A 288,358-nucleotide genomic window follows, 5' to 3' on the forward strand; every position below is an offset into this window, starting at 1 on the left:
TGTCTAGTGTATAAAAATATACATGCAATAAAAGCCATTTGTTTCTTGTGATTTCATGACATTTCAGTTATAATTGAAGGCATACCTCTCAACCTTATAGTGCAGAGAGAAAAGCCTTGACAGAAACACTTTATTGGCTAAAGTAGTTACCAAAGTCCAAGATTAAAGAGCTGAAGAGATTAACTTTACTCAAAAGTGTTACACAAGAGCAATAAGGTACAAGCAGAAGACAGAGTCTATATGACTCGAAGATGATTAGTTACTCACCAGGAAATACCCTCTACCACTTATACCCCCACTGTTATTAAAGAACGGGTCCTCACTGCACTCTCTAGAGCTAAACATGCTACACCAATGAGCCCTGATAACATCCAGGGATGCCTCCCCTTTTTAATTTCTCCAAATCTTTTGGGTTTCTAATACCATGACGTGAATGGACCTCATTCCTAAGTCAAAGTATGATTAAAGTTCCTGAAATTAGTATTTCAATCGTTGAAGTAATAGGCTAACTTTACATGCCAAGCACTGTACTTCTCTTCCAATATTTATAAACAGTTTGGCTAACTGTAATAATTCAGAACAAAACCAATAAAAACAGCAAATCCATTTTTTTCAAAAATATGTTGTTTCCCCCTCCCCAAAGAAAAGTTACTAATATTTTCTTTCAGTCTCTTATGTGAGAACACACACCTTTCTCACTACATTTATACTGCTAATTGGGGTGTTACTCAGCTTACTCCTGCTATAAATGCCTTACCCTATCACTGGTCCACTACACAGATAAAATAATGTAGAAAGTTTTGTATTCTCACTGTATATAATTGATATGTTAAAATCTTGATGTTCTATGTGACTGCTGTTGTATAATTTTTTTCTTTCTTATTGTGTATAACTGATATGATAGAGTCTTGATGCACTATGTCATAGCTGCCTTTGTAAACCTTTTGTCGTATTGTGCAGCTTTTCTCCCTGGGCCTCCACCGAAAAAGGACTTCTGTCCAGTCTGACCATCCCTGTAAACAAATGTTAAATAAATAAATAAGTAAATGAAGTCCGAGTTGCATTTTTTCTTACCTTTTTATATCTACTAGCAGGAAAAACTACTAATGGGAATCTGGGTGTGTTATGTACTGCTTGATTAACAAACAAAACAATAATAATAATAAAAATGAATTACCTCGGTCTGTCGCAGTTCATAATGCATTTTTTCAGCCAGTTTAGGTCAAAGTCATTTACTCACAAAACATATTCATACCCAAATTGGTCTTAGCTTTAGTAAGCAATCTCATGAAATGACAAAGAACATTCTCAAGTGATGATCTTTAAATGTGTACAAACTGGTCCCTGTGCAATATAAACACAAGCTGTTAGCACATCATTTTATCTTTTATCTATCTTCACCACTAGTTACAGCACACAATGCCAGCTAGTGGGGGGTGGGGGGTTTACAGCTAGCTTTCTGTGAAGATATAAATCAACATTAGTAACCCTTCTCCATCTTATTATTGCAGACTTGCAACTAATTATTTCATGTATGTGTGTGTGCATGGATGATGCAGTATTTGTCAACATGGAAGGATATGATTAACAGACCATGCTGTTTTGCCAGGGATGGATTGCATCTCACCCTTCTAGGCTTTCAAATATTAGTTAAAAAATTGTCCTTCCTACATAGTGCTTTTTTCAGTGATGCCAAACTGAAAGTACTTTTGAAATAACAAATGGGGAGCAAGAGAATCTAAAAGTGTTACTGCACAATGCTAGGAGTCTAAACAGAATCCTCACTCCCTAGAAGCTCTCCTAACTTTAGAGAATGCTGATGTCTATGCGGTCACTTAGATATGGTTTAAAGCTGTGTAGAGCATACTGACAGTGCAAGGTTATAATACCTCCTACACATTTAGACCATCCATTGCACAGACGGGGACTAAAGGTGGAGGTGTCAAATTTACATCAAAAACAAATGTACCTCAAGGCTTGGAGCTTTCTAATCACCACAGGTAAAATCCAATACCACTCCCTTACAAGCTATAGGTCCCCCTATAAGAGTAAGGAAACCCATATCATATATTTAAACTTACTGGAAACACTCACCATCCAAACAAATACAATATTCATGGGTGACTTTCATTACCACACTATTAACTGTGAATCGTATATGACACCAAACATATAAGCACAGAGACACATAGACTCCTGAATTTTGTAAACACAGCCTCCCTGCACCAGATTGTCAAGTCAATATACACCAACACACACACACACACGTGTGTGTGTGTGTGTGTGTGTATATATATATATATATATATATATATATATATATATATATATATATATATCTTGATAGATAGGTATAGATACACACACACACAGATGGGTAGTCCTGAAAAAACAGAGGAGTATGACCTTCCCAAAGAAAGTACGTCTTACTCCCAAACTGAATTAAACAAACCTGCATGCATTTTCCATCCCTGAATGGCTACAGATCAATGACTTTGTTGTAAGAGTCCTTCACAGCTATCCAGATTTTTACTGAATGTTTAGATTTCTGCCTCGTACCTTCGGTCTGTTTTTCATAAAACTGACACTACTAAAAATAATGACATACATTTTAGATTCAAACTTTAGCTCCTTTAGGAAATGTACACTTAGTTCCTGTTATTCGATCAACTTTTTAACTTTAGTTTATGTGAAAAACGTTTTTATTTTTGCCAACTCCCCCTCCCCAATAACTTTAGTCTTTGCCTAGATTACCTGCGCATTTTCCAGCATGTTGAGAAGTAAGGGATCTATGGCAGGAACATAATTTAAATGTCGAGACATTTCACCAGGGAATTAATTGATCCCTGCAACAAAGATGTTTCCAAACTGTGCGGGCATGAGATCTGCGCATCCGCCCCTATGAAAACGAGCAGCTCTGGGATTATGAGGTTGATCCAGTGAGTGAGATTATTGAAACATTGCAAAGAGGGAGGGATTACAATTTGGATGTTGAGGCTTCATTCTGAGGCAAGAAATTTTATTTGGAAGGAATAGTGTCCCTTTAAGTAGTAGGTGGATGTCAATGAACATGAGACAATTGCAACATTGTCTCAGGATGCATATTCCAACCATGTTGGCTGCAGAAGCAGTTGGAAGGTAGCTTCGTGGTTCCAAATGCTTGCTACAGTGGGCTGAGGGGTGAGTAGTGCCTAAGAGATTATTAGGAGTTGCTTAACTGGAGTGCTGTATATCTAATATGAACAATACAAGTCTATACACAAATAGGAATTAATCACTTTGCATAGCTACTTACTTTTAAGTGTGCTCAGAATTTCTGGACTACATTGTATTGGGAAAGATTAGGTTCTGTGTCTTTACAGTGCACAGTTAAAATGGCTGTGCAAGGAGCAGTGCCTTGCAAACACAGGCAAATTATTATAGCAGATAAATGCAAGAAATTCAATGACTCCATTGGCCAATAGAAAAACAGCACAATTCAAAGTTCTACAAGCAGTTAGAGGCCTAAACGTGGCTTAATTCCTCCTCTACTCTCAGTAGTATTTAAACCAGAGCATTTCTGACTCAGATCATTTTAAATGCCAAAAATAAATGCATGATCATGAAACAAAAAAATATCTGAAAGTAAAAGTAAAAAGAAGTGAACAATTCAAAACTGTGAAAATACATGGCTGGCTGTGTGGCACTGAGGGATGAAGCCCTGACTATGACCCAGATGACCAGAGTCTGAGCTTTGCTTTGGGTGTTGGAAGAGCCAAGTGGTATGGAAATGCAAGGCTTGTCTTGCATCTTCTATTTTCACTCCTGGCAAGCATAACACTATTCGATGTTCATTATCATCTCTGCAAATATACGTATCATTTCCTCTAATAATCAAATCTCTAATTACAAGAATCATGACAACACAGCTAGTTTTTGCATCCACATACAGACTCGCTAGCCATGCTGATGACGGCATTCACTTCACTTCATATGAGATACAGATGAGAGATATGGCTAGCCAGGTCCTGTAAAGCAGATTTAGATAACCTACAAAAAGCAAAATTAACAGTAAAATCATACTGTAAAATACATTCTGAGAAAGCCACGATATACACATAAAGAGGGCAGGCATACATTCAATCACCAAAGGAAACCAAGATACTGTTAAATAACATTGAAAAACATTTCAAACTACAATGTGTGCAATACAGCATTAGAAGGTGTTAATTCAGGTGTGTGGCCAAGTCTTTAAACACTTACTTAAATTTCCTATAAGCAGTCCTAGTTCTCAAACGTTTTAACTGGTCTTCCCCATGCAGTGCCAAATGCCCCCCCCCCCCCAAAAAAAAAAACCCTCATCTAGTTTCAACAGAACTTTCAGCAATAAAATGCAAACGTTTTCTAAAGTATCAACCCCGACAAGAATGGAAGGTGATTTTATATTTAGACAGTTAACTGTTTTTAAGATAGCCGTGGTGGTGCAGCGGTAGCATTGTTGCCTCACAACAAGAGGTTCTCCCATTCAATTCTCTGCTGGAGTGTGGGGAGTGCCTTCTGTGTGGAGTCTGCATGTCCTCCCCGCGGTTGGGTGGGCACTTGAAAGACATGTGTAAATGGGCGTGCCTTCGTTGAAGGTTGAACGTCGAGCTGTCACCTTGGCATTCATCAAAATCTACTGCCAATCATTAGCGGACCGGAGTTCTGCTGTGGCGACCCCTAACCCTAAAAGCCGAAAGACAACAACAACAGATATGCAAAGTTTACTCATATTACTCTTGTAGTTCAAAATGTGGAAAATCATCTGCTTGAAACTTTTGTAAAAGTCCTTTGACTTGTAGCTGTGCTACAGTTAAGAAAAAAAAAAAAAAAAAAAAAAGACGGAACCATGAAACAAAGTAAAACTTTTACCGCAATTATGGGTCTAAAAACAGAACCACAACCACGGCATTATTTCAAACGGTGGGTGTTTGGAGTATCTTAGAATTTTAATGATTTATAACATCTATCCCACCTTACATTTCTTACCTGCTTTGTCCTATTTATGGAGATTTTTTTTAATTTTTTTTTTAACATTTCAACTTCACCAGTCAGTGTTTCTCTCGAGATCAGCTGCTGCACATTATCTCTCTTTCTCTCTCTCTCTCACACACACACAACTAAAAATAAATAAAATTAAAATGGAATCGATGAAGTGGTAGTGGTATACTTGTAATTATACACAGTGTATAAAATCACAGAATGCTGGGGATTAGCTATCATTAACTGTTTAACACATTAGTGCTTACAAATGCAGCAAACCCTTAAACCAGAGAAGTTAATTTCATGCTATTTTACTGGTTGTTTTCTCCGCAAATCTGCATTTTTTTTCTCCACACATTTGAAAATGATAGCTTAGGAAAAAAACACGGTGAACTGGCATTTTGCAATGTATGCTCTGTATGCACTTATGGACTTTTCTACAATGTTAATTCACTTTGAAAGTTAATGGAACAACGAGTTTTGTATCATGCTTGCATGGTGTAGTCTAGGTAACTTGTCATACTAATGCAAGGATGGCCAATAATTATTTAAAAAAAATGCTTGAGACGGTCTGTCGGAACTAGATCTACATTGTTTGAGTTTGCAGATAGGAACCAAACCTGAATGGGACTGAATACGCAAAGTTAATTGATATGTGGACAGGAATAACCAGTAATGTCACAAAGTGGGAGGTAGTTAACTAAAGTGGGTGGCAATGTTTGTATTTTGGTCCTAGGCAAGGAGCTCTATTTAGAAACGAGATAGTGCTCCTAAAGAAAACAAATATAATCGACTTGCAGTAAAGTTGCCCTAGCTAAAGGCACATAGCCCTGTCTCTGTCTCTGCTACTCTCCGAGATTTCATTACAAAACCTTCACCTAAGAAAAGTAGGCTATTCAGCTGCAAAACACACCTATGAATGCCACTCATATCTTACACCTTCCTTTGCAATACACCTCTGAATTTGCCTCTGCAATTTTTGCTACATGAAAACGTGGTACTATATTCATGGTATGTTACAAACAAAAAAAAAATAAATATAGATTGTGGAGATTGGGTTTACTGCAGAGGTCAAATAGTCCTCCCAGTTTGAAACCAAGCATAGTGCCAGACTAATACAAAAGTCCTCTGGAAAGTTGTATTTAATGGCTGTATATAAAGGAGACCTTATGACAGCTTCATGAAAGCAGTTCACAATAAAAAAAAAAAAAAAAAACAGGAACTTCTAATAACATATTTCGGTGCAGAACTCATATATATATATATATATATATATATATATATATATATGGATTCCTATCAGATCGTCGAAAGCTCATTTCACTGAAACTCATTTCACCAAAACCAAATGACTGAAAACTCATTTCGCCAAAAACTCATTTTACTGAAAATAGTACAGGCAGTGTATATGCCCTTTTCCCCACTGTAGTGCAACCCTGGAGTTAGAATATATAAGTAGTGGAGGTGTGGGGGGGCAGCTTAATTTTATACTTTCCACTTCCTATTAACTAGGTAAGTTGGTAGTTTTTAACTACATTAGGTGGGGGGCTACTCACCCCACACACCCCAATGTGGGGGGCTGCGCCCCCCCACACACCCCCACCACTTATATATTCTAACTCCAGGGTCGCACTACAGTGGGGAAAAGGGCATATACACTGCCTGTACTATTTTCAGTGAAATGAGTTTTTGGCGAAATGAGTTTTCAGTCATTTGGTGTTGGTGAAATGAGTTTCGGTCAAATGAGCATTCGGCTATCTGATAGGAACCCATATATATATATATATATATATATATATATATATATATATATATATATATATATACACACACTAAAGATAACCACAAAGCCTTCTTCAGCTATGTTAGAAACCTGGGCGGAAACCCTCAGATATGCTCAGAGTTAGTTCACAACAAATACACTGTTTTATATATTTGTACTAAGTTAACTACCCCTGCGAGCCATTTTAAGCTTATCCAATTATCCCTTGTGGGACTCAAACAGTGTACCTTGTGTTTGTAAGGCAAACACTTTAACCATTAGGCCACCCTCCCAACCCTTAGGCCACCCTCCCAACCCTGAACCCACAGATATTGCCAACATTCTGGCTGACAGGTTCAGTGCAAATTTCTCCCCTCCCTCACCCCCAAAAGAAGAAATACTTATCCCAGCTGAATGTAATCTCCCTGTCATCTCAGATGTCCAAGTGAGAACCGCCCTAAACAAAGCTAAAAACACAGCATCAATGGGACCTGATGGTATCCCGGGTTGCGTGTTACGTGAACTCCAAGAGGAGCTAAACCCACACATAAAAATGCTATTTAACCTTAGCCTTACTTCAGGATATGTACCTGAACACTGGCGTACAGCAACAGTGGTCCCACTCCACAAAGGGGGTACCTCTACAGACCCTGGGAACTACCGCCCCATAAGTTTAACCAGCCCGGTCTGCAAAGCTATGGAAAGAATCGTTATGGAACTCATAAACAGAGACACAGGGGACCTACAGACACTTGACCCCACCCAGTTTGGCTTTGTAAAGGGCATATCCTGCCTTTTGAACCTGGTTGACTTTTTCGAAGCAGTCACTAGAGCCATTGATGAGGGCAAAGCAGTCCATACAGCCTACCTGGACTTGCCTAAGGCCTACGACACAATACCCCACTCAGGCATCATAGATAAGCTCAACAGCTTAAACGTAAACCCTTATGTCACTAGATGGGTTGCAAACTGGCTAAAGGACAGAACCCATAAAGTTAAAATCACTGGAGCAATGTCAGACTCAAGGCCAGTCACAAGTGGTGTCCCACAGGGGATCTGTCCTGGGACCCCTGTTGTTCGGCATTTATTTCTCAGATGTTAAAGCAAACATGGGAGGGTTGTGGCTGACAAAGTTTGCAGATGACTGCAAACTAGGCGCCATAGTCAATACACCAGCGGACACATACATCCTACAAAAAGGCCTCACAGAAACGGACAACTGGTGCCGGAGTCACGGCCTTAAACTAAATGCCAAAAAATGTATAGTCATCCCCTTTGGGAAAAACAAAGTACCCACAAATTATCACATAGACAGCAACCCACTGAGTATGGAAAAAGTAATCAGAGACCTAGGGACCCAAGTCAACAGCGACCTCTATTTTGACACCCATGTTGCCAAAGTGGTTAGAAAAACATTCTACCTTGCACACCTCATCATGAAGGGATTCACATCCAGATCCAAGGATGTCATTGTACCCTATACTCCTCCCTCATCAGACCCATGATTGAGTACAATGCCCCATTTCGCATGTACCTCACCCGGCATTTGCAACAGCTGGAGAGACCACAAAAGTACCTCACCAAGAGGATCAAGGGTCTCCAACATATGTCTTATTCTGCCAGACTAAAGAACCTTCAGCTCTATTCAGTAGCATACCGCCTGCTCAGAGGTGATCTCTGCCTGACGTACAATGCCATGTCCAATCAGGATCTGATGGACATGCTCCACCTCAAAAAATCCAAATCCATCAGGACCACGACAGCTAAAGTCTTAAACCTCGGCACAAGTATGAATAGGACATGCTGGAGGGATAAATTCATAACCCAGAGGCTTCCCATGCTTTGGAACAAGATCCCAGTTCGTATTAGGCAGAGCCCCTCACTGACTCTCTTCAAGAGAAATCTTGATGAGTGGATGGGAGATCGTAAGTTTACCCCAGGGGTCACATCTGTGTCACTGCTAGACAGGGGCACAGTAAACTAAGTCTATTATATAAGGGGACCTTCACTGTGTCACTACAAGACAGAGGCACAGTATTCTATATTTATTCTGTACATTTTTTGTGCCATTTCATGGGGTGGCAAAAGCCACATTACTATGGCTAGGCTTACAAATGCCCCAGGGCAGATAGCCTAGTACTATACTATAAACTATGAAACTATATATATATATATATATATATATATATATATATATATATATGTATATATATATATATATATATATATATATATATATATATATATATTATATATATATATATATATATATATATATATATATATATATATATATATATATATATATATATATTTATGCACACTCACACACACTGTGTTCAGTGGAATGTACTCCTTCCAAAACGACCTCTGACTTCACATCACGTTGCTGTTTAACATATGCTGCACCCTTTGAGGGATCCAGTAAATGCAGTTAGTTTTCATACTCCACATGCATCACAAACTGCTATCCATATCTTTTATAATTCTCATGTCTCACTGAGAAGAGAGTAAAATATATCAGATCCACAATAATGTATTTCCATTTACTGCTATAGGGTACCCCACCTCATGTCTATTGCCATAAAACATTAGATTAAAAAATAAATACAATTGTGTAAGTAGTGTGCATTATTACCACTGCCCACACACCTAGGTGGTTTACTGATAAGAAAAATGAACAGACATCAGATCAAAGTAATGAAGACAGATGTCCTTGAAAGTCCTAATATATATATATATATATATATATATATATATATATATATATATATATATATATATATATATATATCTGTGTGTATGTGTGTGTGTGTGTGTGTGTATATGTACATATAGATGGACCTAGGACTCTCCATGGAACACGTTTCACCAAAATGCAAACCACCAAACACACTTCCACGAAAGTGCATTTATCGAAAATGCACTTTTGCAAAAAAAAATATTAAAAAATAAAAGACTACTCACTATATATATATATATATATATATATATATATATATAAGTCCCCTTAAGTCGATCGAACATTTACAAGTTCGAACCACATATGGCCGAGACCATATGTTCAAACTTGTAAAAGTTCGAACAGACTGAATGGAGATCTCCGTACAGAGCGCAGAGCGGAAAGAGAAGATTTCCCATTTCTGCAATGTAGTCCGATCTCGGAGTTGATATATTTAAGTAAGGGGGGTGTGGGGGATGCAGGTGGGCGTAGCCCCCCTGCTAAAGATGTTTAGTGTTTAGTTTTGTTGCTTTTTATGTTTCTATTTCAGTATTCGAAAATTTACAGGTTTGAACATATGGTCTCGGCCATATTTGGTTCGAACTTGTAAATGTTCGATCTACTGAAGCAAATCCATATATATATATATATATATATATATATATATATATATATATATATATATATATATATATATATGTGTGTGTGTATGTGTGTGTGTGTGTGTGTGTGTGTGTGTGTGTGTGTGTGTGTGTATGTATATATATATATATATATATTTATATATAAAATATGTACACACACGCATTCTATTTCTGAAATTGCTGTATCCTGCAGTAAGAAAGTAAATACTCGAGGTATGGTAGCATCATACTTGCTGTGCGTTCCGCTGTTTCACAGTACTTGAACTGGAACTCATCCTTGGCTTGCCTTAGGTATATCATATTTCCTGGACCTTTTTCAGACCATACCCAAGAGCACAGTCTGGTCAAGTGACCCATTCAGAATCTCACAGTTGAGCAAATAGAAGGTCAGGGAATCAAACTCTTGACTAAAGGAAGCAGATTGCCAACAGCTCATAGTCTTAGTCCTCTGCACTACTTCTGTCAGTCATAAGCAATATAGCAAAGTAAGTACCTATTGTCCTGTGTTTTTTTTTTGTAAATTCAAGTCTCTCCATTATGGGTTCATAGATATATACTAGGCTAATGACTACCAAGGTCTTTATAAGCCTAGCAATGCAACCCAAATTAATTGTGGCCCTGTGTATCATGGGTGTTTATTAGAAGGGGGTATGTTATGTCTCTAAAGGTTATGTGGTGGTGGGGTATGTTAGTTTGGGCATAGTTACTGTCTGCCTCTATCTTTCAGAGACATGGGGGCCAGACCCAGAGTGAATTTCCAATTTCCCATCTATTGATCAAAGTTATGCCTAAATAGGGTTAGGGATGGACACTGCTTCATATGGATGGGGAGCCTGTTCCAGAGCATGAGAATCCTCTGAGATACATATCTGTGTTGGTACCATGTCCTATTTATGTTGCAAGCAAAATTTAAATCCTTGGATCTAAAGGTTCTGATGCTTTTATTTTGTGGATGTGTAAAAGTTCCATCAGAACTGGATCCAAGGATACTTTGTATGTCAGACATAGGTCACCTATTAAATGATGCGTAGGAGACAGAGTATAGGGCTTTAAAGCGATCTGTATAGGACATTGTGTTTATACCCTGGATTCTCCTGATAAGGAACCTTTGTTGGCTTTCCAGCTGTTGCATGTATATGGTCACGTACATGCTGAAGGGGCATTGTATTTAATGATGGGTCTGATAAGGGATAAATAAAGTTGCTGTATGACTTCCTTGGACCTGGATGCCATGCCTGTACTTATAAGTTAGGCAGCATAGAATGTTTTTCTCACTACCTTGGCCACATGTTGGTCAAAGAGTTGATTACTATCCACATACATTCCCAGATCCAAGACTACCTTGATCAATTCTTAGGGCTGTCTTATTGATGTAATAATTAGCTTGAGTGAGCATTTTACCAAAAGGCCCTATAGTGCATTTTTTGGCATTGAGTTTTAATCTGTGACTTTGGATCCAGTCATGTGTTTGTGTTAGATCCTCTTTTAAGATGTTTGTGTTATGGGGAGACTCTATGACGTCTCCCAGTTTGCAGTCATCAATGAACTTGGTCAGCCAAAGGCCCTTGACTTTAGCCTTTCCCTCCAAGAAGTAGATATTAATAGGAGCAGTCCCAGCACGCAGCCCTAAGGTACCCTGCTGGTGACCAGTCTCCTAGTAGAAGTGTTCTAACCAATCCTGAATCCTGGGTCCTGTCTGTGAGCTAGCTGGCAATCTAGCAAGTTATGTAGGGGTTTATGACCAGTTCATGGAGTTTTGTCAATATACCTGAGCAGGGCATTGTATCGAAGCAGAGTCAGTTGATAGTCCACCCTTGTGAAGTGGGATAAATGTTGCAGTCCTCCATTCTTATGGTATAAAGCCTGTTTGAGGCTATAGTTGAAAAGTGACAAAAGCTATCCTGATAGGTCATGTTTCAAGCTATTTAGGAGGCATCCCAGGATGTTGTCAGGGCCCATTGAGGCTGTGTATTATGGTCTTAGTGAACGCCACCAGGACCTGCTCCCTCCTAGTAGTTGGGGTGCCTGTACTAATAGGTATTTTCATGGGAGGAGATGGGGGAGTGGGAGTTGACATTTGAGCTGAATTTGTTAGCCAGCAAATTTGCTATGTCACTGTGCTCAGTGAAGGTGGCACTATTGACCACCAGTTCAGCCCATTGCTGTGTGCTGCCTTTGAGGTTCTAGACATAAATGTAGAAGGCAATATGGTTGTCTTAAGCCTGTGAGGCTATTTTGACCTTGTAATTAATCTTGTTGGACTTAATTAGTTCTCTTCGTTTCCTGTTTATTTAATTGGGGCTCTCTTATCATTATGGGAGTTGCTTTTTCTGATTTTAGCCATTACTTTTTTCCTATTGTTATATACTTTATTAAGTTTAGAATTCCACCACTGTGGTTTGTTTTTAGAGTTTGTTTTGGGCTTAAGTCTAGTAGGTACAGCAGCCTCTATGTAGCCATTTAATGGTTGGATAGGGTGTTTGTGAAAAAAATACACAGAGGTTGCTGTGAACTTGGGGTTAGGAGAGGTACTAATTTTTGAAAAACTCTTTTAAAAGGGTGTAGTTTCCTTTGGAGTAGTTTCTAACTATTACGAGGTTTGCTGGGATTACAGAGTTTATTTTTATTTCAAGGGAGAAAGCTTTGTGGTCTCAATTCACTAGAAAGGATGTGCCACTGGGTGTGTGTGTGCAGCCCTCTCCCATATTGGTGAGTATCAGGTCTAGTATGTTTGAACTTGTGGTGGGTGTGCACATTATCTGGTCAAGAGTACTTGTGTTAATGTCCAAGAATCATTGTCTGAGAGTCTGAGGCAGTGTATATTTCCCAGTATATAGGGGGTAGTTAAAGCCTGCCATGAATAGGGTATTTGGTTTAATGGTTTGCCTCCAGTAGGTCTAAGTATGAGCTATGGCATTCTTGGAACATAGAAGGTGACCTATAGCTTGTTAGGATATGGTCTTTGGTGATTTCTGTAGTGATATACACATGGATAAACTCCAGGGCATCGTCCTGTTTAACCATCCTAGAGGTGTACATGTTGCTAATGTAGACTGAGACACCTCCACCTTTTGTCCCTATCTGTGGAAGGCACTGAAGCCTTGCACTGCTGAAGTACTTTCTCTGGATTTATTTTATTTATTATTATTTATTTTACATTTGTTAACCGGGTTAGTCCAACTGAGTGCTTGACTCATTTTCAGTGGAGACGCAGGGAGAAAAGCTCCTCAGTGAGTTTAAAAATTTTACAACAAACAGTTAAGAAAATATCGTCTACAAACAAACAGTTAACAAAATATCATTTACAAGCGTCTGCAAAATACATTAGGGTACAATGTCATAGAAGGAATAATGCCTTCATAATTCCTGTTAGGTTATATACAGCATGTATACAAACGATAACATAGAGATAAAATGGTTAAAACCAGTGAGACAGAGAGGTAAAAGTTTATTATGATAGACAGGGGAGGACAGGAATTTGAGGGTAGGGTATATCTGAAAAGAATGGAAGGGAAGGAGATAGTGGGAGAACAGTGAAATAAAAATGTGAGGACTGATGTAGGGGGTATTTGAAGCTGGGTTAGGGTAACAATGTCTTGATAATGGCACAGATATCTATATTCTCCAAAGTGAGGAAAGTTTGTAGGGTGTGGAGTGTCTCATTTAGGATCCTAGTATTGGGCAGCCTTTTAGTTTTTTGGGGGGTTTTATTTCCTATGTTGGTAGGTTTGTCAATTTGGCATTGTCTTAAAAAGGCTGTAAGGGGGGTGGATGAAGTTTTAGCTAGTATTCAGAAGCCTTGGGGAGAGGAAGACAGGTACAGACCACACTTTGCAAAGCAATGTGGTTTGTTAACCATGTCTTGCCATGTTGACAAATATTGAATCCCCCTGGAAAGACACCGTAATCTAGCCAGTTATTGAAGTCAGTCATCTTTTGTTCATAATGTTGCATCATTCTTGAAGGTAAAATGTTGCTCAGTGCAAGGCACATACCTGCCTGAGAGAAATATTCAAAAAGATTAGTAATGTCTTTCTTCATATAGTCCAGGGAGGTATTTTATCAGGTTATTAAAACCCACAGTGGCATAATGGATAGTGTTATCACCTCACAGTTCGATTCTCATCTGGGGTGCCTTCTGTGTGGTGTCTGCATGTTCTTCCTGTGTTTGTGTAGGTTTCCTCCCACATTCCAAAGGCATGTAATAGGTGGATTGGAGACACTAAATTAGCTATAGGTGTTGAGTGTGCATGCAAGTGTGTGGTGTGGAATAACTACAATGGCAGGGCTAGCCACTCAGCAGTGTAAACCTGGGCTCTCGATGATTGTCATTGTTGAAATGATACCCTGACCCCATGAGTAGAAAAAAAGGAAAAGGGGTTGTCAATGGATGGATGGATGGATTGAACACCCACATGGACTACGATAGAATCATACTGGTACCTGTGGTGTAGTGACTTATGTGCATGCATAACGTCTTGAATCCTGCTCCAGATAAGCTTTTTCTTGTTCAGTCTTTTGAGTGGGGCACCTGTTACTCTTACAATGGACTCCCCTATGACAGGAATCCTGGGTAATATATTTGGCTGCTTTATAGGTTCTTCTGTTGGGGTTCCAGTGGGTGTAGGTGTATGTGTGGTGTTTGGTGTTGTTTTTAATGAGTGCTTTAGAGATTTCTGAGGGTAGTTGTTGCCGTTTATAGGCTTAGGAGGACTTTGAGGTTTGGAAAGATTGTTTTTAATGCCTCAGCATAAGTTGGTCTGTGTGTGTGGTGGACACTATGTGTGGTGTGTGTTCTTTTTTTTTTTTTCAGACACATTTATTGAATTATCAAATGTGACATAGGCAAATTTACATTGATATAAAAGTAATCAAACTATATTAATACAACAAACATTATACTTCACATATATTGCTATATATCGTATAACCTAAGCAATATTACATAAATTATTTAATTCTTGTTTTTTTTTTTTTTAAAGAAACATCTTCATTAAACCATCACTTACTACATAGTTACATCACTTACTTACATCACTTACTACATAGGCAATCATATATTTATATAAATGAAAATAAGCCACACCAACACAATCCTGGTCGCAAGCATTTTACATAAGACCATGCTGACACACTCCCAGTTGCAAACATTATACATCACGTATAATATACCAAATCTTTCTCACTCAGATATTACATACCTCATTTAAGTCCTGCTCCCTTTTAGGCCTCATTCCTCTCTTGTATGCATTGTTCCCACAATTGCCATTTTTTCTTATGTAGTATGTTCCTACCCTTTTTCTACAGATCTTAATTCCAGTTGTTTTATCTCTGTTGCTCTTTATTCACTATTTAAAGTGTAGTTGGTTTAGATTTTGATTTCCATTTTCTAGTAATTGTTTTTTTTTTTTTTTTTTTTTTGGCAGCCACCATGATTAGACACAGCAAGGCCTTACCATGTCTAGGCAATTCCAATTCTGTATCATAGCTTAGAAAAATCATCTCCCTCGTCAGACCAATCTGCCCACCCAGCATCTCTGACAGTGCATCCTGCAGGGAATCCTTGAAGTCCACCAACTGTGGTCTTGACATTCTCATTTAAATGTGAGAATTTTGCTTCCAGTGTATGTCTCACACACAGTATTTTTTCTTTAAGGATTAAATGGTTGTCAATAAACAGCAAAGATTTTACAGTAGTGCTGATTAACATGAAAACTAGCTTCTCTAAGCTTGTCTCCATGCAATGGATTTGTTTTATCCATACTATGTTATAGGTTTCAGGTTTAAAGGTAGTTTTATTGAGTAAATTTATTGTGTAGGCTTTTGCATCTGCACAGGGCGCTGCTAACCTCATAATGTAAAAGCACCAAAAAGATTGCCTCAGAGTGTAATGTTACAACAAAATAACTTGAACTAACTGGACAAGGCACTTTCAGGTAGTGGAGATCTTTAAAATGATTTAAAGGCAAAAATCAAGAAATAAAGCAAAAATAAAGCAGTAGTGCTCTGAAGCAGTTAAATGAAGTGCAAAACAATAAAATAAATCTCTTTGCTGTAAAGGATGGGCATGATTAACTTAGGACCCTCTCTGAGTTTAGAGAGAGAGAGTGCTAGGCAGATGGGAGCTCTTGGAAAATGAGCAGGAGACCAAATGTAGTAAGGGAGGTTTACTCAAAAGCAGTACTGGTTTGCTGAGTGGTCACTTACTATTATGGATTTATGGGAAACCGTGGGTGGGATAACTACTTAAGCAGTTTTCACAATAGACAATGGCAATTAAAGGAGGAGGGAGGGAGGTACTTTGGAAGTCAGAGTACTATAAGGGGTGGAAGCCAGAGACAGTATTTTTTCAAACCACAACAGGAAAGGAGTGGGACAGTTTGGTAAAAATTCAAGCTGCAAGAAGTAGATTTCCCTGAGGGGGGATCCAATCAAATAAACCCAGTGTTGGAGCTCTAATCCTATGGTTAGAATACTAGATAGTTTACATTAATGTCTCAGTGGAGGCTTGGGCTGACACAACGAGCAGGGGAAAAATAGTAGCAAAGTAAACAGAAAGGCATTGGAATGCAATTTTAAGCAGGTAAATGATAAGCAGAATATAAGACTTTAGCAGCAAAACTAGAATATAAACAGCTGTAGAAGTATTGAAGCATACATTCTGGAGCAGAATTCACAACACTGCCACTACTGCAATCCCACCACAGATTAAGGCACAAAACTATGCAGAAATTTCCTAGTAATGCTGTTTTTGGAAAAATGCTGCAATATTGCATGTATTGTTTCCACAGTTTTCATTTTTTTTTCTGTGTAATTCCTACTGCTCCAACAATGTGACTGGACACCACTTAAAAAACCTACATCAAGACCTGGCTGTCCAGTATTTTAACAATACCTTTCTTAAAATACTTAATAATCTTGCTCCCTCTAGGAAAGTACGCTTTAAAGCAAAGCAGCTTCCTTGGATATCCAATGACACCAAACTGCTACTTAAATGCAGAGATAAAGCATGCTTAGCTTACCATACCACCAAAGATAAAGCAAACTTCTTATCATATCAACAGTTACGGAATCTAGCTAAGAAACATATCAAAAAAGACAAACAAACTTACTTCTAAACCTGTCAACAGAAACACTTAAACAACCCCCAGAAATTCTGGCAAAGCATTAAATATCTTCTCAGCCCCAGTCATACCCCAACCCCTGCCTCAGTCACCACAAACAACTCTGACCCTATTGCAACTCAAATTAACTCTCACTTTATAAATACTATAACCTCCCTACTATGTAGCCAGACTAATCAACCACTTACTATCCCCACTCCTATTCCAGGTAACCCCAACCCCTCAAGTTTACCTCCATTCATACTACTAACATAAAAACTCTCCTAACCAAACTAAAACCCTGCTGCCTTACAGCTAACCAAATTCCTAATTAATTTCTAAAAATTGCCACTTCTTCTATTGCCTACCCCATATCTATCTTGATTAATCATTCCATTGCAGAACAATACATCCCACTTCTCTGGAAAATATCACACATTATTCCCTCTACAAAGGTGGACCCTCTAAAGAATTGACCACCTTCTGACCCATAGCCATCATTTCCCCCTTGCAAAAAGCTTACAAAAATGCATCCATAACCAATTCCTTGACCACCTCCTTACTCGCAACCTATTATCTAGATCTCATCATGGCTTTAGACCTAAACATAGTACTAGCACTCCCCTAATAACTTTCACTAACACCATTCACCATCTCTTAAATGAAGGCCAGCATGTCTATTCTGACTTTTTCGATATGTCCAAAGCCTTTGTCACCATTTCCTAAGTGTTACTACACAAGCTCTCATATTATAGCTTCAGCTCAGCATTCCTGACCTGGTTCCATAGCTATCTTTTCAATAGACAGCAGGCTACTAAGTGAGGCAGCACTCTTTCCCCCCATATTGGTTGGTGTACCCCAAGGATCCATACTTTGTCCTCTCCTGTTTAGCATATTTACAAACAACCCATACCTCCCAGCCACACCGAATTACTCATTTTTTACTGAGTTTTGGGGTCCAAATAAAGGGGTGCCACAATTCCCAAGTGGCACCCCTTCATTTCCGATTTTTTTCTTTTGTTCTTTTAATTTTTTCGAATATCGTGCTGTCGGAGCTAATGTCATCACATGCGCAATGGCATCAGCTCTGTCAGGGCTACCAGCCAGTCGGAGTTGAGCTCAAGGAGCTCATGTCATAATTTCCGGCTGGTCTGGCTGCAAATGCGAGCGGGAACAGATAATGGATTATCAGGCTGCAAATGCGAGTTTTGTTCTTTGTTTGGGGGAAGACTCAAGTGGATTAACAGTGAGCGGGAATGATTAATGGCAGCAGCACTCATTTTGGAAGACCCAAGTGGATTAACAGCAGCAGCACTCTTTCAGCTAAGGAAAGTGTGTGTATGTGTGTGTGTGTGTGTGTGTGTGTGTGTGTGTGAAAATGCCCCCATGTAATACACCTGGTGGCTACAGGTGTTCAGGCTCAAAGCCACCACCATTTCTGAGCTTTGTCCAGATTTTTTTGTGCTAAGAGATGAGAGCTATGGTGAGTGAGAAGTGAGAACTGAATTTTTATTTCCCCATTATTGGCTTTGTCCAGATTTTTTGTGCTAAGAGGTTGAGAGCTATGGTGAGAAGTGAGAACTGAATTCATTAAATGATAGCCATTAAGTTTCAGTCTTCCTATTTTTTTAGGAAACTACTGATTTGGCATAGTGGTATGTTGCTCTGACTCTAGTGCATAGGGTCCTGGGTTCAAGTCTTGCCAGTGAAATGAATGGTGGTAACACATTTTATTCTAGCTACTTTCCAAAATTATACAAGCAATGTTTAAAATGTGTCCCTGGTAAGTCCCTATCCACCACCACTTGTGAGCTTTGTCCAGATTTTTTGTTCTAAGAGTTGAGAGCTATGGTGAGAAGTGAAAACTGAATTTGTATTCCCCCATTATTGGCTTTGTTTGTTCAGGTTTTTTGTGCTAAGAGGTTGAGAGCTATGGTGAGAAGTGAGAACTGAATTCACTAAATTATAGCCATTAAGTTTCAGTCTTCCTATTTTTCAGGAAACTGCTGATTTGGCATAGTGGTATGTTGCTCTGACTGTAGTGCAATGGGGTTCTGGGTTCAAGACTTTCCAGTGACATGCATGGTGGTAACACAACATTTTATTCTAGCAACTTTCCAAAATTATACAAGCAATGTTTAAAATGTGTCCTGGTTTTTGACCTTTTAACCCCCCCCCAAAAAATGAAATTGAAAATACGTGTGAGAAGCTGTGCAAGATGCCTATGGCTTACACTACTGTCATTCTATTTATAGTGTGGGTGTGGAAGTAGACTTTCATGATGGAAATGTTCTGAGTTGGGCAGTTTTGTCATTATTGGTTCATACATTTTGTTTTATTGCCTACAGTACAACCTACTGGAAAAATGTTCAAACAATAAATTTAAAATGCACTCTGTCTAACAAGTGTGCTGTATTATACAATGAATATAACTTAATAAAGTCAGGAAGGTGTATCAAAGAAAAGAACACATGTATGTTTCTTGTTTTGTGTGCAAGGGGCTACTGATTTGAAAACAGCCCAAAGGTAATCTTTATCCTCCACTGGACAGATGCATTTTCTTTGGATGTGGTGTGGGTTTCAGTGCTATTTCAATGAATGTGAGTTTCAAGGGCAGAGAAGTTTTAATGCCAAGTCTATTTTCATTGTGAGACATTATTGCTTTGTTTAGCAGATGTCTGTTAGTGTTTGTGCATTGTTGTGCTGCAAAACGTAAAAATAAATTCCAAATAATTATTGTAGAAGTAAAGCAGTATGCACACAGTGTTTATGGTAAATGGGGCGAAATCGCCAGGTAATGGGACATTGGAATGGCTGCAGGGGGACACTGGTGCCATATTTTGGTTGTCTGTTCTTCAGTTTGCATTTGAAAGTTGGTATCCCACAATTCCATTGGAGTGGGTGGGGTTACGTAATTATGTATGCACATTAGATGTTAATCAGCGTACAGATTTGTACCTATTTTTCATGGGCCTTGTCCAGATTTTTGATGTTTCCAGGTTGAGAGGCATGAAACAACCTCAGCTCTGCAGCTCAACTAGCCTACATTGTCCAGTACACTGATGATTCCGCACTTATCTGCTCAGCCCCCTTACCCCAGGAACTTCAAACAAAAACGCAAACTTCTTTTCTTAACATAGAAAAATAACTTACTGAACATCAACTTATACTAAACCCAAACAACTAAGATAATAGTCTTCAGTAACAACAAATCCAAATTATGCCAGTCCCCTCTCACAATCCTCTCTTCAAATGGAGCAAGATAGTACCCACAAACCAGACTAAATTTCTAGGTGTCACAAGAGATAAGAATCTAAAATTTGATAAACGTATTTCTCTGACAATCAAAAAAGTTCACATCAAACTTGGCACTCTCTATGGGGCCAAACCATACCTTAATCAAGGTGGCCATTGCTTGGTCACACCTGCTATCTTCCATCCTCTACAGAGCACATATATTTACAAACTTTCGTAAGACTGACCTCAATAACCTAGAATCCTTTTACAACAAAATTGCTAAGTTTGCCAGTAATCACCAACATAGGACTCACCACTACACTGCTCTCTCTCAGCTCAGCTGGCTAGAACTCCCTAATCTTTATACTTCAACCAACTTACCATGGTCCACAAAATACTTCACCAACCCAGCAACCTTCTTGCTCTTTCTAACCTAGTCCAACCTAGTAGTAATCACAGGTCCCTCAGACCTCTAACAGGCTAATGCTAAAGGTTAGACATGCCATAAGTTTGTTCTTTTGAATTATATTTAGGTATCAGTTTATTTTCCACATAAGTGCTGCTGTTGGCCAAACTTTGGGTTTGTTCCATTGGGCTTATTTTTAAAAGTTGTCCTCCATAATAGTTTTCTACAGGTTGAATAGCTTATCATATGTTAAATTGGTGGGCTTTTGAGTTTACATGTTTCACATGTTTTTTGATATGCATTCTATATGTATTATTCTCTATTTCTGTATTTGGTAGTGTGGAGTTAGTGAGTTATGTGTGTAAGTCTTCTGCCCCTCTTTTTGTCTCTGGGCCCTTTTGAGGTTTAGGATTTTTTTTTTTGATGGTATATGCTATGTGATATACTATACCTTGGGGGTTATATTAGCAGGGATTATTCAGCTTATCAAAAATTGTTTTGGTTTATAATTAGTAGATTGGATAATCTTTATCTTATTGTTCTGGACATCAGTACAGTTCTTCTGAACATATCTAATTTATTTTATTTTTTGCTTTTTCACCACTGGCCAAGGATACCCATATGTTTTTTTATACTTCTGATTTAAGATACATATATATGGCCCCTTTTTGATTACCTAGTGTGAGCTTTTTGCAGGCTCAATACAGGCTTTTTTCATAAGCTTGTTGGCTATAATAGTATTTAATTGGGCCTTGATTTTTGATATTTTTGATATTTGTGATCATATATGGTTCCTTTGTGGTTTATGAAGTGTAATAATAAGGTGGCCATATGGTTTCACCTAATTTGGAGTGTATTTAAGATTTAAGGTCGGTTACATGAATTATGCATTTAGTATACTGATTGTCCAACCAATTGTTTATGTAATATATTCAGTGTGGAACCTATATTTTTTTCACAGGTGTTACACATATCTTTGTACCTGGTATTGAACTTGAGTTTATTTTTGGCCAGGGATGGAACTAGCAAACCTAATCAAAGGTCTGTCTTCAAACTCTGAGGATCTGGGTATTTTTGGCCTAGCTTCAGGTTCAGGTGATGCTGTTCAGGGTGTCCGGGATCCTATTCAGGATTGTAATTTAGCTTTTGCTAAATTGACCAAAGATCTAATTTCTCTTCATAAAAATGTTTGGCATTTAAAACTATTCCGGGCCTATCAATGTAGAAAAATAGTTCCTAGAGGACTTAGGGTTAGGATTCAACCTATGGTGGCTGAACCGGATGAATGTCTTCTCACACAATGAGTGGGGGCCCAACAAAATGTTTCCATGACTTTTGTGGATCTTCTGAGTAGTTTCTATGAGAGGAAGGTTGAACAGCAAATTGCCAATGTATCATTGATTAGCAAAACTGTGGAGGTTTTTTCCACACTTTCTTGCTATAAAGATAATATTGGAAAACTTGGTAAGGAATTGGCTACTTTGGATTTAGGTTTGAGGGATAGAAAGGTCAAGAAATTTACTAGGGATGTGGGAGACTATGATAGGGGGAAGCCGTCTGATTTGCGACCTAGAGTCAAATCAAATTTGATATGCCCACAGATTCATCTAAGAGAATGAGAGTTACTTGGCCTAAATCTATTCTGAAGAAAAGGAGCAGGGAGTCCACACCATCTGGCGAGGACTCATCCTCCAATACTGAATGGGAGGATATTCATATTAGCATTTCCCCTGTTTCCAAGAGGAATAATTTGGATAGAAGTTTTATTGAAAAGACCCCTTTAGGTACAAGTCCCAGAGACGAGGGGGGAGGAAGCATCACAAACCCAGATGGACTGGGGGACATCCTTCAACAGATGACCAGGATTTAGCATCCAATGTTAACAATGTGCATAACATTTCCTCAGTGTTATTGGATGATCAACAAGTTGATATATTGAATAAAGGACTAAGTTTTGTCCCTGGGTTTTTTGTCCAAGAACATTTTTTTGCTGAGGATGTGGTTAAATTTTGTCGAAATTTGAATTTGAAATGCTATTTTCATGGGACTGATTATGATGCCTCTGAGGTTAGTGAATTTCGCTTACGGGCCTCCAGGTTCAGGCCACCTATGCAACCCATTGTCCAAACATTTCAAAATGCTGTCCTTAAAGATTTACATTTATATCTACATAAACAGGACAGGCTTAGAGATAATTTGAATAAAAATCAGAGAATATGTTTGGAGTAACTGATTAACAACAAGGATATTGTTGTTCTTTCAGTGGACAAAGGGGGAGCAGTGGTGGTCCAGGATCTGGGGGACTATGAAGCTGAAGCTGATCGCCAGTTATCCAATCATAATCATTATCAGGAAATACAGGTGGACCCCACTTTGCAATTTAAAAAGGATGTTGACAAGTTTTTGGATTTGGCTACAGAGGAGGGCATCATTAATGATGAAGTGTGTCATCAACTTAAGGTTGATTTTCCCAGCAGGCAATATATCTATTTTCTCCTGAAGATCCACAAAGACCCCATAAGGCCGCCTGGGAGACCGATTGTATCAGGTTGGGGTTCCCTTACGGGACCCCTTTCTGAATTTCTTGCATTATATTTAAAACCACTTTTGGTACATATACGTTCTAGAATCCAAGATACTACACAGTTCCTTTCTATTATCTCTGAGACCCAACTAGAGTCCCATTGGTTTTTGTGCACCTTGGATGTCACCTCCCTATATACCAGTATTCCCCATTGGGCAGGACTTTTGGCCCTGCAATATTGGTTGGATAAGGTCAACATTTATAAGCCTGGTTTTAATACCCTCTTGGTATGTATGACTGAACAGGTCCTGATTCATAATGTGCTCTTTTTTAAGGACAGGTGTTTTTGGCAGACACAGGGCACTGCTATGGGGGCTTCTTTTTCCCCCATTTATGCAGATCTATTCATAGCGTATTTGGAGGATCAGGTAATTTATGACATCAGCCACAATACCTTTATTAAAGAGATGGATATTTGGAGGAGGTATCTTGATGACTGCTGGATGGTGTGGAGAGGTAATGAGGAATTCATTTTGGAATTCCTTGAGTATCTAAATGGTAATATATGGGGGATTGAGTTTAAGTTGACTTTTTCTAGATCTGAAATTACTTTTTGGATGTTTTGGTAAAAAGAACGGACATCAACAATCTTGAGAGTGAGATATTTAGAAAATTTTACCAATTCAATACCTTATTACATGCCACCAGTTTCCACCCCCGGCATGTCATCAAGAACACCCCCAAGTCCCAATTCCTTCGTGCTAAAAGGATTTGTTCCAGCTCCTCCACATACGACCATTACAAGAGGGATCTTATCACTAGGTTTAAAAGTAGGGGTTATTTAGGGGGTGACATCACGAGGGCCAATCGTTTTGCAAATCAGCAAGATAGAACTGATTTATTATCCTATCAAAATCGGGATCATGCTAAGTCTGATTTTCTTAGATTAGTAACAACTTATGGGAGGAATACATTTGGATTTATGAACATTATCTGTAAGCATTGGTATTTGTTAAAATCGGATAATGTCTCAGAGAAATATATAGGGGACCAGTGTCACTATTCATTTCGGAAAGGGCAGTCTTTGGGTTTTCTTTTCAGTCATTACAAGAAGGTTTATTATAGAGATACATGTTCTATTACTCAAGCTCACCTTTCTACAGGCCCTTTATTTGGATGCTATCCATGTGGTCATTGTACCTACTGCCCTAGGGTGTTGAAATGTCGGACCTTTTCCTCACAAAACTGTCCACATGTTTATGACATATTATGTTTTGCCAATTGCAGTACTTCTATGGTGATTTATTTGGCCCAATGCAATTGTCGAGCTTTCTGTGTTGGACAAACTTCCCGTCCTTTTAAAGTTAGGATAGGGGAACATCTTAGTGATATTAAAAACAAAAAGGGGTCCAGTGCTTTATACAAACACATTTCCAAACACCCTACGGGCAATTTTTGTTTTATGGTCATTGATCACATTAAGGACAAACATGTACAATCCCATCTTTTACATGATAGGCTCACCTACAAAGAGAAAATGTGGATCATCAAACTAGGGGCTCTATTTTCCCCTGGCTTGAATGATCATTTTTGAGGCATCCAATTCATATGTTTATTGTTATATTTGGGCTTATATATTAATTTATATATTTGGGATAATTGTGTTTATTTGCATTACATTTCATGCATTTATGAACTAGTGCACTATTTTATTGATGCACTAGAGGGCACTCCATGCTTTCTATATGAAATTTGTATAAATTGGAAGACAGCAAGTTAGGTTTTGTTTTCATTTTGTACATCATGTTTGGTTGCTGATGAAGGATTTACCGAAACCAGTACAACCATGTTGGTGTACAGTTATGTTATTTTGCTGTCTTGAAGTTGGACATTAAATAACGATTGCCTGATTCTAGGAGATGAGTGCTGGCTTTCTTTTCTTCACTTTTGGTTTGGTTTTCCAGCCGTGCACCAGCCGTTCGTGCAGGAGGATGTTTTGGATTTAATGCTAAAGGTTACCAACTCCCACAACTATCATGGCAACTCCCTCAATTCTTACAAAATTTTGAAATTTTGGAACATTCTTCCTCAGCCCATCACAAAAAAATCCTCACTATCACGAGTTCAAACAACTCCTAAAAAAGGACCTAGCTACTCATTGGCTTTGCTGCTGCCATACTCCTGGCTAATTCTCCCTAGCTCACTTACTACATCTCTCATCCTAACTCTACCCCTATCCTGCTGTTTCTAGCCTCCCACTTTCCCCTCCATCTCTCTGATGAATTGATATGTAACAACTTCATACTGCCACACAGTTTGGTTAGGGGTTTGTGTGAACCTTTGCTCATAAGTGAACGTGCATTGGTAGTAGTGCTGGTGTCCCTGTTAATGCTTCACTATAGATGCATGCGCTTACTGTTACTTTAATTCATATTTTGTATTTGTCTGTTACAGCTTTTTTTTTTACTTGTATTGATACATACCGCTATTTGAATTTTGTACTATTTGTTTTGTTTTGTTGATAATAATAATAATAATTATTATTATTATTGTTAGTCTTACTGTTTTGGAGCTTTTCTCCCCGGGCCTCTGCTGAAAATAGACTCCTGGCCCAGTGGGACATTTCCTGGTTAACAAATATAATAAATAAATAAATAAATTTACTTGTACCTTTTCTAAAGATTGCACTTTCACCTCTTTTAGCTCTCTTACAACATTCAATGCTTCAAATACATTTGGTTTAGACTTTTATTTCCATTTTCTAGTAATTGCTTTTTTGGCAACCACCAGAACTGCACTTAAAAAAGGCCTTATTATGTCTAGGCAATTCAGATCCTGTATCCCAGCTCAAAAAAATCACTTCCTTATTTATACTCATTTGCTCACCCAATATTTCTGACAGAGTACTCTGTAAGTCTGCCAACTCATTACATTCCAAAATCATATGTTCCCAGTTTCTTTCCCATCACACCTCCAACAGTTGCCATCTACCTGAGAAAAACTTCTTTGGAATCTGCTTGGGGTATAAAAATACCTCTGCAAAACTCCTAAATCTTTTAAACTTTGTTGCATATTTGTTTTGTTGCATTTAGGAGCCATACATATGTCCTCCCATTGTTTCTTTGTGAATTGCTTTTCCAATTTCTCCGCACAATCTATTCTAACCTCCTGTGACTGATTGATATAGTTATAGCTATTGTGCAGTATTTTATATGCCCTTCTAATTATCCCTGTTTTAACAGTATCATCTGTTCCAGATTAAATTAAAAACTCTACCACAGGGGATCACATCAGTTGCCTTGCTAGACAGGGGTGCAGGGAAGTAAATACTGTGGGAAGAAATAGCCAGGGAATTGTTATGACTAGGCTTGTATAGTCCCTAGAGCCAATAGCCTAGCACCAACCTATGAACCTGTAGCGGGTCTTTCGCTTATCAATCACTGACATGGAAGGCAGTCTGTAGCCTGTAGTCCCAATGTCTTTTTGGCCTCTTCCCATTCTGCTACCTTTCTCTCTCATAGGTTGGTTAGGTTATTTGCTCCCAGTACCTTGGTTCCTTTGCCAGTTTTCTCTAGTAAATTCCAGTCCTCTCTTGCCTATTCTGTGTACTGCTAATTACATTTATTCATATCAGCAAAATCTCCATTCTCTTGTTGGCTTATTTCTTAGAAACTTTCTACTACTTTATGAATATAATATTCTGTATGGCTGTTGAAAGGATGTTGTTGTGTCTTTCGGCTTTTTCTCGGTTAGGGGGTCACCACAGCGGAACTCCGGTCCGCTAAAGATTGGCAGTAGATTTTTTTTACATGCCAAGTTGCCAGCTGTGACGCACAACCTTCAACGAAGGTACGCCCATTCACGCATGTCTCCACACACAAGACGCTTTAGCTGAGAACTGAACAGGACAACGTCTTACTGTGAGGCGACAACGCTAACGTAGCACCACCACCGCAGTCATGGCTGTTGAAAGGATCTGCATCCAAAATCACACTCTGTCCTATTTCTTGAATCACCCCCCCCAAAAAAAAATCATCGTCACTTTCAACTTTTAATTATATCTTTCTGCTTGTGTCATGTATATGAGCCTTAACTGTATAGCTCTGAAATATCCCTTCACATCAGATAATCCTAAACCACTTTGTTCTATTTGAAGGATCAGCTTATCCCACTTGACTCTTAACCTCTTCCCCTCCCAGATAAAAATCCTTCAACTCTTTATTCATTACTCTCCACAACTTCTCTCTGGTTGATGAAATTATGCCAGAGCCTTATATAAAACTGAAAGAACTAAAACATTTTTTACTGCTTTTATCTCGCTATCCATAAACAAGAGCTTCCTGTTTCTCAGTTTTTGCATCATCTTTTAATCTGTTCCCACATAGCCTTAGCTATAATAACATATTTATTTTTAACCCATACTCCTAAATACTTCATTTCATCATGTCCCCATAAATATTGGTATTACTGAACCAATTCATGTGTGGGTGTATAGTTTACAGCAATAACCTTTATTATAATGATTCAACAACAGTGAGATGTTCTTTTCTGGTTTTATCAGGTACAAAATAATATCGTCTGCTAATAAAGCTAACCTTTCTTGATTACCATACCAATTATATCCTTGAATTTCAGAGTTCCTTATTTTCTTTGCCAGTGGTTCTAAATATAATGCAAATAACAAAGGGGAAAGAGCATACCCCTAATAAACAACCACATTCAAATAATGAACTGCAGAGATGCAAAAATACAACCAGGATGAAAAATTGACAAAAGCATTTATTACACCTCCAGCGCCTCGGCAAAAGCCTTCGTGGAGGATACCCCTGCCTGATTCCTTTTTCAGACACAGCTTATCAGACACTTTAATTTTTGCCCCTATCCCTCATATATGCACCTTATTAATCTTATTATTGTATCAGGAAATGCAAATGCTTCAATTGCCCTACTCATAACATCCCAGCTTACCGTTTAATGTTGCCAAATGTTTGCCTGCCATCCACAAAACCATACTGATCCATATCTATCAGTTTTGGCAACATCTTTGCCATTCTTTACAACACTTTGTAATTGTGGTTTAAAATTGAAATGGGCCTATATGAAACTGGGTCTAATGGGTCTTTACTGTTTTAGGCATTACAGCCACCATAGCTTTCTTCCAGGATGTTGGTGCTTCTCCACCATTTAAAATACTGTTAAGCAAAACCTTCCAGATCTTTATCACTTTCTTCCCTCCAAGCCTCCAAATTTCCACAGGAATACCATTTACTCCTAGAGGCTTGCCTGAAGATTGAGTATATGTCACTAATTTTATTTCATCTTCTCTTAACTTAACTGTTAATTATTGAGCATCATCTGCCTCTAACCTTGGCATACATAAGTATTCCATAAATATTTCCATTTGATCTCTTTCATGATTTTCACACTTCCCTGCTTTATAAAAATTTACAAAAAATGAAATACATCTATTACCTCTACAGGCTGTCTTGTTGTTTTTCTTGTTATAGGTCCCCTAGGTTTGGTGACAGCCCTTTATACTTTCTGTTGCCTAAGTCATTGTGCTAAATGTTTTTTTTGCTCTGGAGTTACTATATAAAAAAACAAAACAAAAAAAAAGCTTAACAGCAATTTTTCTAAACTCATGCATAACGGATACTCCATTATTTTTTTAGCACTCTACAATTGCATGTCTTCTTCTCTGAGATTGCCCTTACTCTGCAATACTTTATCTTTTGTCAGCTCCTTTAAATAATTTTTGTTGCTTCTTAACCACATCTCTATTTATTTTATTTCTACCCTGTTTTAAACTCCATTTTCATTTTATCCCACTCAGTAGCTTTAACTTCTAAAGAAATTTCTATCTTCCTTAAAAACTCTTGAATAATTTATACTAACCTTTTCTTAAATTCCTCTCTTTTTAAAAGGTAGGCAGAGATGCACCGGTGCATCATTTTTACTTCATTATCCTGCATTTTTATCTTAGTTGTTGTTGAGCATGATTTGAAATAGTTATTAGATGAGTGTCAAAGCTTTCAATTAAATACACATGTTCCTGTGAAATATAATTTCTGTCTAGTCTAGCTCAGTTATTGTACTTTGGGGAATAATATGTAAATTCTCTTTTGAGTTCCTACTACTGAATTCATGTCTTCCATACCAAATATCTTTATACATTTCTTCAGAAATCTACCCACTTTTAGGTTCATAGGTAGGTACTAGGCTATCGGCTCAAGAGCCTAAGTAAGCCTAGCCAACAAGGTTCCCTGGCTTACGCCATCCATTAAAGTTAATTTCCTGTGCCCCAGTCGAGTAGAGCCACAGACGTGATCCCCGGGGTGTATTTCCTATTTCTCATCCACTCATCAAGATTTTTCTTGAATAGTGTTAATGAGGAACTTTGCTTGACATAGATGGCTAGCTTGTTCCAGAGTATAGGAAGTCTCTGAGATGGGAATCTATCCCTCCAGCATGTCCTGTTTATTGTAGTGACAAGGTTTAGGTCCCTAGAGCGTGTAGCTCAGAGGGATTGGGAGTTCTTAAGGTGTAGCATGTCCAACAGCTCTGGGTTTAACATAGCTTTATATGTTAGGCAGAGATCTCCTCAGAGTAGGAGATATGCTACAGAGTAAAGCTGGAGTTTTTTGAGATGACCAGTGTAGGGCATCTGTTTGAGGCCAGTAATCCTCTTTGTGAGGTACTAATGTGGCCTTTCCAGCTGCTGCAGATGTCTTGTGAGGTACATGCCAAAAGGGGCGCTGTACTTTATAATGGATCTAAGGAGTGCTGAGTAGAGGGGAACAATTACCTCTTTTTTCCTATATGAGAACCCTTTTGTGATGAGGTGTGCCACATAGAAAGATTTCCTGACTACTGTGGCAATGTGATTATCAAAGGAGAGACTACTTTCCACTTGGGTCCCAAGGTCTCTTATCACACATTTGGCATTAAGTAGACTGACATTTATGTGGTAGTTCATGGGTAGAGTTTTTACCAAAGGGGATGACAATGCACTTTTTGGCATTGAGTTTGAGGCCATGCCTTTGACACCAGGCATCTCTCTCAATGAGGCCCTTCTGTAGGATGTCCACATCATTTGGGGACTCGACTAGGGCTCCTAATTTGCAGTCATCTGCAAACTTCATTAGCCAGAGGCCTTCTGTGTTAGCCTGTACTTGAGAGAAGTAGATACCAAATAGGAGAGGTCCCACTTGTCACTGGTTTGAAGTCAGATTTGGAGTCTGCAACTTTTACAGTATGGGTTTTGTCAGTGAGCCATTTGGCAACCCATCTTGTGACATAGGGATTTATACCTAGTTTAGTGAGTTTAGCTATAATTCCAGAATGGGGGAAGGTATCAAAAGGCTTTGCGAGGTCAAGATAGGCTGTGTGAATCACCTTACCCTTGTCTACAGCTTTGGTGACTGCCTCAAAGAAGTCGATCAGGTTCAGAAGGCATGAACTGCCTTTCACAAACCCGGATTGGGTGGGGTCCAGAGTTTGGAGGTTATCAATGTCTTTGTTTATGAGTTCCATGATGATACATTCCATGGCCTTGCAGACCAGGCTCTTCAGGCTAATAGGGCGATAGTGCCCAGGATCAGTGGTGGCGCCCCCTTTGTGGAGTGGGATAACTGTTGCTGTGTGCCATTCAGTGGACACAAAGCCTGACATGAGACTATGATTGAACATGGTGCTTAGGTGGGGAGCCAGTTCGTTCTGAAATTCATGTAAAACGCAGCCTGGGATGTTGTCCAGTCCCATGGATGCTGTGTTTTTGGTTTTAGAGAGTGCAGCTTTTACCTGCATAGATGTGATTACAGGGACTCTGCATTCTTCCTGTATAGATATGGACCCTTTAGGGGGTGAGAGGAGGGTAAAGTTAACACTGAACTTATCTGCCAGGATGTTGGCAATATCAGTTGGTTCTGTATTTTTCATGCCGTTGTGTTGTAACTCAGAGCAGATCTGGGTGTTGCCATTGAGATTCTTGACATAGCTATAGAATGCTTTATGTTTGCCCTTAGAATCAGAGGCGATTTTGTTTTCGTACTAGCTTTGGAGGATCTTATAAGGGATTTCAGCTTCTTACTGAGGCTGACCAGGCAGCTGCTCCACTCATGTGATTTTACTCTCTTTTGCAACAGTTTCTTCCTTCTGTTGTCGAGTCTGTTGATGGCAGGGGACCACCAAACTGGCTTCCCTTTTTTTGGAGGATAGCGTCTTGGTTCTGTTTGGGATAGGACGATCCATGCACTTGTGTAAGTGCTTATAGAGTATATTTGTGTAGGATTCAGCAGTCATAACTGCTTAAGAAGCATGCAGTTGACTTTGGTGACATTTTTTATCATGGTTTCCTTAATAGTGGGTGGGGGTGGGATGCGAATATCTAGGGTGATTAGCTTATGGTCGGATCTGACCAACGAGGATTTGATTTCAGGTGTGGAACACCGGTCACTCATGTGGCATGGAACGCATTATCATGGAACTTATAAACAAAGACATTGGCAACCTTCAAACACTTGACCCCACCCAGTTTGGGTTTGTGAAGGGCCAATCTTGTCTCCTGAATCTGATTGACTTCTTTGAATCAGTCTCCAGAGCTGTGGATGAGGGTAAGGCAGTCCACACAGCCTATCTGGACCTCGCCAAGGCCTTTGACACCATCCCCCACTCTGGAATCATAGATAAACTTAATAAGCTGGGCATAAATCCCTATGTCACTCGATGGGTTGCTAACTGGCTTACTGACAGTAAAAGTAGCCGACTCCAAATCCAGCTCCAGACAAGTGACAAGTGGAGTACCTCAGGGTTCAGTCCTGGGACCACTCTTGTTTGGCATCTACTTCTCTGAAGTACAGGCCAACACTAAGGGACTCTGGCGAACAAAGTTTGCAGATGACTGCAAACTGGGAGCCTTATTGAATCCCCAAATGATGTGGATATTCTACAAAAGGGCCTTACAGAAACAGATGCCTGGTGCCAGAGCCATGGGCTCAAGCTTAATGCCAAGAAATGTATAGTTATCCCCTTTGGAAAAAAACATGTACCCATGAATTACCACATAGGTGGCAGGACACTAAACATCAAAAGTGTGATGAGAGACGTAGGGACACAGGTGGACAGTGGTCTCACTTTCGATAACCACATTGCCACAACAGTCAGGAAATCCTTCTATGTGGCACACCTCATCACTAAGGGCTTTTCATCCAGAAAAAAGGAGGTCATTGTCCCACTGTACTCATCCCTCATTAGACCCACTATAGAGTATCATGCCCTGTTTGGTATGCACCTCACAAGACATCTGCAACAGCTGGAAAGGCCACAGAAATACCTCACTAAAAGAATCACAGGCCTAAAGCAGATGCCATATACTGACCGTCTAAAAAAACTCCAGCTATACTCTGTGGCATATCGTCTACTCAGAGGCGATCTCTGCTTAACATACAAGGCCATGTCAAACCCTGAGCTGTTGGACATGCTCCACTTAAAGAAATCCAAATGCCTCAGAGACACACGCTCTAGGGATCTAAACCTTGTCATCACAATGAACAAAACATGCTGGAGGGATAGGTTCCTGACCCAGAGACTCCCCATACTCTGGAATAGACTGCCCATACATATCAAGCAGAGCACCTCATTGGGCCTCATCAAAAGGAACCTTGATGATTGGATGGGAGATAGGAAATTCACCCCGGGGATCATGTCAGTCACCCTGCTAGACAGGGGCCTGGAGAAGTAAATATTGTGGGAAGAAATATCCAGGGAATTGTTATGGCTAGGCTTGCATAGGCCCTAGGGCCGATAGCCTAGTACCAACCTATGAACCTATGTTGGTAATGACTAGGTCTAGGATATTGTTGCCCCTGGTGGGGGTGTGGATAAGTTGATCCAAGGCACTGGAATTTATGAATTCCAGAAAGCGTTGAGCGAAGGAGTTGGTACATGAGTAGTTTTCCCTGTTAATGGTGGTTAGTGGAAATCGCCCATTATTAGGGTGTTTGGTTGAACCCTAATATTTTCCAGTATATCAAGAAAAGAGGAGTGGGAATCCTGGGGAATGGTGGGGAATCTGTAGCAAGCTACAATTTGGATTGCAGTTTTGCCCAGAGTTAGTTGCACTTGGATAACCTCGGATGCATTATGTTGCGCAACTAGCCTGGAGGTGTGGATATCCTTAATGAATATGGACACACCTCCACCTTTGGTGTTCTGGTCCAGGTTAGATGGCTGAAAAGTGTGGTATGAGTTATAGCCTGGTAATGCAGGGGTGCTCTCTAGAGCCTTGAACCAGGTCTCAGTCACTTCACAGATACTGATGTTCTCCATTTTAAGGAGTGCCTCGAGTGAGTGCATTTTGAGATTTAGACTTCTAGCATTGAGTAGCATTACCCTCAGTTTTTGCTTGCCTGTTCCTGTTATGGTGGTGAATTTGTCATTTGAACTGTGCCTAAAATAGGCACTATAGGGGTGGCAAGAGCCTTAGCCAGTATCCGGAATCCCAGGGGCAACAGGTGCAGGCCATCTCTGACAAAGCATTGTAGTCTGTCGAGCATGTCGTCCCAGGCAGACAGATACTGGAGCCCCTTAGAATGACACCAGAAGCTTAGCCAATTGTTGAAGTCAGTCATTTTGTCCTTGTACTGCGGTATCATTCTGGGCGATGGCAGGATGTTACTCAGGGCTAGCGTCATACCTGCCTGGGCTACACGATCGGAGAGCTCTTCCATATCTCTTTTCATGTAGTCCAGGGAGACACCTCTCAGGTCATTCACACTAACATGGACAATGACAGAGTCATATTTATAATTGTTGTGGAGTGCCCTGAGTGCATGGGTTATGTGGCGGATCCTGGCACCTGACAGGCAGCTGACAGTAACTTTCTCCTTGTTTAGCCTGGTGAGTGTGACATCAGTGTGCCTAACTATTGAGTCACCTATGACTAGTGTGTTGGGTATGTTGGTTTGCCTTATGGGCTGTTATATTTTCCCTTCTAAGTCTCCCAGATACATTCTCACTGTTGCAAATCAAGTCTCAGTTCCAACTAATAAGTAATATTTCCTGCTGAATGCAGAACATTTTTCCCAAAATGTTCTTAAGCTGCAAAAAAACAGTGTTAAATGGAATATAAATACATGTCAGCATAATTCTCCTCTCTTACCAGTAACCCCTTATTATCGCAAATCTGCCATTGTTATCTTTTTCCCCCTCTTCTATCACCACTGGAGCTCCTCTAGAAATTAGTAGTACTCCCCTTTTCCTTTGCTGTGACATTTTGCTGAATTTCCATCCTGAAATCCTTTCTTTATCAAACTCACATGCTGCAGTGCTATTTAGTGCTCCTACCTTTTTGTGTATACCTGTAAGACCTTTCACATTCCAAAATAATATGGACAGGGTGGCCATTATGAAAATAAATTATTCCCACCTGTTATACATGACCGCTTTTATATTTTTCCAGCCTTTGTGTTACATGCACCCACTAACGTTTGTCAGATTGATCCTTTATATAGGTGTTTGTTGTCATCTCTATTTGAACCTGTCACATTTTACAAGACTTTTTGTTTTAACGAAAACCCTCAACACACATAGATGTGCGCGCACACACACACACACACACACACACACACACACACACACACACACACACACACACACACACTCACAGAGTACCCAATAACATTAACTTAAAACAAATACACAAAACTATGTACATCTTCAAATAATGAAGTTTAACCTTTCTGATAAGAACAGTTGTGCAAAATTGACAACTATGCCCACACACATTACCTAGCATAAATTTAAGGTTATCCATTCTAAGGCACATGTTACAGCCTGCACTGCTACTTACACTAATTGCTGTCTGTTGTCTTTGTTCTATTCCCATCATAGATATGAAAAACTACTTGTATGCTTTTAGAAAACATTAAATTTTAGCCTTAAAAAATAAGTGCACTGGCTGTCTTTAAATTATACACTATTCTATCAAATGCACTAAAGTAGTTAGGTACCAGTTAAGCTGCTCTTATTCACTTACAATAATTTCAAACTTTATTTTTTACTAAGCTATTTGCCCTTGTACCTTTTAATTTTATGTTTCTATCAGCAAACAATGTCCCAGACTCCTGAGATTTATTGCATGCTAGCTTTTCTCCATGGAAATATAAGAACAGAATGCACAGCTGCCATAATCTGCAGACTTCTCAACTCATACTGAATATTTATTTGCTAAAGGAAGAACCATGCAGAAAAAAACACCACTGAGGATCCAAAATGGTAAAATCAAGGATTTTAAAAGGATTTTAATAATAAGATTGAGCACTTTCATCTCTCTAAGGAGACTTCGTCAGAACCACCACATTCACTGGTAAACTAACTGCATTGCATTTAGAAATGAAGTAAACTAAAGCAGACAATCTCCCTTTTATCACACAATGTGTAAAATGTGCTAGTCTGAGAACTGCTTAACTGGAAGACAGAAAAAAATCAAAAGATGCAGAGAGTACTAAGCCAAAAAGAGTTCCAAAACACAGAACTGTGAGTTCCCTAACCTCAGTTTCTACATCATTTCTAGTCTGTCCTCCTCCTGAGTAGTAGACTATTCATCCCAAGCTAAGTGGTTTTGCTGCACTGCCCTTCTATCTTGTCTCCTGAATGTAGTGGATTTTTGGTCTCCTCCTTGCTATTATGTCATCCACACTCAAGCTGCATTCTGTTAGTGAACTTATACTGAGTGTAGCTATCCTTATTTCATGATTGACAGGTTGAGTGTTTTTTCATCTGTTTGCTGTGCAGAGCTATCACAAGAAAACCAAGCTGAGCAACTGGACACTGTCTGGCCAGTAGCTTATTTGACCCAAGGCTGCTAGGCTTTAGGGCAGACACATACTGGCCAATGCAGGCACACAGACCCCTCCCACCATTAGCATGGGACCCTGGTGTAGACTAGAGTACTGAGGGTCCTCAACTCACTTATCAATGGCAAATACTCATCCCCATTTTTGGCGACATTACTCAATGTGACCAAATTACATAGAGGCAGTTTTAGCACCACCTTGATGCAGCCCACCATCTGTGATCCATGTTCTGTCTAGAGCAGTGTTGCACAACCTTTTTGTGGGGAGGGCCACTACACAAATTCTTAATGCATCTGCGGGCCACCTCAAAGCATAGTAAGTCGTCACAAGTTAACAATAGGTACAGGTGACTAGCATTAAGACAGCAGTCATGAAATTGCCTGTTTTCTACATCAACTTTGCATTTAACTTTATTCTGGCTTGCAGCCATGACTTATTACAAACTCTTGCAGAAAGTTACTACTGTTTACAGACTACAAATTCTAAACAACAAAGAATAGTTACTTCCACAGCTAAAATTAGAGGTATGCACAACTACAGTCAATTAGGTAAGTAAGCACATACTGGAAAGTTTGCGTGACTGGAGTAAGGCATAGCATTTTTTCACATTTTTTAAAATTTTTGGTTACTCTCTGAGGGCCAGATGGTGTTGCGTCGAGGGACAGATTTGGCCCCGGGGCAGAACGTTGTGCACCACTGATCTAGAGGACAATCCGATCAATAGTTGATCGTCCAAAGCAGTTGGTCTTTAGAAATTTTTACCTGATAGGCATCCTTTAGAGTCTGTGCTGCTGCCCCCAACTCCATTCTTGGGTAAGGTTTTGGTGTAAATACTCAGCATGTTTTGGGGAAATAGGAAGAACCTGACAGAGACATATGGAATCACAGAGATATATGGAAAACATGCAGACTCCAAAACAGACTGGCCGTAGGTCAAGGTTGTACCTTGTACTTTGTCATGGGAGGTGAAGATCATAATGATTAAGCAAAGTACATCTTTTTATTTATAGTAAAGCAATCTATAAAAGAGATATAGGAATGATACAAATAATGTAGGTCGAAATACAAAGCAACAAAAACATCAGGTAATGTAAATATGAGTGCCATATTGATTATCTTGTCTATTTTTAATGTCAAGTTTGCAGCATACCATTTAGTACATTACAGCAGTCACTAGCTTTCTTGAATGCTGAATGTTTTGCAGCAAAAGCCACACATCCATATCTTGTAAAGAATAGTTTACCTTCCTCACATTATTAAAGACCATGTCGCCTAGATAATTTACATAGATAATTTACATAGATGAGAGATAATTTACATATATATTATGATGACGCGCGTCACGTGCTAAAGGGCAATTTACAGACGTCTCTGTGCTCACAGTTCTGTATTTTGCAACTCTTTTTGGCTTGGTACTCTCTGCATCTTTCATTTTTTCTTTTCTGTCTTCCAGTTATAGAGTTCTCAGACTAGCACATTTTTACACATTGTGTGATAAAAGGCAAGGTGTCTGCTTTAGTATACTTCATTTCTAAATGCAATGCAGTTAGTTTACCAGTGAATGTGGTGTGGGTTTCATGTTAGACTGCAGTAAAGTCATACAGGTAATAACACAGTGGCTGGTTGAAGCGGCTATGACCCAGACGACCTTGGTTCTGTAAGTGGTCCGGGAGGTGGAAGAGCTGGCTGGTGCTGGGAGTGGGAATTATGAGAATTATGCTTGTACCTCTCAGTCACCAAAACATATAAAAATAAACTGAAAAGTGGATGCTTATTGCATAATGCACAACAGGATCCATCCATTCTTTCATTCCCAGGGCAAATTTGGTTTCATATTCCTAGGCAGGCTTCTATCCCCTTGATACGGTCTGACAATTTTGGTGGTAGTGCTTATATACTGTTTCCTTTGCTTCCCACTGCATTTTAACTTTCCATTTGCACACAAAAAATAAGCATTTATTGTTTTTTTTGTGTGGGGACCTTTGAAATTGTTTAAAATGTAGTGCTGTGGCAACTAAGATTCATAGAGAATTAACAAATGAGAAACACCTACCAGTTTTAAAGTATGTTAAAAAGTATACAGTTTCTCCCTGCTCAATGCAGAATTATTTAGCCTCTTTTATTTTAAATATATAGTGAAATCCAGAGTTGCTACACCTCAAGAAAAAAGGGTATTCTTCCCACAGTGAACTCATTCAGAGTGCATTTGCAATTCTTAACATTTCAGACAAATAGCATTCCGTTGAATACACTATTTTTGTTTTGTATGAAAAGACATCTGTTTTGCCGTGAAACTACTGCTATAAAGGTGAAGTCACAGCTACTTTACCATCTTTACTTGGACCTGTACATTGTGAGCCTAGTGTTCATACATTTCAACCTCTCAGCACAAGAAGTCTGGACAAAGCTAAAAAAATGGGGTGGTGGTGGAGACAAAGGCCCAAAATTAGGGACAGATTTTAAATATTGCTCCTATAAGCTTAGAAAGTTGCTGGAATGACAGATTTTACATTATTATATATTTTCTGAAGTCTGAAACTCAAATGTCTATCATATAATATTATTTAGTGATTTCAGTCCTCAATGATTTGTCAAAAAAACACAAATTTTATGAGGACTGGATCAAAAATAAGCAAAAATATGGACAGTTGAGAAATATGCTGGCATTGTTATGCAAAGCTACAGATTATCTCACAAGCAAACTATTCAGAAACAAATTCATTATTTAAGAGAGAAAGATAGTAAAACAAAACATTAACAGTACAGTAGCAGACTTCTCCAGCTAGCTGATTTTGAAACTGATGACTGTATAGAAGAGTTGATTGGTAGGTAGCCTAGTAGAACATTTATACAAATGATTGTAACAGCTTGTTAGAGTTCTTACTAGCAGGGAAGTACAGTAAATCTATAATTAGGCTTCCATCTCGAAGGATGAGATCTAACATAATCTGAGACTAGTATGATTTATTTTTTAGAAAGCTGAAAATATTCTTTGTGTTAATGCAGTGTATGTTAAGAAATATTATCTTCTATTTTTAGTTATACTCTACTTTTAATTATAACCTGTTTTTTTTTTTTGCCACATAAACACACGTTTTAAATGAGAGACAAATGATTCAGGCCCAAAATCAGGGTTTTCCCTACTTACTCAGGCACATCTGTGAGGAATGATTGTCCCTTGATGGTTTGAACTTTCTGCAACAAGCCTGACCTGCACAGTTGTGAGAAGTATACTGAACATTGTAGCTCCACCTTCCCTGCTCTCTGAATATTCATTTTTCAGAATAAATAGGGACATAGTTTGGTGCTGGACAGGAAGTATACTTCAGTCTCTGAAAGCAGCTAAGAACGAATAGCTGTTAACCACAAAGACGGTTGCAGTGGGAAATATTTATTCTCTGTGTGCACTGAGAATTATTCTGTTGCCTGCATTGAAGAGATTATCAGCTGGAGCTTCAAGGCACTGATGTTCAGCTGGTAGCCATGAATCCAGAGGTAAGGGAGGCTGAGAATCAGAACTGAAGCGGAACTGACTGGGCCAGTTTGACATGCTTGTGCGCAGGATTTGCTTTTAAGTGACTGTATAAAAGCAGGTGTAAAAAACAAATAAAAGGTTATGAATATCAGCTGGAGGATGATTTTGCTGAAAGAACCAATGCAGAGCGGGCAGATATTTTAATTTGTACATTAGCTGGAATGTGCAAATACTTAAGGACTAGTGTATGGGTGGGAGCTTACAGTCTGTGGCTCCTTGGGAGGTTTGTTTTGTCTTTAGTTTTAGATTTCAGTACCAGGCAGATGTCTTTTTCTAAAAAGTGGATCGTTATGAGTTTAGGACATTGGTGCACAGAAATGTTTATTTTGAAAATCCATGAAAGTAACCAGATTGTCGTAATCAAAGCAGTCAGATAAGAAATTATTTTTGTGTGTGTGACTGGATTTTGAAATACTTCTAACTTTATTTCTTTGAAACTTTAATTCTTTGAAATGCTATGGATGTGGTATAGAAAAGGGTAGGCATGATGGGGATCCTTCCCCAGATATTTAGATACTTAGACTCACTGGATAACTATTTTTTAATAATTGTTTTTAGAGGAGAGCAGGAAAAGTCATGTGTTTGTTTATGATTTAAGCACTCAGTTTCTCAGTGCATGCAGTTTGCATGTGTGCATAGACAGTGCTTTGGTATTTTCATTATAGCTGCTGAGTTCTGCTTCAAGTACAACCCCCCCTGGTCATTTAAGCTTTGCATATTTATTTTTACGTACAATATACCTGTCTGCATGCTAGCAACACCAAGTGTGCTTCAGACGATTGCTTGGCTGACACTCTGAAGTGGAACACTTTTAATGATTACTCTTGTTTAACTGCTTTTTCACAGACTCTCTTGGTAAACTCTTGGAATACAATGGCAAGAGTAAAGGCAGAATATCTGTATATATGTGCACATTCATCTGCACATACACATATGTGTGTGTTTTATAGACATACATATTTATATATATATATATATATATATATATATATATATATATATATATATATATATATATATATATATATACACACACACACACACATATATATATATATATATATATATATATATATATATATATAGTTCCCCTTCAAAACAACTAAATCTCATAACATCGAATCTCAAAACACTGAGACCGTAACATTGAAAACCCAAAACATCTAAAACTCATTACATTGAAAATGTATAACACTGAGTATTGTATCATCAACCATGTAAATGTTATAGTTTAATCTGTTAATCTTGTGGTATCGCAATAAGATGTTGCAGTTTTTATTTATATAGCAAATCAAAACAGGAGTATGCCCAGTAAAAAAACACTAAGAAGCACACAGTCTGGACAAAACGATGAGCACACTTGCAACAGCTAGAGAGACCCCAAAAGTACCTCACCAAGAGGATCAAGGGTCTCCAACATATGTCATACGCTGCCAGACTAAAGAAACTCCAGCTCTATTCAGTAGCATACTGCCTACTCAGAGGTGATCTGTGCCTGACGTACAAGGCCATGTCCAATCAGGAAGTGATGGACATGCTCCACCTTAAAAAATCCAAATCCATCAGAACCACGAGAGCTAAAGATTTAAACCTCAGCACAAATATGAATAGGACATGCTGGAGGGACAGATTTCATAACTCAGAGGCTTCCCATACTCTGGAACAGAATCCCAGTTCATGTTAGGCAGAGCCCCTCACTGACTCTCTTCAAGAGAAATCTTGACGAGTGGATGGGAGATCGTAGGTTTAACCCAGGGGTCATCTCTGTGTCACTACTAGACAGAGGCACAGTAAACTAATTCTATTATGTAAGGGGGTCTTCACTGTGTCACTACTAGACAGAGGCACAGTATTCTAAATCTATTCTGTACACTTTTGTACCATTACATGGGGTGGCGAAAGCCACATCACTATGGCTAGGCTTATAAATGCCCCAGGGCAGATAGCCTAGTACTAAACTATGAAACTATGAAACTAGAACTGGTGTAAAGACGACTCCTTTAATCAACCAGGTATAAAATTAATGCCACACATAGTGTATAATATGTTTTCATCAAAGAATCACTCAGACTTCATCAAATAAACAGTTAGTGATACAATGCCAGTTAAGTAGGATTGTCACTCAACAAGTAGCCAAATTTAAAAATGTTTAAAGATGAAGTCTGACTGATTCTTGTACAAAAGCGTATTATACACTCTGTGTGGTGTTAATTTTATACCTGGTTGATTAAAGGAGTTATCTTTACACCAGTTCTAGTGCTCATCGTTTTGTCCAGACCGTGTGGTTTTTATTTATTTAGTTATTATTTATATAGTGTAGCAATTTATACTATTTATATAGCGTTTATTTTGCTACTCTATATGTATTTTTAGGCCATACAGGTAAGTGATTTAGACATTATATGTACATTCTTTATGGTGATTGTGGTACAGTGGGATTAGGAAATTAACTTTTTCCCGGGGGCTTGCCTACCCCCCGCAGAGCCGTACTAAAATGTGTGTTTGTTAGTTTGGTGGTGTTATAGGTGGAGGGGATGTTATTTACATGTGTTTTATAGTTTTCGATGTTGTGATGCAAAGTTTCAGTGTTCTGAGTTTTAGATGTTTTGGGTTTTCGATGTTGTGGTCTCAGTGTTTTGAGATTCGATATTATGAGATTTAGATGTGCTGAAGGGGAACTATATCTATCTATCTATCTATATATATATATATATATATATATATATATATATATATATATATATATATATATATATATATATATATATATATATATATATAGGTCTATTTTAAGATATTCTACATCACCCAGAATGATGCCTGAATACAAACAGAAAATGACTGACTTTGACTTTAACAACTGGCTTAATTTCTGGTGTCATTCAAAGGGGATCCAGTACCTGACAGCCTGTGATGGCATGATTGACAAGCCACGATGCTTTGCCAGAGATGGCCTGCATCTGTCTCCCTTGGGCTTCAGGCTCCTGGCAAAGGCTCTTGCCTCCCCCATAGTGCTTTTTTAGGCAATGCCATGAGGTTAAAACTAAAAACATAACATTTTCATCAAAACGTAAATTAAATGTCATGCTGCTAAATTCTAGGAGTCTAAACATGGAACTGCACTCATTGCAAGTATTCTTAACCCTGGAAGAAGCCAACATAAAGTTTATATATATATATATATATATATATATATATATATATATATATATATATATATATATAGATATATATATGAACTCAAACGCCCTGGTTCAGCTGGTCAACACTCCCATCAGAGGTGACAGCATATTGGACCTGGTCATCACCAACATGGGCGACCGGTGTCACTTACCAGAGGTCAACCCCTCGCTGGTTAGATCTGACCATAAACAAATCACTTTGGATATCCATATTCCGCCCCTCCCCCACACAAGAAAGCCACCATGAAAAACTTTTCAAAAGCAAACTTCACGTTACTTAAGACCGAGGTGGAAAGTTTCAAAGCCCCCATGCTGAAGGATAACACTGTCCAAGCTGCAAAATCCTTTACTAATGCATTCTACGGGCAGCTAAAAGAATGCATGGATCATGCCATCCCAAGCAAAACCAAGACTCACTCCTGCAAGAAAAGGAAACCAGTCTGGTGGACTCCTGCCATAAACAAGGTATAGAATAGAAGGAGGAAACTAGTACAGAAAAGGGTAAAATCCCAAGAAGGGAAGACATCCCTGATCAGTATCAGCAAGAAACTATGATCCCTCATAAAATCATCCAAGGCGAGCATTGAAAGAAAAATTGCCAAGGACTCCAAAGATAACCACAAGGCATTCTTTAGCTATGTCAAGAATCTAAGTGGCAATGCTCAGATCTGCTCAGAGTTAGTGCAGAATGGCACAAAATACACTGAACCGACCGATATCGCCAACATCCTGGCAGACAGGTTCAGCGCAAACTTCACCCCCATCTCACCCCCAAAAGGACCCATAACCATACCAAAAGAATGTAGAGTCCCTGAAATCACAGGCAGTCAGGTTAAACAGCCCTCTCCAAAGCCAAAAACTCAGCATCAATGGGACCGGACAGTGTCCCAGGCTGCATACTACACAAGCTCAAAGACGAACTAACCCCTCACCTAAACACACTGTTCAACCTCAGCCTCTCCAAAGGCTACATACCCATAGAGTGGCGCACAACAACGGTTATCCTGCTCCACAAAGGTGGAGCCACAACAGACCCCGGGAACTATCACCCTATAAGCCTGACTAGCTTGGTCTGCAAGGCTATGGAGCACATCATCATGGAACTCATTAACAGAGATATTGGGAACCTCCAAACACTGGCCCCTACCCTCCTAAATCTGGTGGACTTCTTTGAGACAGTTACCAAGTCTATAGACAAGGGAAATGTGGTCCACACAGCCTACCTTGACCTCGCAAAGGCCTTCCACACCATTCCCCATTCAGGTATTATAGACAAGCTCACTAGCCTAAACATAAACCCCTACGTCACTAGATGGGTTGCCATCTGGCTCACGAACAGAACCCACATGGTAAGAGTAGCGGGAGCTAGGTCTGACTCTAAACTGGTTACAAGTGGCGTTCCCCAGGACTCCTCCTGTTTGGCATATACTTCTCAGGGGTACATGCAAGCACAGAAGGACTATGGCTGAGCAAGTTCCCTGACCACTGCAAATTAGGGGCTATAACTGACTCTCTGGCTGACACAGGCATCCTCCAAAAGGGTCTCACTGAGACAGATACCTGGTGTCAAAACCATGGCCTTAAGCTAAATGCCAAAAAGTGCATAGTTATCCCACATAGGTGGTAGCCCCCTAAATACAGAAGACGTAATAAGGGATCTGGGAACCCAAGTAGATAGTAGCCTCTCATTTGATAATCACATTGCCAAAGCAGTTAGAAAATCCTTCTATGTGGCCCACCTAATCACAAAAGGGTTTGCATCCAGATCAAAAGAGGTCATTGTGCTCCTCTGCACATCACTCATCAGACCCATCATAGAGTACAATGCCCTATTTGGGATGTACCTTACAAGACACCTGCAACAGCTGGAAAGACCACAGAAGTACCTCACCAAGAGGATCACTGGCCTCAAACAGATGCCCTATGCAGCTCGACTAAAGGAACTCCAGCTGTACTCGGTTGCATCCCGCCTACTCAGAGGTGATCTCTGCCTGACATACAAGGCCATGTCCAACCCAGAATTGATGGAAATGCTCTACCTGAAGAAATCCATATCCCCTCGACCCACACGCTCTAGGGATCTAAACCTCACCACAACAATAAATAGGATGTGCTGGAGGGATAGATTCCTGTCCCAGAGACTTCCCATGCTCTGGAACAAGATTCCAATCTACATTAGGCAGAGCTCCTTGCTATCCCTCTTCAAGAGAAACCTTGACGAGTAGATGGGAAACAGAAAGTTTACCCCAGGGATCACTTCAATGGCTCTGCTGGACAGAGGCACGGGGAACTAATCTAAGGGGGCGGAGAAAGCCAACACATTCTGGCTAAGCTTGTAAATACCTTCGGGCAGATAGCCTAGTACCTACCTATGAACCTATGTGCAAGTTATTTGGATTAAATCAGTTGGATAGAATTAGGATAGATAATCTACCATTTGCTAGTGCAACATGCTAGGCCATGCATGTCATCAGAAGAAACTGGTCAAGCATGTCATCACAAGAAACTATCATTGATGATTCATAGGTATATACTAGGCTAGTAGCTTAGTAAGCCTAGCTATGCATCCTAAAATTATCAAACAAGTTTGGTGCACTAGAAGTTATTTTTAGGAGTACGTGTAAGCCAGGGCATGAGTGGTCAAACATTTACAGGTTTCCTGTATCCATTAGAGACCTAGGTGACGGACCGAGGGGGAATTTCTGATTTCTCATTCACTGGTCCAGGTTATGTTTGAATAGAGTCAGGGAAGGTAGTCTGCTTCAGATAGATGGAAAGTATGTTCCAGAGAAGGAGTATTCTCTGAGTCATACCTGTCCCTCCAACATGGCCTATTTGTCACAATCAAGGTTTAAGTCCCTGACCATGTACTTCTGATGCTCTTTGTCTTATGGATATGCAAGAGGTTCATCAGACTGGGATGCTGGGATCACCCCTCAACAGTCTGTCGGAGATGGAATGTTGGGACAGGGCTTTGAGACAATCTGCATTGGACATGTTGTTAAAGCCATGCATACGTTTTGTTAGGAACCTCTGTGGACATTCTGGTTGTTGCATGTTTCTGGTCAGGTACATAATGAAGGGGACATTGTACTCACTAATGGGTCTGAGTACAGTGGAACAATGACTTCCTTGGACCTCAGTCTCATACCCTTGCTTATAAGTTGAGCAATATAGAATGATTTCCTTACTATCTTAGTCACATGTTAGTCATAAGACCGGCTGCCGTCAACAGACATCTCCAGATCCCTGCCTACTGGGTCTACTCTTAAGGGCGTGTCATTAGTGACAGGGTTTCCTTGGGTAGCTGACTACCCAAAGGGAACTATTATGCATTTCTTGGCATTGAGTTTTAAACTGTGTCGATGGCACCAGTTATTTGTCTGTATTAGCCCTTCATGGAGGATATTTGTGTCGGGGGGGATTCTGTGACTTCTACCAGTTTGCAGTCATTTGGTCAGCCAGAGGCTGTTGCACTGACTTCCGAGAAATAGGTGCCAAAAGGAGAGGACCCTGCACTGAGCGCTGAGGTAGTGTATCTTGTGATGTACACTGACATTCCTCTGTAATGTACTATTTCTGATATGAATTACTGAGGGGATCTTTGTGCTTTTGTATAATTGTTCTATTTTTCAACAATGTCACTTGATATTTTCTTTTGCTCAGTCAGTAGTTGGAAAGGAAATGAAGGTGGGGAGTGAATTAATTATAGAGAAGCGCAGGGTGTGAAGAACAAACATAAAAAAAGGTCCATCATTTTAATAAGCAAGTATATTATTTAATTAGCATGTGCAGATCTTTTAGTATTAAGTAGATTCTTGAGGGGAATTCTTTTTACAGATTGTTCATTGATGACAATAGCGTTGTTGCCTCACAGCAAGTGGTTCTCCCGTTTGATTCTCGGCTGGAGCGCCTTCTGTGTGGAGTCTGCATGTCCTCCCAGTGGTCGTGTGATGTTAAAGACATGCAGGTAGGTGCGTGCATGAATGGGTATGCCTTCTTTGAAGGTTGGGTGTCGGGCTGGCAACTTAAAAATCCACTGCCAATCATTAGCAGATGGGAGTTCCTCTGCGGGCGACCCCTAACCGGGAAAAGCTGAAAGTTCATTGATGGCAATGTTTAAAGATATCTGACAGCTTCTTGAGGATTTGCACTCAAAATGTTTCATATGAAGTATCTGCCTAATGTGCTACTGGCTACTGCTGTTTTGTATCGTTTCAGCACTTTGAAGCTATGTGGCCTTTTAAGTGCTATTTATATCTCTGGAGAGATTTGAACATATAGTCTTCTGGTCCATAAGCTATTTTTTTTGTTCGCTGTAATATAGGACAGTGCTCCAAAACCTTATCTAATATATAGAAAGTGAAACTAACATTAGATATCATGGCTGTATTACTGTGCATTGCCATATGCACCCATCACATGGGAAAAGGAAGACAATCATAGGTTCATAGTTGTTTACTAGGCTAATGACCACAAGAGCCTTTTTAAGCTTAGGTATGCATCCCAAATCTCTGACAAGTTCTGATGCCCTTGTTAAGTGTAAGCATGGGCCTGAGAGATGAAACATTTACAGGTTACCTGTGTCATTTAGAGACATAGGTGCCAAACCAGGGATGTATTTCTGGTTTCCCATTCAATTGTCCAAGTTGCAATTGAATTAGATTATGGAGGAACTCTGCTTCACATGGATGGGGAGCCTATTCCATAGATGGGGTAGTCTCTGGGATACATACCTATCTCTCCAGTAGGTCCTGTTGATATCACAGGCAAGGTTTAAGTCTTTAGAATGAGTAATTCTGGTACTGTTTGTTTTGTGGATGTGTAGGAGGTCCATCAGAGTAGGATCTGACAGTGGCCTGTATGCCAGGCATAGATCTCCCCTCAAAAGCCTATATGAGACAGAATACAGAGATAGGGCCTTGAGGCGGTCTGCATAGGACATATTACTTACGCCCTATATTCTTTTAGTAAGGAACTTCTGTGGACATTCCATTTGTTGGCTATGCCTGGGTAGGTACATACCAAAGGGGTCATTGTACTCCTATGTCTGATGAATGCTGAATACAGTGGAACAATGACTTCCTTGGACTTAGATGCTGTACCTTTGTTTATAAGTTGAGCAACATGTAATAATTTCGTCACCACTGTAGACACGTGTTGGTCAAAAGCAAGATTACTATCTATGTATGTCCCTGACTACTGGGTCAACTCTAAGGGGTGTGTTGTCAATATGATAGTTACTAGGGATGGATGACCTCCTGAAGGATTCTTGGCATTTAGTTTTAGTCCATGACTCTGACACCAGTCTGTAAACCGTGGTTGGTGTGGAGGCAGTGTGATGAGTGTACACATGAGTATAAAATGCCTATAAGAAGCAGTAGTTGCAGGGTAGCCTTGAAACAGTAGTTGTTAAGTTCAGTGATGCATATCTTCTTCTAGAGTGATAGGGAGTAAGTTTGCTTCAAGTGCTGTGACCACCTTTATAAACAGCCACTTTTGAAGAACAGCATTGATGTAACCAAAAGCAGCGACTTTACACCTATTTCAAGTTATGTTGCCAAAAGGTAATTATGCAATGAGGCTACTGTTCAGATAGATCAGGAAACTAAGGTTGGCATTTTTGTCTCTGATTAATACCATTAAAACACAGTTGGAATATTTTTGTTATGAGTAATACTTTTGTTGCTTTTCATCACTGTCATATGCATTGTTATATTATGTGAAAGTGTTTCTTTTATTGACAGAAATATTTTTAATATGCATTTTTATATAATTAAAAAAAATACCCCTCTCCAATTTAGCCTCTTGGGAAAACCTTTGAGCATTAAGAATAGTGTCACTATGTACCCAGTGGACATGGAACATTGATCTAGCTAGGCCCTTCAGGGTATCTTCCCATTCCCATTGGGCACACTGTGATACCATTGTCCATGTGTCTTTCTCCCATTGGGCACTCTGTAACACCAATATCTCTGCTCTTCTATTCCCACTGGACACCAGTGTATCTACCCCTCTGCACCTGCTCAGCAATCAGCAGCACCAGTTTCTCTGGTCTTGACTCCCATTGGACATTCTGTGATACCAGTGTCGCTGCTAGTCACTACTATTAGCTGACTTTGATTACCCATCCCTTTCTGGTCAAAGGTCTCCTCTAGCTCATGCTTAAACCTTCTGTTTCCGTGTTAGTGTTAGGGCACCACTTTTAAGCCTTGAGTAAGGACCTTCACTTCTACAGTTCCCAGACACCCCTCTTGTATCATACCCAGCACGCTGTGGTGTAACTAGACTGGGATTACTGATTTGGAGCCATCCTCAATGATCAAATAAATTTCCTTTTTTAGCAGCAGAATTTGGAGCAACAAAAGAATGTCTCTAAATCACCAGAATGTGTGATAGATACATGGTACAAATTAAAGGTTGAGAAGGCAAAACACAGTAGAATCAACTTTACTGCATTAGAGGTTATGGCATTTATAGACTACTCACACATTATTTTGACTGTATGCTTTAATTTAAAATATCATTGGGTAGTTTGCAAAATACAGAAGTTTACCAACACGCATACATGTTATATTGCTATATTAGTCAAAACTTTTTTTTGAAGCAACATATACTTTCTTTTGCGGTATAGCATCCTTGCAGTATGTTGAAGTCCTATTATCTTCCTCTATGCACAGTGTCAAATAGAGGCTGGACAACTAGACAGACATAGTTATTGATGTTCTTCATGTTTCACTGTTGCAGTCATCACATTTGGGTTATCCCTGCCAGGGTAGCCCTCGGCTGGCCCGAATACCAGAGGCTTAGTATTTCTGCGTCGGTTGCTGTCGCTTCAGGACTGATGTCAGGTCGTCAATAGTATAAAGTAAGGCAGCCGATGCCATTACATCAGTCTTTCTTGCCAAGGAGCCCAAAGCAGAAGCAGTTCGCTTGAGTGCCGGTCGGCCGCCACCTGAGTTTCATCTTCCAAATTGAAGCTGAAATCTTCTAAAGCTAAGTACCTCATTGGGGATCCTTTTTTCTTGCACTAACCAATGTCAGAAAAAGTTAACAATTGTCTCGCCTGTGGAAAGCAAATACCACACCGAGACTTTCATTCTTACTGCGTCACTTGCTTAGGCCCAGACAACGACATTCCCCTCTGTCACTTCTGTGCTTTGTTCAACACCAGACCTGTACGTCTTTGGGCCCTTATTGTAGCTGGATATTTTTGCTTACAGTCCTTGAATTCTGATATGGCTTCGGTAAGCCATCCGACCGCATATCTTCCGAAAAAACATAAAGATAAAGACAGAGACAGACCACACAGGTCCAAACCTACCGAAGATGCTTCCGTTAAGCTAGTCGTCAGTTCTCTAGTCCTCAGTGAGGTGCTTTCGCAGCCCCTGATTCCTGCTTCTCTGAATTTGCAGGCTGCTACTGGGACCCTTTCAGAATCCGGTATGCCGCAAAACTCTTCTTCGACTAAGGATCCTGCGGTTGTCTCTCTCTTGCATGGGTCTGGAACCACTGAGCAGGCACCGGCTTCCGAGGAAGTACTTCACACTGCCAATTCCCGACACAAACCGATGACTTCTTTCGCATTGACTACAGAGTTTCGTAGGCCCAGGGTAAAAACCACACCCAAAAAAACGATGACCCAATCTCAGGCACCTGCTCCTTGCCTCAGTCTCAAATGCTTAAAATGGCAGAAGACCTTATCATGCTGATCAGGGGAAGCCAAGCTACCCCTTCCAAAAGAAAAAGAGATCTGTCCCCTGTAGTTTTGTCTGAACAAGAGTCTGATGACTCTGATGCATATGAATATGAAGACATGCATCCCCTCTCTGCTTATGAGGATTCTGATGCAGAGGATTCCATTCCTTCAACTGCAGCTTCAGAGGACTTTTCCTTTGGGGAAACCCTTCATACCTTAAGGGAGCATTTCCACCCTTCATACCTTAAGGGAGCATTTCCAATGGGAAAGTCAGGACTACCCTCAGTCTAAAAAAGACTCAGGAAATTCTTAGATCTTCCACAGCACAGACCCTTGGCCATTCCCCCAGTCCTGGATGTTGTGGAGGATGTTTTCCAGTTTGACTCCTGACACCCTCCCTCCTGCACCCATAAAACCAGACAGGTATTACAGACTCCCTGACTCACACAAATTTCTTTTTAAAAATCCTACTGCTGACCCTGAGGTAATTTCTCAAGGGCCTAAAGGAATTAAATCAACCCCTCAGATAGGGATTCCCAAGCTTTAGACAGATGGGGTAAAAAGTATACACCTCTGCTACTCTTGCTATCAGAGCACTAAATTGCCAGTTCTATATGCTAAATTTTCAGTAGCATACCCTGGAACTCCTTTCCTGCTTGTGCAGAATCTAAACAGTTACAAGAGTTAATGCATTCTGCCAGTCAAGTATCTAAATTGTTGGATGACCCCTTGCACAAAGACAACTTATTTGGCACTAAGGCTGAAGAGGTCTTAAAAAAGATGGAAGAAAAAGCAAAATCTATGCAGACAGTTAAGGACTTCTTACAGGTCCAGCCACCCAGGTTCAGCAGGCATGTCCCTCCAAGCACTGGTCCATTCCTGCTCCCACCAGGTCAGTTCAGCCCAGACTCCGTGGAAGCAGACCCCCCTAGACAGCAGCCACTGGGAATGCAGAGATCTAAATAGTGGACTTCCTCCACTTCAAAAACAGGGAATTCTAAGTCACCCCCTTATGGTAAGAACTCACAATGACTCTTATTCCCCCCCACCTCCCACTGCCCACCTTCACTTACCCCTAGGAGGAAAAATCAAACAAAAACAAAGAGTCTTCCAGGTAAAAAGTCTTTTACTGCCATCTCCTGGTACCTTGGCTAAAAAGACTTCAAGGGATAACTAATATACCAGAAACACAATCCATATATACCAAATCAATCAACGGTTAATTGATTAATTGCAGTAACCCCCAAAATTACAAATGATACACCAAATTTAAAGTGACATCTGACCTTTACAAAAACAGTAATATTGTCCCACGATGTTTCCCGATTATACATTCAGACAGATGCATTAAAATTTATACACTCAAAGTAATGCATTTAAATTAAACTTTTAAATTAACCTCCATGTTAAGACCTGAAGGAAATAATGTATTAAAATTAATGATGAACCTGGTTTCTAAAGCCAGTAACTTGACCCTATATGACTCCCCATGTTGATGTATGGACATGGCTAATGCACTGAAAAATGAAGAGGAATCTGAACCCCCATGGTTAAGACAAAAATGGTGAGCAACTGGGCTATCCAGTCTCCTGTGTCTGATGTCCCCATATGCGCCAAAATACGTTTTCTAACTTGTCTCTTAGTCTGACCAATATACCACTTACTCAGAGAGCAACCACATCCCACAGTATAAACCATTCCACTAAAGAGACAAGTGAAACTTTGCATTGCTTTATATACTCTATCATTGATCTTATTACCATGTAAATTCCTTACCCTGGGACAAACTTTACATTTGGAGGAAGGGAAACATCCTACCCCACCACCACTACCTACCTTTTTGTTCTTCCTATTAAGCACCTGCTTCAAATTCAAAAATTTTCTGTATGAAAAAATTATGTTTTCTGGAAACACACCTTTGGTCATATCTCCCTGCACAACTATAGGCCAAAACTTTCTAACTAAATTCATTAGTGTGTAAGAGAAGGGAGAAAACCTACTAACAAAAAACAATCTATCACCATCCTCATTGTGAGACCATTCCTCTTTCTTTTAATGCCACCATTGCCCCTCTGACGGATACCTAAAATTCTTTCCTCTGTCATAACCAACAAGTCAACCTGATAACCCCTAGATAACAATTTGTTCCTTACTTTAGCAAACTCCCTACCAACCATGTTTTTATCAGAAGTATTGTTGAAAATGCATTTGTATTCTCTATACGGTAATGAATCCAATAGGTGGGGGCGATGCTTACTGGAGGCCAATAAAAAATTGTTGGCTGCAGTTTCTTTATGTTAAGGTCTGAAATGAACAGATTTATCCCATCCCACATAAAGTTCCAAGTCTAAGAACTGAATCACCTCTCTACTGGTCTTAAAAGTAAATGACAGCCTGAAACTGTTCCCTTCCAAATCCACCAAGAATTCCTCAAAGTATCCCATTTGTCCTTCAAATACAAAAAATAAATCATCTGTATATCTCTTATAGATGATTACACTGTTAAAAAAATTGTTGTTACAAATAAACGTATTCTCAAAGAAATTTATGAATGTAATGGCATAAGAAGGAGCAAATGAGGCACCCATAGTGGTGCCTCCCTTCTGCAAAAATAACTCATCCTCCAACTCGAAAAAATTATGTGTTAAACTGAACTCCAATAGTTATAAAATGTAACTAGTTCTAGGACTCTCACCCAACATCCTGGCTATGGCCTCCATGCCCAAAGAATGACTAATACTAGTATACAAAGCCTTGACATCCACACACGCCCAATAAAATTTCGCCTCCCAAGGCATCCCTCAACCAATTCGCAAAATTCCTGACTGTTCTTAATATGTGAAGGCACCCGTGAGACATAATTTTTCAACTGTTAATCCAGGAAAAATTCCTACATTTTGTAAATAACACCGCACTGCAGACACTATCAGTCTTCCTGGGAGATCCATTAAACATTTATGAATTTTGGGGATGGTGAAAAATCTGGCTCTTTTGGGGCTCTTAACAAACAATTTCTTGACATCTTCATACTGAAAAAACCTAACCTTTCACCCCTTTCCAACATTTCTAATGGCAGGGAGTTAAACTCAGCAGTTGGGTCATGATCCAACTTTGAATAAACATTCTCAACATTCAACAACTGATATGCCATCTTATTATACTTTTCTTTGGATAATACGACCCAGTTGCCACATTTGTCTGCCTGGGTAAAAAACAGGTTCTCATTATTGTTCTGTATGGTTTACAACGTTACCCACTCCTCTTTAGTTAAATTATATGCTTTCTGCTTTTTTACAAAAATGTTGCATTCACGTTCAATTTCTCTGTACAGTATTTTTTCAAAAACATTAATGGCAATAGTATTCTTGGGAGGCATAAAGTGACTAACATAAGGAACAGTAGGAACTTTTAACTTTCCATAACCAGTAATGAGTCCCCCCATTATCATTACCATTGTCAACTGCGTGCTCATGAACAAACGAATAATTATTATAATATTCATCTTCATAAGATGATTCCAAATCATTAATGTTGACAAAAATGTTATCATGCAAAGATAAATTCAACAGTGAGCTGTCCAAGTCCAGTATATCACTTTCCTCCGTTGCACCAGTTAACTGCATTTCATTTGAATTGTTCTGAACACTTTTATTGTGAAAAAACATTCTCAAATTTAATTTTCTACAAAAACTCCCTACTTCCAGAAATAAATCTGCTAAACTAGGGAAACATGTGGGTACAAACTTAATGCCCTTACTCAATAAACATTTAATACCTTCATCTAATTTCAAACACGATAATTTAATAATGTCAAACTGCCCAGGCCAAACATATCTATTGGGTGGAAAGTCCTCAGCCCTCAAATGAGCTGGAACAATGTCCAAAAATTAATTTTTTATCTTCTTCTTCTGTTGTTTGACCCAACACCTCCGTTTTTCCCTTGCCATTTCTGGTCTCTTCCTCTGGGTCATTTGCTGGGGACTGCCTCATTGTTGCTGTGCCTCCTCGCTCGTCTTCATGTTTAAATTTTCGAACGATATGCTCTTCCTGCTACTAGATGCAGTCTCACTGGAAGAAACAGATGAAACCTGTGATACACGGGAACTTCCATCACTTCACTGGCTCTTCGCTCTGCCCCCTTTTAGTTTTTCTCTGCCATGAGAAAATCAAATTGTTTTCATAATCCTTGACATCACGCTCCAACTTATGATTTTTACGAAGGATGATGCCCCCTTCCACTTTGGACACTTTGATTTTAATGTTTTTCATTCTGTCCGAGAAAATCTCACTGGAAACAGTCTTTGACAGTTCTTCTTGTAAGTGCAAAATATCTAATTGCACTTTCTCATGCGCCCTGTGGTTACATTTAACCAAAATTTTGAGCCATGCTGTTGCGTAAGCTAGCGAAACAGTTTTCCACTCCTCTAGCAGGTCTAATTCCTCTTCCGTAAACTCAAATGCCAGAAGGTGGTCGACCCTGAGACTGCGAGGAGTCAGATTGGAAGCCAAATACTTGTCAAGGAGCTTGGTGTCATATAAAAGAGTAACCTGTTTCACCATAAGTCTCTCCAACCTATCAAAATCATTCACCCACAGACTCACGTCTCCCAGGGACCACAAATACCCAGTAGCAAATTTCTCCTCTCAGTCTCCATACTTCCAAAAAGGAAAAATGATCACTGCCCGATAGTGAACTGGACATAGATAAACCCAGAGAGGCTCCAACTGACATATTAACTTCAAATTAATAAAAAAAAAAAAGAGCAAAAATCAAACAAAAACAAAGAGTCTTCCGGGTAAAAAGTCCTTTACAGGTGTCTCCTGGTACCTCGGTTAAAAAGCCTTCAAGGGATAATTAATACACCAGAAACACAATCCATATATACCACATCAATCAACAGTTAATTGATTAATTGCAGTAACACCCAAAATTACAAATGATACACCAAATTTAAAGTGACATCTTACCTTTACAAAAACAGTAATATTGTCCCACAGTGTTTCCCGATTATACATTCAGACAGAAACATTCAAATTTATACATTCAAATGAATGCATATAGAGCATGTTCTTGCAGAACAGAAAGGCCAAGGTTTCTACTCTAGAATTTTTCTGGTACCTCGAAAAGAGGGCACTTGGTGCCCCATCCTCGATCTATTCATTCTAAACACCTTCCTGGTGATACCAAAATTCAAAATGCTTACCCTCCAGCAGCTCTCCAGGGATGCTTGGCTAGCCACCCTAGACCTAAAAGAGGCCTACCTCCACATTCCTATCAGGGAATCATGCAGGAAATATCTCTGTTTCAGGGCAGGATCTCTGCACTTTCAGTTCTCTGCACTTCCCTTTGGCTTATCTACTGCTCCCAGAGTTTTCACAAAATGTCTGGCTCCGGCCATTGCCTTTTGCAGACAAAGCAATATCTAGATTTACCCATACTTAGACAACTGACTAATTCAGGCAGACAGCCAGGAAAAGCTGCTCAAGCATCTGGCCTTTGTAAAGTCCCACCTAACCTCCCTAGGGTACACAGTCAAAGAAAAGAAATCCAAACAGGTGCCCACCCAAAAGATTATATTCCTGGAAGCAAGTCTGGACAAAACATCCCAGATTGCATTCCTTACACCAGAAAAGCAAACTTTCCTGACAGCCTACTTCTCTCATCTAGCCACCAGACCCCTGTTATCTGCAAAGAAAATCCTGCAAGCTCTTGGGTTCATGGCATCTTGCATTCTACACACTCCATATGCCAGATTGCATATAAGGAAACTTCAGTGGTAGCTAAAAAGCATTTGGTGTCAACGCTCTCAAGACCTGGAGACTCTTATACCCATGATACCTTGCCTAAGAGATTTTCTATGGTGGGGAACAGCATGCTTCCACAACAAGGGACTACCTTTATAATGCCCCCCCCCCCATTGCCAGACCCTCACCACAGATGCATCAGACTATGCCTGCGGTGCACACCTGGACAGCAGGTGCATACAGGGCCAATGGAGCCCACAGCAAATCCATCTGCACTTCACCCAAAAAGAGATGATAGCTGTCCAGCACAACTTGACATCTTTCAAGCCTCTTCTCTCTCCAGGGGCTCTCCTGATCAAAACAAACACTACCAATGTGATGTGGTATATCATCAAGCAGGAAGGGACTCACTCCTACTCTCTATGCAGGCTGACCATGACCCTTTGGCACACAGCCGCTGGCAAGCAACTTCACCTGTTAGCACAATTCCTACCAGGTTCTCAAAACTCTCTGACAGACCACTTAAGCAGAAATCTTCTGGACCCAGATGAGTGGCAGCTCCACAAAAGAACTTTCACCCTAATAACTCAGAAGTGGGGCACCCCGAGGGCTGACCTCTTTGCCTCCCACACCAACCATCAGCTCAGCAAGTTCTGCACCAGGGAGCATCACTGCATGACTTGGAAAGTGGATGCCGTGTCCTTTCCCTGGGTCAGTCTATCAGTCTATGCCTTTCCTCCACTACCTCTCATCCCCAGGGTACTGCCCAAAATAAAGAAGGAAAAACCAAAGACAATTGTTATTGCTCTAGCCTGGCCTCATCAGCACTGGTACCCACTGCTGCGCAGCCTGTCCACTGCCACCATGACATCTCACTCAGACTCCAACCCTCCTGACACAGAGGGAAGGACAATTCATGCATCCCCAATTGCAGATCCTCAACTTGGCAGATTGGCTTATTCCCTAAACCCCGATCAATCTGCCAACCTCAGTAAACAGGTTCTAGATGTTATTCATGAGGCCAGACACCCTAGCACTAGAAAGTCTTATGCTGACAAATGGAAAAGGTTCTGTACCTGGATTCAGGCTAAGAGAGCCAATATGGCACAGCCCTCCCCTCCCTCTCAGCCTGGATTACGTAGCTGAACTGCTACACAGTGCTCTGTGTAGCAGGTCAGAAGGGTCTCCGAGCTGCAAGCACTCATGGCTGTGGAACCCTTCATTATCTGCCATGCTGATAGAGTATCCCTCAGGATTAACCCATCCTTAATGCCCAAGGTGGTGTCCAGCGTGGCTCTCAGCCAATCCATTCATTTGCCCACTTTTTTTGCTAATCCACAGAACAAGGGGGAAAGGATTCTGCACTCTCTAGATGTGCACAGACAGCTCAGATTCTGTCTAGACAGGACTAAATCCTTCAGAAAGTCTGATCAATTGCTGGTTAGCTTTGCTGCAGAGGCAGAGGGCAAAGTCATGTCCAAACAAACCATTTCCAAATGGATAGCACACTGCATCCATTTCTGCTACAAGCAACATGGAAGGCCTCCCCCCAAGATGGTTAGGACTCACTCCACCAGAGCAGCCTCCACTTCTGCAGCTTTCCTCAGAGGAGTCTCCACCAGGGACATCCTGGAGGCTACCACCTGGACATCTGTTCACACCTTTACCAAACATTACCACCTGCCTCACTTCTCCTGATCTAGGGCAGGGTTTGCCTTTGCAGTCTTGCAGGGCATCCTAGCCAGCCCCTAGTTTCCTTGACTGCCTCCACCCATTTCCTCAGCTTTGGGAATCAACCCAAATGTGATGACTGCAACAGTGAAACATGAAGAACATAGTACAATTGTGTACACGTACCATAAATATAGATGTTCGAGTGCATTCACTGTTGCAGTCCTGATTTCCCTCCCTCCATCCCCCTCTTCTTTGTTCTCTTTCCTTACAAGGTACATATTGGTATTTACTTTCTACTGGTGTTGTTCTTCCACCAGAACCTGGCTCACACTTGGGGGCTCTTGACAGGTTAGGGCAAGAAAAACTGATGTAATGGCGTCAGCTGGCTTACTTTATACTACTGACAGCCTGACGTCAGTCCTGAAGCGACAGCAACTGATGCAGAAATACTAAGTCTGTGGTATTCCGCTCAGCCGAGGGCTACCCTGGCAAGGATAACCCAAATGTGATGACTGCAAAAGTGAACACACTCAAACATCTACATTTATGGTAAGTGTACACAACTGTAGTTTCTCACCTTGAAATAGGAACATTTGTATGTGCCATCAAAGCAGAAAATCTTGGCTATTTAAACTCTCCCTTTTCCTTCGATTTACCAGACTGCAACCACAGCTCTTGTACTTGGAAATAAGATGAAAAATCTTATGGGCTCCAAGAGATGATGGAGGGAGGACAGCCTATAAGGACAAGAAATGGGGTGATGGCAGTTTACAGACTGTTACTTTATTTTGACAAGTTGATTATGTACGTATTATAAAAGTATCATCTGAACGCTTGTTCAGAACACCGTGGCAGGATATTGAGTGTCGCACACTGGGTGTATAGGGATTGCATTTGGGATCATCCAGCTGTTCTAATCTAGAAGAATGTGTTGTTGCCCTTGCTGCATTGTAAAACTGTGGTGCTTTGTAAAACTGTGGTTCCCTGTTATGCAGATTATCCAACAAGTGTTGTATTAAAACATATGTCGGATATTGCAATGTAAATATCAGTCATTTTTTGAGTGATTTGTTTTTATTCTCATTTAGAACTCCAGTTTATTGAGTGCACTTATGCTTATCAGATTTGGTGACATAGTGTAACAGGGGAGTCTTATGAGCATTGCATACCTTAAAATGTTAACATAGCCTTGATTTGAATGTGTGTAATATTTGCAGCATCTTATGTGACTAAGGATATATTTTTATATTTGCTGTGTTGTAAACATGGCATGGAAGTATGCCTGATAAGATCTCCTCATTATTTCCATGTCAAACCTTCAGCCTTACCCATCATCATCACTCCCCCTTTCCCCTTTTTGTACACATGCACAAGCAGAGTTTAGGTTTAAAAACATAAATTCAGCAGTTCTCTTATCTTCACTATCTCCAAGTTCATACACTAAATTCAGATCTAAATGTGGAAGAAGAAATTTCTTTGTGGGCATCTCTCACTGTGGAACACCAAAGGCAAAAATCATAAGGGTAAGGCATCTTCCAGTCCTTAACTTTCACCGTCTTGATTCGGTGCCATTGTTCTACACTCATGCCAAACTTTTTTTTTTCAGTTTGGAACCTAAACAATTACTAAACCAAAGCACTCTTATTTGCTTCTTTAGATCAAATTCATCACACAGATTAAATATTGGTTTAATGTAGTTCACAGGTAAATGCTAGGTTAAGAGTCTGCAGAAAATTACAAGCCCAACCAATAACTAGATGTTATAATCAACCCCCTACTTTGTATCCCTGAGGAAAAGACCTTAATCATTATGCCAACAGTCCATTTTCAAGAGTGAAAATGTCTTATCTAATTAAGGACTTCATAACCTTATTTAAGCTTAGTGTTTTTTGTGGCTGTCAGCACAGTACTGATATGGATTTCTAAGCTTTTACAAGTTTACATAGGCAATGTGCTGAAAGGTAAAATGTTCGATGATGCTTTTTGGGTTTGTTTTGAAAAGTGATAGTAGTAGTCTGTTGGCAGTTCATTTCACTAAAAAAAGAGAGACAGGAAATCCTGCATAAACAGTCACATTTGTAGAGCCCTGATCCAATTCACACTCATGAACGGTACTGCGATGATAAGAGCCAAGCCTTGATTCAGCATTGAATAATTTGCTTCTGTTGAAAGGCATTTTGTTTGTTTGCACAGTGACTTGGTTATTCTATTGCAGTCAGCTGGCAAATGTTTAACTTTCGACTTCCTGACTATACAGTACAAACGTTATAAAAAAAATCCTTTATTTTCCCAGTTGCTACAAAGTTCAGTTAAAATAAAAGGTGTCACTATGACATCATCACTGTATACTTCTCTGTGCTTGAAAGAGATACCTGTTTCTCTACAATGAAAACATGTTTTACTGCAAGTACCAAATGCTTTTAGAAATGTGCATCATTTCAAGTTAATTTTCAAACAGCTGTAAATTTAGAAATAATTGTCATGTCAGCATGCCAGTTCCCTTTAAAGATTTCTAAAATATACTAGTATTGGGAAATCTACATATCAACATCTGTAAATAAAACCACACTTTTTTCTGTTTCCTTTGTTACTTATCTACTACCTAGGAGCAGATTACTCCATCTCTAGTAATTCTTTGTAGTAGCCAATTATTAATGAACACAGACACTTAACAGTTTCCTCTCCACCTTTTTATGCAGTATATGCCACTGATTAACTAACTTAGTTTGTAGTCTAAGTAAAACATTGTGATATGATAGGCAGAAGAATCTCTTGCTACAATGTCTTCTTGCTTTTTTTCCTTGACCCCTTGCACAAATTGTCTGACTTGCACCTTAGTTCAGGAAATTGTAGATGTAGGACTGCCTTGGTGTTGATTGTACTTGTTTAGGACACTGCCTTTGAAACGTAGTATATATGCTCCATTTCCAGGCATTTGTTAAAAATACAAGAATATTTATTTTTTACAAGTATGACTGGGGCTGTCTTGTTTACAGTTTTCCATTTCTTAGTTTTATTTCTCTAGTACATTAAATCTAATAGTTTGTAGACTTTTGATCCCTCAAATAAGGTGGCACAAAACATCAACTTTTGTTTATAGATATTTGTAAAGGAAATGAAAAATGAACATGCTTACTACTTGAAAGAAATACAATAAGTGGACAGTTGGTGCACTGAATTACTGATGCTTTTATGTAAGCCATAAAGGCTAGCTGATGTCACTTTTTAGGAGTCTAGATACCACATGGCTACTGAGTTTGACTTCACAGTGAGCAGCTGATCCTCCCATGATGTATTGATGGTCGTTTCTCCTATTGAGAGAAAAATTGATTAGGGAAGAAACTCTTGTGATATTTTCTTAAAGCTACCAAAGGGGTGGATCCTTATTCTCCTAATGCATTCCTGAGCTGCCTGCTTTCACTGTAGGCAAAATTCTTCACTGTACAAGCCAGTAATCACCGATACTTATTTTGGTATAATTGCTTGGCAATAGGAGGATATTTGTTTGATGTGGAGAAAAAACGTGTAGGGGTGTAGCCTGCTCTATTTAGCAGAGCTGTGGGCAGCTTCTCTTAACTATTACCCTTACCCTTCTCTCCTATTCCCATCTACCTCCTATCATTACATTTATGCTTCCCTAGCCACTCCAACTTCCTGTCTATACCACTCCTACTTCCTGTCCAGTTTTCCTCTAACCTCTCCCTGCATTTCCATTCCCCACTTCTGTCTTCACTACCACCGAATATCCTTATTTAGCACTAACCCTGTAGGCCATAAACAGTAACCGTTTGAAATGTCTGTCCTGTAATGCTGAGACCAAATGGCCCAAAAAATGGAATGACATATACTAAGATGGCCATTTCTTGCAATATCCACTTTTCCTTGAGGTATGGTGATCTTAGAATTGGTATATATATATATATATATATATATATATATATATATATATATATATATGTATATATATATATATATATATATATATATATATATATATATATATAAGTTCTGGTTGTGTGGGAGTCTTGTCCCCCTGCAAGAATGTTTAAAGGAAAAGAGTGATGTTTGATATTTACTCTTTTCCTGTATTTTCAGTGTTTTTTTCTGCACATTGGTACTTGGTCTTACAAGTACTAATGTTTCCATAGGGAGCTGCTATAAACTTAGGGGCAGCATCCTACAGAAGTAGGACCACACAGTTTTATTCTGGTTCTGGTGGTAGCAGAAAAATGGAGAATCATCTCAAGAAAATAATTTATCAACACACTTATGCAATTACAGGGAAGGACAATAACACCATCCTTTAAAGGCATAGTACCACCTGTCAAAATTTCAAAAAATTCATTTTTTGTGTGTTAGAGAAGGTGGCTTATAATGAAAGGGGATGGAACTGGTCCTCCTATTTTGAATTTGGAGAGACACATTGGCAGATTTTGCTTAATGTCACACAATTCCCAGGTATCAATGATAGGGTATCAGTAGCATGTTGGCACTGAGAGCTGACAAAATATAAGACGATTTATTAGGTAATTGAGCAACTTTATAGGCTTTTAATGACTACAGTTGATTTCAATGACATGTTTTTTGTTCATTAGTATTTACTTTAGTTAGGATTATTTAACACTTTTAAGTCTAGCTGGTTCCTAGGGAAAGTTAATGTTTATCAACATATTTCTTTTGTGGCCATTGTCTCCATTATTTTCAAATACTTCAATGTTTTTGTTACCACTGTAACAGCTACAAATAAATGCAATTTGAGGGTGATGCTGCTCAACGCTAGAAGTCTAAATCTCAAAATGCACTCGCTCAAAGCACTCCTTAAAATGGAGAACATCAGCATTTGTGCTGTAACAGAGATCATTTTCAAGGCAGCAGAAAGCACCCCTGCGCTACCAGCCTGTAACTCATTCCACACCATTCGGCCCCAGAACTTGGACCGAAGCTCCAAAAACAGTGGTGTTTCCATATTCATAAAGGATGCACAGACCTCCATACTGGTAGCCCAACATAATGCATCAGAGAGAGATACTTCAGTGCAGCTAACATTGGGTAAGACAACAATTCAGATCGTAGCCTGTTATAGGTCCCCAACCATGTCCCAAGACTCACACTCCACATTCCTAAGCACCCTGGAGAATATTAGGCTCCAACCTAACACTCTCATACTGGGTGACTTCAACTACCCCTCCATTAACTGGGAAAACTACTCATGTACTAATACACTTGCCCAACGTTTCCTGGAATTCATTAATTCCAGTGCCCTGGACCAGCTCACTCTTACCCCACCAGAGGTAGCAACATCCTTGACCTGGCCATTACTAACATGGGCGACCATTGCTCTACACCAATAGTCAACTCCTCCCTGGTTAGATCTGACCACAAACTAATCACCTTGAAATCCACATTCCTCCCCCCCTTCAAAGGTAACCACCATGAAAAACTTCTCCAAAGCCAACTTTGGGCTCCTAAAAACAGATGTGGCTAACTTCACGGCACCCATGCAGATGAAGAATAGTTGCTTGACTGCCAAATCATACACCAATGCACTGTACGAACATGTACACAAATGCATTGATCTCACCATACCCAATACAACCAAAAAAAAGGAAGCTAATTTGGTGGTCCCCTGCCATAAACAAACTCTACAATAGAAGGAGGAAACTGATGCAGAATAAGATGAAGTCCCAAGACTGGAAAAACTCCCTTATCAGCCTCAACAAAAAGTTGAGATCTCTCATTAAATCCTCTAAAGCTAGCTATGAAAACAGAATTGCAGCAGATAGTAAAGACAACCGCAAGGCCTTCTATAGTTATGTAAAGAATCTCCATGGCAATACCCAGATTTGCTCTGAGCTACTGAACAATGGTACCTCCTGTACTGAGCCAACAGATATTGCCAATATACTGGCAGACAGATTTAGTACCAACTTTACCCCCATCCCCAAAAGACCAATCACAATACCAGTAGATTGCCAAGCAGCCGGTATTACTGCTGCACAGGTTAAAACAGCACTTTCCAAGGCCAAGAATACAGCTTTTATGGGACCTGACAATGTCCCTGGCTGTGTTCTACATGAACTTCAGAGTGAACTGGCATCTCACCTGTGTGCCCTGATCAGTCATAGCCTTACCTCAGGGTTTGTCCCTACCAAATGGCGCACTGCTGTAGTCATCCCTCTCCACAAAGGAGGAGCAACTACAGAGCCTGGGAACTATCGCCCCATTAGCCTGACAAGTCTGATATGCAAAGCTATGGAACACATCATCATGGACCTAATAAGCAAGGATATAGGGAATCCCCAAACTCTGGATCCCACACAGTTTGGTTTTGTGAAGGGTAGATCATGCCTGCTCAACTTGGTCGACTTCTTTGAGTCAGTCACTAGACCTGTCACTGAAGGCAGGGTGGTTCATACAGCCTACCTTGATCTGGAACCCACACGGTTTGGTTTTGTGAATGGTAGATCATGCCTGCTCAACTTGGTCGACTTCTTTGAGTCAGTCACTAGACCTGTCACTGAAGGCAAGGTGGTTCATACAGCCTTCCTTGATTGGGCCAAGGCCTTTGATACCATTCCCCACTCAAGAATCATAGAAAAACTCACTAAGCTAGGCATCAACCCTTATATCACTAGGTGGGTTGCAAACTGGCTCACAGAACCCACAGTGTGAAAGTAGCTGACTCCAAGTCAGACTGCTGACTAGTCATGAGTGGAGTCCCATAGGAATCGGTCCTGGGTCCTCTCCTGTTTGGTATCTACTTCTCTGAAGTCCAAGCTAACATGAAGGGACAAAGTTCGAAGACGATTGCAAGTTGGGAGCCATTATTAACTTCCCAAGTGATGTTGACATCCTACAGAAAGGCCTCACTGAGACCAACGACTGGTGTCAGAACCATGGCCTTAAGCTCAATGCCAAAAAATGTGTCGTCATCTCCTTTGGGAAAAACCCAGTTCCCATGTATTACCACATCGATGGTAGTCCACTGAACACAGAAGGCGGTATAAAAGATCTGGGAACACAGGTTGACAGCAACCTCTCTTTTGACCACCACATTGCCACTGTGGTCAGAAAGTCCTTCTATGTGGCACATCTCATTACTAAGGGTTTTGCATCCAGGAAGAAAGAGATCATTGTCTCCCTCTACTCTTCTCTCATTAGGCTAATCATCGAGTACAATGCCGCATTTGGCATGTACCTCACTAGACACCTGCAACAACTGGAGAGGCTGCAAAAGTACCTCACAAAGAGGATTCTAGGCCTTAAACACTTGTCCTATATGGGCAGACTCAAAAACTCCAACTATTCTCTGTCTCATATCGCCTACTTAGAGGCGATCTCTGCTTGACTTACAAAGCCATGCCTGACCCAGCTCTATTAGAAATGCTACATCTAAAGAAATCCCAATCCCTCCACACCACATGCTCCAGAAACCTCAACCTCATTACCACACTCAACAGAATGTGCTGAAGGGACAGGTTCATAACCCAGAGACTGCCCATGCTATGGAACAGACTTCCCATACATGTCAAACAGAGCACCTCACTGGTCTTCTTCAAGAGAAATCTTGATGAGTGGATGGGAAGTAGAAAAAAAATTCACCCCAGGGATCACTCCAGTGGCTCTACTCGACAGAGGCAGGAATTAAGGTCAGGTGGCACAATGCCAGGGTAATCCTATGGACTAGGCTTGTAAAGGCTCCAGGGCCATTAGCCTAGTACACACCTATGAACCTATAATATATATATATATATATATATATATATATATATATATATATTTTTTTTTTTTTTTTTTTACAGAAAAGTAGTAACATATTTGTTTATTTTAGTGTATTTTCAATACTTGTGTCAAGTTTTTTTAAAAAAGAAGCATATGGACAATGAGTTCATTAAGCGGCTTAATTGTTGAAGGACTGTGATTGGTTATATAATTTTTTTACCTTTAATTTCTCCAAATCTTTTGGGTTTCTACTACCATGACAGGAATGGACCCCATTCATACGTCAAAATCTGATTAAAGTTCATGAAATGAGTATTGTTTCAGTCTTTGACGTCAGCCAGAAGTGCTCATTGCAGCACCCACAGTGTGCCCAGTAGTGACTTCTTCTGCAGTTCATATGGAGTTGCATGAATTCGTAACATATGTAAATATGATTGCAGATTTTTTTTATATGACCCATTGCTCCTACTACTATTGGAACTGTCTGGGTGTCTTTCTTCCACATTGCTCTCATTTCTGCCTGCAAATCCTGATAGTTTATGACTTTGTGTCATAAAACACAAGACACTGTAGTCATTGGGTGGAGTGGTTTCAATGATCAGTGCTACTTTTGTCTTCTTTTCATGGACCACTATATCTAGTTTCCTCACATATATCTTTTGAACTGTTAGTAATGGGTGATCCCATATGATGTAGACTTCATTTTCTATGATGCTTTGTGGTTCATATTTCCAGTGTTTTTCAGCTACTTCAGAATTATAATGTTTGCACAATCCCCAGTGCAACAGTCTTGCCACATTATTATGTCTTTTAGTGTATAGTCCTTCTGTCAGTGAGTTCCCATATGACAGAGAAACAGATGACACAAGATGAAATTGAAGAGAATTTTCCACAGGAAGATGCTATAGAACTTTCACAACCAGCAACAAGGTGTGCAACTGTTTCCAACTCCGTTTTACAAAACCTACATTTTTCTGTTTCTCCCACATGTTCAATGGACTTTGTAAACCAATGTGTACGTAGCCCACTGTCTTGGGCCACCAATATTAACCTTTCGTCTTTTGGTTTGAATTCACCTCTTCTTAAACATTCCTGTGTTTGATCCTGATCAACATGAGGTTCTTCCAGGAGTTTTCTGTACTTGCAACTATATTTATGCATTTTCCACATTTCTTGTCTTCTCATATGATCCTTCACCTTATATTCTTTCTTTTGTTTTTTGGCACATTCGGTTGCTGCCTAATTTTTATCTACTTCTGGCTTGATTTCCATTCTGCTTGATGCTGATGTTGTGCGTCAGAGCTGGCAACTCGGCACGTAAAAATCTACTGCCAATCATTAGCGGACCGGAGTTTCACTGTGGCGACCCTTAACTGGGAAAAGCCGAAAGACACAACAACTTGATGCTGATATGCTTCTGCTTGACTAAGAAGGGAAGTCATCTTAGATTTATTCTCCTCCAAAACTTTCACTATATTTGAGTCTTGAGAGATCAGCAGATATGTATGCAGTCCCACAATTGCAGATCTATACATTTAATCAATTTCAAATAGGCCCTACCTCCTTTGGAACAGTGGAATATATAACCTTGGTATGCACTGATTTTTATAAATCTTTCTATCTAATCTATCCAACACGTTTTGGGGCCAGTCAGTTACTCCAGATCTGTAAGTTAGGACAGGAAGAGCAAATTGGTTTATAGCTTGAATTTTGTTCCTAGATGTTAATGCTGTTTTAAAGATCAGTGTAAGTCTTCTAAAATATTTCTAAGTTTTATTCATATTTGCTCATGTTTTATTGTTGATTCTTCATCAATTTCCAAATATTTATATACTCCCTCTTGCTCAAGTTCTTTTATATCACATTCTTGCCCCAAGCTGATGTTTTCTTGGTGCTGCAGCTTTCCTGCTTTAAAGGTTGCTTCTGCACATTTATCAAGCTCAAATGACATTCTTATATCAATTGAAGAAGTTTTGACTACTTGCAGTTGTGCTTTCAATTCCTCATCTGATGAGCTATACAGTTTTAAATCATTGATAAAGAGAAGATGAGAAGTCTTTATACTTTGTTGCTTTCTGGGAGCTAAAATTATAGCCAGGACCTAATCTGTTGAGCAGACAGTTTAATGGGTTAAGAGCAAGATAAAAAAGCAACGGTGACAGTCACCCTGGAGCCCTCTTTGGATTTTTATCCCTGGAATAATAATTTGTCCTTTATCATGGCTTAACTGCAAAGTGGTTTGCCACTGTTTCGTGGTCACTGTGATGTAATTTATCAGTGTAAGGTATATGTCATACATTTTAAGCACTCTTTTATCCATGAATGTGGGATACTGTCAAATGCTTTTTTTGTAGTCAGTTCGTGCCATATTTATATTCTACCTTTTTTACAGTTCTCTACTATGACTTTATTTAATAAGATATGATCTTTGGTTATATATTACTTTCTTTTATTGCCCTTTTGTTCTACTGCCATAATTGAGTTTTCTTCCAAATGACTATAAACTCTGTCGGCAACAATTCCCATGTATAGTTTATACATTGTTGGAAGGCAAGTCATTTGTCAATAATTTTAGGGTAGCTTGCAGATTCACTCTTAAGTAGGAGAATTGTTTTTCCTGTTGTTAGCCAGGTTGATGTCTGTTTGGAGTGGGCATATAAATAGTTCTTACTCATGGCTAAATTTCTGTGCAAAGATGTTAATACTTTTAACCAGAAGTTAGGTACTGCATCTTGGCCTGGGGGGTTCCAATTAGAGGCTTTTCTTAACTTTGTTTCAGTCTCTCTGGCTGTTACTTCATCCCATTTCATAGCCTGTACCTTTAAATGTCGTATTCTTTTTTTTTACTTCTATCCATTAGCATCTTTGTTGTGTTCCACAGGATCTTCATAAATACTTCTCCAAAATGTATTATTTCTTCTTTTTTTGGTGGCCTTTCAATTAATTTTACCTTGTTTCCCAATTCTCTCTAAAACTTTTTTGGGTCATCAATAAATTGCTTATTTTGTACTTTTCTTTTATATTTATCTGTGTAGCTTTTAAGTTTTTCTGCCTGTGCTGATATTTTTAGATTATTATTTGCGATAGTGCATGATAAATCATGATACATTATAATACTGTGCATTGCTTTTATCATGTATGTTTGAGTACATTTGTGGATCTGCTCCCTCTTGTATACTGTTCTAACAGTGACACTTCTTGTCTTAACTGGTTTTTGCTTTTCTCTATTTGATACTTCCATGATGGTATTCGATTTCTCCTCTTCTTTTCCATTACTACACTGTGTTTTGTGGTATAACTTTATCAGTTATTAATTTAGCTGCACAGTAATATATCCTGTTTATTTCTGTTATATTGCATGGATCTCTATATACAGTCCTAATTACTGTGTTCATTTGTTTTTTCAAACTTCTAACTTTTGGGGTTTTATTGACCTTCTTCAGTCTATTTCTTTCATTGATCTTAATATGTCTATCTATCTCTATTAAATCAAACAACTCTTCTCTTAGCTCATTTTCTTATAAACTGAAGGCACATTTTTTCTTCTCCATTTCCTGCGGGCATTCTATAGAAGTTCTATAGGATCTTCCTGTGGAAAATTCTCTTCAATTTCATCCTGTGTCATCTGTTTTCTGTCATATGGGAACTCACTGATTTATCACTCCTCAACATTGACTGCATCAGAGTTGCCACAGTTTCCTCTTCCTTCCCTTTCTGTCCAGCTTAAAGTGAACGTTTATATTGGTTTCCAGTGGAAGGTTCCAAAGTATCTTCGTATGGCAACTGACCAGTTGTTTCCTGTTCCACTGGTTTCTCCTTAATTTGGATGTCTATTGCTTTATCCTGCTGTGGTGCTTTCTGGGTTAGATTTTCTACACTGGATCCTTCACTTCGCAGGTAATCCATAATTTCAGTTTCTATTTCTTTAACTTCTCCATTACTGATCTCCTTTTCTACTTTTCCTCTTTGTTGTCTTTTTTGTACTGCAAATTTTTCCATGTCTGGATTCCTTTGACTGCATTTCTCTTCATATCTTTGGTGCTGCTCTTTTTGTATTGATTAGTTTTGCTTTCTCCTTTGCATAAATATTACACCATATTAAATCTCTTTTTCTTTCCCATGTACATATTTCTTCTTCAGATGTCTCCTGATCTTCCTGTCTCTCCTTACTGTGGGGACTCGTTCCATCATGTTGTGATGTAACCTGTGTTAGACCTTCTACATCAAATCCTTCACTATGCAGGAATTCCATAATTTCAGTTTCTATTTTTTAACTTTACTTAACTAATCTTCTTTTCTACATTCCCTCTTTATGATATTATTTTTTATTGTAAAATTTTCCATATCTGTATGCCTTTGCCTGTATTTCTCTTTGAATATCTTTGGAGCTGCCTTTTTTGTAGTACTAATTTGGTTTTCGACTTTGCATAAACATTGCACCATATCATATCTCTTTCCAATGTCCATATTTCTTTTTTTATACTTTCCAAAAATCTGTAGGTATTGTAGTTTATATTTTCACACTTCCTCAGATGCTTCTTTTTCCAAACCGATCAAAGTTTCTTGGTCTTTATAATGTTTTTCACAAATCTGTTGTATTAATGAGCACGCATTTTTATTTGAAGCTTCTGACAGTTTTACTTGTCAAGTATTTTCTTTCCTATAATTTCTCTCTTAATCTTTTTGTATATTTTGTGTCTGGAAATTCTGGGCTTTTTGCATAGGTTCATAGGTTGGTACTAGGCTGTCAGCCCTAGGGCCTATACAAGCCTAGCCATAACAATTACCTGGCTATTTCTTCCCACAATATTTACTTCCCTGGACCTCTGTCTAGCAGGGCGACTGACGTGATCCCCGGGGTGAATTTCCTATGTCCCAGCCAATCGTCAAGGTTCCTTTTGAAGAGGGCCAAAGAGGCACTCTGCTTGACATGTATGGGCAGTCTATTCTAGAGTCTGGGGAGTCTCTGGGTCAGGAACCTATCCCACCAGCATGTTTTGTTCACTGTGATGAAAAAGGTTTAGATCCCTGGAGCGTGTGGCTCTGATGGATTGGGATTTCTTTAAGTGTAGCATGTCCAACAGCTCTGGGTTTGACATGGCCTTGTATGTTAAGCAGAGATTGCCTCTGAGTAGATGATATGCGACAGAGTATAGCTGGAGTTTTTTAGACAGTCAGCATAGGGCATCTGCTTTAGGCTTGTGTTTCTTTTAGTGAGGTATTTCTCCGGCCTTTCCAGTTGTTTCAGATGTCTTGAGAGGTACATACCAAACAGGGCATTGTATTCTATAATTGGTCTAATAAGGGATGAGTACAGTGGGACAATGACCTCCTTTTTTCTGGATGAAAAGCCCTTAGTGATGAGGTGTGCCACTTAGAAGGATTTCCTGACTGTTGTGGAGATGTGGTTATCAAAGGTGAGACCAATGTCCACCTGTGTTCCTAAGCCTCTTATCACACTTTCGGTGTTTAGTGTACTGCCACCTATGTGATAATTCATGGGTACATGTTTTTTTCCCAAAGGGGATAACTATACATTTCTTGGCATTGAACTTGAGCCCATGGCTCTGGCACCAAGCATCTGTTTCTGTAAGGCCCTTTTGTAGAATATTCACATAATTTGGGGATTCAATAATGGCTCCCAGTTTCCAGATATCTGCAAACTTTGTTAGCCAGAGTCCCTTAGTGTTGGCCTGTACTTTAGAGAAATAGATGCCAAACAAGAGCGGTCCCTGGACTGAACCCTGAGGTACTCCGCTTGTCACTTGTCTGGAGCTGGATTTGAAGTTGGCTACTTTTACAGTGCGGGTTCTGTTAGTAAGCCAGTTGGCAATCCATCGAGTGACATAGGGATTAATGCCCAGCTTAGTAAGTTTATCTATGATTCCGGAGTGGGGGATGCTATCGAAGGTCTTGGTGAGGTCCAGATAGGCTGTGTGGACCGCCTTACCCTCGTCCACAGCTCTGGAGACTGATTCGAAGAAGTCAATCAGGTTCAGGATACAAGATTGGCCATTCACGAACCCAAACTGGGTGGGGTCCAGTGTTTGAAGGTTGCCAATGTCTTTGTTTATAAGTTCCATGATAATACGTTTCATGGCTTTGCAGATCAGGCTTGTAAGACTGATGGGGCAGTAGTTCCCAGGATCCAAGGTGGATTCCCCCTCGTGGAGTGGGATAACTGTATCTGTGTGCCCCTCAGTGGGCATGAAGCCTGAGGTGAGGCTATGATTAAACATGACACTTAGGTGAGGTGCCATTTCATTTTGTAGTTCATGTAGTACACAGCCTGGGATGTCGTCTGGTCCCATGGATGCTGTATTCTTAGCTTTGGAGAGTGTGTTTTTTACCTGTGTGGTCACTATTACCAGAATTTGGTAATCTTTTGGTATTGAGATAGGCCTGTTAGGGGGTGAGGGGGGTGAAGCTGGCACTGAATCGATCTGCCAGGATATTGGCAATATCCTTGTGATCAGTATATTTCATGCCATTCTGTTGTAGCTCAGAGCAGATCTGAGCATTGCCATTTAGATTCTTGACACAGCCATAGAATGCCTTGTGGTTGTCTTTGGAATCTTTGGCATTTTTATTTTCATAACTAGCTTTGAAGAATTTTATGAGGGATCTCAGCTTCTTACTGAGGCTGGTAAGGAAGTTTTTTGCATCCTGGGATTTTCCTCTTTTCTGTAACAGTTTCTTCCTTTTGTTGCAAAGTTTGTTTATGGCAGGGGACCACCAGATTGGCTTCCGTTTTTTGGAGGAGAGTGTCTTGGTTCTATTTGGGATGGCACGATTCATCCATGAGTGGATGTGCTCGTACAGTGCCTTAGTGTAAGACTCATCGGTCAAACTTTCAGTTCCCGTCTGCATGGGTGTCATGAAGTTTGTCACTTCTAACTTGAGTAGCATGAAGTTGGCTTTGGAGAAGTATTTTATGGAGGTTTCCTTACTTGGGGGTGGGGAAGGGATGTGGATGTCAAGAGTGATTAGCTTATGGTCAGACCTGACCATCGAGGGTGTGACCAGGGAGGGAACATCAATTTTCCATGTTGGTAATGACCAGGTCTACGATATTGGGGCCCCTGGTGGGACTGTAAATTAGTTGATCCAGGGCATTGGAATACATGAATTCCAAGAACCGTTAGGCAAAGGTGTTGGTACACAAGTAGTTTTCCCAGGGTAGTATCACATGTTCACCCAGTATTAGGGTGTTTGTTTGTATCTTAATATTTTCCAGTATGTTTAGAAAGGTGTAGTGAGAATCTTCGGGCATGGTGTGGGATCTGTAGCAAGCTACAATTTGGATTGCAGTCTTACCTAGTGTTAGTTGCACCTGGAGAATTTCTAATGCATTGTGTTGGGCAACTATCCTGGTGGTGTGAATATCCTTGGTGAATATGGACACTCTTCCACCTTTAGTGTTTTGGTCCTGGTTTGGAGGCTGAAAAGTGTGGTAAGAGTTGTAGCCTGATATTGCAGGGGTGCTCTCTGGAGCCTTGAACCAGGTCTCAGTTACTGCACAGATATCGATGTTCACCATTTTTAGGAGTGCCTCGAGATTGTGCATTTTGAGGTTTAGACTTCTAGCATTGAGTAGCATTACCTTCAGATTTTGTAACAATTGATAATTTCTTTCTTATCCTCAATAGTCCACTCTATAATCTTTATGGCTCTTCTTTGGCCTTTGACTTTTGTGGACTGCTACTTTCTTCTACAGTGTGTGGAGGGGGGCTCCTCCCCCTGGGTCTGGCCTGATTGTAGGAATGTTTCTATATCTTGAGTATTATACACTGTCATTTTTTTCCAATCCTGGCACCAGTTCGCCTACCAGGATTGGGCATTTTCTTATCCTAGGTCTTGTGCACCCAGCTATCTTTTTAAATTTTTGACCTGTGCTATATAAAATACAGTCTATATATCAGTGTCATCTTGATGAGATTTTGTGAAAAACAGTGCCCACCTCATGAAGAATTGAGGATGAATTCAATTTCAGCAATGCTACTCTCCTTTGCTTGTTGATTTATCTTTCCATTCAGAATTACTGAGTAAGCTGTCTGTTGAAGTTCCAGATACAATAAACGAAAGAAAACACTCATCTTACTTTGTTGACATGACTTAGCGTTTCCTTTTGGCAGTTCATTTTTCTGTTAAAGTGGTTATTCTTGCTTTTTGTCGTTTACTTGTTTACTATAGCAAGAAATGTTGTTATCCCCCAAACCTGAATATGGCCTCCCTTTAATAACTCTGTACTTAAGCACAAATACACACAAAATACAAATGCCAGTAAACAAAATCTGTAAATTTGTTCTGCTAGCCGATGTACATACTGATCACTGCCAACTCTTAAAAGAGTGTTTCGGTTGGCTGCCTCTTATTTAAAGAGCAATTTTGCTTCTTATCTTACATATCTACAAATTGCTAAAAATAAAACACTGATCTCCTCCAAAACAAAACTGCAAATTAAACAACAAAACTATGTATTGACAGATAGTCAGAAAGACATCCTAACCCCCATTAGATCCTGATTCTAAGCCTCCACAGAAGGAGTATTTTCAAAGACAGGCCCAGTGATTGAAACGTACCTCTCCACTGTCTGGATTTTCTCCTGGTGTCCAGATTTTTATCTCATATTTTTGGTCTGTTCCTCATAAAATGTGTGGTTTTCTGTCAAATCATTGCTGATTAAGTCATTAAATAATGACAGACATTTGAGTATCAGACTTCATACCCTTCAGAAAATGTATGCCAATGCAAAACTTATTCTATCAACTTTCTAAGTTAATAAGAACAATATCTAAAAATTGTCCTCCTATTATTTTTTTTTTTTACTTTATCCAGAATTCTTGCACTAAGGGGTTGACAAATATGGATTGGAATGAACTCCCAGCACTATAGAGACAACAAAACACACTAGAAACATCAAAACTAAACTAAAAGAGCACATATTATTAGCCTGTAAATGCTCATGCTTTCAGGAGAAGGGCTAATCTTTGCATCTTATGTCTAAGTCAAATCTATTATTTGTAAAATTGTAACAGCTTAGCTTGATGTTTCTAGAAATTCTAATCATAACTGTATATACTAAAAAAATTGTTTTCAGTATGTATGTTTCTGGAGCGTTTCTCCCCGGGCCTCCTCTGAAAACAGGCTCTGTGGAACCTAGTTGGACATTCCCGGTCAACAAATGTTAAATAAAAATAAATAAAATGTGTTTTCAGCTGTTTGCGTGCCTTTTGTCTTGTTCACTTGTCATATATTTTACATTGTACTTCTGGAACTTGGTTGTGACTGAAAAGGGTCTGTTAACCAGTGTACTTGCCTAGTTATCAAACTGAAATAAATAAGTAAATAAAGTAAATAAGCGATAAATTATTTCTATGCAAGAAACTGCCCTGCTGCTGTACAGAATGTAAATGGAGTTTTTTTTTCCTTTCAGTAGTATAGCATCGAGAGGCTAGGGCTACTGGCTGTTAACGAGCAATGCCTGCAGTCATGGGCTTAAATCCTACATCACAATTCCATACTAATGGCCCATAGCAAGTTAGTAGCCAGTGCAAAGATCCTTTGTTATTCTTGAAAAGGAGGACTTATGTAAATAAAGTCTAACCTAACAAATAATAAATAAATAAATACATTTAGAAGTAAAACAATCTCTGATGTTTCTTTTTTATCATAGGAGACTGAGGAAATGATCATGGTTACTGTGCCAGTCTTTACCAAAAGCAAGATTCAGTGTCATTCTTCAGGATCTGCTTCTGGTGAATCAGAAATGGAAGAGAGGTCTTCAGACAGTGAAGCAGAGTTTGAACAGAAAGAAGACTCTTCTCAAGAGGTGATGATGTCGGGTCTAAACAGAAACGAGGTAAGGGAAATTAAAATAGGATAATGCATTTGCTATAGTGTTGGTAACTCTGCAAACACAGTTTGTTTAGATTCATGGGCAGACATTAGGCATACAGTCCAGGAGACCATTAATGAGCCTGGCCCAAATTTCCAATTGCTCCAAAGCACCATCTGGTTAAGTAACTTGGTCAAGGTCACACAGTGCACAGATGGAGGCTAGGGGACTCAAACCCTGTATTTCAGGAGCTACAGCTCACAGCTATAGCCCTTTGTGCCAACTGTTCATAGGTTAGTACTAAGCTAACTGCCTTTGGGAGCTGTTGTAAGCATAGCCAATTGTCCCTTGTGAGACTCAAACCCTGCACCTTGTGTTTGTAAGGCAAACACCTTAACCATTAGGCCACCCTCCCAACCCCAACTAATGAATAATGCCTTTGTGGCAGTTAGCTCACTGTTAGTGAGCTGCTTCTGTGTCTGGAGTACAGTGTTTGATTCCTTCCACCTCATTTGTCTGCCCTGTGACTCAGAGCAAGTCACTTAACCAGATAGTGCTCCAAGCGTTTATGTACATGAGCTGACTTCTGTCAACAGAGGAATAAAAAACTTAACTTGTTATTTCATTAAGACTGCGGCAGGGCTAGCCACCCAATGGCGTAAACCGTAGCTCTAGATGATTGTCACTGTTGAAGTGACACACCAACCCCATGTGCAAAAATGGGAAAAAGGGGTTGTGGGTGGGTGTATGGATGGAGGATGGAATTAAAGGAAGACACTTTTTGCATGCATGGATAGACCCCAGAACAGTTGTCGTCATGGCTCCCTTGGAAAGTGTATAGGACATTACTGCCATGTAAGTAAAAGTAAAGTGCATTCAGCCACTTCATTTCAGCTGTCACGTCTTCATGGTGGATAGGTGTTTACAGTGCCCAGTGACTTGAAGGTTAGAGCACAGAAACAGGAAAACAAAAAAATAAAGTACACGGATGTGGCACCTTTGTCTGTGTGCTAAATGGACTGTGGACATGAGTGTGAGTGTATTATGTGTGCTGGAGTAACCAAGGTAATAAAGTCATTGTCTGACATTTCAGGTCCTGAATGATGATGCAAAAACCATGATATGACAGTGTATTAAGATACTTTCTAGCTAAGATGCAGCGATTGCTGCTGCTCGTTTTGCTAGTGCTAAACATTATTAGTTCTGTTTTCGAGTCATTGGTATTATGATGCTAAAGCTTGACTGTTGAATTCTTCTTGAAGTCCGTTAGATGTATTCATACATGGTAGGGGTCACTGCACTATAGCGTAATAGCAAAATAGTGAAATTATAGCACTCTACAGAGCATAGCAGTGTAATTGGGGGGGGGGTAAAGCAAGCCATGCTTCACACTCGTATCACAGGCTGTACAGAAAGTAGCAGTTTCATTTGTGTAGGGCAAGCCATCCTGCATATATGTGTAAGGGGCTATGTCTCAACGGATAATTTATTTCAAGTTGGCATAGCCACAGAGAGGAAGGAAGCATTTTGTTATAATTATTTTATATATCTGTCTATGTCTATATATATGTATCTATATATAAAGACATGACTGTATATCTGTGTGTCTACTGAAAATCATCAATGGAAACAAAACAACATCAAAAACACGTCTACAGTGTATTACTCATGCATCAAGCACTGACTTTGGTGCATGCAAAATCAAACTTAATAGAACAACAAAAAATGTTTTTGTAAGGGAACATGCCCCACTTTACCCCCCCCCCCATGTGAGGGGGGGGCTGTGCCTTCCACACCCCCACTAATTATATATATTAAACTCCAACACCATATAATATCAGGGAAAGGGCATATTCCCCAACCCTGAGAATTGTGCAGTCTTGCACACCTGTTGACCATCTACTTAGTCGATCAAACTGTGTCGACTAAACAAATGTTGACCAAACCAAATCAAGTTCTCCTGTACATATGCACACACACACACACACACACACACACACACACACACACACACACACACACACACACACACACGCACACACACACACCTAAGATGTCTCATTATGATGAAATAAATGAAAAAGTATGTGCAATGCAAAGCAATTCATCTGCTCTCCCTCTCGATACCCCTTTCACACTGCATACCTCTCAACTGTCCCGCATTTATAGAATCTTTCTGATTTTGCTTAATTTTTGCTCATTAACATAAAATTGGTTTTCATACTTATTATTATCCAGAAAAAATGTTGATATAAAACATATTAGACTATTATTTTTAAGTGATTTATGGTAAAATTTAAAATTTTGTCTGATTTGGGATCTATATCCCCTCATTATTGTTGCATTGTTGGTTTTGTCCAGACTTCTTAAGCAAAGAAGAAAAGTAGCATGCATATGTATGCGCACACACACATTCTCTCAGTGTCACACACACATACACACACACACACACACACACACACACACACACACATATTCTCTCAGTGTCTCTCTCACACACACACACACACACACACACACACACACACACACACACACACACACACACACACACACATTCTCTAGTGTCTCACACACACACACACACACACACACACACACACACACACACACACACACACACACACAAACACATTCTCTCAGTGTCTCACACACACACACACACACACACACACACACACACACACACACATTCTCTCAGTGTCTCTCACACACACACACACACACACACACACACTTTTCTAATGCAGTTAACTACATTAGTTGTATTTTATTTTCACACACTCACTAAACATGGCTTTCTAAGTGCCATGGATATTGAGGGGGAAGTAAAATAGCAGTGACAGCAATTTGTAACTGCTATTGCAGTTACTTTTGGTATTTTTCTTTTTTTTAACTGATGCTTGGTATACAGTCACATATAGTGAGAGAAGAGTAGTGGTAGCCATTGTGTTTTTGTCAATCTGTACTTCACAGCAGCTTAATATACTTCCATGAAGCTCTGGGCTTGATACTGGACACTTCTTGTCCATTAATACCCTATTGGAGAACGGACATTCTACAACAGAGTATAGTGGATGAGTTTTGCCCATTTTCTAATATCATTTGATTAACTTGCTGACTTTGTTGCAGCCCAGTACCATGATATGATTTTTGATTTGCCAGAATCAATGATATGACAACGGGTCATCTATTCTTGATAACTCACAGTACTCTTGCTACAGACATTAGGACCACTTAGTAATCCAGACGTTTCCAGGCTTCTAAGCAGCTTCCCTTCAGCCATAATGCATCTTGTTGCTGTTTCTCTCCAGATCTTCACTGCCATGCAGAAAGCCCAGAGGATCATTGCTCATATATAAAAGGGCATATAAGTGTATTATTTACCAAATATAAGATCCAATGAGAGGGTCCATTACTGTTTATCAATTTTGCTACTTATTTTTAATATTTACAAATGTTCTGCCAGATTTTATCTTTTTTTTTTAGTTTGGGTCTAGGCCCACCTTTTCACCTTTGCAGTTTTGGGATGGTTTCCTCTGTCAGCTGTATTTGGCTGTTTTTAAGCTTTTTTTATCTTATTTTGATATTATAGTCATTTGCGGTTGTCATAGCCCCAGGTTAACGTATTCTAGTTGTTAGGGATTGTCATGGACGCGGACCTTCAGTCAGTTTGCAGCCTGTAAATATGAACTGCTAGCTGCTAGCCACCTCTTTAATACCTGAGGGACATTTGGCCTTAACACTGTGCAGTAAACACAAGCTGTTGCCTCACGTAATAGCCAATACATGCCGCATCCAAAACTTTACAATGACAAGCTGCAGAGAATAGTTATAAATAATTTCAATTGGCCCTGGCCCTGTACTCACCATTGCTGTCTTACCAAGAGTAAGAGAAGATTATTCCTGCACATAAGTTAGCAGATACAAGCAAAACCACAATGCACTTTATTAAATAAAATTTCCAAGCTAGAAATTTGCACAAAGAAAATATAGAATAAATGTGTTTAGTCTGTTGTCAGGTTGGGAGACTGGCATAATAGTTAAGGTGTTTACTTTACAGACACAAGGTGCATGGTTTGATTTCTCACACGAGGTAATTGGCTAGGCTTAAAATGGTCCCCAAGGGCAATTAGTGTAGTACTAATCTATGAACCTTTGAATCACTAACTTTTTATCTAGACCTGTTACTACCATTAGCTAAAGGTTTACTTAATTTCTTTCCATTTCTGACTTTTAAGTCCAAACAGCAGTTGAGCAGTTTAATAGGCAATATAATTCCCAGGATGAACTGTGCTGTGTCCAGGAGTATGGTACATTGTGCATGTACTTCAGAAGCAAGGTTGACACTAACAACTGACTCTTTCTCTCTACTTAAGAGTCACATGCAATCTTTCCCATTTGCCTTAATTTTAAATGTAATGTTTCCTTTTTCCTTAATTATATACTTTTGGGAGAGTCCAAATAAGGTATTGCATTCTCTTGACCTAACGTAGAATTTCAAAGAGCAGTAAGCTGTAAACATTGGCAATGTGTGCGCATTTCAGATGCCAGTTTCACTCTTTTACAGCTGTGCTGCATTTTCACTGACATTTACGGTTGTAATCACACAGTTTTTAATGAAAAAAAGTTGTAATTACATATTTTTAATAAAAACGAATGACATAGGAGGTTGGCAAAAAGGTTAAAGTGTTTAAGTCACAAACACAAGTTACAGGATCTGATTCTCACCTTTGAAAGGGAAAACTGGTTAGGCTTGCCTAGTGCTTCCCTATGAAATTATGAGATAACCTATCACTGACAAAAAAGAAATTTGGATACAGCTCTGATGGACCTCTTGCACATCTGCAAAAAAGAACCACTACATCTAAAGATTTTAATTTTGCTTATGACATAAATAAAACACATTGGCAGGAAGATTTGTATCTTAGAGGAACCCCATGGTCTGGAGCAGGCTCTCCATCAATGTGACACAGAGTCCATCCCTAACCCTATTTAAACATAACCTTGGCCAATGGATGGGGAATTCTGTGATCGACAGAGGCAGATAGTAATGCCTAAATTAACATACCCCCACATAACCTCTAGAAGCTTCCTATCTAACATACTCCCTCCTAATAAATGTCCATGATACATATGGAAACAGTTGGGTTGGGTTGAATGGTTAGGCTTATAAACGCCCTGATGGTGGGCAGCCTAGTATATACGTTTGAACCAATGAAAGTAAACATTTACAGTTCTTTTGTCTGTCTTTTTCTAAGGCAACAGTCAGCACAGATGTATCACCCCTGGGATGGAGAGTGGGAGGCATTTTATTAGACAAATTATGAAGATGTCTGGATATCATTAAACCTTTCCATTTCCATTGAATGTACTAAAAATGAGAGAATAATTACCCTCCAAGCATTTTAGGACACTTATAAAGACAAATGACATGGCAGCTTATGGTATATCGACAAGCAAGGAGTAACCAGCCTTCCTTGTTATGCTGGGAAGTTTTGAGAGCTTGGGAATTTAGAACATAGGAACAATATTAGTCAAGCAATCACACAGCCTATCCACATATATCTTTAAGTAGATGCACTTGAAATTTCTTGCCACCATTTACAAGTACTTAAATAGTGTCCACCTCTCAAATCAAGCAGGGCTGTATATGAGAAACATTTTTAAATTTAATCCGTGTCTTGAGTATTTTGTTGTATGAGGTCTGAAGAAGCTAACCAGCGAAAGCGCTAACCTATTCAATTACTACAATAAATTTATCCAGTTTTATTTGAGTGTCCTGGATTTTATCACATCCTTACAACGAATATTTCTTTGAATGGGACTTTGGTACATATACTCCTTCATTGTTTTGCTCCTCAGTATTTTATTTTTACGATTTTTAAATTTATGTCTACTCATTCAGTCATCAAGACTAGCCTTAAAGTCAGGCAAAGTAGTACTTTGCTTGACCTGTAGTGGTAACTTATTTAATGGATTGGGAATACGTTGAATTAGGAACCCATCCCTGTAGTAAATCTTGTTTATTTGTTGGTATAAATTTAGGTCCCTAGTATGGGTGTTTGTAGAGCCACTAGTTTAGTGAAGAAATAGGAGGCTAAATTGGACTGGGTTTCTCAGGGTTCAAAAAGCATGACATAGGTCACCTTGGAGCAGCTGGTAGGATACTGAGTACAAAGAGAGTCATGCAAATCATAGGTTAGTACTAGGCTAACTGCCCTTGTGAGCCATTTTAAGCCTAGCCAATTATCCCTTGTGAGACTCAAACCCTGCACCTTGTGTTTATAAGGCAAACACCTTAACCATTAGGCCACCCTCCCAACTGTTACAAATTTCAAATCTGTTGGAATAGTTGAAATATTTAAGGGCTTTCATTTTTTTTTTTTTTTTTAATTGTCGAGGTCTTTCCATTTTAAGGATATGCGTAGATTTTACATACCAAAGGGAGGCACTGTATCTAGTGATGAGCCTGGTAATATGAATTCTTTGGATCTTTAAGCTATTCCCTTGGAAATTAACTGGGCCATATAGAAGGATTTCCCGACTATGGTAAATATGATGATCGGCTGAGTGGTAATTGTCCATATAAGTACCACGGTTTCTTGTGACCATATCTTGTTTAAAGAGGAGTATCAGTACCACTTATATATAAGGAGGGAAAAGATTTGTTGTCAGACACTACTATGATGCACTTTTCTGCATTTAGACTGAGACAGTTTTCAGTACACCAGGTGTATATGTATATTCTACCCCTTTTTTGAGCAGTTTTGTATTAATGGATGAGCAGATAACAGTGCCCAACTTGCAATCATCACCAAACTTAGTCGAACACACTTCAGTGGTATTTGCAATGTCAAGCATATGTTTTCCAGTTGCTGTCTGTATCCCTTGAGAGGCTGCTTTCTTGGTGGACAAGCTGAGTAGATGCTTACTTCTATCCCACAAGTGGCTTCTCAGCACCTCAGGGGCAAGGAAGGTTTTCTGAAAATGGGGAGAAATCCCACTGTGATCTTTTTAGTTCTGCAGTTTCACAGCCAATACAAGGCACAAGGACTTTCTTTCATTTCATCTCTGACTAAGCTTCCGTGTGTGGCCACCGGACTCCTGTGAGCTTTTCTCCATTTTCCTCTCATGATGAGATTTGTCCAAAAGGGACACTTCTTCTAGGCCAGTGCCATATTCATAGCCAGAAGGGACAATTCTTCTAGGCCGGTGCCATATTCATAGCCAGAAGGGACAATTCTTCTAGGCTGGTGCCATATTCATAGCCAGAAGGGACAATTCTTCTAGGCCGGTGCCATATTCATAGCTCTGTAATAGTCCTCTCAGATTTGATGCCCACTAGTTCTGCGTTATCTTGTGGAAAAACATTGTTCCTGAGAAAGCTGCTGATCTATCCTTTGGGCAGGTCTCATCTAGCCATCTACTCCATACACCTTGCTATATGGCTTCTCCAGTTTCAAGCGTTGCTAATATTCCTAACCTTTTCTAAAGTAGTCAGTTTACTGTCCTCTTCTGAAAACAAAAACAGTGTGAGGAGAACTTATATGTGAATGGGCCTGCTTTTCAGTGTGAGATAATTTCATGGGCTTAGATTGCTTTCTTGCTGCTGTTCCCACAGTCCTGGAATGTCTCAAATATATTTTTAGGTTCATAGGTTCATAGGTTCGTACTAGGCTATCTGCCCTAGGGCATTTATAAGCCTAGCCAGAGTGTGTGTGGCTTTCACCACCCCTTAGTATGAGAATACTACGCCCTTTTAGGGTTTAGTTTACTGTGCCTCTGTCTAGTAGTGACAGAGACTAGAATCAATTAATTTTCCATTCACGTGTATTAAGCTACCATCCCTAACTTTCAACAAAGCCAGGATTGTAATTTCATAGCTTCATTGAAAGCATGCAGAGTCATCCTGAGAGGCATTGTGGGATCCAGTGACTCCATGGAACTTGTACTTCAATCCTAAAATGACTGACTCAGGTTCCCCTTGATGTTGCTGGCGCAGCAGAGCTAAAGTCATTTGCTTGGTAGATGTTTTTCTTGGTAGGTATTATTTCAGCCAGAATTGATTTCTGAGTTTCATGTTGTTTCTCATGAATCACTTTCTCTTTTTTTTTTCTCTCTACGCCATAGTTTTCTTAGAATCATTCATATTTTTGTATTTAAATTTGCAAATCAATGAAATTTAAACTAGTACATACATGTGACTGAATTCTTTCTAGCCTGTAAATCATGGGGAGTACTTGCTACACTTCGTGGATGTTCTCCACTACATCAGATGATATGTGGACAGACCCAGGCCCGCATGTAAAGATATCTCGCATTTTATTTCTTTTTCTCTAATTATGTGGGACACAAAGCTTTTAACCTCACCCTCACCGGGTGGCCATCTGACTGTGTAACATTTTGCTGTATTAAGCATGGTTAGCCATTGGCACAAGTTACTTAATACTCATGCTGCTAGAGCTATTGATGTTTTTCAGACTGCAGTCTTTAATGGTAATGTTTCAGTGGCTTAGTTTTCCATTGACACTTTTGCAAAATATTATAAGCTAGATCTCATTTCTTGGATGTGATTTATTTTTGGGGTACAAATATTAAAATGATGTTCTTTTAGGGAACAACCCCATAGGAATATCTTGGGTCACTGTCCTATGAATTACCAAGGATAGACCATCTCTTATCAGATGTAAAAGATTTGTAATTATTGTGAGGCTAGAGATAATGCCAGGCCAAATTATACAGGATGCATTTTTTTTTTTTTTTTTTTTTAACATTCATCTGCAGTGTGTGTTCTCATTGTTAAGAATGTGAAAAAAATATTTTTCTGAACATCAGATTACTGCGAATACCTGAAAAATGTGTAAATCTCCAGACATGCTGGCATCTCTTCTTAATGCAACAAACAAAAGTGAAAGACCATTGCAAGAATTTATGTTTATCTTTTCAGTGTCTAAGAAAATGGTGAGATCCAAGAAATGGCCCTTGCCAGACAGGGGGAACCTCCAAGAACTGTATGCTGGAATCTACTTTCTGAAGAAAAAGTTCAAGTTCTGTGTGGATGCCCTCCCAGATGAAAAAGATATTGTCTATACATCTTTTATATAGACAGACTTTTTTGAACCGTTTGATGTGAGTGACTGTTTGGTCTTCCCAGGAACTGAGCACAAGGTTAGCATAAGCTGGGGCCATTGATGCAGTTATTCCTAGAGAGACAGTATGCAGACCATATCATAAACTCCCAAATTCAATTTGTGGTCCAAAACAGGGACACCAAGTACCCACCCATTCTTCAAAATGGGTTCACACCAGCACCCCCCCGAAAACCTCCAGAAAGCACACCAAGATTCCCAATCCCCATTTCTGTGGACGCAAGGGAAATCTTTGGCAAACACTGCAGGATCATTGAAAGCACCCCAGTCTGGCCCCGTTACTTGGGACAGCACCCTCATTTAGCTACAAAAGGTCATGCAATCTAAAGCACACCCTTGAAACCACCACACAGATTGGGCAGACCCCCTCTGCACCCCCAGCCATGAACTAATGCGGGCACTATAACTGGTGCAAAAAGGTACTGGCCACAGATATAGTGGCTCTGAAACCCCCAAAGCACCGAATCCAAATTCGGTGCCACTGTAATTGTCAATCTACCAGTGCTGTGTACATAGATATCTGCACACACTGTGAGGTCTATTACACAGGAAAAACAACAAGAAAACTTAAGGACAGGATCAGGGAACACTTTCAGGCCATAAGATCACAAGATGAGAGAAATGTTTTATATATAGTGCAGTGAGATGGTGAGATTAGCATCAGGCATATGGTTATAATCAGTCGGAGGCATCCAGTGTACATAGATATATAGTGATGTTAGTTCTGAAGCTGGTTAAGGTGAGTTTTGAGGTTATATGTTATGGAAGGGAGTACCAGAGTGAGAGCCCTGTTATAGGCAAGGTACTAAAAATAGAGGATATGTAGTGGGTGGGATGATCAGAACACTAGGTCATCTCTATAGAGCAGCTGTTAAGAGTTGTTAGCATTTTAGAAAAGTCATTTATGAACAAAGAGAAGAACATAGGGATTAATAGGAGGCTTGTGATATAGAAACAGGAAAGGGCATTAGAGGCAGGGTATGACAAGATGAGGAAGATTAATGTAATGTTAGTCATTTATTGCTAGAACTGTTGGAGTAAGATGTTACCAGAGTTAAAGTTAACAAGAATGTGTAGAAATGTACAGTAGGATAAGAGTCAGATGCATTTACCAAGCTGAGAAACAGCAGGCTTTTGAAGTAGCTTTGGTCCATATATTTATAGGTCCTGCCAGTGACTGTAAGAAGAACAATGGTGATGTCATGTTTCATTTAAAGTCTGCGCTGATTGTCATATCATAGTTTGTTTTGGAAGCTTAATTTGTCGGCTGGTCGGGGGTGGCTTTCTGTAATAGTCTAGATAGAGCACAAAGAATGGCTATATAGGGCAGTAATAGTCAGGGTTGTGTGATTTTGATACTTTTGGAATGGGGGTGACAACAGAGGAGTTCCATACTAGAGAATGACCTTGTGGTTAGAGAGGTGTATAGAATATTCTGAATATGTATTGCAGTAAATGTTTTGCATGCAGGTATGAATTTAGGATCTGATGTTGTCTCTTCCAACTGTTCCTCAACAGATGGATCATTGGATCTTACCACAGCTCCAACTTTGGCCACTCTAGACTTTGGATCCCAAGCTCAGGATGCTCCCTGTACTCAAAACTCCCAGGAAAGCACAACATTGCCTCAGATCTCATTTGCCACTCATCTGAGACAGATACACATTTCCTTACTTAGGTGTGGGTGAAGTTTAGTAAGAACTGTAAATTCGATTCACTCTCATTTTTCACTTTGTTCCCTAGTGTCTTATAACTTTTCCCTACCTGCCATTTTGTAGGTTAGGTACAATATCTAAATTGCTAGATTATCTAAACTCAAAAAACTTCATTTACAGTCATTTTTCCAAAAAAAAAAACAATTTAGCCGTTTACATTTCTGTTGAATTGTGTTATATTAACAATATTCTGTGACATTCTTCAATATGTCAGGTAAACCTTCAGGTTTTAAAAAATGTGTGGCCTGCAGTCACGAGATACCAAACTTGGAAGCACACCCTAAGTGAGTTTACTGGTTCAGAGCTTCTTTTTGGATGAACAGTGTGATGTACTTTGCCTTTGGTACCTGGGCAGTAGTAGAGAGAAGAAGTAAATTAATCCTTAAGGGACTTCTCTGTGTCCCTGTGAGAGAAAATTCCAAGGCTCAGCAAACTGGTACTGGAGCTTCCCATTCATCAAAAAAGGCTGTAGGCAAATCTACAGGAGACAAAACCTCTAAAGAAAAGATTAAGGAGTTTAGGAAATGCTCTCCAAATCGTTCTTCATAAGGAGTCTAAGAAACACTCTCCAAATCGTTCTTCATAAGGAGTCTAGGAAATGTTCTGCAAGTAGTTCTTCTTGCCTGGCATCCCCAGCTCAGGTTCATAAATCAAAACTTCAGACCCAGTTCTCTTCTCTGAGCTGATCTTGATAAGCTCCAAGACTCCCTCTCTTCTGGAGCCATGATTTTTACTAGAGCTAGTTTCTCCAGAGCTTTGATCTCTTTTTTAGCAAGAGAGGATTATCTATTGCTCACCCAGACCTCCTTCCACTGTCTCTTCCCTGTGGTCAGTTCAGTCAACCAGGAGCCTTTCTGAAGCTGATGTGGGCCACATGATGAGGAAATTTCTCAGGATCCAGATTCATTTAGGGGTCCTCCCAGCTCCTGCCTCTACTGGACCCTGGAACTATTTCCCTTCTCCTCATCCAGTAGTCGCTCCTTCCCCAAACCATTTGCTGGACTCAGGAGTTATAGATCCAAGTGCTACCCAGAGTTTGTCTGCCCTGGACATGAAGATTTATCTTCTACTTGGGGAGTATCTCTGACCCATATGGCTCTGATAGTGTTGGATTCAACTTGGAGAGTTTGCCATCCCTTCCACTCAGAATTTTGATGCTGGGCAGCTAGACATGGTCTCAGATTTGGATCAGAGCCTGGTGGAGTTCTGGATTTGCCTATTGAGGAGCTTTGGCTCCTACTATTCAGATCTTCAGATCTCCCTTGGCATCGGCATTTGAGGCTGTTGAGAGTGCACTCTCCTGATTGGAGATATGGACTACTCACCACAGCTTGGCTCTACCCATCCATCAGAGAATGCTTCTGGGTCTTGATCCCTCTCATATGGTGCACATGGGACAGCTGGACCCAATGATCCTTGAGTCAGTTCCCATAGGGACTTAAGTTCTTCTGAGTCTTCTACGGAACACTTCACTGGGGAAGCTCCTCAGAAGCATAGGTGTAAAAGGAGACACACAGACTCCCCCCAGGAGTCTCTCTCAGAGAACACAGATTTTGATGAGGGGGATGAGTCCCCCAGATCCCTCTTAAAGATATATATATATATATATATATATATATATATATATATATATATATATATTCATAGAAATTCTGAAACCTCTCAGAATGGTGGGTGATCATCTGAAGCCCCCCTTCCCAGAGGAGTCAGTGTTCCATGAGGCCTTTGAATCTGGCTTGGCTACATCTGGGGGGGGGGATGCCCACAGATGAGATGGTGGGCCTCGTCTCTAAGTGGGATTGGGAGGAGCCGGACATGATTGAACCAATTTCTCATAAGTAAGATAAGTACTTTGTCTCCCTGAGATTACCGGCATTGGAGCAAGGGGCCTGTCATGGATTCCATTCTAGTGGCAGTGGCCACTGAGAAAGTGCTCACAGTAGAAAGTTCTTCTGTCTGTCTCCCTAACAGGGAATGTAGGACACTGGAAAGGTTTGGGAAGTAGACATATGTTTCAGCTACCTTCGCTTTGAGGCCACCGAACTGTTTGGCACATGCCACTAGAGTTCAGCAGGATTTGACCAAGGAAATCTCCAAGTTCCTCTCTGAGTCTACATCTATAGAAGACAAGAAAAACTTAGATTATCAGTTGGTCACCCTACACTCATTGTCAAATGTCTCAATTTGTCTTATGTCTAATGCTGAAGGCACTTTGAGAGCAGCAGGAATGAGCATTACTGTTAGAAGATATGCCTGAATGTGTTTGTGTGATTATGCTAAGAACTTCAAGACATCCTTTATTAATTCCTCATTTGATGGCTCAACAGTCTTTGTAACAGTCAAAAAAGAACTCCTGCATGAGAGGCAAATGCATGGCTCAATGACAAATAGGAGAAGCCAAAAAAGAGTAGAGCCAGCATACTGTGTTCTAAAATATTAATAAAGATATTTTGGAGCACACTATGCTGGCTCTACTCTTTTTTGGCTTCAACAGTCTTTGGGCCTGAAGTTAAAGACACAGTAACCAGCAAGATGGAATGTCTCTTTATGTCCCTAGAGGTATTTCTTTGGGCATTAAAAAGGAGGAAAGAAACTGTGGTTCTGGGAATCCTGAGGGTTCGTTCCTGACACTTCTGCAGACAGACCTCCCCCCCACCGAGGCAGAGGGCAGAGGTCCAACAGTGGACTTCACCCATGAGGCAGATGTGGACCACTGAACAAAGGCTTCAGAGGTTCCTTCACTGAGAGGCCTTATCAGCACTTCTGAAGAGTTGTCCAACTGCCTTTCTCTGGGAGCAGTTGTGGGGCACAACTACCTTTCTCTGGTAGCCATTTCGGGGCACCAGCCTCTGCACCCCAAAGTCTGGATGTCCATGATAAATGACAGATGGGTGGAGAGGATAATAACCAGAGGCTATTAGAATCCCTATCTGTCCATTCTCCCACATTCAAAAAAATTAACCAAATGTAAGTTACCACATGTTGCACCCTCTTAAAAGCAAGCAGCACTCAAGGAAGTGCAAAAGCTGGTAAACAAGTGAGTCACCCAAGAGATTCCATCAGACCAACTAGAATCGGGAACTTAATCAAGATTCTTTTTGGTGCCAAAAAAGACCTGGAACCTCATTCTAATCTTAGACCTCAGCCACCTCAATCAATATTTCAGGCAATCAAAGTTCTGGTTGATCATGGTTCAATCCATTCTCTCACTTTTGAGAGTGAACAATTGGATATCTCCATAGACCTTCAGGATGCGTACTACTATGTCAAGATGGACAGGTTATCCAGAAGGCATCCCTGCTTCCATCTGGGAGCCAGTCACTTCCAATTCAGAGCCCTGTCTTTTGTCCTTTCTTCATCCTCCTTGGTGTTCACCAAAGGCATACTATGGTAGCAGTGTACCTCAGGGGCCTACAAGGGTTCTGAGTGTTCCGTATCTGGGCAACTGACTCCTTTCCATCCCTACCAGGATTCTGCCTATCTAAGCGAGAGACTCTTTGCTCCAAGTTTGTTTGATGTTGGTAATCATAGTCAGTCCAAACAAGTCAGCTTTGCCATGTACAACTAACTGAGTTCATTGAGTCACGCAATCTGTCAGACAGCAAAATTTCCACTGAACAGGTTATCAGCACTTTGCAATCTTGTTCAAATTGTCTTCTTCATCCCAACAACCAATGGCAAAAATGGTCTTTCTCTTACTGGGTTTGATGTCAGCCTCCATTACCTTAGTCTCTCTCAGCAGATATAACATGACAGTACTACAGGGGACATTAGCAGTGCAGTGGTCTATCTGGTGGCAACTAATGTCTTTCTCTGTATGTCTTACATACATTTACAGATATCAGATCCACTGGCGGCTTGAATCCCCTGTGGTATTGCAAGGTCACCCATTTGTTTTTCCCCCAGCCCAGAGCCACTGTGACCAATGGTTCTATGTTTAACCATCAAATAATATTTACAACGAGCAGCTAAACACGAACCCTAACAACCAAACATTCCTTCAGTGAACGTTCACTTTTTCACCAGGGAAAGTAAATAGTTAGCCAACACTTTCCTACCCCAAAAATGCAGCATTGTATACCTGCCCAGGTGGGGGGCTTCACCCCTCACCCCCTATGATATATATACCAACTCCGAGACCACATTATAGTGAGGAATATAGCAGATGGAGAAGTGTTGGCCAACTAGCTACTTTCCCTTTGCTAAAATGAATGTTCACTGAATGAACATTTGATGGTCAGGATTCAGTGTTTAGCCATTCAATGTAAATATTATTCAAGGTTAAACAGAGACCCATGACCAATGACACTTCTCTATTGAGGTGTGGGGCATTACAAGGGAAAGACCATGAAAGGCACATGGTCCACTTCCAAGGCTAATATCTATATTAACATTCTAGAAATGAAGGCAGTCTTCCTAGTGTTGCAGGCCTTTCAGGACTCCCTCCCCCAAGGACTTTTATCTGTCCGAACAGTCAACATGTCAGTAGCCTGGTACATCAACAAGCAAGGGGAAAAACAATCTTAATCATTATGTCGAGAAGCCATGATGGTTTAGCAATGGTTGATATCTTCCAATTGCATAAACTAACACATTAATCTGTGAGTTTTCTTTCTGAAATTTTCTAACAAAGGAGAATACATGCTACATTTATTAGATGTTCATAGGCAGTTTTGATTTTACCTTCACCAGATGAAATCATTCAGAAATTCTGATCAGCTCTTTATGTCCTTTTCAGCAAGTAAATTGGATCAAGGAGTTTCCAAAGTCATCTTATCTAGGTGGTTGTCTGCCTGCATAACTCATGTATACAAAGGAGCCTGTCACCCTTTGACAAACCCTGTCAAAGCACACCCTTCTAGCTGTTTGGTAACCTCTACAACCTTCCTTTTCAGGCCATCTCTTGATGACATTTGTGCTTCATACACTCAGTCTGACGTTCATACATTCATATCGCATTATAAATTGCATTTTCTTTCCAGAAGTAGGGGCAGCATTTGGTTCAGAAATATTCTGGAATATCCTTTCATGAATCCACCCAAGGTTTATATTACCTGAGGACTCTGTCCCATCCATTGAGGAATGGACAGAAGAGACAACATCAGATACAAGAATTATGTACTTACCATAACAACAGATCTGTGTTATCTGTTTCTGTCCTTTCTTAGCTTTCCTTCCACCTACCCCCTGCCTTATTATGGAATTTGTTGTTACTTTATCCTGGTTGACTGGGTTGACCTATTTCAAGGCCCTTCAGGTACACTTTTTAGCTCCAGATTAGTTTCTGAGCATTCTTAAGCTGTTGGATAATGTTTTATAGCATTGTTGTAATTCCTGTGTATTACAAGAAGATATTTTTTTCTCTCTGGAAAAATCGATCTGAGGTAATGCTGTGCTTTGCATGGGGTTATGGATAAAGGGAGGAGCCTGAATTTGGGACTGAAGTTGAATCTGTGGTCTGATTCAAAGACCCATTCGTTGTAGAAGGGTGGAAGCAGACAACACAGATCTTTTATTATGGAAACTACATAACTTTCATATATAGGCCATCAGAACTAGGATAACCATATTATTTGAGTCATTTATGCCATTTGTATATGGTGGACAGAGGGATGATTTAGCAGTTAAAAATATTCTGGGACAGTTTGTGTTTGTAGCCTCCAGAGGAGATTTGTCAAGACCGAATGAGACTAGTTGTACTTCGGAACCTAACATTGGCAAAATGTACTACCAAATCTGTGAAAGACCTAAGTGCCTAGGCTGAGACAATGTACTGTGAAAGGAGAAAGTGAGTCTAAGATTTATTTCATGGGAGATGTTGCTTATTTCTTTCCATAACCAGTTTGGGATGCTTTTAGAGAATTTAGTTTGTGTTTCATGAATATAGGTTTCCACATTGATAATTGGTTTTCTGGCAATTATTTCTGATGATTCCACTATCATCTGCATATCAGGCACATTAACTGACCTACAGCACATAACACAACAAGCTTTCTCTTCCATAGAACCATGGCTGTCCAATGCTGAACTCCTGCTGAAACCAAAAGTAAAAACCAAAGCTCCTTTTCTTCAATCACAAACCCAATGACTCCGACAAAACAAACGGTAATATATTTTCAGCCAACAATAATTGAATTGGTTCAGCATACCACAGTACTAGGTGTCACAATTGACAATATTCTCAAGTTTGACCTACATGTACAAAACAGTATAAAAAAAACACCAAAAACTATGCATACTATACAAGAAGTAAAACTTCCTCACAGCAGCTACCAAAATTACCCTGACCAAAACCTACCTCTTGCCCTTACTTTTAACTAATTTACAGACCTTCCTAAGAGAAAAAAAACAATAAAGCTGCTGTAACAAAATTGCCAAATTTGCCATAAACGCAACCCCTCTAACTCATCACTGTAAAGCCCTACATTCCGTAAGAAGGCTTGAACTCCCCAGCCACCTCCAATATGTGCAGCTTACTACGGTGTACAAAATCATCTACAACTCAATAGTTTGTCCTGCTCTTAGCCCATTAATCAATTTTTATATCCCAAATAAACATTTCAGATCTGAAGACAAACATCTACTCACAACTTATCTTTTTCTTCTTTCGGCTTTTCCCATTTAGGGGTTGCCACAGTGAATCACCTGTCCACTCATGATTGACAGTGGAGTTTTATGGTGTCGAGTTGCCGGCCCGGTGCCCAACATTCCACAGAAGGCCACACGCATTCATGCCTAAGGCAAATTTAAAGTATCCAATCCACCTACAGCATGTCTTTGGGATGTGAGAGGAAACCGGAGCACCTGGAGGAAACCCACGCAACCACAGGGAGGACATAAACCTAACAAAACCCCGGGCCTAAGCCTTTACTCCTGATCTGTGGCAAAACTATGGAATTCCCTTCCTTTGACTATCAAAACTGCTACTAACCTGCACACCTTCAAAACCACTATAAAAGAATAGTTCAACAAGCCTTGAATTTGTTCCTGTATGAGCTCAGTCTGATGTAATCTTATACCATTTTCTACCCCTCTCTCTCTCTATATATATATATATATATATATATATATATATATATATATATATATATATACCCACTACTAACTTACCCTACCCTCCCTTCCTTTACACATACTCCCCTGAGGTTACTCATCATACCTTTTCAACATCTATTCTTACTATCCCCTCTATCACACCCTACCCTTCTCTACTCGTACCATCCTATGCCTTCACCAATATAATATGTTACCATATTTCATGACCTCTAGAATATTAATAATCATTATGATAATCATCTATTATGAAAATAATGCTGCATCTTCCAATAATCAGGCTTTCCATATAATTTATGCTTAAACTGTCCATATAATTTATGCTCGAACACTATGACTTTATTATGTCTGTTGAGTTTTTATTCTGACGAACTAATGTGCAGTTTTCAACATTTTGTGCTTGGTTGTTATGACTTTATTATGTCTGTTAAATTCTCATTCTGAAAAACTAATGTGTTGTTTTCATATTTGTGCTTGAATGTTATGACTTTATTACGTCTGTCTAATTTTTCATTCTGTTAAATGTATGTATCCTGAGCTCCCCCCAGGCCACTGCTGAAAATGGGTATCTCATGACCAAGTCTGACTTTCCCATTAAACAAATTCCAAATAACTAAACAAATAAATAAATGCAGTATTCTTCTCAGTACTGAGGAGATTGATCTGTTATGTAGTTGTACCATTGTGCACTCTTTTTTACCTTTTTTTTTCAGTGTTCTGCTTAGTTTCATTATGTGAAGGAAAATATAAGAGGAAGAAAGATCTATAAGAAAACATTGAAGGGATAAGTTGCAATATTTTTGCATATTCACCAGTGCCTAGTCAGTATTATCCAACTTCTGCATCCAGGCAGCCATAAGGGTGTTTTGTACTCTAGGTATCATCTCGCAACAAGAGCTTTTTTCATTTGTATTGCCTATTCCTTCCCCATTGGTGACTTTAATGCCACCACAAGGGTCTCAGATGCCTCCCACTCTGTGCAAGCATTTTTCCCTACGTCCACTGACAAAGGTAGTGTCATTGGCTTGGGTGACCATGCTTAAGTCCTTCCAACACTGGTTCCCTGCATCATGGCTGGCTTCTACTCTTCAGCTGAGATCTTGTCTTTAGATCAGCATAGTGAGCCATGCAGGAGCCACAGTCCCTCCACCTGAGGAGAGGCATGCCTCTCCACCCTGCCTGCACCACTAAATGCCTCAGCAGCTAGGTGGACTCCTGCCTCCTTAGCTGTAGTCAGGGCTCTCCTTTCTTTTATCACACCACTGGCACAAGCCTTTTTTTTTTGTAATTGAAGGGGCTGCTCTGAGGACCTGTGTTGGAGCAAGACTGATACAAGTAAAAACAATGTTATGGGCTGAGTGTTAAACAATGGAAATATTTAAAGATTATTCTGAAATGAATTGTATGTTTAGGTGAGCGGTACATAGAGAATAAGGTATGTTATCACCATGACGTGCTTGAAATTTTGTCGGTTTTGTTGTCTAAAATTTGTACCTGGTGGTGGTGAAGTTAGACGTTAGTACTTTTTATATAAATATTAAACTGAATATTAAGTTGGGGAGTTTGAAGAAAACAGAGCAGGCTAGAAGATATCAAAGCCATCTAGTTCTCTGCGGATGCCAAAATTGACAAGGCTCATTCCTTCTTTGGTAGTGCTTCTATTGGTTCCTGTGGATTCAGTGTCAGTTCCTTCAGTGCCCATAGTCTCCATGGCTTGCTGCTTCATCATTAAGGACTGAGCCCTTATATTAGTACTGACTTCTTTGGTGCTGGTCTTGAGGTTAGAGTTTCAGACATTGAACTCTTTGACCAGAGCATTGTAGTCAATGCTCAAGTCCAAATTTATTATAGTGCTCTCTGTCTAAGCACTTCACAACAAAAACATAACTACTGAAACAACTAATATGACCAATTAACCATAAACATGCAATGTTTTACATAGAAGTTCTTGCTAAGCAAAACAATTTAGGCTGCATATAAAACAATGTTACAATGTAATATACTCTGAAACATAATAAATAATGCAAGATAATAATTAGTGCTACCAAAAAACAAGAAAACTCTATCATCTAAGTCCAAAATCAAAATACAATACAATGTCCCAGCTTCTTCATCTCCCAATAAAAGCAAACAACTTACTCTCACCTTCCCAGAGCAGAGATAAAATTCTGGCAGGCAAACTTACGACTGGCAGAAAAATAAGCTCAGCTGAGCATGCAAGCAGCAGCCAGACATTTAGATGCCAACAATTATGCTCAGGAAACAAAGACATTTAAATCACCATAGCAGTTTAGTGAGACAACCTTACTGTCTTACTATACCAAAGTATAAGTAACTGCTGGTCTCCTGTTTGCCTCACAATCAGTACAGGCCAGAAACAATCTCTTTGTACCAGGATCATTGGTTCCAGAAGATGCATTAGCCTCAGTATCTGTGTCAATGTTGCAACAACATTGTCTACTCCCAGGGTTTGCTAAAGTACTAGCCTTACCCAGAGACTGTTTCACACCTACATCTAAGCTCTTGAGACCTTGTTAACACTAGGATAGAATGACTGAAGGTATCTGTTAGAAGTTCCTTAGGGAGTCTGAACCCAACTCTGCATCTGCGTCATCCTACTCGGACAGCTGTCTGCCAAGGTGACATGTAAAGAGGCTGTGCAAGAGGGAGCATAAGGACTCTGCTTTGGAATCTCCCTAACCAGACACAAATACTGAATGCAAGGCTAATTACCTGGTTTCTTTCTGATAAACCCAAGTTTGGGGGAGTTTTACACTTGATGAAAAATTGTATGTGCAGGGGGGGGGGTGGCCAGGGTCTCCCTCCTTCTGCTGTGGGGAAGGTTCTGCAAGAAGCCTTCAGATGTCTTCTTCACCTTCCTAGGTATCCCCCCCCCCCCGTAGATGACATGGTGGTGTTTGTCTCCCTGAAAGTGAGGAAGGAAGCTGGTATTGTGGTCCCCATATCTAGGAGGCTCGACATTATCTTCCGGCCCCTTACCAACTGGGATTGTTGGGTACAGAATCATGTAGTGGACTGTATTGCGACTGTAGCAGCTCTAAAGAAAGCTGTTCCCCTAACACAGCCCAACAATCAATCTACCTTTGCAATAGGGATACTTGGCTACCAGGAACACATGCTGAGTTTCCAATGTAGTATTATTGATGAGATGTCTAACATGATGGAAAAGTTATCATATTAAGTGCTGCATAAAGTGCTCTCAACTGAGGGAGATACTCTTACTTCTGAGCAGTCTCACCACACACCTTGCTCATAATGTAGTGGATGGTGGAATGAGGACGGCCAGCACCTTAGTGAATATACATACTCATATCTGGATTTGCCTCTTAGATTTTTGCCAGAAAACTTCAAGACGTTTTTCCTTAATGCTATACAGGTTCAATTGTTTGTCCTTTTAGACTACAAGCTATGATGCAGCTGAAGGCTAGTGGAAAAGAAAGATAAACCTTTTATAGCAGTTGGTGTGAACCTTGCAGATCCATGTTGCCCCTTCGTCAAAGAGTTCACATCAGAAGTGATCCAAGCATGGCCAACAGCAGCAAAGTTTTCCACAAAAAGAGAAGGACTAGTGCGGACAATAGTGGTGGTTTCTATGTAGACAGCCACCAAATAGTTTAAATTCTCAGCCTCATTTCTGGGGGGCAAAGCAGAATCACTGAAGCCACCCAGCTGCTTCACTGTAGAGGCAATCTAGGGTCATGTCTCCCTCCACCTGCCAGCATGGAAGGCCATCACCTATGACAGGTGCAGGATGATCTCTTTCCTCTCTCCACCCCAGACCCACTCCCACTTCCTAATATCTCATCCTGTAAGGAGAGGGCAACATTACTATTACTAGAGGTGTCAAACCTCCTCCAAAACAGAGCCATCCAGGAGATCCTACCAGAGCAGAGAATGTGTGGCTTCTACTCCATGTTATTTTAGTGCCCCAAAACTACCAAGTACCTCAAGCCCATTCTAGACCTAAGTGGCCTCAACCACTTAATACCAAAACAAAACTGGATGGTCACAGTGTAGTCATTTCTTTGTCACTTTTAAGGAGGAGATTAGATGTCCTCTTTGAACTTCCAAGATGTATACCTGCATGTCAGGATTACCAAGGACATAAGGAGGTTCTTACTCTTACCTCTGAGTACTGCCACTGTTGTCACATTTACTACAAAGAGACTACCCAAATTCTCTGTTTAAGAATCTCAAAGAATCCTGTGGCATTATCAGTGTCCCATAAATAGCTCTAAGTACATATTTTTATCTGACTAACATAAAATAGTCTTAGCCACCCACCTTCTTTTTGCATCGTTATTCTCCCTTCACTTCAGTTTAATCTCCACTCTCAATTATATTTTCGCACCCTGTTTTTCCTGATAGATCAAACTATCTTTTCCCATTCACCCTCTGTACTTTGCATCAGATTCTTAAGTCATTGTTTTTGCAAGGCCAGTCTTTGGCAGGAAAGGTTTGCTCCCATTTTGCAGGCAACACTCAGGATTTACCAAGTAATTTTCCTGTCAGAGGCTACATACCTCAGGACATCGGTTCTCGTGGTAGTTATGGGATTTCTTATTCCCTTCAGTGATGTATCACACAGGGGCCCTTCAGTGGACCTTAAGGAATCAGTGGAGCCTTTGCTGAGACCTAACAGTGGAGTAAATCAGTATTTCTAAGGGGAGTCAGGCAAAGCTGACATGGCAGATTCTTGACTCCAAACCTTTCCTGAACAGTCCCTTCCAATTTCCCAGCCAACAGGTGACTGTCACCCTGGAAAGATCAGCTCTAGCATGGGGGGGCATTATCAAGTGCAGACAGTCCAAGATGTTTGGTCACAGAGCAGTGCTAGCTTTCATATCAATGTCCTGGAGATGAAAGTGGCTTTTCCTACTCTATATATACATTTCAGGATTCACTTCCTGAAAGAGTGAATGATGGTCACTGTGACAAGATGGTGGTTATATAGTGGATCAACAAGCAGGGAGAGACTCATTCCTACTCCCTTTGTGGGGAGTCATTGAGGTTACAGAAGTGGGACATCTCTTTGGACCATTTTCTAGGAGTTGATAACATTCCTGAAGAAGCCAACTACATGGCAAATAGGATCAGCAGATGTTTGCTGATGCCATATGAGTGATTCCTTCAGCTTGATGGCAGTAAAATATCTTTTCTATTGATAGGGGAAGGCTTACTGCAATCTGTTTGCCTTTCTGACCAGTAACAAATACAGTGAGCATTATTTTCATGATTTCTGTTCTGGGACAATAGCCCAGTGATACCAAAGACCAGGAGTGACCCCTAGGTTTTCTTTAAACCTTTCCTCTCTTTCCTGTCATTCCTATATTGATACAGAAAGCACAGTTAAGCAAAACTAATGGTCATTGTCATAGTCCCCTTTCAGCTGAGACAGGTTGGGTTCATTTTGCTTGCCCTCTCCTTCTGGGGAAGCCTCTCACACTGAGGACCTTCCAGAACCCTGCTAATGCACGTGTCTGAAAAAAAAAAAATCACCAAACCTACACAACATCAAGACAGTTGCTTGACTTCTCCAGTTCCAATGATGGTCATGGACACTGATTACCCTGACAGGGTTATCCATATCCTCATTTCACCTGAAGGTCAGTACCAGGAATTGTACAGGAGGAGATGGAGATATTTTTCAGTTTAGGTCTTACAAAAAATTATTGGTTCCCTCTTTGGTTCTGTTTCCTGCAGTTATAGGACACTCTGCTCAAATTTGAGCGTCTGGGTTGAGCTATGCTTCCATAAAAAATCACTGGTTTCATTTCTCCAAGTGTTTTTGGTTTCTAATACCATAACGGGAACAGACCACATTCCTAAGTGAGAGTATCATTAAAGTTCATAAAATCAGTATTGTTTCAGTCTTTGATGTTAGCCAGAAGTGCTGCTCGTAGCACTCACAATGTGCCCAAACGTGTCTCCTTCTGTAACTCATACAGGGTTACATGTATTGGTAGCATATTTAAGTATGATTACAACTTCTGTTTTATTAAACCTGTTGCTCCTACTTTTAGTGGAACTGCCAGATGATCTATCTTCCAAATTGTTTTGGTCTCTGCTTGCAAATCCTGGTATTTTGTAACTGTATCTCTGTACATAAGACCCTGTAATCACTGGGTGTAGCAATTTCAGTGATCAATGCTACGTTTGTCTTCTTTTCATGGACTACTGTTTTGTCACATTTGTTTTTTGAGCTGTTTGTGTTGTGTGATCCCATTTCATGTAAACTTCAACATTCTCTATAGTGCTCTGTTTCATGTTTCTAATACTTATGTTTCTCAGCTACTTCTGTATTGTAGTGTTTGAACAGATCCCAGTGCAACAGTCATGCCACATTATTGTGCCTTTCAGTCTATAGACACTCCAGCATGAGTGTATCACACCCAGCAACAAGATGTATGACTATTTCCAGTTCTGTTTTACAAAACCTGCATTTGCCTGATATTCCCACTGTGTTAAACTGGTGTGTATGTAGTCCACCATCCTGGGTTGCCATTATTAACCTTTTGTCTTTTGGTTTCAATTCACCTCTCCTTAACCCTTTCTGCATCAAATGTTGGTCAACATGAGGTTGTTTTAGTAGGTCAATGTACTTGCCACTATATTTGTGGATTTTCCATTTTTTTTTCCTTCTTGTCTGGTCCTGTTTCCTTGCAGTGTATTAACTTTAACTAATCAATTCCTTGCTTGCTCTGTGCTGAAAAGTAGCCATGACATTCATCCCAAAGGAATAGTCCTTACACACTAAGACCACTTACTAAGTTGGTCACTGTCTTTTCTCTTGACCAGTAGATTACACTCTTTATGGCAGTTACTTTGTCTCCCTGGCTTCCTGGTGTCTGCATTCAGTACATGAAGGAAAACCTGTTATATTTGTGCCTCCTTGTTAATTGCCCTGTACATGCTATAAATTGATTGCCATCTGTAATAACTGGCTTGTGGCTAGGGAGGTTACCATAGCAGAAAGTACTGCTAAATCTTCTGTGACTTTGGTCTTCACATCCACTCAGTTATCATCTTCCTTCTCAGGGCAGGTTATGTGTGATGTTTTCTTACATTTCTATTTGTTCGAAGACTGTATAGACCAATGAAAAGACCATGGTAGTGTGCTTGTATTTCTATTTGATTTTATTCTACTCAGATAAGCTTTATGTACACTGAGTCTGGGTCATTTAACAAGTATGCATGTAATTTCAGTTGCTGATGTTTTGGTACATACAGCATCCTTTTGAGGTACTGGTTAATTCAATGAATGTTTACTGAGGTTATGTTTTAATAATATGCATATCGGTGTAGTGCTATGTTCTTATAATTTGCTGTATACAGATCTATGCAGGGTCTATATCATGAGATCGAAACCTTAGGTAGTCGAATACCTAAAGGTCGATCTCTAAATATCGAAATGTAAAAATCACGAACGGCCATTTCCACACAGGAAAACAAGTAATTTGGCTGTTACGTGGATTTTGCCCTTTTTACAATGTAAAGCTATCTTGGGGTTGGCATATTTAGTTAGGGGTGTGTGGCGGGCACAGCCCCCACATCGGGTTGTATAGGGGGCAAAGCCCCCCAACTTGATTTCTGTTTAATTTTTTTTTTAGTTTGGCCAATGGCATTGTTTCCCTGTGTGGAAATGTCTGTTCGCAATTTTTACATTTCGATATTTAGTGATCTACCTTTAGGTATTCGACTACCTAAGGTTTCAATCTCATACTATAGACACCTCTATGCACTGTATTACTGTGGTTCTCAATCAGTGTACCTCCTGCTAAACTTGTTTTGACCTTACATTCATACACTTTTTTACCTTCTCTCTACTCATAGAATAGACCATATTCTCTTGCTGTGACTCACTGCGGTCCTACCTCCATCTCTTGGAATAAGCTAGCTACCTATGTATTAACTTTATTTCCTCCATATGATATTTCAGTTTAGTAGAGTTTTTCTCTTTTCTTTCCTTTTAAAACCTGTAGTCACTGCATTGGTCCCTGACCCTGAAATAGCAGGAGAACTGCCACAAGGCATACCTCTGCAAAAGGTATCACTGAGATTATTGTCATTGTGCAGTGTAAGCAAATTTAATATGAGGAGTCTTGCTGTGTATTAACTTAAGCTAATCAGTTACTTGCCTGCCCTATGCTGGAAAGTGGCTGTGACATTCCCCACAAAGGAGGATCTCGTCCTTCTAATCTATGGACCACATTCTAAGTTGGCCACTGTCATTTCTCTTAACCAGTAGATTACACTGTTTATGCCAGTTAGTTCATCTGCATATCTTCTTGGTGTCTGCATTCAGCACATGAAAGAAAACCTGTTCTACTTTGTGCCTCCTTGTTAATTGCCCCTTACCTACTATAAACTGATTGCTCTCTGTAATAATTGGCGTGAAGGTGGGAACCTACTATGCTTATCCTCACCTTGCTCAGCCTTGCTGTGCTCAGCTTTCATTTGATCCCCTACTCTACCCACAATTCGCAACCACCTCACAGGTGCACTACCATTATACTTCCCAAGTGTGCATATTATGACTCCCATTACCTGTACCATCCCAAACAACTTTACTACTAGCAAAAAAACACATTCCTCTTTCTATCCTCCTCTTCCATACTTCCATCAAACATTTAGCATCATTTCCAACTGACATTGTCCCTCCTATACTGCTTTGCACTACATCCTCTCCTACTCAGATCCCTACACAACTGCATATTTAATTCATCCTGAGCAAACCTCCCTCTTTATTTCATCCTTGCAACCTTATCTCATATACTTCTTCTTCTTCTTTAGGCTGTTCCCATCAGGTGTTGCCACAGTGGATCATCTGTTTCTGTTTCTTCCTGTCCTCTGCATCTTGCTTTGTCACACCAATCACCTACATGTTCTCTCTCACCACATCCATAACCTTATCTTAGGCCTTCCTCTTTTCCTCTTACTTGGCAGCTCCATCTTTAGCATCCTTTCCCCAATATACCTAGCATCCCTCCTCAGCATATGTCCAAACCAACACAATCTCGCCTCTCTGGCTTTCTCTCCAAACTGTCAAACCTGAGCTGACCCTCTAATATACTGATTCCTAATCCTGTCCATCCTTGTCACACCCAGTGTGAATCTTAACATATTTAACTCTGTCACCTCGAGCTCTGACTCCTGCTTTTCTGTCAATGCCACAGTCTGCAACCCATAGGTGGTCTCACTACCCTCTTGTAGACCTTCCCTTTCACTCTTACTGTTACCTGTCTGTCACAAATCACTCCTGACACTCTTCTCCACCCACTCCACCCTGCCTGTACTCTCTTCTTCACCTCTCTTCCACACTCACCATTACTCTGAACTGTTTATCCCAAGTATTTAAACTCATCCACCTTTGCCAACTCTACTCACTGCATCCTCACCATTCCTGTATTCTCCCTCTCATTCACACACATGTATTCTGTCTTAGTCCTCCTGACCTTCACTCCTCTTCTCTCTAGAGCATATCTCCACCTCTCCAGGGTCTTCTCAACCTGTTCCCTGCTCTCACTACAGATCACAATGTCATCCGCAAACATCATAGTCAATGGGGACTCCTGTCTGATCTCATCTGTCAACCTGTCCATCACCACTGAAAATAATAAGGGCTCAGTGCTGACCTTGATGTAATCCCACCTCAACGTTAAACGCATCCATCACTCCCACTGCAGAACTCACCACTGTCACACTACCCTCATACATATCCTGTACCACTATTACATACTTTTCTGCCACTCCTGACTTCCTCATCCAATATCACAACTCCCCTCTAGCACCCTGTCATATGCTTTCTCTAAGTCTACAAAAACACAATGCAACTCCTTCTGACCTTCTCTATACTTCTCCATCAACAATCTCAGAGCAAACATTGCATCTGTAGTGCTCTTTCTCGGCATGAAACCATACTGCTGATCTCTAATCATCACCTCCCTTCTTAACCATGCTTCCACTACTCTTTCCCATACCTTCATGTTGTGATTCATCAGTTTTATCCCTCTGTAGTTACTACAGCTCTGCACATCACCCTTATTCTTAAAAATCGGTACCAAAACACTTTTTCTCCATTCCTCAGGCATCCTCTCATTTTTGAAGATTTCGTTAAACAACCTAGTTAAAAACTCCATTGCCATTTCACCTAAACACCTCCATGCTTCCACAGGTATGTCATCTGGACCAACAGCCTTTCCATTCTTTTTTTTTTTACTCAACAGATTTTTATTTTTTTTTTATGTTTGAGTAAATTGTGATACAGTCACTATTAATTACAGATCAAGTTAACAGAAGTAGTTAATAATCATAACAATATGTACAATATTTACAAATGGTCCAATGAAAGGATACAGAGAGAAAAAAAACACATATGACATTTATAATTATATATTCTTTTAAGTTCACATTATTCCATGTCCCCTTTAAATTCACGAAGAGAAAGTTGTGTCTTTTTGTAGTGTGTCTATGAGTATCAAGACTCTATTCCAAGGGTTGTTAATCCAACGTCTGGGAAAAATTCTTTCTTCTTTAACTTTTATTTCTTTTAGTGCAGATTCCCTTAAAAGAGAAATAAAGTCTTCATAACTTGGAGAGATTGTGGATTTCCATCTTCTTGTTGTATATTTTCTGTCCACAGCCAGAATAGTCCATAAAAGAAGTTGATCTCTTTTATTAACAGTTATTAAGGCATCAACATTCAAAAAAATTAATGATTTTGTTAAAACAAATGTATCATTATAAATGGCTTGAAGAAATTTATTAATGTCATCCCAGAACTTTTTAATACAATCGTAAAATATATGTAACCAATCTGCTTCACAATTTAGAGTACATCTCCAACAAGTAGCTTTCTGATTAGGATTAAATTTAGCAATTTTGTTTGGGGTATAAAAAGCTCTATGCAAAAATTTCCATGTGAAGATTTTCCATATCTGGAAGTTAGAGATTAATTTAACTGATTGCAGAAGATCATTTTTACTTTCAGGAGATAGGCTCGTAGTCAGATCTTTTGTTATAGTATTCCATGTGTTTTGAGTTATTTTGGTTTTATACACTATTAATATTTTATATATTTTAGATATAGAAATTAACTTGTTATGCTTGTCATAAATTATTTCTTGTATATAATTTATGAGTTTTGGCTTAGAATTAAAACTTGAATTATTAATAACCTCCCACAAACTTTTTGCGTGATGCAATACTTTTTGGAGATCTTCTCTATCTTTATCAAGTATTTTAAATTCATCTATTACTTGTTGGATGTTTAATGTGCTAGAATTGTTTAAGCATTGGAACCAACAAATAAAATTATTAGTTTCCCATTTAATACATTTTTTTTCTTGAATAAAAGGTATCAAAAGTTCAAACCATAGTTTTATATCAGAATTTGTTTTTAAGAAATTTCTAAATAGATTATATATGTTATTTAAGTATGATAAATTGGTAGGTTTTGTTGTATTGTTTTGTAGATTGCTACTTAATAAGTGCCAAAATAAGTTGTTATGATTCTTCAAGTCTGTATTTTTTAATGTTTTATTTTCATTTAAGAAAAAAGTTGTATGCAGAGTTTTCGACCTAGATGAGTAGTTTGGGTTTATCCATTGTAGTACAAGTTTAAAGATGGAAGCTTTAATGTATGTCTCTATATCTGGAAATTTAATTCCTCCCAAGTCCCAGGGTCTAATATGGTGTGTGAAAGCAATTCTATTTTTTTTTGGATACCATAGAAAGCCCATCAAGAGTTTCTGAAATTTTTTTATAATTTTTTTGTTTGGTAAGATAGGAATTGCTAATGCTATATAGTTTATTTGGGGTAATAATATCATTTTTATTATCTGTAATCTATCTTCAAATTTTAACGTTAATTTATTCCAGGTATCAATTTGTTTTTGAATTAAGTTTTGAATTTTATTATAATTTAAAGTTATAGAAGTATTTATGTTGTCAGCTATAAGAATTCCTAGGTATTCGAGTGATGAAACTCTTTCTCCAATAATTTGATACTCACTCAGATGATAAACATCATCTCTATTAAAGAGTATATGTTTTGATTTTGCTTTGTTGAAATAAAGACCTGAAGTGGAGGAAAACCTCTTTTATTTTTTCCTCTAATGCTTGTATGGTCTCTTCTTTTGGTTTTAAAGTCAACAAGATGTCATCAGCAAATAACATGATTTTGGAATTATATTGGTTATAGAAATTAATTCCTTCTATTTTTAGTTCACTTCGTATTGTAGAAGCAAATAGTTCTATCACTAAGGCAAATAGTATGGGAGACATAGGACAGCCTTGCTTAGAGCCTTTAGTTATTTTAAAAGCCTCTGAAGTAAATGGACCTAACTTTACATCAGCTAGATTATCTTTATATATGTTCTTTATTAAATTTATAAAGTTTGATGGAAAATCAAAAAATACCAGAATTTTAAATAAGTAATCCCAATTTACTGAATCAAATGCTTTCTCTATATCAAGTGTAATTATAAGGGCTTCTAAGTTATCTCTATTCAAAGCTTCAATAATAGTTAATATTCTCTGAATGTTATCATACGTGGGTCTACCAAATATAAAGCCTGTTTGGTCTTCATTTATAACGTGAGTCAAGGATTTTTTAATTCTAGTCACTAAGATAGACATAAAAATTTTATAATCATTGTTAAGCAGAAAGATTGGTCTATATGAGCTACACTTGGGTAAATCTTTTTTATCTTTTTTTATAGGAGTAACTAGTGAGTATTTCCAGGATGGTGGGATTATATTTTGTGTTTGAATTTCATTTAGCATATTATGGAACAAAGAAATTGCTGCATTTGGGAGAATTTTATATAATTCCATTATGATTCCATCCATTCCTGGTGATTTGTTATTCTTACTTACTTTGATTATATCTCTTATTTCCTTTATGGAGATATGTTTATCCAGGTCTATTTTTAGTTGTGCAGGTAATGTATTTAATAAAGGACAGTTAAATTCCAGCTCTAAAGAAGTAGTATTGCTAGCCTTATTTCTATAATGATGAGCATAATTGTACTTAAAGGCTTCAAGAACATCATTTACTTCAGATACCTTCTTTTTCCCTTTCCCTTCGTGTATTATATTTATGATATTATTTTCAGAATTCTGTCTCTTAATTCTCATAGCTAAGTTATGGAGGTGTTTTGGGGATGTTGATATTGAGGCAAATTTTCGTTTTTCCAAAGCTAGATTTGTCTTATGGGTAAGAATTTCATTATATTTCTTGTTTAAATCTTTAACTTCTTCTCCTTTTTTTTCTGATCTTCTGATACATCATAATAGCTTATATTTAATTCTATTATTCGTTTTTGAATATTATGTAGTTCAGATTCCCATTCTTTTGTTTTATTTTTAAACCATGTAACAATTTTGCCATATAAAAAGACCTTTGTGTCCCATGTTATTGTATTGTTTGTATCTTTAATCAGGTTTGTTTCTAAAAAGTATTTAATTTCTGTATCTAGCCAAGGTTTAAATTCCTTTAATTTAAAAATGTAGGCTGGTATTCTTGTTACTAGATTTAATCTTTTAAAATTCATTTGTACTGTAATGATTAAGGCGTTATGATCTGAAAGAGGACATGGAATAATAGAAAATTTTACTATTCTGTTGTTTAAGTCAGAAGATATAAGTATTTTATCTATTCTTGTTTGAGTATTAAAGCGATAATCACTGTGTGAATAGTTTAGTGAGTTAGATTCTTTAAACTTAAATGCATCTATCAAATTTAAGTTTTCTATCCATCTCTTGAAATATTTACCAACGGGTGAAAGACGTAAATTTCTTTTATTAGTTGTTTCATAGCTATCCAGAATACAATTAAAATCTCCCCCCAATATTATCATACCTTTATATACTTTGTTAATCAATTCTATGTGTTTTTTAACAGTAGATAGTCCAACTCCAGGAATCCAATAAATATTTATTAAAGTCCAAATTCTATTTTGATATTTTATTATTACAGTTGATAATAACCCTTCTTTATCTTCATGTTTGTAAATGATCTGTGGAACAATGGTACTTCTTTTCCATAAGATTATAACTCCTCTTGTTTTTTTTTATACTGGGAATGAGAGAGGATTAGATAGTCATTGGGTTTCCATATGAAATCTTCCTCTAATTTTAGATGGGATTCTTGTATAAATATAATTTGTACTTTTTGTAATTTCAGATATTTTAGAAAGTTTGACCTTTTTATAGGGTTATTTAAACCATTAATATTTATAGATAACAAAGTTGTGTCAGTCATTTTTATAAATATTTATCATGTGCTTTCAGGTTGATTGTTTTATTAGATGTTTGCTTTGTCTTAGGACCTATGGTATTTAGTATATTAGTTATATCCTCTTTTCTTTTAGAAGTTATTACAAAACAAGTATAACTATTTTTATATGTGTTTAAAAAAATCTTCCATTTGGACCACTGAGAAACAAAAAAATTGAAAAACATTGTATTGACATATTTTAAACAAACAAATAGTGCTTCAGCCACACCAAGTCTCAAACATGAAGTGTCTAACACCTCAAATCTGTTTGAACTTAAAAGTTCAAACAGATTTACCTTCAAGATAAACATTAGCATTAAAGAAGAAATATTACTCTAGCTTGAGCTCTTCAATAAGGAAAACAAAACTAAAATCAGAGAACATCAAATACTTTCATGCATGTATATATTTAAATCTTGACTGTAAAATCTTGTTACTACATGAATGCATTCCATCAACATAGTATAGATTAATTAATAAATAGCTAGTCATTTTGTTATTATTTCATGTCTTGGTATAGATAATATTGTACCCATAGAGTACAATGCTTCAATTAATTAGTCATTTATATAGTTATTTTCCATACATTGTAGTAATGGTATTAATTTACAAACAACAATATTAAACTATCTATAAGGGATTATAACTGTGCTATTAGAAATAGAATTAATACTTGTGCTATGAATTTGCATTATTAGAATTGGTACATTGTTACTAAAACTCTTATAATTTCTTTCCAAAACTGTATGAGACATATCATATTATTTGATTATTATTACAATCTTCTAAAATAAATTACTATATTAATAATTAACAATAAGAATTATTACATATTAGATTACGCCTACTTGAACAATATAACTTATCAAACCCGGTCAAGATGTCATGACTTTTATAATTCTGTTGTCTATATAATAAAGTAAAGAAAAATTATTAATTTGTGTGAAGAGTTAAACTCTTGCATTATTTATATGTGACCTTTTATAACTCTGTGACTAATTAGCTATTATTCAGAAGATTTTCTCTATTTAGTTCCAGGTAAAAGCCACACATAACAGAGTTAATTATCTGTAAACACAAATGTAACGAGTATTTAATAACTGATAAAAGTCTCATATTTAAAGTAGGCTGTAAACAATAAACTAGCATTATGCCCATGAATGTAAGTTACAATGATAATGCTAAGAAGTCACAGTTGTATCATATACAACTATTTATAATGATTGTTTTTTTTCCCTTTCTTTTTCTCCTTTTATAAAGCTTCTTTTTGTATGTTAACTTGTTTAATAGAACAGGTTATTAAATAAATAAGCATCTGAAATACCTTTTAAACTAGTAGTTGGAAGTTTCTTTCATGTCACTTTAAGTCAACAAATGAAACTAAACCATCTAACACATTAAGAATAACATGAGTTTGGAGAGCATGTACATCGTATATATACAAAACATTAATCTCCAGATCACAGCAGTATTTAAATGGTTCATTCTATCCTAGTCAGTTTATGTAACACCTTCTTCAAAGTGCAGGTATCACTATATTTGGATATATCACTCGTAAAATTTAACAGCAACTGACAACACTATTACTTTCTTTTTTCCTTACTCTCCTTCTTCTTCTTTTTTTTTTTATTTCCTTCTTTTTTCTTTCCCCTTTTCCTCCCTTCTCTTTTTAAATAATGGGAAATAATGAAAGCACTTGGGAAATTAGAAATAATTTAAAAGTAAACATTTCACATTCAAAGTATTGAATAATATTGTGCAGAGAAAAAAAAAAAAAAAACTTTACAATGTTGTGTTTGAGCACCATCTTCTGGGAAGTAGCTGTAATTACAGCTGTATGCATTTCAGCATTTCACTTGTTAAATGTGTAAAGACAAGCTACTTTCCTTAACAGAAAGCTAAAGAAATCTAAAACAGAAAGTTCATGACTGCTGCTCATACTTAAATAATTTATTAAAATGATGATAACATCCAATTTAATTTAAGAAATACTATCATTAGACTTTTCCAATTCTATTCTCCACTAGTAGCAATGATAATTTAATGTGTTTGTAAGCATATATATAGCGCTTTATTCAAAGTTATTTTAGCACTATTCTAAAGTATACTTTTATCTGAAGTTAGTAATAGGAAATAATGCTGTAGCAGGGGATAAAAGGAGAATATATGATGTGTAAAATTAACTGAAAGCTAAACGCTTTCATTTCAAGCAAACAGAACAGCCGAGTTTAGAAAAGGGATATTGTGATAGTGTGTACTTTCGCGCCATCTTCTGGTCAGTAATTGTAACTACAAGTATGCATGCTTCAGTATATCTCGTGCTGTGAAAGAGATGGTGAACAACTTTCTGTGTAAAAATCTAAAAATAGCCAAGCAGTAGGTTCGTGAATGCTATTTACTTTTAAATGGTTCAATGATGTTCTAAGAACAACTGATGCATTTAGAAACATTTCTATTTTTAACATATTTATCTCTAAATTTTGGTTGATAAGTATAAAATGTGCACTTTAATAACATAACATACTATTATAAAATATAAAGGAATTTATTCAGACAGTTGCTAGTAACTTATTTTAGCTATGAAATACTTATCTAGGAGAAATAGTCTAAAAGATAAACTATTATAAGGACTTCTAGAACAATGTTAATAAGCATCTAATAAACTGTCTTGATTTTATATTCATGCGACAACCTAAAAAAAGCAATTATGCATTTCAGTTCCTTAGTGAATCAATTTTTAAGTACTAAATAAAATATTATTATAATAGGCTAAATAACTAATAAAGGGCAGAAAAACTGCTTTGAGTCATATAGTAAGGGAATTAACTTTTAGATAATGTAGTCATACCTTGGTTGATACTTTGAGAGAGGTAGTATCTTCCGAATTCTTCATGTCAGTCTTCTGCTTCTTTGTTTCCCTCACCTCCGACCAGATATTTTTTCCTGAAGCTCTTTTTAGGGAAGATGAATTTGCCCAGTCCATTTCATCGGGAAGTGGAATTATGTTGTTGTTTTTTATGAAGGTTGTGGCTTCCTCTATGTTATTAAAAGATCTCATGTCATTATTGTATTGAATTCTTATTTTGGCAGGATAAGAGAGCTATGTCTTGATTTTATGCTGCTTTAGAAGTTTTACTAATGGCCATGCTTTCTTCCTTAAATCCAGAACTCTTGTGGAATAATCATTATCAAATCTTAATAATGACTGTTTATACATAACAGGATTTTTCCTCCATGCTGATCTCAATATTAGTTCTTTGTCCATAAAAGATAAGAATTTAATCACTATGGATCTTGGAGCAGACTTAGAAGAAATGGAAAGTGGCTTACCAATAGCTCTGTGTGCTCTTTCTATTCCATAAGATAATCCTTCTTTTAATCCTAGAACTTCAGGTAGCCAGGAGTTCAAAAATGAGATAATGTCATCTCCTTCAGTTTTCTCTGGAAGACCAAAAATCCTTATGTTTGTTCTTCTCTCTCTATTTTCAATATCATCCATTTTATTTATTAACCATGTATTTTGTTGTAACAAAAATTGGGTTTGTAGTTCTTCTTCTTTTAATCTCCCATCAACATCACTTAAGGAAGTCTCAATGTCAGAAATTTTTGTTTGTTGCTGTTGTAATATTTCTTTAAAATTTTCAGTTTGTTTTTGACAGTTATCTTTAAGACTTTCTAAGTTCTCAGAAAATCTTTCCATCTTTAACAACAAGTCCAGTAAAGTAGCAGATATCTGTTGCATCTCTTTTTTCAGTATAGAATCTGAGTGTGAGTTCTTTGAGTTATTCATTTTCAACAGCTTGTGGTGTCCTCTGAAGTATTTGACAGGAAAATTTCAGAATTTTTTCTTCAAAGTTGGTATTTTTATTGTATGTTACTTCTTCTTCAATAATTACCCAAAATTTTTTAAATATTTTTAGTTTTCCCTGTATTTTCTAGTAAGAGTTTGAAGAGCTCAAATTTAAGCTGCTTTCAGTTAGCCATTAGGCTCCGCCCCCAGCCTTTCCATTCCTCATCCTCTTTATAGCTATCCTTACTTCCTCCTTGCTAATCCACTGCACTTCATGATTCACTATCTGCACATTATCCAACCTTCTCTCCCTCTCATTCTCTTCATTCATCAGCCCCTCAAAGTATTCTTTCCATCTGCTCAACACACTCTCCTCCCTTGTGAGTACATTTCCCTCATTATCCTTTATCACCCTTACCTGCTGCACATCTTTCCCAGCTCGGTCCCTCTGTCTAGCCAATTGATACAGGTCCTTTTCTCCCTCCTTAGTGTCCAACCTTTCATACAACTCACCATACACCTTATCCTTAACCTTTACCATCTCCCTGTTTGCTATACACCTCATCTCCTTATACTCCTGTCTACTTGTCTACTTTCTTCATCTTTCTGACAATCCCACTTCTTCTTCACCAACTTCTTTCTCTGTGTACACTCCTATAATTCCTTGTTCCACCACCAGGTCTCCTTGTTCTCCTTCCTCTGTCCAGATGAGACACCAAGCACCCAGCTATTCGGTAACTCTTCACTGCCATCCAGTGCCTGTCTTAATTCTTCCTTGGATTCCACATCACAGTCAATCTTTTTCAGTTTCCACCATTTGATCCTTGGCACTGCCCTCACACTCTTCCTCCTCCTCTTCTTGATCTCTTACATCATCCTACAGACCACCATTCTATGCTATCTAACTACACTTTCCCCAGTCACCACGTTACAGTCTACAATCCCCTTCAGACTGGCCTTCCTGCATAGGATATAATCCACCTGTGTGCTTCTTCCTTCACTCGTGTATGTCACCCTATGCTCCTCCCTCTTCTTAAAATACGTATTCACCACAGCCATGTCTATCCTTTTCGCAAAATCCAATACCATCTGACCTTCTGCATTCCTCTCCTTAACATCATACCTATTCATCACTTCCTCATCCCTTCTGTTCCCTTCACCAACATGCCCATTGAAATCCACTCAAATCACCACTCTCTCACCTTTGGGTACACTCACCACAACTTCATCCAACTCACTCCAAAATTTTTCTTTATCATCCATCGCACACCCAACTTGTAGAGCATATGCACTAACAACATTCATCATTACACCATCAATTTCCAGCTTCATAAACATTACTCTATCTGGTACTCTTTTCACCTCCAAAACACTCTTGGCATAATGTTCCTTCAGGATAACCCTTACTCTGTTTCTCCTCCCATCCACAACATGATAGAACAATTTGAAACCACCTCCAATACAGCTGGCCTTACTCCCCTTCCATCTGGTCTCTTGTACATAAAATATATCAACCTTCCTTCTCTCCATCATATCAGCTAGCTCTCTCCCTATACTTATCATACTGCCAACATTCAAAGTTCCTACTCTCACTACCACACAACTACCCTTCCTCCTCTCTTTCTGCCTTCAGGCATGCCTTCCCCCTCTTCTTCTCCTTCTCTTTCAGCCAACTGTAGCCCAATTTCCACCAGCACCCTTTTGGCTAACAGTGCTGGTGGAGGTCATTGTTAACCTGGGCCTCGACCGATCCGGTATGGAAATCTGTATTGTTGTCTGCATATGTCATTTGGCAAATGTGTTACACCAGATGCCCTTCCTCACGCAACCCTCCTCATTTATCCAGGCTTGGGATCGGCACGAAGAAATGCACCGGCTTGTGCATCCCCCAGTGGCTGGGTTCTTATCTCATATACTACAATCAGATTAATATTTATCTCTCATCTGTTCCTCTATAATATCTGTCAGCCTTCCCCTTAGTTATGTACTGCTTATACCTCTGTACCCATAATTTCTCAATGTCCATACACAATTAAATACATACTTTTTTCTTAGTACTTGTCGTTACCATACCTATTCTACACTGTTAACAGACTCCTCAACGTATAAATTCATCTTCATTCATGTCAGTATTTCCCTGTACCTACCTGCCAATCTCTATAGCTATTTATCAATCCTACCTATCATCTTATTTTACTTTACTCCTTCCATTAAACTCTATCACTTATAATTACATCCCTGGACTCTCTTCCCACCACACACTATCATCCATGCATACATAATTCTAAATCTCAAGTATTCCACTACTTCATATTCTGTCACCAACATTTGTCTGTATACTCACACTCTCAACCAGGTATCACAAGTCTGTCTGCCACTGTTGCCTACACCTACCACATAATACACACCTCTCTAATCTCCTCTAACCTACTCGGCGTTAATTATATCAGTACCTTCAAGTACAAGCAAGCATTACATATTCCACCATTATCCAAAATCATGTATAAATACTCATGCTCAAATATAAGTGGTACTTCAGTAGTCTCAATGCTAACTGGGAGGGAATATACATCCCGATCTTGGACCCAATCATCTAACCACAGTCCCCACCAAACCAGCACCCACACATCCCGAAACAGCAATAGGCTAACTGTCCAACCACCTAAGTTGTGATATACTACACAGTAACCTAAGAAGTCTGTGTAACAAAATCACAGAAGTTCATGCCTGTATAGTCTACTACTCCACCGATCTCTTCATAGCCACAGAAATTGGTTAAAGTCAATTAGCAAAGATACAGAAATACTCCCACCAAGTTATAATATACTCAGACTAGACAGAACCAACAAAAAAGCAGGTGGAATTGCTATTTTCTACATAAATGCTTTATATCTATCTACTGACCACAATACTGTACCCACTTTCAATAATGCTGAACTTCTCATCTCACTCCTCAAACTGACTACTCACACATCTCTAGCCATCATAGGTCTATGCATACCACCTGGTAACAGCATTCCCATCCTGGAAGAGATCCTCCCCAAACATAGCTCTCAACCTCTTAGCACAAGAAATCTGGACAAAGCTAAAAGTGTCAATGGCGCAACATGTAGCACACTTGTCATTGGTGGAGAAGGCTGTGGGTTCTATTCCCACACCAGATAGATCCACTGCTGACATTGCAGTCCAGCATAAGAAAAGTGCTGCACTCTTTAGTGTGCCTTAGATGAGATGTTAAACTGAGGCCCCATCTGCTTGAGTTGATGGTGGATGTAAAAGATCTCATGGCACCTATTGAAAAGAGTAGTGGAAGTTCCTTGAGTTGCTGGACAAATTTCCTCTAGTACTATACATAGCACCTCAGGTCTCCCCTGAAAAGATGCTAATAGCCTATTGGGACTAACCTGGTCAACAAAGAATATATAGACAGATAAATAAAAATATAAATAGGGGAACAAAGACCCCAAAATAGGGACAGATTTTAAGTACTGTTCTTATAAACCTAGAAATTTGCTAGAATAAAAGATTTTTGTGTTAACATGCATTTTCTGAAGGTTATAAAGTCTGAAACGTAAATTACTGTTAATATTTAGTGACTTCAGTTCTTGATGATTTGCCAGAAAAACACAGATATTATGAGGAAGGAAATTCACCCCAGGGATCACGTCAGTCACCCTGCTAGACAGTGGTCCAGGGAAGTAAATAATGTGGGAAGAAATAGCCATGGGATTGTTATGGCTAAGCTTGTATAGGCCCTAGGGCTGATAGCCTAGATAGCCTAGTACCAACCTATGAACCTATGAGACCTCAGCTGAGTGTCCAAGCCAACTTATCCAGCACTCTGTCTGTGAAACCAGTGTTTTGTACCCCTGCTCTAAACAGCTCTCACCTCTTTAACCAACTGAGAATAAGTTAGAGTCTCTTCCTTATTTCTCATCCTCATTTTCCACACAGTGGGGTCCATAGCTTGAGCTCCCTGTAAAAATTTGTCCAATCCATACTTGGTCAGCTACTTTTGGATCCACCCCCTTCTTTAGGATGATCTGGTGGAGTATTTTGCCATTGCCAATGATCTTGGTATGTATGTTCAAACTGATACAGTAGGTCAGCAGCCTTCTCGGTCCTTCCAAACACATCCTGCAGTACTCCTAAATAGTCCTTGGCTGTGCAGTCTTGCTTACCCATCCTTAGGTTGCATATGGTATCCGCAGCTAATTCCTTTAGACTTTCAGCTATCCGCTGCTTCTTCTAAGATTCTGGGATTTCACTCTCCTCTAGGACTTGTGAAACCTGATCCATCCAGGATTCAAAATGTTTGTCTCCCTGAGGTGTGGGTTGTTTGCCAGAAAAGAAATACAATTTGCAGTAGCCAAACCCAGTGAATGGCTGTGTAGGCTTTAAGCATTTTTCTACAATTCTTCCCAAAGCATTCAAAACTTGGACCTACTTGGATAGCTTCCACAGGTATTTTTTTCTGTTGCTGAGGTACACTTCTCAGAGATTACCACATGGACTGCACTCTCACCTGAAATTTGTACACTCGAAGGTATGTGTTCGTACACTAAAGGACCTTTCCATTCTAATAAGGCCAATGTGCTCTGCTCAGTAGGGTCCATAGTGCTGTCTAATAAAAATCCACACCCTACAACGGGTAAGGATCCTGTGACTTGCTGTATTTGCATATCATTCCATGTGACCCTTGGCAACACCAGAACAAAGCAGTGCTCTGACTGAGCATTGTGTTGTTTGTACCACTTAGCAGCTACTTCTGGGTTCATGTTTCTGCTGGATTTGCTTTCCACAAGTACAGGGGAATAGGGTGGAGTCCAAGGCAGTACAGGCAATCCCGGACGAGCCCCCAAATGTAGCGCACCCACAGGTGTAGCTGAATTAGATATGTTCCTTCCTACCTGACTCTGGTGACACCCCTATTAGGCCCAACACACCAAGGTGGCAAGAATGGCAGATTTTTTTCTAGGTGACAAATCTAGTTTAAAAGGCAATAGCACATCCACATAATTTCATCAGTGCACCAGTTAACAATAAGGCAAGGTGAGATATGCATGCAATGAAACCATACATCCACCCTCTTCCCCAGAACTCAACAGAAAAAGGTCTTGACATTCAAACATGCACAAAGAAGGCAATATCAATGAGCAGTAAAGCTTTATAATGCAGCAATACAAACACGGGAGAAAAATGCAATGTCATTAAGCAATAAAAGAGTCATAATACAACAATACAGATATGAGAAAATGCAATGTCATTGAGCAACAAAATTCTTGAAGGCAACAGTACTAAAACGAGCAAAATACACTGTCATTGAACAATGAAGATTTATAATACAATAATACAAATATGAGAAAATGCAATGTAATTGAGCAGTACTAACACCCTCAACCCCCTTGATCAATTCTAAAAAGACCAACTATGAAACATCCCATTATATCCTGTTCACTGGCCAGTGACTACTTACAGTCTTGCTTCCGGCATGATGGGGCCCAAGTTGTAGCTTATATGGATCCCAGTTATTTGTAATCCACAAAGCATTTAGGGGGGGAATCCACAATCTTATAAAAATATAAAACGATGGCAAAAGCCTCTCACCACTCTGTTTAGAATATCCTAGTAACCAAGCACCGTGGTTCCTCTGATGAGAAAAGTAGAAAAATCACCTGCCAGAACTCTGCTACTCATCTATGGCTTCTCTGTACTAGGCCCAAAGGAACTCCTTTCTTGCTGAATCATATGCAGGCGTGGAACTACTGGTTTCAGACTTTTCTCCTGATTCCACAAAATACCATCATCCAGGATTTCAGCAAAAGACAAACACAATCTGCTATTTAACTTCCCTATCCCCAAAGCACTAGAAAAGAAAATCCAGTCATATTGCAAGGCCCTTTTTCCCTTCAGCTCCCTGTTTCAGTCTTCCCTCCTTCAGCTAGTGATCCAGTCTCCCCTTTCACTTTCGAAATTGTCTTTTTATATTCCTGAAAAGCACTCCGCCTTGTGGTGTAATGAAAAACTACAGTCTATTACTTCTACAATGAAATAAAGTGGGAGATACACACAAAAGCACAGATAGACCACTCACAAACAGAAAATACAGCCCTCTGTATGAAAAAGCAGTTTACAGTTAAGTAATTCAGTAAAAATGATATTAGAGTAGTGAAACAGTATCTAGCAATGTAAAACACAGTTACAATAGTACATAAATGCAATGAAACAGTAAAAAAAGTTTTAAAACAGTCCAAAATGTAGTAGATTAGCTGCATAGCACAATTATAAGAGTTAAAGAAGTGCAATTCAATGAAATAAATGTAAAAATAACTTATTCTGCTCTTGGAATCTTAAGGAATTTCTGCTTAGTCCCACTGATGTATCATCAATTCCACAGCCTGGTAAATACAAGCACAGCCCCTTACAGACACAGGGTTTATATACCAGAAAGGATGGAAGAATCTAGAAGCTCAAATTACTACTCAGTCCTTCTAGCCCCTGCTATTACACCAATCACTCGTGCTAGAGAAGGTCAGGAAACCCTGTTACTCTCAATAATAATGAAGGCAACACACTATCAGCAAAAAATGGCTGCCAGAAGTACAGGAAACTCAACAAACAAAACTACCAGGCCTGGACAACAGCAGGCCTCTATCAAGATTACCTGAGTAGAACACAGAAACCTCACAATAAATGCACAGAAAGAGAACTCACAAACAGAAAATACAAGTCTCAATATGAAAAAGTAGTTTACAGTTTAGTAATTCAGTAAAAATGCAGTTACAGTAATGCACACTATTACCACTACTAGCTGTAGCCACTAAATGAAAGTTAAACAGATAAAGGAGGAAGAAGACTCTAGTCTAGAGAATGCTTTTAATTCTAGAATTAGTGTATTTAGTCCATGGTCTGGATGAAATTAATTTGCTTTTTTAAATGTGATTACGAGAGAGTTTAAATTCATTCTGGATCTCAGAGTATGCATAAAGTTTTGTCTACTTTTTCCACAGGGACTTTGCAGATCAGATGAAAAAGAGCAAGCCATCTGGTAAGCTAGAAGAAGTTATCTGGCTTCCCAAGTGTTGTAGGCTTGCAACACTCATGTACTGGAAAAAAACTGTCCCATACATGGAATTAGTACAGCAGAGAGCACTTCAAGCATCAAGTGTTGCACATCAGTAAACTATGATTAAAAATAACAAAGTCAGCACTTAAGTGAGGCAGTACAGACCAGCTGTCCAGTAAGTCAATAACTGCTGTTCTTTGTCTTAGTGGAACAGGCTCCAAGAAATCATTTTAAGAAACAGCAGTAGAAGTACATGGTGTTAATATGTAACACGCACCAGTTACAGCTAGAAAGCAACACAATATGGTGGATCCACTCAATACATTTGCTTTGTAGAACTTCCACTTGAGTCCCAATTAATTTGTTAAATGAAAAGATCGTTGAAAGGCATTTCATTGGAAATACCGTTTGTCAAGCTTTTCTGATTGAGATCACATTACGTTAGGGGTGAAGACATTTGCCCTTTCCCCACTGTAGTGCGATCTTGGAGTTGGTATATGTAGTTAGCGGGAGGAGTTCATTTGATGAATTAATAGGGACTCCTTCAACTCACCCTATCATTATCATAGCAGCTTCACAGAACCTTGGATCCCACTAGCCTGGTCATGGCAGCTTATAAATAACAGCTAAACGCACATCCACATAATGCATGTACTGAGGCCACTCAATTTACAAACATCTGTGACAGCTGAAAAAAATGATACTTGCATAGGCAGTCTCCTAACAGGCAATCCTCCTTACTTTATGATTTTCACTTTGAGGTCACTACACCTCAGAGAAAGACCAGTCATTGACAGACAGTATAATGCCTGTGCCATCCTTTTTGTGAGGTGCACTGACTTTGGAGCGCTTAAAGGTCATCATGAAGTGAGCATATAAAAACTCGTTCCATCAAGGAGCAAGCAAACAAACGTGAGCACATAACAACTTGAGCCAGCACTGTGCACTAGCAACTATGAAATGAACTGGGCTGCTCCAAGCATGTTTCTCTCTATGTATAGTAATGAAAAGTTGCAGTATCATATGTAATCAGAACAAAATACAGTCATACACATTAACTGGTGATGAAACGGCACTTAGTTCTCTGCACTTTTTTCTCAACTGTCCAGATTTTCACAGAATGTCCAGATTTTTATGTCACATTTTCGGTCTGTTCCTCATAAAATTTGTGATTTTCTGGCAAACCATTGAGGACCGAAGTCACAAAATAATGACAGACATTTGGGTTTCAGACTTCATATCCTTCAGAAAATGCACACTAACACAAAACCTGTCAGAGGTGCTGGAAGCTGCTGAAGGGTGAGTGGGGTGCAGAAAGCAAAAGGGGCACTTAGTGGTCTGAAATGACATTTATTTTAGCTGTCTACTACTGTAATGGAAGCATATCTGTGATCATACTTCTCAACTGTCCAGATTTTCCCAGAATGTCCAGATGTTTCTCACATATTTTTGGTCTGTTTCTCTTACAATTGTGAATTTTTGGCAAATCATTTAAGACTGAAGTCAGAAAATAAGTGTAGACGTTTGCGTTTTGGACTTCATACCTTTTAGAAAATTCATGCCAATGCAAAACCTGTTATTCTGTCAACTTTCTAAGTTTATAAAAGCAATAATTAAAAAGTCTCCTGAATTTTGGGTGTTTGTTCTCCCATTATTTGAGGCTTTATGCAGATTTCTTGCTCTCAAAGGTTGAGAGGTATGTCTGTGACACAAGATGTATACATTGTAAGTATGAGTTATACTTGTAATGACTGCACAGATATTTCATAGAAACGTCAAAACACAAATGAAGCTAAGGTTGCACTTACATGGTATGTGATTCAGTAGCCATAAAAGTTAGAAGAAAAAGTGCAGTAGTACTGTAACACATCTATTATTGTCACATAGAGGTTTGTCACCACAGAAGAGTGCTGGGAAGCTGTTAAACACATCATTCAGACCGTTAAGCACTTCAGTCAAACTTTAGAAAAAAGTCTAACTGAAGTGTTTAACAGCTTTCCACTGCTCCTTTGCGGTGACTGCTGATTGCTATTTATGCCCTAGTGTGTGAATAGAGCTTAACAGTAGTAGGAGGTACTTAATGAAATCTTGTTAAGAACCTTTCCATTGTTAGAATGGTACTTAACAAGCATGCTTATTCCCCCAATACAGAGCATAATCACAGTGATCCATGCACTACAAGTCATTATCTTTCAAAAATAAGACATAAAATGTATCGCAGAACATCTAGATCCTGACAGCATCCACAGGTCAGGTTGTAGAAATGGAGTTTGACTCAGGCTTATTGAAGGCTTCTGCATTGATTTACCTGTTGCACAACTGGCCCTGCTCAGAGGTGTGCACAGAAGGTTGCTATAGCTTGTGATTGTGGGCAGTGGGGGCTGGGAACAGCAAGATTATTATTTCTTAAATTCTCCTTGCAAACCTCAGAGGTATAAGTTGTTTGGAATTGGGGAAAAAGAGTGGTTATTATTCCTCACTTTTCCTCACAATTAAAACTTAAAGGTATGCACAGTAGGTCATTGCAGTTTTTGTGGGGCTATCACAGTGTGGTAATTATTTCTTTAACTTTTCACGCAGTCATACCTCACTGATATCTACACATCACTATAGCTTATGTAGGTGTACTGTACTGTCTAGGAGCAGCAGGCTGGAATACATACCTGTGATCATTTTTGTCTCTTTGATCTCACAATCACATACCAGAACAGTATACGGGCAGCTACCTTTGGGGAGGTAGGGGTAAGTTGGCATATTGTGTATGTATACAACTGTGATCAACATGTTAAATATGCTACTATATTTTTTTCAAGTGGATACACAGATGGTAGCTGTCTTTTTGGGGTGGGGGTGAAGATGCAAGCTGCATGATGTGTGGCAGCAGCAACTTGAAATACATGACTGAGGCCGTTTGTTCGCTCACTTTCATCCTAATCTGACATGAAAGGGATACACAGGAAGTGACTATTTTTTTGTTTGTTTTTCCTACAGGGAGATAGACATTTTCCTAAGGTATTTGTCAGGTATTTTTGCAAGCATTTATCATTTGTAGAGAACTACTTTTTTGTCAGTTTTGATCATTAAGCATTGGGCATGTCTTATTTCTTCCATGAAAGAAAAATATGACTCAATTTCTTTAGTCATGATTTTTGTCCAGATCATAACTGTAACAAAAGGCTGGGGAAGAATCCCTAAAATGTACCTCGAAGCATCCAGAATCCCATGGCTTCTGAGGCCCAAGCAGCCTCCAGATTCTCAGCTTAATTTTATTATTTCCTTTTCAGTTATTACACTGCAGTCTTGGCCATTTAATGGGTGGTGAAAAGATGCAGGAAGGACATGTAGAGTAAGAATGAATTTCTTTAACCATGATTTTTGTTCAGGCCATTTTTGTCTCAAAAGGTATGGGAAAAAAGCTCTAAAATACATCTCTGAGCATCTAAAACCCAGTGGCTTCGGGGGGGGGGGGTGAGACCTCTGGATTAACTTGATTGTTTCCTCCTCATTTATTACCGTGTAGCAAAGAGAAGGTAGCTGAAGTAGGTAACACAGAGGCAGGAGAAATATCAAACCAAAGAACAAAAGTACAACTCCGGCTCATAGGCAACTCCTGAAATAATTTTATCAAAACAAGCAACAAGCTTTCACACATACAAGTGCTTCTTCAAGCTTTAGACAATTAGAACATTTTTAAAAAGTCATTAAATAGCAAAACACAAACACAGACAACCAAGAAATATCATTTTTTTTATTACTTAATGATCATTGGTTCAAAAGTGGTTTTAAAGAGTCAAAACATCACATCCTCTTAAATTCCATTTTATTACTTGTAATACAGTAACCTCAATGAGTGCTGATTCATTTATTATGCTGTAATAATGGAGAGTTAGGATATATTGAAACAATGCTGGAAAATCTGAATTAAATGGTGTGGCAAGAATTTGAGCTTGAGATGTTATATCCTTTAGAAAATGTATGCTAATGAAAAAAAAATGTTATTCTAGCAGCTTTCTAAGTTTATAAGGGCAATATTTATAATATGTCCCTGGTTTTGGCTTTTTATTTCCCCCATTAGTTTGGCTATTCCAGAATTCTTAAGCAAATGTTGAGAGGCATGCAGAGGATTACAGTCATTCACTAATACCAGATGTGATGGCCCTGCACTGGCCCAGTAATCAAGGAGCCTCAATCCTCATCACTGGCAACAGTGAGGGACATACACAATGGGAGGATGACAAGTGCGCACAGTAAAGTACAATTTCCCTTAAGAGCACATAGTCAGTCTGGGGTTGGTTTCTCTCTCATTTTACAGATCCCCAATAAGACTCCCCACTGGCACAGCTATAGAGTCGAGTCCTTAGCCAGGGTGCCAAGCCAAGTACTCCCAACACTTTCTCTGTCCACCAGTGCTTTGTGTTCCTGCCCAAGTAGCTCACACACACACACACACACACACACACACACACACACACACACACACACACACACACACACACACTCTTTGAAATTTGATTTATACACAAATACACACCTGGGAAAGTCTGGCACAGGTTTATTAGCCGTGCCTCCTTCTGCCCAGACCATAGGGTAATTGTCACTGCCACCAGAACCCCTTATCAGCTACTTTAAGCCCCTTCCCAAAGGGTGACCAATCCTACTGTGTAATGTTACTATTATCCAAATGGTAAGTGTGACCAAGAGCGAGGCTATTTAGGAGTGACCTGTACAGTGTCACCAAATACATATGCAGGTACTCTAAGAGCTTGAATATGTCTCACAAATATCAGCCACAAAGATAGGTTTAAATATATTTAGTAATAAATAATAAAATAGCAAGATAATATTCAGTCAACACAGTTACTTCAGAGTTCAGCATCACAGGAAATATTTAAAAACAACACTGCAAGACAGTCTCAAATAAAAACAGAAAGCATCTAAATTAATCTTTACCATATTCCTATCTATATCTAAGAGAGATACTATGCTGTAAGTCTTACTTACAGAGCAAATCAAACGCACATAAGTGGATGCTCTTGATAGGTCCAAGACAAAACTCAAAATGCCTAGTCTCTCTCCAAGAGAGGTCTTAAATTAATATCAGACATTTTACTGCTGGGTTAGCCTGGATGACATCACTCTTTGTCACCTGCTTTCAGTTCCCAGGTTAACAGAAACTAACATATCTGTGTTAAAAATACATCTCTCTCAAATGTGTGACTGCTAGGAAATCATGAAGCAATAAAACACTTTTACATTTTAAACCTAGGAATTACTTCTGTCCAGAGCAATAGAAAAAACGTCTAGCTCTAGACATCCTGTCTTTGTGCTGCATTGAAACTAACTTTTATAGCACATTGTAAAGCACTTAATTCAACTTATTTTTTTGATGTTTTGTAAGTTATCTCTGTATGTTCCAGCTTTTACTATTAAAACATACATTTGTACAGGTATATCATTTATATACATTTCTGTTCTTTTCCAGTAGGGTACACCGTGGACACATCCTTGAAGCTCAGTACTGTGCAAACCCTGTTCAACACACACTTCTACACCAGTAGTTTAATATACACATAACATATAGGTTCACAGGTTAGTACTAGGCTAACTGCCCTTGTGAGCCATTTTAAGCCTAGCCAGTTATCCCCTGTGAGATTCAAACCCTGTGTCTTGTGTTTGTAAAGCAAACACCTTAACCATTAGGCCATCCGCCCAACCCCCTGTGTAGTTATCTTACATTAGTAAGACAAGCATATGAATCATATTAATATTCACAAATGACGTATGATTATTTACAGAATTCCAGATAGCTGGGCTGGAAGTGTCACATTAAAGTTTTATACTTCTATTGTTCAGAAAAAGCATGTTGATGCAAACCCTGTTCTGTTAAAAATTTAAATGAATAAGTAATAGTTACAAATTGTCCTTAGTTTTGAGCTTTCATTTCCCTGTTATTTTTGGCTTTATCCAAAATACTTGATGAAAGAAGTTGAATGGTATGCCTCAGAAATACTTGCATAGGCATTTCCATGGTAACTGCACTCAAATCTGCTTGAGCTTGCAGTAACCTGGGAAATACCAATGTGAATGATTCTATGTAATTGCTACTCTGGCTGTAGTATGAGGGCACATTGAGCAGCTGTTGAAAGTGGCGGGGCTGTCACCTTCCCTCACCCTATTGTTCTGGCACCCATGAAACCTCTTATTGTAGCAGATTTCTAAGTTTATAGGAGCAATAATTGAAATCCATCCCTATTTTTAGCCTTTGTTCCCCCACTATCTTTGGCTTTGCATAGATTTACAATAAGAGATTAAGAGGTAAGCAGACTATGCAGCATATACTTTACTGCGTATAGGGATTAAAGGAATCAAAACAGATTTTCAGAGCCTCAGAAATAGGGGTTGCCTAGTGGTGATTTGATGCTTGAGCCCCATTTAAGTTTGGATTTTTTTTTTTTGCTTTGTAAAGAAAACAAAAGATAAAAATGTGACTTTCTTATCTTCAGTTTTAATAACTGAATATGTTATAAACAAAGGCATTCATTGTGCCTGCTTTTCTGTAACTGTACATGTGCTGGTAAATGCCACGCAGTGCAACACCCTTTGTTCACATGGATTTAAGCACTGCAATAGTTTCTGTGAATCCTGGCCACCTGTGATACAAAAGAGCTCAAAAAACACAAGGTAATGGACACAGCTCTCAACTTCTTTGCTCAAGAACTCTTGACAAAATCAAAATGAATGGTGGGGGGAATAAAGGTCCCAAATCAGGGACATTTTGTAAGTATTACTGTAATTCACACAGAAAGTTACTAGAACAACAGGTTTTCATCAATATACATTTTCTGTAGAAAAATATGTAATGCTAATGTCTGGCGTTATTGATGAACTGTAATCCTCAACGATTTACTAAAAAAAAAACAAATGTGAGTGACAGGACAAAAAATATGAGACAAGTTGAAGGATGTACCAAAATATTAGGGCAGTTAAGAGCCATGGTAATGGACTAATATTATGTAAATCAGTATATTTTAAATTTTAAGCAAGTGTGAAAAAACTGGAAAATAGAGTACACTGCCAGTGAACATCAAATAATCCATAAGTGCACAAGATTTATGGAAGCTTTTTCTTGGTGGCACAAGGTTGTTACTGTAGCCTTATCTCATGAGTTTGTCATTTTTAGTACCAGGTTTTGTTTTTTCTTGGGAGCCTATATATGAGAGGAAACATGAGTAGGTCACCTGACATTTTGTGACGTGACTATTGATGGTGAGTTATGTAGTTTTGCAACCACTGTAGCCTTGAACAAAATAAGTACAGATTGGAAATAGCTCAATGGAGTGTTCTTAGAGCCTCAGGTGACTGACTTCACTAGCCTCTTCTAAGAATAGTATTAGCACTTAATTGAAGCGATGCAGACCATCCGGCATCTAGATAATACTACACTGTGCATATTTTCAACAGAAAAGAATACAAACATTAATTTTAATGTAGTTTGAATAGAAACAAATATAAGAAATCATTTTAGCAAATAGCATCAGGGCATTGTTGGCCTTACATGTAGGCAAATTAGGCAGCTGTTTAGAACACCACTCATCAGTGGGTGCCTTTCTGCCTTTATGTATTTACTTCCATTTTTTATTAATTAAAAAATAAAGGAACAACAGACAAATAAAGGATGGAAATGTGATCCTAGCTGAATAGCATCCTATGGGGGAATGTGCTGACTTTCTACACCTTGCCATTATGACAAGGAATAAAAATCTCCACAGCTTGACTGGCCAAGCATGGAGCTTTTGACAGCAAGGAATAGAAAGCCTTTGCACATTAAAACGTAAAAAGAAGTGGGCTGGAGCTGTGAAGGACAGCAGTAGCAGCATTTAGAGACAATATGAGGTAAGTTTTTTCCTTAATTCTGGCAGGCAACCAAATAGGCCAGTAGACAGTTTTAGGTACTCCATTTTCCATGCAAATGTGCTCTCTGGAAACAGTCCCTGATTTCACAGAATGTTCTCATTCCTCTTAACTGTCTCTGATTTTTCTGAGCATCCCTGGTATAATCCACATTTTTGTCCTTTCCCTCTTAAAATCCTTGATTTTTCTGGCAAATCTCTGCAGACTACAGTCAATATGTAATACCAGCATTAGAGTTTCCTACTTTACTGTGTACAACAATGCTTGTTGATGCAAAGCTTGTTCTGTTATCCTGTCCCTTGTAAAGTTCTAGTTTTTTTCTGATAAATCAGTAGGGATTATAGTTAGTCAGTAAGGCATAGCATGTTCTATTCAGTCATCAATGCCAGATATTATAGTTTCATATTTCTTGTGGTTCAGAAAATACAAGCTGATGTGAAGTTTGATGTTCTATTAACTCTTAATTGAATTGCAGTCAGTAAGTAATGCCAGACATTAAATTTTAATACTTTTTATTGTCCAGAAAATGCATGTTGCCGCAAAGCCTATTGCTGTATTAACTTTAAGCAATTTAAAGTAATAGTTAAAAATTATCCCTGATTTTGGACCTTTCCCCATTATGTTTGAATTTGTCTCTGATTAATAATTTTAATTGTTATGAATATCCCTAAGTTTGTCTCTATTTCTAGTTTGCGAATCATAAAATGTGTATTTTTCTGGTCAGATGTTCTTCGTGTTTCACTGTTGCAGTCATTACATTTGGATTATCCTGCTGGCAGGTTTCCCTCAGTCGGCCTGAATTCCAAAGTCTTGGGTCCTGCGTCGGTTGCTGTTACCTCTTCCCTGACGTCAGGTCGTCAGGGGTATAAAAGATGCAGCTGACGCCATTTTATTCAGTCTTTATTGCCGCGCGGTGCCCGAAGCAGAAGCAGTTCGCAAGTGCCTGTCGGCCGACTCTTGAGATTTTCGTGTTCGAGTTTCAGATCTGAAGTCTTCATTAAAAGCTAAGCACCCCATTGGGGAAACTTTTTTCTTGCTCCAGTCCGATGTCAGAAAAAGTTAATAATTGTATTTCTTGTGGGAAGCAAATAGCTCATAAGGACTTTCATTCTTACTGTATTCCTTGCCTAGTCCCTGACCAGGACATTGCTAGTTGTCGGTTTTGTGCTAGATTTAACCAACGCACTATTAAGCGTCGGTACGATTTTGCATTAAGCTATTTTGGGCGAAGATTTAATTATACAATGTCATCGGATAGCCATCCGATTACCAGAGTTCACAAAAAAACGCAAAGATAAAGAAAAAGACAAGCAATCAAGGTCCAAAACTGACGACGAAGCTTCTCCTAAGCAAGTGTTCTCAGTGAGGCACTTTTGCAGCCCCTGATGCCCACTACTTTAGAGTCGCAGGCCACTACCGACTCCCACGTGGAGTCGGATAGGCCGCTGGAAACTCAAGGTATTGGAGCCTCGGAGATTATTCCCTCAGATGGGTCTGGAGCCACTGAGCAGGCATCGGCTTCTGAGGGTGTTTTCAGACATAAACAATTATATATAAAACCGACTTCAAAGACTAAGACACCTTTAAAGGTAAAGAAACAAGTTCACCAGCCACAAGGACAGGCCTCCTTGCCCAAAAAACAGATGATCAAAATGGCTGAAGACTTAATTACCTTGATCAGGGGTTCCCATCCCCCTCTTGATAAGAGGCCTAGGCAAGAGACAGACTATGAATCTTCAGATCAGGTTTCCATTTCTTCTGATTCCTCTTCTGATCAGGAATATTTTCTTCCCCCCATGAGGATTCTGATGCTGAAGAATCAATTCCTTCAGCTTCTCCTCCTGAGGACTACTCTTTTGGGGAAACCTTACATACTAGGAGGGAGCACTTCCACTGGGAGAACCAAGATTTTTCGGAATCTAAGAAAAGGCTCAGAGACTTCCTTTTACTTCCTCAACACAGGCCTCTAGCTGTTCCACCTGTGTTGGACATTGTAGATGATGTGCTCTTGGAGTCTAGTCTGACCCCTGACTCTTTACCTCCAGCTCCTGTTAAGCTGGACAGATACTACAGGGTCCCTGACTCTCATAAATTCCTTTTCAAAAACCCTACTGCAGCCCCAGAAACTATTTCTCAGGGTCCCAAAGGGGTCAAGGCTTCTACTGCAAAAAACCCTACCCCCTCTGACAGGGATTCTAGGGCTCTGGATAGATGGGGAAAAAAGATTTACACATTTGCTACTTTGGCTATAAGGGCCTTACGTTTCCAATTTCATATGCTTAAATATCAGCAATATATCATGACACTGCTTAAACAGAAAATGATGGCAAATTCTGATTGTGCAGAAAACAAAGAAATGCAGGCTTTATTGCATGCAGCTGAACAAGTTGGAAAGCATACCTTGCAATGTGGGTTTGATTCTCTGGAGGCCTCCTGCAGGGCCGCTGTTACAGGTTCTGTCATTAGGAGGCATGCTTGGTTAAAGGAACAAACTCTGCCTGACCATGTTAAAGCAAAATTATTAGATGCTCCTTTACAACATGATACCTTGTTTGGTGTTAAGGCAGAAGAGGTGTTAAAGAAAATGGAGGACAAAGCTAAATCTATGCAAACGATCAAGGATTTTTTACAGGTACAGCCACCTAGATTTAGCAGACACTAGCCTACAAAGAATTGGTCCTTTCCAGTCTCAGACAGACCTCAAAGGGGCAGATCCAGATGCCCTAGAGGCAGATCACAGCCGCAAGGATCCTACAGGCCTAAGCAGTGGAGTGCTACCTCCAAAGGTGGAGAAGACAAAGCACAATCATATAGGAAACAGTCCCAATGATTTCCCCCTGCCTGCACCAAGCGCTTATCTTCTGGCAGCACCCTTAGGGGGAAAACTAGCACTTTTTTCTCAAAATTGGCACATTATAACCCAGGACAAATGGGTTCTAGGCATAGTGTCACAAGGCTACAAGTTCCATTGCCATACCCTGCCAAGGGCAAACGGTTGGCCAGACCTGCCAAAAAATCAATGGGCAGAGGCTCAAAAACAAGTCACAGCTCTTATGGACATGAGGGCTATTCAACAAGTGCCACAGCAAGAGCAGGGACAAGGATTTTACTCAAGACTGTTCTTGGTACCCAGAAAGGACAAAGCATGGAGACCAATACTGGACCTATCTATTCTAAACACTTTCCTGGATATACCAAAATTCAAGATGTTGATCTTACAACAGCTTCTGCCCATGCTGGGCAGCAAGGCTTGGCTCGTGACTTTAGACCTAATCCCAATCCGACAATCATGCAGAAGATACCTCAGATTCAAGGCTGGCTCAAAGCATTACCAATTCTCTGCACTGCCCTTTGGCTTATCTACTACACCCAGGGTCTTCACAAAGTGTCTGGCACCAGTAATTGCTTACTGCAGACAAAGAGGAATACAAATATATCTCTACTTGGACGACTGCCTCATACAAGCAGAGAACATGGACATTCTATTACAGCATCTGACTTTTGTGATAAGACTTTTAACATACCTAGGGTACACAGTCAACAAAAAGAAATAAAAACTAGTACCCTCTCAAGAGATAATATTCCTGGGTGCAAGCTTAAATATAACTGCCCAGGTGGCTTATCTCACTCCAGACAAACAAAGACAACTCACTACCTATTTCAAGGAAATGGCAACAAAGGCCCAGTTATCTGCAAGAAAAATTCTGCAGGCTTTGGGCTTCATGGCATCCTGCATCTTACTAATTCCATATGCAAGACTGCATATGAGGAAAATTCAATGGTACCTAAAAAGTGTCTGGACACAACATTGCCACAGTCTGGAAACAATGATTACTCTAATTCCCTGCCTGCAACAGGAATTTCGATGGTGGTCAAAGGCTTGTCACCAAAGCAAGGGACAGCCATTCTCACTACCCCCAGCCAGGCAGAGCCTAACGACGGATGCTTCAGATTATGCCTGGGGGGCACACATGGCAGGGAGAGGCATTCAGGGTACCTGGTCCTCAAACCAAAAGCATCTACATATCAATCAAAAAGAGATTCTAGCTGTTCAAAATGCCCTGACAGCCTTCAAGGACCTACTTCATCCGGGACAACTACTGATAAAGACAGACAACACCACGGTCATGTGGTGCATAAACAAGCAGGGGGGCACTCATTCTTATCCCCTGTGCAGACAAGCCATGACTTTATGGGACACAGCATTGACTTACCAAGTTCATCTGCAGGCACAATTCCTGCCAGGAAAGGACAGTACTGTGGAAGACGAACTAAGCAGAAACCTCCTGGATCCCCACGAGTGGCACCTGGATCCACAAGTCTTCAGCATGATAACAAAGAAATGGGGATGCCCAGACATAGATCTATTTGCCTCCCCTCTCAAAACAATCAACTAAAAAGATTCTGCACAAGGACTTATCACAGACAAGCTTGGAAAGTGGACGCCTTATCTTTCAACTGGACAAACCTATCAGTGTATGCCTTTCCTCCACTGCCTCTCCTCCCCAAGGTACTCCTAAAGGTCAGGCAGGAGAAACCAAAAATGATTCTGATTGCCCCAGACTGGCCATGCCAGTACTGGTATCCGATCTTGGGGAACTTGTCCCAATGCCCAGCCTGGACCTTACCTCAAATACCTCATCTACTGTCCCAGCAAAACAATCAGATTCTACACAGCCAACTCAGGACCCTAAACCTGGCAGCATGGCGGATAATGTAGCCATACAAACCACACCTCTCAGAAAAGCTGTGATGGATGTCATTTTAGAAGCCAGAAGGCCAAGTACTAGAAAATCTTATGCTGGGAAATGGAAAAGATTTTGCGCTTGGAACCAAGCTCAAGGAACAGATACAGCGGTTCCAAATATTCCTCAGATTTTACAATACTTAACTGAGATGCTGGACAAAGGTCTATCTTTTTCATCAATTAAAATCAATGCCTCTGCCATTTCGGCTTATTACAATACAGAGCCACCACTCTTTCCTCATCCTTTATTAAGACAGTACCTCAGGGGAGCCAAAAACTTAAAGCCTCCAAGGAGAACGCCAATAACTGCATGGGACCTCAATTATGTCTTGGAAAAACTCACCTTACCTCCTTTTGAGCCAGCTGCTACAGTGGATATAAAGTTCTTATCTTGGAAAACAGCTCTGCTCCTAGCAATAACTTCTGCAATACGAGTTTCAGAGCTACAGGCTCTCATGGCTGTGGAACCCTTTATCATTTTTTATCCAGACAGGGTCTCTCTGAGAACAAAAGCTACATTTATGCCTAAGGTGGTATCCGGTGTAGCCCTTAACCAAACAATTCATTTGCCAACTTTTTATCCAAATCCACAGAACAAGGGGGAGAAAATTCCGCATTCTTTGGACGTACACAGACAACTTTGATTCTACTTGGACAAAACTAAAGTTTTCAGAAAGACAGAACACTTACTAGTGGCATATGCCACAGCAGCACAAGGAAAGGCTATCTCCAAGCAGACTATTTCAAAATGGATAGGTCACTGCATTCGATTCTGCTACTCACAGCTTGGCAAACCAGTGCCTAAGGGCATTAGGCCACATTCAACCAGAGCTGCAGCCACTTCTGAAGCCTTTCTCAGGGGAGTACCAACCAAAGACATTTTAGAGGCTGCTACTTGGAGTTTAGTGCATACCTTTACAAAACATTACAATCTGCCTCTTTACTCTAAATCCAGGGCAGGCTTTGCCACTGCAGTTCTGCAGGGTCTCATAGCTGCTTCTAATGCTGTTTAACTCCAGCCCCCCAACCATAGCTTTGGGACTCAACCCAAATGTGATGACTGCAACAGTGAAACATGAAGAACATAGTACAATTGTGTACACTTACCATAAATGTAGATGTTCGAGTGTATTCACTGTTGCAGTCCAGGTTACCCCCCGCCATCCCCCTTATTTTTGCTGGAACTTATCTTTACTTCTGTAATCTATACAACCTGGGTGGTGTATTTGCTTATAGATGAAGGTAAAGCTTATTTTGGTGCATGTATGTTTTATTTACATAAATTTTAGCCTACCCTTTTGGGGGCACCTGACATCTGGGGCAAGAAAAACTAAATAAAATGGCGTCGGCTGCATCTTTTATACCCCTGACGACCTGACGTCAGGGAAGAGGAGACAGCAACCGACGCAGGACCCAAGACTTTGGAATTCAGGCTGACTGAGGGCAACCTGCCAGCAGGATAACCCGAATGTAATGACTGCAACAGTGAATACACTCGCACATCTACATTTATGGTTAGTATACACAACTGTACTTTATAGATGGTTGCAGTCAGTAAATAATGACAGGCATGAGTTTCTGATTTTGTATCCTTCAAAAATGAATTGCAGTGCAAACCTGTTATGTCAACTCCCCAAACAGGTTTTGGGCATTTGTTTCTCCATCATTTTTGGCTTTGCCCGTTTTTTTTTTTTTTTTTTTTTTTTTTTTTTTGCAAAAGGGTTGAGAGAGTTACTTTTTTTAAGAGTCAGGCATGTGAAATGTATATAGACAAATTGCGTATAATTGCTGGGAATGTCTGTCAAATAAGATGACTAATATTAATGTGATTTGCATGAAGCAACTTGGAATACTTTAGTGTGTGGCTACTGTCTGTATGGAACAAAGTTAAAATTCATTACATTGACATCAGTTTTTACCACAAACAGATGTCTGAAATGCACACAGAAGTGGTTATAACTAATGGATGGGGGTGGAGCTGACTGTGGATGAAAGTTAATGACCTTCTTGTCATTAAATAATTAAATTAATTAAATAATCCCAGATCTGACTTTTCAAGAATAATGTGCATTTGGGTAAAGTAAGATGGAATGCTTTATTATTGTGACCTTTATGTATTTATTTATCTCAGTCTGACATCTGAGATGTAAAGTGGCTGCAATTGATGGGTACAGAGGCCATCTGTGGATACACGTGACTTACCTTATTGTTGTTTTATAACTGTTAAACAGTAATCAGTGATCTGTCATGGCAGGAGTAGTGTGAAACAATGTATTTGCTAAATTCAGAGTAAAGGTATCATCACTATGGCTTATGTATGTGTTGGAGGAGCAGGTTACGGAGTATTTAAGAGTAACAATGGCCATAATTTCCCTCACTTTCGATCACAAGCATCAGCACTGCACACAAGTGGCTATATTTGGTGGTCCAGCAGGAGCAAGATGTGTATGAAAGTAACGTATAATTGGTACAGAGACACAATGAGTAGCATTGCCATCTCACACTGCATGGCTCTGGTTTAGTTCTTGGCTGTGGCTTCTTTGAGGAGTCTGTGTGCCCTCCTTCAAGTCCTTGTATCTGTGTTGGTTTATGTAAGTGCGCCAAAGATGTACTGTAGTTGAGTTAGAGTTCCTCCAATTTGCCAGTAGCTAAGTGCTTAGCACATATATGTGTTTGTATGTGTTTGTGTTTGTTTTGTGCATTTTGTGATAGACCTGGCTTATAGGTTCATAGGTTCATAGGTTCATACTAGGCTATCTGCCCAAGGGCATTTATAAGCCTAGCCCATAGTTATGTGGCTTTCGCCACCCCTTTAGTTTGAATAAAAACTATGCCTATCATTTTGCTGTGCCTCTGTCAAGCAGTGACACTGAAGTAATCCCTGGGGTATATCTGCAATCTCCCATCCATTGGTCAAGATGCCTCTTGAACAAGGCCAGAGAGGTGCTCTGCCTCACATGTACCGGGATTTTGTTCCACAGCATAGGGAGTCTCTGGGTGATGAATCTGTCCCTCCAGCACGTTCTATTTATAACCGTGTCAAGGTTTAAGTCTCCGCCCTTGTGGTTCTGAGGGATCTAGATTTTTGAGGTGAAGCATATTCATCAAATCTGGGTTTGACATGGCCTTATATGTCAGGCACAGGTCACCTCTGAGCAAGCGGTATGAGACTGAATAGAGCTGGAGTTCTTTCAGTCGGGCAGCATAAGACATATTTTTGAGACCCTTTATCCTTTTGGTGAGGAACTTTTGGGGCCTTTCAAGCTGCAGCAGGTGTCTGGTCAGATATATTCGAGCGGGCATTGTACTCAATCATAGGTCTAATAAGTGATGAGTACAGGGGGACGATGACCTCCGTTGATCTAGATGTGAATCCCTTCATGATCAGGTGGGTGATATAGAAGGTTTTCCTAACTACTTTAGCAACATGAGTGTCAAGCGAAGGCTACTGTCAACCTGGGTCCCCAGATCTCTGATGACTTTTTCTGTGCTCAGTGGATTGCCACCTATATGGTAGCTAGGGGTAACCTTGTTTTTCCCGAAGGGTATGACTATGCATTTTTTGGCGTTTAATTTCAGGCCATGGCTCTGGCACCAGTTATCCGTTTCTGTGAGGCCCTTCTGGAGGATATCTGTGTCAGATGTGTTTTCGACTATGGCCCAGTTTGCAGTCATCTGCAAACTTTGTCAGCCATAACCCTCCTATGTTTGCTTGTACTTCAGAAAAGTAGATGCCGAACAAGAGTGGACCCAGGACTGAGCCCTGTGGGACACCACTTGTGACAGGCTTTGAGTCTGACATGGCTCCAGCAACTCTGACCCTGTGGGTTCTGTCACTTAGCCAGTTTGCAACCCATCTTGTGATGTATGGGTTTACATTCAAGCTGATGAGTTTTTCGATGATACCTGAGTGGGGTATTGTGTGAAGGCCTTTGCCAGGTCGAGGTAGGCTGTATGGACTGCCTTTCCCTCATCAATGGCCTCGGTGACTGTCTCGAAAAAGTCAACCAAGTTTAAGAGGCAGGATCTGCCTTTGACAAAGCCAAACTGAGTTGGATCCAAAGTCTGCAAGTTCCCTATGTCTTTATTTATGAGTTCCATTATGATCCTCTCCATGGCTTTGCAGATAAGGCTTGTCAAGCTAATGGGCGGTAATTTCCAGGGTCTGTGGAGGCACCGCCCTTATGAAGTGGGACCACAGTCGCCGTCGCCACTCCTTGGATGCGTATCCTGAGGTGAGGCTAAGATTAAACAGCTGTCCTAACTGTGGGTTTAATTCCTCGTTGAGTTCATGAAGCACACAGCCGGGACACCATCCGGTCCCATGGATGCTGTGTTTTTGCCTTAGTGAGGGCAGTTCTCACCTGGGCGTTGGAGATGTTTGGGGGCTACAATCCTCTGGAATAGATATCTCTCCTTTTGGGGAGGGGAGAAGTTTGCACTGAACCTGTCAGCCAGTATGTTGGCAATGTGTGTAGGTTCAGTAATTTTCACATCATTTTGAACTAATTCTGAGCATATCTGGGAGTTTCCTCCTAGGTTTCTAACATAGCTAAAGAAGGCCTTATGATTCTCTTTAGAGTCCTTGGCGATTTTTCTCTCAAAATTTGCCTTGGATGATTTTATGAGAGCTCTTAGTTTTTTACTTATAATGATCAAAGGTGTCTTACCTTTCAAGGATTTTGCTCTATCTTGTAGTAGCTTCCTCCTTTTGTTGTAGAGCTTGTTTATGGCTGGGGTCCACCAGACTGGACGCTTGCCTTTGGTACAGAGAGTCTTAGTTTTGTTTGGGATTGCCTGATCCATGCAGTCCTGTAGGTGCTGGTAGAAGGCATTTGTAAGTGATTCAGCGGTTTGAGTAATGTTTACCACTGGCTCAGGGGCCTTAAAGGAGACCACACTAGTTTTTAGAAGTGTGAAATCGGCTTTTGAGAAGTTTTTCACTGTGGTCTTTTTTGTTGGGGGGGGGGGGGGGATGAGGACCTCCAGCGAGATTAGTTTATGATCTGATCTCACCAGTGAGGGGTATACTTCCGGTGTTGAACATTTTGATCCCATGTTCGTGATGATGAGATCAAGTATGTTTTCTCCTCTTGTGGGGATGGTGACTAGTTGTTCCATGGCATTTGAGTTTATGAACTCCAGGAATCTTTGGGTTAGAGTGTTCGGGCTTGAGTAGTGTTCCCAGTCTATATTAGGGTAGTTGAAGTCACCTAGTATGATGGTGTTTGGAGATACATTTATCCCTCCAATGTTTTCAGGAAGGCCATGTGAGGTTCCTGAGTTTGAGAGGGTGGCCTGTAACATGCTACAAATTGCAGAGCAGTCTTGCCTATGGTTAATTGCACCTGGATGGTCTCCGATGCATCGTGCGTTGCCACCAACCTTGAGGTGTGGGTGTCCTTTATGAATATGGACACCCCCCCTCCTTTCTTGGTGTTGTCCGGATTTTGGGGCCGGAACACATGATATGAGGTGAAACCTGTTAGTGCTGGGGTGCTCTCAGGAGCCTTGAACCAGGTTTCTGTCACAACACAGACATCGATGTTCTCCATATTGAGAAGGGCCTCGAGTGCGTACATCTTGAGATTGAGACTTCTGGCATTGAGCAGCATTACCCTTAGTTTTTTTCCTTTTGGTGTTCTAGGGTGGTAGGTTTAGAATTTGAGCCTTGCCTAAAAAGGCACTATGGGGTGGCAAGAGCCTTTGCCAATATCCGGAAGCCCAGGGTGACAGGTGCAAGCCGTCCCTTGCGAAGCAGCGTGGCTTGTCCAGCATGTCATTCCAGGCAGACAGACATTGGATCCCCTTTGAATGACACCAGAATTTAAGCCAATTATTAAAGCTGATCATCTTATCACTGTATTGTGGCATCATTCTAGGTGAAGGTAGGATACTGCTCAAGGTCAGGGTCATACCTGCCTGGGCTACATAATCAGAGAGCTCCTCGATGTCCCTTTTCATGTAGTCCAAGGAGGTACGTCTCAGGTCGTTGACACCAGCGTGGACAATGACTGAGTCGTGCTTGTACCTGCTGTTGAGAGACCTGAGTGCTTGCGTTATGTGGCGGATTCTAGCGCCCGACAGGCAGCTTACTGTGACCTTCTCTTTACTCAGTCTGGTGAGCGGGACGTCAGTGTGTCTGACTATGGAATCACCAATGACAAGTGTGTCTGGCATTTTGTTTGGCCTTAAGGGCTGTGACTGTTTGACACTCTGACTGTGTGGTCTATGTGTTGCATGTGTTGGGTCGTGAGGTGGTAGTTGTTTGGGTGTCTGCTTTGGTGGCCTCTGCTGTTTTGGTAAATTTTTGATCAGAGCCTCCGAGTATGTCTTTGTGTGAGTATGTGTATGATTTGAAGTTGTGATGGTACCATGTGTGACTGGGTATGTATTGTGTGTGGTTACCTTCTCCTCCTGTCTGGTCTTGCCAGTCCTATGTTGAGAGAGCTCAGCCTCCAGTTTGGCCGTATAGTTGCATCTCTCGCATGTATTTGTGTTTTGTGGGAGAAGGAGAGGATTGTCTGTGTACATGAGGCAGTTGTAACATTGCCTCAATTTTCCCAGGTTCACCAGTTGAGCTGGAGAGGACACTAGCAACTGATCCCTTGACATACTAGAAGTAGTAGATAAAGAGACTTTCAAAGGACTCCGGGGGAAGTGGGTTTTAGGCTGGTGGGGTACTATCTATAATAAGAGTGCTTTATCAAGGTGCAAGTACTGTAGGAGTAAGTGCTAGGCTTTATAGATAGAGAATAGTCTACTTGGGAATCAAGTAGAGATGAACTTTTCAGTTATAGGATATGCTGGTTAGATCAGCAGTACAGCTCGAGGAAGGTAGTTTTAAGGGAAAATTGGAAGAGTGGAATTTAGATGGCCCAAATAGTTTAACCTTGTTTAACCACCGCTGCTCTTGTGTGCAACAGTGGTAACTCAGCTAAATCAGCTTTACAGCGTTTAGCGTGTTTTATAGCAGGGGGCTGAAGGGAGCTAGGAATTGGCCCAAAACGACCAATGGACTACTAGTTTCTGGCTGAAACTTCACCAAATCAGACAAAAAGGCAGCTCAGTGCTTCCCACTCCCACTGGTAAGCAAAGAAACTTCACTCCTTCCTAATAAGGCAATTGATCAGTAACAGGAACTAAAAACAAAGCCCAGGGATCAGCAACTCTGAAACTGGACTACTCTAGTTCAGTAAGGCGGGAAAACAAGAGATTTTTTTGTTTTATTACAGAGACAAGGAAAAAAACAGACAGTAAATGCTATAAATGCTGTAAATCGGCTAGCGCACTTTAGTGTGTAGCCTACAGAAACAATTTGCAACAATTAGTAACTTAAAGTGCAATAAACAGTGTAAAATGCAGAAATCACTTAAAGTAGCAATAAAACAGGCGAAATGCAGTCGCTAGCTTAAATAACAGTGGGAAAGCCACAAAAAATACTTATATCTGGTAGAAAGTCACTCTTTTAGCTCTCTGCTGCTTGGATCACTCTGCAGGCCACCACGAGGATCTGTGCTGAGTTGGTACAAGCTGGAAAACGCGTGTTTAGCGTGTTTTATAGCAGGGGGCTGAAAGGAGCTAGGAATTGGCCCAAAACAACCAATGGACTACTAGTTTCTGTCTAAAACTTCACCAAATCGGACAGAAAGGCTGCTCAGTGCTTCCCACTCCCACTGGTAAGCAAAGAAACTTCCCTCCTCCCTAATAAGGCAATGGATCAGTAACAGGAACTAAAAACAAAGCCCAGGGATCAGCAACTCTGAAACTGGACTACTCTAGTTCAGTAAGGCAGGAAAACAAGAGATTTTTTTGTTTTATTACAGAGACAAGGAAAAAACAGACAGTAAATGCTATAAATGCTGTAAATCGGCTAGCACTTTAGTGTGTAGCCTACAGAAACAATTTGCAACAATTAGTAACTTAAAGTGCAGTAAACAGTGTAAAATGCAGAAATCACTTAAAGTAGCAGTAAAACAGGCTAAATGCAGACCCTAGCTCAAATAACAGTGTTAAAGCCACAAAACATACTTATATCTGGTAGAAAGTCACTCTTTTAGCTCTCTGCTGCTTGGATCACTCTGCAGGCCACCACGAGGATCTGTGCTGAGTTGGTACAAGCTGGAAAACGCGTGTTTAGCGTGTTTTATAGCAGGGGGCTGAAAGGAGTTAGGAATTGGCCCAAACGACCAATGGACTACTAGTTTCTGGCTGAAACTTCACCAAATCGGACAGAAAGGCTGCTCAGTGCTTCCCACTCCCACTGGTAAGCAAAGAAACTTCCCTCCTCCCTAATAAGGCAATGGATCAGTAACAGGAACTAAAAACAAAGCCCAGGGATCAGCAACTCTGAAACTGGACTACTCTAGTTCAGTAAGGCAGGAAAACAAGAGATTTTTTGTTTTTTTACAGAGACAAGGAAAAAACAGACAGTAAATGCTATAAATGCTGTAAATCGGCTAGCGCACTTTAGTGTGTAGCCTACAGAAACAATTTGCAACAATTAGTAACTTAAAGTGCAATAAACAGTGTAAAATGCAGAAATCACTTAAAGTAGCAATAAAACAGGCGAAATGCAGTCGCTAGCTTAATAACAGTGGGAAAGCCACAAAAAATACTTATATCTGGTAGAAAGTCACTCTTTTAGCTCTCTGCTGCTTGAATCACTCTGCAGGCCACCACGAGGATCTGTGCTGAGTTGGTACAAGCTGGAAAACGCGTGTTTAGCGTGTTTTATAGCAGGGGGCTGAAAGGAGCTAGGAATTGGCCCAAAACAACCAATGGACTACTAGTTTCTGTCTGAAACTTCACCAAATCGGACAGAAAGGCTGCTCAGTGCTTCCCACTCCCACTGGTAAGCAAAGAAACTTCCCTCCTCCCTAATAAGGCAATGGATCAGTAACAGGAACTAAAAACAAAGCCCAGGGATCAGCAACTCTGAAACTGGACTACTCTAGTTCAGTAAGGCAGGAAAACAAGAGATTTTTTTGTTTTATTACAGAGACAAGGAAAAACAGACAGTAAATGCTATAAATGCTGTAAATCGGCTAGCGCACTTTAGTGTGTAGCCTACAGAAACAATTTGCAACAATTAGTAACTTAAAGTGCAGTAAACAGTGTAAAATGCAGAAATCACTTAAAGTAGCAGTAAAACAGGCGAAATGCAGTCGCTAGCTTAAATAACAGTGGGAAAGCCACAAAAAATACTTATATCTGGTAGAAAGTCACTCTTTTAGCTCTCTGCTGCTTGGATCACTCTGCAGGCCACCACAAGGATCTGTGCTGAGTTGGTACAAGCTGGAAAACGCGTGTTTAGCGTGTTTTATAGCAGGGGGCTGAAAGGAGCTAGGAATTGGCCCAAAACGACCAATGGACTACTAGTTTCTGGCTGAAACTTCACCAAATCGGACAGAAAGGCTGCTCAGTGCTTCCCACTCCCACTGGTAAGCAAAGAAACTTCACTCCCTCCTAATAAGGCAATGGATCAGTAACAGGAACTAAAACAAAGCCCAGGGATCAGCAACTCTGAAACTGGACTACTCTAGTTCAGTAAGGCAGGAAAACAGGAGGTTTTTTTGTTTTTTTTCAGAGACAAGGAGAAAAACAGACAGTAAATGCTATAAATGCTGTAAATCGGCTAGCGCACTTTAGTGTGTAGCCTACAGAAACAATTTGCAACAATTAGTAACTTAAAGTGCAATAAACAGTGTAAAATGCAGAAATCACTTAAAGTAGCAGTAAAACAGGCGAAATGCAGTCGCTAGCTTAATAACAGTGGGAAAGCCACAAAAATACTTATATCTGGTAGAAAGTCACTCTTTTAGCTCTCTGCTGCTTGGATCACTCTGCAGGCCACCACAAGGATCTGTGCTGAGTTGGTACAAGCTGGAAAACGCGTGTTTAGCGTGTTTTATAGCAGGGGGCTGAAAGGAGCTAGGAATTGGCCCAAAACGACCAATGGACTACTAGTTTCTGGCTGAAACTTCACCAAATCGGACAAAAAGGCTGCTCAGTGCTTCCCACTCCCACTGGTAAGCAAAGAAACTTCCCTCCTTCCTAATAAGGCAATGGATCAGTAACAGGAACTAAAAACAAAGCCCAGGGATCAGCAACTCTGAAACTGGACTACTCTAGTTCAGTAAGGCAGGAAAACAAGAGATTTTTTTTTTTTTTTTTTTTTACAGCGACAAGGAAAAAAACAGACAGTAAATGCTATAACAACAATTCACATGCAGTGCAAGCTGGCACACTTGAGTATGTAGCAATATTAGTCCACACACAGTATGAAAAAAATGTAATTAAATTAAAAAGGACTAAAAGCAAGTGCAGAAAGGGTTTATTAGAGAGAATGCGGTAAAGAGAAGGGACTGGGGGAGTGTCCTAGATCAAATCTACAGTGGGGCGGGCACTGCAAAAGCCACCAAATTTAAACTACATCCAAGAACAGGGAGGGGGGAGGAGAAGACAGTTTCAACAGAGCTAGATCTGAGAAATCAGTCCAAGTTATAACAACCACAATAAAATGAAGGAAATATACTTAAATCAGCTTATGTCCAGTTGATGTATGCAGACAAATCTCAGTAGCAAGCAACTCTACTTAAAATGATTACCAGAGATGTAACCAACACAGGTTTTAATGTTATCAGAAAACCCCCAAGCTAATTAACACTTAAAGGAATTTCAGAGCAGTTTAACAACTAGTGCAGAGCTTCAGACACACACACAAGACAGTTTCAACAGAGCTAGATCTGAGAAATCAGTCCAAGTTATAACAACCACAATAAAATGAAGGAAATATACTTAAATCAGCTTATGTCCAGTTGATGTATGCAGACAAATCTCAGTAGCAAGCAACTCTACTTAAAATGATTACCAGAGATGTAACCAACACAGGTTTTAATGTTATCAGAAAACCCCACAAGCTAATTAACACTTAAAGGAATTTCAGAGCAGTTTAACAACTAGTGCAGAGCTTCAGACACACACACAAGACAGTTTCAACAGAGCTAGATCTGAGAAATCAGTCCAAGTTATAACAACCACAATAAAATGAAGGAAATATACTTAAATCAGCTTATGCCCAGTTGATGTATGCAGACAAATCTCAGTAGCAAGCAACTCTACTTAAAATGATTACCAGAGATGTAACCAACACAGGTTTTAATGTTATCAGAAAACCCCCAAGCTAATTAACACTTAAAGGAATTTCAGAGCAGTTTAACAACTAGTGCAGAGCTTCAGACACACACACAAGACAGTTTCAACAGAGCTAGATCTGAGAAATCAGTCCAAGTTATAACAACCACAATAAAATGAAGGAAATATACTTAAATCAGCTTATGTCCAGTTGATGTATGCAGACAAATCTCAGTAGCAAGCAACTCTACTTAAAATGATTACCAGAGATGTAACCAACACAGGTTTTAATGTTATCAGAAAACCCCCAAGCTAATTAACACTTAAAGGAATTTCAGAGCAGTTTAACAACTAGTGCAGAGCTTCAGACACACACACAAGACAGTTTCAACAGAGCTAGATCTGAGAAATCAGTCCAAGTTATAACAACCACAATAAAATGAAGGAAATATACTTAAATCAGCTTATGTCCAGTTGATGTATGCAGACAAATCTCAGTAGCAAGCAACTCTACTTAAAATGATTACCAGAGATGTAACCAACACAGGTTTTAATGTTATCAGAAAACCCCCAAGCTAATTAACACTTAAAGGAATTTCAGAGCAGTTTAACAACTAGTGCAGAGCTTCAGACACACACACAAGACAGTTTCAACAGAGCTAGATCTGAGAAATCAGTCCAAGTTATAACAACCACAATAAAATGAAGGAAATATACTTAAATCAGCTTATGTCCAGTTGATGTATGCAGACAAATCTCAGTAGCAAGCAACTCTACTTAAAATGATTACCAGAGATGTAACCAACACAGGTTTTAATGTTATCAGAAAACCCCCAAGCTAATTAACACTTAAAGGAATTTCAGAGCAGTTTAACAACTAGTGCAGAGCTTCAGACACACACACAAGACAGTTTCAACAGAGCTAGATCTGAGAAATCAGTCCAAGTTATAACAACCACAATAAAATGAAGGAAATATACTTAAATCAGCTTATGTCCAGTTGATGTATGCAGACAAATCTCAGTAACAAGCAACTCTACTTAAAATGATTACCAGAGATGTAACCAACACAGGTTTTAATGTTATCAGAAACCCCCAAGCTAATTAACACTTAAAGGAATTTCAGAGCAGTTTAACAACTAGTGCAGAGCTTCAGACACACACACAAGACAGTTTCAACAGAGCTAGATCTGAGAAATCAGTCCAAGTTATAACAACCACAATAAAATGAAGGAAATATACTTAAATCAGCTTATGTCCAGTTGATGTATGCAGACAAATCTCAGTAGCAAGCAACTCTACTTAAAATGATTACCAGAGATGTAACCAACACAGGTTTTAATGTTATCAGAAAACCCCCAAGCTAATTAACACTTAAAGGAATTTCAGAGCAGTTTAACAACTAGTGCAGAGCTTCAGACACACACACAAGACAGTTTCAACAGAGCTAGATCTGAGAAATCAGTCCAAGTTATAACAACCACAATAAAATGAAGGAAATATACTTAAATCAGCTTATGTCCAGTTGATGTATGCAGACAAATCTCAGTAGCAAGCAACTCTACTTAAAATGATTACCAGAGATGTAACCAACACAGGTTTTAATGTTATCAGAAAACCCCCCAAGCTAATTAACACTTAAACAGTTTAAGTATGTGTGTATTTGTGTGAAAAAATTAGTGCAGCATGTGATAAATCTGGCTTTCAGGGACAGTGTGTGTGTGTGTGTGTGTGTGTGTGTGTGTGTGTGTGTGTGTGTGTGTGTGTGTGTGTGTGTGTGTGTGTTTGTGTGTGTGTGTGTGCGTGTGTGTGTGTGTGTGTGTGTGTGTGTGTGTGTGTGTGTGTGTGTGTGTGTGTGTGTAAAAATAATAATGTCAGCGATTTTAACTGTGGATACTCACAATAATGACAATCACATACATCTCTTTTTGGGATAGCACAAAAAAAACAGCAAGTCATTATCTTTCAGGAATAAGGCATAAAATGCATCACAGTTCAGCCAGACCCTTACAATGTCTTGGGGCCTGGCATTGTCCACATCCACGCACATTGTATAGATTTTGACACATGCTTAGTAGAGCCCTCTGCCCTGAACCTCATCGAGTCTAATACCAGCCTTGCTAAGAGATGTGCCTAGATGTTTGCTGTAGCTTATGTGGGAGAATTCTAGAGTCACTGTGGTCATTATTACTATAATTTTCCTTACAATTAAACCTCGGAGGTATGCACAGAATGTTGCTGTAGCTTATTTGGGGACTGAGGACAGTATGATTCCTGACAATCCTCTGGCATGCAAACAGAAGGTCACTGCAGCTTGTCTAGGGGCAGTGTTTCCTGACAGCCAAACATTAGATGCATATACAGATTTTTATTTTTGGTGGGCAGTGTAAGGTGTAATGGTGCTATATACATCTGACAACAACAGGTTGAAATATATTACTTTGTTCTGTTTGTTCTTCCAGTTTTGTCCCAGTCTGTTAAGAAGGTGGTTGTCTTTTGGTGTTGGGGTGAGGAGTCTGATAAGAAGGTGTCAGTCTTTTGGTGGTAGGGGTGAGGAGTCTGATAAGAAGGTGGCTGTCTTTTGATGGTAGGGGTGAGGAGTCTGATAAGAAGATGGCTTTTAGTGGTAGGGGTGAGGAGTCTGATAAGAAGGTGGCTGTTTTTTGGTGGTAGGGGTGAGAAGTCTGATAAGAAGGTGGCTGTTTTGGTGGTAGAGGTGAGGAGTCTGATATGAAGGTGGTTGTCTTTTGGTGGTAGGGGTGAGGAGTCTGATAAGAAGGTGGCTGTCTTTTGGTGGTAGGGGTGAGGAGTCTGTTAAGAAGGTGGCTGTCCTTTGGTGGTGCAGGTGAGGAGTCTGATAAGAAGGTGGCTGTCTTTTGGTGGTAGGGCTAAGGAGTCTGATAAGAAGGTGGCTGTCTTTTAGTGGTAGGGTGAGGAGTCTGATTAGAAGGTGGCTGTCTTTTGGTGGTAGAGGTGAGGAGTCTGATAAGAAGGTGGCTGTTTTTAATGGTGGGGCGAGGAGTTTGACAAGAAGGTGGCTGTCTTTTGGTGGTAGGGATGAAGAGACCCAGAGACTCCCCAGACTCTGGAATAGACTGCCCATATATGTCAAGCAGTGCACCTCTGGCTCTGTTTAAAAGGAACCTTGATGATTGGATGGGAGAAAGGAAATTCACCCCGGGGATCCCGTCAGCCGCCCTGCTAGACAGAGATCCAGGGAAGTAAATATTGTGGGAAGAAATAGCCAGGGAATTATTATGGCCAGGCTTGTATAGGCCCTAGGGCTGATAGCTTAGTACCAACCTATGAACCTATGAGTCTGCTAAGAAGGTGGTTGTCTTTTGGTGGTAGGGGTGAGGAGTCTGATAAGAAGGTGGCTGTCTTTTAGTGGTAGGGGTGAGGAGTCTGATAAGGCGGCTGTCTGTTGGTGGTAGGGGTGAGGAGTCTGATAAGAAGGTAGCTGCCTTCTGGTGGTAGAGGTGAGAGGTTTGATAAAAAGGTGGCTGTCTTTTGGTGGTGGGGTGATGAGTCTGATAAAAAGGTGGTTGTCTTTTGGTGGTGGGGTAAGGAATCTGATAAGAAGGTGGCTATCTTTTGGTGGCAGGAGTGAGGAGTCTGATAAGAAGGTGGTTGTCTTTTGGTGGTGGGGTGAGGAGTCTGATAAGAAGGTGGCTGTCTTTTGGAGGTGGGGGTGAGGAGTCTGATAAGAAGGTAGCTGTCCTTTAGTGGTAGGAGTGAAGAGTCTGATACAAAGGTGGTTGTCTTTTGGTGGTGGGGTGAGGAGGCATGCTGTATATATATATATATTTGACACCAGCTGTTTGAAATATATGACTGTGTCCATTTGTGCCTTTCTCCGTTGTGAATACTAGATAGATAAATATAAGGTGACTATCTTTTTTGGGGGGTATGGAAACATGCACTATTCTTGGATGTAGTTTACATATCCTTGCAAGCATCTGACTTTTCAATTTGAGGACTGCCATTTTTTGAAGTATAAAAAAATACAAAATTTCTTTCCTTACTCATGGTGTTTGTTCACGCCATCATTGGGTTAAAAAGTTGGAATAAACTCTAAAATACTTTTCAGAGTGTCTCTAACCCATGACTTGTGGCGACCTAGTGTCCATCAGATCTCTAACTTCATTTAAATATTTATTCCTCATTTATAACAGAGGCAGTCTAGATCATTTAGGGTGTGATGGTGGAGGAAAAAGCATAGATGAGAAGCAAGTCTGAATTTCTAGGATCATAGGAGGTTATTGCGGTGGTGGTGCTGCGGTAGCGTTGTCGTCTCACAATAAGACGTTGTCCTGTTCGATTCTCAGCTAAAGTGTCTTCTGTGTGGAGACATGCGTGAATGGGTGTACCTTCGTTGAAGGTTGTGCATCAGGGCTGGCAACTTGGCCTGTAAAAATCTACTGCCAATCATTAGCGGACCGGAGTTCCGCTGTGGCGACCCCTAACCGGGAAAAGCCGAAAGACACAACAACAACAACAAATAGGAGGTTATTAGGCTAACAACCCTAGAACCTTTTTAAGCTTAGCCATTAATGTCCTAAATGGCTTTGGTGTATGCCGGTGCCTTACAAATTGCCCCTGTCAGTAAGGGCCACAGATGACAAGCTAGGGGAAATTTGTGATTTCTCATCCATTGGTCCAAACTGCATTTCAGTAATCTTGGTGAAGAGCTCTGTTTCACATGAATGGTGAGTCGGTTCCACAGAAGGGGTAATCTGAGACACATATCTGTCCCTCCAACATGTTTTGTTTATGTAACAGATGAGGTGTAGATCCTTAGATAGGGTAACTCTAGTGCTGTTTGTTTTGTGATTGTGTAGCAGATTCATCAAGGCTGGATCAGAGAATGGCTTGTATGTTAGGCAGGATCACCCCTCAGTAATCTGTAGGTGACTGAGTACAAGGACAGGACTTTGAGGTGGTTCACACAGGACATGTTATTTACACCCTGTATTCTTTTATTGAGGAACTTCTGTGGCTACTCCAACTATTGCGAATGCTGGTCAGTTACATACTGAAGGGTGTATTGTACTCTCTTATTGGTCTAATGAGGGTTGAGTATGATGGGACTGTGAGCTGCTTAGATCTAGAAGCCATGTCATGCCAGGGAATTGTTATGGATAGGCTTGTATAGGCCCTAGGGCTGATAGCCTAGTACCAACCTATGAACCTATGCCCTTACGTTATAAGTTGCACCATTTCACAGGATTTTCTCACTGCCATGGACACATGGTGATCAAAGTTAATGTTACTGGCACAGGGTCTGCTGTTAGGGGAGTGTTGTCAGTGTTGTAATTTACAAGGTTATTCATCTTCCTTAAAGGTATAAATATGCATTTTTTGCACTGAGCTTTAGGCCATGGTTCTGGCACCTGTTATTTTGTCTGTGTCAGACCTTCCTGAAGGTTGTGTATATCTTTGGGGGAATTCAGTGATTATACCCAGCTTGCAGCCATCATTACATTGGGTCAGCCAAAGGCCATCTACATTTGCCTTGACTTCATAGAAGTGTATTTCAAATAGGAGAGGTCATTGTACCAAGCCCCATGGAATGTCACTAGTATAGGGAATTCTCTTGTTCCTTAGTCACAATTTTTTTAGGACATCGTTGAATTGCAAGGTTGGAAAAATCTGTAAAATGCACCTCAAAACATCTATAATCCCCATGGCTTCTGGGAGCATAGCAACAGACTCTTCTACACTTTGCTGTGAGGGAAAGGTTAGTTTGCTTTTTATTTGTTGTATTACTTTATTGCCTTTTTCTATTTTGAATAATGTAATTTGTTATATTTACCTTGTCTTTTACTTGTATTCTGCTTTTAACTGCATATTAAAACTTGAAAGAAACCACAGCTCTGTCTCTTGTGAGTCAGGAAGAAATTTTTTCCCCACCCTCTCACCCGGTTACTGTATTGTTCTTAAACACCACTGTCTTTCTAGTTGCCTTCCCCTTATGTTAATTTGACCATATCTCTCATTTACTCTCTGTTTTTACTGGCTTGTGTGAGTAAGCACAAACTTATCATTTTGTGAAATCACTCCCCTTCAACTATTTAAATTTATTGGCCATCCTACTGTATTCCATAGTACCAGAATACAAAAGTGACCACCCCCTTTCAATCTGTCTTGCTGTTTTAAAAATAGTGACTCTCCACTAAAACTTAACTTTTTAGACAGGTAAAACTTAAGTTACCTACTTTCACATCTAACTCCTCTAGTGCACACCTCAGTGTTTAGGATAAACCATCTTTTTTCATCTTACCTTTAAGCAGCCCTGTGAATAGCACTTGCTTTAAAACCTGCTGGAAAGCACTAGGACGTCCTAAACTAATACAAGCACTCAGCTCTTCTTGTTAATAAGAAGAAATTAATTGTAGGCACTAAACAGCCCATAATTGAGAAGTACCTTGCTAAGGTAAGGGAAAACAGCTCTTGTACTTTACAAAAAAAAAAAGGCACAAAACCAGGCATGTCCAAGGGTCAGCTTCCGGTGACTTTTCCTGTCCACCTGGTGAATCTGGGCATACTAGGGCAATCCAGCAATAGCCTAATGCACACAGACAATCCTCTCCTCCTACCACCCAACATTACAACCTGCGAGAGATGCACTTACATAGCCAAACTGGAAGCAATGCTCTCTCCACCCAAGAATGTGCTAGACAGTCAAGAGGAGAAGGTTAACACCCGCACTACACCTCAAGCAACACATAGCCCTTCTAAACCCACACCACCAACACCCACACATAGCAACACTAAACCCACATATGTGAAGGCCCTTAACATTAACCTGCCCAAGCAACAAGGACCTCCGAAGCTGAAACGCAAACAATCACAACAAAAGTGTCACATAGCTCACAACACCAGTGTGCCACCCAACAACAGCCCCTAAGGCAAGACAACGTACCCAATACTTTAGTCATAGGTGACTCTATAGTCAGGCACACTGATGTCTCACTCACCAGGTTGAACAAGGAGAAAATTACAGTCAGCTGCCTGTCGGGTGCCTGGATCTGCCACATAACACATGCACTCAAGTCACTCCACAACAAGTACAAATATGAGTCTGTCATTGTCCATGTTGGAGTGAATGACTTGAGATGTACCTCCCTGGACTACATGAAAAGAGACATGGAAGAGCTATTGGATCATGTGGCCCAGGCAGGTATGACCCTAGCCCTGAGTAGCATCCTGCCTTTGCCCAGAATAATACCACAGTTTAAGGATAAAATGATTGACTTCAACAATTGGCTAAGCTTCTGGTGTCAGTCAAAGAGGATCCAGTATCTATCTGCCTGAGACGACATGATTGACTGACCACAGTGCTTTGCCAGAGATGGTCTGCACCTGTCGCCCCACTGGCTAAGGCTCTTGCCACCGTTATAGTGCCTTTTTTAGGCAAAGTTCAAAGGACAAAACTGTGACGATTGGGGAGAGATGGGTGAAGGCTTCCAGCCTAGTCAAATAGAATTTGCTACATAATTCTATCAACTGTATAAATAAATGTAAAATACAGGCTTGAGTTTTTAAATGAAAGAAAACACTGTAAAATGTAAACTTCAAGATTGTTGCAACATTGCCATCTGCTGTAAGGAAAACCAAGCCAAGTATTTCAAATGTGTCTTTTTAAGTTGAAAGGATCTTATGAATCTCTTTAATGTTTTACAATTCGGCTCCAGTGCGGCTGGATGAAGGTTTCATGCCCATTGTTTTAAGGCTAAAGTTTATGACCAGAATTTAGATGTGGAATGTGCTTTATTGCTCTAGTTTCTGTTAGAATATACATGTGAAATGTCTTCTATTGTTGTAAGTTTCTGTGCAGGTGTTAGATTGCTAAATAATGCAATTTGTTTGCCTGGGAAAACCTAAGTGTCAAAAATTATGTAATTTAGGAGGGCCTTAGAGACATGTTTGTTAGTAATGTTTAAATACTATTTCTCACAAGAGACTGGAAGCATTTTGACTTTGGACATCTACCTTATCAGCACTCTACCTTGTGCTCACATGTAAGTTTTAACACTGTGATTTCTTGTAGGAATAGTTAAAGCTAGTAAAGATTAATTAGGTATTTTTCTTTGAAATCAGACCCTTCCTACTGTATTACGTTTCTGTGTGATCTCTGAACTCTTAGATATCTCTGTGGTGTAGTAGTTTTGTCTTGTGTTTTAATTATTTATTATTAAATATTTTTAAAACCTTCTACCTGTGGCTGATTTGTGTAGAGATAAGCTCTAGAGTACATTGCATATTTATAGAGGCCATTGTAACAGGCCACTCTAAAGTAAGCCTTGACTGTTAGTCATACTACCATTGGATAATAATATTGCACAGTAATAATTGGACATCCTTTTAAGGGCCTTTTAGTAGCTGATATTATTAGTTGGGTGATGGCAGCAATTACTACCGTATAGTCTGGGTAAAGGGACACAGCTGGAGAATCTGTGTCAGCCTTTCCCAGGAGTGTCTGTGAAGTAGTATAAATACTTATCTCAAAGTGTGTGTGTGTGTGTGTGTCAGCTACTTGGGCAGGGACGTGAAGCACTGGTTGGACAGAGAGGGTACTGGAGGTTTTAGCTTGTCCAGCTAGGTTGAGACCTGGACCCTATAGCTGTGCCAGTGGGGAGTTTTATTGGGGACTTGGTGAGCAATGGAACAACCAGCCCCAGACTGACTGTGATCTCTGTGTGCACTTAATGGAAATTGTACTTTACTATGTGTATTAGTTATCCTTTCCTCTTCTATGAGACAACCTCCCTGGTGTTAGTGGTGAGGATTGAAGCTCCTTGATTGCTGGGCCAGGGCACGGTCATCACGAGTGTTTGGCAGTGGTGAGATCTACTTCACATACTAATTGGCTTGTAGTGGTGTGGGGTAGAGCGAATTCCTGTAGCTTATGTACAGTGATCTCTAAAAGTGTTTTGTACTCTAAAACAGCCATGCAGTGTATACTCAGAGTTCAGATCACAATTGTTTTATTTCTTTTGTTAGCTTAGTGTTATTCAGGGTGAGCAGGCAGCATGTCAGCAGAAGAGTATGGAAAGCTGACAAAGAGCCAGCTGACGGAGATGTGCCAGGCTAGGGGGGGCTGGTGCATAGAAACCTGACTGAGGTAGACCTGATTGCAGCCTTGGTTACAGCTGCATCAGAAAACAGCAGCCTGGAGGACAATCCAACTGACAGTGAAGATACAATATCCTTGCGGAGAATGGACAGCTTAACCTTTCTGCAGTGGACATAAAAATCCAGCTGGAGCTAAAGAGACTTGAGTTTGAGGCCAGGCATTTGGAACTAGAAGCAGCTGAGAGAATGAGGAGTCTAGAAGCTGAAGAACAGAAATGGCAGAGAAAGCATGAGAGGGAAATGCTGACTCTTTGCCAGAGTCATGGAGGTAATGGGGAAGGGAGTTACTGGACCCCAGAAGCACAGAAGGTCAGTAAATTATTTCCACAGTTTAAAGAGGTGGATAATTTTGATAGCTTCATTCATATGTTTGAGTGGGTATATAAACAGTATAAAGTTGACCAAGGGCTCTGGGTACGGTTCCTGACCCCCTTACTCCATGGTAAAGCTCTAACGTCTTTAGCAAAAATGCATGACACTGTTTTGATTATACTGCTGTAAAAAGACATTTATTAAAATGCTTTAAGCTAACACCTGAAATGTAAAGGAAAAAGTTTTGTGAGCATAGACGCAAGACAGATGAAAATGTATGTGAATATGTTGTTGAACTGAGCACTTATTTTCATAGCTGGGTGAGTGGATGTCAGATCACCACTTTTGAAGGACTGGCAGACCTTTTGGTAAGGGAACAAACCCTTAGCACTTTGCCTGAGGACATGAGGATCTGGTTAGCTGATAGACAGTGTGCTACTTCAGAGGAGTTGGGGAAGAAGAGAGACCTATACCTAGCAAGCAGGGCAGCCCTGCACAGGAAAGGGACCCCCAGTACTGCTCATGGGACTAAAGGAACCAATGGTGGGGAGCACAGACTGCCCCAACATAATCTGCCAGTAGCAGGGGAAGCCACTAGTCCAGGTACACGTCTAGGAACTAGGGTGAAATGTTTTGAATGCAACCAGTAGGGCCATGTGGCATACAGGTGTCCACAGAGGCAAGGTGGGGAACCAAAGGGTGAGGGAGCCAGTAAGTGGGAAAGACAAAATGCCAATAGTGGGTTGTCTTGAGACAACCAGGGTATGGAACTACCATCCTGCAGATATCCTGAGAGGGAAGGATCTGGATGAGGCAGTACTATGTACTTATGCAGTTACATGCAGTAAGGCTAGGAGACAAGCATGTGGGTCTGGTAGCCTGGGGGAGACCCAGACAGACTGCATACTTGCAGCCAGGACTGCTGAGGTGGTTACTTCAGGGAGTGAGCTATGCTGTCGCAGTGAGACTGAATGTGAGCCACAGCTGCTTGTGGGTACTGATGTTCCCTTGGACAGGGGTAACTGCAAAGGTAGAGGTGAGTAGTAGTACCCAGGCTGACAGTGAGTAGTAGTACCCAGGCTGCCAGTGAGGCACTGCTGTCAGAGGATGCCAGACTTCCTGTAGAAGGGGAGCTGGGAAGGGTTACAAGGAGAGACTTGAGACAGGCTCAGCTCTCAGACCCTACATTCAAGGCCGGAGGCAGGTAGATAGGGAGGCACCTGATTCTCAAGGTTAGGGGGAATCTTTATACTGGAACAAAGGGTTGCTGTACAGAGAGTGGACCCCTGAGGGAGGGCTAGAAGGTGAGAGAGTACAGCAGTTGGTAGTGCCTAGAGCTTACCATCTGGTGCTTCTAGCCATAGCCCATGATATTCCCTTTGCAGGTCATATGGACATAAAACGTACAAAGAGGTGTATTATGCAAAACTTCTATTGGCCTGGAATTTGCAGAGATGTAACAGGGTACTGCAGGACCTGTGAGCAGTGCCAAAAGGTAAGCAAGGCAGGAGACAAGGTGAGAGCTCCTTTGATGCCTTTGCCTGTGATAGATGAGCCATTTCAAAGGGTAGCTATGGATATTGTGGGTCCTCTGAGTACCCCAAGTTCCTCAGGGAAAAAGTATATCCTAGTGATTGTAGATTATGCTACACAATACCCTGAGGCAGTGGCTTTGTCCTCCATTGAGGCAGAGAAGGTGACAAACGCTTTGCTTGAGATTTTCAGCAAGGTAGGTTTCCCAAAGGAAATACTGTCTGACAGAGGTGCCAATTTTATGTCAGACCTGCTGGCTAGTCTGTGGAAGTCCTGTGGGGTGAAGCACATGAAGACCACCCCCTACTAATGGTCTTGTTGAGAGGTTAAACTATACAGTCAAGTCTGTGCTACGGGCATTTGCAGATCAGTTTAAGAGGGAGTGGGACAAATATTTGCCCCATCTGCTGTTTGCTTACAGAGAGGATCCCGGGATTCCACAGGTTTTTCACCCTTTGAGCTGCTGTATGGGCATAGGGTGAGGGGACCTCGAGATTTAATTTGAGATGTGTGGGAAGGTGAGTGTGAGTCTCACAAGGAGTTGTGGCATATGTCCTGAACCTCAGGACAAGGCTCAGGGAACTCATGGGCCTGGCCCAGGAGAACCTGGCAGAAGCCCAACAACAGAAAAAGGTGAGGTATGACAGGAATGCTCGAGCTAGAGAGTATGCTGTAGGGCAGCAGGTGATGGTTCTCATTCCTGTCAGACACAACAAGTTGCAGGTAGCTTGGGAAGGACCCTACAAGGTAGTAAGAAAGGTAAGTGATGTTAACTACATGGTGGAAGTGCTAGGCAGATGGCAGGGGCACAAATTGTACCATGTTAACATGATGAAACCTTACCATGATAGGGAGGCCCTTGTGCTGAGCATTTGCAGTGGATTGCAGGCGGAGTCTGAGGGAGATCTGGGGACTGATCTCCTCAGTGAGGCTCAGGCTGACACCTCGGTGGAAGGGGTAGCAATGTCCCAGCAGTTATCTCCTACCCAGGTTCGAGAAATCCGAGCAGTGTTGCAGGAGTTCAGGGGCATGTTCACTGGGAAACTAGGGAGCACCCAACTGGTGCAGCACCAGGTGGATACAGGACCCCAAAGGCCTATCAGGCAGCCCCCTTTTAGGGTGCCTGAGAGAGTCAAACAGACTCTGAGGGAGGAGGTACAGGAGATGTTGGAACTAGGGGTGATTCAAGAGTCCAACAGTCTCTGGGCCTCACCAGTGGTACTGGTGCCAAAGAAGGATGGCAGCACCACGTTCTTTGTGGATTACAGGAAATTAAATAGTCACACAAAGTCGGATGCTTACCCCATGCCTATGACAGATGAGGCCCTAGAGCAGCTGGGTGGGGCTAAGTATCTTACAACCATTGATCTTACCAAGGGTTACTGGCAGGTGCTCTTGACTCCCAGTGCTAGAGAGAAGTCAGCCTTTGTGACTCCTTTTGGCTTGTATGAGTTCACAAAGATGCCCTTTGGGATGAAGAATGCCCCAGTGACTTTCCAGAGGCTGGTAGATTATATCTTAGCAGGAGAAGGAAGGTTTGTCCTTGCTTACATGGATGACATTGCTATCTACAGCCATTCCTGGCAAGAGCACCTTCAGCATGTCAGGGAGGTGCTGGGCAGGCTACAGAGGGCAGGTTGACCATTAAGCTGAACAAATATCAGGTGGGAATGGCAGAGGTCTCCTACTTAGGACATAGAGTGGGGAGTGGTAAGATAAGGCCAGAACCTGCCAAAGTGGAAGCTATTCAGGCGTGGCCTGCACCTGTTACCAAAAACGGGTGAGGGCATTCTTAGGAACAGCAGGGTACTACAGAGAGTTTGTTCCCAATTATATTACCATAGCTGCTCCCCTCACAGACCTGACAAGGAAGAACAGGCCCGGTAAGGTAGTGTGGACCCCAGCATGTGAGCAGGCATTTCAGAAGCTTAAGGAAGCTTTTGGAGTACCCCTTGTGTTAGCCAGTCCAGACTACAGCAAAGACTTTGTTGTGCAGGTGGATGCTTCAAACTATGGGGAGGGGGCTGTACTTAGCCAGATTTCTTCAGAGGGAGAAGAGCACCTAGTGGTTTATCTCAGTCATAGGCTCCAACCCAGGGAGGAATGCTATGCAACAGTAGAAAAGGAATGTCTAGACATAGTGTGGGCACTACAAAAGCTTCAGCCTTATCTGTATGGAAGAAAATTTACTGTGATGACAAATTACAACCTTCTAACATGGTTAAACAGAGCCAGTCAGCAAAATGCCAAGTTGCTAAGATGGAGTCTGGGATTGCAAGCATATGATATGTCAGTGCAGCACTGCAGTGGGAGTAGCAATGCCAATGCAGATGGGCTCTCAAGACAGGGAATGGGGTGAGTTACACCCAGATAGACCTGACACTCTCAAGCGATGTTTCTCAAGGGGCACTTGAAAAACTTGTTTGAGATCCCTGGGGGGAAGAGATGTGATGACTGGGGAGAGATGGGCAAAGGCTGCCAGCCTAGTCAAATAGAATTTGATACATAATTCTGTCAACTGTATAAATAAATGTAAAATACAGGCTTGTGTTTTTAAATGTAAGAAAACACTGTAAAATGTGAACTTCAAGTTTGTTGCAACATTGTCATCTGCTGTAAGGAAAATCAAGCCAAGTATTTCAGATGTGTCTTTTTAAGTTGAAAATGTGTTATGAATCTCTTTAAGGTTTTACAATTCGGCTCCAGTGCGGCTGGATGAAGGTTTCATGCCCATTGTTTTAAGGCTAAAGTTTATGACCAGAATTTAGATGTGGAATGTGCTTTATTGCTCTAGTTTCTGTTAGAATATACATGTGAAATGTCTTCTATTGTTGTACATTTCTGTGCAGGTGTTAGATTGCTAAATAATGCAATTTGTTTGCCTGGGAAAACCTAAGTGTCAAAAATTATGTAATTTAGGAAGGCCTTAGAGACATGTTTGTTAGTAATGTTTAAATACTATTTCTCACAAGAGACTGGAAGCATTTTGACTTTGGACATCTACCTTATCAGCACTCTGCCTTGTGCTCACATGTAAGTTTTAACACTGCGATTTCTTGTAGGAATAGTTAAAGCTAGTAAAGATTAATTAGGTAGTTTTCTTTGAACTCAGACCTGTTCTTCTGTATTACATTTCTGTGTGATCTCTGAACTCTTAGATATCTCTGTGGTGTAGTAATTTTGTCTTGTGTTTTAATTATTTATTATTAAATATTTTTAAAACCTTCTACCTGTGGCTGATTTGTGTAGAGATAAGCTCTAGAGTACATTGCGTATTTATAGAGGTTATTGTAATAGGCCACTCTAAAGTAAGCCTTGACTGTTAGTCGTACTACCATTGGATAGTAATATTGCACAGTAATAATTGGACACCCTTTAAAGTGCCTTTTAGTAGCTGATATTATTAGTTGGGTGATGGCAGTAATTACTACTGTATAGTCTGGGTAAAAGGGCACAGCTGGAGAATCTGTGCCAGCCTTTCCCATGAGTGTCTGTGAAGTAATATAAAAACTTATCTCAAAGTATGTTGCCCAGCTAGGCTGGGACCTTGACCCTATAGCTGTGCCAGTGGGGAGTATTATTGGGGACCTGGTGAGCAAGGGAGCAACCAGCCCCAGACTGACTGTGATCTCTGTGTGCACTTTGTACTTTACTGTGTGTATTAGTTATCCTTTCCTTTTCTAGGAGACAACCTCCCTGGTATTAGTGGTGAGGATTGAGGCTCCTTGATTGCTGGGCCAGGGCACAGTCGTCACAAAAATCACCACCGTAACAGGTACAAGCATGCAAAATCTGAAGGTAATGCAACTCAATGCTAGAAGTCTAAACCTCAAAATGCACTCTCTCGAGGCACTCCTAAAAATGGAGAACATCGATACCTGTGCAGTAACTGAGACGTGGTTCAAGGCTCCAGATAGCACCCTTGCAATACCAGGCTACAACTCTTACCACACTTTTCGGCCACTAAACCAGGACCGAAACACTGAAGGTGGAGGAGTGTCCATATTCACCAGGAATATTCACAACACCAGGCTAGCTGCCCAACACAATACATCTGAAATTCTCCAGGTGCAACTAACACTAGTTAAGACTGCAATCAAAACTGTAGCTTGCTACAGATCCCCCACCTTGCCCCAAGATTCTCACTACGCCTTTCTAAACATACTGAAAAATATTAAGATACAACCAAACACCCTAATAATGGGTGATTTCAACTACCCTGCCATTAACTGGGAAAACTACTTGTGTACCAACACCTTTGCCCAACGGTTCTTGATATTTTTAAATTGCAACGCCCTGGATCAACTAAACCTTAGTCCCACCAGGGGCTCCAATATCCTAGACCTGGTCATTACCAACATGGGAAATCGATGCTCCACACCTATGGTCACCCCCTCATTGGTCAGGTCTGACCATAAGCTAATCACCCTTGACATCCGCATCCCACCCCCACCCCCCAGTAAGGAACCTCTGTAAAAAACTTCTCCAAAGCCAGCTTCATGCTACTCAAGTCAGAAGTGACAAACTTCATGAAACCCATACAGATGGGAACTGAAAGTTTGACCGATGAATCCTACACTAAGGCACTGTACGAGCACATCCACTCATGGATGAATCGTGCCATCCCAAATAGAACCAAGACACTCTCCTCCAAAAAAGGAAGCCAATCTGGTGGTCCCTTGCCATAAATAAACTTTACAACAAAAGGAAGAACCTGTTGCACAAAAGAGGAAAATTCCAGGATGCAAAAAACTCCCTTACCAGCCTCAGTAAGAAGCTGAGGTCCCCTCATAAAATCCTCCAGAGCTAGTTACGAAAATAAAATTGCCAAAGATTCCAAAAACGACCACAAGGCATTCTATAGCTATGTCAAGAATCTAAATGGCAATGCTCAGATATGCTCTGAGCTACAACAGAATGGCATTAAATATACTGATCCCAAGGACATTGCCAATATTCTTGCAGATCGATTCAGTGCAAACGTCACCCCTCTCTCACCCCCTAAATGGCCCATCTCAGTACTGAAAGGTTTCCCAAATTCTGGTAATAACGGCCACACAGGTAAAAAATGCACTCTCCAAAGCTAAGAATACAGCATCCATGGGACCAGATGACATCCCAGGCTGTGGACTACATCAACTACAAAATGAACTGGCACCTCACCTAAGTGTCACATTTAATCATAGCCTCACCTCAGGCTTTTTGCCCACTGAGTGGCACACAGCTACAGTTGTCCCACTCCACAAGGGGGATCCACCTTGGATCCCGGGAACTACCGCCCCATCAGTCTGACGAGCCGGATCTGCATGGCCATGGAACGTATTATCATAGAACTTATAAACAAAGACATTGGCAACCTTCAAACACTGGAACACACACAGTTTGGGTTCATGAAGGGCCAAACTTGTCTCCTGAACCTGACTGACTTTGTTGAATCAATTTCCAGAGCCGTGGGCAAGGGTAAGGTGGTCCAGACAGCCTATCCTGACCTTGCCAAGAATTTCAACACCATCTCCCACTCTGGAATCATAGATAATCTTACTAAGCTGGGCATTAATCCCTACATCACTCTGTGGGTTGCCAACTGGCTTATTGACAGAACCCACACTGTAAAAGTAGCCGACTTCAAATCCAGCTCCAGACAAATGACAAGTGGAGTACCTCAGGATTCAGTCCTGGCTCTTGTTTCATAGGTTCGTAGGTTCATAGGTTTATACTAGGCTATCTGCCCTAGGGCATTTATAAGCCTAGCCAGAATGTGTTTGGCTTTCGCCACCCATTTTAAATTTATTTTGCTATGCCCTTTTTCTAGGTTAGTATACTGTGCCTCTGTCTAACAGTGACACAGAAGTGATACCCGGGGTAAACCTACGATCTCCCATCCACTCATCAAGATTCCTCTTGAAGAGAGTCAATGAGGGACTCTGCCTAACCTGGACTGGGATTTTATTCCAGAGTGAAGGGAGCCTCTGGGTTATGAATCTGTCCCTCCAGCATGTCCTATTTATTTCAGTGCTGAGGTTCAAGTCTCTTGAGCGCGTAGCTCGATGGGATTTGGATTTTCTGAGGTGCAGCATATCTATTAATTCCGGGTTGGACATGGCTTTATACGTCAGGCACAGATCGCCTCTGAACAGGCGGTATGCCACTGAGTAGAGCTGGAGTTTCTTTAATTGGGCAGCATATGGCATCTGTTTGAGCCTTTTGATCCTCTTGGTGAGGTACTTTTGGGGTCTTTCCAGTTGCTGCAGGTGTCTGGTAAGGTACATCCCAAAAGGGGCATTGTACTCAGTTATGGGCCTGATGAGGGATGAGTAAAGAGGCACGATGACCTCCCCTGATCTAGATGTGAATCCCTTCACGATTAGTTGGGCTATATAAAATGTTTTTCTAACCACTTTGGCCACGTGGTTGTCAAATGAGAGATTGCTATCAACTTGGGTCCCCAGGTCCCTAAATACTTCTTCTGTACTTAATGGATTACCACCTATGTGGTAATTTCTGGGCACTTTGTTTTTGCCAAAGGGGATGACTATACACTTTTTGGCATTTAGCTTGAGGCCATGGCTCTGGCACCAGTTGTCTGTTTCTATGAGGCCCTTTTGAAGGATGCTTGTGTCAGCTGGAGAGTCGATTATGGTGCCCAGTTTGCAGTCATCTGCGAACTTAGTCAGCCACAGTCCTTCCGTGTTGGCCTGTACCTCCGAGAAATATATACCGAACAAGAGAGGTCCCAGGACTGAGCCTTGTGGGGCACCACTTGTAACTGGTTTGGAGTCTGACATGGCTCCAGCAATTCTAACCATGTGGGTTCTGTCCTTGAGCTAGTTTGCAATCCATCTAGTGACATAGGGGTTTATATTTAAGCTGGTGAGCTTATCTATAATGCCCAAGTGGGGTATTGTATCGAAGGCTTTTGCGAGGTCCAGGTAGGCTGTGTGGACCACCTTCTCCTCGTCAATGGCCTTGGTGACTGTTTCAAAGAAATCAACCAGGTTTAAGAGGCAGGATCTGCCCTTAACAAAGCCGAACTGGGTAGGATCCAGTGTCTGTAGGTCCCCAATATCTTTATTTATGAGGTCCATGATGATCCTTTCCATAGCTTTGCAGACCAAGCTAGTCAGGCTTATGGGGCGATAGTTTCCAGGATCTGTTGAGGCACCACCTTTATGGAGAGGGACCACTGTTGCTGTACGCCACTCTTTGGGCACATATCCTGTAGTAAGGCTGAGATTGAACAGTAGTTTTATGTTTGGGTTTAGCTCTTCTTGGAGTTCATGTAGGGCGCAGCCCAGGACACTGTCTGGTCCCATTGATGCTGTGTTTTTTGCTTTGGAGAGGGCGGCTCTTACCTGAGCATCTGAGATGTCAGGGGGGCAGCACTCTGCTGGGATAGATATTTGCCCTTTTGGTGGGGAGGGGGGGAGAAGTTTGTGCTGAACCTGTCAGCTAGGATGTTGGCAATGTCTGTGGGCTCAGTGTATTTTTTGTCATTTTGGACTAATTCTGAGCATGTCTGGGAATTACCACCCAGGCTCCTAACATAACTAAAGAAAGCCTTGTGATTATCCTTAGTGTCCTGTGCAATTTTTCTCTTGAAGCTGGCTTTAGACAGTTTTATGAGTGCCCGTAGTTTTTTGCTAATACTGATCAGTGATGCCTTCCCTTTTTGGGATTTTGCTCTATCATTTAGTAACTTCCTCCTTCTATTGTATAGTTTGTTTATGGCTGGGGTCCACCAGACAGGATGTCTGCCTTTGGAGGATTGGGTCTTGGTTTTATTTGGGATCGCATGATCCATGCATTCCTGAAGGTGTTCATAGAATGCGTTTATAAAGGATTCTGCGGTCTGGGCCGTATTTTCCACAGGCCCGGGGCTTTGAAGGATTCCACCTCGGTTTTGAGGAGTGTGAAATTTGCTTTAGAGAAGTTTTTCACTGTGGTTTTCTGGGCAGGGGGTGGGGTCGGGATGTGAATATCCAGTGAGATTAGTTTATGGTCTGATCTTACCAGTGAGGGATACACTTCTGGTCTGGAGCATAGAGTCCCCATGTTAGTGATGATCAGGTCCAGTATGTTTTCCCTCTTGTGGGAGTGGTAACAAGTTGTTCCATAGCATTTGAGTTTATAAATTCTAGGAACCTTTGGGCTAGGGTGTTGGAGCTAGAGTAATGCTCCCAGTCTATGTTTGGGTAGTTGAAGTCGCCCAATATAATGGTGTTTGGAGAGACCTTCATATTTTCCAGTGTTCTCAGAAAGGCCGAGTGGGGTTCCTGGGTTTGGGAGGCTGGTCTGTAGCAGGCTATAAACTGGAAGGCAGTTTTACCCACTGTTAGTTGCACATGGATAGTCTCTGATGCTTCGTGCTTTGCCACCAACCTGGAGGTGTGGGTATCTTTGATGAATATCGATACTCGCCCTCCTTTTGTGGTTCGGTCCAAGTTTTGGGGCAGAAAAGCATGGTATGAGGTATAACCTGGTAGTGCTGGGGTGCTCTCGGGAGCCCTGAACCAGGTTTCTGTTACTGCACAGATATCGATGTTCTCCATGCTAAGGAGAGTTTCGAAAAGTGCATCTTGAGGTTTAGACTTCTGGCGTTGAGTAGCATTACTCTTAGTTTCTTATCCCTTGTGATACCTATGGAGGTGGGTTTGTCTTTTGAGCCTTGCCTAAAAAAGGCACTATGGGGGTAGCAAGAGCCTTTGCCAATATCCGAAAGCCCAAGGGTGACAGGTGCAAGCTGTCCCTAGCGAAGCAACGTGGCTTGTCGAGCATATCATCCCAAGCTGACAGGCATTGGATCCCCTTTGAATGACACCAGTACTTAAGCCAATTGTTGAAATTGATCATCTTGTCTTCATATTGTGGCATCATTCTTGGTGAGGGTAAGAAGCTACTCAAGGTCAGGGTCATACCGGCCTGGGCTACATGCTCAGAGAGCTCCTTTATGTCTCTTTTCATGTAGTCCAGGGAGGTACGTCTCAGGTCATTCACACCAGCATGGACAATGACTGAGTCATATTTGTACTTGCCTTGGAGTGACCTGAGTGCTTGTGTTATGTGGCGGATCCTAGCACCCGACAGGCTGCTCACTGTGACCCTCTCCTTGTTCAGCCTGGTGAGCGGGACGTCAGTGTGCCTGACGATAGAGTCACCTATTACAAGTGTATCAGGTGTGTTGCTTAGTCTTAAGGGTTGTGACTGTTCGGCACACTAGCTTTGTGAGATATGTGTTGCACGTGTTTTGTTTTGGGGTAGCGGTTGCTTGGGTGTCTGTTTTGGAGGTCTCTGCTGCTTAGGCAGATCTTTATTTAGAGCCTCCGAGTATGTTTTTGTGTGATTATGTGTTTGGTTTGCTGTCGTGGTAGGTCTATGTGAGACCTGAATTGTAGTGAGTGTGGTTTCCTTCTCCTCCTGACTGGTTATGCCAGTACTGAGTTGAGAGAGCTTAGCCTCCAGTTTGGCTATATGGTTGCATCTCTCACATGTGTTGGAATTTGTTGGGAGGAGGAGAGGGTTGTCTGTGTACATGAGGCAGTTGTAACATTGCCTCAAGATTCCCAGATTCACCAGCTGGACCGGAGAGGAGATTGACAACTGACCTTTGGACATGCTAGAATAATATTGGGAATTCCTTAATAATTGAAAACAAGGGCCAGTGGAGAGTGAGGGTGTAGTTCTTTTAATTTTTAGTGCTGACTTATATAATTGCTTTAGCGCGCAAGTGCCAGGTAACTTAAGTGCAGTGTGTTACAGGTAACTTAAATGCAAAAACGACAAACAGTAACTTTCTTTCAAGTGAAACAAGAAAATAAGTACAGTAAGCAATGCAGATATCACTAGTGATCCACAGAAGCACTGAGAAGCCGCGTATTAGGTGGAATTAGCATTCCAGGGAAATAACAAGCAAACAAACAACAAGCATATAAACAAAGCTAGATTCAGCAAGCCTGGATCTAGTCTATGCTACAGCAAACAAGGTGTACCAATTTCAGTAAGATACAGTTCAAATATTCAGGCACTATAAACCTTTAACCAGAAATTCCCAGCTCAGAAGGGCAGAGTCCAGCCTCTTCTCCCACAAGAGTGCAGACCACAAGCCTTCTTAATGTAAAATAACTGGCCTGAAGCCCAAGTGCCTAAACCAGAACTAATACACTTTAAGAATAACAGACACTGGGCTCTCAATCAGCAGTTCCCAACTTAGAAGGATGAAAGCTACCTGTCCTGCCACCACAGTGCATGCCACAAACCTTCCTAATGTAAAACAACTGGTCTGAAGCCCAAGTGCTTAATCCAAAAGACTTAGAATGATAGCTACACTTTAATCAAGTTACTACCAAGCAGTAATAAATACAATTGAATACTTTAGAGAATGCCTGGATTAGTGCTCATGTTACACAAACAAAGCCAGATCCAGCAGGCCCGAATCCAGTTTATGCCACAGCAAACAAGGCGCACCAACCCCAGTAAGAAGCAGCTCAGATATGCATGCACTAAAAGCCTTCAACCAGAAATTCCCAGCTCAGAAGGGCAGAGTCCAGCCTCTCCTCCTACAAGAGTGCAGACCCCGAACCCTCCCAATGCAAAATAACTGGCCCGAAAGCCCAAGTGCTTAAACCAGAATTAATACACTTTTAGAATAACAGATACTGAGCCCTCAATCAGCAGTTCCCAACCTAGAAGGATGTAAGCTACCTGTTCTGCCACTACAGTGCAGACCACAAACCCTCTCAGTGCAAAACAACTGGTCCGAAGCCCAAGTGTTTAAACCAAAAGGCTTAGAATGAGTTACACCAAGCAGTAATAAATACAATTGAGTACTTTTAAGATGATACAAAAGTAAAATAAAGTAGGTAGAAACACAAGTACAGTAAAAGCAGATGAAATTTTTTTTTTTCTGAACAAGTGCTGAGATCAAAAAAACAGATTTGAGTGCTGAAACTAGAAAACTGTCTAGTTATAAAAAAAAAAAATACTAAGCTAGAAGGCTTCCCTCCAACACAGAAGGGCTTGGGCGCTCAGAAGCCTACAAATAGTCTATACCACTTAACAGGAAAGGCAGGAAACAAGCTTAAATTTTTTTTTCTGTTTCCCAGATGCTCTCTTTGTACACAGTAGGAGTGCCTGAAATCAGAATATGATCTCACTGCACTCAGTTGAGTGAGCAAATGAGATGGGCCCAGAAGGAGTATCCAAACACAAATTTACAAGAGGGGCTGGCAGTTTCAAGGCCACTAAGATTTGAAGAGCAGAGTCAAAACTTCCAGTTCAGTTAATATTCCTGCAACACACAGTTAAAATCAATTTAAATACTGTATTTTTTTGAAAAAAGTGCAGATAAAGGTACTTAAATTCTCTTATACGTCCAGTTGAATACAGCAAGTTCTTAGCCGGCCAAAGCTGAGGTTTTTAAGCAGAAAATATTTCACACTGTACCACTTAAATAGGCAAGGACAGGAAATCAAAGAATGTGGCTACCCCCACACCTGTAATTACTAGCAAATAACAAAATTCAGCAAACACTGACTAACTTCCAGTTCAGTTAATATTCCTGCAACACACAGGCATCTACTTCTCTGAAGTACAGGTCAACACTAAGGGATTTGGCTAACAAAGTTCGCAGATGACTGCAAACTGGGAGCCATTATTGAATCCCCAAATGATGTAGATATTCTACAAAAGGGCCTTACAGAAACAAATGATTGGTGCCAGAGCCATGGGCTCAAGCTCAATGCCAAGAAATGTATAGTTATCCCCTTTGGGAAAAAAACATGTACCCATGAATTACCACATAGGTGGCAGTACACTAAATGCCAAAAGTGTGATAAGAGACTTAGGGACACAGGTGGACAGTGGTCTCACCTTCGATAACCACATCGCCACAACAGTCAGGAAATCCTTCTATGTGGTACACCTCATCACTAAGGGCTTTTCATCCAGAAAAAAGGAGGTCATTGTCCCACTGTACTCATCCCTCATTAGACCCATTATAGAATACAACACCCCGTTTGGTATGTACCCCTCAAGACATCTGCAGCAACTGGAAAGGCCGCAGAAATAACTCACTGAAAGAATCACAGGCCTAAAGCAGATGCCCTAAGCTGACCGTCTCAAAAAAATCCACCTACACTCTGTCGCATATCGTCTACTCAGAGGCGATCTCTGTTTAACATACAAGGCCATGTCAAACCCAGAGCTGTTGGACATTCTACACTTAAAGAAATCCCAATCCTTCAGAGACACACACTCCAGGGATCTAAACCTTGTCATCACAATGAACAAAACATGCTGGAGGGATAGATTTCTGATGCAGAGACTCCCCACACTCTGGAATAGACTGCCCATACATGTCAAGCAGAGTGCCTCTTTGGCCCTCTTCAAAAGGAACCTTGATGATTGGATGGGAGATAGGAAATTCACCTCGGGGATCATGTCAGTCGCCCTGCTAGACAGGGGTCCAGGGAAGTAAATACTGTGGGAAGAAATAGCCAGGGAATTGTTATGGCTAGGCTTGTATAGGCCATAGCACCGATAGCCTAGTACCAACCTATGAACCCCCAGATCCTCGGTTTTATGCAGCTGTTTCTTTCACAGTTATTACAGTGCAATCTTTACCAGTTGGAGTGTATTGAAAGGATGTGGAAAAAACCTGAGGAATAAGGCTGAATGTAAAAGAAGGTATAAAAAGTAATCTGGACAATGTGAAGAGGACTTAATGGAGAAACTGGGGTGATGACTTGGGAAAATCAGGGATATCTCTTCGTGGATGGAGGTGTGGGCAGGCAGGGGGGTGGGCATGGACTCCTTCACCAGGGGTGCAGTTTCACCTAAGTTGAGCCCTGAACAGGAGTACATGATATAATTATTTGCATTAGTCTCCATAACACCTAACTATGGTTACAAAGCAGCTAAATAAAATAACAAGCAATTACAGTATCATTGGTAGTCAAGTTACAATGTAGTTGTAAACATTACCTGTTGTTAGTGTAATGGTGGGAGGTTGAAGACAGCAGTAAGTCCTGTACAGCTATTAATACATATTGTAACTTAAGAGTAAAATACTTTTTCAGCAATGTGTGTGAGGAGTGTAATGAACATTTATTCCTCAAGTTTCATTTTAAGTACATTTTTCATCCTTTTCAATGGGAGGGTGGCCTAATGGTTAAGGTGTTTGCCTTATAAACACAAGGTGCAGGGTTTGAGTCTCACAAGGGATATTTGGCTAGGCTGAAAATGGCTTGCAAGGGCAGTTAGCCTAGTAGTAATCTATGAACCTATGAACCTATAAAAACAAACAGTGACTTTGTCATGCACAAATTTAATTGCACATAATTATGCTTTTTTTGCATATATCAGCAACTGCCTCAGTGTGACATCCTTTGTTCATATTGATTTAAGCACCAGAGGTAGTTTCTTTGTGGCACACACACCTTAAGACATCACTAGAGGGCTTGGAAAGCCCGCAGCTCAGTAAATGGGAGTAAACTGTACAAATCCCAGGAGATTTTAAAAATGTAACATAAAATAATTGACTACAACAAACCTCTTAATTTCTTGTTCTACTTTTGGATGTAATCTTGTCTATTTTAAAGTCAGAAAATTTGAGAATTTTGAGAAGAGGGAGAAAACTGCACTGCACTACACTACCATTGCACATTAGATAGTCACATTTAGAGCGATAAAATAGATGAGGTGCATCCAGCCTTTTCCTAATGGTATAAGGTGTGTACTTAACCCTTATCCCTTGTGAAATTAGCTTCCTTAGTACAAGGTTCGAGTAAAGTTCTTGTTTCTTTTTCAGATACTGTTAACTCACTTCTGAACAGGTCAGAATGGGCGGCTACATTTTAGTGTCCAAATGCAATCACAAGAGAGCAATAATTCATTCTCAACTTGAGCGCTTGTGCCCTGAATTTGAATGCCCAGTTTTATTTGGAGCTCCAGTAAATCAGAGGAAGTTGGGGGTTGGCATAATGGATAAGATGTTTGCCTCACAGATAAGAAGTACAAGGTTTGATTCTCACTAAGAGGAAACCTGCTAGGTTTAAAATAGTCCACAAGGGCAGCTAACCTAGTACTTACCTATGAACTTATGAAAAACAAGTAAGCTGTCTAATATGTATGGAGAAATGCAATCCCAGTGAGTTGTATGTCTTGCTGAGTGTTGCAGGCTTGCAACACTCATATACTGAATAAAACTGGCATACACCTGGAATTAGCATAACAGGAAGCTCTTTAGGTTCAAGTGTCTGACTGCAAAAGTTTAACCCCAAGAATAATAAAATGACCACTTAAGTAAAGCAGTGCAGACCAACCAGTAAATAGATAGTGCTATCTTGAAGTCATTTTAAAATTGTTTAAAAAGAGGGGTTATAAGAAAATATTTTAATGAATAGAAACAGGGGTACATGATTTAGCTGTTGCATGGTGGGTGACACCCTCGGCTGTTCTTGCTTTAAGCAGCAGTGACTGTCTGTTTGAAGAGAAAACGAAATAAGAAGACTAAATTGACAATCTCTCACCACTACTGTCAGTATCCACTGGAGTACCCCAAGGATCCAATACTGGGTCCCCTCCTCTTTATCATATTTACCAACAGCCTAAATTCAGCAACGCAACCTGCTACAATCATACAATACACAGACGATACAGCTCTTATCTGCTCTGCCCTTTCCCGCCAAGAACTTCAAGATAAGTCACAAAAATAATTTCAGGAAATTGAAACTTACCTATCAAAGCACAAACTCATTCTTAACCCAAATAAGACTAAGTTAATGATTTTCATAGACAAAACTTCCAAGCCCTGCTCTCCACCTCTCTTTATTCAGTCCACCAATTTAACCAAAATTGAGCTTACAAATCAGACAAAACTCCTGGGTGTTACAATAGATGACAGGCTTTAATTTGATATACGTATTTCCTCTAACAATCAAAAAAGTCCTTGCCAAACTCTGAGCTCTCTACAGGGCCAAACCTTATCTAACATACCAAGCCAGACTAGCCACGGCTAGATCTCAGCTTCTATCTACCTTTCTGTACTGCTCACACATTTTCACCAACTTGTGCAAGGCCGACCTTAATAACATAGAATCCTGCTAGAAGTAAATAGCAAAGTTTGCCAGCAATCATCCCCATAAACATCATCATTGTTCTGTTCTTCAACAACTTAACTGGCTAGAACTTCCCAACCTGTTAACATTAAACCAACTTACCTTCACCCACAAAATTATTCACAACCCCAGTAACTGCCCAGGAGTTTTGATCTGATCCAACCACATGTCAGCAGCAGGTCCCTTAGGTCTTCCGACAGGCTACTTCTAAAAATAACCCAGTTTCACAACTACCATGGTGAATCCCTCTATTCAAATAAAATAGCTAAGACCTGGAATGCTCTCCCTCAGCATGTACAAAACATTCCCAGTTGTTCTTCTTTTAAAACAACACAAAAGAATATCTCAAAAACAACTGGCTCTGCCGCTGTAGTTCTCCTGGATAATTCCTCTGTCCTAGTACTTCATAATTCTCTTCTTCACCTTTAAACAGCTCAAACTATCTCGCCAATGAGTTAAAATGTTTTGGTATGCTCTCTGATAGATTTTTAAAGTACTTCAGTGATCAAATATCTGTGTATTATGCTATGATATATGTGGCTATGTAAATTTCTTTGTTAGTTAATTCTGTTAACATATGTTTCTTTGATTGGTTTGGTCTCTGATAGTTTTTAAAATATTCAGTTATCAATATAGCTGTACTTGCTATGCTCTATGTTTGCTATCGAAATAATTTACTTAGTTACTTTTGTTAACATATGATTATTAATTGTATAATTTACATATTATTAATTGTATCTTTTCTGTTTGTGGAGCTTTTCTCCTCAGGTCTCCGCCGAAAGTGGGGTGCTGGCCCAATCGGGCACTACCCGGTAACAAATGTAAATAAATAAATAAAATGTAACATTAAGTCCATTTAAGGGTTTGAGCAAGTGATAAAGAAGGATTGTAGAACCTTTTCCTTATGGTATAAGACACTATTTTTAAACAATGTTATTAAATTATCACTTAAGACATAGGGAAACATACTTAATAGAAAAGAAAACAAACCATATTATCATTTTTTCTCATTTACATACATTATACAATGCATATCTTTTTAAATTTGTAACTGTCACCAGTCCAATATTATATAAATTTCCCAATTCCTGCCTTCCCTTAAAACTCACTTCTCCTGAACATTATTCTGCATGTATTGTTTCCACAATTTCCATTAATTTCTTCCCTTTTCTAAATATCCCTCTTCCATTTATATTATTTATTTTATAATATTCAGCACTTTAGATATGTTGCTTTAGACTTTAATTTCCATTTTCAATAACTGCTTTTTTTGGTAGCCAACAGAATTAAACGTAACAAGGCCTTACTGGTGTAAGATACTGTTGAGCATGTATTCCACACAGAATTAATGTTCTTAGTACCAGGTGTGGGTGAAATTCATGTTTTCATTCAAAGTACTCTAAACTCACTTCTGAGCAGAATTTCATTTTTAAAATGTGATGTCAAGAGAGAATTAATCAATTGTGTAATTGAAAATATACATTCTAAGGCTGTATATTAATTTTTATAAGGAAACATGCTGTGTAGGTTGGTATGGACAGCCATTCCTTTCTAATTTCAGTTTTTCCAGGAATGCATTAAATTTGTACGTATTCTGATCTTGTAAATTGTATAAATGTATGTATTTATTAATGTTATTTATGGTTTTTTTTGGTTGTTGTTGTTGTGTCTTTCTGCTTTTCCCCGTTAGGGGTCGCCACAGCGGAACTCCGGTCCGCTAATGATTAGCAGTAGATTTTTACGTGCCGAGTTGCCAGCCCTGACGCACAACCTTCAACGAAGGTATGCCCATTCACGCATGTCACCACACAGAAGACGCTCTAGCTGAGAATCGAACAGGACAACGTCTTACTGTGAGGCAACAACGCTACTGCAGCGGTAATGTTTGTTAAACACTGTCTATGCTGTCATTCTCATCATTTTCACAGACAATAGGTAAGTACTAGGCTAACTGCTCTTGCAGGCCATTTTAGACCTAACCAATTTCCCTCAAAGAATCAGACTCGGTGTCCTGTGTCTATGAAATAAACACCTTAAACATTTTGCCAACCCCTTTCTCCCAGCATTTTTTTTGCATACACTTTGTTGACTAAGTTAATCCCAGCAGACCGGTGGCCTCTTCTCAGGGGAGACTCGAGGTGGTATTTATACTCACTAGGGAAATTTGACCAGGGCATTGGGGAACTTCCCCTACTCTTGGTAGTCAGGGGAAGGGTTTGTGTTTTACACATCCTGACTTCCTGTTTCCTGTCCAGGTGTGGAGGCAGCCAGGAGGAACAGGAAGAAAATATGGCTGATTCAGCTTTGGCTGAAAATGAAGTGAAACTTGATTAAAATGTAGCTAAAATGGTAGAATCACTACCAGAAGTTTTATTTCTGATGCTGTGGGTGCAGAAATAACAGTGATACTGGCAGAAAAGGAGATTGTAGCTGTAACAGAGATGGATTCAGAGGAAAACTTTCAGATGAGATTGTTTGAAGGAGAGACAGTTATCTCTGAGAAATGCATAATTACAACCCTCTAATCAGGAGGGTTGCGGGATGATTATTTGGAAGAAATGGTAAACCAAAGTGAACCAGAAAGTAGGGCAGCAATTTCATGGAGTGACATCATGGAAAAAAATAGAAGAAAAAGGAGAAGAGACTGCCAGAAAAAGTTCAAGAGACAAACAATTATGCACAAACTGTGGGAGGAGGAGCAAAGAAGAAGAAATGAAAGAAACAAAAAAGAAGTATACAATACATGTGAGCTGTAAAAAAGAACAAGGTTTGGACAGGTGTAAGGTTTGGCACCTGTGGGTGTCAAAGCAAAGGAGATAAGAGCATTCATTTTAATTAATAAAGAGACTTTTTGTGACTTGATATTTGAGACTGGGCAGGCCATGGAAAATTTTTTGGGTGCATATAAACAAAAGAAAAATATTTATCCATGGTCAGCATATACAAGCTTTTTACAGATAAACAAAAAAGAAGAATAATGATCCAGTTTAGAACTGAAGTTGAAGCAAAAGAACTGAAAGAACATTTGTTAACTATGTATAAAGAAGTAATGAACACTACAAAAGTATATGATGAAAGAGGACTATGGACTGGGGGATGGGAATGTGGAGTAATACTGAAAATGGAAAATGATCATGTTATGCTTGTACCTAGCATTATTAATGTTCATGGTAATAGGGGTTATGTGAAATACAGGGGTCAACCAAAAACTTATTTTTGTAGAAAAATGGTCATTTAGTCAATGAATGTGATAAAAAATATGTTATTTATGTGCTAAAACAGGACATAATGCAAAAAATGTGATTTAAAGTGCATAAAATGTGGCAGTACTGGTCATTCATGGCTAGAATGTGAAATGAGTGTGCAAGAAAATGAAAATGAAGTTATACAGGATAAAGATATAGTAGGAAGTATTATACAAGTAAATGTACAAAAATATGTAACTGATAAAGAGGTTAGACATGAAGTTAAAGAAAATAATGAAAAAGAAACAGAGGGGACAAGTGAGGAAGAAGGGGATGGGTGCACAGTACGAAATAAAAATAATTCAATAAGGAAAAGAGTTAAAGGAAGAAAAAGATCATTCAAAAACAATGCTTAGGGAAAATAAGAAAGGAAAGGTTTAAACATTTTATTATAGTAACTGTTCTTAAAAGCTGAAAATATTACTTTAAATGTAAACAGAATGAAAAATCTTAAAAGGAGAACAGGTATATCACAATGGTGTGCTGCAGTAGATGTAATTATTATTGTTTTAGAAGATATCAGATTATTAACAGAGGAAGAAAGAACACAAACTGAAAAATTTTGGAATGGTGTGGTAGTTTGGAACATGGGGAAAGAAACATGCTCAGGCAAATGTATATTATGTCAAGAAAGCATTAAAATATTAGATGTAAACATAGTGGAACTTGGCCAGACTACAGTAACAGATGTGAGATGGAAACTATGTGTATAGAATTATAGCTTTATATGCATATGTAACAAAAAACAGACAGAAATAATGTTTAAAATATTTTTGAATATGTTTGTGTAGTTATGGACATTATAGTGGTGGGTGATTTTAATTGTAATTTAAGGAAAAATGAGAGCAATTACGATGTTAAAATGGCTAAAGAAATTATGAGAAGTAGAAAGTTAATAACCACTGGACCTATAAAAGGAATGAAATTAAGACAGAAACTGAAAGTTACAAAAAAGGAATTGGGTATGCCGTATTTTCAGATCATGTGGCAGTATGAGTTAAAGTACAGGAAAATGAAGAATATATAAGAATACGAAAAGGAATAAATATAATTAATGAAAAATGAATTAGATTTAGAAGAGAAAAAATAACTTGTGGAGTTATGGAAAATCATAGGACTATGAGGGAGTTTTCTGAGAATTGGACTGTTTGGTGGCTTAATTTTAAAGAAGAAAATACAAAAAAAGTATTTTTAGAATGTATAAGGAAGAAAAGAAGAAAAGAAAAAGATATAAGATATGGAAGAAATGAATACAGACAACAACAATGGGATAATGTACTCAAAGAACTAAAGGATAAGACTCATATTTGGAAATCATATATATTTTCATATAGAAAAAAGCACACTTGTTGAACATCATGGTAATAGGAAAATTGCTTATGTTGCTATTATCTGTATGATTCCTAGTAAGTACAAAAAGGAATTAATGATGATTATATTCTCTTTTATATGGGACTCTAGACTGAATTCAGTCAAATGAGGGATTCTTTATATGAAAGGAGAGCAAGGAGGTTTGGATTTAATAAGCCCAATAGTACATGCAGCATCTTTAATTTTATATAAAGTGTTAAAAGGAATTATGAAGGAAAATAAAAACTTGATAGAAATGATAGTATATTATAAATACAAAGAACTGTGGAAAGAAATGGAAGTTAAAAAATGAAGTAAAAGCATTGTGAATGAAGAAATGAAAGAGTACCAAAACAAAACTGTGTTATGGAAAATAAGAATATATGTGAGAAAAATAGAAAGGAATGGTACTTAAATATTATGAAAGCATTTTATTGTAATGATCCATGGAAAGATTTAGAAATAGATAAGAAAAAAGCCATAATTATGAAATATAATAACTATAAAAAGATTAAAGAATATAATGAATTTTTATGGAGATTGTCTATTAGAAAATTGCCAGTTAAGGCAAATATGCCATATGTAATAAATGTGGAGAGTTTGAGAGTACTGAGTATGTGTTTTTGAAATGTTAATAATTTGTGGAAAGAAATATATGTAAAGATAATAGGGTGAAATGTTTGTTAAAATTTGAACAAATAAATATGGGCATAATAGAATTTGGCTATTATGGTGTATGTAAACAGGAAGAAGTGAAGAAAATGGACAGAGTAACATTTTATTCTTCATGGACTATCTGGAACAAGAGACTAAATGAAATTAAATACACTGAAAAATGGACTTTGACAAAGATTTTGGAAAAAAATAATGTTTTGGTTGTGGATAAAAGAGTGGGCGGGAATGCTTAAATTGAAATTTATAATGTATGGAGATTTGTAAATAGATGTAAATATGTAAATAATATGTAATGTATATATCAATAAAAAGCCCTACTCTGGCTTCTGCTTCCTGTAGTGAACTGGAGGGTGATTACACTAAGGAGTAAAGAACCATGGAAGACAATATTTGTAAAGCAACTACAGATGATGTTTCAGTATCTGAAATTCATATTGATGGATTACCTACAGAGACTTTGCTCAAATATTTAATGAAATGAACATTCTAACTTTTCTGCAGTTCCTTGGAGTCTAATTATGGAATACTGTGATCTTGATGTTGATCATGTTTCCAGATGTGTTGACAGTTGCAACGTGACCTCAGATGTTAAAAGGCAAGAAACTTTCTTCTGTCATACCTCTCAACCTCGTAAAACAAGAAATCTAGACAAAACCATAAATAATGGGAGGCAGAGGCCCAAAACTAGGGACACTTTTTAAATATTGCTCTTACAAACCCAGAAAGTTGATAGAATAACAGGTTTTGTATTAGCACGAATGTCTGTCATTATTTTCTGACTTCAACCCTCAACAGTTTGCCAGTGATTTGATGGAAAACTACAATTTTATCAGAAACGGACCTAAAGCATGAGGAAGAAATCTGGATATGCTTCAAAAATCTGTACAGTTGAGAGCTATGACATCTGTTTTTTGACTTTGGCATTACAATGCCTGACAACTAAGGATGCTCCTAACAGTGTCTTTTCTTCTGATATTTTATATGCCCACGCTATTAAATGGTTATGGTCTTTCTACTCCACAGGAACATTTTTCTTCTGCTGTGCCTGTGATAAGAACAACTGCAGAGAATTGTCTTCTGATTAACTGATATTCTGTTTGGGATATAGTTGTTTTGCCCTTGGGTATTACTGTAACAAATGTAAGAGCATTTATTCAGATCAGTAAAGAGACAGTCTGTGATATTACCTTTGAAAATCTTCATATTGCTGAATCTATTTTGGCTAAATTTGGTTTCAAAATGTTAAACTTAACTTGGGCTGATTATGACGTTATGAAACATCATATTAATTTGAAACTACATCTTCTCATTCTGTTTCGGAATAGTGAAGAAATTGTTTGAAATATGTTGTCATTCTATAGAAAAGATAAATAATATGTATATGAGGATAGAGTTTTGTGTAATGTGGTGCAGTAGATGCGGGCTATCTTACAAATTAGTGACAGCAAGGTAGTACACCTTCCTAGTGTTATAAATACAAATGGAAAATGCCTGTTTTCTATAAAGAACAACATGAAACATGTTTTCTGTGAGTCTTCAGAAGACATTTTTCAGGACTGCAATAGATGCAAATGTTCTCAGTGTGGAGGAATGGGACATTCTGTAACAAATTGTGTTGGATTTTGCAAACAATGTACAACTGCTGGACAGGACACTTCTGATTTGATTGTCCTTTATTAAATGATGGAAAAGTGAGATGGAATTTTATCACTTGGAGTAATTTCTTATGTGCAGCACAATCTATTGAGGTGTACCCCGTAGATGATACTATTTTGAAAGACAGTGATGCCGATCAGGATATTCGCCACAGTAATTTAGCTTCTGTAAATGATATGATAAAAAATTACAAAGTTTTGAGTGATAACTTGCATGTTGACATCAGTGAAGGATTAGGAAAAAAGTTAAGAGTAGACAAAATAGACAAAGCATCAAGAAAACTGCTAAAATGTTATGTCTTTAGTTGATAGCTTGCCAAAATAGAACAGAAACAAGTTGAGTTATTATGGCAAGGTAAACTTGTATGGTCTTTTGAACAAGCTCTTTATTGTGAAATAGCTTTCCTCTACAAAGCTAAAAATTTTCCGATCTTAGATCGTATTATTGGCAAGCAGTGTCAGTGGCATAACAGGTAATTTATTTATTTAATTTACATTTGTTGACTGGGAGAGTCCAGCTGGATTACAAGTCCATTTTCAGTGGAGGCCCGGGGAGAAAAGCTCCAAGAGAAACATTTTTTACAAAACAATAGTTTTAAGGACAGACTTTTGACATACAATTTCCATAGAAGACTCTTTGACATACATATTAACTAACATATAGGATACATTCATTCTCTACAATATAATATTAAATTTTAGAAGATATTCCTAAGTTTAGGATTCCTGTGATAGCTTTACTATCAGAGTAAAAGCAGAGAGACGTAGAATAAGGCTCCGAGAGAGCAGATGATGCTCGCTATAGTTGAGAAGGATAACAAACTGATTTACTATATGTCTTCACCTGGTTTTAGTTGAGAAGGATAACACATTGATTTACAATATGTCTTCTCCTGGTTTTAGTTGCTTATGGAAAGCACAACATTGCTGGGATAGTTTCCCCTAACTCCTGGAGAGATGGGATGAGTAATAGATTAACAGTCCTAAGTGGGTACAGTACTATGATTGGTTGACTTAGCAGAGTTACTTAAGTTATGTGAAGTGTTCTAATGAGACATTAGCCAGGGGGGATACAGGAGTGCATTAGATTATTCAAAAAGTGAGTTTTAACAAGTTTCTTGAACTGTGATGGGGATTTGTTGTCAGTTATGTGGGCAGGAAGGAAGTTCCAGCTTTTTGCTATACAGTGGCTGTAGACAGACTTACCAGTTTCATTGTTATATTTGGTTACTTTGAGGAGGTTTTGTGTGCTAGACCTCAAGGCCCTGGCAGTTGTATAGGGTTGCAAAAGATTTTGTAGGGCTGGAGTGTTTTCAGAATTATGTACTATTTTGTGGGCTAGTGATAGTTGATTGAGTTGAAATAGTAGTGGTAGAGTTATTTTAGGCGTTCACAGTGATGTGTCCTGATGGGAGAGGTTGTAGCGAATTTGGCTATCTTATTATAACAACTATCAAGTTTGTTTAGATCGGATTTGCAGTGATTTGTAAGCACGGGGGAGGCATAAAGTAGAGTGGATAGTAGGTGAGTCCTCGCTATTGTAGTTTTGGAGTGGTCAGTGAGGAATTTATTGCAATACAGTAGGCCAAGTTTTTATGTACTTTTTATGGTTATAGAAATATGTAGGTCAACTCTAAGGTGATTATCTATTTCAACCCCTAAGAGTTTGGTATGATTTGTGGGGGTGATTGTGGTCTTGTTAAAGGAGGAGATGAAGAAAGAATCAGTGGGAGGTGTGGCTCTGTGGGAGCTAAAGAGTACTAGCTTTGTTTTACTTGGGTTCAGAATGAGCCTTTGGTAAGATATTCACCTATGATGCAGAAGGCTGTGGGTTCTATTCCCACACCAGGAAGATCTATTGCTGACACTGCAGTGCAGCATAAGGAAGAGTGCTGCACTCCCAAAGGTGTCATCCTTCAGATGAGATGTTAAACCGAAGTCTCAGCTGCCTGAGTTGGTGGTAGCTCAGGTGGCTATAAAAGATACCACAGCACATATCAAAAAGAGTAAATGAAGTTCATTGATGCCCTGCACACATTTCCCCTAGTAGTATAAGTATCATGTCGGGTCTCCCCTGAAAAGAGGCCAACAGCCTAGTGAGAATAACATGGTCAGCATGAATAAGTAAAATAAAATAAATAGTATTCCTGGTAGAGTGTTTGTGACTTGATAATTATGATGGAAGTTTTGCATTTGATCATAATATATGCTACTGCTAATTTAAATGATATGACAGAATTATTCCATGTTTAGAAATATTTTGTTATGGTTAATCTTCAAGTATTTACTGCTGGAAATTTAACTTTGTCACCTCAAAAATCAAACAAGAAAATATCTAAGGATATAAAAACTTTTCAAGACATTATAAAATTTGGTAAAATACTTATTGGCCCTACTATGGCTCATACTTATATGAGAGGTAATTTGAAGAAAGAAATTATTTAATATTTTCAGATTCTTTAGTACCTTTGTAGAATCAGAAATCAAAACTTGATATGACTGAGTATTTTCATTATGTTTTGGAACAGAGACATGAAAAGATGTAATTCATAGAGAGAAATGATTTAAAAAATTAAATGGATGCCTATTATAGGCCCGGCTGTGGCAGGTATATTCAAATACTTTATAGTGTGATCATCTTCCATTTCTAAGCAGTTATATTTATGGTTCAAAAACATGTGGCATGAGAAAAAAAACACTGTTATTCTTTAATAATGAAAAAATGAAGTTAATTTACAGTCTTGTAGTTTAGAAAATATAAAATTATGGAAAATGAAGTGAGATGATTTAACTCAGAATAAATTTCTCAACTGTTATATGGACAGAAGTATGTTGTTAAAGGAAGGGAAGAAGAAATATCTTCTTTTTTGTATGCTTGTACATTATGAATCTTCTGTATGTGAAGGAAAGGGCTAGAAAGTAGAAAACTGTGTTCTTAGAAATTTTTCTTGCAAGCAGGTTGATGTGTGGAATTGGAATGTTAAAACATTATCTTCAGGTGAGAAAGCTTTTTTAGATAAATCTATTAGGCTTGACAAGATTAAGGATTGTTTAAATTATGTTTCTATAGACTCAGCCCCTGGTCCAGATGGATTACCATATGCCTTTAACAAATTTATGAATATTGAACTTATTTTCTTAAATGTATGAAAATGTTGTTCTTTTAATGGTATTACAGATAGAGATGCATATAAAGGTCTGATGAAATTTGTTTATGAAAAAGGTCTTAGAGAAGACATTTCTATCTGGAGACCTATCACCATTACCTGCATTGATGATAACATATTTTATAAAACAGTATATGAGAGATTATCAAAACATTTCCAAAACATTTATAATCCTGGTGTTTATGGGATATAATGGAAGCCTAGTAAATATATTTTATTGGTTTTGAGATAAGTAATTGATAGTATTTATTCTCCTAATACTGAAGCCCTGTTATTAGTCTGTGCCATTATTAAATATTCAGTTATATTGCTAAAATTAGTTGATGGCATATTTTGGAAAGTTACAATAGTAGTTCTTCTATTCTGAGGGCAGTAAGTATTGTTGTTGTCTTTCAGCTTTTCCTGGTTAGGGGTCGCCACAGTGGAACTCCGGTCCGCTAATGATTGGCAGTAGATTTTCACGGTGCCGAGTTGCCAGCTCAACGCCCAACCTTCAACGAAGGCACGCCCATTCACGCATGTTTTTCGGAACGCCATCTATTTCTGATAATTTCTAGATTAGGGTTTCAGTGAATGCCTGTTCATGAAAGCATATTAAGCTTCTTATGGGAGAGAAACAAGGACGCCACCTAGTATAGTTATGCATGCATTCAGTGAAAATGTATGTGTAATGTATAAAGAATGCAGTTTGGGAATTGTTATCAGGGATGTCTGTTCCCGTATTCTTTACTATGCTGATTTTCTGAATATCACAAGTTCAAGCAGATAGATTCCTGTTGTCTTAACACAAATACAAGATAACTTACATGTTGTAGGTTTATACATCAATAAACAGAACAGAAGGAGATTAGAGTGTTTTAACTATTTAGAGGGTGTCCATTATATATCTTGGCTATTAAGTTTGGATATTATTCTGTTTTTCTTAGTCAGTGGAATCTGCTGTTAGACAAGCTTAAATAAAATATTTGTTTGTGAAATTGTTTTCTTATGTCATTTAAGAATAACATTTTACGTTGCATTCTGTTGCTCTAAATTGTTTCAGCTACATTGGTAATGGTTTTCCTTTTTCCTAAATGTAGAGAAAAACAGTTATTGGAAATATTTTGGGGATTTTATGGGGTACAAACTTAACCCTGTTAAGTGAGGAATTACTTATTGTAAAAAGAAGATGGGGGTCTAGATTTATGAAACTCTGTTGTTTACCTTGTCTTACTTCACATACATACTGTTGTGAGAAGATTACAGGTTAGAAGTTCAGATGCTGTTAGCACACTTCTTTGGGAAAAATATATATTTTTTTGTGGGGGGATTTTTATTTTTCTTCCAGAGTGAAAATAGGTAAATACTAATTATAGTCTTTCAGAATATTTTTATAAAATATGTGAATATAAACCAGTTCTTGGAGATGCACTTCAGAAAAAAAAAAACATTATGGTATACTTGTATAATGGATTCTTTTTATGTAAGACCTTGAGAAAAGTTATCCACTAATATTGAGTATTCCATTAAAGCTAAACAATACAGATTCTAAAAACTGGCTGAAATACAGGATTTTCTTTGGTGTTTGATGAAAGGAAAATTGCCTGTCAGTGGCCAAATGAAGTATAAAGTGATTAGTAAAGGATGTTTAACATATGTGTAACTGAAGAAACATTAGAACATGCATTGTTAACCCATCTTGGAGTACAACAGTTTTAGTGAAAAGTAGTTGTTTCTTATCAAATGAAGCATCTTTGACCTTTGACACTTAATATAATATATAATTTCTATCTCTCAACTAAACATTTAGAGAAAGATATGTTTGAAAAAGTAGTTGTTAGTGCATTATGGATTCAGTAGAAATGTGGATGTGATGAGTTGCTCTACAATAAATTGTAGGATTGTGTGTGTGTGTGTGTGTGTGTGTGTGTGTGTGTGTGTGTGTGTGTGTGTGTGAACTACGGTGTAAATATTGTCTTTTGTGTTTCTTGTCTTTTGCTTTGTTTCTTTTAAAACTTAGAAATGAATTTGAAATAAAGTTTCCCGACTCTTTTCAATAAATGCTCTGAGATCTTTTATATCCACTCGCGCTACCTCTAAATTGGGCAGATGGGACCTTGGTTTAACATGTCATCTGAAGGATGAATTTGTGTATGTGAAAAAAGTGAATAGGATAGGAATGACACAGAGGGGAAGAAACAGCTATGCTATGCTTGTTTCCTTTTAGACAGAAATTTAATGATCATTTTGTAAGGGGGAAATACACTATAAAAAGATAATGTGTTTATTAATGAGAAAACATCATGTATATTTCTGTTCTTCTTTTACTAGCTGCATCTAACTGCCTTATCTGAAAACTTATACATTTTTGTTTGATGGTTCTACTACTATAGCCACCTTTAAGGCATTTTCAGAAGTTAAATCAGTTCTGCCTAAGAGCGTCTTTGTATGCAGTCATCATTAATTATGTTCAGCTTTGTTTCTCAAAACCTGCTATAATGTATTCTCATAAGTGTAATCCTGGACTAATTTTCTGTATTTAACCACATAGCAACTCAATTATACAATCCGTATTTTTTCTAATATGGGACTAAAACCTGTGCGTATGAATATTTTGCAGGTTTAGGGCAGGTTTGAGGTTAAAATGATTTTAATAAGCTTACCAGATGAGTGTAGGTTTCCACCTTGGGTGTGTGATGACTCAGGAGGTCCCTCATTAGACAGTAAGATTCAGTTTCAGACATACTAAGTACTACTATTTTCTTGTCTTCTTTATTTGTAGTCATAGTGGAAAAAAGTCTGCTCTTCCATGCTATTTCTATTCCTGTTATGTCTAGATTATTATACCACATATAGACAGTACCCTTAAATTCCATTTCTGCTTTTCTTTCTTTCTTCCTCTTCCTAAATTCTCTTCTTATCAAAACCAGTTATATGTCAGAAGACAATTCATTTACTAGTAATGGCTCAAGAGAAGTGTTAATAACTAATCTGGGCTCAATAACAAGCAGAAGCAATGTGAACAACTTAGCACACAAGACTCTTATAAAACAGATACTCAAAACAGAGGAGCTTGACTTGGCTGTACTACATTTAACAAGCTACAGATTTCATGGTGCATAACCAAGTAAATAATTAGTATGTAAACATGACACTGTCTGGTGGCATAACATCTGAACACACAGTATGGTTCAGACCTGAGAAAATACTACTTCACATAAATTGTGGTATTTTCCAGAGAAAGTACTGCTTCACATAAATTGTGGTAGGTTCCAGAGAAAATACTACTTCACATAAATTGTGGTAGGTTCCAGAGAAAATACTACTTCACATAAATTGTGCTAGGTTCCAGAGAAAGTAGTACTTCACATAAATTGTGGTAGGTTCCAGAGAAAGTACTGCTTCACATAAATTGTGGTAGGTTCCAGAGAAAATACTTCACATAAATTGTGGTAGGTTCCAGAGAAAGTACTACTTCACATAAATCGTGGTAGGTTCCAGAGGAAATACTACTTCACATAAATTGTGGTAGGTTCCAGAGAAAGTACTACTTCACACAAATTGTGGTAGGTTCCAGAGAAAGTACTGCTTCACATAAATTGTGGTAGGTTCCTGAGAAAATACTACTTCACATAAATTGTGGTAGGTTCCAGAGAAAGTACTACTTCACATAAATCATGGTAGGTTCCAGAGGAAATACTACTTCACATAAATTGTTGTAGGTTCAAGAGAAAGTACTATTTCACATAAATTATGGTAGGTTCCAGGAATGTATTTCCCAAAGCATTACTGTTGTATAATCATCAGATGGGCTTAAAGCTGCTTAAGACAGTATGGTCAAGGGATGGGTTGTGAATATGAGAAGGGCAATTGCATTGGGGCTTGCCACAGCACTTGAATGGATTACCGGTGTTCATTCACCAACATGTACCATCAAACAGATATAAAGAAGATTTGAGAATGAGAATTGGTGACTTTGACAGCTACAGAAAATAAGTATTGAAAATTCAGTTTCTCAAGTGTACAAATATGTAGGTTTATATATCATGTGTTGAAATGTGAAATCTGCCCCCACCCACCCCACAACAAATCTTGTTCTTTCGGTCTGTCTCACTGTTGTACATTAGCATTGTTCGTCTGATAAAGAACGAGTTTCAGCATAAATTATTAGAGAGAATTATTTTTGAAGAAAATGTGTTGTGTGTTCTTCTTTTCTGTAAATGTGACTAAAATTTGTAACTTTTATAAATGGTGTGAAACATTTATATGTGGTTGGGTTTGATTAGAAATCTGAGAGCTAAAGACGCTGGACCTTTGGCCTTCTGCTTATCAGTAGCATTGATTGTGCTATCAATTGTGTATAGTCCATAACATTTTGTCTTATGACTTATTCCTTCTTAAACTTTCTTAACTGCATTAAACTGCCAGTTGCTGATGCTACATAATCTGATTGTGCACTTGATCATGTCTTCATGTCTTCTGCTATTATGTTTGCGTTTCATCTCTGTGTTTCTGTTCTCATTTTGAGAAAGTATGCAAAAGTCATGGATGTCTTCAGAGTTGGACTGTTATCAATAATTTGGTATTCAAGTTTAGCAGTCTGTGTTTATGTGGAATAATCTGCTGATGTCCTTCAAGGATGCATCTGCAGTCATAACAAATGGGTTGTCCTGTCGTCAGGCAGTCCTTCGGTCGGCTGGATTCCAAAGTCTGGGTCCGGCTTCGGCTGATGTCGCACTTCACCCGACGTCATCTCTGCTGGTCTTCGGGTATAAAGGCATCAGCCAATGCCATTTTCCTCAGTCTTTCTTGCCGCGTGGTGCCCGAAGCAGAAGCTGTTCGCAAGTGCCGGTCGGTCAGATCCAGAGATTACTACTACCGAATACTACTTCGAAGACTTCTAAAAAGCTAAGTACCCCGTTGGGGACTCTTTCTTGCCTCAGCCGATGTCAGAAAAAGTAAATAACTGTTTAACTTGTGGGAAACAAATACCTCATAAAGATTTCCACTCTTACTGCCTACCTTGTTTAGGCCCAGACCACGACGTAGCAGCCTGTTTAGCCTGTGCTTCCTTCAACCGACGAACGCTTAGGCGTCGATCGGAGTTTGCTGAACAGTTTTTCGGCTCAGATTTTGCGTACATTATGCCGTCGGATCCTCCGACTACCCAAATTGTTAAAAAATGCAAAGAAAAAGACCGACACTCGCGGTCCGCGGTTTCGGCCAAAACCACGGTTAAGCAAGCCGCGAGTGTCTCGGTTTCGGCCGAAACTGAGAAAACGGGTCAATCTTCAGCCGAATCCATGACTACTACTGAGGCTCCTGCTACCTTAGTTGAATCGGCCTCTGAAGTTTTGCCTACTACTGTGGTTCCTAGTGAATTATCAGACACCATCCCTTTGGATGTCTCTACCCCAGCACGTGGTGCTGCTAGGCCTCCTGCAGCCATGTCTATAAAGGCCTTTGCCAGGGCTAAAGCAGCCAAAACTGTTAAATCAGTGCCTGTTAAGACCCCTCACATAGGCCCACTTCTAGTTCACAAATGCTTACTCTGGCAGAGGATTTAATCTCCTTAATTAGGGGATCCCAATCTCACCCAGACAGGGCCTCTCAGCCTCCAGAAAAGAGACCTAGAGCAGAGCCCCCCGAGCCAGTGTCCTCTGATGATTCTTGGATGACTCAGACATTACAGATCAGCCAGAGGCTCCTTTTTCTACTTATGAAGATTCCGATGCTGAAGAATCCATTCCATCTGCCTCTCCACCAGAGGAATTTTCCTTTGGGGAAACCTTACATGCCATGAGAGAACAATTCCAATGGCAGGGACAAGATTTCTCAGATTCAAGAAAAGGCTTAGGACCTTTCTGCACTTACCACAACATAGGCCCTTAGCTATACCTCCAGTTCTGCCTGTTGTGGATGATGCATTTAATGATGTTTGCACTGCTCCTGATACTTTACCTCCAGCCCCTGCCAAACCAGATAGATTTTACAGGGTGCCAGACACTCATCACCACCTATACAAGGCCCCACTTGCAGATCCTGAGACTATATCCCAGGGGCCTAAGGCAGTAGCCTCGACCTCAGCAAAAACCCTCTCCTTCTGAAAGGGAATCCAGGTCCTTAGAGAGATGGGGAAAAAGTTTACACCTCTGCTACTCTCTCAGCTAGAGCTTTAAACTGTCAGTTTCACATGATCCAATACCAAGAGTTTATGCTTGATCAGTTAACTAAGAAGCTGTCCTCTGATGACTCCTTAGATAAGAAATATGTTTTAGAAATGGTGAATAACATTCAGCAGGTTAGTAACCATTCTTTAAAATGTGGCTATGATGCACTGGAGGCTTCATTTAGATCAGCCATGACTGGCACAGTGATAAGAAGGCATGCATGGTTGAAGGAACAGGTTTTGCGGATCATGTTAAAGCAAAGCTGTTAGATGCTCCTATGGATAAGGCCAGTCTATTTGGTACACCTGCTCAGCAAGTAATGAAGAAAATGGAAGAGAAGGCAAAATCTGTACAAACAGTTAAGGATTTCTTACAGGTTCAGCCCCCAAGGTTTAGTAGGAACTGGCCTGCCAAAAATTGGTCCTTTCCAGACTCCTCAAAATCTCAAAGAGGCAGGAATAGACGCTCTAGAGGCAGAAATCAATCCAGAGGAGGTGCCTATAGAGGACGCCAGTGGCAAGGCAATAACCAGAGAGGCACAGACACAACCACTGCCACTACAACAGGACAATCACAGTGACTTGGCTCTGACACCGCCTACCAGGGAGCAAATAGCAGCACCTTTAGGCGGAAAGTTAGCCTTATTTTCGGAAAATTGGCACTATATCACAAAAGACAAGTGGATTTTGCAAACCATAGACCAAGGCTACAGGTTCCACTTCCACACCTTACCAGTAAAAAGAGGAATGCCAAACCTACCTCCAAATCAAAAAACAGAAGCTCTAAAGCAGATAGCTCAATTAACAAAGATGAGAGCTGTGGAAAGAGTACCAATAACACAACAGGGCAAAGGATTCTACTCCAGACTCTTCCTAGTACCAAGAAAAGAGAAAAGTTGGAGACCTATTCTCGACCTGTCCGTCTTAAACACATACATCATTGTACCAAAATTCAAAATGCTGACCCTACAGAAACTTCTTCCCATGCTGGGCAAGGAGTGTTGGCTGGTAACTCTAGATCTCAAGGAGGCATACCTGCACGTCCCCATACGACCAAATTGCAGAAGATACCTCAGATTTCTTGCAGGATCAGAGCATTATCAATTCTCAGCATTGCCCTTTGGCTTATCTACTGCGCCCAGAGTATTCACAAAATGCCTGGCATCAGTAATCGCCCATTGCAGACTACAGGGAATCCAAATTTATCCATACCTGGACGACTGCCTGTTGCAAGTGGACAACAAAAGCAAGCTGACAACAGATTTACAAAGAGTCATTTGCTTACTACAAGCCCTGGGATACACAGTCAATTTAAAAAAGTCAAGACTGATTCCATCCCAGACAAGAACATTCTTGGGTGCGGAATTGGACACAGTAAAACAAATGGCATTCCTAACTGCAGAAAAACAAGCACAACTCCCTCTTTACTTCTTGGCATTAACAAAGCAGCACAAACTAACAGCAAGAAAAGTACTGCAGGCCTTGGGCTTCATGGCATCATGCATAATCCTGGTCCCCCATGCCAGACTGCATATGAGAAAACTACAGTGGTACCTAAAGAATTTATGGTCTCAACACAGGCACAGCTTAGAAACCGAAATCCCACTAATCCCATGCCTGAAAAAAGAGTTCCTATGGTGGGCTCAAGCATGCCAGTCAAACCCAGGCTTGCCCTTCCACAACTTTCAAGCAAACCAAACCATCACAACGGACGCCTCAGACCTAGGCTGGGGGGCGCACATGTTGGACAAGTGCATACAAGGATTGTGGACTCCAGACCAGCTGCACCTGCACATAAACCAAAAAGAAATGCTGGCAGTAAAACTAACAATCCAGACATTCAAACCATTCCTCAAAGAAGGCCATTTAATGATAAGGACAGACAACACCACAGTCATGTGGTACATCAACAAACAGGGAGGCACTCATTCATACCCCCTATGCAGAATGACTCTGGACCTTTGGAATATGGCTCTGAGCTACAACATCCAGTTACAGGCAATATTTGTGCCAGGAAAAGAAAACACCCTAGCAGACATGTTAAGCAGAACCACCTCGGATGCTCACGAATGGATGCTACACCCGGACATCTTCAAGGCCATCACAAAGAAATGGGGAATGCCACAAATAGACCTATTCGCATCCTCACTCAATCACCAGCTCAAAAAATTCTGCACAAGGACATGCCACCCACTAGCATGGAAGGTGGACTCTCTATCCTTCAGTTGGAAAGGCCTGACAGCATATGCATTTCCACCTCTTCCTTTGATGCACAAGGTACTACTGAAAATCAAAGAGGAACGCCCAAGGATAATTCTGATAGCTCGAATTGGCCAAGACAACACTGGTATCCTTTGCTGAGGAGCATGTCTCAGGGGAGAATGTGGCCAATACCCCTGATGCCTTTGATGTTAACTCAGAACAACTACAACATCATGCATCCAAACCTAAAAACCTTGCAACTGACTGCCTGGAACATCACATAACAACAACTAACCCAGACTTATCCCAAAGGGTTAAAGACATTATCCTTGAAGCCCGCAGACCTTCAACAAGAAGGAACTATGCAGGAAAATGGAAAAGGTTTGTCATTTGGAGTACTGAAAGAGGAAAAGATGTCTCGAACATAGATATTGCTAACATCCTGGAGTACTTGGCAGAGCTTCTACATACGGGCCTGTCCAATTCCTCCATCAAGATACATGCATCAGCTATTTCCGCAGAATACAGCTTCGATCCACCTGTCTTTTCGCATCCTCTACTCAGGCAATTCCTCAGAGGGATCAAGAATGTAAAACCTCCTAGGAAACCACCATTACCAGCATGGGACTTGAACTTTGTGCTAGAAAAATTGACACTCCCTCCATTTGAACCAGCAGCAACAGCAGATCTGCAACACCTATCATGGAAAACTGCTTTCCTACTGGCAATTACTTCAGCAAGGAGGGTTTGAACTACAGGCCTTAATGGCAGTACAACCCTTCCTAATCTTCCATCCAGATAGAGTGTCCATGAGAACTAATCCTACATTTATGCCTAAGGTGGTATCCAGAGTGTCTTTAAACCAGGCAATCCACCTACCTACCTTCTTTCCCAATCCACAGAACAGGCGGGAAAGGCTGCTGCATACCTTGGATGTACATAGACAGTTACGCTACTACCTGGACAGAACCAAAAGTAACAGAAAAACTGACCAGCTTTTAGTAGCCCATGCAACAGGAAGGGAAGGAAAAGCAATTTCCAAACAGACAATCTCCAAATGGATAGGAAATTGCATAAGATTCTGTTACTCCTACCATGGAAAACCAGTTCCACAGAACATAAGACCTCATTCTACAAGGGCTACAGCCACTACCACAGCTTTCTTACGAGGAGTGGCAACCAAGGACATTATTGAGGCGGCTACTTGGACCTCCGTGCATACATTTGCCAAGCATTATAATTTACCTCTATACTCTAGATCCCGAGCAGGGTTTGCCACTGCTGTATTGCAAGGGATCCTAACTACACCATAATTCTTCTTCCTCCTCCCCTAGTTTGGCTATGGTATTCTACCCATTTGTTATGACTGCAGATGCATCCCTGAAGGACATAGTACAGTTTTGTACCTACCATAAATGTAGATGTCCGAACAGGATAGCATCTGCAGTCAGGATTACCCACCCTCCTTCCCCTCTGTGGTACTCCTAGGGTATTTACCCTCCTAATAGCTAGCTGGGGGGGAGTCTCTTATGGTGTATTTGTTTGTATATATGTACATACATGCTTTTTTTTGTGTTTGCCTTCTACTATTTTGGAAACATTGGCATTTATCCAAAATTTAGCTTTCCTAGTGGGCAACTGGCATCTGGGGCAAGAAACACTGAGGAAAATGGCATCGGCTGATGCCTTTATACCCGAAGACCAGCAGAGATGACGTCGGGTGAAGTGCGACATCAGCCGGACCCAGACTTTGGAATCCGGCCGACCGAAGGGCTGCCTGACGACAGGACAACCCATTTGTTATGACTGCAGATGCTATCCTGTTCGGACATCTACATTTATGGTAGGTACAAAACTGTACTTTTTTTGATTTTTGGTTCCCTTCACTTTCCACTGATTTCCTTTGAGTAATTCATTGCCCATGTGCCCATTTCTTCTTTCTTGTGGACAATAGTTGGAAGGTGTTTCATGGACCATTGCAGTGGGAGGTAAGGATTTTGCAGTGCACTGCCTGTTATCTCCTGTACCTGAATATGAGGTACCTAAAGACTGACTTTAAAAACATACTTTCATACTGTTCCACTCCTAATCCCATTTATCTGTGTGGTCTGCAGACTGTTGAATTAGCAACTGTGGCATTATGGTAGACCTATGGGTGGACCACTTGTGTCATCTTCTTCCAGCTGCCATTACCAGTGAAAAATGCAAGCTGTCCATTGGCTAATTATTGCCTACACTGTAAGGTGAGTTATTTTATACTGAGGCCTGCATCAAACTGTAGTCACCAGCGTTGCAAATGAGAACTTCCTTAACACCGTTAGTCCAGCAGTACCTGAACTGGCTTGACAGTGTTTTAACTGTTGTACATTTATCTGATCTTATTTACTAAATAAATATATATTTCAGGTACTCGATGCTGCACTTGGTATTTCAGAACAAAAGGAGAAAGTTCAGCCCATAGAAGAAGCACTGCACAATGAAGTTACTACAACTTTGTTAGGTAAGCAGAACTTGAAAATATTTGGTAATATCCTCTATTAGTTCTCTCAGAAATTGCGGATATAAATCAGATATATCCAAGTTAACAACCCATGTATTAGGCATGATTTAAGAATTTGTGACAGGAAAAAAGATAATATTGCTTTGAATTCTGATTTAAAATATTTATGGCAGGGACAGAAACACAATTATTTGCCTAGTTCTTTTTGTTGGGGGAGCTCTGCACCTAGGTTTATCTGTTTGCAGAAGAGACAGGGACTCTAGACCACACATGTCATAAGATTATGTCTTTGTCCAGTTTTGGTGCATTCAGACATATTTGCTTTCTAGAGTCAGTTGTATGTTAAACAGATTTTTTTTGTTTGGTAAGAGTAAAATTTTCTGACACTGCAGAGTACTTTAAGAAGTCTGAAGGTAAGCTGCTGTAAAATGTTGTAACCATAGGCTACTGGACTCAACCATTTAGACTCTAACAAAATGTTAACATTTAAAATAAGGGCCCCTCCTGCTGTGCTTGCAGCTGAATCTATCTTTTCTTGGGCTGCATTTCAACATTTTTCTCTGAAGTGCTTATGTTTGGAGTTGTATGTAGTCCCTCTCCCGTCCTAGTACAAACTGTAATATCATGTGCTGCACTCAAAGACAGAGTACCTATCCCCTGAACCTTTGACTGACTGTCTTTTTTATGCTCTTTACACAATTCATATCCCAGTTTTAACAATGAAAAGTTCCCGTAGTCATGGCTTAAAGTGAAACCTTCAAAGTGACCTTGTGGCTGATAGATTTTGAGTCAAGGCACACTTGCACCCTGTCTGTTGCTTGAGAGAGACACACTTTGTGAAGAATTGTCAGAAGTATGAATGATTCAACTCAATGACACAATGACTTAAGAGAGAGAGAGGGAGAAAGAGAAAGAGAAACTGCTTGGTCAGTTTTGCTATAAAAAAGGTGGTTGAAAATGAACTTTCTTTATGAAGTGATTGATGGGGAGAGTCCTGTGTGCTGCCACAGATCTTTGCTGAAGCATCATTCATGGTCTGAGAAGCAGTCAGTAGGCCTCTGTAAAGCCATTCCAGTGGCAAGTCTATTTCAAAAATCACCCTCTTGTCCCCATGTGTGTGTGTGTGTGTGTGTGTGTGTGTGTGTGTGTGTGTGTGTGTGTGTGTGTGTGTGTGTGCGCGCGCGCACGCACACTTGTGTTCTTGACTAGTAAGACTTTAGATTTCTGTCTTTCACTTTATTATTATAGGTTCATAGGTGAATACTAGGCTAACTTCCCTGAAGGGTCATTTTAAGTCTAGCCTTTGATGGATAATCAGGTACCTAGAAGAGATGAACCCCCAGCTCTCACCTTTGGAAATGTTTCAGTGCCATCTATCCCAGGATTATTCATCCAGAGCATGCTCACAGATGGGCAGATCCTAGAGAGGTGCTCCTCAAGGCCAACACAGAGCTCCTTACATTTTGGCTTTTCCCAAGCATCATCTGAGGACCTGGAGGCTATTGTCTTCTATTCAGGTGAGGACAGTGACTCTTCCCTACCATATCCTGAAGCTACCCTTCCTTTCCTGGATTACCTCTTCTTTGGAGAAACCTTGAGGCTCATGGAATCTTTCATTGTCTGGGCTCTGCCCCCCCCCCACCCCTACACATAAATGCCTCCTTGAGTATGCAGTGAAGAAGAAGGAGGAGCATTGGTTTATTTCCTCTCATGGATCCAGCTTTCAAGGATGCCATGTGTGTGATCTGTAAACAGCTAAACTCTGCATGTGAAGTTGTTAAATCTCACCGTTTATTCTCGCTGATGGGTTCGGAGATGATCCTCGGCTCTGACACGGCTGATAGCAAAGCTCAAGGTTTGCCAGTAGCTCGGGACCAAATCCCTTATCCCATGATGAACTGCTGGAATTACCTCAGATCTAGTTTGCTGCGGCACAGATATAGGTTCATAGGTTCATAGGTTCATACTAGGCTATCTGCCCAAGGGCATTTATAAGCCTAGCCCATAGTTATGTGGCTTTCGCCACCCCTTTAGTTTGAATAAAACTATGCCTATTATTTTGCTGTGCCTCTGTCAAGCAATGACACTGAAGTAATCCCTGGGGTATATCTGCGATCTCCCATCCATTGGTCAAGATTCCTCTTGAACAAGGCCAGCGAGGTGCTCTGCCTCACATGTACCGGGATTTTGTTCCACAGCATAGGGAGTCTCTGGGTGATGAATCTGTCCCTCCAGCACGTTCTATTAATAACCGTGTCAAGGTTTAAGTCTCCCGCCCTTGTTGTTCTGAGGGATCTAGATTTTTTGAGGTGAAGCATATTCATCAAATCTGGGTTTGACATGGCCTTATGTGTCAGGCACAGGTCACCTCTGAGCAAGCGGTATGAGACTGAATAGAGCTGGAGTTCTTTCAGTCGGGCAGCATAAGACATATTTTTGAGACCCTTTATCCTTTTGGTGAGGAACTTTTGGGGCCTTTCCAGCTGCTGCAGGTGTCGGGTCAGATACATTCCGAATGGGGCATTGTACTCAATCATAGGTCTAATGTGATGAGTACAGGGGGACGATGACCTCCCTTGTTCTAGATGTGAATCCCTTCATGATCAGGTGGGCAATGTAGAAGGTTTTCCTGACTACTTTAGCAACATGAGTGTCAAACGAAAGGCTAGTGTCAACCTGGGTCCCCAGGTCCCTGATGACTTCTTCTGTGCTCAGTGGATTGCCGCCTATATGGTAGCTAGGGGTAACCTTGTTTTTCCCGAAGGGTATGACTATGCATTTCTTGGCGTTTAATTTTAGGCCATGGCTCTGGCACCAGTTATCCGTTTCTGTGAGGCCCTTCTGAAGGATATCTGTGTCAGAAGTGTTTTCGACTATGGCGACCAGTTTGCAGTCATCTGCAAACTTTGTCAGCCATAACCCTCCTGTGTTTGCTTGTACTTCAGAAAAGTAGATGCCGAACAAGAGTGGACCCAGGACTGAGCCCTGTGGGACACCACTTGTGACAGGCTTTGAGTCTGACATGGCTCCAGCAACTCTGACCCTGTGGGTTCTGTCACAAAGCATTTACTGTATTTTTTCTGTCTGTTTGCAAAAAAACTAAAAAAAAACAAAAAAATACTTCTCCTTTCCTAAACTTTCCTAGCTAGTTGTTCCAGTGATCAGATTTTGCTGATCCCTGGGCTTTGTATTTGGTTCCTGTGTTCCTCCATTTTCTTGTGTGGCCAGAGGTAGTTTCTTTACTCACCAGTGGGAGTGGGGAGTACTGAGCTGCTTGTTTGTCCTCAGAGGAGTGGTTAGAAACAGCAACTAGTAATTCGTTGGCCATTTTGGGTCATTTCCTGTTTTTTCCAGCCCCCTGCTATAAAGCACGCGTTAGCCCGCTTTAGCGCAGAGTTGCCACTGTTGCACACAAGAGCAGCTGCGGTTAAACAAGGTTAAACTATTCGGGCTACCTAAATTCCACTCTTCAAATTTTCCCTTATAACTACCTTCCTCGAACTGTACTGCTGATCTAACCAGCGTATCCTATAACTAAAAAGTTCATCTCTACTTGATTCCCAAGTAGACTATTCTCTATCTGTAAAGCCTGGCACTTGCTCCTACAGTACTTGCACCTTGATAAAGCACTTTTATTATAGATAGTACCCCACCAGCCTAGAACCCACATCCCCCGGAGTCTTTTGTAAGTTTTTTATCTGTTACTTCTAGCATGTCGAGGATCAGTTGCTAGTGTCCTCTCCTGCTCAACTGGTGAACCTGGGAATATTGAGGCAATGTTACAATTGCCTCATGTACACAGACAATCCTCTCCTTCTCCCACAAAACACAAATACATGCGAGATGCAACTATACGGCCAAACTGGAGGCTGAGCTCTCTCAACATAGGACTGGCAAGACCAGACAGGAGGAGAAGGTAACCACACACACTACATACCCAGTCACACATAGTACCATCACAACTTCAAATCATACACATAATCACACAAAGACATACTCGGAGGCTCTGATCAAAAATCTACCAAAACAGCAGAGGCCACCAAAGCAGACACCCAAACAACAACCACCTCATGACCAAACACATGCAACACATAGACCACACAGTCAGAGTGTCAAACTGTCACAGCCCTTAAGCAAAACACAATGCCAGACACACTCGTCATTGGTGACTCCATAGTCAGACACACTGACGTCCCGCTCACCAGACTGAGTAAGGAGAAGGCCACAGTAAGCTGCCTGTCGGGCGCTAGAATCCGCCACATAACGCAAGCACTCAGGTCTCTCAACAGCAGGTACAAGTACGACTCAGTCATTGACGTACCTCCTTGGACTACATGAAAAGAGGCATTGAGGAGCTCTCTGATTATGTAGCCCAAGCAGGTATGACCCTGACCTTGAGCAGTATCCTACCTTCACCTAGAATGATGCCACAATACAGTGATAAGATGATCAGCTTTAATAATTGGCTTAAATTCTGATGTCATTCAAAGGGGATCCAATGTCTGTCTGCCTGGGATGACATGCTGGACAAGCCAAGCTGCTTCTCGCAGGGACGGCTTGCACCTGTCACCCTGGGCTTCGGATATTGGCAAAGGTTCTTGCCACCCTCATAGTGCCTTTTTAGGCAAGGCTCAAATTCTAAACCTACCACCCTAGAACACAAAAAGGAAAAACTAAGGGTAATGCCGCTCAATGCCAGAAGTCTCAATCTCAAGATGCACGCACTTCGAGGCCCTTCTCAGTATGGAGAACATCGATGTCTGTGCTGTGACAGAAACCTGGTTCAAGGCTCCTGAGAGCACCCCAGCACTATCAGGTTTCACCTCATATCATGCGTTCCGCCCCAAAATCCGGACAACACCAAAAAGGAGGGGTGTCCATATTCATAAAGGACACCCACACCTCTAGGTTGGTGGCAACGCGCGATGCATCGGAGACCATCCAGGTGCAATTAACCATAGGCAAGACTGCTCTGCAATTTGTAGCATGTTACAGGCCACCCTCTCAAACTCAGGAACCTCACATGGCCTTCCTGAAAACACTGGAGAGAATAAATGTATCTCCAAACACCATCATACTAGGTGACTTCAACTACCCTAATATAGACTGGGAACACTACTCAAGCCCAAACACTCTAGCCCAAAGGTTCCTGGAGTTCATAAACTCAAATGCCATGGAACAACTAGTCACCATCCCCACAAGAGGAGAAAACATACTTGATCTCATCATCATGAACATGGGATCACAATGTTCAACACCGGAAGTATACCCCTCACTGGTGAGATCAGATCATAAACTAATCTCGCTGGAGGTCCTCATCCCGCCCCCACCTGAAATAAAAAAGACCACAGTGAAAAACTTCTCAAAAGCCGACTTCACACTTCTAAAAACTAGTGTGGTCTCCTTTAAGGCCGCTGAGCCAGTGATAAACATTACTCAAACCGCTGAATCACTTACAAATGCCTTCTACCAGCACCTACAGGACTGCATGGATCAGGCAATCCCAAACAAAACTAAGACTCTTTGTACCAAAGGCAAGCGTCCAGTCTGGTGGACCCCAGCCATAAACAAGCTCTACAACAAAAGTTGTAGAACAGAAGGGCAATAAAAGGGCAATAAAAGAAAGTCATATGGAACAAAGGATCATTTGTTGTTTTCTAGGAGCCAAATTATAGCCATGGCCTAAGCTGTTAAGTAGACAGCTTAATGGGTAAGACATAATAACTGCGGTGACAGAGAGTCACCCTGGAATATTCCCCCTCTGAATTTGTATCCCTGAAATAATAATTTGTCCCTTATTGTGGCTTAATTGCAAAGTGGTCTGCCACTGTTTCATGGTCACTGTAATGTTCGATCAGTATAGGCTGTATCTTATGCATTTTTAAGCACTCTGTTACCCACGAATGTGGGATACTGTCAAATGCTTTTTTATAGTCAATCCATGCCATACTTAGATTCTTCTCATTTTTACAGTACAATAAGACTTTATTTAACAACAAATGATCCTTTGTTCCATATGACTTTCTTTTATTGCCCTTCTGTTCTACTGCCATAATTGAGTTTTCTTCTAAATGACTATAAACTGTCGGCATCAGTTCCAGTGTATAGTTTATATGTCATCAGAAGGCAAGTTATTGGTCTATAGTTTTTATGGTAGCTTGCAGGTTCACTGTTAAGTAGTAGCATTGTATTTCCTGTTAGCCAGGTTGGTGTCTGTTCAGGGTGTGCATATAAATAGTTCTTACTCATAGCTAAATCTTTGTGTTAAGATGTTAATACTTTTAACAGAAGTTAAGTACTGTGTCTGGGCCTTGAGTTTTCCATTTGGAGACTTTTCTTAACTTTGTTTCAATCTCTCTGGCTGTTACTTCATCCCATTTCATATCATGTACCTTTAAACTTATTTCTTTCACTTCTTCTATCCATTTAGCACCTTTGTTATGTTCCACAGGATCTTCATAAATACTTCATAAATACAAACTGTATCTATTTATTCTTTTTTTGGTGGTCTTTCAATTCCTTTTACCTTATTTCCCAATTTTCTGTGGAACTTTTTTAGGTAATCAATAAGTTGCTTATTTTTGTAACTTTTCCTTTAAATTTATCTCATAGGTTCCCATCCATTGGTCAAGATTTCTTGAACAAGATTGTATTCAATCATTGGTCTGATGAGTGATGATGGTGAAGGTAGGATGCTGCTCAAGGGTCAGGGTCATACCTGCCTGTGGCTACATAATCAGAGAGAGCTCCTCCAATCTCTTTTTCATGCGTCCCAGGGTAATGCCTCAGGTCGCTTACACTACAGCGCGTGGTTGACTGAGAGTCATATTATGCTGCTGTGGTAGAGACTAATTAACTTGCATGTGGTGGATTCTAGCGTAGACAGGCGGCAACAGGCTGGCTTCTCCTTCTCCAGGTCCCAATTGGTGTCCCACTGTGCATCTTCTAAGTTTTTCCACCTATGCAGAGATTTTTAGCTTGTTATTTGTGCTAGTGCATGCTAGATCCTGGTCTGTTCTAATACTGCGCATTGCTTTTATTACGTCTATCTTTCTTAGTATTTTTCTTGATCTGTTATAGTCTACTAACAGTGACACTTCTTGTCTTATAGTTTTCTCTGTTCAATAATTCCATAATGGTATTTGATTTTCCCCTTCCATTCTCTCACTACCCTGTGTTCTTGCAGTAGGACTTTATCTGTTATTAATTTAGCAGCACAGTAATATATCCCGTTTACTTCTGTTATATTGCATGGATCTCTATGGACAGTCCTAATTACTTTGTTCATTTATTTTATCAAACTTCTGACTTTTGGGGTTTTATTGACCTTCTGCAGTCTATTTCTTTCATTGATCTTAACATGTCTATCTATCTCTGTTAAATCAAGCAAATCTTCTCTTAGCTTGTTTTCTTCTAAACTGAGGGCAAATTTTTTGTTTTCCATTTCCTGCGGGCATTCTATAGAAAGTTCTGTAGCATCTTCCTGTGGCCCATTCACTTCAATTTCATCCTGTACCATCCATTGCTCTGTTATATGGGAACTTACTGGCCTATCACTCTTCAACATTGATTGTGTCAGTTTCCATAGTTTCCTGTTCCTTCCCTTGCTGCCCATTCTCAAATGAACGTTTATACTGGTTTCCTGTGGAAGGCTGCAAAATATCTTTATATGGCACCTGACCAATTTTTCCCCATTCCACTGGTTTCCTCTTAATTTGGATATCTGTTGCTCTATCCTGTTGTGTACTTTCTGAATTAGATTTTCTACACTGAATCCTTCACTTTGAAGGTACTCCATAACCTCAGTTTCTGTTTATTTAACTTCTCCATTACTGATCTCCTTTTCCTCTTTGTCTTCTTATTTTTGTATTGTAAGGTTTTCCATGTCTGGATTCCTTTGCCTGTATTTCTCTTCAAATATCTTTGGTGCTGCTGTTTTTGTATTGATTAGTTTTGCTTTCTCCTTTGTAGAAATATTACACCATATTAAATCTCTTTTCCTTTCCCATGTCCATATTTCTTCTTCAGATGTCTCCTGATCTTCCTGCTTCTCCTTACTTTGGGGACTCACTCCATCATGCTGTGATGTAACCTGTGTTAGACCTTCTACACCAAATCCTTCACTTTGCAGGCACTCCATAACTTCAATTTCTAGTATTTTAACTTCTACTTTACTAATCTTCTTTTCTACATTCCCTCTTTTTGATATTATTTTCTTTATTGTAAAATTTTCCATATCTGGATGCCTTTGCCCATATTTCTATTTGAATATCTTTGGGACTGCTTTCTTTATATTGATTAATTTGGCTTTCTCCTTTGCATAAATGTTGCACCATATCAAATCTCTCTTTCTTACCCATATCCATATTTCTTTTTTATACTTTTCAAAAAGCTCTAGGTTTTGTTGTTTATATTTTCACACTTCCTCAGATGCTTAGTTTTCCAAACAGATGAATGCTTCTTGAGCTATGTACTGTTTTTCACAAATCTGTTGTATTAATGAACACAAATTTTTATTTGAAGCTTCTGACAGTTGTTCTTGTGGAAGTATTTTTCTTTCCTCTAATTTCTCTCGTAATCGTTGTGCATATATTATGGGCTTTTTGCATAATAGTAACGTGCATATTTTCTTTCTTATCCTCAGTAATCCACTTTATCATCTTTATGGCCCCCACTGATAGCATTTGCTGATGGAGAAAGAAGAAAACAAGTTGAAACTTTGCAGATGCATGAAACCTACCAATTTCAAGACAGTGTAAAAAACTTCTCTGTGTGGAAGATTTTCACTCCATATATTTCTAGTTAATCACTGTATATTAATCAGATCCGACAATAGTAGTAGAAGTAGCGAACGTAAACTCGTCTTAAGTCAAAACAAAACAAAACAAAAAATAATAATAGAAAATATATAATTGTACAGCATTACTAAGTATTCGAAAGTAATCCAAACAAGGTAGGCAGACAAGCGATCCAAGTAAAACAAAAATAGAGTAATAATTTCCTCACAAGCTTTCTAAATATATATATATATATATACTTTTTATCAGGCATGGGAGTGATTTATTGTGCTGAAAAACAAAGTGTTATTGGTACACATGTTAAATTCACATCTCTTCCCCCATCAGTGTGACATTCAAGCTGGTCCTGCCCTACTTAGTAACTGTCATAATAATATATAAACCTTTATGTACTTTAAATCAAATTTATAATGATGTGGCACCTCTTATTTAAACAGATTATTAAGTAGATTATTAAGTCTGTGATTTTATCCAAGACAATATACTACATGGCTGGAAATATATCAACCTTAGTTCATTTGGTAATCAAAAAATATATATAAATATATACATATACATTTTGCATGTAAAAATCTATTTCTGTTTTCATAACCTATTGTTAACAAAGATCGCTTCCATACCTTTCATTGTTTTCTTGTATTTACACTCCTATTTTTTTATGTCTATAGTTTAAACCAATGATATTACCATATACATCCACCTTTGCAAAAACAGGGGAAGTTACTATCTTAATTTTACATATACTTTTGAATCCCACATACTGAGTAACATCAAAAAGACACATCAGAAACTAGGTACCCTCAACATACATAGCTATTACCCAAATAACAATGCCAAAAGAACACTAGCCTCTGCCTTCCTACTTCCATCCCTCTTATATGGTGCCATCTTCACTAATATACACTCTTCACTAAAAAAATAAACTTGTTATATGCTACAATAAAATTGCTAGATTTGCAACAAATGCTAGATCCTCATCACATCACTGTTCCTCACTGCAACAACTAAACTGGCTTGAACTTCCACTCTATCTCAACTACCTCCACTTAATTACTGCACATAAAATAATATATAAACCAACAGCTTGTCCAGCTCTCTCCTCTATATTAACTCTGTACCATCCAAACAGACACCTTAGATCTGAAAACAAAATTCTACTTAAAGTCAATAAACCTCAACTTCCAGCTGGCCAATGCTTTACTCCTTCACTACCTCCAAACTTTGGAATAACCTCCCAACCTCACTAACCTCCATTTCATACCCTGCTTTCTTTAAAAAAATCCCTCAGACAATACCTCTCTACCTGCTGGTTATGCCCAGGCCAAAAATAACTCTTCTTCTCTTCTCACTCCTCCCACTCTCTGGGGCTACAGGTATGCACTCTTAGCAGGTCTGCAGCCATACCTATGACTGTTACTACACTGCCTACACAGATTTAAATGCATGTAAATAATTGTATACAATGTTACTGTTTTTTTCTGCCTCCTAACCAGTAATGTCTATGGCATCTGTATGACCAAAAGTACATGTTAATATCATTGATGGACTACCATAAAAATGCAATGGAATTGCTAAAAAACTGTAAATAGTGCTACATTTTTGTTATTTGTATTTTTGGATTTTGGATTTCTGTAATGTGACTTTTATGTGGAGCTTTTCTCCCCGGGCCTCCACTGAAAATGGGCTCACCTACGCCCAGTGGACTTTCCCAGTAAACAAATGCAATAAATAAATAATAAATAAATATACTTTTACACCCCATCCCTTTGCAGCAGCTCATGATCACAACATTATATTAACATTACTTGCTTCTGACCATCCTTTCATATCTTGTTACAGTACATCATACTAGTAAAAAAGTACATGCATGCTTTAATGTCTTTAACATGTATAGCAGCCACTGATAAGACACTCCACCTCACAGTAAAATACCCCTGAATGCACAATATACAAAACTGCTTTATAATATAACATGCTTTGCATCCTTTTTGATACAAATATTAATAAGAACAAAAGCTGTTTTACTTGCAGTTGTTTCTTCATTCACTTTGGTGCCCTTCAAACATTAATGACAAAGTGTGGTACATGCTTTACAGTTCACCCTTAAGTTTAACAAAATCAACAAAATTTCAGTCTTCCTCAACCACTTTTTCTAGCAAAGACATATTTTACATGTTTATTCCTATATACAGTGGGACTGATACATTATAATCTCCCATTTATTCACTAATTACAGTGCTGCTGGTCTCCTTCCTGATCACCTCCATCTCCCAGTACCAGACTCTGGTTCAATTCCAAGGTACTCATGATTCTTCTAATCAATTCCTGTGCTTTTTTTCTGTCTCTCAAGCATTTTCATTTGGAACAATGGAAAAGGTTTCACTGGCAAAGTCTCTCTGTAGACTTGGTTGTCAAAAGAATGAGAAGCAGAGTTTCCCTTGTTTGCTGGCTCACTCTTTGGATTAAAATGATTTCCTCCTCAGCATGTTTGGCATAAAAAATGTCTTTGCTCCTTAGCGAATAAAATAGTCTGAAGAGAGCTAGATATAGCAGCCTGAATTTCACATCTGCTTCTCCACATTCCCTGATTGCTGAGATAAGCCCTGGTGTGTAGTAAACAATCATTTTCCATAACCAGTCTGTTGTCTGCAGTTTTTAATAATGTACCTTTATGCCACAATTTTGGCATGCTGGTATGATAACATTTTTACTAATACGGTTGTGGACTACTTTGTCATGGCTATGTTTAGAGCATACACTTGATGTGCCCTTTCAATTAACAAATTCCAGTCCTTTTGCTTATTTGTGCTTTCATAAAAATAGTACAGATTGTTTCTTCCAATTTTTCTGGTACAGTAGAAACTGTCAAGTGTTCTCTGTGCAGCTGCTTCTTGGCATAGAGGGATAAATCCCTAACTATGGCCCTGGCCCTGGGTTCAGTTAGTGACTCTGGTGACTGATGGAGATCAGGGAGAGATGGATGTTACTGTCCTGGCAAGGTGAGTGGTAATGTGGGTGCCTCTCGTGATGATGGAGACTGTAAACATCATGCTTTGGAAGGTGTATTCCCAGTGGTCAGTAGGTGGATATGGCTGAGCTGCTGTGGGGATGGAGTGATGTGTTGCGACATCCTCAATTGAACACCCACCTACAGATGTTATGACTAGTCAGCAGGGGAGGGAGAATATTGGGTAGGTCAGAAAGAAAATCAAAAATGGATTGAAGATGGCATGACCATCCTCCTCCACTGGATGCTTTTAAATTCATTGCTGAATCTGGCTGAAATTCAGTATTGATGGGGGGAAACTCAAATGCTGGTAGATCCAGTGAAGGACATATACAACAAAGTCTAGAAGATTTAGAATCTTTGCTTGAAAGTATTTACATAGGTATTTGTATACCCCAATTAGACTACAAAGAACTTTTCCTCAGGTAGACAGCAAATGTTGGAGGTGTGATAGGGAAGAAAGAGGTAACTGGGAACATATTTTCTCTGAGTGTAATGAGTTGGCAGACTTTAAAGATTGCCTGCAGACTGCTCTGTCGGAAATGCTGGGTGAGCAATCTGGTGTAACTAAGGAAATAATTTGTTATGATACAGAATCGGAAATGCGTAGACATAGTAAGGCCTTGCTGAGTCTAATTATGATGGCTGCCAAAAAAGCAATTACTAGAAAACAGAAATCAAAGTCTAAGCCAACTTTGCTAGAAGTAGCAAAGCTAGTAATACAGATAAAACAACTGGAATTGGGTTCTTTAGGGTAGGAGCAAATTACATAGGAAAAATGGAAAGTGTGGGCTCAATACATGCAGAGGAGGAACAAGGTTTAAAAGAAGGCAGGAATTGAATGAGTTATGGAATGGCTGACTGACAATGAGTGGATATATTATAAGTGATATGTAATGTTTGCAGCTACAGTTGTGTCAGCTGTTTTGTAATGCATAATGTTTGCAACTGGGACTGTGTCGGCATGCTTTATTGTCAGTTATATAAATATAAGATTGCCTATGTCATATATGATAATTTAATAAAGATGTTTCTTGTTTTTTTTTTTTTAATCTATATTTTAGTTCATGTCACAGAATTTCTTCTCAAAATGGCCTTATACATCTGGACATTCCACTTCTCCTGGTGGCCTAGTAGGTACCAAAAATCCCTGGGTTCAAAGCTCATAACATGGCATGATCCCTACATCCAGCTGACATAGGTGATGAGAACACACAGGTGACATCTAAAACTCATTACATCTGCTACAAATCATAAAAGCTGCAGTCAGAACCACTTTCAGAATAGCCATCTACTCAAGTTAGCTGGCCATCAACTGTCACAAAACAGAATACCATGTATAATGCTGCATTAAACATTCACAAATTATCTAACTTTAGTAAACAACAATACAGAGGCACAGATTTTTATACACTGATAAGAGCACTTGTTCACTTAGCCTGGCCATTATGCTACCTAATGGACTAAATCCATATCTTTCTTAACCAATATAATTTCTTTTTATGTTCCACTAAAGCTATTTTATGTATATCAGGTAAAGTCTTGATAAATCATTATTTCAAATACCAAAATTTTCTCAGGAAAGCTATTCCAACAGCACATAACCCCTACTACTGGAAAAAAAAACTTTCCCTTAAAACCCAGGTTTCTATATGTCCTGTCTTATATTTCTTTACTGTTCTTCTAAGTCAATGGTAGTACCAGGGCCCTTGCTGGGGCACAGTAGGGATAAAGCATTACAGCTGGGCATGCATATAGGACACACGAAAAAAAACACAATCCATATCAACAAATTACAAAATACATGGTAGCAAAGACTGGTGCTGGTCATTTTTTATCCATTTTTAATCCATACTCCTAAATACTTAATTTTATCTTGTCCCCCTAAGTATAGATATTTCTGAACCAATTTGTATGTGGGTACATTATTTACCGCTATTGCCTTTGTTTTGGTGTTATTAATTTTGTAGCCTGAAAAGATGTGAAACTGTCTCAGTATGTTCCACAGCACTGTAATGTCCCTTTCTGGTTTTGTCAAGTGTTAAATAATACCATCTGCAAATAAAGCTAGCATTTCTTGACTACCACACCAATTATATCCTTGAATTTCTGAGTCCCTTATTTTCTTTGCCATTTGTTGTAAATATAATGCAGACAACAAAGGGAAGAGAGGACACCCCTGCCTGGTTTCTCTGCTCAAGCAGAGCTTATCAGAGAGGACCCCAACCACAATAATTTTTGCCTCCGATCCCTCATACTTCCTCCTAATGAAATAAAATATAGATTAGCAGTAAAACACGGTATGTAGAGGAGGTGTCAGAGAGGCAGTATGGGCTTTTGCCTAGCTTTACACGAAGAGGAACATTTATTATGGTATAACTGTCATTTGTCTATGTACCATTTGTTTCCTCTGAAAACATTCATGAAGGAAGCTGCATCTGCACTTATATAACAGTTCAGTCAGTTTAGTCTTGTTGCTGGTTTTGCGCAGCACTTCAGGTGTATTAACAGGGAAAACAGCAAGAAACGATTGATACAAATCCAGGTTGTGCCTGGTGCTAACTTCTCTAGTAAAGTCATAACCCCTTTAGCAAGGGGATCCTCATTGATTTGTATCCCTGTCTTGTTTGTAAAGAAGATTTGGATAAGTATAAGACAGCGGTGGTACTGGTTGTATTGCAAGCCTTAGTCCTGTAGTAGCTTGACACTGTGGATGGCAGCTATCTCATGTCAACAGATCTACAGATATTGTCTTTCTGTTATAGATAGAGGTAGATAAAGTGTTAGTTTTTCCTACATGGGCAGTAACAGCCTTGCTTCAATACATTTCAGTGTGCTATATTTATATTGTCTATATTTTAATGTATTTCAGATCATACAGCCCCATCAGAGCACTTATTACAGTCAGAGAGTGATGAAGAATTTCCCCTTGGTGATGTGACAAATGAGGAAGAGTCTGAACAGGATCTGGATCATGAGCAAGACCCTTCTGCCAGTATGTAACTTTGCAATAGATCACTTTTTATATAATTTACTTCATTCTTAGGTTTAACTAGGCATAAGCAAGTAGAGTGTTGTGTCCTTTTCTCTTTTTGAGAGTGGGTTACTGTGGGACTCAACAACAGTGTATATCCAAAATATTAGGAACATAAGAACAATGCTAGGCATGTGATCATGAAGACCGTGGCATGCCTAGCCATATACACCTTTAAGCAGACCACTTAAAAGTTAATGCCTCTCCTTTCAAGCACTTCGAGAGTGATCCCCTCCCAAATTAAGTAGGGCTATCCATGATAACCATGGTGTAAATCTGTGTTTTCCCATCTGATCATCAAGACATGCTGTAAAGGTAATCAAGGTAGTACTTTGACATGTATTCGCTAGGAATACATTGAATTAGGAACCTATCTCTCCAGTGAGTTTTATTTATGTGTTGATGCAAATTTAGGTCCCTAGCCTGGGTGTATTTAGAAGCACTGGTTTTGCAAATAAATAGAAGGTTAAATAGAATTAGGTTTTTCATGGCTCAAAAAAAGAGAAACAGGTCACCTCAGAACAGCTGTAGCCTTCTGACTATAAGGAGAATCATGCTGAACTACTGAGAAAGTTAAATGATTTAAGGTGTTTCATTTTCTTGGTTAGGTATATTTGGGGCCTTTGGAATTGAGCAATATGCTTGGATTTCTACATACCAAAGGGAATGCTGTATTTTGTGATAAGGGAATAATACAGTAGTAGGATGATGACTTCTTTGGATTGTGAAGATCTTCCCTTTGAAATTAATTGGGTCAGACAGGAGAACTTCCTGACTATGGTGGAAACATAATGATCAAATGAGAGAGAGCTGTCCGTAAAGGTACCCAGGTCTTTTATGACAGTGTGCTCCTGAAAAGAAGTACTGTCTATAACATATGAGGTGAAAACAGCTTTTATTGCTGAACCCTACTATGCTGCACTTTTTTGCAGTTAGCTTGACACCATTTTCAGTACACAAGGCATGTGCATATTCCAGCCCTTGCTGGAACTGGGTGACTGGATAACAGTGCCCAGGTTGCAGTCATCAGCAAACATGTTCAACCACACTTCTGGGATATTGGATTGGATGTTTGCAGAATAAATGCCAAACAGGAGAGTACTGAGCTTTGTCTCTGCCTGTTTCACAGCAAGAGCATAGTATATACCTGCATAGGTTCATAGGTAGGTACTAGGCTAAAGGCCCTGGGGCCTATACAAGCCCAGCCAAAAAGGTACCCTGGCTTTTGCCACCCAAGAAAATTATTTTCTTCTGCCACTGTCAAGCAGAGCCACAGAGGTGATCCCCGGGGTGAATTTCCTGTTTCCTATCCAATCATCAAGATTTTTCTTGAACAGTGCTAATGAGGAGCTTTGTTTGATATAGATAGGTAGCTTATTCCAGAGTATGGGAAGTCTCTGGGACAGGATTTTATCCCTCCGGCATGTTCTGTTTATTGTGGTGACAAGGTTTAGGTCCCTAGAGCATGTAACTCGAAGGGATTGGAATTTCTTTAAGTGGAGCATGTCCAACAGCTCTGGGTTTGACATAGCTTTGTATGTTCGGCAGAGATCACCTCTGAGTAGGTGATATGCGACGGAGTAAAGCTGGAGTATTTTGAGACAGTCTGCGTAGGTTATCTGTTTGAGGCCGGTAACCCTCTTTGTGAGGTATTTCTGCGACCTTTCCAGTTGTTGTAGATGTCTTGTGAGGTACATACCAAAAGGGGCGTTGTACTCTATAATGGGTCTAATGAGTGACGAGTAGAAGGGAACAATGACCTCTTTTTTTCTGGATGAGAAACCTTTTGTGATGACGTATGCCACATAGAAGGATTTCCTGACTACTGTGGTGATGTGATTATCAAAGGAGAGTCTGCTGTCCACCTGTGTCCCAAGGTCTCTTATCACACTTTCGGTGTTAAGTATACTACCGCCTATGTTATAGTTCATGGGTACAGAGTTTTTACCAAAGGGGATGACAATGCACTTTTTGGCATTGAGCTTGAGGCCATGGCTTTGACACTAGGCATCTGTCTCAGTGAGGCCCTTTTGTAGGATGTCCACATCGTTAGGAGTTTTGATTATGGCTCCTAGTTTGAAGTCATCTGCGAACTTCCTTAGCCAAAGACCTTCTGTGTTAGCCTGTACTTCAGAGAAGTAGATACCAAACAGGAGAGGACCCAGGACTGAACCCTGTGGTACTGCACTTGTCACTGGTCTGAAGTCGTATTTGGAGTCTGCTACTTTCACAGTGTGGGTTCTGTCAGTGAGCCTTTTATAGGTTCATAGGTTCATAGGTTCATACTAAGCTAACTGCCATTGCGAGACATTTTAAGCCTAGCCAATTATCCCTTGTGAGACTCAAACCCTGCACCTTGTGCTTACAAGGCAAACACCTTAACCATTAGGCCACCCTCCTTGTGACATAGGGATTTATACCTAGTTTAGTGAGTTTATCTATAATTCCAGAGTGGGGGATGGTGTCGAAAGCCTTGGCAAGATCCAGATAGGCTGTGTGAACCACCTTACCCTTGTATACAGCTTTGGTGAAGCAATCAGATTTAGGAGACATGATCTGCCTTTTACAAACCCGAAATGGGTGGGGTCCAAAGTTTGGAGATTACCAATGTCTTTGTTTATAAGTTCCATGATGATACATTCCATGGCCTTGCAGACCAGGCTCATCAGGCTAATGGGGCAGTAGTTCCCCGGAGTCCGTGGTGGCTACCTCCTTGTGGAGTGGGATAACTGTCGCTGTATGCCATTCAGCAGGCGCAAAGCCTGAGGTGAGGCTATGATTGAACATGGTACTTAGGTGGGGTGCCAGTTCGTTCTGTAATTCGTGTAGAATGCAGCCTGGGATGTTGTCTGGTCACATGGATGCTGTGTTCTTGGCTTTGGAGAGTGTGTTTTTTACCTGTACAGCCATGATTACAGGAACTTTGCATTCTTCCGGTATAGAGATGGACTCTTTAGGGGGTGAGAGGGGGGGTAAAGTTAGCACTGAACCTATCTTCCAGAATTTTGGCAATATCAGTTGGGTCTGTATATTTAGTGCCATTGTGCTGTAACTCAGAGCAGATCTGAGTGTTGCCATTGAGATTATTGACGTAGCTATAGAATGCTTTGTGGTTGTCTTTAGAATCAGTGGCAATTTTGTTTTTGTAACTAGCTTTGGAGGATTTTATCAGGGATCGCAGCTTCTTACTAAGGCTGACCAGGGAGCTCCTCCACTCATGGGATTTTACTCTCTTTTGCAACAGTTTTCTCCTTCTTGTTGTTTATGGCAGGGGACCATCAGATTGGCTTCCTTTTTTTGGAGGATAGCGTCTTGGTTCTGTTTGGGATAGCACGATCCATGCACTCATGTAAGTGCTTGTAAAGTGCAATTGTGTAGGATTCAGTAGTCGCAACTGTATTGTCCCTCTGCATGGGTGTCATGAAGTTTACCACTTCTGTCATGAAGTTGGCTTTGGAGAAGTTTTTTACCATGGTTTCCTTAATGGGGGGGTGGGGGCAGGATGTGGATATCTAGGGTAATTAGCTTATGGTCAGATCGGACCAATGAGGCTTTGACTTCAGGTGTGGAACACTCATGTTGGTAATGACTAGATCTAGGATATTGTTGCCCCTGGTGGGGGTGTAGATAAGTTGATCCAGGGCATTGGAGTTTATTAATTCCAGAAAGCATTGAGCGAAGGAGTTGGTACATGAGTAGTTTCCCAGTTAATAGTGGGGTAGTTGAAATCACCCATTATTAGGGTGTTTGGTTGAACCCTAATATTTTCCAGTACATCATGAAAAGAGGAGTGGGAATCCTGGGGCATGGTGGGTGATCTGTAGCAAGCTACAATTTGGATTGCAGTTTTGCCCAGAGTTAGTTGCACTTGGCATTATGCTGAGCAACTAGCCTGGAGGTGTGGATTTCCTTAATGAATATGGACACACCTCCGCCTTTGGTGTTCTGGTCCAGGTTACATGGCCAAAAAGTGTGGTATGAGTTATAGCCTGGTAGTGTAGGGGTGCTCTCTGGAGCCTTGAACCAGGTCTCAGTTACTGCACAGATATCGATGTTCTCCATTTTAAGGAGTGCCTCGAGTTAGTGCATTTTGAGATTTAGACTTCTAGCATTGAGTAGCATCACCATCAGTTTTTGCTTGCCTGTTCCTGTTACGGTGGTGAATTATCTCATTTGAACCTTGCCTAAAAAAGGCACTATAGGGGCGGCAAGAACCTTAGCCAGTATCCAGAATCCCAGGGGTGACAGGTGCAGGCCATCTCTGGCAAAGCATTGTGGTCTGTCGACCATGTCATCCCAGGCAGACAGATACTGGATCCCTTCAGAATGGCACCAGAAGCTTAGCCAATTGTTGAAGTCAGTCATTTTGTCCTTGTACTGTGGCATCATTCTGGGTGATGGCAGAATGCTACTCAGGGCTAGGGTCATACTTGCCTGGGCTACAAGATCGGAGAGCTCTTCCATGTCTCTTTTCATGTAGTCCAGGGAGGTACGTCTCAGGTCGTTCACACCAACATGGACAGTGACAGAGTCATATTTGTACTTGTTGTGGAGTGACCTGAGTGCGTGGTTATGTGGTGGACTGGCACCTGACAGGCAGCTGACAGTAACCTTCTCCTTGTTTAGCCTGGTGAGTGGGACAGCAGTGTGCCTGACTATAGAGTCGCCTATGACTAGTGTGTTGGGTACGTTGTTTTGCCTTATTGGCTGTGGTTGAGTGGCACACTGAGTCTGCTGTCTGTGTGTCATTTGGGTTGTGTTGGGGGGGGGTGGAGGTTGCTTGCATTTCTGCTTTGGACGTTTCTGTTGCTCAGGCAGATTATTATTGAGAGCCTCCGCGAATGTTTTTGTGTTTCTATGTGTGTATTTTGTGGTGTAGATTTAGTGAGACTATGTGATGAATGTGGTGTGGTGTGAGTGTTTACCTTCTCCTCTTGACTGTCAAGTTCAGTCTTGATTGGAGAGAGCTTTACGTCCAGTTTGGCTAGATAAGTGCATCTCTCACAGGTTGTAGTGTTGGGTGGTAGGAGGAGAGGGTTGTCTGTGTACATGAGACAATTTGTACATTGCCTCAAGATGCCCAGATTCATCAGATAGACAGGTGAGAACACTGGGAGCTGACCCTTGGCCATGCCTGAATAAAAAACTATTTTCCTCTAGATAAGTGAGGAAAGTGAGTACAAGAGCTGTTTTTCTCTAAGCAAGTGAGGAAAGTAAGTACCAAAACTGTTTTCCTCTAGGTAATGAGGAAGGTTGAGTGCTGTAGTAATTTGTAGGTTATTTAGTGCTTACAAGTTCTGAACAAGTGCTGATCACGAATAAGCAAATTCAAGTGCTAAAACTAAGAATCTGTATCTGGACTAAACTAGTTACAGGAAAGGGGGAAACAAGTGCAAATGTGGGCTTTTAAATCAGAAAGTTGAGAGAGATGGAGAGATGCATTTAATAAAGCTTGGAAAATGGGCTAGGAGAACCAGCAATTCACCACTGGACAGTTGGCATTCCAAAGGGCGAATTAATGCACAGGAAGAGCCTTGTAAAAAAAGAAGTATACCTATTCTGTCATAAAATCTGTGTCCTGAGATGGACGTTTTTAAGTGTTTCCATCACATTTTTGGTAACTACTGCTCTTAAAAAGCTGCAGTTAGTAAAATAAAATGTAATGCTAGTAGCTGCAACAGTTACAAAGGTGTGTGTGTGTGTGTGTGTGTGTGTGTGTGTGTGTGTGTGTGTGTGTGTGTGTGTGTGTGTGTGTGTGTGTGCGCGTGCGTGTGCGTGTGTGTGTGTGTGTGTGTGTGTGTGTGTGTGTGTGTGTGTGTGTGTGTGTGTGTGTGTCTGGGTGGGGAGTTGCACTGTATATCTCAATGAGCTAAAATGTATTATTACAGCTCATATTTATGATCTGAATATAATCAGGCATCTGTGGTGTATACAATTAAAACATTTATGTTTATGTGTGTGAGCATATTTGTGTGGGTGTGTTTTAGGTTCATAGATTAGTACTAGGCTAATTGCCCTTATGGGCCATTTTAAGCCTAGCCAATTACCCCCTGTAGGAATCAAACCCTGTACCTTGTGTCTGTAAGGCAAACACCTTAACCATTTTTGTATGCATATGTGTCTCTTTTTTAATTTCTCCAAATCTCTTGGGTTTCTAATACCATGCCGGAGATGGAACCTATTCCTAAGTCAAAGTACGATTAAAGTTCATGAAATCAGCATTGTTTCACCCTTTGATGTCAGCCAAAAGTGTTCTTTGCAGCACCCGCAATGTGCCCAGTAATGACTCCTTCGGCAATTTGTATGGAGTTACATGTATTGGTAGCATATGTAAATAGGATTGTTTCAGTGTTTGAGTTTCAGTGTTTTTGAGCTTTCAGTGTTATGAAGTGAATCTATATATATATATATATATATATATATATATATATTTTTTTTATTTTATTTTACATTTGTTGACCGGGCTAGTCTAACTGGAAATATGTCCATTGTCAGTAGAGGCCCGGGGTTAGTTGCAACTAAGATACAGTATACTTTTCAGACAATACAGTTGTTTACATAGCAACTTTGTAATCATGAGAGATAACAATTTTTTTTTTAAAGACAAAACAATAATAGAAGAAACAATTATTTAGAAGGCAGTGACACATTCCTAAAGTACAAGTTGGATATACCTCATGAAAAAAAATATTTACAAGGCAGTAAGACATTCATAAAGTCCAAGCTGGGTAAACATCATCATAGACTAAAATAGTTTGTAAGAAGGATGAAATTTATACAGTCTTAAAGTAGCTTAACTGATCAGATTCACAGAGGTGTAAGAAAGGGATGGACTTGATGTAGCAATAGAGAAATGAGTATTTAGTGCACAGAACATAAGATAACAGGAAGGGGGTTCTTAGTCTGGGTTAGTACATGGGCATAGCCAGTGAGTTGTAAGGTATAATTTTTGAGTTTCTTTTTGAATAGTGGAGTTGAAGAAAGAGATGTGAGTTCCCAGAGAAGTAGGTTCCAGGTTTTTCCCACAGTGTTAGAGAAAAGTGAACCCCCTGCTTTATTGTTCGGTTTTTGTCTAGATACCAGTAGTTTATTTGCTGAGTGTAGGTTTATAACATTTTTATATGGGGTGATTAGACTCATGGGTATTGGTGTATTACTAGGATGATAAAGGTTCTTATGGGCAATAATGAGTTGGTGGAATTGAATCTGATTATGCAGCTCCAGCCAACCTAGTTGTTTTAGAGTTTGACAGTTGTGGGTTCTAAATGGGGAGCCAGTGGCAAATCTGGCAATATAATTGTAGGATGTTGCCAGTTTGGTGAGGCTGCTTTTAGATAGATTAGTGTAAATAGGTGAGGCATAGAGGAGAGTTGAGATAAGGTGGGTGTGGGCAATAGTAGTTCTAGCTGTAGGAGTAAGGAAGGGTTTAATCTTATAAAGGGAGCCTAGTTTTCTGTTAACTGATTTTATTGTGGTGTTGATGTGAGTATCAAAGTTAAGGTTGTGGTCTATTATTACTCCTAAGAGTTAGGTTGTAGTATCAGGAGATATGACAGTGCCATTATTAGATCTGATAGTGAAGTCAATTGGGGTAGACTTTTGTGTGGGAGTAAAGAGCAATAATTTTGTCTTTTTGGGGTTAAGGAGGAGGCAGCGCTGTAAGAACAATTTTTATACTATTTCAAAGACATTTTCGGTGAGGGACTGTAGTTCAGAAGGACCAGTAGCAGAACATATTAATGTGGAGTTGTCTGTGTATTGTATGCAGGTAACTTGAGGGACATTTGCATTTAGATCATTGATAAAAATTGAGAATAGAAGAGGGCCCAATATAGAACCTTGAGGTACACCAAGGGTGACAGGAAGGTGGCTAGATAGATTATTATCCCAAAGCACTGCCTGTTGCCTATTATCTAAGTAGGACTTGAACCACAGTAATGCCTGTGTATCAAGTGAGAGGGACTTAAGTATATTCAAAAGTAGCTGATGGTTGACCATGTCAAAGGCTTTTGAGAGATCAATAAAGATTGTGGAGGAAAGAGTGTTACTGTTAAATACTGTTTTTATATATATATATATATATATATATATATATATATATATATATATATATATATATATATATGTAATAAAACAAATAAACAAATGCAAGACAGCTTAACAGACAACCAATTTTCTAAATGAACTAATGCTTTCCAGAGTGGGCATTCCTGGGAAATAACAAACCTGTCAGGGTTGGGGATGCCCTCTACCTGCAGAATTGGTCCTTACAATATTACTGAATAGTCTCTTATTTCCCTGTGGCGTCTATCCTGGTAGGTATTGTTGCTTGGACTGACCTTATCCCACTGGTGGGAATAGGTTCATAGGTGTGTACTAGGCTAATGGCCCTGGAGCCTTTACAAGCCTAGCCCACTCTACTGAAAACTACAGAAAATCCCTGTCAAAGATAAGAGCAGGAGTTGTAAAGGACAAAAAGTATTTTAGAAAAATAAGAATAAACACAACTCAATCAGTAAGCAATAGCATTCCTACGGTGCCATTGGGCCTTTCATTGATTCATATTGTTTAATTCTCAGAAATTTAAACAGTGTGGTTCTTACCTTAAACCAAATACTTGAACACTCAAACAGAAGTATGGATTTAAATGTAGTTAAGTGGTTGATAGATGAGGTAATTTTGAGTTCCACTTAATCTGTTTCAGACTTAACCACGTTTTGGCTATGGCATTTTCTGCTCTAATTGTATTTTTTGGTAGATGGTTGGTGTACCTGATTAATGGGAAGACAGCAAGAAACATCGCCAGTCCATATCATTGGTCATTTAAAAAATCAGATAACAGGATATTGGTGTTGGAGGTAGGCTGCGTTGTACTTCACAGACTGTATTTATGCAAATTTTACACTAATTGCATGATACCACTGAAATATACCCTGGAAAACTGTAAAAAATGTGTTTATATGGACTACTGATAACAGTGACGGAGTAACAACAACTGGCTCCATAGCTCCAAGATAAAACAATGCACTCCACCCAATTACAGAACTAAAAGGCACACCAAAATTGACAGACTAAAATTAAAGCACAAGGAGAAATAGCAGTGATGAAATAAGGATTGCATTGATTTTATGTCATGGAGTAAAGGGCGGTGATGTGGTGCTCCGAAATTCCTTCTAAAGGCAGCTTCAAGATTCAACAACTGTGGGATTAGGGGAGGAGCCGTCTAAGATGATAGAAACTGATGCCAGTGGAGAGCGAGATATAGAAGATGTGGATCTCCCACTGCAGCAAATATTAGAAAAATTAAGCACAATATATTCCAAACTCGATTCTTATGAGATGAAAACTGAGAAGTGTTTAAAGGAGATGTAGCAAGCCCTTACACAGCATTCCAGTGCCATCATACACACATGGTGAAGGACTTAATATAGGCACATACATATTTTACAGACAACCAGGTATGACTAGAACAGTTGGAAATGAAAATTGTAGACATGGAAGACAGAGCAAGTATAAAGAATCTAAGATTTTTCTCGCATACCAGAAAAGAAGGAAAGGAAATGAGAAGTGTACTAACTGGTTCTCTGACAGAGTAGCTGATGCATGGAACAGACTACCAAATGACATTAAAGCAAGGGCTAGTTTAGATATTTTTAAGAACAGCCTGGATACTTATTATGAGAACAAATGTTTTGGTATACTGGCAAGCTAGAAGGGCATTAATGCCTGTGTTTGAAATATTTGTATGCTTGTCTGTAGGAAAGACCCACATAGATTTATGCAAGACCTGCTGGCAGAATGGATAGAACTTTCCAGCCAAGAAATTAATTTTGAAAGGTTGCTTAGACTGTATTCACCTCGAGCAGTGGTAAATAGCAAAACACCTAGGCAAATGATAAAACGATTTACCACTTATGAATTAAAAGAAAAAGTGCTTACTAAACTGTGACAACCAGGGAAGAGACTGTGCCATGGGGAGGATAGAATATACACAGCAGGACTACAGCACAGATGCTAGAGAAATATATTCATCCTCACAATGAAACTGTGCAGAGCACAAGGACTTATGTTTTAAGTTGATTTTGCATTTTTCAAAGTATTTTCCCCCATCGGCACTAAAATTCATTCTGATTTCACAGAAGTGCTGCGTGGACTCAAAAATGAAGGCAGTCATAGATGCAGAAAGTGGGACCTCTGAAGATGAACTGTGAAAAAAATGTGGAAAGAAAGAGCACCTGGAAATAGAGGGCAACAACAGATATTTCCTTGTTCTAGCAAAAGGCAAAGAAAAAATAACGGGGAAGATGATGTAAGAATTTGAACAGGGGTGCAAGTTCTGTACACTAACTGAGGTCTGAGGAGGCAGCATAATAATGGGGTGTATAAGTAGTTGGCAAAGAGGAGTGAAATATTAAAGTTGGACTGGACTGGACTTGTGGTTGCTGAAATCTGTAAAATGTGTGACAAAGGAACAGGGCACAGACACAATGTAAACAGTACAATGTGATATTTTTTTAAACATTTGTGGAATGGACCCTGCTAAAGTAAAAGCTGCCCCAATTTAAAATGGACTGTGGATCATGGGGCTTTAGGATGTGTGGGAGGAAGGCAGTTTCAGAAACAAATGTATCACATATAAATGTATCACTCCCCGCTGGTACATAGGTACTCCTGAATAGACAGGATTTGTATATCTAGAGAAGACTCTTATATGGAAACCAATAAAGAAGTTTCCCCAATATTTATTTCAGATTATGCATAACTGGTGTTGGAATTAAAAATAGCAGAATAAAGGTAAAACACTGACATATCCCAATGGTATATAACAAAGCGTAAAACTTCCAACAACAGTGGCACAACATATCCAGTACACTAGGGACAGTAGGATATGCAGAAATAACAGACAAATGGGACAGGGTAAAATGTGAAAGGAAGGCGGCCTTCAAGTATGACATTGATCAGATGAGAGCAGCAGATAGGGCCTACAGAGAGAGAGAGATGGTAAGCTTAGCTTAGAATCTCACAAAAACTCAAGGCAGAAATAAATAAGATTCAGAGGCAACTAGATAATGTCTTGGAAGAAGAAACAGAATTGAAAATAAAGTAATTAATAAACACTTTCTTGGGAACTCCCTTAAAGCTCAATGTTCACTGGTGACGAGAATGAGCCACAGCAAAGTAGAAAAATGAGTGTGCGCCACACAACATTCACTGGTGAGGACACTGAGTCAAAGCAAAGTAGAAAAATGAGTGTGCACCACACAGCATTCACTGGTGATGACACTGAGCCACAGCAAAGTAGAAAAATGAGTGTGCACGACACAACATTCACCGGTGATGACACTGAGCCACAGCAAAGTAGAAAAATGAGTGTGCACGACACAACATTCACTGGCGAGGACACTGAGCCACAGCAAAGTAGAAAAATGAGTGTGCACCACACAACATTCACTGGTTATGACACTGAGCCAAAGCAAAGTAGAAAAATGAGTGTGCACCACACAACATTCACTGGTGATGACACTGAGCCACAGCAAAGTAGAAAAATGAGTGTGCACCACACAACATTCACTGGTGATGACACTGAGCCAAAGCAAAGCAGAAAAATGAGTGTGCACCACACATTCACTGGTGATGACACTGAGCAAAAGCAAAGTAGAAAAATGAGTGTGCACCACACAACATTCACTGGTGATGACACTGAGCCAAAGCAAAGTAGAAAAATGAATGTGCACCACACATTCACTGGTGATGACACTGAGCAAAAGCAAAGTAGAAAAATGAGTGTGCACCACACAACATTCACTGGTGATGACGAGCCACAGCAAAGTAGAAAAATGAGTGTGAACTGCAAGAAATGGCACAAGTATTAACATTATGAATGACCTGAAGGAGAGTTTACGTAACATTCAGGGCCATTTTCAGAATCTTTATACAATGCAACCAGATTAGGTACTCAAGGATGAGCAACTGGATTGTTACTTAGCAGAAATGACATGCAAATCAGATTAACAGAGTAATGAGACATATTACAATTAATGGGCTGGAAGAGGTATGCAACAAGATGGCAAGGGGAAGATCCCAGGTCCATTTGGGATACCAATAGAATTGTACTTAATGGAGGGTGCTCAATTAAAGGAAAGACTACTAGCCATATTAAATCAGGTAATGGAGTCACAAGTTGCACCTCCATCTTGGAAAGAAGCTATACTATCAGCAATTCTAATCAGGGAAAGACTCTTTGATACCTAGTTCATATAGGCCAATATCTGTATTAAACCAGGACTGTGCCTGCGACTTGCATATAAAACAATCTCAGATTCTGCTCTAATGGAAATGCTGTGCATTCGTAAATCAAATGGTATAAGATGCAGTCACTTTGGGGAACTCAACCTAGTATGTGACAGCGACAGAAATTGCTGGAGAGATAGATATGTCTCACAGAGGTTGCCTCTCCTCTGGAGCAAACTTCCAAGTCAGGTGAAACAGAGCCCCTCAATGACCCTATTTAAGCGTAACTTGGATGATTGGAGGGGAAACCATGAATTCACCCCAGGAGTTTCACCATGTCCCTCTTGGACAGGGCCTGTAATTGTTGACTTAGTTCTGCTTAATACCTTGATATTCTTGGGAACAGGGGTTGTACTTGGCTAGGCTTGTAAGGACCCTAGGGCCATTAGCTTAGTAACCTCCTATGATCCTATGACTATACAATTTGTATGGCCATAATATCTGAAAGAATTCAGAAATACTACTAGGCTCATAGAGAAAGACCAGTATGGCTTTGTAAAAGATAGGCAGACCTCAGACAATATTAAAAACATTTTTGGCAATACACCAGAAGGAACAAACCAAGTAGCAAGTGATGGTGAAAAATGTAGATGCAGAAAACGTGTTTGACAGGGTAAACTTGGCTTTTCTATTTAAATTATTGTGAATGAATCATTTCCTAGATGAACTGGCAAAATTGCTGGGAAATATTTACCAAGGAGCAAATGCCATATTTCAAAATTCGAAATACAGGCAATCCTTACTACAGTTCAAAACTTGCTGGCTAAAATAGACAAATTAAACTTAAAAGTGGACAATGTAAAAGAAGATTCCACCAAACAAATAACTTTACTGAACAAAGTCTTTAAACAAGAAACTGACCAGATTGCTGCTTTGGAAGATTCTGTAACAGATATAGAGTACAGGTTAACAGAAAGAGATAAAAACAGACTTTCTTCTTCAAGAAAACACCAGACTCATTGAAAAGATAGACAACACTGAGAATAGAACCAGGAGAAACAACATAAGAATCTATGGCATCCCAGAGCAGATGGAGTGGGACAATGTAATTAACTTCCTAACTTCTTGGATTCCTAAAATCCTAAATCTACCCGAAGGGCTTAGTAGCTTTTAAATATCAGTGGAAACCAGTGGTCCTTTTGTCTCTTTCTCCCTCTGCTCAGTGAGCCCCCCCCCCCCCCGAATGCATTCATTTATTTTGTGGAGTCTGGTAGATCTGGAGAAACTGAAGTAGAAAAAGAAGAAGTGGCTGTGACCAGTTCCTTGATTTGGGCTGCAGATTCTGCATAATGTACAGGATGGTCTGCATTAGTATCAAGTGTGGCAGTCATATTACGTTTTGTTGAGGCAGGTTGTATCCCATCTAAGTTCATAGTAGTGGACACAGCTGTACTTACAACCTTATTGGGAGCTGTGCGTAGCCATACAAAGATATTGCCTGCTTTGAAGTCTGCGTAGTCCTGCTCGATTTTCTTCTGCTTCTGCTGCTGCAGTTTACTGTCATACGTTGTTAAAGACATCATCCAGTTTCAATAGACAGGCATCCAAACTGTGCCTACTCTTGATATCTTTCTGAGCTTCTCAATAATTCAGCTTCAACTGGTTGAAAATAGTCAATATGTAATCTCATACAGTTGAAACTAAGTCAAGATTAAGTACTTGCCAGCATCTCAATAGCTCCGGATAGAGCTCACCATAGGTGGGCAACCTGAGGATCCAAAGCCCCCTGGGTATAACCCTATAATGTAAGCATGCCTCCAAATGCAGACACTGCCACTGTAGCCTTTTAACTTTGTAGAGTTTATTCTCAAGTTTTCTTAGCGCAGATAAACATGCATCCATATTTGGAGTTGCAGTCTCAGTGCCATTAACAGCATCTATTAAGTTCAAACACAGCAGTGGATTGCCTTCAATACTGAGTAGCCTGTTAAACCGATCTGATCGTTGGTTCATACCAAAAGCAGCAGGTTATATTCAAGTTCAGTGTTAATTCCCTCAACTATGCACCACAGAGGTATTGCACCAAAGAAAACAATTTAAAATGTACAAAAAGCAAACCTTGTCGTCAAAGGTTTGTTTTTTGTACAGCTTAACTAAATACAGTCTGCAGGAATAGACAGCAAGTCTGTTTTATGCAAATGGTAAAACCCATCAAAGACAATAAATTCATCACAACTTTACATCGCTGTCCCTTGTTATACTGAAGACCATGAGTACCTGCTACAGTTAGCTACAGGTAATTACCATAATCTGCAGTAGTCCCTTGATGTGAGGACAGTCTGTTCTTACTCTCAGTGATCCAGTCTGGGACCACAGATTCTTGCTAGACCAGGACTTGTGTGTGTGTGTGTGTGTGTGTGTGTGTGTGTGTGTGTGTATATAAATATATATATATATATATATATATATATATATAAATTATATAAACAACACTACTTTTTGAGCTTGCAAGTATAGTGCTATGTCAAAAGTCATCTTTTTGTAAAATGTTTGTGGTAGAAAGAAAAATGTAGCTTTGTTCAAAACTTGCTCGCCTGCTTACTTGCCATTTTTCCACATTAATCCTTGATTACCATAAATAACAGGAAGGCATGTAGCCATACACGTCAGTTGCATGTATATGCTGATCGTCAGTATTACCACTCTCAGAAAGCTTTTTTTTTTTTTTGCAGATTTGTATTTGTACATATTTTGACGTAATGGTTGCTGTTACATGTATAGCTTTTGGAGTTAGTAATAGTTATGGCTTACTTTTAGTGAGCGTCCATAGATTTAATTCTGAACTACTCTTCATAGCACCAAACTGACTTCTCTGGGTGAAACCAGAAACCAGAAGTAGGAACACACTTAAGTGGCCAAGATGATGGGTCAGAGTTAGAGTTAACTTACTGGAAAAGGTACCAGCTTGGAATGTGTTCAGACCTTAACAAGAGTTTTTTTCTTTTATACTATCAAAACACAAACTAATACCAAAACCAAAGTACATTATGTGGTTATTTTTATCAACTATCATTTTGCAGCATGCTGTTCTTAGTTTTCATCCATTTAATAAGTTCACGTTTTTTGCATTTGTTGGTGGGTCTATACAATGCGCAATCTGTATTTGTAGTAAAAATATTACATTTGAATACTACATTATGTAAGAGTTAAAATGAATCAAAAAAGAATGAATGAAGGCACATTTTCTTAATAGACTTATTTTGTGTACTTATCATGAAGCTAATAAAACTAGATAATAGAATACCTGTTTTCTCCATATTTCCTCTCTGTCAATCACTTTCTTCTGCTGTATTCTTTTAGTGCCTATTTCAAACATGACTAAAATAACCTACTTCTTCTTTCTGCAGGCCAGCAGAGCATCACAGAGAAGGCAAATAGTAAGTTTAGCATGTTTGAGAAAAGTATTCCAGATGATTCTACATTTGCTAAACACAAGCACAGTGACCATGACCAGAATTTCAATTTGCTTTCTACAGCTACTGAGGGTCTTTCACCAATGCACGATAATCTCTCATACCATACCCAAGTCAATGCTGAGAAACAAACTGGTGATTGTAACAGCAGCATCAGATCAAAAACAGTGCCTCCATATCATCTTGGTATTCAAACAGCAAAGAAAACTTTTAAATGTGATCACTGTAAACAGAGCTTTGCACTGCTTGGAAATTTAATACAACATCAGTGGTCCCATCCATGTGTAAAACATTTTAATTTTACTGAATGTGAAAAATCATTTTCAAACCGTGGCCATCTCACAGCTCGTCGATTGATTCATAAGGATGAAAAACCATTTAAATGTTTGGAGTGCGAGAAGAGCTTTGTAACAAAGCCCCTTCTTATTAGCCATCAGTGGATTCACACAGGTTCTAAACCCTTTGTGTGTCCTGAATGTGAAAAGAGTTTTGCACACCAGAATTCTTTGAGTGAACATCTTCAAATTCACAGGGGAGAAAAGCCCTTCAAATGTAATTACTGTGAAATGACTTTTTCTTACCGGAAGTCTCTATCACGCCATCAGCAGATTCATCCAGGTGAAAAGCCTTTTAAATGTACCACTTGTGGAGAAAGTTTTGTTACAAAAACTTTTCTGACTAGACATGAACGTACTCACACAGGGGAAAAGCCATTTCATTGTAAGTACTGTGAAAAGAGTTTTGCACATCACAATTCCTTGACAGAGCACCAGAGCATTCACACAGGCGAGAAACCTTTCAAATGTAAATACTGTGAGAGCTGTTTTGCGTATAGAAAATCTTTGTCTCGTCATCAGTACATTCACCTTGGTGAAAAACCTTTTGTATGCAAAGAGTGTGGAGACAGTTTTGTGACAAAACCCCTTCTTAGTACACACCAGCGGATTCATACGGGAGACAAGCCTCTGAAATGTAAGTACTGTGAGAAGACTTTTGCACATCGTAACTCTTTAATTGAGCATCAACGTATTCATACAGGAGAAAGGCCTTTTACTTGTATGCACTGTGAAAAGAGTTTTGCATACCGTAAATCTCTGGCCCGCCATCAGCTGATTCATCCAGATGAGACTTCAATAAAAATTACTGTGTGTGAGGACAGTTAATAAAAATATATTTCTACTAGTCACCAAAGGAGATCTAGAAGCACTTTAAGGAAATGCTCTGGCATCTTGCCGTATTATACTATTTCTAGTTGAAATGCCAGTCTTTAATTATAGCTTTTCTGCTTTAAGAAGTTTATTGGTATAGCTGAGTGTATTGTCTGATTTTGTTCTCAACAGAGCTGAAAGTGCATGGTAGGTATATAGGCATACTGTCTTGATTAGATTTAAACATATGAACTCCATGCATGCTTATTTAATCACATCTTAACCAAGTAAATGATATAGGGTACAGTATTTTTGCCAATTGTTCATATCATTAAAATGGGCAGCCACAGTGGAGCAGCGGTTAGCGTTGCCGCCATACAGCAAAAGAGGTTCTCCGGTTCGATGCTGGGGCGCCTTCTGTGCGGAGTCTGCATGTCCTCCCTGTGGTTGCGTGGGTTTCCTCTGGGTGCTCCGGTTTCCTCCCACATCTCAAAGACATGCTGTAGGTGGATTGAACACTCTAAAATTGGCCCTAGGTGTGAGTGTGTGCGTATGTGCCTTCTGTGGAAGGTTGGGCGCCGGGCTGGCAACTCGACACTGTAAAATTCCACTGCCAATCATGAGCGGACAGGTGATCCGCTGTGGCGACCCCTAACTGGGAAAAGCCAAAAGAAGAAGAAGAAATTCACATCATTAAAATCTAGTCTCTGTGTGGGGAGATAAGCTCAGAAATTGTAGAATAGAATTTAAGCAACAAGAAAACTCAGGTGGGTTTGTGTGGCATCACCATAATAAATTTTTTTTCAGTTTTTAGAAACAAAAATACATGACTCTGTTTTGTGTGACATTTGTATCTTTGATCTGAGGACAGATTCATGTCACTAGACCGCTAACTATGTATGGAAGGAATGGACTACCCGTTAACTGCACTTCATTGATGATGAGTGGAGAGATCTCTCTTACTAAAACATTTGGCTCAGAAGGTCGCTAGAGTTAATTTGCCTATTGCAAATAGATTTGTGAGGTGGAGTCCACACCAAGCAACAGTTATATGATGTTATCTCAGTATATTTTTCTTCTGAGAAATAGTGCAGTATGAGAATGGGATGAAACAGGGTAGATTAAGGGACAGTCATAGTTTCATTCCGAAAGTGTCCATTGGGTTGCACCTAATACTGCACTGCACCTATTTTTAATCTGTTTGGCGATAGGGGAGTGGTAGATTTAACCTGGAAGGACAAATCAGAATAAGAAGCCAGTAAGAGTAATTTATGTCAGTTGAATCTATGAGGCATAGAGTAGATTAGAACAAGGAACTTTCTTATTAGTTTAACCTTAACCACCAAAAACAATTTTAAAAATAAAATAAAATGGCGAAGATATAAGTCAGACCATACAAACCATTGTATCCTTCTTTGCTGCTTTGTGTAGTTATTCAGTGTGTTTTCTGGAACTTAAAAGCACCTTAAAGCCAAAGGGAGGGAAATACCCTATTAAAGGTAAATTATGTGGAATGAGTTTGTGATATAAAAATAATCTGATACATTGTCATTTTGTTTCTGCAAAAAAATAAGCTTTGACTCTTTTTGTATTATAACAAATGTTGCACTTGACATGTGTTAAACATACTAATAGCGAAGCCTCAGTATTCTGAATGTTGGAATTTTGAGACCATATATTTAAAGGGATAAGGTGATATGTCTTACGTCCAAGATGAAGAAATTCAAAGGGAAGAATAATAGATAACAAGTACAGGGGACAGATTTCATTGCATGGAGGGGGCAACCCTCCACAGGGAAAGACATGATGAAAAGTGGTTGCCAATGTTATTGCATGTATGGTCTCAGAATTGTGAAATTCGACTGTGTGCTGTATCTATGAATTACGTGCTAGTTACACTGTCTATGCTGTCTGTTAGTATAGCACTGGGGGAGGGGTTTTATACATCCTATGAAACCCAACAACAAATACATTGTTGTTTTTTGTAATAAAGGCGTATTTGACAGTACTACAAATGCCTTGAATATTATTAAATTGCTTGTTCAGCTGGCTTGATATAAAAAAAGATGTGCAATTTCTTGGAAAAATGCAGTTTTCTTATTCTCTAACCAGAGCTTTCCAACTGATAAACAGTACAACTTAGTTTAGCTAGTAAATCCACAAACAGTGCGCATTAAACAGGCATTAACGCAGGAGAATGGTTGTATGTGGTAATGTATATCTGTGTAATAATGGGCCAAAGGACAATGGCTTACAACTATCTCTTATGCCTTGGTTCACTCACAAAGTGGGGAGTGCTGTGTTTTATTTACTACTGAGATGTAGTTTTTTGTATTGACAAGTCACCACACTGAATGTTAAGCATACTTTTACTGTAGTAAATATCACATCAAATGCAGCATTTTCTTTACTAAGTCATGTTTGCTTTTCATACCTGTAAAATAACTACTTATTTATTAATGCAAGTGTATTCAGAACTGTACACTTTCTACAATGCCTCTTTCAGTGGTAATAGGTTCTCGTCGAAAACATCCAGACAAAATTAATCTACATATGCTTGTATAAGACTGTTAAATGTTTTTGCCCAGTTTTGCACATATAGGTATGTGTGCTGCTACTTTTCTCTTAGCTTATTATGAACAGGGCAGCTCATGCTATAGGACTGCAGGACTGCAGCCCCTCCACCTGTAAAATGGATTAAATACATTCCCCATTCCCCCCACCGTAGAACATATTAAAATAAAAATTCTCGGACTCCGCGCATGCGTGCTTAGTTCCTGACTGCTGTGTTAGGCAGACCAGAACTCCATGCTCCAGACTGCTCTATTAGGCAGTCCGGATAGGGAAGGCAGGAACCTCCACCCTTCCAGCCCAGAGGTCTGTGCGGTGACGACTGCACAAACCGGAAGGTCACCGGACTGCATCACCCACAGGCTGGACCAACAGCAGGAGGCTCCAGCCTCCTCACATCTCACGGAAGACCCAACGGGGTGCACAGGCCATTATGGAGGACTGCAGGATCGCTATAGAGGAGATGGTCTGAGGACAGGTGATCGCTGCGGAGGACGTAGCTGAGTACAGAGACAGGTAGGGTGTTTATGAAGGACAGAGAATCTGGTGTGTGTGTGTGTGTGTGTGTGTGTGTGTGTGTGTGTGTGATGCCTCAGTTGCTTCATGGTGGTGGGTAGAGAGTAAGGCTTGAACCCTGTACCTTGGGCCCAAGTGACAAGAGCCTGAATTCCCTACCCACCACCATTTGTAAAACATTTGCAGATTGTTGCCTCATATTTGTTCTGTTCCTCATAAAATCTGTGATTTCTGTATTTTTGTTACTTTACTTAACACAGCCAGTAGTGCAGTGGTGCAGTGGTAGCAGTATTGCCTGACAGCTACGGGTTGTCTGGTTTGATTTTTGGCTGGGGTGCCTTCTGTGTGGAGTCTGCATGTCCTCCCTGTGTTTGTGTGGGTTTACTCTGGTGTGCTCAGTGGGTATTTGTCCCTATTTTATGGACTGTATTCCCCCATTATTGGCTTCGACCAGGTTTTTTGTGCCAAGGTTGAGAGCTATGGTGATAACTGAACTCACTGAATATGTTTGGGGGCTGTATTCCCCCATTATTGGCTTTGTTCAGGTGTTTTGTGCTAAGATGTTGACAGCTATGGTGAGAACTGAATTCACTAAATGGTAGCCAATTATGTTTCAGTCTTCCTTTCTTTCATAAAAATAGATGATTTGGCATAGCGGTATGTTGCTCTGGCTGTTTTGCACAGGGTCCTAGGTTCAATATTTGGCAGTGAAATGTATGGTGGTAACATAGCATTTTATTCTAGCAACTTTCCAACATTATACAAGCAATGTTTAAAATGTGTCCCTGGTTTTTGGGCTTTTGCCCCCTCCCAAATAAATTTTGGGTTTTTTCCAGTTTTCTTGTGCTGCAAAGTTCAGAGATACAGCTGAGTGTCGAGTAGATTTTACAAGGAGCTGAGAGCTGCAGGGGAACAAAAGATCTGAAGTAGTTAACTTCATTTGGTCATCAACCTGTGGGCATCGGATCCGACCTGGATCCGAGCCGGCAGCTTTCCAAGCTAGAGATCTGAGCTCCAAGCTCCTCCCCCTTACCCACAATACCCTGCTACCTCCTTTCAATCCTCAGATCTCGTTTGCCACGGCTTTGTCAAGCACGAGTTTTCGAGCTCCTAGCATTTCAGGCGATTTGTAAGTGTTTGTTCCTAAAATCTCTCTTAGTTTTTAGTGTGTGTGGTTAGTTTAATTTTATAGTTTAAATCCCTGAGATTTACTCCCTCATTCCCTCATAGTTTAAATCCTAGTAGGCCTCTCCCTCGGTGGCTACAGCCATGGCTGCGGCTGCTCAGCCTGCTGTCCTCCCTTCCCTGGCTGGGACTCATCCTCCCACTTCTTCCCAGGGAGAGAGGGACTCTAAAAAAGAGAAGAGAGAGAGAGAGAGAGAGAGAGGGAGAAAGAGAGAGAGAAAAAGAGAGAGAAAGAGAGAAAGAGAGGCACAGAAGCCACAAGCGGCGGGCTGACTCAGCCCCCTCGGCCCTACCTGCCAAGCTGCTCTCCTCACCCCAGAAGGTCTCCAGGCCTTCCTCCCCTCGGCTCTGTTCTCCACGCTTCTCCACGGAGCCGGAGGAGGAGGCCCAACCCTCTTCAAGGTCTGCGAGGCGGCCCTCCCAGCCAGCTTCGGCGGCCTCTTCAAGGTCAACCCGTAGCCTCTCCGACGCTGATATGGACCGGATGATGCGTCGTTTTCTCCAAACCCAACTGCAGATGGGAGTGCTGCTGTCTCCCCCCCCCTCCGTGGGGGAGTTCAGCCCCAGTTTTTGCCCCAATAGCTCCTTCTCCGATCCACTATCGGGTTTCGGAGCCTTTGGATCTGAGGAGTCTCGGAGTCAGGGAGTCAGTGCTGATGGTTATCGCTACCTCGACGCCGGCCATGCCCACAAGTTTGTCTGATCCCTTTTCAGATCCGAACTCTCGGGGCCGAGAGCCGTGCGTCGGATCCGAGGGGGCCAGTGTGTCTTTGGCTCCATTTCGGTTGGAGCACACTTCCCTCTCTTTGGTCCAAGCGCTTCGGCTCTGACGCCGATCCCCGCGCCAGATCCGAGGGTGTTAACTACGGAGTCCAGAGAGATTGGTTCACCCTCGGCTTACAACGTGGTGGAAAAGGTTCTCTCGAGAGGTTTGAGACCCCCTAGTCTTTCTTCAGGATCCGCCCCCACTCCCTTGCAGCTGGACTTGTCTTCCATCGTCCAGTCCCAGGGACAGCCTGCGTTGACGCCCCAGCCTGTTCCACTGGCGGAACATGACCCTGTTGGTGAGCCCTCCTCGGACAGCCCCACTGAGGAGGTCCCTCACAAACGTAAGTGTAAGAGGATGCACTTGGACTCCCCTGAGTCCCTCATGGAGGACACCAATTTGGAGGAAGGAGAAGGTTCCCCCAGGTCACCCCCCAAAGGCGTCTCCTTTGGAGACATTATAGAAATGCTTCGCCAAAAGGGGGGGGTCAGCCCAACAACCTTCCTCGGATGAGTCGGTGTTCCTGGAGGCGTTCGACGCAGGCCCGTCTACCTCTTGGGTGTCCTCTCCGGCCGACCCCCTGGTTGACCTCATCACTACCAGGGCGTGGAAGGAACCAGATACTATAGAGCCAATCCTCAGGAGGCCACATAGGATTCTTAGCCCCCCTGCAGATAGGGCGGCTTGGAGTAAGGGTTCTCCGGTAGATGCCATGGTGGTGACGGCAGCCACCAAGAAGGAACTTGCCCAGGATAGTTCCTCGCTCCATCCCCCTGATAAGGAGTCTCGGACGATGGATCGTATTGGGAAGCAGATGTTTGCTTCAGCTACCTTTTCCATAAGGGCGCTGAATTATTTGGCCCATGTAATTAGACTTCAGCGGGATCTGGTGAAAGAATACACTGAGTTTTCCCCTGAGTCCATGTCACCCGAGGACAAACGGACATTCTCGGCTCGGATGGCCACTCTAAAATCTGCTTCAAACACGTCTATGTGGCTATTTTCCCATGCCACGGAAGGGGCCGCTAGAGCCAGCGGGTCCAGCATCGCCTTAAGGCGTCATGCCCCGGCTCCAGCTTTGTGACTTTCGGAACTGTTCAAGGCGTCCTTCGCAAACGCACCCTTTGATGGTTCTACCCTGTTCGGGAAGACCATCCGCAACACATTGGTTCAGAGCGAGAAAGCATCTTGATACAAGATGCGAAGATGCTGTCTGTCGACAGAATCCACTTCTCGGCTCCTCAAAGGTCCTTTTCCAGGAACCAGAGAGGACAAACGAAGATGTGGTTCCAGAAGTCTCAGCAGTCCCATTACACTCCGGACCCTTCATCCTTCAGAGGCAGAGGGGGACAAGGTGGATTCCGGACCAGAGGCAGAGGGGGGGGGCGAATAATTTTGGGTCTCAGGAACCTTTTTCTGACCAACCCACGCAGCAGCCCTGAGGGGTTGGCTGACTGCTCCTCTCTGGAGGCAGTCGGGGGGCGTTTTTCGAAGCACCTGGCTCAATGGGAGTCCATCACAACAGATCGCTGGGTGCTTCGAATAATATCCAGAGGTTACTCAATCCCTTTCATAAACCAACCTCCTCAGTCGAGGCACCTCCCCGATGTACCACCCAGTCAGAGGAGGCTGCAGCTTTAGAGATAAAAAGCTGCTAGAAAAAAGAGCCATCCAGCACGTCCCCCAGGCCAGTCCAGTTTAGGCAATTACTCCAGGTTCCTTTTGGTGCCAAAGAAGACGGGGGACTTAAGGCCGATCCTCGACCTTTCAACAATGAACCTCTTCATTGCCAAGGAGAAATTCTGGATGGTCATGCTTCAATCCATCCTGCCCCTTTTGCAGGAGAAGCACTGGATGTGCTCCAACGACCTCAAGGATGCATACTATCACATTCTCATGGACAGGCGATCCGGTAGGTTCCTCCACTTTTGGCTAGGGGCCAGTCATTACCGGTTCAGGGTCCTACCCTTCGGTCTCACCACAGCTCCCAGGGTGTTCACCAAGGTCATAGCAGTTGTAGCGGCCCACCGGAGACTTCAGGGAATACAAGTTTTTCCTTACCTAGATGACTGGCTCCTTACTGCCCCCACCAGGCATCTACTCTGCTTAGCCTGGGATTTCTTCCTACTACTAGCATCCCAATTGGGGATCACCATAAACTTCAAGAAGTCATCCCTTCAACCAGTTAAGTCTTGGAGTTCATAGGGGCCAGAATAGACACGCTTCTGACCAAGGCCTTCTTGACATCAGACAGACTTTGCAGTTTGACCTTACATGTTTTAGCCCTTCTTCAGTCACCTGCCCCGCCAGCGGAGTTAGTCCTGAGAGCTTTAGGGTCCATGGCAGCAGCAGCAATCAATCTCGCGCCCTTAGCTCGCTTGCACATGAGGGTTCTCCATTGGACTTTGCAGGTTCAGTGGTCCATCCTTCACCACCCGTTGGACTTACCGATTCCTGTCAGCAGAGTTTGCAAAAATTCCCTCATGTGGTGGCTCCAATCTCAAGAGCTTTGGGAAGGACAACTGTTTGTTATGCCGCAACCCCAAGCCACGGTGACCACGGACTCTTTCTGCCTTGGGGGGGGGGCATTACGTGGGCAGAACTGTCCAAGGTATGTGGACTCAGACAGAGACCGTTCTGCATATAAATGTTCTGGAGATGAGGGCGGTGCTTCTAGCGTTGCAAGCCCTTCATGCCTTTCTCCCTCCAGGGACTATTGCAATTCAGTCAGACAACATGTCAGTGGTCTGGTACATCAACAAACAGGGGAGAAACAGATCTTACCCTCTTTGCCGAGAGTCCATGAGAGTTTGGGATTGGGCGATATCCACCAACCATTTTCTGTTAGCATGCACATTCCGGGTTGGTCCAGCATCCTAGCGGACAAACTGAGTCGAACTATCCTCTCGCCCTACGAGTGGTCTCTGAATCCTTTAGTAGCAAAACAGATCTTGCGCAAGTGGGGTCAGCCTTGCTGCGATCTCTTTACGTCGCCTTCCAATGCGAAGTGCAGCGAGTTTTTTGCTCTAATCCCCCCTCCGGGGAAAGCCCCAGAGACCCTCTAGTCCATGCTTGGCCACCCGGTCTTCTTTATGCTTATCCTCCTCTTCCATTGATGACAAAATTCTTACAGAAAGCTCGTCGGTTGGGGAACAAGATTATGCTCATAGCCCCATTCTGGCCTCGTCAAGCCTGGTTCCCGTGCCTACGGTCTCATCTTATAGCTCCTCTCTGGATCTTGGATCCCATCCCAGATCTGATATCTCATCCTTCGGGATTGACACCCCCGAATCTGGTCGATCTCAAGCTCTCAGCTTGGTTGATCCAGTTCCATTAGTTGCTAGGACTCCCAGTATCTCGTTTGTAGTTAGATCTATCCTGGTAACGGCGCATAAGCCTTCTACCAGGAAGGTTTACAATAGTAAATGGAAGCGGTTTTCCATTTGGGCATCTCATAGGAAATTGGACCCTTTCACTGCTCCCATTCCAGCAGTGCTCGATTTTCTATCTCATATTTTTCGGCAAGGGGCCAGTTCTTCTACTGTAAAGGTTCAAATGGCTGCCATCTCCTATTTTCACATTGAAGACAATCTCAATCCCCTCACTTCCACCAAGATTTGTAAGACCTTTCTGAAAGGTATGTTTCTCTTGAGACCTCCTATTAGGAACTCCGTCCCTCCATGGGATCTAACTTTGGTCCTTCAGGATCTGACTGGACCATCTTTTGAACCTGCAGCTTCTGTTGATTTGAAATTTGTGTTCTGGAAAACTGCCTTTTTGGTAGCTATTACCTCAGCTAGAAGGGTGTCGGAGCTTCAGGCCCTCTGTGTTAAGCCCCCTTACCTCATATTCCATAAGGACAGGGTCTCTCTCAGGACTAACCCATCTTTCCTACCCAAAGTGGCCTCTGAGGTGAACATCAGTCAGTCCATTAATCTCCCAGTTTTTTTCCCTAACTATCAAAACAAAGGGGAGTACAAACTTCATTTGTTAGATGTTCATAGACTGTTCCACTTTTGTTTACACAGAACAGCTGCCTTCCACAAGTCTGATCAGCTCTTTGTTTCCTTTGCAAACCCTTCTTGGGTAAGCCAGTTTCGAAGGTGACTCTGGCAAGATGGATTTCTAATTGCATTCTGCTCACATAACAAACTATCTGGCCTACCAGAGCCTATAGGGGTTCATGCTCATTCTACTTGCTGTATGGCTTCATCTGCTGCATTCTGGTCTAGAGTTCCCTTGGATGACATTTGCTCTGCAGCTACTTGGGCATCCTCTCATACCTTTATCTCTCACTATAAATTGGATTTAATATCCAGAGGAAGGGCGGCTTTTGGCTCTGCAGTGCTCCGGAATATCCTTCCTTGAGGACCTCCCAAGTCCCACAGGTTGATGACCAAATGAAGTTAACTACTTCAGATAAAGAAGTTATGTACTCACCATAACGTTCCATCTGAGTAGGTAACTTAATTTGTCAGCAACCGACCCTCCCTCCTTCCCCCTAACCTGGTTCTTTGATTTCCTGGACCCTAGGATGGTTTATCAGGTCCTTAGGTTAGGATTCTTCAGGTTGTTGTTTTGTGGTTGTGAGTTTATATAGGTGGGGAAACGCGATCTGAGGATTGGAAGGAGGTAGCAGGGTATTATGGGTAAGGGGAGGAGCTTGGAGCTCGGATCTCTAGCTTGGAAAGCTGCCGGCTCGGATCCAGGTCAGATCCGATACCCACAGGTTGCTGACAAATGAAGTTACCTACTCAGATGGAACGTTATGGTGAGTACATAACTTCTTTTTTAGTGCTGCTTATGCCACATCTGCTTACATTGTAAATAGCACAACAGGTAGTGTACTTGCTTTTGATGCAGAAGGCTGTGGGTTCTACTCCCACAGTAGGTAGATCCATTGCTGATACTGTACTCTGTTGTAAAGGGGATGGATGCTGCAGTCCTCTTTGGCGAAGATACCTAGTAACTATAAACCTGTTATCAGTTTGCCATCCATCCCCTATTGTGATATTACTAGCATTATCATTTTTTTAATGCAATATAGGCAATTTATTCCTCAAGGGCAACAGGCACTTTATTTGTAGATGAAACAATGACATATAAAGTTTTTTGCTAGCAGTAACCTCTTCATTAGTTAACAGATCTCTTTAATGTGGAATTATTTAGATGACTTTTACTTCTTCAGAGATCATACATATTTACTGATACTGGTGGACTGTAGAAGTTTGAGTAGACTTTTATGATGGAAATGTTCTGAATTGGGCAGTTTTGTCATTATTGGTGTATGCATTTTGTTTCATTGTTTACTGGAAAAATGTTCAAAACAATAAATGTAAAATGCCTTCTAACAACTGTACTGTATTGTACAAGGAATATAATTTAATACAGTCAGGAAGGTTGTATCAAAGAGCATGTGTATGTTTCGTGTTCAAGGGGCCTATGATTTGAAAACAGCCCAAAATTAATCTTTATCTTCCACTGGCAAAATGTATTTTCTTTGAATGTGGGTTTCAATGCTGTTTCATTGAATGTGAGTTTCAAGGGCAGAGAAGTTTTAATGCTAAGTCATTTTCATTGTGAGGCTGCATTGCTTTGTTTAGCAGATATCTATTAGGGTTTATGCTGTAAAATATAAAATAAAACTTTCAAATGAAATCCATATCATCGCAGAAGTAAAGCAGCATGCACATTACAGTGTTTATGGCAAATGGGACGAACTAAGGAATGGGACATTGGAATGGCTGCAGGGGGGAAACGCTCCATTTGACCATGATTTTGTGAGGGGGGGCAGCAAACTCAGACAGCCCCGGCTGAACTATACCTCTCAACTGTCCAGAATTTTGCAGAATGAATAGATTTTTGCTTCTTATTTTTGGTTTATTCCTCATAAAATTTGTGGTGTTCTGCCAAATCATTTAGGAATGAAGTTGCTAAATAATGACAGACATTGAGTTTCAGACATCATAACCTTCAGAAAAATGCATGCTAAAGCAAGCCCTGTTATTCTATCAACTGTCTTTTTAGTACTGTTTGTATGTTCCCCCAATATATTTGGCCTTATCCAGATTTCCTGCATTAAGAGGTTGAGAGATATGTGCAGATAAATCGCTTTATAGAATTAGGAATATCCAAACCTCCCAATTTTGGCTCAAAATGTTGCTCTCCCCCTAATAATCCCTCTACAAAATGGCAGTTTTGGAAGAAAACGTGGAGGGTTTACAATTATAAATAACTGTAATGATCAGAGTTATAGATTACTTTTATTTCAGAAATGCATGTAGATGCTCTTATTTTGTCAGCTGCTCAAGTTAACAGTACTAATTTTAAAAAGGTGTCCCTTCTTTGACAGGTTCCCAGCTGTATTGTGTGGCAATTTTATATTTTTGCATAACATATTTGGTCTGTTTTTCATAAAATTGTGGTTTTCTGGTAAATTAGTAGCAAATCACTAAAGATTGAAGTTAGAAAATAATGGCAGACATTTGAGTTTCAGATTTCATACCCTTCAAAAATTCATACTAATGCAAGACCTACTACTATTCTATTATCTTTCTAAGTTTATAAGAGCAATATTTAAAAATTGTCTTTATTTTTGGGCGTGTGTCCCACTTCTATGTATGACTTTGTCCAGATTTCTTGCTCTGAGGTTGAGAGGTATGAGTGTCAGAGCCGTCACCGTCAGCCAGAGACATTTCAAACTGTGACCTACTTGTTGCACTCCACTCCCCATGTAGTGGATCTGGATGTGTCCAAGCAAGGCAAGGAGCAGTTATGCAGTGTAAGTGTGCAGAATATTCCCCCATCCAAGGTAGACCACAAGTATGACCATGGCTTTTCATCTGTCCTTGATTTTGCAGAATGTTCTGGTTTTCTGTCATATTTTATACTGTTGATTTATGCTTCTTATTATTCAGAAAATGCATGCTGTTGCAGTGCCCTGTTGCTCTGTATTAAAGTAGCAATGCTTTAATGACCATCAGGTAAGCTTGTCGGAGATTGTAAGATGCAAGTAAGCTTTAATAAGCATACTGTTAAAGAATTACCAACATTGAAAGCCTTTTCATTGTTGCCATGCAGAGAATGTTTACATAACTAGATAACGTATAAGCCTTAGGTATTGAAATGCATATGACAGTATTTGTAATAAAGGACAGGATTACAGTATTTTCAGAAGCTCATTACATTTGTTGGAGACTTGCAGTTATCTTTGCAGGCTTTACCCATAAACTAAACAGAATGCCAATCTATCATGTATGGTCCATAACTTGTGCAGTAATCCTTTAAGCAATTTATCTTGAGCTTGTTTCTTGTTCGCTGTTCATTTTTTACTTTGATCATGTGTTTTCCATGAAACAAGTAGATAGTTGTTGTCAGGCAGCAGGTCTTTTTTGGATAAGAAACATTTTTACAAGTGGGGGTGTCACAGAGATTGCCACTTTCAGCATGTTACTTGGTAATTTTATAAAGCTGAATATAAATTATAATTAGAACTGCAGTGCAAGGAGAAGTGGTTTGAGCTGAGTGCTGCTTGTTTTTTTTTTATACTTGATTTTGACTGGCATTCCAGTAATGTATTTAAAAAGCAATTTATTTTTTCATGTCTCATAACCTTTGTGTTTCCGTCTAGATATTAAGTAAGTTGTCATGTAGCCAATGCATTGAAATATTTTTTTCTTCTACACTTCATTTTGTCTTGATTGGACTCTTGTGATAATGGTTTGGCACCCAGGGCAGCATATTTAATTAAAGTTCCAGTTGTTGTGGTTTTGAGCATAACGCCACCCCTTTCTAGTTGGCCACACCCCTTCCAATTGGCCCCACCCATTCAGCTGTCTCCTGCAGCCCCTCTTTAATTTGAAGTCACCAGCCGCCACTGATTATGAAGTGTCATTGCCTGTTATTTAATTCAGTTTTTTCTTTGCTTTCACAATGCTGAGGGCACCAAATGTTGATCATGAAATATTTATCTTGGAACCTAGCATTACATTTCAATTTTGAGACCTTTCCTTAATAAGCTGAATAAGTTTGTAGGAAAGATTTTCCTTTAGCAACAGAGAAACAGTTTTGTTCAAAGATATGGAAACAGTCTGATTTTTCTAACATGCTTAAATGTTAAATAAGAGTTTGAACCACTGTTGTATTATTATTATTATTATTTTATTTTTATTTAATTTTGGGGCCCATCTGAAGTTTTGGTCAGTGTAAACACAGAAAACTTGCTTGTGACAGACAATGCATTCTGAGTGTTTACTAGTTTGTTTGTGATTAGGTTAGTATTTGGTGACTTACTGCCTGTGTATATACAACGTATATTCATGGTTAGTATTGGATTACCTAATCGGATTGCCGAATCTTGACTGCATGCTTTGTAAATGTTTTCATGCATTCCTCAGGCTCATGTTGTCAGCAATCCAAACCAAAAAGGTGAATTGCTATTCTTTAAGGAACACTGATTTTTTTAATTTTATAAATTTGCAGAATGTAGGGTTTTGAAACATAGAATGAAATGGAAAATCTGTCTGCCATATACAAAGCTTTAGTGAATTCTTGTAAGAGTTCACTGCTCATGTGAAATTGATATAGTTTAGCTGTTTCAATATTGAGGTTAATTTGCTTCCAATTTCCCAGTCTAATATGGCTGTAGAAAGTGACATTTTGTTTTCCTGAAAATTTAACAAAACATCAAATACAGTTAATGTAAAATAGAAACCATTTAAAATGTACATGCTAAAATGTTTACTGCACTTAGCCTTTTCAAATTCACTTTTGAAAAAAAAAAATAAACATTTTAAATGTAATAAGGACAAGTGTTATGTGCGATGAAAGTTTAATTTACCTACATCTGACTTCCACGAGAAGCAAGCATTGTAGTATTAGTTTGATTTTGTTTTTTCAAATATTTATGAGATACTATCTTAGTGGTAGTATTGTGTCAAAGAAGTTTATGTATGAAAGCTGATGAAAAACTATTATAAAGTTGTATCCAGGAAAATGTGTAATGTGGTATTACTAGAGTATGGAACTTGTTGTAATAACTGGAATGATTTGAGATTCTAGGCCATATTCCAAAAGACATGCTGTCATTGAAGTGACTTACTCCAGTCCAGTGTAAGGTCTAGCTATGACGCAGACTTACACCAGCGTTAAGTCACTTACACCAAGAACAAGGTTTGTGGAATATGGTATACAGTGTCCTTTTTACAGTAATCCCTGAATTTGGACGGAGAATCTTTCTGAAGTACAGAATGTGTATAAAACTTTGAAGAAAACCACCTTCTTACTGATTATGTTAGGATTCACACACAGTGAGCCCAGTCTGTCTAAAAATGGTCCGCTGAAATCATTGCTTTACTCCAACTAACAAATTCAGTAAAATAAAATGTATGTATGTATGTATTTAACATTTGTTTACTGGGAAATTGCAATTGGGACTGAGCCCAATTTCAGCAGAGGCCCAAGGAGAAATGCTCCAGATGCATGTCTTTGGAATGTATTCTTCATTGACAGTGTTAGTTCTATTGGGCTAGTGTCCAGTTTTCAGGGGAAACCCGAGGTAGTATTTATACTACTTGGAGTCATTTAGTCAGGGCATCAAAGATCTTCCCCTATTCGTTTTAATAAGTTCTGTGGGATTTTTTACATCCATCAGAGCTACCACAAATTCAAGCAGGTGGGACCTCTTGTCTAACATCTCATCCAAAGGACAACACACTTAGGAATGCATTACACCACTAATGCTACATTACAGTGTAAACAATTTGAAAATGAATCCAACCTCCTGAAGTGAGAATAGAACCCACAAAATTTGATCATCCTACACAAAAGTAGAACATGTTGCCTATTGAGTGACTGAGGCTGAAATTAGAATAAACATCTGAACAATAAATACAAATTAAATAAACTTGTGAAATATAGGTATTGTGAAGTATTTTTTTTTCTTATAAGAAAACTAATATGAAATCATTCAATCTGTACATAAGAAAACCTTTTCTGTTTATATCTTGTTGAGAAAACATTTATTATTTTTAGTGTCCGTATGAGATGGGTGACAGCTGGGAACTCCTTTCTGAAAGCCCTGATGTTCATCGTATTACCCTGCTGCAGTCATCACACTTGGGTTATCCTGTCATCAGGCGGTCCCGCAGTCGGCCGGAATTCCAAAGTCTTGGTCCGGCGTCGGTTGCTGTCGCTTCTTCCCTGACGTCAGTGCGCCAAGGGTATATATAATGCATCCGACCCCATTTTCTCCAGTCTTTCTTGCCGCATGGTGCCTGAAGCAGAAGCAGTTCGCAAGTGCCGGTCGGCTGACTCCTGAGATTTTCGAAGTCGAATTTCAGATCCGAAGTCTTCAATAAAGCTAAGTACCCCATTGGGGAAACTTTTCTTGCCTCAGACCGATGTCAGAAAAAGTTAACAATTGTATTTCTTGTGGGAAGCAAATACCTCATAAGGATTTTCATTCTTACTGCATACCTTGCCTAGGCCCAGACCAAGACGTCACTGGTTGTCGTTTTTGTACTAGGTTTAATAAGCGTACTATTAAAAGACGCTTTGACGTCGCACGACACTACTTCGGTAGAAAATTTAACTACACTATGCCGTCGGAGCAACCGACTACCGGCGTGCACAAAAAACGCAAGGATAAGGACAGGCAGCCTAGATCCAAGCCAGACTCCGAGGCCTCGGCTGGTCCGGTCTCTGGTTCATCGGTCTTCAGTGAGGCTCCGACGCAGCCCCTGACTACTGCAGATCTGGAACCCGAGACTGCTTCGGAGCTTTTGTCGGAAAGTACTAGGCCGACGCAGCCATTTTGTTTAGCCCCTACCAACGACACTGCTGATAGAGATGTCGGTACTGCAGAAACACCTTCGGTTTCTGAAGGCGTCTTCAGACCGACGATGCTCACCATAAAAACGTTTCCAGAGACTAAGACTAAGACTCCTATTAAACCTAAAAAGACTGCACTTCAGTCTCCAGTTCAAGGCCCCATGCCTAAGAAACAGATGCACAAAATGGCTGAAGATTTGATCTCTTTAATCAGGGGTTCCCAACCTCCACCCGACAAAAGGCCTAGACAAGAGGAAGATTATGCCTCCTCTGAACAAGTGTCTATTTCCTCAGGCTCCTCTGAGGACCAAGATTACTCCTTCTCCCCTTATGAAGATTCTGATGGTGAGGATTCTATTCCTTCAACTTCTCCTCCTGAAGACTACTCCTTTGGGGAAACTTTACACACTATGAAGGAACATTTTCACTGGGAAGGTCAGGACTACTCTGACTCAAAGAAAAGGCTCAGAGAGTTTCTTTTACTCCCCCAGCACAGACCACTTGCCATCCCCCCAGTTTTAGACATTGTGGATGATGTTTACTTAGAATCCAGTTTGAACCCAGATTCTTTGCCTCCTGCTCCAGCCAAACCTGACAGATACTATAGAGTGCCTGATTCCCACAAATTCCTTTATAAAAGCCCTGTTGCTGATCCAGAGACCATCTCCCAGGGTCCCAAAGGGGCTAAGGCTTATATGGCAAAAAATCCTGTACCCTCTGAAAGGGACTCCAGAGCACTAGACAGGTGGGGGAAAAAGGTTTACACCTCAGCCACTCTAGCTATGATGGCACTAAATTGCCAATTTCACATGCTAAAATATCAGCAATTTCTAATGTCTCAGTTAAAACAAAAAATGAGCACACTCCCTCAGCAGTCTGAATTGAAAGAAATGCAGGATCTCTTGCATGCAACTGAACAGGTGGGCAAACATACTTTACAATGTGTGTTTGATTCTTTGGAGACTTCCTACAGAGCAGCTGTCACTGGGTCTGTTATACATAGGCATGCTTGGTTAAAGGAAAAAAACTCTGCCTGATCATGTTAAAGCAAAGCTTCTAGATGCTCCCTTACAACAGGATGTTCTTTTTGGATTTAAAGCAGAAGAAGTTTTAAAGAAAATGGAGGATAAGGCAAAATCTATGCAGACAGTCAAAGATTTTCTACAGGTACAGCCCCCTCGCTTCAGCAGAAATTGGCCAACAAAAAATTGGTCCTTTCCAGCTACTGACAGACCACAGAGGGGTAAATACAGACGTCCAAGAGGCAGAGGACAACCACAAGCCCGGTACAAACCTCAGCTATGGGGCACTGCAACACAGAAGGGAGTAGAAGACAGGTCCCAGACTACCAGAAGGCAAACTCAATTACTTGCACCTCATCTGGCCGAACAACACTATCTTGACAGCCCCCTTGGGAGGAAAACTCGCACTTTTTTCAGACAACTGGCACATTGTCACAAAGGACAAATGGGTCCTAGACATAATTTCACGAGGATACAGATTCCATTTTCACACCTTGCCAATGAAAAGAGGAATGCCAAACCTGCCACAAAATCAATGGGCAGAGGCACAAAAACAAATTACAGCTCTCATGGACATGAGAGCCATTCAACTGGTACCTACTCGAGAGCAAGGCCAAGGATTTTACTCAAGACTCTTTCTAGTTCCCAGAAAGGACAATGCCTGGAGACCAATTCTGGACCTTTGAATTCTAAACACCTTCTTACAAGTACCCAAATTCAAGATGCTAACACTACAGCAGCTTCTTCCCATGTTGGGCAAGAAAGCATGGCTAGTAACGTTGGACCTCAAGGAGGCATACCTGCATGTCCCTATCAGACAAAGTTGCAGAAGATACCTCCACTTCATTGCAGGTTCAACCCATTACCAATTCTCTACATTGCCCTTTGGCTTATCTACTGCGCCCAGGGTCTTCACAAAATGCCTGGCACCAGTAATTGCATACTGCAGAGAAAGAGGAATTCAAATATACCCATATCTGGACGACTGCCTCATCCAAGCAGAAAGCAAGGACATCCTCTTACAACATCTGGCTTTTGTAAAACATCTTCTAAGTTGCCTGGGGTACACAGTAAATGAAAAGAAATCAAAACTAGTACCCTCACAAAATATGACATTCCTGGGTGCCAGCTTGAATACAACGGCCCAGAAGGCTTACCTGACGCCAGACAAACAACTACAACTGACTCAATATTTCAAAACAATGGCAACAAAGACCCAACTACCTGCAAGAAAAATTCTGCAGGCCTTGGGCTTCATGGCATCTTGCATACTACTAATACCATTTGCAAAGCTGCATATGAGGAAATTACAGTGGTACCTAAAAAGCGAATGGTCTCAACACAGCCACAGCTTGGACACAATAATATCTCTCATTCCCTGCCTACAACAGGAGTTTCTATGGTGGTCACAGGCATGTCACCTCAACAAGGGTCAGCCTTTCACCTTGCCCCCAGCCAGGCAAACTATGACAACAGATGCATCGGACTATGCCTGGGGGGCACACATGGCAGGACAGTGCGTTCAAGGCATATGGACTGCAGACCAAAGGAATCTGCACATCAATCAAAAAGAGATGCTAGCTGTACAGAATGCTCTGACAGCCTTCAAGAATCTATTACATCCAGGACAACTTACAATAAGGACGGACAACACCACAGTAATGTGGTACATAAACAAACAAGGGGGTTCACACTCCTACCCTCTATGCAGGCAAGCAATGACCTTGTGGAACACAGCTCTGGCTTACCAAGTTCAGTTACAAGCTCAATTCCTGCCAGATAAAAAGAACACATTGGCAGACGACCTCAGCAGAAACATCATGGATCCCCACGAGTGGAAACTGGATCCACAAGTATTTGCAATGATAACTCAAAAATGGGGCCTTCCAGACATAGACCTGTTTGCCAGTCCTCAAAATTATCAGCTAACAAAATGTTGTACAAGGACACTGCACCATCAAGCTTGGAAAGTGGACGCACTCTCATTCAGTTGGAAAAACCTGACAGTATATACCTTCCCTCCATTGCCTCTCCTCACAAAGGTGTTCTGAAAGTCAGAAAGGAGAGACCACGACTGATACTCATAGCCCCAGACTGGCCACGCCAGCACTGGTACCCACTATTGAGGAATATGACCCATGGCCCACCTTGGATTTTACCACAAATTGCTCATTTGCTCACACAGCAAGACAATCAGATTCTTCACAGCCAGCTCAAAACCTTAAATCTGGCTGCATGGCAAATCACCTAAGCATCCAGCCAGATCCTCTTTCCCAAGCAGTTATGGATGTTATTCTGGAAGCTAGGAGGCCCAGCACCAAGAAGGCCTATTCGGATAAATGGAAAAGGTTTTGCACCTGGAACCAAGCTAAAGGCCAAAACACACTTCAGCCTCACATGCCTCAGATTCTTCAGTATTTAACTGAGATGTTGCACAAAGGACTTTCTTTTTCTTCCATTAAAATCCATGCATCAGCTATTTCAGCCCACTACAACACGGATCCACCCTTATTTTTGCATCCACTTCTAAGGCAGTTTCTTAGATGGGCAAAAAACATTAGGCACCCCCAGGAGAGCACCCACACCAACATGGGACCTCAATTTTGTTCTGGAAAAACTTACGCTACCTCCCTTTGAACCAGCTTTCTCTGCAGATCTACAGTTTCTATCATGGAAGACTGCCCTGCTGCTAGCAATAACTTCAGCTAGAAGAGTCTCAGAGCTGCAGGCACTAATGGCAGTGGAACCTTTCCTCATTTTCCATCAAGACAGAGTTTCTTTATGAACTAATCCTTCCTTCATGCCTAACGTGGTTTCCAGTGTAGCTTTAAATCAAACCATCCACTTACCCACCTTCTTCCCAAATCCACAGAGCAAAGGAGAAAGACTCCTGCATCATTCCTTGGACATTCACAGGCAACTTTGTTACTACTTGGATAAAACTAAGGCTTTCAGAAAATCTGACCAGCTCTTTGTATGCTATGCTACAGCTTCACAAGGGAAGGCTATATCAAAACAAACCATTTCCAATTGGATAGGACATTGCATTCGTTTTTGCTATACCCATCATGAAAAGCCAGTTCCTGCTACCATTAGGCCCCACTCTACCAGGGCAACAGCTACATCTACAGCCTTCCTCAGGGGGGTTCCAACTAAGGAGATTTTGGAAGATGCAACTTGGAGTTCAGTACACACCTTTACCAAACACTAACACTTACCTCTTTACTCTAAGACTAGAGCTGGCTTCGCCACTGCAGTTCTGCAGGGCCTTCTAGCCTCCTCTAACCATCTATAACTCCTCCACCCATCCTTAGCTTTGGGATTCTACCCAAGTGTGATGACTGCAGCAGGGTAACACGATGAACATAGTACAGTTTTGTACCTACCATAAATGTAGATGTTCGAGTGTACACCCTGCTGCAGTCCAGGTTACCCTCCCTCCATCCCCTCTGATCTAACTGGCTAAATCTCTACAATACCTTCCTGATGTATTTGCTTATAGCTGGAGGGATTTTTTGTTTGTGCAAAAATTACTTAATTTGGTACTAATTACTGACCACCTTTTTGGGGGCACCTGACATCTGGGGCAAGAAAAACTGAAGAAAATGGCGTCGGATGCATTATATATACCCCCTGGCGCACTGACATCAGGGAAGAAGCAACAGCAACCAACGCCGGACCAAGACTTTGAAATTCCGGCCGACTGTGGGACCGCCTGATGACAGGATAACCCAAGTGTGATGACTGCAGCAGGGTGTACACTCGAACATCTACATTTATGGTAGGTACAAAACTGTACTTTTTAGCATAACTGTTGGGAGATCTGTAGCTGCTGTGTGCAGGGTTTATGTGCCTGCCCTGCTAGTGCATGCTGTGGTATAACCTTGTTGTTACAAGGGCATGTCTAATCCTGCACTCACCAGTTCACAAAAGTTGAGATCAAGAGCTTAACATGCATTGTCTGAATGTTCCCACACTGTATCTGCCAAAAAATATTACCCATTTCTAAGTGTGCCTACATTCAATAAATCACCAGCCAGGACCTACAACAAAGGAGCCTTTGTTGTGCAGGGACAGGAACATCACAGCCATTTAATGCTGTGCAGAAAGACATTAGAGACTTTTATTTAGACCAAAAAGATGGTTGTTTTGGAGGAGAGCAAGTGCATGAAATAGCAGTAAGGATCCTCATGTGATTATAGGTAGTATAGAGAGAGGAAGGAGGAAATAATGTATCAACAGATCAGTTAACCACTAAATCCTTTTCATAAGTCTGCCTTGTAGGTGGTCCCCACTCCTTTCTAGGCCACAAGTTGTCCTTAATTTAGTGAAGGGGCTAACTTACACACATAATTGACCAATTATCAGGTCGGTGCTTAAGACAGGGTTCCCCCAATAACTAGACATGGTAGCTGGTTTCAGTGGTAAATTACAGCACCTTGTCTGCCATAACATACTGCAAGTCACTGTACAGGGAAAAGATCTAAACCTTGTGTGCAACATAAACAGAACATGTTGGAGAGACAGGTTTGTTTTTCAGAGACAACCCCTACTCTGAAACAGTCTTTTCATCCATGTAAAGCAGAGTTCATCCCTGACTCTACTCAAAATGAACCTGGATCAATGGATGGGAAATTGGAAATTTACCCCTGGAATGGCACCTATGTCCCTGTTTGACAGAGGCAACTTGTAAATGTTCGGCCACCTAAACCCAAGTTTATGCCCAAGGGCAATCTATTTATTTATTTATTTACTTTCTTCTCTTCCGTCACTCTGACAGCAGTCCCAGTGCCCCTCATCCTTTGCTGGATTGCCTAGCACTCCAGCCAGCCCAGGTCCAATGTCTAAATTTGAGCCAGGGCCAGCAAGGATCTTACGGGCTTCCTGCGGGTTGGTACTGTTCATTTTCTAGTAAGGGATTTTTGTCTTTTTTATGACCTACCCTGCTTCTTCCATCACCCCTCCCTCATAGTCCCATCTGAGGGATGGGCATGCAGTGGAGACGAGCATATTGCTCTGCCTCCCTCACAGCTCAGCCAAGTTTCCAGCCTTTCCCCCATTTAGACCACACCTCCCAACAGTTACATCCCCAGCCAGTACTGGGGATTTTCAGAAGAGAAGCCCAAAGGACTGCACATCCCTCCTTGCTGCTTCTTCAGACATCCAAGCCACTAATTGAAGCCAGGTTAGCTGGACCATAGTTAGAACTTTATACCTCTACTCCACAGCAGTTGCATCCCCCCAGATAATTTATCTTGTCATTTACACAGGTGAAAATGTGGCTAGTCTTAAAAAGGCCACCTACGGCCATTAGCCTAGTAATCATATATGAACTTATATTAAATAGGGTATAAAATTATATTCTGATGCCAAGTGCAAGGACCAGTGCAGGCCTTTCATATACTTTTGCCAGCTTTTACCACCATTTTTACCACATTGTGGGTCTATCACTTCCCCAAGCACACACATTTACCCTCTCAGCTGATGCTTGCTTCATAGGAGGGGGATGCAGACCTACTTTTCTATGGTCTGTCACAAGAGAGATGTCTTTCTTTCCATGTGAATCTTTGGCAAGGGAAACAGAGAAAGTTGAGGTGTTTGTGTCTGAGATGGATAGAAATAGATTATCCTTCCTCCAGCACCTACTTGGAAGAGTCCTTCTTTGGAAAACCTTCAAATTCATGCAACTTCCTATGAACTGGCCTGCCATCCATCTTCCAGCATCCCAAGGCAGATTCTTCCATGATATCTTCAGCCCAGCATAGAGCTCAGAGGCCTCAAAAACAGTCTGCATTATTGCTGGATATAAAATCTAAGCCTATGGATGTGTTTAACAAAATGCTTTCTACACAATGGTTTAGGTCTTGAGATTTTAAATAAGTTGGGCAACGTCTCAGTTCCTTTCCCATTTTGTAAATCAAGTGCTTGAAGAGTTGGCAGACCTTCCTGATTCAGATGTCATAGAGCTAGCTATAATACTTCTTTTTTATAATTCACATGTTGTCTAAGATCCTAGTGATTTATACATAGAAAGTTTATATATAGTCAGTGAGATGTAATTATTTTTTAGGAATAATGCTAATTTTGTTATAGAGGAAGTGCTTTGAAACTTGAAGGTTTTATGATTTTTATATGGCTGTTGATTGCTTTGATAGGTTTTGGATGCCATATGCAATAGTTTCTTGCTCGTGGACTTTTTGCCTTAATAAATAATACCCTGCTCTGTGGTGAGCTAGAATTAAAGGATTTAAAGCTGTAATTCTGAATTTGGTGACACAATGTAAGGGCAGTAGCCTCAGATATGTGTTTGAGTTGGATAGCTTGGCTCTGTCTTCATTCTATGAAGATCTTTGTCATGCCATTGCAGATGTCCTTTTTCAAGAGGAGATCTTCAGTGAAGCCTACCCTCAGACAGACAAGCTTTAGAGAAAGGTTAAATCAGTGTCACCACCAGGGGTATCTACAGTACCGCATTCCCACTGACTCTTCCTCTTTATCTGGACAGCCTAGGACAGCCTAGCATGCTTACTAGAGGATGCTTTTTAACTGTACAGAGGACTGCTTAAGTTGGATCTAACAGACAAGTCTTTTAGAAAGCAAGCTGCTCAATGACTGTAGACCAGAACTGCCTATTGTGAGCTAATTTTACACATTTTCTTCAGCTTGGGAAACTGTAACAAAGGGCAAATGGGTTCTGTACATGGTCACAGGAGATGAGTTTTTACTTCTGTTGGATCTTTCAGTGTCATGGACTCTGCTGCTGTCTTTGTAGAACTCCTTTAACGCTCCTAGTCTTTCCTCTTCAGAGAGGTCAGAGACTTTGTTGATGCTTCAAAAAGATTGTTTGTTTCTTCCTGTTTCTTCCTTATCTTGAAGATGACATGGGTTTCAGTTTGATTGTAGACCTCAGCAGTTTCAGGCAGTCTGCACAGTTTACCAAGTGCTGGATGGTATAATCAGTCCTGCCTCTGTTGCAACAGGATGGAGTCTGTATAGTGCTGCTAAATGTAAGGAGTGCTTTTGGCACAGTGATCTAACTGCAGGAATTGTCTATGGTTTTCCATTGGCTAGCACCATTGTTAGTATAGGACACTGTCTTTTGGCATGTTTCCTGCCCTCAGAATCTTCAACAAAATGTTAACTGTGGTGGCAGACACCCAACAGGAGAGGCAGTCTTCTCTTTTTATTTAGATAGCTGTCCCTTGACAGCTTTCATGGAGATCAGCATGGCAGGGGCTATTTCTTGAATACTTTTGTGATTGCAGACTCTGGATGCCACTATAAGTTGGGTTAAGTTTGCTCTGATTTTGATACTGACAGCTGTGGTCATTGGGATGGAAGTAAGCTTTCTCATGTTCTGGTCCTTTCTACAAAAGAGAAGGCCAAATTAAATTATTATTTTGCATTTGTAGATGAGGGGAAAAAGTGTGTGTACATGCTTGCACAAAGTTGCACCTCTTATGGTCGATGTCCGTCACAATTTTCACAATTCCAATAGCTCATCTCCATGTAAATATGCTGCTTCTGTGTATGATGATGTTTTAGTGGCTTCACGGCCACCATACACTTGTGGATCTCCTTTTGATGTCATCCTCCCTAGCACCAAGCCCTAGAATGTTTTACCATACCTGCCAGTTTGAATGGGAGGTTCCCTTCCTACTATGGAACCCATCACACACTGGTAGGCTGGGGACCACACTTGCATTCCTTGCTAGTGCAAGGAATGTGGAACATCCATGAATATGGGCCTCATAGTAGCCAGCTCAGGATGAGGACAGTGCTTCTTCATCTTCAGGTTTATGGGGGGAATGAAAGTGTGATGAAGCCCTCTTTGCTCTGGGGCAGTAACTAAGGAGTCTCAATCCTCACCACTGTCTCTGGTAAGGGTTATCACCAAAAGCAGGGCTAGAAATACACGGTTTCCCCTAAGAGTACACAGAGAACAGGTTCCAAACCTGGGACTAGACTATATGCTTCACTCCAGTAAAATGCGTCTCCACACTAACGACTGCAGAGCACTGTGTCCCAGTTCTAGGTATCTGACACACTCACTCTTAAATGTCTGATATTTACACATTCATGCACTCTTGGGAAAAACTGACACAGGTTCACCTGCTATGTTTCCTTGCCCAAATTACAAGGTAACAGCTGCCGCCAGTCAAATACTACAGAACCCTTCAAAGGGGTGTTCAGTTATATTGGGTAAAATAGATATTGAAACAAATGGTAGCATGTATCCCAAGCAGTAAGGCTTTTCAGAATGGCCCTGGTGTTATCACAATAAGCAAAGGTTCATAGGTTGGTACTAGGCTATCGGCCCTAGGGTCTATACAAGCCTAGCCATAACAATTCCCTGGCTATTTCTTCCCACAATATTTACTTCCCTGGACCCTTGTCTAGCAGGGCGACTGACGTGATCCCCGGGGTGAAATTCCGATCTCCCATCCACACACTTAAATTATTAAAATATTCACTAAACAACCAGCCACAATAAGAGGTAGTAAAAATGTAATAATAAATAAAAAGATTTAAAACAAGTAAATACTGATTAACTGATTCCAGTAAACAACAGAGTTTCACACAGAGGAAATATGAAAATAATACTGTAAGATAGGTCTCACAGTGATTTTAGAAAACATCTAACTAGCTGTAGTTCCCTGACTATCTGAAGATTAACTGTCTCTATCTAATCTAAATAACTCAACAAGGCAAGATTATACTCTTACTTCTGCAAGGTAAAATGAGGAGTTATATCCACACTTATAGGTTCATAGGTGTTTACTAGGCTAATGACCAAAAGGGCCTTTTTAAGCCTAGCCATGCATCCAAAATCTCTGACGAGTTCGGTTACCCTTGATAAGCGTAAGCATGGGCGTGAGAGATGAACCATTTATAGGTTACCTGTTTGCATCAGGGACATAGGTGCCAAACAAGGGATGAATTTCTGGTTTCCCATCCAATTGTCCAAGTTGCACTTGAATTGGATTAGGGAGGAACTCTGCTTCACATGGATGGGGAGCCTATCACATAGACAGGGTAGTCTCTGGGATACATACCTATCTCTCGAGCAGGTCCTATTTATATCACAGGCAAGGTTTAAGTCTTTAGAATGGGTAATTCTGGTACTGTTTGTTTTGTGGATATGCAGGAGGTCCATCAGAGTGGAATCTGACAATACTCTGTATGCCAGGCATAGATCTCCCCTCAAAAGCCTGTAGGAGACAGAATACAGGGATAGGGCCTTGAGGCGGTCTGCATAGGACATATTACTTATGCCCTGTATTCTTTTAGTGAGGAATCACTGTGGACTTTCCAGTTGTTAGATATGCCTGGTTAGGTACATACCAAAGGGGGCATTGTACTCAATGATAGATCTGATGAATATCTAATACAGTGGAACAATGACTTCCTTGGACTTAGATGCCATATCTTTGTTTATAAGTTGTGCAACATAGAATGATTTCCTCACCACTGTAGATATGTGATGATCAAAGGCTAGATTACTATCTATGTGTGTCCCTAAGTTCCTGACTACTGAGTCAACTCTAACTCTAAAGGTTTGTTTGTCCTCCGCGACTGGAACAACTATTCTGGAAACAACTAGAATACTACTGCTGAACAGCTCTTGAAAAACAACTGAATGATAACTGAACAACAGACTCAGAACCTGCTTTTATAGCAGTTTTTTTTTAAAAGTAACAGGCAGGTGCTATGAAAATTCTACTTTCTCATATCAGATTTTGAAAAGTAAACAAATAGCTGCAGTGAAGATTCTGTTCTCCCAGCTATTGCACACAATGACATCACATTTAGGTCAGTTGACTCTGGCTTAACATACATTCAGAATTCTCTTTAAAAAATATGTGCATTTGGTCAGCCAGAAGAACATTCAAACATCTTGCTTAAATCAGAGTGATAATCAAAAGACATAAACTTATTTACAAAATTATAGCTGGTCATGCTGGCATATGCAATACAGGGTAATTTACAATTATTTACAAAACTTCAGCCAGTCATGCTAGCACAGATAAAAGCATGAACCTCTGTTGGTAAGGTCAGACAAATGGGGGTTTGCACAATCCATGAAGGTGCATTCATTCTTCCCATGCAGGGAAGATGTGTGTGTGTGTATGTGTGTGTGTGTGTGTGTGTGTGTGTGTGTGTGTGTGTGTGTGTGTGTGTGTGTGTGTGTGTGTGTGCGTGTGTGCGTGTGTGTGTGTGTGTGTGTGTGTGTGTGAGACTGTGAGCCATCAAACACTGCATCTTTCTAATATAATTCTTATCTTGGAGGAAGTGACTCTTCTACCAAATGTCTGGAACATGAATACTGATTACCAGAGAACGTCACCTGCTTAAAAGGAGACACACTTCTATCTGTAAATTCTCAATACAAATCTTGTATATTAATGTCTGTGAATATCAATACAAATGTTATTATACTGACTATTATGCTATGTACTCACTGAAACTGCATTATAAAATGTGTTATTGTAAATATTAGTTGCATTAAATGATACTTTGGAGATTTTCTCCATGGGCCTCTGCTGAAAAAGGGCACCTGGGCCCAGCCAGACTTTCCTGGAAAACAAATGTCACTAAGTAAGCAAGTAAATAAAGAAATAAGTACATAAACTTGGCTTAGCAGTCTCCTCTCACCTGATCTGTCGGAAGTCTGGTTGCATTGGGTGTTCTAAATCAGTGTAAAACTGCCTTATGCTTACAGATCATCCCCTGTTTCAACCAATTGATAATACAACCTGTAAGAGATGCAGATATTTAAGAAACATGGAGGCAAACCTTTTACATCAACTCACTATTGTTACGCATATTACCTCCACAACACCAAATCAGTCACAACACACCACTAAACCCATAACTTATGCTGAGACTGTAAAGAAAAAATTGCCAAAGCCTCCTAAAACACACTCTGTAAGATTCCAGCCTTCAGCATACACTGCAACACCTACTCCTTCTGTAAATCCAAACAGATCACCCAAGAGTCACCAGGAAAGGAGGCCCAGAGCCATAAGGCCCACAAAGTCTGCTTCCACACAGGAAAATGCTTTACTCATGAATGACTGTATAGTTAGACACACAGACCCCACCAGACTGACAAAAACAGGGTGACTGTAAGCTGCTTGTTCAGTGTCAGGATCTGTCATGGCACATGACAAATATCACTACAACCTAGTGGTGTCTCATGTGAGGTGTAGGACCTGAAGCAATCCACCCAGAAGGGAATGTAGAGGGACGTGCTGGAACTTACCATGAATGTGTCAGAAGCAGGAAAGACACAGATCTTGAGTAATATCTTGGCTTCACCAAAATGATGCCCTGATACAAGACAAGATAATTGGCTTTAGCTAAGTAGTTGGCATTATTTTAAGGGATCCAGTATGTGTCAGTCTTGGATAAGACGGTAGCTAAGACATCCTGTTTCACCAAGGATAGCTTACACCTCTCATACCAGAACTTCTACATACTAGCTAATGCCTTTGCTGCCCCTGTAGTACCTTTTTTTTCAGCAGATGCTCCCTGTTGCACATTCCAGCATAGCAAACTGCAGCTCAGATTTGAACACCGTGGTGACACTATTCAATGCTAGCAGTCTAAATGGAAAGATACCAGAACTTGATGCCCTCCTGCAACTTGAAACACATTTATATCTGTGTGGTCACGTAGACATAGTTTCAATGCATTGACATCACTCCAACATCTACAACACTTTCAGGCTGTTAGGTAACTGTGAGGGAGTGTTTGTATTGTTCAGAAACATCATCACTTCATGGCAAATTACCCATAACCCTAACTTGGAGCTCCTGTAGATTCAAATCTCCTGTAACAGATCCAAAAAGTATCACTTCATTGCTAGCTACAGATCCCCATCAGTATCCTCCAAAGATCACCTTAATGTCATTGAAAAGTTAAATATCAATCCAAATACTTTCTTACTTGGGGACTTCAATTACCCAAACATTGACTGGCACACTTATACCTCAAAAAATGGATATGCTTAGCATTTCCTAGGCTTTGTTAATGGCAATACATTAAAGTAAATTGTAAAATCATTCACTAGAGGCCTTAAGATCCTTGACCTGGTCCTGACCAACCTAGACCCTGTCTGTACCTCAACCCAGATCTTTTTATCCCTGATAAAGTCTGACCACAAATCAGTCATCTTATCTATCAGGCCTGGTGGTATCACCTTACCACCAAATGAGACCATCTTTAAAGACTTGTGCAAGATAAACCTTCTTCAGTTTGTAATGAGCTACACAAATATCCCAACAATACTCTTCAAATGGGCCCTACTGAGATGGCTGCTGCATTCACCTCTGTAGTCTCTACCAGTATCTCAATAGCTCCATAGAAAAGTCCACATCTGTCTGCTGTAAATATAATGGTAAATTCAAGAATAAACCTGTCTGTTAGAAGTCGAATATTAGTAAACTGTGTAACAAAATAATGAAAATAATAAAAAGTTGTAAGAAATCCCTCTACACCTATCTCAAGAGCACAGTGAATCATGCCAGCAAAGAACTTATGAACACTATTAGAAAATGTAGAGTACAAACTTAATATATATAGATATCAATAACTTTCTAAGTTAAAAACTCATGTTTGTGTGGGCTTGCACTTGTTTTAGCTCGGTGGATCCTGTTTGGGCATCCTGCAGACTACTACAGCACCAGAAACGAGAAATAGAGACTTTTTGTTGATCTAAGTACCTTTTTTGGCTTTCTCGTAACTGTTTTTGCTTATTGCACTTTAAAAAGCCGTTTTTACTGTGGTTCTGTATATTTCTGCTGCGTTTTACTGCTAAATCATTTTACTGTGTGTGCACTTGATTTTTCTGCTTAAAAGTTAATTTTAACTGCATTTAATACTGTAGGTATCACACTCAAGTGTGGCAGCCTTTTCTGTGCATTTTTACTGTTTAAATTGTTTTATGCTATTTCATTTCTTAAAAACAAAAAACAAACAAAAAAAAAAACTATCTGTATTGCTTATTTCCCACCCTTTCCTATACTAGAATAGTCCAGATCTCAGATCTGTTGGTTTCAGGACTTTAGTCTGTGTTTCTGAGTGGCCCAGACCTTGTTGTGGTGGTGAGAAGTCTTTCTGCTTATCAGTGAGAGTGGTAAGCATTAGAGAAGTCTATCTGTTGCAAGAGGAGTGGTTTCCAACTCTCAAATTAACCTTATTGTCCGTTTTGGGCTGATTTCAATCCCTTTCAACTTTCTGAGTTAAAAATCCATGTTTGCATGGGTTTGCATGAGTGTGCGCATCGCACAGCACCACTTAGCTAGGGTTAAACTATTCCCAGCACCTATTCCCAGCACCATAAAGTCAGCTCTTCAGTTTTTCCCTTAGAACTAGCCATATTCTTAATTTTAGCACTTGAATCTGCTTATTCGGCTCAGCACTGGTTCAGAACTGTTGTAAGCACTAAACAAGCAACTTATTACTACAGCACTCAACCTTCCTCATTACCTAGTGCATAACAGTTTATAGTACTTCTCCTCAGCTGCTTAGAGGAAAATGTCTCTAGTACGTACTACCCTCACTTGTCTAGAGGAAACTAGTGATACCCAGGCATGTCCAAGGGACAGCTCCTGGTGTTCTCTTACCCATGCATGTCCAAGGGACAGCTCCCGGTGTTCTCTCCTGTCTTCCTGGGAAATAGTGATACCCAGGCATGTCCAAGGGTCAGCTCCTGGTGTTCTCTTACCCAGGCATGTCCAAGGGACAGCTCACGGTGTTCTCTCCTGTCTTCCTGGGAAATAGTGATACCCAGGCATGTCCAAGGGTCAGCTCCTGGTGTTCTCTTACCCAGGCATGTCCAAGAGACAGCTCCCGGTGTTCTCTCCTGTCTTCCTGGGAAATAGTGATACCCAGGCATGTCCACGGGTCAGCTCCCGGTGTTCTCTCCTGTCTACCTGATGAATCTGGGCATCTTGGGGCAATGTAGCAATTGCCTCATGTACACTGATAAACCTCTCCTCCTACCACCTGACACTACAACCTGTGAGAGATGCATTTATCTAGCCTAACTGGAGGCAAAGCTCTCTCAACCCAAGACTGAACCTGTCAGTCAAGAGAAGAAGGCAAACACTTGCATCACACCACACTCAACACATCCTCCCACTAAACCTACACCACCTATACCCACACATAGATACACAAAAACATTCACGGAGGCTCTCAATAATAATCTGCCCAAGCAACAGAGACCTCCCAAGCAGAAACGTAAGCAACCTCCACCCCTCAACACAAGCCAAAAGATACATAACCCACAGACTCAGTGTGCCACTCAACCACAGCCCATAAGGCAAAACAATGTACCCAATACATCAGTTATTTGTTTCTCACTCCTGCAAATGCCTCCTGTTGCTTGCATTCCTAACTTCCTATATTATTAAGCATGCTATTTAAACTTTAAATACGGAGCTCGACTGCCCAAGCTCCCTCCAAATGTATTCATGTAATTAAACTTTGTACTATGTTATTTTCTCCCCAAGCCTCCACAGAATGTAGGCTCACTTAGCCCAGTGTACTGAATTGTAAATATGTTTTCTATTTTCTACTTTTGAATGCTACCTTTTGTAATCCTTAATTTCTTTGTTAATTATTATTGTATTATTGTATTTTTGTAACTTTTATGGAGCTTTTCTCCCCGGGTCTCCACTGAAAACGGGCTCCCCAGGCCCAGTGGACCTGCCCGGTCATCAAACTGGAATAAATAAATAAATAATAAATAATAGGTGACTCTATAGTCAGGCACACTGATGTTCCACTCACCAGACTAGACGAGGAGAAGGTTATTGTTAGCTGCCTGTTGGATGCCAGGATCTGCCACATAACCCACACACTCAGGTCACTCAGCAACAAGTACAAATATGACTCAGTCATTGTCCATGTTGGTGTGAATGACCTGAGACATACCTCCCTAGACTACATGGAAAGAGACATGGAAGAGCTCTCCGATCTTGTAATCCAGGCAGGTATGACCCTAGCCCTGAGTAGCATCCTACCTTTGCCCAGAAATATACCGCGGTACAAGGACAACATGATTGACTTCAACAATTGGCTAAGCTTCTAGTGTAATTCTAAGGGGATCCAGTATCTATCTGCCTGGGATGACATGGCTGACAGGCCACGATGCTTTGCCAGAGATGGCCTGCACCTGTCAGCCCTGGGATTCTGGATACTGGCTAAGGCTCTTGCCACCCCTGTAGTGCCATTTTTAGGCAATGTTCAAATGACAAACCCACCACTGTAACAGGTACAGGCAAACAAAAACTGAGGGTAATGCTACTCAACTCTAGAAGTCTAAAGCTCAAAATGATTCACTCAAAGCACTCCTCAAAATGGAGAACATTGATATCTGTGTTGTAACTGAAACCTGGTTCAAGGCTCCAGAGAGCACCCCTGCATTACCAGGCTATAACTCATACCATACCTTTCGGCCATCTAACCTGGACCGGAACACCAAAGGTGGAGGCATGTTCATATTCATTAAGGATATCCACACCTCCAGGCTAGTTGCCCTGCATAATGCATCCAAAATTATCCAAGTGCAACTAACTCTGTGCAAAACTGCAATCCAAACTGTAGCTTGCTACAGATCCCCCACTATGCTCCAGGATTCCCACTCCTCTTTTCTTGATATACTGGAAAATATTAGGGTTCAACCAAACACCCTAATTATGGGTAATTTCAACTACCCTACCATTAACTGGGAAAACTACTCATGTACCAACTCCTTCGCTCAACGCTTTCTGGAATTCATAAACTCCAATGCCCTAGATCAACTTATCCACACCCCCACCAGGGGCAACACTATCCTAGACCTAGTCATTACCAACATGAATGGCCAATGTTCCACATCTGAGTCAACTCCTCGTTGGTCGGATCCGACCATAAGCTAATCACCATAGATATCCACATCCCGCCCCCACCCCCATTAAGGAAACCACTGTAAAGAATTTTTCCAAAGCCAACTTCATGCTTCTTAAGACAGAAGTGGCAAACTTCATGACACCCATGCAGATGGACAATACAATTATGTCTGTAGAATCCTACACAAATGCACTCTCTAAGCACTTACATGAGTGCATGGATCGTGCTGCCCTAACAGAACCAAAACGCTATCCTCCAAAAAAAGGAAGCCAATCTGGTGGTCCCCTGCTATAAACAAACTCTACAACAGAAGGAAGAAACTGTTGCAGAAGAGAGTAAAATCCCATGAGTGGAGGAGCTCCCTGGTCAGCCTCAGCAAGAAGCTGAGATACATCATAAAATCTTCCAAAGCTAGCTATGAAAACAAGATTGCCACTGATTCTAAAGACAACCACAAAGCATTCTATAGCTATGTCAAGAATCTCAATGGCAACACTCAGGTCTTCTCTGAGTTACAGCACAATGGCACGAAATTTACAGATCCAACTGATATCACCGACATCCTGGCTGATAGGTTCAGTGCTAACTTTACCCCCTCTCATCCTCTAAAGGGCCCATATCTGTACCAGAAGAATGCAGAGCCCCTGCAATCACAACTGCACAGGTAAAAACTGCAATCTCCAAAGCCAAAAACACAGCTTCCATGGGACCGGACAACATCCCAGGCTGCGTTCTACATGAACTGCAGAATGAACTAGCCCCCCACCTAAGCACCACATTCAACCATAGCCTCACATTAGGTTTTGTACCCACTGAATGGTGCACAGCAGTAGTTATACCACTCCACAAAGGGGGAGTCACCACGGACCCTGGGAACTATCGCCCTATTAGCCTGACGAGCCTGGTCTGTAAGGCCATGGAACATATCATCATGGAACTCATAAACAAAGACATTGGTAACCTCTAAACTCTGGACCCCACCCAGTTCAGATTTGTGAAGGGCAGATCATGCATCCTGAACCTGATCAACTTCTTTGAAACAGTCACCAAAGCCGTAGATGAGGGTAAGGTAGTTCACACAGCCTATATTGATCTTGCCAAGGCTTTTGACACCATTCCCCATTCTGGAATTATAGATAAACTCACTAACTTGGTATAAATCCATGCATCACCGGGATGCCAACTGGCTCACTGACAGAACCCACACTGTAAAAGTTGCCAACTCCAAATCTAACTTCAAACCAGTGACAAGTGGAGTACCACAGGGTTCAGTCCTGGGTCCTCTCCTGTTTGGTATATACTTCTCTGAAGTAAGGGCTAACACAGAGGGCCTCTGGCTGATGAAGTTCACAGATGACTACAAACTGGGTGCCATAGTTGAGTCCCCAAGCAACGTGGATATCCTACAGAAGGGCCTTACTGAGACAGATGCCTGGTATCAGAGCAATGGCTTCAAGCTAAACGCCAAAAAGTGCATTGTCATTCCCTTTGGTAAAAACTCTGTACCCATGAACTACCACATAAGTGGCAGTCCATTTAATGCCAAGGGCATGATAAGAGACCTTGGGACTCAGGTGGACAGTAGTCTCTCCTTTGATAATCACACTGCCACAGTAGTCAGGAAATCCTTCTATGTGGCACACCTTATCATGCAAAGGTTCTCATCCAGGAAAAAATAAGTCATTGTTCCCCTCTACTCGGCTCTCATTAGACCCATTATTGAGTACAACGCCCCTTTTGTAATGTACCTCACAAGACATCTGCAACAGCTGGAAAGGCCACAGAGGTACCTTACAAAGAGGATTATGGGCCTCAAACAGATGCCCTGTGCTAACCATCTCAAAAAATCCCAGCTTTACTCTGTAGCATAACGCCTACTTCGAGGTCATCTCTGCCAAACATACAAAGCTATGTCAAACCCAAAGCTGTTAGACATGCTACACCTAAAGAAATCCCAATCCCTCTGGGAAGCATGCTCTAGGGACCTAAACCTTGTCACCTCAGTAAAGAGAACATGCTGGAGGGATAGATTCCTGTCCCAGAGACTTTCCATACTCCGGAACAAGCTACCCATCTATGTCAAGCAGAGTTCCTCATTGACACTCTTCAAGACAAATCTTGATGAGTGGATGGGAAATAGGAAGTTCATCCCGGGGATCACTTCTGTGGCTCTGCTAGACAGGGGCACAGGAAAATAACTTTCTTGGGTGGCGAAAGCCAGGGAACCGTGTTGGCTAGGTTTGCATAGGCCCTTGGGCCTATAGCCTAGTACCTATCTATGAACCTATGGACCTATGAAACTATAAATCTTTCTTCAGTTATGTCAGGAAACTAAGAAATAATTTCCAGCACTGCACTGAGCTTATCCATAATAATATCACATATTCTGATCCCAAGGATATGACCAGTGTATTGGCAGACAAACTGAGTACTAACTTTACCCTACTTATCCACATTGTTGCTCCCACTTCATGGAAAACTTTGTTTCCCCTGAAACCCTACTGAAATATGTCTGAGAATCTCTCTCAAAAGCTAAAAACAATACCTCTATGGGACAAATAACAAACCTGGCTGCATTCTCGTCAGTGCCAAGCATGCATTATCCAAGCCTCTACATAAACTGTTCAACCTCAATCTAGCCACATGGTTTGTGCCCAATGTCTGGAGAAGAGTCACTGTGATTCCCCAACACAAGTTTGGCCCCTCAACAGGCTCAAGTTATTATAGGTCCCTCAGCCTCACCAGCCTTATATGCAAAGCTAGAGATTACAAATAACTAATTTGTGGAGACATAGACCCTAATCAGTTTGGTTTTAAAATTGCTGTCATACACTCCTAATTTAAAATTGTAACATGGGGTAATGCAGGGATCAGTGCTGGCTATATATTGGTTGGTATTTATTTTACAGACATGCAAGCCATATCGCAGAAGTCTGGTTGATAAAGTTTGCTGATGGCTGCAACCTAAGCACTGTTATCTTCTCATCCACTGATACTAAACTGTACCAATAATGGGTAGAATATGTACAACCCTGGTGTACTTTTGATCATCATTTTTCCACCATAGTCAGGAAATCCTGCTATCTGGCCAAGTTAATTTTAAAGAAAATATCTGCAAGATCTGAATAAGTCATCTTATCACTGTACTCTTCCTTATCAGTCCCATTATCAAATACAGTGCCCGCTTGGTATGTACAAATCTAAACATATTGCTCATCTAGAAAATCCCCAACAGTTATTAACCTAGAAAGTTAAAGGCCTTAAATCCTTCAACTATCTTGATGGATTAGCACATTTCTCCTTATACACAGTAGTCTACCAGCTGCTCCAAGATCAGTTTTCTTCTGGCCCAGAGGATTAAGGCTCTGAAATCTTTAATAAGCTGCTTCCTGTAACCAAGGGTAGATGGTTTTATTCCCTCCACCTCCTTTAGTCCATGACTTTGATGCCAGTTGCTTGTTTGTGTCAGCCCTTCCTGGAGAGCATTTGCGTTGGTGTGGGATTCAATGACAGCTCCTAATTTGCAATAATCTGTAAATTTAGCCAGCCATAGACCATTGACATTGAGCTTGACTTCTGAGAAGTAAATGCCAAAAAGGAGCAGTCCAAGGACTGATCCCTGAGGGACTCCACTTGTGACTGGCCTCTTTATAGAGGTGGACTCCCCAATTCTAAGATCTGGATCCTGTCTGTGAGCCAGTTGGCTATCCACTGGGTAACATATGGGTTTGTGCCTAACCTGTTGAGTTTGTCAACAATACCCGAGTAGGGCATTGTGTCATATGCCTTGGGCAGGTCAAGGTAGGCAGTGTGAACCATTTTTCCCTCATCCATTGCTTTTGGTGACCTTCTCAAGAAGTCCACCAAGGTGAGTAGGCATGACCTGCACTTGATGAAACCAAACTGGGTTGGATCCAGTGTCTGGAGGTTTACTATATCATTATTCGTCATTTCCATGATAATTCTTTCCATGGCTTTGCATATAAGACTAGTGAGACATATGGGTCTCTAGTTTCCATGATCTGTAGATGGACCACCTTTGTGCAGAGGGACGACTGTTGCTATTCTCTATTCATGAGGCACAAAGGCTGTTTGGAGGCTACAGTTAAATAGCAATTCCAGAGGGCTTGGTATGTCATGTTTTAAATTATTTAGAAGTCATCTTGGGATATTATCTGGGCCCATTGATGCAATGTTCTTGGCCTTAAGGAGAGCATTAAGGACCTGTTCCCTAGTGATAGCAGGGGGGGGGGGGTTATATTTGATAGTGTTTCCAGAGGGAAGGTTAAGGGGGAGATAGAAGTGAAGTTGGAGCTGAATTTTTCAGCCAGTAGGTTTGCTATATCTTCTGGCTCAGTATAGGCGGTTCCATTCACAAAGAGCTCTGCAGACAATTGTGTATTACCTTTGATGTTGCGGACATAGCTAAAAAATGCCTTGTGGTTGCCCATGGCCTGGGAGGCCAATTTTACTTCAAATTTGGTATTGGTAGACTTTATTTGTCCTCTGAGTTGTTTACTTTGATGAGAGTCCTTTTATACTGCTGGGTGCTGTACCTCCTAATTTTTGCCATGATTTTCTTCCTTCAGTTATACAGCCTATTGATTTTGTAATTCCACAAGGGTGGCTTGTTTATCAAGTTAGTTCTGTACTTCTTCCTGGTGTGTACACCTGCCTCTATGCAACTATTAACATGCTTGGGTAGGGTTTGTGTGAACTGTTCTGCATAGGCAACAGTGTTCTCAGGGTTTATGGGGGCTTGAAATTTTGCCAGATTATCACTTAATAGCAGGAAGTTAGCCTTAGAGTATCTCCTGAATATTCCAGGGTTTGCTGGGAGTCCAGGTTTTATTTTTACTTCAAAGGAGACCATTTTGTGGTCTGACCTTACCAGGGAAGACACTACACTAGGGGGTGTTCAGCACTCTGTCATATTAGTGAGGACCAGATCCAAAATGGTTGCTCCCCTGGTTTGTGTATTGACAATTTGGTCCACGGAGTTTGTGTTTATAAAATCCAGGAATCTCTGTGTCTGTACATTTGGTGTTGTATATGATTCCCTGTTAATAGTGGGGTAATTAAAGTCACCCTTGAATATAGTATTAGGATGGATGATGAGTGTTTCCTGCAAGTTTAAATACATGATATGTGTTTCATGGGCATAGAGGGGGACCTATAGATTGCATGGAAGTGGTATTAGATTTTGCCTATGGTGATTTGAACATGGAATAGCTCAAGTGTATTGTCCCATTTGACCAGCCTTGAGGTATATTTAATTTTTATGTAAATCAAGACACCTCCACCTTTAGTCCCTGTCTGTGTAGTATCTGGTTTAAATATGTGGAAAGCATTATAACCTTGCACTGTTGGTGTCTTCTCCATGGCTTTAAACCATGTCTCAGTGACTGCACAGATGTCAGCATTCTCTAGGCTGAAGAGAGCTTCTAGGAAATGGAGGTTTTTGTTTAGACACATGTATATCTACAGACAGATATATATATATGTATATATTATACACACACACACACACACACACACATATATATATATATATATATATATATATATATATATATGTATATATATATATATATATATATATATATATATATATATATATGTGCGTGTGTGTATAGACACACACACACACACACACACACACACACACACACACACACACACATATATAGATATATAGTAATAAAAAGGTGACCTGTATCTTGCATTTTGAGCAAGTCTTGTTTGACCTCCTATTTCTTTACAAAAGCTTTTGCTTTACAAATAGGTTGAAGTATTCCCAACTTATGGAATACATTACTGCCACTACAAATCAAGCCGTTGTCTGCCTTTAAGGTTTGTCTTGGTTGGGTATGAGGACTCAAATTTACACGAAGCTGGGTGTGTGGACACAAATTTATACTAAGCATGTCAAGCATGGCCCTGCTTGTAAAGGGTCACAGGAACTTTTAAGTGTGTCTTCTTAAAGGTCTATATGGCTAGACATCTTATGGTTCCTGTTATTACTTGCCTAAAGGACAACAATGGGATATTAAAGCAGATTGCTCAACCTGCTGTTGCTTTTAGTCCCTGTTCATTGACACAGCCTCGAAAAATTACCCATGCAGCTTTAAAAATGAATCCACTCAACTGTTTTCCCTGTTAGGCTTCCTACCTTTCCATACTGTTTTACTTTCACTTTGAAAACCAAGTTGAAAAATGTCTAGTTGCCTCTGAAATGATGATATCACATCTGCCAGAGCTCTTGCTCTAGCTACAGGGACATTTCCTCCCTCAAAGTGATGCAATCCCCACCTGATTTGCATGCTGTTTAGAAGAGCCAGTGGATCCCCCACATTGTAATATCAGATCTGCCTTGCCCAGCCCACTCTTAACCTAGAAAAAATGTCAAACTGTAATCTCACTTTTCTGAAGAGTCCTACCGATATGTGACAAAGTACAGGCAGAAGCACAGTAACAGCTGCAAAAACTAAGAGCATAAATTTGCAATGACCATGCGTAGACATTAATTGCATATTTTTACATAAGAAGCAGATGTTTGTCACAATTCAACAACACTACATCAGATTACAAGAAGTATGCAATACTGTAATTTCTCTCTAAATTACCACTTAAAAAAAGCATGTGGGTGCTCTCATACAAGTCTGTGAAACATTTTGTGTTTATAGTGCATCATTTGTTAGCAATTTAACCAAACAGGAAGGAAAAATAAATGGGAGTTTGATGCTTTGCAAAACAGTGATTATTTCCAGTGCTATGGAGCTTGGTTCTAAATTTGACAGGAGGAGTGCAACAAAAAAAAGTCTCCCACTGTAAGGAAGGAAAGGCTGACAAGAAAGCAGTACTACATTAGTCTGGTCACCTGCTGTGAGCTATCAATCACATGCAGATAATGGGACAAATTACCCTTAGCTCTTTGCCAGCTAGGGAAGGTAGGTGTGAAGGGGGAGGGGAGATACCTTGAAGGACTAGATTTCAGCCTTCACAAAAGAAATCAAGTTAGCATTTCTAAGAAGAAAGAGCAATAAAATGCACTTTTCAGTTCTGTTCTGTAGCATTTGTACTGCCTGTGTTTGAAGTAGTCATTGAAAAAGGATAACATTTTAACCAAAAGTAGGTGGCTATAACATAGCAGTGAATGCCTGTAAAATCATTGCACTGACAGGAGCTTTAGGGAAAATGTGGCAGATCTGATGCAAATTTTTGGAGACAAACAATGCATTCTGGGATACTTAGAGGCCAACTAAACAGTCAGAATTATTTCAAGATGCCAGACCCCATGTGGTCAGAGTCAGAAATTGTGTATAAAAATATCTAAAAATCTCTAAATAGTCCCAGAGTGGTGTTAAAATGTAGGAAACACCAAACCATGATGAAATAAATGTGTTTTGAGTCTGTGGGTGCGGTTGTCCTTAATATTGTTTCTATGTTCCTAAGTGCCTTGTGTTGCAGCTTCAGCCCTCCCCTATAGCCATAAATCAGGGATTCTTTGATACAGAAAGTCTTCTAGGTGTGGAACACCATGGAAATCAACTTGTATATAACACGGGAAAATGTAATCCTTTCCAAGTTCTGCTGTCTTGTTTGATGGCAGAGGGCAGAGGGCAGTGGGCGGTGGATGGATTCTCCATTGAGTGGTGGTGAAAATTACTGTTTGTCTTTCCTCCAGACCTTTTTCTTATGTAGCTGTTGGCTAAGTTCGGAGAAGAAAGGCCAAAGTTCATCTACACTGTTCTTTGATGGCCAAAAAAGTTTGTCTTCAGGAAATCATGTTTCTGGCAGTTCAAAAACTATCCTCTGCTGACCTGGGACCCTCTAATCTTAGGGAACAGCTTGGTCCATCTCAGGGACTGGCTATTCTACTGGATCCATTAATTATTGTGCATCTTTTGACTGGGGTTTCAGAAGTCCTAGAGGTTATGAAGAAATCTTGACCTAATCAGACATACTCTGCCAAATAGAATTGGTTCCCTATGTGTGCAGAGAAGATTTTCTTCCATCCTATTCTCAGAACTTGCAGGTCTGTTTGTTCTAGTTTAGACATCTGCTTGATCAAGTCTAAAGTAACATCATTGTAAGTATTAATTTGTTTGGCCATTTTAAAGCATCATGACTTAGTAGGATTGTGTCTTGGGACAGGCTTGCTGTATAGCTCCTCTATGTGGTACTTAATTTTTGACCACTGTTGAAGAGTCATTTTCATCCTTTACACTTAAGTGTTGTAATTGGTAGGCTTAACTAACTTGGTAGACATGAAGGTCATTTTCTGGATGACCTTATACTTGGTGGCTATTATCTCTACCTGCTGGATAATAGAGCTGCAAGCCCATATCTGTTGAGAATTCTACTTGATGTTTTATAAAGATGTGTCCATGAGAAGAAACTCACACTTCTTCATACAAGTTGTTTTAGAGCTTTCTAGAACATCTGTGAGACTGTGCTGTTCTTAGAGACAGAGTTTGTGATTGGCAGAGGCTTTCATATCTTGGATGTGCTCTGTCATCTTAGGTTTTATCAGGAGGATGCTAGATCTTTGGAAAATAGACCTGTTTTTTTTTTTATTTTTTTGCATGGCTTACCTGTGCCCAAGTGCTAGCAGAATGGATTAACAACTGTCTAGTATACTGCTCCCAGACAGCCAGTCATCCATTGACAGTGCAATTAAGGGCCACTCTTGTACAGGGGATGTTGCTTACATTATCTGCTTCAGAAACTCCACTGTGTGCATTGCAGTCACTTGGTCATTGGTGCAGATCTTTACTGGCCACTTTTCGTTGGATCTGCATTACAAGAGCTGAGTGATGTTTAGCACTGTGTTGTAGGGGTTAGCCTACTAAGTGCGGTGTTTCTGTTCCTTTCCCTCAGGAAGGTATTCTTATACACCCTGGGTTTCCTTTCAGCCATCATGCACTGCAAATGGCCCTTGAAATAAAACTAAACATATTTAAAACCATATCATTTTATCTTTTGGGGGAAATTGATGAAGTTCCTCTCATGTATGAATTTCCAGGAGGCAGTGCTCTGGAATCTCAAGCAACAGAATGGGAAAAGGAGACACTTGATGGGGATAAAATAATAAACTGGAGCATTTGTATAAAATGACAATGACTTGCATAAAAAAGACACTGTTGTAAAATGCAAAAATGAAAGTGCACTAATTCTCCTAAGATAACATTTGGTAGTAAGCTGCTTAGACAGTCACATTGTAAACCATCATTTAATTCAGACTTGATCTTATAGGTTCATAGGTTGGTACTAGGCTATCGGCCCTTGGGCCTATACAAGCCTAGCCATAACAATTCCCTGGCTATTTCTTCTCACAGTATTTACTTCCCTGGACCCCTGTCTAGCAGGGCAACTGACGTGATCCTCGGGGTGAATTTCCTATCTCCCATCCAATCATCAAGGTTTCTTTTGAAGAGGGCCAAAGAGGCGCTCTGCTTGACATGTATGGGCAGTCTATTCCAAAGTCTGGGGAGTCTCTGGGTCAGGAACCTATCCCTCCAGCATGTTTTGTTCAATGTGATGACAAGGTTTAGATCCCAAGAGCATGTGTCTCTGAGGGATTGGGGTTTCTTTAAGTGTAGCATGTCCAACAGCTCTGGGTTTGACATGGATTTGTATGTTAAGCAGAGATTGCCTCTGAGTAGACGATATGCGACAGAGTATAGGTGGAGTTTTCTTAGATAGTCAGCATAGGGCATCTGCTTTAGGCCTGCGATTCAGCCGGCTGCTGTAACAATAAGAGTTTTATGGTGAAGTCAGTTAAATTAGCTTGGACCCACCACTGTACAGCCTAGACCACAACCCCCACAAATGACAGTCATAGATTTTAAGCCTTTGTTAATATTTATAACTAAATAGAAGTTACTTCAGCATTCTGGTTACAAGAACCAGGGGGATTTCCTGATGTCTAAGACATCTGATTGCCTCAAATAAATATAATTGTCCCCCATACCTCAACTGTACAGATTTTCTCAGAATGTCAAGATTTTTGCCTTATATTTTTGGTCCATTTTTCATAAAATTGTGGCTTTCTGGCAAATTAGTGAAAAATCATTAAAGGCTGAAATTAGAAAATAATGACAGAAATTTGAGTTTTAGACTTCATACCCTTCAGAAAATTCATGCTAATGCAAAACCTGTTATTCTATCAACTTTCTAAGTTTTTAAGAGCAATATTTCAAAATTGTCCCTATTTGTACCACTTTTTTATGGGTTTGTCCAGATTTCTTACTCTAAGAGATTGAGAGGTTTGTTGTCCCCGACAGAACAATAGGAGGTCTTCTCTGACTTCCATAGGTTCATAGGTTGGTACTAGGCTATTAGTCCTAGGGCCTATACAAGCCTAGCCATAATAATTCCCTGGCTATTTCTTCCCACAGTATTTACTTCCCTGGACCCCTGCTCCCTGTAGAAGCACCAGGTACTGGCAGCTGGACACTCATTAAGGATGTCTCAGGCTTTTGTGTGTGTTGGACTGAAAGCTGTCATTACTGTTTCTGCCGTAAAATAAGATAGAAACCCTGTCACATCAATATGCTAATATGTCATGCTTATTTAAAGAATCAAAGCATATAAATTTCAACAATAATCAGCATTTATATCATAAATTGTTTAACTTTTAATCACTTTACAGTTACTGCAGCTGTTTGTTTTTCTTATCCATGTACTATATCTCTCCATTCACAGAGGCAATGAGAGAGAGAAAGCATATCACTTTAAGGGGTCAACCACATCAGGGATGTATGTCATATGACAACTTCTGGTGAACATATATCTTGTGTCTCAGCTTTTTCATTCACTCATTACTGATATCTTGTATACTGACTCAGTACATGTTTGTGTGTGTGTGTGTGTGTGTGTGTGTGTGTGTGTGTGTGTGTGTGTGTGTGTGTGTGTGTGTGTGTGTGTGTGTATACTAGGCTAATGACCACTAGGGCCCTTATAAGCCTAGACATGGAACTGAAATCCATCCTCAACCCCTTTTTTCTATTTTTACACATGGGGTTGAGGTGTCGCTTTAACAGTGACAATCATCTTGAGCCAAGTGTTTACACCACCGGGTGGCTAGCCCTGCTGCTGTAGTACATCAGTGCCACTCACACACACACACACACACACACACACACACACACACACACACACACACACACACACACACACACACACTCACTCACTCACTCACTCACTCACACACACACACACACACACACACACACACACACACACACACATAGAATTCGGGCCAATTTAGTGTGTCCAGTCCACCTACTGCATGTCTTTGGAATGTGGGAGGAAATCGGAGCACCCAGAGAAAACCCATGCAACAGCAAGGAGGACATGTAGACTCTGCACAGAAGACTCCCAGCCAAGAATTGAACTGGAGGATCTCTTGCTTTAAGGCAACAACGCTAACTGCAGGACCACCACGGCCACCTCCCACACGTGCAAACTAAATGTGACCCACACATTTGATTTATATAAGTGGTGATTTACTGACTACCTCTGTTCATCAGAGACATAGAGGCAAGACCAGGGGTGAATTTTCAGTTACCTATTCGATGGTCCAAGTTGTGCTTAAAAAGGAATAGGGATGAATGGTTTTGGAGCCTGTTCCAGAGATTGGGAGTTCTCTGAGAAACATATCTGTGTCTGCAACTTATCCTATTTATGCCATAAGCTAAATTTAGGTCTTTTAATCTAGTAGTTCTGATGCTGTTTGTTTTATGGATGTGCAAATGATTCATCAAAGCACGACCCAGGGATGCTTTGTATCCCAGGCAAAGATCACCTCTCGGAAGTCTGTATGATACTGAGTAAAGAAACAGGGCTTTGAGGCAGCATAGGAGATTGTGTTTACTCTCTGTTTTCTTCTTGTAAGGAACCTTTGTGGACGTTTCAGTTGCTGCATGTGTCTGGTCATGTACATACAGAAGGAAGCATTATACTCTATGATGGGACTAATGAGGGCCAAGTACAGTGGTATAATGAACTTTCTGAACCTAGATGTCATGCCCTTTCTTATAAGTTGAGAAACATAGAAGGATTTAGTTACTACCATAAACACATGCTGGTCAAAGGCTAGGTTACTGTCTACATGAGTTTCCAGATTACTGACTAGTGAAGCAACTTTTATGGGTGTTTTATTGATGATGTACCAGGGTGGTAGACTTACCAAAAGGTACTGCAATGCATTTCTTGGTATTGAGTTTTAAGCTGTGGCTTTGGCACCAAGAATTTGTCTGTATTAGAACTTCCTGAAGGGTGTTCTCATCTTGGATATATTCAATGACTGTTCCCAGTTTGCAATCCTCTGTGAACATGGTCAGCCAAAGGCCTTTGACATTGATTTTGACATCTGAAAAGTAGATTCCAAAGAGGAGTGCACCCAGCACAGAGCTCTGGGGGACTCCGCTGATGACCGGCCTCTTTGTAGAGGTGTTCTCACCGATTCTAACCTCCTGGGTCATATCAGTAAGCCAGCTAGCTATTCAGCACTTTATAAAGGGTTATATACCTAGTTCCAAATCTAGGTAGTCAATATGCACCATTTTCCCTTCATCCATTGCCTTAGTGACCTTTTCAAAGAAGTCCACCAGATTCAGTAAGCATGACCTTCCTTTGACAAAGCCAAATTGGGATGGATCCATTGTCTGGAGGCCTCCTACATCCTTGTTGATAATTTCCATAATTATTTCTGTGGCTTTGCAAATAAGACTAGTCAGACTAATGGTCTGTTGTTTCCAGGATCTGTTGAAGATCCTCCCTTATGTAGGGGGAATGACCATTGCAGTCCTCCAATCACATGGCACAAATCCTGTTTTAAGACTATAGTTAAGGTATGATTCCAGGGGCCCTGATATCTCAAATTTTAGACTATTCAGGAGGCAACCTGGGATGTTATTGGGGCCCATTAAGGATGTGCCTTGGCTTTAGTGAGTGCAACCAGTACATGTTCCCTAGTTATAGCTGGAGGGGTTATATTTGAGGGTATTTTTAAGGAGATGGCTTGGGGAGAGAGGGGGGAGGACTGGAACTAAATCAGTCCACTAACAGGTTTGCTATATCACCAGGCTCAGTGAATGCAGCACCATTAACCACCAGTTCAGCAAATTTCTGTGTGCTGCCCTTGAGGTTTCTGACATAGCTTTAGAAGGCCTTATGATTATCATTCAACTGGGAGGCTATCTTAACCTTAAAGTTGCCTTTACTTAACCTAATTAGCCTTCTTAGCTGCCTTTGTACTTTTGATAAAAGAGTTTCTATTTCTATGGGAATTACCGTTCCTGACGTCTGCCACAATTTTTTTTATTTTGTTGTATATCCTGTTTAACTTGGGATGCCACCAGGGTGGTTTGTAGTCCTAGGCTTACTTCTGGTAGGTAGAGCAGCCAGAGTTTCTAAGAGCAATTCAGCATAGGCTGTTGTGCTCTCTGGATTTGGAGGAGCATTGAATTTTTACAGTTCATCACTTAATAAAAGGTAATTTGCCTTGGAATTGTTCCTAACTTTTACTGGTTTTAATGGGATTGCAGAGTTGATTTTGATTTCAAAGGAGATAGCTTTATGGTCAGACCTTAACAGGGAGGATGAGACATAGATAGTGTTGATGGTGGTGGGGCTGCAGCATTCTCCTGTATTTGTAAGCACAAGGTCCAGTTTGTTGGAGCCTCTAGTGGGTGTATTCACTATATGGCCAAGTGTGTTTGTATTTAATAAGTCCAGGAATCTCTGTGGCTGTAGATTTCAGGCTGTATAGAATTCCCAGTCTATAGAAGGGTAATTAAAGTCTCACATGGCTAGGGTGTTAGGCTGGATGGTAAGTGTCTCCAGTAGGTCCAAGTATGCATTATGAGCTTCTTGAGACATGGAGGGTGACCTATAACAAGCTAGGATATGGATCGTCTATGGTGATCTGCACATGAAGGAACTCTAGCGAGTCATCCTGTTTGACCACCCCAGAGGTATGCTTATTGTTGATGCATAGTGAGACACCTCCTCCTTTAGCCCTTTTCTGTGCAGCTACTGGTCTAAAAGTGTGGAAGGCACTAAAACCTTGTACTGCCAGGGTACTCTTTGCCACTATAAACCATGTCTCAGTAACTGCACAGATATCTGTATTCTCGAATGGGAGGAGGGCTTGGAGGGATTGTATTTTTTTAGACTTAACGGTTTTGTGAATCGTTAGAATTGTGACAGGTTCACTTTAAGAAGCTCTGATGTGCTTTAAGATCATTTACTCTTGATATTTAAGGAAGTGGCTTTACTTGTTAATTTTGGCTCTGATGAAGTCCTAATCAAGTAGAGGATGAAAGACCTTAACCTATGTTTGATATTTTTTTTATAAAGTAAGCATTTTTTTTTTGCCCCTAACCAGGAAGTGTTAGTTCCCTACCTACACCAAGCAGTACATGTGCCTGGTGTTTTTGGTTAATGTAATTAGAGTATAGATAGTGCACTACAGAATTACTTGATTTGGTTACATGCGTGAGCAGTTTGTTCATGGAGCACAGATGTCTAATTGGTGAGTACTTTTGTAGGATATTTTGTAAGGCAGGATAGTTATCAGGTTTGTAAATTGAGGTATGTGTAGTCAGTATTTATGAGTATATTATATATTATGGAAGTATCAGCCAGCCAGTACAGTTATTTTATTGCTATACAGTGGTGGAAGTAGAAAGTCTAGTTGGCAGAAATGTTTGCATTTCTGTTGTAGTATGATTCCAATTTTATTTTGAATGGTGTGGAGATTAGGTAGGATGAGGGCTGTGTATAGTATAGTAGCAAGGGAAGTAGGTAGTTTGATGAAGTTTTCCATCCTTTGTTGGTGAGATAGGCCTTGTATCTGTAGAAGCAACAAAGTTTCTGGTGATTTTTTTTTTTTTTTTTTTTTTTTTATGGTTTATAGTATATGAGGATCAAACTTCATATTTTCGTCTATTGCCATAATGAGTAGTTGGGACTGAGATATTAATTTTATTGGAGGTGGTATGGAATGTCTGTTTTAGGGTAAAGGAATGTTTGAGAGTGAAAAGTAATACTTTTGTTTTTGGAGAGTTGAGAAGGAGGTGAGAGTTTTACAGCCAGGTTTCTTTTTTTAAACACCTTTATTGAATTATCACATGTGACATAAGCAAATTTCCATTTATACAAAAGTAATCAAACTGCATTAACAAACATTATACTTCACATATATTGCTATATATCATATAATCTAAGCAACATCACATAAATTATTCAACTCCTGACCCCCTTTTTTAATATAAACATCTTTATTAAATCATCACTTAGAACATAAGCAGTCATACCTTTATATAAATGAAAACAAACCACACCGACACAATCCTAGTTGCAAGCATTTTACATCACAAACCTCACTGACACACTCCCAGTTGCAAACATTATATATCACTTATAATCTACCCAATCATTTTCAGTCAGACATTACATAGCTCATTTAAGTCCCGCCTTCTTTTAAACCTCATTCATCTCCTGTTTGTGTTGTTCCCACTATTCCCATTTTTTCCTATGTAGTTTGCTCCTACCCTTTTCTAAGGATCTCAATTCCAGTTGCTTTATTTTTGTTACTATATTCACTACTTCTAATATAGTTGGTTTAGATTCTGATTTCTACTTTCTAGTAATTGTTTTTTTGGTAGCCACCATAATTAGACACAGCACAGCCTTATCATTTCTAGGCAATTCCAATTCTGGTTCATAGCTCAGAAAAATCATCTACCTCGTCACACCAATCCGCCCACCCAGCATCTCTGACAGTGCATCCCACAGGGAACCCTTAAAGTCCACCAACCCATTGCACTCCCAGAAAATATGTTCCTCAGTACATCTTTCTTTCCCATCACACCTCCATTTGCTCTCTTCCTGAGGAAAAATTCTCCAGAGTCTACTTGGGGTATAAAAATATCTATGTAAACATTTCCAAGCAAAAATCCTAAATCTTCTAGATTTTAAACAAAAAGAATACGAACGACTCAGGATAAAAACAAGGTGCATAAAACAGATACGTAAAATGAAATAAAATCTGATGAAGCAACTAGTGTAATTGTGAAAGCTCTAACCATTTTTATTTTTATTTTTGGTTTGAATAAATGTATGTTTGTGTGTTAACTTGGTGCATTTATTTATCTTCTAGATTTTGTTGCATATTTGGGTGACATGCATATATCTTCCCATTCTTTCTTTGTGAATGAATTGCTTATCCAGTCTCTCTTCCCAATCCTTTCTAACCTCCTCTGATTGATTCTTATAGTTATCATGCAATGTTTATGTTCTACTAATTATTTCTTTTTAAAGGCAGCTTCTGTTCTAGATTCTACAAAAACTCTTCCAGTGCCGGTCTTTCATTTAGGACCCCCCCTCCCATTTATTTCTCTTTGTCTATACTCTGTCAGTCCTTGATAGGGGAGGCAGTCTCTAACCTGCAGTCCAAATACGTTCTTGGCATCTTCCCATTCTGTTACTTTTCCCTCTCTAGTTATTTCCTCCCAATACCTTACTTCCTTTGCCAGTTTTCTCCAATAAATTCCAGCCCCCTTTTGTCTGTTGTCTGTATCCCAAATTGCAGCCATCCCTATTGGCAGAATCTCCTTTCTCCATTCCCGTATTGGCTTAGTTCTTAAAACACTTTCTGCTACTTTCAGATATGATATTCTGTATGATTATTGTTATACTCCTTAAAGGCCTACATCCAAAATCCCAGTCTCTCCTTGTTTCTTGAGCTTCCCTGCTGTTTTATCATCATCCCTTTCCACTTTGAATTTGAATTATAGTTTTCTGCTTGTGCTGTGTATAGGAGCCTTAAATGTGTAGCTCTGAAATACCCCTTCAAATTCAGTAATCCCAGTCTGTCCTGCTCTGCTAGAAGAATCACCTTATCCCACTTGACTCTTGCCATCTTCTTCTCCCAGATAAAGTCCTTCAGCTCTTTATTAATTGCTTTCCACAACTTCTCTTCTGGTTGATAAAAAAGGGTCTATATTAGAACATTGAAGTTTCAAAACTTCAAATGTTTTAATATTGAACCCTATTCAGCGAAAGCTGAAAATATCAAAGCAACAGAAAACCAAATTTTTTTCCTAGTGAAAGAATTTGGTTGTCTGTTTCTGTTGCTTTGGTATTTTCAGCACTGTGGTAGAAAGTTGCGAGTCGGGTTCAGGTAAGTGTGCGATTGTGTGGATGTGAGGGTTAGGGCGGGTTAGGTGAGTTAGGGTTAGGGAGTGAGTGAGGTGAGTGTGCGATAGTGACGGACCTTAGGATTAGGGTTTGGGTTAAGGTAAGTGGATAGTTAGTGGTATGTGCATAGTTTAGTGTAGGGTTGGGTGTAAGATTTTAGGTGTATGTGTGTGGATTGCTGTTTGTTTGGTGTGCTTGTGTTGTGTTTATGTGTTTTGGAACAGCAAATTGTTTCCCTAGGAAAAAAGTTGCTGTTCTGTATGTTCGATGTTTTCAGCTTTCGTTGAATAGCATTCGATATTAGAACATTCAAAGTTTTGAAACTTCGTTGTTCTAATATAGACCGTAAAAAAATGCCTGACCTATGTATAAAACTAAAGGTACTAAAAACATTTTAATTGCTTCTACCTTACTATTCATATCCATACAAGCATTCCATTTTCTCACTTTTTGTATTATCTTTTGTTTAGTCTTTTCCCACATATCTTTGTCTGCCACACCAAAATCATTTTTAATCCATACTCCTAAATACTTCATTTTATCATATTCCCATAAATATGTATATTGCTGAACCAATTCATGTGTGGGTACATAATTCACCACTATTCCCTTTGTTTTAGCTTCATTAATTTTGTATCCTGAAAAGATGTAAAACTGTCTCAAAATGTTTCACAAAAACTGTAATGTCTCTTTCTGGTGTTGTCAGATATAAAATAACATCATCTGCAAACAGAGCCAGCTTTTCTTGGCTACCATACCAATTATATCTTTGAATTTCTGAGTCCTTTATTTTCTTTGCGAGTGGTTATAAATATAATGCAAATAAGAAAGGGGAAAGAGGACACCCCTGCCTGGTTCCTCTGCTCAAGCAAAAATTATCACATAGGACCTCACCCACTTTAATTTTCATCTCTGATACCTTATATAGCCTCCTAATCAACCTTATAATTTTTTCAGGAGATGTAAATGCTTCCATTGCCCTGCTCATAAAGTCCCGGCTTACTCTGTTAAATGCTTTCTCTGCATCAAGACCCACCAACAACAATGGTATTTTCTTACATTCTGCTTCCCTCTGAATCATCCGTGCTGTGTTAATGTTGTCAAATGTTAGCCTCCCCTCCACAAAACCACATTGATGCATATCTGTTAATTTTTGACATTACTTTTGTCATTCCTTTAGCCATTATAGACATGAACACTTTATAATCATGTTTTAGTATTGAAATGGGCCTGTATGAAACTGGATCTGATGCATCTTCACCATCTTTAGCTATCACAGATACCACTGCTTTCTTCCAGGATGTTGGTACTTCTCCTCCTCTTAAAATACTGTTAAAAAAACCTTCCAAATCTTTATCAGTATTTTTCCCCTCCTAGTTTCCAAACTTCCACAGGAATACCATCTATTCCTGGAGACTTTTCTGCAGATTGGTTATACATCACAATTTTTATCTCATCTCCTCCTATCCTGTTAGTAATTGAGCCTCATCTGCCTGTAACCTTGGCATATTTCATTCTTCCATAAACATTTCCATTTGTATCTTTTCTTGATTTCCATATTTCTCTGCTTTATACATACTTTCATAGAGTTTCTGAAATATTTCTAATACCTCTACAGGATCTCTTGTTAACTTCCTTGTCATAGGCTCCCTAAGCTTGGTGACAGCCCTTTCTACTTTCTGTTGCCTGAGTTGGTGTGCTAAAAGTTTTTGTGCTCTACTGTTATTATCAAAAAACAGTTGCTTAACAGTGATCTCTCTAAACTCATGCATATTATCGAGGTAATCCCTTTGTTTCTGTTTAGCATTCTGCAGTTGATCCTCCTCTTGTTCTGTGAGATTCACTATTCTATACTACTTTAACATTTTAGTCCCTCTAAATAATTGTTACTTCTTAACCATAGCTTTCCCTTTTTTCCGTTTCTTTTATTTTCACCATGTTTTTAAACATCACATTAATTTTATCCCTCTCCCTAGCTATATTTTCAGAAAAAAAAATTTATCCTCTCTAACAGCTCCTGAATAATCTCCAGTAACTACCCATTCCTTAAATTCCTCTCTTTTCAACAAGTGGGAAAGTGTGAGTGTCTCATTTTTATTTCATTACCTTGTGTCTTTATTTTTGTTATTATTGGCGCATGATCTGGAATAGTTATTGGGTGTGTATCAAAACCTTCAATTAAATGCATGTTCCTGTGAAATATAAATTCTGTCTAGCCTAGCCCAGATGTCCTTCAAGGATGCATCTGCAGTCCTAACATATGGGTTTTCCTGCCTCAGGCAGCCCTTCGGTCGGCCGGATTCCAAAGTCTGGGTCTGGCCTCGGCTGATGTCGCACTTCACTCGACGTCATAGCTGCTGTCAATTGGGTATAAAGGCATCAGCCGACGCCATTTTCCTCAGTCTTTCTTGCCGCATGGCACCCGAAGCAGAAGCTGTTCGCAAGTGCCGGTCGGTCAGAACCAGAGATTACTACTACCGAAGACTTCTAAAAAGCTAAGTACCCCGTTGGGGACTCTTTCTTGCCTCAGCCGATGTCAGAAAAAGTAAATAACTGTTTAACTTGTGGGAAACAAATACCTCATAAGGATTTCCACTCTTACTGCCTTCCTTGCTTAGGCCCAGACCACGACGTAGCAGCTTGTCTAGCCTGTGCTTCCTTCAACCGACGGACACTTAGACGTCAGTCGGAGTTTGCAGAGGAGTTTTTCGGCCCCGCTTTTGCTTACAACATGCAGTCGGAGACTCCGACTTCACAATTAGCTAAAAAGCGTAAGGAAAAGGACCGACACTCGCGGTCCGCGGTTTCGGACGAAACCGCGGTTAAGCCAACCGGGAGTGTCTCGGTTTCGGCTGAAACCGAGTCCTCGGTTCTTCCTTCGGCCGAAAGCATGCCTCCAACAACCGAGGCCTCATCCAGCATGGCTGAATCGGCTACTGAATTTCCACCTGCTGTTGCAGGTTCTCAGGATTTATCAGATACTATTCCCTTAGACATATCTACTCCTGCACGTGGAGCTGCTAGGCCCCCTGCATCCATGTCTATCAAGGCTTTTTCTAGGGCTAAAGCAGCTAAATCTTCTAAGGCCTTGCCTGCTAAAACCCCCTCACACAGGCCTAGCTCTAGTACCCAAATGCTTAGCCTGGCAGAGGATCTCATTTCTTTGATCAGGGGATCCCAACCTCACCCTGACAGGGCCTCTCATCCCCCTCCAGAGAAGAGGCCTAGAGCAGAGCCCCCTGAGCCAGTTTCTACAGATTATTCCTCTGATGATTCAGAAAACTCAAATCCTCCAGAAGGCCCTTATTCTCCATATGAGGACTTCTGCCTCTCCTCCTGAGGAATTTTCTTTTGGGGAAACCTTGCATGCTATGAGAGAACAATTTCAATGGCAGGGCCAGGATTTTTCAGATTCTAGGAAAAGGCTTAGGACCTTTTTACATTTGCCACAGCATAGGCCTTTAGCCATTCCTCCAGTACTTACAGTTGTGGATGATGCATTTAATGATGCTTGTACTGCCCCTGACTCTCTTCCCCCGGCTCCTGCTAAGCCCGACAGATACTACAGGGTCCCGGACACACATTATCACTTGTATAAGGCTCCTATTGCAGATCCTGAAACTATTTCACAGGGCCCCAAAGCTGTAGCAGCTGCCTCTGCCAAGAACCCCCTCCCCTCTGAAAGAGAATCTAGAGCATTAGAGAGATGGGGTAAAAAAGTTTATACTTCTGCAACTCTTTCGGCTAGGGCCTTAAACTGTCAATTCCACATGATTCAGTATCAGGAATTTTTGTTAGATCAGCTAAATAAAAAACTGTCCTCTCCTGAACCTATAGACCGTAAGTCCCTTCAGGATTTGGTACATAACATTCAGCAGGTCAGTAATCATTCCTTAAAATGCGGCTATGATGCACTGGAGGCTTCCTTTAGATCAGCTATGACTGGTACAGTGATCAGAAGGCATGCATGGGTTAAAAGAGCAATCCTTACCAGACCATGTAAAGTCAAAGCTACTAGATGCTCCCATGGAAAAACACAGTTTATTTGGCTCCCCTGCACAGCAAGTGTTAAAGAAGGTGGAAGAAAAAGCAAAATCTGTCCAAACAGTCAAGGATTTCTTACAGGTCCAGCCTCCGAGGTTTAGTAGGAATTGGCCTTCGAAGAATTGGTCCTTTCCAGACACCACCAGAGCACAGAGAGGCAGAAATAGGCACCCAAGAGGCAGAGGTCAATCCAGAGGTGCCTACAGGGGACGTCAGTGGCAGCCTAACAACCAGAGAAGTACTGCCACGGATCCAGCCACTACCACTTCCACAGGACAGTCACAGTGACTTGGCTCTGATACCGCCTACCAGGGAACAACTAGAAGCACCCTTAGGTGGAAAGCTAGCCTTATTTTCAGTAAACTGGCATTACATTACAGGAGACAAATGGATTTTACAGACAATAGACAAAGGTTACAGGTTTCACTTCCATACTCTACCAAGGAAGAGAGGAATGCCAAACCTACCACCAAACCAAAAAACAAACGCTCTAGAACAAATCGACCATCTACTAAGGATGAGAGCTATAGAAAAGGTACCGTCTATGGAACAAGGACAAGGATTTTATTCCAGACTTTTCCTGGTACCAAGAAAGGAAAACCAATGGAGACCTATTCTCGACCTGTCCGCTCTAAACACATATCTCATTGTTCCAAAATTCAAGATGCTGACCCTACAGCAACTTCTTCCCATGCTGGGCAAGGAGTCTTGGCTGGTGACTCTAGATCTCAAGGAGGCATACCTGCACGTCCCCATACGACCAGATTGCAGAAGATACCTCAGATTTCTTGTAGGATCAGAGCATTATCAATTCTCAGCATTGCCTTTTGGCTTATCTACTGCGCCCAGAGTATTCACGAAATGCCTGGCATCAGTAATTGCTCATTGCAGGCTTCAGGGAATTCAAATTTATCCATACCTGGACGACTGCCTGTTACAAGCGGACAACAAAAACAAATTAACAAAAGATTTGAGAAAGGTTATTCACCTATTGCAAGCCCTGGGATACACAGTCAACATAAAAAAGTCAAGGCTGATACCATCCCAAAGGATAACCTTCTTGGGTGCAGAACTGGACACATCAAATCAAATGGCATTCCTCACAGCAGAAAAGCAAAAGCAACTACCACTCTATTTCATGGCATTAACAACGCAAAACCAGCTTACAGCAAGGAAAGTCCTGCAAGCCCTGGGTTACATGGCATCCTGCATAATATTGATTCCACATGCCAGACTACATATGAGGAAATTGCAATGGTACCTAAGGAATTTATGGTCTCAGCACAAGCACAGCCTAGAAGCCCAAATTCCAATAATTCCATGCCTGAAGCAAGAATTCCTGTGGTGGGCTCAGGCCTGTCAATTGAACAAAGGGCTGCCTTTCCACAGCCCTCACCCAAGCCAGACTATCACCACGGACGCCTACAGACCTCGGTTGGGGGGCACACATGGTGGACAAGTGCATACAAGGCTTATGGACACAAGACCAGCTGAACCTACACATAAATCAAAAAGAGATGCTGGCAGTGAAACAGGCAATTCAGACCGTTTCTTCAACAAGGCCATTTGCTGATAAGGACGGACAACACCACAGTTATGTGGTATATCAACAAACAGGGAGGCACACATTCATATCCTCTATGCCGGATGGCAATGGACCTCTGGAATGTGGCCCTGAACCTCAACATTCAGCTCCAGGCCATATTTGTGCCAGGAAAAGAAAATATACTAGCAGACATCTTAAGCAGAACTACCACGGATGCCCACGAATGGATGCTGCATCCAGACATCTTCAAATCCATTACAAGGAAATGGGGACTACCAGAAATAGACCTGTTCGCATCCCCACACAACCACCAATTGAGAAAATTCTGCACAAGGACATACCACCCACTTGCTTGGAAGGTGGACTCCCTATCCTTCAGTTGGGAAAACCTGACAGCATATGCATTCCCTCCTCTTCCTTTGATGCACAAAGTGCTACTGAAGATCAAAGAAGATCACCCAAGGATCATCCTGATAGCTCCAGACTGGCCGAGGCAGCATTGGTACCCGCTACTGAGGAGTATGTCTCGGGCACGTGTATGGCCTCTACCTCTAGTTCCTTTACTGCTAACACAGAACAACTTCAAGATCCTGCATCCAAACTTGAAAACACTGCAGCTAGCTGCTTGGAACATTACATAAAACAAAATAACCCAGATTTATCTCAAAGGGTTAAAGACATTATCCTGGAGGCTCGCAGGCCCTCCACAAGGAAAACTTATTCAGCAAAATGGAAAAGATACCTCATTTGGAGTGCAGCAAAAGGAGAAAATGTATCATTGCCAAACATAGCTAACATCCTGGAATATTTAGCAGAGCTTTTCCACAATGGCCTGTCTTACTCCTCCATTAAGATTCATGCATCAGCAATTTCAGCAGAATACAACATGGATCCTCCAGTCTTCTCTCATCCTCTACTCAGGCAGTTTCTGAGAGGAATTAAAATGTAAAGCCTCCAAGGAAGCCACCTTTGCCTACATGGGACCTGAACTTTGTGTTAGAAAAGTTAACACTTCCCCCTTTTGAACCAGCAGCAACAGCAGAATTACAGTTCTTATCTTGGAAAACTGCTTTCCTGCTTGCAATCACTTCAGCAAGAAGGGTTTCTGAATTACAGGCATTAATGGCAGTACAGCCCTTCCTTATCTTCCATCAGGATAGAGTGTCCTTGAGAACTAATCCTACTTTTATGCCAAAGGTGGTCTCCAGGGTATCATTAAACCAAGCAATCCACCTACCAACATTCTTCCCCAACCCACAGAACAGGGGGAAAGACTACTGCATACCTTGGATGTGCACAGGCAATTGCGCTACTACCTGGACAGAACCAAGAACAATAGAAAAACTGACCAGCTTCTGGTAGCATATGCAACAGGAATGGAAGGAAAAGCAATTTCAAAACAGACAATCTCAAAATGGATAGGAAATTGCATTAGATTTTGTTACTCTTTTCATGGAAAGACAACTCCAGAAAACATCAGACCTCACTCCACAAGGGCTACAGCCACTACTACAGCTTTCTTACGAGGAGTGGCTACCAAAGACATTTTAGAGGCTGCTACTTGGAGCTCCGTGCATACATTTGCCAAGCATTATAATCTGCCTTTATACTCCAAATCCCGAGCAGATTTTGCCACTGCTGTTTTGCAAGGGATCTTAACTACACCATAATCTTCTTAGTGCCTCCTCCCCCAGTTTGGCTATGGTATTCTACCCATATGTTAGGACTGCAGATGCATCCTTGAAGGACATAGTACAGTTTTGTACCTACCATAAATGTAGATGTCCGAGAGGTATGCATCTGCAGTCAGGATTACCCACCCTCCTTCCCCTCTGTGGTACTCCTAGGGTATTTGCCCATCTTGTAGCTAGGTGGGAGAATCTATTATGGTGTATTTGTTTGTATATATGTATATACATGTTTATTTTTATTTGCTCTCTACTGTTTGGAACCATTTGCATTTATCCAAATTTAGCCTTCCTAGAGGGCACCTGGCATCTGGGGCAAGAAACACTGAGGAAAATGGTGTCGGCTGATGCCTTTATACCCAATTGACAGCAGCTATGACGTCGGGTGAAGTGCGACATCAGCCGAGGCCAGACCCAGACTTTGGAATCCGGCCGACCGAAGGGCTGCCTGAGGCAGGACAACCCATATGTTAGGACTGCAGATGCATACCTCTCGGACATCTGCATTTATGGTAGGTACAAAACTGTACTTTTTTATCTTGGGGAATGCACTCCACTAACTACCTTGATTATAGCAAGCTCAGATGCTCATAAGCCTAGTACTTATTATACAGCAGGAACTTCTTATTGTAACATTTGTTAATGTCTGTTATGCACTTCACAGATAGATTCTAGTTGTCTACTGATGTACTATGTTCTTCATCTGTAAATATGTTGTAAGTAATTGCTATGTAAATTGTTAATCGCTATGTAATCCAGTGTAACTACTGTCTGTTTTAACTGTGGAGCTTTTCTTCCTTGGCCTCCGCTGAAAATGGACCTATGTCCAGTCGGACACTCCCGGTCAACAAATATACATAAATAAATAAATAAATTCACTCTGAACTCCTGTTACTGAATTCACATCTTCCATGCCAAATATTTTCATAAATTTCTTTAAAAATTTACCCTCCTTTGTTATATTTTCCATTCTGGGGCCCCCAGACACATCTTCACTTTTACAAATCACATCTCATTCCCCACGTATGAGTAATATTCCTTGCTGAAATCTGATTATTAGTTCTACAGCCAGGTTTCGATGGCTAAAAAGGATTCTTATGTGACTGATAGGAGTTTAGGTGGGGTAACGGCTGAGCAGATAGCCCTCTCAGCTCTCCAGATCTTTGCAGAATGTCCAGATTTTTATCTCATATCTTTCTTTTGTTCCTCATAAATCTTTAGTTTTGTGGCAAATGATTGGCAAATTATTGAGAATGGAAGTCCAAAAATAATCACAACTGTTTGAGTTTCATACTTCATACCACTCAAAAAATTCATGCTAATGGAAAACTTGTTATTATATCAACTTTTTAAGTTTCTAAGAACAATTTTTAAAAATTGCCCCTATTTTTGGGCCTTTGTACCCCCATCATTTATGGCTTTTTCCCGATTTCTTGCTTTAAGAGTGTAAGAGGATACTGGACACATCTGTGCATTTGGACTATTGTAGCACTTTGGTGTTAAATAAGAAAGACCTAACACTGATTCTTAAGGGAAACCAGTAGAAACATGAAGGAAGTTTGAGAGGTCATGCTCTCACTTCCAATTATTTTTGATAGCTTCAGCTGTATAAATTACAGTTGCTTATTTATGACAGTTTGGGCATTTGCTGTATAGTCAATACATATTTTTCCTCTTTTCCCTTCCTTCAAAATAAGTACGTTTCTAGTATTTCTCATTAATAATATTTCTGTTTACATTGCTTCTCACTTAGAAGTTCAGATAAATTCCTTTTCTGTTTTGAAATAGCAAGTATGTTGTAGATAGCTACATATCTGAGATTGGGAGTTCCTTCTTCATCATCTTCAGGACTAAGGCCGACAAAACTTGGCTCTGCAGCTGAAACTTTCCCAGGTCTCCTGGCCCTTCCTCTTTCACTCACTATGTTTTATGACTAAGAACCTTTCTCTATATTTCATTTGTCCTGCATAAGACACAGTCAAAACCCTAAACAGCCCATAATGCCTTTTGCTGTTCTTTTATTAGGGTTTTGAATATAATTTTAGTGCCTTTTCTGGATATTTAAATATAATTATTTTAGTCTGTTCTACTGATCTTTCCAGACAGCTGAATCTTCTGTCTCATACTTTGCAAGTTTTATTTAGTCTCCTCCCTTGATAGTCTTGCCTTTCTTCTGTTAGATGCCTGCTGTGGAGTTTTACTCTTACTTATAAAATTATTTCTTGTTCATTTTTCTTTTTGTTCTTGAAACTTGGAAAATATCTTTGCATAATATTTACTCAGACGGTCCTTAAACTTAAGTCACTGATGCTTTCCATCACTTTTATGTTGCATTTTCATGAGCACAGATATATTTTGTTAAAGTTGAATCAGTTCCTTAAAGTTTGGCCCTCTCACCAGTGCTGTTTAAAAACTGCTGTCATTTGTAACAATACATTTATCAGGGTTTCAGAATTGCTTCAACTGCCCAAATCGTTTTTTTCTGGTTTTGATATCCCTGTTGTCTTTGACCTCACTTCCAAGCCAAACATCAAACTCAAGGATTGTAGGCACTAAACATTTTCAAACCCTAGCTGGACATGCTAGAATAGTAAAGGTCTTACTCAACTGCAGTCTTAATTCTTCATACCGTGGTAAAGTTTTAAGCCTCTACTTGACACCAGTTTCCGCTGTCCAGGTTTTTGGTCATGTTGATAATGTGATCTTAGGATCAAAGCTGAACTCTCAATTACACAGAAATATGATTACTTGAGGTACGTTATCAATCAATAATCTGTTTTTTTTTTTTGAACACCTTTATTGAATTTTCACTTGTGACGTAGGCAAATTTACATTTATATAAAAATAATCAGACCATATTAACAAGTTCACGTTTATAAACTTTGTGCATCACATATGTTGTTATAAGATCATAGAATCATAGGAGGTTACTAGGCTATTGACCCTGAGGCCCTTATAAGCCTAGCCAAGAGTTTAGCCCATGTTTAGACAAGCCAGCACCCACAGCCCCTGTCCTTTTCTACTGCTCATTTTCCTGGAGCTCAGCAAAACGTGGAATCCTAGCCTGCATTCCATAAGTGTTTCAGTTGTATGCAGTGCCACCCAGGCAAAGTTAAGTACCTTTGTTTACTAAATCACACAAGTTATTTTGAGGGATTGCTACTGTTTCCTGCTTTTATGTCTGAAATTCACTGAATTTTGTAAAAAAAATGCTCTTCCTCTCACTGATACTGCTATAAGACTGCCTTGATGTTGCCTTCGGCAAGGGATTTCCAGCTAGTTGTTTAAGTGATGTGTGTTAGCACTGGCAGCATTGCACTTGTGGGTCTCTTCTACTGTGTTTTTACATTAGATATTTATCTTCTGGCAGGAGGTGTTTGCCTTGTTTGTTTGAAGTGGCAACTACACAAAAGGACTCATCATGTAGTCATTTTATTGGCCAGAGGGCTCATTATTTAGGTGCTTGTCTTCATAAGCTCCAAAACCATAGAGCGAGGGGGAGGGAGCACCCCCCCCCCACACTTTTACAGCTGCAAGACCTGCAATGACACGGAGGACACATGCACGCTAACGTGAATCTAAACACAAAAGGGCACTGCTTCTGCTTTACATCATTGCTGCCAGAACACCAATGGTAAATTTAAGGCTGCTGGTGCTCCATTTCTGTTATTTAGGCTGCTGGTGCTCTGTTTATGTAATATTCAGGCTGCTGGTGCTCCGTTTATGTTACTCAGGCTGCTGGTGCTCCGTTTATGTATATTCAGGCTGTTGGTGCTCTGTTTATGTAAAATTCAGGCTGCTGGTGCTCTGTTTTTGTAATATTCAGGCTGCTGGTGCTCTGTTTATGTAATATATAAGCTGCTGGTGCTCTGTTTATGTAATATACAGGCTGCTGGTGCTCCGTTTATGTAATATTCAGGCTGCTGGTGCTCTGTTTAGGTAATATTCAGGCTGCTGGTGCTCTTTTTATGTTATTCCGGCTGCTGGTGCACTGTTTTTGTAATATTCAGGCGGCTGGTGCACCATCTATGTTATTCAGGCTGCTGGCGCTCTGTTTATGTAATATTCAGGCTGCTGGCTCTCTGTTTATGTAATATTCAGGCTGCTGGTGCTCTGTTTATGTAATATTCAGGCTGCTGGTGCTCTGTTTATGTAATATACAGGCTGCTGGTGCTCTCTTTATGTAATTTACAGGCTGCTGGTGCTCTGTTTATGTAATATTCAGGCTGCTGGTGCTCAATTTATGTTATTCAGGCTGCTGGTGCTCTGTTTATGTAATATTCAGGCTGCTGGTGCTCCATTTATGTTATTCAGGCTGCTGGTGCTCCGTTTATGTAATATTCAGGCTTCTGGTGCTCTGTTTATGTTATTTAGGCTGCTGGTGCTCCATATGTTCATAGGTTCATAGGTGTGTATTAGGCTAATGGCCCTGGAGCCTTTATAAGCCTTTATAAGCCTAGCCCATACGATTACCCTGGCATTGTGACACCCGACCTTAGTTCCCAGTCCTTCTGTTGAGTGGAGCCACTGGAGTGATACCCGGGGTGAATTTTCTATTTCCCATCCACTCATCAAGATTTCTCTTGAAGAGGGCCATTGAGGTGTTCTGTTTGACATATATGGGAAGTCTATTCCATAGCATGGGCAGTCTCTGGGTTATGAACCTGTCACTCCAGCTTGTTTTGTTGACTGTGATAATGAGGTTGAGGTCTCTGGAGCATGTGGTATGGAGGATTTGGGATTTCTTTAGATGTAGCATTTCTAATAGAGCTAGGTCAGATATGACTTTGTAAGTCAAGCAGAGATTGCCTCTAATTAGGTGATATGAGACAGAGAATAGTTGGAATTGTTTGAGTCTGTCCATATAGGACAAGTGTTTAAGTCCTAGGATCCTCTTTGTGAGGTACTTTTGTGGCCTGTCCAGTTATTGCAAGTGTCTAGTGAGGTACATGCTAAATGGGGAATTGCACTTGATGATTGGCCGAATGAGGGAAGAGTAGAGGGAGACAATGACCTCTTTCTTTCTGGATGCAAAACCCTTAGTAATGAGATATGCCACATAGAAGGACTTTCTTACCGCAGTGGCAATGTGGTGGTCAAAATAGAGGTTGCTGTCAACCTGTGTTCCCAGATCTCTTATAACACCTTCTGTGTTCAGTGGACTACCATCGATGGGGTTATTCATGGGAGATGGGTTTTTCCCAAAGGGGATGACGACACATTTTTTGGCATTGAGCTTAAGGCCATGGTTCTGACACCAGTCGTTGGTCTCAGTGAAGCCTTTCTGTAGGATGTCAACATCACTTAGTGATTTAATAATAGCTCACAACTTGCAATTGTCTGCGAACTTTGTCAGCCAGAGTCCCTTCGTGTTGGCCTAGACTTCAGAGAAGCAGATATCAAACAGGAGAGGACCCATTACCGAACCATTTATGTAATATTCAGGCTGCTGGTGCTCTGTTTATGTAATATTCAGGCTGCTGGTGCTCCATTTATGTAATATTCAGGCTGCTGGTGCTATATTTATGTAATATTCAGGCTGCTGGTGCTCTGTTTATGTAATATTCAGGCTGCTGATGCTCCGTTTATGTAATATTCAGGCTGCTGGTGCTCCGTTTATGTAATATTCAGGCTGCTGGTGCTCCCTTTATGCAATGTTCAGGCTGCTAGTGCTCCATTTCTGTTATTCAGGCTGCTGGTGCTCCATTTATGTAATATTCAGGCTGCTGGTGCTCTGTTTATGTAATATTCAAACTGCTGGTGCTCTGTTTATGTTATTCAGGCTGCTGGTGCTCAGTTTATGTTATTCAGGCTGCTGGTGCTCTGCTTATGTAACATTCAGGCTGCTGGTGCTCTATTTATGTGATATTCAGGCTGCTGGTGCTCTGTTTATGTAATATTCAGGCTGCTGATGCTCCATTTATGTAATATTCAGGCTGCTGGAGCTCCGTTTATGTAATATTCAAGCTGCTGGTGCTCCATTTATGCAATGTTCAGGCTGCTAGTGCTCTGTTTCTGTTATTCAGGCTGCTGGTGCCCAGTTTATGTAATATTCAGGCTGCTGGTACTCCGTTTATGTTATTCAGGCTGCTGGTGCTCCATTTATGTAATATTCAGGCTGCTGGTGCTCTGTTTATGTTATTTAGGCTGCTGGTGCTCCATAGGTTCATAGGTTCATAGGTGTGTATTAGGCTAATGGCCCTGGAGCCTTTACAAGCCTTGCCCATACGATTACCCTGGCATTGTGCCACCCGACCTTAGTTCCCAGTGCCTCTGTTGAGTAGAGCCACTGGAGTGGTACCTGGGGTGAATTTTCTATTTCCCATCCATTCATCAAGATTTCTCTTGAAGAGGGCCAGTGAGGTGCTCTGTTTGACATGTATGGGAAGTCTATTCCATAGCATGGGCAGTCTCTGGGTTATGAACCTGTCACTCCAGCTTGTTTTGTTGACTGTGGTAATGAGGTTGAGGTCTCTGGAGCATGTGGTACGGAGGATTTGGGATTTTTTTAGATGTAGCATTTCTAATAGAGCTAGGTCAGATATGACTTTGTAAGTCAAGCAGAGATTGCCTCTAAGTAGGTAATATGAGACAGAGGATACTTGGAATTTTTTGAGTCTGTCCATATAGGACAAGTGTTTAAGTCCTAGGATCCTCTTTGTGAGGTACTTTTGTGGCCTCTCCAGTTATTGCAAGTGTCTAGTGAGGTGCATGCTAAATGGGGAATTGCACTTGATGATTGGCCTAATGAGGGAAAAGTAGAGGGAGACAATGACCTCTTTCTTTCTGGATGCAAAACCCTTAGTAATGAGATGTGCCACATAGAAGGACTTTCTTACAACAGTGGCAATGTGGTGGTCAAAAGAGAGGTTGCTGTCAATCTGTGTTCCCAGATCTCTTATAAAGCCTTCTGTGTTCAGTGGACTACCATCGATGGGGTAATTCATGGGAACTGGGTTTTTCCCAAAGGGGATGACGACACATTTTTTGGCATTTAGCTTAAGGCCATGGTTCTGACACCAGTCGTTGGTCTCAGTGAGGCCTTTCTGTAGGATGTCAACATCACTTGGTGAGTTAGTAATTGCTCACAACTTGCAATTGTCTGCGAACTTTGTCAGCCAGAGTCCCTTTGTATTGGCCTAGACTTCAGAGAAGTAGATATCAAACAGGAGAGGACCCAGGACCGAACTATTTATGTAATATTCAGGCTGCTGGTGCTCTGTTTATGTAATATTCAGGCTGCTTTCGCTCATTTTATGTTATTCAGGCTGCTGGTGCTCTGTTTATGTAGTATTCAGGCTGATGGTGCTCCGTTTATGTAATATTCAGGCTGCTGGTGCTCTGTTTATGTAATATACAGGGTGCTGGTGCTCCATTTATGTAATATTCAGGCTGCTGGTGCTCCGTTTATGTAATATTCAGGCTGCTGGTGCTCCATTTATGTGATATTCAGGCTGCTGGTGCTCCATTTATGTAATATTCAGGCTGCTGATGCTCCGTTTATGTTATATTCAGGCTGCTGGTGCTCCGTTTCTGTAATATTCAAGCTGCTGCTGCTCCATTTAAGTAATGTTCAGGCTGCTAGTGCTCCGTTTCTGTTATTCAAGCTGCTGGTGCTCTATTTATGTAATATTCAGGCTGCTGGTGCTCTGTTTATGCTATTCAGGCTGCTGGTGTTCAGTTTATGTTATTCAGGCTGCTGGTGCTCCATTTATGTTATTCCGGCTGCTGGTGCTCTGTATATCTAATATTCAGGCTGCTGGTGTTCCGTTTATGTTATTCAGGCTGCTGGTGCTCTGTTTATGTAATATTCAGGCTGCTGGTGCTCCGTTTATGTTATTAAGGCTGCTGGTGCTCTGTTTATGTAATATTCAGGCTGCTGGTGCTCTGTTTATGTTATTTAGGCTGCTGGTGCTTCTTTTATGTAATATTCAGGCTGCTGGTGCTCCGGTTATGTTATTTAGGCTGCTGGTGCTTCTTATATGTAATATTCAGGCTGCTGGTCCTCAGTTTATGTAATTCAGGCTGCTGGTGCTCAGTTTATGTAATTCAGGCTGCTGGTGCACAGTTTATGTAATATTCAGGCTGCTGGTGCTACATAGGTTCATAGGTGTGAATTAGGCTAATGGCCCTGGAGCCTTTACAAGTCTAGCCCATACAATTAATCTGGCATTGTGCCACCCGATCTTAGTTCCCAGTGCCTCTGTTGAGTAGAGCCACTGGAGTGGTACCTGGGGTGAATTTTCTGTTTCCCATCCACTCATCAAGATTTCTCTTGAAGAGGGCCAGTGAGGTGCTCTGTTTGACATGTATGGGAAGTTTATTCCATAGCATAGGCAGTCTCTGGGTTATGAACCTGTCACGCCAGCTTGTTTTGTTGACTGTGGTAATGAGGTTGAGGTCTCTGGAGAATGTGGTACAAAGGATTTAGTATTTCTTTACATGTAGCATTTCTAATAGAGCTGGGTCAGATATGACTTTGTAAGTCAAGCAGAGATTGCCTCTAAGTAGGTGATATGAGACAGAGAATAGTAGGAATTTTTTGTGTCTGTCCATATAGAACAAGTGTTTACGTCCTAGGATCCTCTTTGTGTGGTACTTTTCTGGCCTCTCCAGTTATTGCAAGTGTCTAGTGAGGTACATGCTAAATGGGGAATTGCACTTATTGGCCTAATGAGAGAAGAATAGAGGGAGACAATGACCTCTTTCTTTCTGGATGCAAAACCCTTAGTAATGAGATTGCCACATAGAAGGACTTTCTTACCACAGTGGCAATGTGGTGGTCAAAAGAGAGGTTGCTGTCAACCTGTGTTCCCAGATCTCTCATAACACCTTCTGTGTTCAATGGACTACCATCGATGGGGTAATCCATGGGAACTGGGTTTTTCCCAAAGGGGATGACGACACATTTTTTGGGCACTGAGCTTAAGGCCATGGTTCTGACACCAGTCGTTGGTCTCAGTGAGGCCTTTCTGTAGGATGTCAACATCACTTGATGAGTTAATAATAGCTCACAACTTGCAATTGTCTGTGAACTTTGTCAGCCAGAGTCCCTTCATGTTGGCCTAGACTTCAGAGAAGTAGATATCAAACAGGAGAGTACCCAGGACTGAACCATTTCTGTAATATTCAGGCTGCTGGTGCTCCATTTATGTAATATTCAGGCTGCTGGTGCTCCGTTTATGTACTATTTAGGCTGCTGGTGCTCCATTTATGTAATATTCAGGCTGCTGGTGCTCTATTTGTGTAATATTCAGGCTGCTGGTGCTCTGTTTATGTAATATACAGGCTGCTGGTGCTCTGTTTATGTAATATTCAGGCTGCTGGTGCTCAGTTTATGTAATATTAAGGCTGCTGGTGCTCCGTTTATGTAATATACAAGCTGCTGGTGCTCCGTTTATGTAACATTCAGGCTGCTGGTGCTCTGTTTATGTTATTCAGGCTGCTGGTGTTCCATTTATGTTACTAAGGGGTGTGTGTGTGTGTGTGTGTGTGTGTGTGTGTGTGTGTGTGTGTGTGTGTGTGTGTGTGTGTGTGTGTGTGTATGTATTCCCTCTCTGCTGAACAGCAAGTCAAATGGTTTCCCATTTGCTGTAGTAGCATATTGTTTCATCACAGTTTTTGTCTAAAGTTGCTTGGACACTGGTGGCCCATTTGGCATAAAGTACAGCAGCCATTTGGCTGCAATGTGAATCTTCAGAAAGTGAGTAATAGTGAAGTTGTAGAAATTTAAGATCAAACCCTGAGGGTAAGCTGCTATTAAAAGCATGTGGATGTCTTTCATAAAATGCAATCCAGCAGAGATCTGAAACTAGCCCATATGC

At 40.3% G+C, this 288,358-nt stretch overlaps 1 protein-coding gene across 2 annotated transcripts; it reads left to right on the forward strand.

Moving 5' to 3' along the window:
* The first annotated feature begins 39,582 nt into the window (after positions 1-39,582).
* Positions 39,583-221,691, forward strand: LOC122809492 (zinc finger protein OZF-like). 2 transcript variants are annotated; one of them, XM_044081052.1, is made up of 6 exons: positions 39,583-39,748; positions 75,487-75,672; positions 189,465-189,558; positions 204,236-204,358; positions 220,036-220,065; positions 220,165-221,691. In XM_044081052.1, exons 1-6 carry the CDS (start codon positions 39,737-39,739, stop codon positions 221,262-221,264), a joined length of 1,545 nt encoding a protein of 514 aa, XP_043936987.1. In that variant the 5' UTR covers positions 39,583-39,736; the 3' UTR covers positions 221,265-221,691. The 2 variants fall into 2 exon arrangements, with proteins under 2 accessions (XP_043936987.1, XP_043936979.1); XM_044081044.1 differs by having other exon boundaries at positions 220,036-221,691.
* Positions 221,692-288,358: the final 66,667 nt, after the last annotated feature.

This window comes from Protopterus annectens, chromosome 1.part1 (genome assembly GCF_019279795.1).
Source record: "Protopterus annectens isolate FY-2018-M chromosome 1.part1, PAN1.0, whole genome shotgun sequence".
In the NCBI taxonomy this organism is placed as follows: Eukaryota; Metazoa; Chordata; order Ceratodontiformes; family Protopteridae; genus Protopterus; species Protopterus annectens.

Excerpts from the sequence above, each read along its gene's own strand:
- LOC122809492 (XM_044081044.1), top strand. Across the intron at positions 75,673-189,464 it reads CGGGTCTAAACAGAAACGAG|GTACTCGATGCTGCACTTGG; the intron begins GTAAGGGAAATT and ends TATATATTTCAG. Across the intron at positions 189,559-204,235 it reads AGTTACTACAACTTTGTTAG|ATCATACAGCCCCATCAGAG; the intron begins GTAAGCAGAACT and ends AATGTATTTCAG.